The 288,358-nt window shown below is 33.5% G+C and overlaps 3 protein-coding genes across 6 annotated transcripts; 2 read left to right on the forward strand and 1 right to left on the reverse strand.

Annotated features, from left to right (window-relative positions):
- Positions 1–1,446: 1,446 nt before the first annotated feature.
- LOC114335309 (phospholipid scramblase 2) lies at positions 1,447–131,877 on the reverse strand. 4 transcript variants are annotated; one of them, XM_050641378.1, is made up of 6 exons: positions 131,439–131,877; positions 131,114–131,290; positions 33,234–33,341; positions 26,590–26,807; positions 16,363–16,689; positions 1,447–9,030 (listed from the first exon to the last, which is right to left on the reverse strand). In XM_050641378.1, the coding sequence occupies exons 1-6, from the start codon at positions 131,491–131,493 to the stop codon at positions 8,980–8,982; spliced, it is 936 nt and encodes a 311-aa protein (XP_050497335.1). In that variant the 5' UTR covers positions 131,494–131,877; the 3' UTR covers positions 1,447–8,979. The 4 variants fall into 4 exon arrangements, with proteins under 4 accessions (XP_050497335.1, XP_050497337.1, XP_050497338.1 ...); XM_050641380.1 differs by lacking the exons at positions 131,114–131,290; positions 131,439–131,877 and adding an exon at positions 85,759–85,869; XM_050641381.1 differs by lacking the exons at positions 131,114–131,290; positions 131,439–131,877 and adding an exon at positions 68,958–69,268.
- A 2,798-nt stretch (positions 131,878–134,675) lies between these two features.
- Positions 134,676–135,694, forward strand: LOC126893013 (uncharacterized). The gene is made up of 3 exons (XM_050662951.1): positions 134,676–134,927; positions 135,007–135,570; positions 135,683–135,694. The coding sequence occupies exons 1-3, from the start codon at positions 134,676–134,678 to the stop codon at positions 135,692–135,694; spliced, it is 828 nt and encodes a 275-aa protein (XP_050518908.1).
- A 4,529-nt stretch (positions 135,695–140,223) lies between these two features.
- Positions 140,224–143,507, forward strand: LOC114342687 (ras-related protein Rap-2c). Its single transcript, XM_028293490.2, has one exon. The coding sequence runs from the start codon at positions 140,464–140,466 to the stop codon at positions 141,007–141,009; it is 546 nt and encodes a 181-aa protein (XP_028149291.1). The 5' UTR covers positions 140,224–140,463; the 3' UTR covers positions 141,010–143,507.
- The last annotated feature ends 144,851 nt before the right edge of the window (positions 143,508–288,358 follow it).

Consider the following 288,358-nt stretch of genomic DNA (forward strand, 5'->3'; position numbering starts at 1 on the left):
CCATTTAAAATTACTGAGAAAATAATGTACTTGCGGTTTGACTCACCCTGTATTTGATATGAAGAAAATTAGCAATATCGACCATTATTGAAAATTTTGACAATACGTTAAAAAATATGGCATTAATAAACCATTGTTGTTTTGCTTATTTTTATTTATACAGGGAGTTAAACTTGTTACGATTTTCATATAAAATTGGTTATAACTTTGTAAATACCCTGTATAACATAACAAACCTTTATATTTTTGTGATGGAGAAGTTAACAGGATTTCGAATTTAAAATAACATATAGGGTGTTCTATTTAAAAAAACATAAGTTTGGTCTGCCACTGTGTTATCGAACACCCTGTAACATTCTAACTAATTTTGTAATGTGAAGCTCAAAGGTGGCTAAAATTTTTGTTATTAACTTTTATTGCTATCTATTACTATAGCGGAGCTATTGAGTTTTACCCTACTAATCAATCACCCTTTATACTCTTTATAGCAAAATCGCTGATGTAATGGAAAATGAAATGCAACGGAATGGGTAAACAAATTGAAGAAAATACTTGTTTATGTACCCTTCAGTTCGCAGACGACCAAGTAATTTGTGCAAATGATAAGGAGGACTTAGAATATACATATATGACGCGCAAATTAAAGGAGTATGAAAAATGGGATCTACACATGAATATGGACAAAAAAATATTTATGTATTGGTGAAGAAACAACCGATTTGATTGTGGAGAATAATGAAACGATAAAAACATGCGAATGTTATAATTACTTAGGAGTACTGTTCAACAAAGAAGGAACAGATGATGATGACATCACAAACAGAGTAAATAAAGCCAGAAGAATAATTAAATCGTTAAATGGAATATGGTGGAGTAAAGACAAAGGAAAACGACGAAAGGTAACAATTTATAATAAGTTGATAATAGCACATTAATGTACGGTTCTGAAACAAGGAGGATTAAAGAACATCAAAAGAGAAAACTAGAGGCTACGGAGATGGATGTACTAAGACGATCAAACAGAATGTCAAAGTTGGAGAGGATTCGAAATGAAGCAATAAGAGAAAAACAATTACTGACTGCATAGAGAAGAAACAATTAACCTGGTACGGGCACGTTCAAAGGATGAGCGAGGAAAGACTCCCTAAAAGACAATGATATGGGTACCAAGAGAAAAACGAAAAAGGGAAAGACTGAAAAAATCTTGGATTGGTGGTATACAGAGATCTATGAGCGAAAGAGGATTATCCGATGAGGACTGGAACAACCGAGGGAACTGGTGCTTAGGCATCGGACAACGATGGATTACCGTCGAAGGATGATCAACCAAAAAATATGTATTTGGTGATTTTTCTGGTGACATTATTGGGTGTGAATCTTTTTTTTGAGTTTACTCCTCCTGGTTTAAAAACAGGGTACAGTAAATTCGAAATAAAAACAAAACAATCACGAAACTATAATATTTATTGTAATATAAATATATTCTATGAAGTACAATAAATATCTCCATATATTTCATTCAACATTATTAAGACCAAAAACATTTTTATAAGTAATACAAAAGCTCTATATTTCAGTTCGATTTAAGCACATTAGACCTTTTTAGCACACATGAATACAGGCACAACTTTAATTAGGAAGCCGTAAATGTCTACAGGGTGTGCCATGCTTCTTACTTTGAGGATGGCATACCCTATATATATTTTGGACCGATGTGGTGGATGGAAATATATTATATTCAATAAATACAAACCAAATAGAATCAAAGTAGCTGCAAGAAACCCTATTTACAGGATTTATCTTCTTGATTTTCTAATATAATTAAAAAATAATAAGTACTTGAAGAAATCAATACATTTAACAGCTCTTGTAGCACTTATAGGACATATAACATGCGTGCTCGTATATAAACAAAGTTAAATAAAAATACTATGGTAAAAAATTTTGAGGACCTGGTAGAGATGGTTTACGATCACTTGGGACTCCCAAATTTCCATCAATTTTGTCAATCATCCAGGTGTTTGTAAAAAAATCTATAGGTATCAAGTCTGCACAGCCTGCGAACTAAACACCTTGGATCAAATCCAGGAATAATATTGTAGCTTGAAGAGTACAACTATTGTCTTTCTCATATGCCCCAAGACTTTAATACACTAGAAATTACCCTTGTAAGTTAAAAAACAGACAAGAGTTATTATTATAGAGATTGATTAGTGCACTAAAGAGGCTATTGCAGAAAACCTTCATTTTCTTCAAGTGTCATCTTCGCGATAAATGTTAGCTAACTTCAGGGCAATTTTAGTACAGATACTGCAGTTTTAATTAACAACTCTTTTCGTTTGTTCATCATTTGGAGTCTTTCCTGGATAGCTACTTTATTATTTTAAGATACCTATGTGTCAAATGCCTTCGATTTATTCTTGCATTGATTGTCAGCGTACATGCCTCTACACTATATAACAATACCGAGAAAATTTAACAGTTAAGCACCAAAGCACTACAAAGGGAGAAGGAAAAATAAGATCAGACCACAGAAATGTGAGAAAGTTGTGAGGTTATGAACATTTTAACCAATTAAATACACTGGGAAGTATATGACAGACAACGATCTAAGCTGTTATCACTGACTAAAGCTTTAATGGTAGACCGATATAATGAATGGCTGTCAACTGGCACTGGACAGGAAAGTTTAATTGAATCGTGGATGAGGCATATGTCATACGAGCCATAGAGTCAGAAAAAAGACTATAGTTGAAAAAATAGAAAGAGAACAACATAATTTCTAAATAAACGTATGGCTTTAAATATGTATTTTGTACAAGTATTTTGTCAGAAACGTTAAAAGAGATTATTTAAAGGCCATGAAACAAAATTAGACATAAAACAGTTGAAAGAGCAATTGACAGATGTCGCCACCATCTTTGTGGGCGTGGCTTATGACGTCAGAGCGGAGTGGTGGGGTATTGTAACCGATCAAATCTACAAGAAGTGGACTGTAAAAGGGTCCTTAAACTAGTAATGGTATAATGGCAAATAAAAACGATTTATTTGTGGAAATTAAGACGCAACGGTGTGCGAATCTTGGTATACTCATTAAAATATTTGGAGGAGAAGCATGTACGATGTGAATATATGTAAAGAAAGCTGTAAATGAAGTTGAAGAACAAATAGCCAGCTAAACAATTTCTTCAAACTCCTTTAATGGTGTAGGTCACAAAGGGCATAGGCATAGAGATGTCAGAGTGTTGAGAGTTGTCCCAACCGTGTACTGGACCTGATCAGTGAAATAATGCACAACAGTATTACAGATATATTAGTAAATGGAATTATTGTGTTGACCACTAGTTGCCGGAAGACAAATTAAATTGATTTTTATTGTAGAGGCTTTTACGGCCAGTGTTTTTGTAACGATATATTGTTTTTCGATCATGATATGGAATTATTTCTGCCTGAAGTTTCTAGCTAGGAATGCAGCAGTGGTTACCAAACCTTCTACAACGGTTTTAGCTTGCTTTTGCTTACTGAGGAGCTAGCGAAGCTTAAGTTGGTGCAAGACAGCTCTTAACGTTGCCCTATTTTCTCTTCTTCGTAGCACGTCCTTTCAGAACGTTGGTTACCATCATAGCTATCTTAATTTTATTCACTGCTAAACCTAAATGCATCCTTGTATCAATATTATATCAATCTCACAAGTGTTTCCACCATGAATTCTTTCTTCATCCTGGATTGCGTTTGCCTGCTATTTTCCCTTGCATAATATTTTGTAACAACCTATATTTGGGACCTCTCATTACATGCCCCAAGTACTCCAGCTTTCTCTTCTTGATGCTTTTTATTATCTCGGTAGTCTTGCTGAGAAGTTCTAGTATTGTGAAGTTTGGGAGTCTTCTCCACCCAAGAAACTTTTAAGATTCTTCTATAGCGCCACAATTCGAAAGCTTCAAGGTGATTTAGATAACTTTTATTCACAGTCCATGATACGATAGCATGACGTAAGAGCGAGAACACATAGCAGCGAAGTAGGCGGATGCCAATTTTATCCGAAATGCCAATTTTAAGTCTGTGAAGACCGCGTCCCACCATCAAATAATTTGATCAAACAGTTTGAGCAAACTCCGGAAGTACGTCAAAGTGACGTCACAATTGCAGTTTTTTTGAAATTCTAAAAATCTGTGCTCTCACTATCAGTCTAGTTTGATCAAATTTTTTGTATTGAGTTGTCTAACTTGTTTGTACTTTATTTAAAATTAAAATTTTTCGTTATTATTCACAATCAACACTCAGGATGTGACGTCACTAACTGTCACTTTCAGTTTGCTCAAACCAGTTTGATCAAATTATTTGATGGTGAGACGCGACCTTTACATACCTTGGACATCCTTCTAAAAGCGGCTGTGGTCTGCTCAATTCTGGATGTTGTCCCATCGCATTTGGTAATATCTGTCACATTTGCAGATCAAAAGTGAGGTCGAAATTATTACAACCAATATCCTAGATGTCTCGAAAACAATGTATCATTATTTTTATTGGTTATAAAAGAAAATCTTTATTATACAAGCTATTTCAGCTAATATTACCTTTGTGCGGGGATCCCCTTAGAATTATTGCTTAAAATTCTTACTTTGATTTAAATAATGGTAAAATTCAAAGTTATCGATAGAAAATCGTTTTTTAGCTGGTTTGTATTTGTCTCTTGTTCATTTGTGCTATAGTTACATACATAAAACAAATAAATTGAGTACATCCCTAAAAACTAAAAAATACAATTAGCCACCAAAAGCGAGCAGCCTTGAAACAATAAATTAAAAATAAAGAGTAGAATTATCAAAAAAGTGTATACAGCATATTAAATTCTTATCTAGACATAACATATATAAAATAGACGTGACTTTTTATTTTTTTTAAATAATTTCAATACGTCGCACCCCGACTTCGTAAGTGTCATAACTCTAAAAAAATGGAAAATATTCGCAAAATTAAATTCCGACAGAGGGCGCTCAAAATTTCAAAATGGACGATAACTCTAGGAAAACAATTCATTTTGTCATTTGACCTCACAGTTCTAAAACGTTAAATTAAAATCATTTACACGAGTGTTTTGCCAAAGTAACCACTAAGTTGTGTCATTAAGACATCTTATTTAAAGACGACTCAAAATTATGTTTCATCTGTATGCATTCATTAAAATTTGATGCTAACTACTGATTTGTTTTTACCTTTTTTTCATAAAAAAATTTGGCCCCCCGATAATCACACAGCGTTTTAAAAATTATTAATCTATCTTAGAATTTCTAATTTTGTTTTTAATTTAATTAATAGGTACACTAACAATTTATTTTACACCAACAGATAACAATTTTTAATTAAATAAAAACTGGAAACTAAGTACGTGAATTTATTTTATAATAATTGTGTTCTGGAAATTACGAGGTGGTCGGAATATTTTGCATAACAATGTACATTCTATGTACTGAATATATACTACATTTTATTTATTTATTTAATTTTGCAGTCGCTTAAACATTAAAAAATACTACGTTTAATACAAACGTTAAATTAACAAAATGTGTGATTTGGCATTGGTTAGTTTAGGTTATTACGTAGAGTATAATAGGAATGAATACTGAGGAACACTGCAATAGTTTTTTTAAGTCGAAATCCTTGTTAATTACAACATAAACTGACCGCAAATATGTACACAAATTAATGGCAAAGTCAATGTTTTCCTAGAGTCGATGCTTTTCAAATTCGCCACCAGGCGTCGCCCACTTTGCGGTTCCTTGCCAATATTTGGCCTAACACGTTCCCTTTAATCGTTGTCTTCATTATCGAGTAATGTCATATAATTTAGTTATCTTAAAATCTAGATATTGCGCCTGTGTCGTTATTACGTTTTCCGGTTTTGGCGCTCCCAGCATTAGCAACCCCGCCACAAACGATTTTGCGTTACACGGTGGTCGAGAGTGGATGTGTGGTAAGTACCGTTCATTTTTGAATATTGCCCTAATGTGATAATGTATTTGTTTGTGATAAGGCGGGTTGATACGCCCTAATCCTCGAATTTTGTATATGGGTGCCTTAGCAATAGCGCCTTATATTTTAAGGGTGAATTTCAGGGTAAACCAATGTCAATTACTAAAAATAAATATTAGCATTCGATAGCTACACACATAATCAATATGAGAGCAGAATTTGGTTAACTTAGATAGTGAATTTGCAGAGAAAAAAAATGAAGAGTTCACCTAAAATCTTGTTTTTGCTCTCCTGAAAAGTTGGCGATTTCATTTCGGGGTTATGGCACTAACGAAGTCGGGGTGCGATCTGTATAACATAATCATAAATAACTTACTGGTAAACCGTATAATAAAGTGAAGATCTATTCAAAACTCACACTAAAATCTTGTGGATACAAACACTCGAGTAAAAACTCAGAATTTTAAGTAAAAGTTCACATTTTTGATTTTATATAATTTCTGCTAAAAATGAACCATGTTACTCTAGGAGCAAAGGGGTTGAGTATGCACTTGTATGTCCCCTTGGTACCTTGTCGTTTTCCATTTATTTAATTTTCCGTTATTTAGTTTGCCAAAATGAAAATTGCTATTTTTGACAAAATGAATAAAATGGAGTTTAATAAACTATGATCCGATTGTTAGAACCGGAGTTAACAAATTTCGTGAAAAAACATTGCAAAATAGGCATTCGATGGGATTTTTCCAAGTATAACTCAGCTTTCATACGTACGATTAATTTTCAAAACGCCCCTCATTTTAAACGTAATAATGTCAGCTTTAAAAAAATTTTTGCTAAATTACTTTATCTTTGTAATAAAAAAGTTATAACAATTAAACTTAAACTTAAAAATTTCACTAAAATGGTGCGAATTAATTTGTTTATAAGAGATTTAAACAAATTTAAGCTATAAACTGAAAATTTGGTTAATAGAAATTATAGAATAACTCACGACGAACATTTTTAGCTTTGGTAAGTGTTTCTATGTTAATTTTTGACCAAGATATAGAACTTTTAATAACGCGTTCTGAGGCGCACGCGCAGCATATGCAGGCGCGCGTAAATCAATTTTCAATATCTCGCCAAAAAATTAATATAGAAACATTTAGCAAATCTTAAAAGGTTTATTTTGAGTTGTTCTATAACTTTCATTAACCAATTTTTCAAAGATTGAATCTCTTATAAACAAATTAAATCGCAAAATGTTTAGTGAAATTTTTAATGTTGAATTATTAAACTTTTTTATTAATAAAAATGGTATTAATATTAAAATTAATAAAATATTAAAATAAATATTAAAATAATAATTATTATTAAAATAAATATTATTGTTTTATAAATATTATTATAATAAATAAATATTATTATAATAAATAAATATTAAAATATTAAAATAAATAAAAAAATGGTATTAAAATAAATGGTGTTAGATTAAACAATCTGAGATTTGCTGACGACACCGTTCTGATCGCAGAAACACTTGAAGAGCTACAGACATTGGTGAATAAGATAGCAGACTGCAGCGAAGAATATGAACCATCTTTGAACATAAAGAAAACTAAATTTATGGTAATATCGAAATCAACACGAAATGTCCAAAATTTATATTTACACAATGAAATTATCGATCGAGTTAGCAAATACAAATATTTAGGCACTTTTATAAATGAAGACAACGATAGCTCAGCAGAAATCAAAATAAGAATAGAAAAAGCCAGATCCATATTCAGTAAAATGAAGAGAGTGTTCTGTGGAAGAGATTTGAGCCTTCAAATGAAACTTCGCCTGATGAGATGTTACGTACTTTCTGTGCTGTTTTACGGAATGGAGTCATGGACGCTGAAAAAGATTGATACCAAAAAATTGGAGGCATTTGAACTGTGGATGTATCGCAGAATCTTGAGAATATCATGGACGGAGAGAGTCACAAACGTCGAGGTCTTGAGAAGAATGAATAAAGAAAAAGAAGTCATATTTACGATCAAAAAACGAAAACTGCAATACTTGGGACACATTACAACAGGCGAAAGATATGAACTGCTTCGAATAATTATGCAGGTGAAGATAGCAGGAAAAAGGTCCATAGGAAGAAGACGAAACTCCTGGCTAAAGAATCTACGGGAATGGTATAGCTGTAGCAACAACGAATTGTTTCGGTTAGCAGTTTCGAAAATACGTATAGCCCTGATGATCGTTAACCTTCGGAACGAGGATGGCACTTGAAGAAGAAGATTAATAAAAATAAAGTAATCTTGCAAAGTTTTTTTAAAGTTGAAACAATTACTTTTAAAATGATGGGGTTTGAAAGTGAATCGTACGTATGAAAGTTGAGTTATACTTGGAAAAGCCCCACGAAATGCGTATTTTGCAATTATTTTTCACGAAATTTGTTATAACTCCGGTTCTAACAAGCGGATCAAAGTTTACCAAACGCCATTTTGTTAAATTTTTCAAAAAGAACAATTTTAATTTTGGTAAAAATAAATATCTCTAATAGTTTAGGAGATACAATCAATTAAACAATTAAAAAAATTTAATAACAAATTATCTGACGATTTTTTTTTCGGCGTGGTATCCTCGAAAAATCGAATCTACGCACCAAAAAACAAAAAGCGTGTAGATATCCAGGGGACGTAAAAGTGCATAATCCAGTGGCGGATCCAGGGAGGGCGATCGGCCCCACCTCTCAAACAAAGTTATATATAAAGATTATAAAAACATTCATTTATTCATTTAATTTTCATAGAAATTTAGCCAATCGGCCCCCCTCTTGACGATGCTGGATCTGCCACTGGCATAATCAACACCCTCGTCGCCTAGAAATATTGAGTAAATACATAATTTATAAATATATAATAGCCGACTACTTTTCGGGTAAAAGTTTTAGGTTAAAAAGCGTTAATATCGTAAAAAATTTATAAGACACTGTAATAAGCATATTCATTTATAAGGAGGTACTTCTTAGGCTTATAAATTTGATGAGCTGTCCTTTTGAGTACTTTCGAAGAACATGGCATCCTAAAAAAGAATAATATGTATATTAAAAAGTAGTAAAACTATTTTACTACAGTGCTCTTCAGATAAAACTATCCACCTTAAATAACTTTGGAGCCACTGATTTTTAGGAAAAGCGCAAAAACACGTCAAATAATAATTGAAGGGAGAGACATTATGCCATATTTAACCTTGTTGGGAAAGGCACCCTCTCACCCCTCGTACCAACCCTTAAAATTTTTTTAACTTACTTTACTACCACCTCTTTTTATTTGATATTTCAATTCTCCTCGTTGTACTGATTTCAAAAATGTATAACAAATGATACTTTTAGTGATTAGTTTATGAAAAAAATAAATACAAAAGCAAGAAAACTGGATTGAAAAATAGTATATTGTGTAACAAGTGCAGAAATTTACTAACTTCTCACGAGTTTGAAAAGTTGCGGTCGAGCGCAAGCGAGTGTCGCAATTCAAACGAGTGGGAAATTACCTTTCTGTACGTATTAGACACCATAATTTTTCTACAACCACATATTTTGCTAAAACTAAAAATCACAATTTCCAATCGAAGATTTATTATAACAATAAATTAAAAATTGTAAACTGTGTTTAATTAATACTAATCAATTTAAATTCCTTATATCTACCTAAACAAATTACACAGAAATCAGTTAAAAAATTAATGCACTACCTTAATTTGTTTGAATTTAAACTATTTTAAATAATTACTACTAAATAATGTCACATTTGACGTTACATTTATGCAGTCACGGATTTACACCAAACCTACTTCATTCGACGTATCTTGCTGTGGTTGCTAAATCCTTATTGGTTAAGTAAATGATGGTTTTCTTGTTTTCGATTCAAAGGGATGCACAGTGCATCCCTCTGAATCGAAAACAAGCAAAACCATCATTTACTTTTCTATCTTTACTCAGATTTGAGTACTAGAAAGTTCCTCTTCTGTCCTTTTCCGAGACGAATGAAAACGGAATGTGATTGCAAGAAATCCTTTTTGTTTTCTACATTCGTCGTCTGCAGTCTTATAAATTGTTAAAGTCGCAGATTAAGGATGTACCAGAAAGAACTTTCAACATGAAAAGTCTCAGATTGAAATTACTATTTACCATTTTAATGGTGGATTCTGCATCTGAGACTCTTCAATTTGTCCTTATTGGTTAATTGATAATTTTAAAATATTTATTAAGAATAAAATTGTAAAATAAAACAGTTGTAACACCAAAAATTTAATTTCTATTCGATAATTAAGTATAATAATTGTCTTACAGGTTATATTTGTCTACACTTTAATCACAGATGTAAACAGGATATATAACGTTACTCAGAATGAGGTAGTCTACTGTGCAGAAAAGAACTTTTCGGCTAATGTCATATATCTTATACTGTGAGAAAATATCAACTTTGTTAACATAAAACTGTGCAGAAAAGTGCATTTTGAATAGTGGTTGTAGAAAAAAATTATTTTTTAACAATTTTATTACAAACATTTAGAATGAACATTGCCACTGCCAAAAATTATACAATAATAATTTATTGTTCAAAATGTCTGCCATTTATTAGCTATATACTATTGTATGGAGGTGAATGGCAGTCATTTTGAACAATATTATTGTAAAAAAATTTTGTAGTGAAATATTTATTCTAAATGTTTGTAATAAAATTGTTAAAGTTGTTCTGAAGCTATTGTGGCATTTTTATGATTAACTATTTATATGGGAAATAAGCCACAATACTTATTTAGTAGTATTTTGTATTTTGACAACGACACCCGATTTGGGCGCCGAAACGTTAATAAAATTATTTTTTCAATTTAATAGTAGTATTTTGTATTTTGACAACGACACCCGATTTGGGCGTCGAAACGTTAATAAAATTATTTTTTCAATTTAATTGTGGCTTATTTCCCATATAAATAATTAATCACAAAATTGTTAAAAAAATAATTTTTTTTCAATCCAGTTTTCTTGCTTTTGTATTTATTTTTCTCTTTAACTAGTCACTATAAGCATCATGTGTTTACATTTTTGAAATCAGTAGGTACAAAGAGGAGAATACAAATATCAAATAAAAAAAGGTGGAAGTAATTTAAAAAAATTTAAGGGATGGTACGGGGGGTGAGAGGGTGCCTTTCCCAGCAAGCTTAAATGTGGTATAATGTCTCCCCCTTCAATTATTATTGGACGCGTTTTTGCGCTTTTCGTAAAAATCAGTGGTTCAAAAGTTATTTAAGGTGGATAGTTTTATTTGAAGAGCACTGTATACACTCAACCAAACTTATATGGAATCATCTGATATTTTTTATTATTTTAAGCGAAATAATGCTAAATTAAATTTTCTTCCATCGCATCTCTCAGAAGCCTAACTACAGGTTCTTGTTCTTCTTCTTAAAGTGCGTATCCGTTCCGGATGTTGGCGATTATCATGGCTATCTTGACTTTGTTTACCGCAGCGCGGAACAGTTCAGTGGTAGTGATGTTATACCACTTTCGTAAATTTTGAAGCCATGAAATGCGTCTTCTTCCCGGTCCTCTTTTACCATTTACCTTTCCTTGGAGAATAAGTCTGGAGAACTACAGGTTATAGAAACAAATGGAGATACCTGCGAGCTCTTAAAGTTGGTTGGATGAAAATTATAGGATTTATTTTACCGATCATAATTCCTCTCCAGGACATGACCCTTCCTCTTTTATCCTCCTCCTCTATCTGTTATCCTTCGTAAGGATGTAGTGGCGTCATGTAAGTCGTTTGACTATTTTTATCCAATCCTCTCTATCCTGTGCGTGTTGTTTTGCTTCGGAGAACGAGTAACCAGTCATGTCCCTTATTTGGTCGGACCATCGTAATGGAGATCTTCCTCTGGATCTTCTGCCCTCTACGTTGCCTTCAACTATCATTCGTTCCATGCCTTTCCTTCTTCTAGTTATATGTCCAAAATATCTCAGTATATTTTGGTTGATAGTTGTGCTGAGTCTAGTTTTTATGTTAAGTTCGGCTAATATTGAATTATTTGTGCGATGTGCGGTCCATGGTATGCGCAACATTCTCCGGTAGACCCACATTTCAAATGCCATTATACGTTTTGCATCTGCTTTTTTGATGGTCCAAGTCTCTGAAGCGTAGGTGGCGATAGGAAATATTAACGCTCGAACAAGGCGTAATTTTGTGTTTTTTGTAATGTCAGTATTCTTCCATATTTTTGTGAGTTTGGCTGTTGCCGATCTGGCCATTATGATGCGCCTACTGATCTCGTCTTCGCATCCTCCACTGTTAGTAATAACGGAGCCTAAGTAATTAAATTGTCTGACCACTTCGTAACCTGCTATGTCTCTTATCTCCGGTTGGTTGTTTCTGCTTCTATCGATGATCATTACTTTGGTTTTCTTTATATTTATTTTCAAACCATATTCTGTACTCACCGTTCCTAGCCTATTCATAATTTCTTCCAGTTCTTCTGGTGAAGACGCCAATATAACAGTGTCATCAGCATAACGCAGGTTTTTTATTTTTCTCCCTCCTATCGTTGCTCCACCTTGCCATTCCTCAAAAACTTGACGCATAATGTGTTCACTATATATATTGAATAGAATGGGGGATACTATACATCCCTGTCGCACTCCAGATTTTAATTTGAAGTTTTTCGAAACCACATTATTAACTCTTACATTAGCGGTGTTATTTACATAAAGTGCTTGTTATAGATAGATTAGATGTTCTGGCGTACCCATTTCTTTAAGTATATGCCACATTTTATCCCATTTTACGTTATCGAAGGCCTTGGAGTAGTCAACAAAGCACAAATATGTTTCTATGTTAAACTCTCGAGATTTTTCGATAATTTGACGAATATTAAGAATGTGTTCTCTTGTTCCCCTACCTGGGACGAATCCGCATTGTTCTTGTGGAATTTGCGGTAAGAGAATGGATTTTAATCTTTCATTGATTATTGTTAGAAGTACATTGCTCGCGTGAGATATCAACGCTACTGTACGATAATTACTGCAATCTGTCGGAGAACCTTTTTTGTATATGGGGATAAACGTGAGTTTACCCCAGTCATTTGGCCACTTTCCGGTATTCCAGATCTCATTGCAAATTCTAAGCATTACTTCCGTCCCTAATTCTCCCATTTCTTTGAGTATTTCAGCTGTTATTCCATCCTTTCCTTGTGCTTTTCTACATTTTAGCTTTTTTATTGCCGACTCAATTTCAGATTTCAATATTTGAGGTTCTTTTTCATAACTTCTTTTCTCATTATTATGTTCTGGGTCGTTGTTAGAGAATAGTATTTCACAATATTGTTTCCAAACCTCTGCGATACCGTCTGGGTTTGTTATGGTATTTCCACTATTATCTTTGATGATCTGTGTCTGTGGTTTGAATTCTCTCGCTAGATATTTGACTTTGGAGAAAAGTTCTCTAGATTCTTGGTGGTCAGCATGTTCCTCTAGTTGTTCACATATTATTATGCTTTTTATATAATTATTTTTGTCCCTTCTGCACAAGTGTTTTATAGTTGTTTTTATGGTGCTTATCTCTATTTCTTTTTGTATTGAATTTGACGTGCCGTTTCTAAGTTTTCGTCTTTCTTCTACAAGGTTGAGAGTTTCTTCAGTCATCCAATGTTTTTTCCTATCTATTTTTTCTTTAGGATTTGTGTTGTTGATGGCTTCGGTGATCAACTTCTTTGTGTATTCCCACGTTTTCTCAGGGTCTCCGGTAGTAACTGATAGGTCAGCTTTTGCTAGTGCCTCTCTAAACTTTTCCGGGTGTTTTGGAACCAATTTTTGTCTTTTTTTTGCAATAATTGTTTTACTGTGCAACTTAATGCGAAATTCTGCTTGTAGCATTTTATGGTCTGAACCACAGTCTGCAGCGGGTTTTGTCTTCACATTGGTTACAGAGCTCCTCCATCGTTTAGTGATAAGAATATAATCTATTTGGTTCTTGTATCGTCCTCCAGGCGAAGACCATGTTGATAATCTTCGCGGATGATGTTTTTATATGATGATGTTTTTTTCCTCTTTTATATTTATGAACAAATCTGGCAGTTTCCGTTCTTGCTTGTCTTTCTCGCCTTCTAAGTACACGAATTTGCTAATCATCTGATTTTACACATCTTACTTTCATTTGAAAATGGCACACTTTTCCAATTTCCAATGTTCCAGTTTTGGTGTTGAAGACACCAATTTACGTGATCAATCTTGTGCTGCCTGGTTAACTCGGCATCTCGTAACTTCTTCCTGCTATATAGTCGTTGGGCACGGCAACTCTTCTTCTTATCGTTTGAACTAAAATATTTACACCTATAACTTCCAAAAATTGCAGGTTTCAAATACATAGTGATTCCCTATAAGTTTGGTTGAGTGTATAAAGTCGAAGAAATAGTAGAAAACACGAAAAATAAACAGGAATGAAAAGAGTAACCGAAAAGTTCGGAAAACATATAACAGGCGCGGATACAGGGGGGGTCAAAGGGTCTATAGACCCCCCTATTGTATTTAGTCTATAAGTATTTTTTTATTATTTATTATTTTTTTGTTAACTCTAAAGTTTAAGCCATCAGTAGAACACTAAATTAAAAGACAACCGCTTCCAAAGAATTATTGAAAGAAGCAATAAAACCAGCCTTTTCTGAAAAATAAATTGAAGCCTCATTTGTTTGGGTACCGATGGAGCCATAAACAACTGAAATATTTTTCTCAATTCAAAGAATAACAGAAATGATATCTTAAAATGCAAATACATTACACTGGGTATAAACCTTACCTCATGAAAAATCACGTTTCAAATTTGCGGTAGGTATAATAAAGATATAAAAATTTGAATTTTACTAGATAGTCCAGAGGCGCGTACCTACTCATTGATGGTAGAAAAGTTAATCTTTACACCTCCAGTTGGAAAAAAGTGACCAGTCAGATTAATAGTCATGAATTGTGTTTGCTAGCGTTGACTAATAATTATTCATTAATTATTAATAGTGAATATGTCCAAACGAAAGATTCAAACCGACATAATGCAGTTCATAAACTGTATTGTATAATTGTATATTTATATTTATTTTATTGCATTACATTTTATTAACTGCATTTTGTGCGAATCTGTTTTTATTAGATATCATTATTATTTACTATTATTCTGTCATTCAAGGTTAATTCATTGATTTTGTACCATTCTAACGTACATAATATTCATTTATGCCATCATTTGACGAATTCAAAATTCGTCTCTATCTTCTGCTTTTCTTAAAAGCGTCTGTGTGTTAAACCCGATCCAGTCGCGAATGTTTTTAGCCAGGACATTTGTCGTCTGCCAGGACCCATTTTTCCTTCGATGTTACCCTTCATAATTAGCTATAACAGATCGTATTTATCATTTCTAAGTATGTGCCCAAAAGATGCTGTTTTCTTCCTTTTAATGGTGGTCAAAGGTTCTCTGTCTCCTCCGGTTTTTGCAACACCATTTCGTTCGTAATATGATCAGTCCATGGTATTTTCAAAATTTTTCTAAGAAGGCACATCTCAAATCTCAAAAGTCTCCAACTTTCTAATTATGTCAACATTAGCAGTCCAAGCTTCAGTACCTTAAAAGAAGAATAGAGTAGAGTGGACATTTTACCACTCGATATAGGAGTTGCAATTTGAGTCTTTGGTTACTCATACTTAGTAATTTCCTTATCTTCAAAAAGGCTGCTTTTGATTGGTCTATTCTTGATTAAATTTCTGATTGCATATTTAGATTTTCCTTAATCCAGACTCCTAAAGTATTTCATTTTGTCCATTTGTTCAATATCTTCATTTTTTATCTGGATTTTTGTTATGACTTTACATTTCTTACTGATAACCGTAAGTTTTCTTAGATAAACTAGGATAACTTAGTTTTGTTTTCTTTATGTGTATTGTTAAACCGAACTGTTCCCAGTATCACAAATTGTGTTTAGTATACTAGTTATATTAATATATTTGTCTTTATTGTTATATTATTCCCGACCTTAGATAAAGATATTTGTCACTTCATATTTAAAATTGTGTATATTAATAATGATTTAATATTAAATGTATTTATGATAATTCCGTTTTATTTTACTTGCAACTACGGCTTGATAATACGGAAAAAGTCCCATCAGAGCTCAATCTTTTTGATACTGTAGGTATCTGGGATTATAAATATAGTGTATTTTATCGTTAGAGTAAGTGTGAGTCGTAGGTATGGCTAAATCTGGAAAATAGAATGTTTGAGGTAAGTCTGACCCCCTATTATGAATTTCTAGATCCGCGCCTGCATTATGATAATCATAACCAAAAATATAGTGTTCAAATATATTAAAAATACTCACAATTAAGAAACATGCGCCCAACATGACAGCTTTCATACGGACATCCAAATCCATGGGGAAAGTTATACCAAAATAGTCACTATCCGTGAACATCTCCCTCATCAATCCAGACCACTGCTTGGAAATTTTCCCGACTTGCACAGCACCGTCTCCTGACATTATCTTGAACTCCACGTCTCCACAAATGCTCCAGGTGCAACATGGTCCTTCGATTCTTAAAACGGTGTCTCCACTGGCATTCTTTATTGCGAAAGTGGGACAGAAAATGCTCCATTCTTGTTCAACGGTACCGACAATTGTGCCAGGTGGTGAAGATACTTCCATACTCTATAAGAATAAAAAATATAAAAATAACTTTAAAAAAAGTAATAAAATCTTGTCGCATATAATCAAAAACAGGTTAAAACCTATCTACATTATCAAATACCTCAGGAATAAGCGGGGTTTGTACACGGGAACAAATCCTGAACCTGAAACAACTCATTGAAAAGTCTAGAGAATTTCAAGTAGCTATGATTATATGCTACTTCGTTGATTACCAAAAGGTATTTGATTGTGTAAGCTGGTCAAATCTTAGAAGTTCTCAAACCAATTCAATACCGAGAGACGTGTTAGACAAGGATGCGTGTTGTCACCTGACTTATTTAACATTTATGGTGAATATGTTATTAGGATTGCTTTAGAAGGATGGGCCGATGGAGTAAAAGTAGCTGGTAGGAAAATCTACAATTTAAGATTTGCTGATGACACTACACTTATATCGGCAAATGAGCAAGAAAAATGTTCGATCTCCTGCGAAGAGTTAAATACGAAAGCAATAAAGTTGGTCTGAAAATCAATAAAGCTAAGACAAAAATAATGATGATCGACAGATTCCACATTATTCAACTGACTAACATGTTACAGGACTACCAGATAGTAAACAGCTTTGTCTATCTCGGGTCTAGTATAACGAACGATGGTAACTGTGAAGCAGAAGTTCGGAGACGTATTTGGTATGACAAAAAATGCGATGAGTCGCATGTACATTATATCAATTTCGTTAAAATCACCTAATATGTAATAGAAGTATAACTTCTTACGTGCGTACAAAGTACACACACATTCTTTTTTTAAATAAACTACTGGCAACATTGTAATAAAATTTGATGGGTTTTAAGAGGTAGTTATTGCGCATTTTTTGACATACAACTAACAATTTTTTATTTACCATTGGCGCGCATACGGGTAATGGTCTAAATTTGTTTAAATAAGAAAAAGTACGCTACTGAGATATTTTAAATTAAAAATCATTTTTTAATTCGCCCTTCAATTTGCAACAAAACATGTAACTTCCCTTTTTTTCATATGATGTGCCGATTTTATGCAAAAAATAAAATATGTTAACGTTTACAAGTATTCGAAATAAGTTTCTATACAAATTCATAATAATACATAGGGTGTTTCTAAATACGTATGACAAACTTTAAGGGGTAATTTTACATGAAAAAGAATGACAGTTTTCTTTATAAACATATGTCTGCAAATGGTTCGTTTCCGAGATACGGGGTGCTGAAATTTTTCTTACTGACTATTTATCTATTGTTCTAAAACAGGTCGGGTTATGCAAATAAAATTTGGTGGGTTATAAGAGGTAGTGATTATGTATTTTTTGACATACAACTAAGAATTTTATATTGGCCATTGGAGCACATGCAGGTAATGGTATGAAATTTTCTAAAGAAAAAAATAGTACGCCACTAAAATGTTTCGAATTAAAAATCATTTTTAAATTAATCGTTCAATTTGTGACAAAAAATATATCTTTTCTTTTTTTAATACCATGCGCCGTTTTTATCCAAAAAATATCTTGACGCTTACAAAGTATAACCCACATAACAATGATGTTCGTATCATGTTCTAAGCATATACTACCAACATTCGTCGGAGTATATTTTTTTAGTATATGCGTAGTACAAGCATAGCATGTACCTTAAAAAACATTCTAAATTTCATGTTCTTTGCATATACTTTAAAGTATATTCTCGTACCGAATATACTGAGTACATTCGTGTACGTAGTAACTCGGAATATTCGTAAAAGTTTATTCTTAGAATATACCTTTATGCTTAGCACATACTTATAAGTACATTCTTAACACATCATAAGTAGATACTTTTAAAATATCTTAAAAATAATATGTATGTATAGGAAGTATAATAGTAGCCTTATAGATGATCAACTTCGTTATATTTTAGAATAATTAATAAAATTTATGTATGTAGGTAGTATTGGACGAATTTCATTTGAAAATTGTTGTATGGTAAAAAAGTTTAAACATTAATTGTATTAACATTTATTATTAAAAATTCGTTTTCATAATTGAAATAACTTTACCATTTCGAGTTTATCACGAGTATTTTTACATCGTTTTAATTTGAATTTAGGTACATTCAAGTGAATACGGGAGGCTGTGATACGGGCCATTCCAGAACCAAAGCATGCCAAAACCCACAACCAAAGGCTTTGGTGTTGCCAACCATCGAGTAAGCTTTTTCCGTCAACCTTAAAAATTCCCACTTTTATAAAAAAATTCCCTCCTGTTTACAAAATCTAAGAAGATATGTTTAATTATTTTCAAATATTTTGATTTTTTTTTAATATATTACAATTTGGACTGGAACAAAAATTCCCTTTTGAGTTAACTTTTCCCTTTATCACCTTTTATGTTGAAAATTCCCGCAAAAAGTGAAATTTTCCTCCGTTTGGCAACACTCACCGGTGCACCGATGTTGTTATTCCACTTCCACAGTACATATCCCCGTCTTGTCTTATTCTGACCATTTCTTACCTGAATGGATCAGGGTAGGAAACAACGGTAAAATATGAAATCGAAAATATGTATCTATCTATGCAGTGTGGCAGTGTTAAGGATGAAGACGAATGATAATAAAGTACTAGGACTAAAGAACATACATAATCTCTTTTGTTTGCGGTGCTTCAAAATAGGTATAATCTATTTCGGTAACTCATTATTATTTAATAAATACATATAAGTAAGTACATATAAGTATATAGATTTTAGTTACTCATACATAGTTTAGTTTAGCTAAATATTATAATATAATAGTTTATATAGATAACTAAAATTTATAAATATGTACTTACTTTTTAAGTAATATTGCAGAATGTAGGTACTAACTACATTCTCATTTGCCATAAAAATATGTAAATATAATAGGTATTTGGTAGAACCAGTAGAACCTAAGATGAGATTAGGTGATGCTGAAAACATACTTCTGAGCAATATAGCACTTTCTTAGAATATCCTTAAAAATATATTCTTCTAATACAAAGATGTGCAGTAGTACGTTCTAAGTATATAAATAGAAGGTTTATAGCACTTCCTTGGAATATTCTAAAAAGTACGTTCTTAGTATAAACTAAAAAGATGTGCGGTAGTACGTTCTAAGTATATAAATGGAAGGTTTATAGCACGTCCTTGGAATGTTCTAAAAAGTATATTCTTAGTATATACTGAAAAGAAGTGCGGCAGTACATTCTAAGTATATACATAGAACGTTTAAGTACTGTAATGTAGTGTATACTCAGTATGTGCTCTGCACATTCGCAATGGTAATTACGCATATTCTTAGTATATACCTTTTCTGAAAAGTATGTTCTATGAATCTACTAGGAACATGAAATTGTTATGTAAATTTCTATACATTCATATAGAAACTTACGCCGCATACTTTGTTAGCGTTAAGATATTTTATTTTTACATGAAAGCGGCGCATCCCATGAAAAAAAAGGGAAGATACGTTTTTTTTGTCACAGATTGAACGAGGAATTCAAAGTTTTTTATTTCAAATATCTTAGTGGCGTACTATTTTTTTACCATTACCCGTATGCGCGCCAATTAAAACCCACCAAATTTTATTTGCATATCTCAATCGGTTTTAGAACAATAAATAAATCATCAGTTTGTAAGAAATATTTCAACAATCCGTATCTCAGAAACTAAGCATTTACGGATATTTTATAAATTAAACTATCATTATTTTTTCATGTAGAACTACCCCTTAAAGTTTGTCATACTTATTTAGAAACACCCTGTAGAAACTAGGTCGAACACTTAAGTATTAAATCTATCTAAGCCTTAAATCTATATTATAATGTAAGCTTCCTAAATAAAAAAATATTGACAACATAATAGAGTTAAACATTTTTAAAACAAAATCTTTATACAAAATAAAAAAACTGCTCCTAAAGAAACAAGATAAGTTCAAGAAATATAGAAAAAAATGTTTGCCGCAAGCTGATAAATTCACTTCCAGTGTACCGGGTGTCCCAATAAGAATGGCTCTCGGCCATATCTCAGGAACGGTTTATAGTAAAGCTTTGAAATAAAAAATTTTATAACAAAAGTTGCCTCAGGAAAAGCCTGGAAATTATTTTCATAATTGTGGGTCCACCGCTAGAGGGCGTAATTGAATATCAAAAATAAAAAAATTTAAATTTTACAAAATTTTCCTAATGAAGGGGCACTGGAAATCCGATTATTGTATTCTTCATCAAATTCTGCGCATATTTGATTTAACAAGTTTAACTCTACCTTTGCAAATAAGAGGTGGGGGTGAGTGGGAACCTTGTTATGAAAAAATGGCTGTAAGTCCGGTTCTGCTAAATCAAATTTTGAAAACTGGGTCTTGTTGAAGACAGATCTTTTTCTTCAATGTAAGCGTGATAATTTTGAACCATCCTAATAAGTAATAAGCCAGCTGGGAGGCGTTATTTAATTTTTTTCAGAAATCTAGTTTTCTTTGGAAAATATTAAATACAAGTATGCATTTTTAATCATACTTTATAAAATTAGATTAAATTAGCAATAGAATAGCGAAAACCGCATGTCGATATCTTTTGTCTATCTCAACATATCTCGAGAAACGTGTAAATTTTATACATAACTCTTACTATCAACGGTAAACTAAGTTAATGAAAAGTAGTGTGCTGTGGAAAAAAACAAAATAACATTTTCCAGATGTCAACGTATAAAAATATAATTAATTAAAACAACAATATAAAGAGGAACAATACTATTAAAATTAAATATAACACAGAACAAAAAGAACTACTTAGTGACGACCTAAATATTCAAATTGTTGCCCATCATATACTACTCTAGAATACATTATCCAGAGAATATTAAACGCCATTCAAAGCATATCGAGAGCAGAAATTGAGACTGCTGTTCAATCTACTCTTGAAAGAGTAAATGTTTGCAACCAAAATGATGGGCAAAAATTTAAACGTTTATGTCATCACTAAAAAGTTGTTTTTATTTCTTTGTAATAGGGCTTTTCAAGGCTTCTCATTTGTTTCGAGCCTCTGTCATATGCCGTATAATCCGTGTATAATATTAATATACGAGATATGAACGAGGCTCGAAACAAATGAGAAGCGTTGAAAAGACCTAATATACGTTGACAGCTGGAAAATATTTCTTTGTTGTTTCCATAGCACACTACTTTTAATGAATTATTTCGTTTACCGGTGACAGTAACAGTTATGTTTTTAAATTTACACGTTTTGTAAGATATCTCGAGATAGAAAAAAGGTATTAACATGCGGTTTTCGCTATTCTGTTGCTAATTTTGTCTAATTTTGTAATATGGTATTAAAAATGCATGTTTGTATTTAATATTTTCCAAGGAACACCAGATTTCTGAAAAAAATTAAATAACGCCTTCTAGCTGGCATATTACTCAGTAAGTTGGTTCGAAATCATAACTTTTACATTGGCGAAAAAGATCTGTCTTCAACAAGACCAAGTTTGTAAAATTTGATTAAGCAGAACCGGACTCACAGCCAGTTTTTCATAACAAGGTTCCCACTCACCCCCACCTCTTATTTCCAAAGGTAGACCTAAACTTGTCAAATCAAATATGCGTAGAATTTTATGAAGAATACGACGATCGGATTTCCAGTGCCCCTTCATTAGGAAAATTTTGTAAAATTTAGATTTTTTTAATTTTTGATATTCAATTACGCCCTCTAGCGGTGGTCCCACAATTATGAAAATAATTTCCAGGCTTTTCCTGAGGCAACTTTTGTTATAACATTTTTTATTTCAAAGCTTTACTATAAACGGTTCCTGAGATATGGCCGAGAGCCATTCTTATTGGGACACCCGGTACATATCTGCTTTTGGCATGCGCAATACTTTATGACTTACAACTGACAAGGGTACATATCAGTTTTTGGCAAACGTTGATTTGGTCATGTGGACATATCCAGATTTAAAAGTGGAGGGTAACTACATTTCGCAGTATACTAGACATATCTGCTTTGGGCAGATGGAGCATATAGTCACGCACTATCAACTGGCATGAAAAAGTGCAAATCACAAAAAGTGGACATATCAGCTTTTGGCAAACGGCCACATAATTATGTGTTTCTTGGATTACAACAAAGCCTTCGATAAGGTCAGACATAACCCCCCTTATCGAATTACTTAAAAAGAAAAACTTAGGCATGAGAGACATCAGGATCAATAGCGCTATCTATTATAATCAGATCGCTGTGGTAAAAGAAAACAACGTCTTTTCAGATGAAATACAGATTGAGAAAGGCGTCTGGCAGGGCTGTCTCCTGTCTCCTACCTTGTTCAATTTGTATTCAGAGGAAATAATCCAGGAAGCACTAGAAAATCTAACTACGGGATACGGGAATAAAAGTAAATGTCATGAAGATTTACAACAAATAGTTGACACAATGATAGAAGTCAGCGAAGAAAACGGACTGTCCCGAAACACAAAAAAGATACAATTTATGGTAATAACAAATGCTCAATATCGCCAAGAAAGCATAACAATAGGTACAAGGAGAACAAATTAAAAAAGTTGACAAATAATATAAATATTTGGGTACAATAATTAATGAAAATAATGAATACACAGAAGAGATTAAAACAAGAATAGAACAGGCAAGGAATGCTTTTATAGCGATACGCTTTAATAACTATTTTTGCTAATTTTATTTTCTTAATTTTTAATAACTTTTCTCAAAACGAAACAACATTAGTCATTTAAAATTCACATGTAATACACAAACCATATGCCAACAAGGGCCGTTGATTTCGAGAAACGAAAATGTATCCCTAAACAGATTGTATAAAATTAATGTTTTTTTCAAGGAAACACTAATTGATTACGATGCCAGATTGCCACACTCTTCATGTCAACTTCTTAAAATACAAAAAGGTTCTCATCTTTTAAAACGCAGCTGCAGTAATTTATTGCCCTTCTGGTCGTTATCGCAAAACCGCAAACCAGTTGACATAATAGTTGGTGGTCCGGCAAGTCAGTCTCTACACAGCATGCGAACGATTCAGACACACCCTCGCTCTCGCTAACAATACCCTTTCGAGATATAAGCAAACATGCTTGTTTACCCAAAATAAATAAATATATTACTGTTCGTTGTTACACTTATTTTTTAATTAATTCCGTTAACGCACACCACTGGAATACTTTCAACAAACTGAAAAAGTATTCTGTAGCTGGGACATTACAATTTCTTTAAAGATAATAAATCTCTTTAAAAGATAATATTTTATGGGTTGGAGGCTTGGACATCAAATAAAGATGTTTTGGACAGATCAGAAGCCTTTGAGTTATGGGCCTACAGAATGATCTTAAGAATAAGTTGGATGGGCAGAGTTACGAATGTCGGTGAAGGTGTTGAGAACTATGGGAAAAGAAAGAGAGGTTTTAAATACAACTAAAGTTATAAAACTGCAATATCTGGGACATGTCATAAGGGGCGAGCATTATAACTTGTTGCAATTAATAATACAAGGAAGAATACAGGGTAGAAGGAGTCGTGGAAGAAGACGCACCTCCTGGTTAAACAATTTGAGAGCTGGTTTAGCTACACTTTTTTAAGCGGTTTTATAGAGCCGGTTTAATTGCCAGGATGGTTGTCGACCTTCTTAGAGGAGATGGCACATGAAGAAGAAGAAGTCTCGATTATTTTGTCTTTGAGATAAAACCAAGTGTTTTCAGAATGAGCATTTACTTGATCTAAAAGAAGGTTATATTCTAAATCTTGTTGGAATTCATTGATTTTTGAGGAGTTCAGGTACATAATTCTTCTTAGGGGTTTTTATTTTAAGGACTTTAAGACGAAGTCGGACGTTTAGTACTAGAAGTTGATGGCATTTCCACCATCTGCGCCCGGGGCCCTGATTCTAATTTAAATTTCGACTGAAAACAAGTCGCAATCAATATGGCGACGTTGAAATGCGACTGTGCGGGCCTTGTGGATTTTAGTTGAACTAACGAAATGATGTCATAAAAAAGCGACTTATCGACATTAATAGCGACTCCAAAAAAGTGGTTGATATTATAATTTCGAGTCGAAATTATTGTGACACGGACATGAATGAATGGCCGAAAGCGAGGTTAGGTTTAGTTTAGGAGATAATATGTGTTTTGTTTGTTTCTTGCAAAGAAAACTAAAGCAAAAGGTATTTGAGAACTAATGTTATATGGCTGGATTTTATGGAAATTTGCTGGTTTTGGAGGAATTAGATAGAACAGTATTAAATTAGAAATATAATAATTGAGAATGTTCGTGAATTATCAACTCAATGAAAGATATAAGGTAATAATCCGGGAAAATTAGTATAAAACAAGGAAAATTATGTACCAGCTATTTTATTCCTGGACATGTTGAAATCAAATCTTAAGATTTCATATACATATTAGTAATATAGCTATGCAAAGTCCGCAGAAAATGTGCTATTTGGTTTATAAACAAATTAGCGCTCCGAAATCTTTTTTCAATTATTGCTCTGTAACTCATAAGATTTTAACGTTAAACCAAAAACACTCATATAAATATTCACTGTAATTTAATTCTGCACATAGATATTTTTTTCGATTTCCTTCGGCGGAAATTTTCCTCGGAAAATTCTAGTTTTCCAAACAAAATTTTTAATTTTCGACTAAAATTTTAGGGAAGTAATTATTTATCAATAATTAAATAACTTGGTGACATAAATCTTTTTTGTTGTGAGTGTCTTGAAGATATGAAAATTTGTATGTACAAAGAGGACCGGAATAAAAAGATAACGGTTCAAAGATTGAAATCCTATTGTTCATAACTTTGTCGCAAATGCCGGTCAAATTTGACCGGTTATACCTGGAACCACTCAATTCGATTTGTTTTTTCTTCGAAGAAGAAGCCGTGCCCTTTTTAACAGCGTTAACTTAATTTAATTTAATCTGATATTTGCTGAGGGGTTCCATTTGTTTATAAGCCAAAAAATTGTTTTTTTTATAACATTCCTGAGACCGCTCGAATAGTCCGATTTCAATTCTGTAAAGTTCGTTGAATAGGTATATGCAGTGCTTTTTTATACAAAAATCATAGTTATTCTGGTGTATCATAATCTTTCTGGTTATTATTTCGACCGAAATTTCTAATTAACATTTTAATTATTGCTAAACTATTGGTTAGATTGTCGCCGGCCTTCTGATATATTAATCTACTATAAAACATCTTTCATGTCACCAATTTATTTAATTATTGATAAATAATTACTTCCTAAAATTTTAATTGAAAATTACAGATTTTTTTGGGAAAACTCGGATTTTCCGAGTAAAATTTTTGTTGAAGGAAATCGTTGTTGAAGGAAAATAACTTTGTGCAGAACTAAATTGCAGTGAATTTTTATTTGAGTGTTTTTGGTTTAAAGGAAAAATCTTAGGAGTTACAGAGCACTAATTGAAAAAAAAAAAGAAGATTTAGGAGTGCTAATTTGTTTATAAATAAAATAACGCATTTTCTGCGGACTTGTCATACCCCATATATTACTAATATATGCAATCTTAAGATTCGATTTTAGCAAATAGCTGGTAAATAACTTCTCCCAAAATGACATTTTTTCGATAATTTGCCCAGACTATCAACAAACGTTGCGGTGGTTGCATAGCCAATAAATCCAATACACAGGAGGACCAACCCAAATTCTGAGCAGTGTCAAAATGATAACGTTAATAATATCCCCCGTTGGAACTAATATCGAAATGAATAAGAATCGCTATGAATTGCGACTGTCATGGCGGACTCGAAATTAAATGGCTACATCGAAATGAATTAGAATCAAGGGCCGGGTCTTATTACAAAAAAAAAGAGAGAAGTAGAGTGAGTAAAGAGACAAATGGTTTGGATACTTACTTGTAAGCAACATGGAAAGCAACAGGAATCGCACGCCAATGGTCTGTGGAGATGTATAACTTCGTTCCTGTAATTATCCAGAATTTTCATATCGAAGGGTCTGATGGGACCACAACAATTCCTTGTCAAGCAATCGGAGTCTTCAGCTGCGTAGTAAACTTTTTGACCTAAACTATTCTTAACTGTATACTTATTTTGGGTCTCAAAGCCAGTCAAAGCTAAAATAAAGACGTGTTTACATGCTGTGTAGACTAGGAGCCGGTATAGGTGAAATTTGCTAATTATTTTCATTTTAGGCACCATAAGAGTATATAACTTAAATATTAGAACCTAAAAAAAACGTATGAACACTATGCCGTCACCTGTTAGTGGCACATGCGTCGACAGTGGCGCATCAAACTTTCCACTTAGGGACGGGATAAATAAATTAAAATGTACCCTCTCTCAATCCCAGAATTCAGTTTCTTTCATTTTTTAAGTTCTATGTGATTAAAAAAAGAATGTGTGTGTACTTTGTACGCACGTAAGAAGTTATACTTCCATTGTATGATTTCTTAAAAATAAATATACTTTAAACAGTTTGTTTCAATTTTTTTTAAACACCAAACTAATTTTGCGCTTACTGCTTTCAAAAAAATTTAAAAAAAACGTATAGGATTGCACTGGGTTCGAACTCAAGACTTCTCGATCTCTGGCCGAATGCTATACCAAATACACTACGACGACTGTGTCTGTATCGGTTCGGATGTAGCTAATGACAATTCACGGTAACAAACAGACAAGGTATAATAAATATACAATAATATGTTTTAATAATACTCATCTTAATCCTGAGGAAGACAAATCCAAAGACACAAAAATTATAATAAATATATTTACTAAAAACACTAATATATTTTTTTCACACCTTTTCTTGCACTGATATATTTATACATAACTAGAAAGATTGAGACCATAGTTGAGACCTTTACAAAACAGGGCCCTGATTCTAATTCAAATTTCGACTCAAAATAAGTTGCAATCAATATAGCGACGTTGAAATGCGACTGCGAGCCTTGTGGATTTTAGTTGAACTAACGAAATGATGTCACAAAATAGCGACTTATCGAAATTAATTGTGACTCCAAAAAAGTGGTTGATATTATAATTTTGAGTCGAAATTATTGTGACACGGACATGAATGAATGGCCGAAAACCGAAATCGAGGTTAGGTTTAGTTTAGGAGATATGTTTTGCTTGTTTGCAAGGAAAACTAAAGTAAAAGGTATTAATATGGCTGGGTTTTATGGAAATTTGCTGGTTTTGGAGGAATTAGATAGAATAGTATTAAATTAGAAATATAATAATTGAGAATGTTCACAACGTGAATTATCAACTCAATGAAAGATGTAAGGTAATAATCTGGGAAAATTAGTATAAAACAAGGAAAATTATGTACCAGCTATTTTATTGCTGGACATGCTGGAATCAAATATTAAGATTTCATTTATTAGTAATATAGTTACGCAAAGTTCGCAGCAAGTGTGCTATTTGGTTTATAAACAAATTAGCGCTCCGAAATCTTTTTTTCAATTATTGCTATGTAAATCAGAAGATTAACACTGTTACTAATAAAACACTCGTATTCTAAGGTTATTCCGTATTTATATCTAGAATAGTTATCCTAAGTATAAGGTAGATATAGAACGAAAATAATTTATTACTAATAAACTCGGTATAAGTTAGATATAAGTATTCCCACTATATTCGGAAGTAATAGTTTGGCAACGTCGTAATTTTCGGCACAAATACATAGAACAACGATATATTGGGTGCGTTCGGACGACCATAGCGGCTGACTATCAGCAGAAATCGGCTGAGTGGTTGTATCCAGCCGTGATAGGGAAAGCTTAGTAAATCTCTCAGCGGCTGACTTCCAGCGGTGACGTTTGACAGCTACTGCTGGCTCAGCTGTCCAACCGCTGTGGTCGTCCGAACGCACCCATTGTGTTAAATATGTCAATTTTGATTTTTCTCTGTAACTGACAAACCAAATTAACCTAGGCGAAAAGTTTTTTTTTTGAAAATTCGTTTATATAAAAATACCAGCTTTTCAAATCCCAAAGTAGATTTAAGTCTACAGTCAAAATTAACAGAGTTATTCAAATTGTTTATAAGCCAAAATTGACTCTACTTTTGTAAAATGTTTTCGGAATGATAAAAATGAGTTTTTATTGCAGTATTATGTTTTCATATGGTTCACAGAATTGCTGTATCATTATTATTTTTGAACTCTTGGGAAAAACAAATTTTCTGGGCATTATATGGACTATTTGACTTAACTTTTCATGCAATATCAAAGTCTTAAATTCATTTTTGCAAAAGTTATAGCAAATTTTTAATTTTAGAAATTTTAGTCTTACTTTGCAATTTTCGAACCAACAAATAATCGGACCAAAATTCAAAAACTGCCATTTTAAACCTTTGCTCATCTGCTAAAAGATCAATATCCCAAATAAGATATTTAATTACCCCATTTTTGCCTGTAGCGATTTAAACGAAAAAACTGCCATTTTTGACCCTTTTTGCTAATAACTAAAATTCTCGTCCCAATTGTGACTGGCATTTTTGTATTTATATTGTATTAGGTATATAGTACCCAAAAAACCCATCTGTAACCTGGCTGCTCAAGTTTCCGGACAAAAACCTTATTTCTCTGGACTTAAAAACCTTACACGCTCTTTAGAAAAACGATATTTAATTCTGAATTCCTTATCGGTTTATTGTGAAAAGGGATTTATTGTATCTTTGAAAAGTTTCCTTTTTCGTGTATTTTCTATTATGTTAATTAAATTATCAACTTCTTCGACAGCCGCAATACCTTTTAACACATTTTTTTATTATATAATTACTCACAAAACAAATCAAAAGATAATATATTTTTGCCTTTGATGACATTGACAGTCATAAAATAGGTTATACCAGACTTAAACAAGGGTGTGGGTCGGTATAAATTTGGACTAAATTCTTATACCAAGTATAACCTATACAAGGTGTCCAGAAACTCTACCGACAAACGAAGACAGAAGATTCCTCAGATAATTTTAAGACAATTTAACCCAATTCACCTAGTCCGAAAATGCTTCTTAAGGGAGCTAGAGCTCTTTGAAGATGGCGTCTGCTAATTAGTTTTTCTTAAATACCTCCAGAACGCTTCTATTTAGAAAAACGAAAATTGGTATGCATATTACCTTTTCAGAGATGAATCGATTCCATCCATTGCAAATTTATAGTACCGGTCATAGGCGTCCGTTTTGGGTAGAGCAACGGGTATGTTATCGCATAACTTTTTTGTCCTTAACTTTTATGCATTTTTGACACCGGATTATTAAATTGTGAGGTATTCTAGTACTAAAATGTACTCTTGCTTTAAGTCGGTAGGACACACCGTTTTCTAGGAAAATCGATTTGAAAGTTTTTCGTTCTTGGAATTTGAAAAAAAATTGAAAGAACTTTTCAACAAAAAACGAAGTATTTTACCAACATAAAGTAAGAGTAACTTTTAGTACTCGAATACCTCATAATTTAATAATCTAGTGTCAAAAATGCTCAAAAATTCAAGACAAAAAAGTTATGCTATAAAATAACTGTTGACCTACCCAAAACGGACGCCTATGACCAGTACTCAAAATTCGCAATTAATGAAATCGATTTATCTCTGGAATATAAATAAATGTACCAGTTTTCGTCTTTCTAAACAGTTTTTTTTTTAAATTATTTCTTTAATTCAAAAAGCGAAAAATTTTCAAATCGATTTTTCTAGAAAACGGTGTGTCCTACCGATTTAAAACAAGAGTACCTTTTAGTACTAGAATACTTTACAATTTCATAATCCAGTGTCAGAAATGCATAAAAGTTAAAGCTAAAAAGTTATACGATAAAATAACTGTTGCCCTACCCAAAACGGACGCCTATGACTGGTACTAGAAATTGACACTGGATGGAATCGATTTATCTGTGGAAGGTAAATACGTGTACCAATTTTTGTTTTTCTAACTAGAAGCTTTCTGGAGGTATTTAAGAAAAACTAATTACAAGACGCCATCTTCAAAGAGCTCTAGCTCCCTTAGGAAGCATTTTCGGACTAAGTGAATTAGGTTAAATTATCTTAAAATTATCTGAAGAATCTCCTGTCTTCGTTTGTCGGTAGAGTTTCTGGACACCCTGTATATAAGTTATTCCATGTTTATTGGTAGTGATTTTGCCCATAATACCTGATTTATTCTCAGTATAACTTTTATACTTGGTTTATTAGTTTAGTGTTTAACGTTAAACCAAAAACACTCACATAAAAATTCGCTGTAATAATTTAATTCTGCACATAGATATTTTTTTTTATTTCCTTCGACGGAAATTTTCCTCGGAAAATTCGGGTTTTTCAAACAAAATCTTTAGTTTTCAACTAAAATTTTAAGGAAGTAATTATTTATCAATAATTAAATAACTTGGTGACAAAATCTTTTTTGTTATGAGTGTCTTGAAGATATGAAAATTTGTATGTACAAAGAGGACCGGAATAAAAAGGTAATGGTTCAAAGATTAAAATCCTGTTGTTTATAACTCTGTCGCAAATGCCGGTCAAATTTGACCGGTTATACCTGGAACCAATCAATTCGATTTTTTTTTCTTCGAAGAAGCCGTGCCCTTTTCAATATCGTTAACTTAATTTAATTTATTCTGATATTTTCTGAGGGGTTCCATTTGTTTATAAGCCAAAAAATTGGTTCTTTATAACACTCCTGAGACCGGTCAAATAGTCCAATTTCAATTCTGTAAAGTACGTTGAATAGGTATAATGCTTTTTTATACGAAAATCATAGTTATTCTGGTGTATCATAATCTTTCTGGTTATATTTCGACCAAAATTTTTTAATTAACATTTTAATTATTGCTAAACTATTGGTTAGATTGTCGCCGGCCTCCTGATATATAATCTTTTATAAAAAATCTTTCATGTCACCAATTTATTTAATTATTGATAAATAATTACTTTCCTAAAATTTTAATTAAAAATTGCAGATTTTTTTTGGGAAAACTCGGATTTTCCGAGTAAAATTTTTGTTGAAGGAAATCGGAAAAAAAATAGCTTTGTGCAGAACTAAATTGTGGTGAATTTTTATTTGAGTGTTTTTGGTTTAAAGGAAAAATCTTAGGAGTTACAGAGCACTAATTGAAAAAAAAGAAGATTTAGGAGTGCTAATTTGTTTATAAATAAATTAACACATTTTCTGCGGACTTTTCATACCCCATATTACTAATATATGCAATCTTAAGATTCGATTTTAGCAATAAAATAGCTGGTAAATAACTTTTCCCAAAATGACATTTTTTCGATTGCCCAGACTATCAACAAACGTTGCGGTGGTTGCATAGCCAATAAATCCAATAAACAGGAGGACCAACCCAAATTCTGAGCAGTGTCAAAATTATAACGTTAATATCCCATTTAAAATAGTTCATTATAAAAATGCCACAAGGAAATAGCTTCAGAACAACATTAATATCCCCAGTTGTAACTAATATCGAAATGAATAAGAATCGCTATAAATTGCGACCATCATAGCGGCGTCGAAATTAAATTGCGACATCGAAATTAATTAGAATCAGGCCCCAGGTCAATTTTTATAGACCCGTAGGTTAAGTGTACAAAACCTCAAAATTAAAAAAAAAATTTTTTTTTGGAAAAGGCGTCTAATTGTTGTTTTTGGGGATGGCTGCAGGTCTAATTTTTCTTTAGTATTGTGTATTTTATCAAACGCTATGTTTCTATTTTTTCAGATTTTTCCTTAAAAAATCCGAAAAACTGTTTTTTAGGGTTTTTTTTGTGATTTTTCATAATTTATAGACTTCAAAAGAGATCAAACCAACATTTTTTTGTAGGTTATTGAAGTAACTGAGTCCTTTAAAACATTTAAAAATGGAAGAAACACGTTCAAACCCACAAAAAAACCAAAAAAAAGAGTTTTTCGGATTTCTGAAGGTGGAGAACCTTCTGGAAAAATCTGAAAAAATTATTAATATAGTGTTTGATGGAATATACAAGAATAAAAAAGAATTATGCCTGCAGCAATCCCCAAAAAAGTTATACGCTTTTTCCAAAAAAAATTTAAATTTTTTTTGAGGTTATGTACACTCAACCTACGAGTCTATCAAAATAGACCTATTTTGTAAAAGCCCCATCAAGGCGTGTAAATTTTTTGAAATATTAAAATTGATTGGGTCCCACCTAAAAAAAATTAAAAAAAAAACGAAATATGAAGATTTTGATGGCGGGGGAAGGGTGAAGGGGGTGGTGGGTTAAAATCACGCTGCGTCTTATTTTTAATCACACAGAACTTAAAAAAAAATGAAAAAACTTTAATTCTGGGAGTGAGGGAGGGTATATTTTAATTTATTTATCCCGTCCCTAAGTGGAAAGTTTGATGCCCCACTGTCGACGCATGTGCCACTAAAAAGTGACGGCACAGTGTTCATACGTTTTCTTTTAGGTTCTACTATTTAAGTTATAGACTCTTATGGTGCCTAAAATGATTAGCAAATTTCACCTATAGCGTCTCTTAGTCTAGTGGTATATTTTTATTATTCTTGATGAATATTGTGCTTACCTTCAAGAACTTCAACCTTTTGTTGTACTAAAAGTTGGTCAATCATAGTAAGATATTCCAAGCCTGGCGGACAGTTGGGAATGCCTTGCGGCATATTCATCCAGCCACCTGGAAACAATGAAAAATCCAATCAAATATCGCCAATAAAAAATCCAATCAAATAATACCAATAAAAAATCCAATCAAAGATTTGGAATAAAACATACGACAGTGTGTAAAATGAGGAATGTAACTTATGAGTATTTCTATTTCTAGTGGATTTGAAAGTTATTCTGGGAAGTACCTAAAAACCCAGCTAAAAAATTTTAATTAACGCTCAGATTTCATAACCTTTTTGTTCTGTGATTGGTAATTTTAACACTCACATTCGCAGGTTTTTAATTTTAATTTAAAAATACCGAAAGTAGGTATGTGTTGCATTCCATTTGCCCAAAATCATGACTGGTTGTTTCTTGAATATAAGCGATTATATCTACTTTTTCTATCGCCAGCTATGCTTTGCTTTTAAACCAGGAGGAGTAAACTAAAAAGACAGATTCACACCCTCGAACGTCACTAGAAAAGTCATCAAATACGTCTTCTTTTTTGATCGATCATTTCCTTCGGCGGTAATCCATAAATATTATAAATATTATACTACATAATATGTCGCTAAAGAATTCTAAAAACAACTGTTTTTATATAAAAGCAGACTAAAAATTTAAAAATAAAAGGATTAACGCAGAAAACCCAAAAAAGCGCAGATATAACTTAATTAACCTATGAAATGCTAATGATTTCAAAATTTCATAGATGTCAATAGTGTCAAAATCTCATAACAGTGGAGTAAACTTGCCCGAGGTTGGACCAATTACAAACAAGCATTACGGCGCGGTAAATTTGAATTAATTATCCTGGTTTAAAAACAGAGCATAGTTAAAATGCATTAAGCTTGTCACGCACGGGGAGGTGCTATGATATACAGGGTGTCCCAAAAAGATTGGTCATAAATTATACCACACATTCTGGGGTCAAAAATAGTTCGATTGAACCTAACTTACCTTAGTACAAATGTGCTCATAAAAAAGTTACAGCCCTTTAAAGTTACAAAATGAAAATCGATTGTTTTCAATATATCGAAAACTATTAGAGATTTTTTATTGAAAATGGACATGTATCATTCTTATGGCAGGAACATCTTAAAACAAAACTATAGTGAAATTTGTCCACCCCATAAAAAATTTATAGGGATTTTGTTCCCTTAAACCCCCCCCCCCCAACTTTTGTGTACGTTCCAATTAATTCATTATTGTGGTACCATTAGTTAAACACAACGTTTTTAAAACTTTTTTGCCTCCTAGTATTTTTTCGATAAGCCAGTTTTTATCGAGATGCGGCTTCTTTTTCAATATATTTACGTAAAAATTTTATGGGGGTTTTGTTCCTTTAAACCCCCCAAATGTTTGTGTACGTTCCAATTAAACTATTATTGTGGTACCATTAGTTAAACACAGTGTTTTTAAGACTTTTGCTTCTAAGGGCCGGTTGTTCGAACGCTAATCAACAATGATCACTATCAAATATTTAATTACTGTCACAACTGTCAATGCCAACTTTGGTTGGGTTGCTGAAAACATAGGTAATTGATTATAATTATGAGATCAGTGAATCAATTACCATAACAATTATTAACATAATTGATTAACTAATTTCATAATTCTAATCAATAATTATGTTTTCAGCAACCCAAACAAAGTTGACATTGACAGTTGTGACAGTAATTAAATATTTGATAGTGATCATTGTTGATTAGCGTTCGAACAACCGGCCCTTAGTCTTTTTTTTATAAGTCACATTTTATTGAGATGTAGCTTCTTTTTTAAAGTATCCCTAAAAATGTAAATTATAAATAAATTTTCAGATTATTAACAGGTCTCTATAACCGTACTTAACCATATACAAATATGTGGTGGATTCCACAAATATTCAAAATATCTCGATAAACACTGACTTATCGAAAAACTACTAGGAGGCAAAAAAGTTTTAGAAATATTGTGTTTAACAAATGGTGCCACAATAATAATTCAATTGGAAAGTACACAAAAGTTTGGGGGGGGGGGGGGTTTAAGGGAACAAAACCCCATAAAATTTTTATGGGGTGCACAAATTTCACTTTAATTTTTTTTTAAGATTTTGCTGCCATAAAAATGCCACATGTCCATTTTCAATAAAAAATCTCTGAGAGTTTTCGATATATGAAAAAAAAAATCAATTTTCATTGTGTAACTTCAAAGGGCTGTAACTTCTTTTGTGTGCACTATTGTATATAGGTAAGTGAGGTTTAATCAATCTATTTTTGACCCCAGAATCTGTGGTATAATTTATGACCAATCTTTTCGGGACACCCAACGAAGAAACAAACTATGTGAAAGATCACCTTCAAGCAACAGCAGTTGCTCTAAATATGGGAAACGGTATCCTAAGAGTTTCTGCAGTCTATTGTCCTCCAAAACATAAAAATAAAAAACAAGAATACTCTAATTTCTTCGAAACGCTCTGAAACAGATACACAGCAGGAGGAGACTATAATGCCAAACAGAAAGACTGGGTCTCCAGACTAATAACTGAGAAAGGTAGATAATTACTTAAAACTATAAATCCCAGTAATAACTTAAAGCACTTTGCCACAGGAGAACCCACATACTGGCCCAATGATCCACAAAAAACACCAGATGTCGTACACTCAACGAAAACGGTACGTAATATTAATAAAAATGTTAATTCAGACAACAAAAGCAATACTTAAAATTTGTCCAATTCTTGGATTTATTGGAACAACAAAGCGATGTTCATCAATTCATTATTTTCGTTAGTTGATCCAATGTATTACGTTTATTGAATGGATGAACATCCATTTATTGATATTGCGAACACTGTTCACTGAGTCAACGAACACTATTCACTAAAACAACAACGCCGTTAATTGACCGACGAAGACTATTCGTTGTGTCAATAACAGTGTTATTTCTCCAAACGTATACTGCTTCATGCATTAAATCAATTTCGATTATTTCTACAATTATTTCCGTTTATTCTTACAATTAATTCCGTTCATTCCCACAATAAATACGGTTATTCTGACAAGCAATTCTATTCATTCCTACAATCAGTTTCGTTCATTCCTACTATGAACGTATTTTATATTAATAATTACTGAATGCATTAGCTCAATGTATGATATTAATTGATTAATAATAATTTTGCAAATCACCCTTTTTTGTCCTAAACCTAATGGACTTTACACTGTGTGATTTCTCATATGATTTCACTCATACAGTGAGCTGGAATAAGTGTTACCCCCCCCCCCTTATTAACTTATTTATTTTTAGCACATAAGCAAAACGCTCGGACAGGTCGATTTTTAAAATAATCAAAGTATATTATAACATCAATGTTTCGAACTCTACGCGATCCCTCTTCAGGTGACAGGCACAATTTTGATTTTTTTAAATGGGAAAGTACGTCATGTGACAGCTCATTTAAAAGCGTTTGAAATAGTGATTCCAAAAATGTATAACACTTTAATCCTTTTTCTTTTGAATGGTATATTTGAAATTAAAAATCATACTAAATTTTCTTTTTTTCACCCCTGTGACTTATTAAAATAATCATTATAGAAGTTCTCAGGGACTTTAGACTCTCGATAATACTGTAATATTTTATTCTGCGTTTAAATTTTTTAAAAATACTAATTAGTTTTCTCAGGATTCGAAAAAAATGAATACGATAATAGACACACGAAAACTTCCTTCCAGTACGGACTACACTTGAAAACGAAATGAAATTATTCGGCACTTCGGCAGAGGTAACAGCATTGTTTAACAAATAATTATTTTTTAAACAATGGTAACACAGAGAAGCTCGGGGTATCACGATAAGGAAAAACCGTTACATTTCAAATGGTCAAGCAAAACATTTATTGTTTCAACAACTGCGTTTATTGAACGCATTGATTGTGGTTATTAAACGCAGTAGTAGATTGATTAACGCATTCGTTGTCATAAAAATCAGTGTACATCTATGCAATAATCATATTATATTACTCTATATTAACAAAATTTGTACCCTGTTTTAAAGAAATCTGTACGTTGTCACGATAAACCAAGGTAATTGCTTATCATCTTCAATCATTGTGACAATAACCAAATACATCCATCAATGTCTAAAAGTTCGTTGAAATAAAAAACTAAATTGTTGTTACAACGAAATACTATTCAATAATCGCTGTTAATCAATATTACGAACTAAATTTTTTTGAGTGTAGATTTTTTCGTAACAAAAGGCATTAATACAAAACAGCTCAAGATAGAGTCAAGCCATCTGATCATTCAATAATACCCTTAACCATATTTGAGTGAATAGTATGGCGACCAAAAAAACCTATAATATGCAATCATAAAACAAACTGGGATACCTTCCAGGAACGGACCGATGCATTTATAAATCTTTAAATCCCTAAAAAAGGATATAGAAGTAGCATTAAAAACTAACAACTTCCATTCAAACTGCGGGTTGGACAACTCAGATACAAAAATACAGCAATGAAACCAACGAAAACCCAATAATAATACAAGACCAAATTACTGAAAAAATAAGACTACGCCAGAAATGGCAGCAAACAAGGACAGCAGCAAATAAAATCTCAATAAGGTAAGCAAGGACCTAAAAAAGCTTCTGTTAACATTAAAAAAAGGACTCGATTCAGGCATACCAGGAAAACCTAACACCAATGGAAGCAACAGACTACTCACTCTTGAGAGCAACAAGAAAATTGAACAGACCGCAAAAACATATTCCCCCTATAAAAGACGAAGAGGGGAAATAAGTCAGAAACGACAAAGAAAAGGCCAATTCATTTGCACTTCACCTATCAAATGTATTTAAACCAAATGAAGTAGAGAGTACACAAGAAGACATGGATGACATAAAAAACTACCTGGAGTCACCTATTAAAATGGAACAGCCCATAAGGAACTTTAAATGTAATGAAAAAAGAGATGTAATTGTACACCAAATTAATCCAAAAAAAGCACCGAGTTATGACCTATAATAATAACCGGCAATATCGTGCAAAAACTCACTAAAAAAGGAATAACAGCAATACTACAAATCTTTAACGCAATGCTAAGACTGAGCTACTTTCCAACTCAGTGGGTAATATGACCCGTATGTGCGCTAATGGAGAATATAAAATTCTTAATTTTATGTCAAAAAATTCGCAATAACTATCTCTTAAACCCAGTGCCGGTTTAACCTAACTTCGGGCCCTGGGCACTGGAGATTTATTAGGGGCCCCCTTCATTGCTATTCGTCGTTTATTGTAAAATCCATACAATAAATTTTTTGAAACAAACAAAAAAAAAATAGCAAATGTAAAAAATATTCCAAAAAATACATTTAAAAATATTAAAAAATAGAACATTTTTTTTAATAGAAGATTTTTTAAACAAAAATAAACCTTTTTTAACACTTTAAAAAGTTGTAATGAATTTTCCCCGAAAAGAGCTCCGTTTTTGGGTTATTTCAAATTGAAATATTCGATTTGGAATTTGACGAAGAAGAACCTACTTTTCATTAGCTACAACTCTGCTTCTACTGTGTCCACAGACCTCATGCATACAGCATTTTTTTCAGTTTTTTATAAGGTATATTTTTGCTAAGAATATTTTTTCGCTAAAATATTTACTTTTTGTAGTTATCTACGAAAAACTGTCCAAAAACATGTTTTTTTTTTGGTAAAAATAATAACTCTCGAAAAGTATTAACTTAGTGAAAAAACTCTATAGAATAAAAGTTACTTAGAATTAGTCAATTTATACAATTTCGGACTTAATTGAACGTATATTTTTTCACCCCCGAGAAAATATTTTTTACCCCGTATTTCCCAATTTTTTGTAAAATGGAGGGGATGTAGAATTGTAAACTTTTTCTTATATAATAATAAATAATTTCAACTACCTAATCCCAAATTTTCATCGTTCCTTTATTTTTTTGGAGGTTTTCGTAAAATTTTGTGTTTCCTGATCGGGCTAACTGCAGGAGACAGAGGTTTGGTGATCGAGGTCCATAAAACTCAAAAAAATTGTCAGATACATGGTCGGGTCAAACTCACGGGAATAGGTACCATTTCTCTGAACTACAAAGGTACTTAATAAGGCACGTTAAGAAGACATCATCTGAGGTATGATGAACTTATTTGATGTTTATTTATGTCTCCTCTTTAGAAACTTCACCAATTCAACTCTTCGGAAGTTTAATTTCTTTTAGGGATGTAATTTGCAACCTATTGATTTCTTTTTGTTATTATTTCCTTTTCCTGATTTTTGAGACAGGTGGCAACGTCGCTATTATTTTAAACGAGATTCTTTTTCTTATCAGATAACGTTTCACTGATTTATGATTTATTCTTTCGTCTATGCATGTTTACGTATTTTTTTTCGGATATCATTACTATGTAACTGTGCTGTAACTTCTGTTTTTTCGTTAAAATTTTACACACACTGCGCTGTTTGGACTCACTTTTTACCAAATATTAGTTTATTTTTCGTTACTACAGCCAAAATTCGATAGAAAATATAGTAGGCGATATATTTCGCACATCCACTTCTCTCAAACGTTACCAATCCAGGAAAAGACCTACGAGACCCATCTTTAAAATCTACCATCTACATCTACATAATTTTAAATGTTATGTTCCGTGGTGTGTGTGGATGCGTGTAATAACCTTATTGTCCACGGAAACAAATAAAATAAAAGTAATAAATAAAACGTAAAACAACTGTCAATAATATATTTATTTATTTTGGGAAAAAAGGCGTGCTTTGTTTATATCTCGTAAGGGATTGTTATTCTTTTGCCGAGCGAGGGGTTATAACCGACCAGAATGCAAGCTGCGACGGAACTAAACTACAAACTTTAATTTGCCATTATGTGGTTTTACCATATGGCCAGACAGGCGACAATTTATTAGATCTGAAAAGCTGAAAAGGCATTTTACCTGAATAGGGATATATTTCGTTTCTTAAAACTGAACATGCATATGGTTTGATATATTATCAGCGAAAAAAATGTGAATTTTAAATGGGACGTTTTATTTCGTTTTGAAAGAAAAGTTATTAAAAATTAAAATTAGCAAAATAGTAATTGAAGCGTGTCGCCACAGTTATGTTTATATGGGATGAGCCACCGTTTGTTTATAACGACAATAACGATATTTTAACTAAAAAAAAATTTGGAATTTCGATTTCCATTCCGGAAAAAGAAGAAAAGTTGTTTTCAAAAGATTAATGAGGAAATTTGTTAAAAAGGTGTGTTTACCCCCAGCAGTTCTTGGTGAGGTTATGCAATATCAAATAATATATCCAGCCAAAGCTGGTTGTTATAGTCGGTTCGCTAAACTCAGACACAACTGGCTAGTGATTTTAGTAAGTAATTTTGCCAATTTAGTAAAATTGGCAAAAAAAATAATTACTAAATAGTTAGTAATTTTGCCAATTTTGTCAAAATTGGCCTAAAACAAAAAAAAATTACCTACTAAAATCACTAGCCCGTTGTGTCTGAGTTTAGCGAACCGACTATACCACTTAAGTCCTATTATAACCGTAGACATATAAAATAGACTGCGCACTGTTTAGACTGCGCACTGCAACATAAACTAGTTTGGCCTAGGCCAGACACATTAACCAAGCCACGAACGCGCGGCGCTCACACGGCGCGGAGTTCGCGGCGCGGGTATGTATCTCCGCCTTTAGAGACCTTTCAGTGGTGAGTTCATATTGGTTAGGACATCATTTATTGCTACTAAAAAAAGTGTAGGGCTTAACACTGATCCTTGTGGAATACCATTCTCTAGTTTTGTTTTTGGTGATAGCATACCATTAGTTTTAAGTTAGAACGATCGATTGGTTAGGAAATTGTTAATGAACGCTAGGCAGTGTCCCCTGATATTTAAATTATGTAGTTTCTTGACTATTAGGTGTTTCCAAGTGACATCATAGGCTCCCTTGATGTCAAAAAATATAGCGACGCATTTTTGATTGGCAGCAAAAGCTTCAAATACGTCATTTTCTAATGCTAAAATATTGTCTATTGTTGATCGAAATTGTTTCTACGAAAACCACTTTGATTTGGAATGATTAGGTTTCGATTCTCAAGAGTCCATAAAAGCCTTTTATTTACAATTTTTTCCATTAATTTACCCATAGCACATGTCAAAGATATTGGTCTATATGAATTTGGAATACTTTTTGGATTGTTTGGTTTTAAAATTGGTATAATAATAGATTCTGACCATTTTGGTGGAAATTTATGTTGAGTCCAGATTAAATTAAATAACCTTAGTAAGTACTGGTGAGCGTTTGAAGGTAATTTTTTTATAAATTTTACCGGAATATCATCAGGTCCCGCTGCCGAATCTTTAAATGAGTTAAGGGCATCGTTGTATTCTTCCATTAAAAAAGGAGAGTTTATAGGACTTTTATCTATCTCATCGAAGTTAATTAGATTACGTTCTTCATGTTGCGTAAGTGTGATAAAGCTCTGGTTATACTGGGTATTACTAGATCTGTGATATTTCACTTTTATTAGTACAATTTTAATAGATTTTTTACTTATTATGTAGAACTCCTAAATGGTTTGTTGAACTTTCCTTTTTGTAATTATAAGTTGTTGATTAGTTTATCTATGGTAGTATATCTAATCGAAACTATGACATAAAATTCTTAGTAAATCAGTCCACCTTCGTGTTTGTCACAGTTAATTTTAATTGTAGAATTATGCTATTCGCGTGTCGTCGTAGTAGTTTGAATGCACCAGAAGATAATAAATAAGTAGACTGAGCAAGTGCAGTTAAAAAAGTAGAATATGTTAACATTAATATTCACTGATATATCAAGAAGTTTGAGTAAATTATAGAAAATAATAATATGCATATGTTACAGTTCAAGTTGATTATCCAGTTGGAGTCGACTTTTCCTAGTTCGAGTCGACTCAAACGGCTGGTTTTAGTAAAAGTTGATTATAAATATAAAATGAAGATTTTTATTCAACATTTACTAGTAGAAGTAGACTCCAACTAGTTAAAGTATACTCTTCCCAATGCCATTTAGTAAAAATTGATTCACACAAATAACCGATTCTAGAAATTAAATGTTACATATTATGTTCAAATCGTGATATTTATAGTCCAGGCTGTATTGTCGCCCCCGTTAGGTAAATTATTCCAGTTCGATTTTTTTGCACAAACTTACTCAAAGAGAGTTCCTTATAACGAATCCACAGGGTGTCAGGTGGTACCGTAATCGAAAAATTGTTTAAACAATTTTTTTTAAACAAATTCACAAAAAAAATTCACTTCGGACATTTTTTTACATCATTAATTTGGGTCATTCGGAGCAAAAGTGGTCTTTTGTGATTTTTCTGTAAAATTTATTGTTCTCGAGTTATACGCGATTTAAAATTTGAAAAAAGCGAAAATGATCATTTTCAAGGCTTAATAACTCAGTTATAAATTATTATTATGAAAGTCAGAAAGTCACCAAATCAAATTTTAACGACCCCCTACAAGGTACTGAAGAAATATTTGTCATTATTGTATTACTAAGCTGTTATTTTTAATTATTAACAATGAGCGCTAGGAGCGTATTGAGGGGACTGTCAATGTGAGTGCGACTGAGATGCACCATTGGACGGTCGGAATGGAGGATCTTACTCGCACTCACATTGACGGCCGCCTCAATACGCTTTTAGCGCTCATTGTTGATAATTAAAAATAACAGCTTAGTAATAAAATAATGACAAAAATTTCGTCAGAATCTTGTAGGGGGGGCTTTAAACTTTGATTAGGTGACTTTCTGACTTTCACAATAATAGTTTTTAATCGAGTTAGTAAGCCTTAAAAATGGTCATTTCGCATTTTTAAAATTTTAAATCGCGTATAACTCGAAAACTATCAATTTTAGAGAAAAATCACAAGAGACCTTTATTGCTCCGAATGACCAAAATAATCTAAAAAAATTTGTTCGGAGTTAAATACTTAGTTATTTATAAAACAGTTCGTGAAGTATGCTTTTTGCGCACGCACGCGATGTTTAGAGCACGAGCGGGCCGAGTGCTATACATCGCCTAAGTGCGAAAAAAGTACTTCACGCAGTTTCATACAATATTTTATCTACCAAAAAAACAAACAAAAAAACTGCAACTCTTCGTCACTGGAATACATTCCTATTTTACAATTTTTTAGAACTTTGACATTTAAAAATTCAAACTTCTGTCAAACCACAAAACTGTCAAAACTTTTTTTGTAATTTATTGCTCACATGTCATCTCCATGACAGGGCGAAAGTTAAGGATATTTGATTATATGAAAGTGTGCTAAAAAACAGTGCGAAAAAGTAAATCTCATTTAAAATACATTATTACTTCAGGCACACTTTAAACCCTTCACGTACTGCTATCTATATTTACAATTTTCACACAATAAAAACTTATACATAATATGAGGTAGAGTAGATAAGAATTATTTTTGTGAATTTGGTTAACAAAAATTGGTTAAACAATTTTTCGACCGCGGTACCGCCTGACACTGTGTATTTGTTATAAGGATGGATTTGTTTGAGTAAGTTTGTGCAAAAAAATCGAATCAGAATAATTTACCTAACGGGGGCGACGTTACAGTCTGGACGAATAAGTAGTTGAAACGGTCAAAACAAAGAGACGCACACTCATCAAAAATGCACGTGAGATTATACTCGTATAAATTGTATAATCTACTTTTACTAACAAGAGTTAGGAAGAGTCAACTTCAACTAGTAAAAGTTGATTTAAATTTTTCAAATCAACTTTTACTGCTTGTTTCAGTTGGAGTTGACTCGAACTAGGAAAAGTCAACTCTAACTGAGAATCAACTTGAACTGTAACACATGTTATATTAACAAAAAACATAAATTATAAAATATGGGTCTAAGGCACCAAAAAAATCAAAGAAGACAAAGGATTAGAAACATATCAAGAACTATTATTAGATGATTTGTGTATTTTTTATTAGGATAAATACGAAAATAACTACAGGGTGTCCGGAAAATCTTAAAACCGCGCCAATGTTTGTTGACATATTGGCCAACTATGAAAATGAGAAACAACTAAAAAAAAAATTGTGGAATGAAGTACTAAAAAAATATGGAATGAAAATTAATAAAAATAAAACAAAAGTTATGACCATAGGAGAAAATGGAGAAGAAGAAAAGATATACGTAACAATAGAAGAAGTAAATATAGAACAAGTACGACTCTTCGAATGCTTAGGAGTAGAATTATTAGAAGACAACGAAAGACAGGAAACAGAAATTATTAATAGAATTAAAAAAACGATGAACCTATACTAAGCAATGACATGAAGCTATACGAACGACAAAAGAGTAAAATACAGGCAGTAGAAATGAAATACCTGAGACGAGTTCGAGGAGGTACCAAAAGAGATACGACTACGGAACACTCACATAATACGATTTGCAAATAGAGTCAATTTTAGAATATATAGAAAGAATAAGACTAAGATAATATAATAAGAATAAGACAGATAATAGAGAATACAAAACCAGTGAAAGAAATTGGAAAAGCAAAAACGCAGGGAAGAAACAAGAAAGGTAGACCACACCAAACATGGGATAGAAGATAGAACCATAGGAAATATATTCGAAAAAAAAGGGAATAAAATGGACAGAAGCAAGGACGTTGGCCAGACATAAGAAATGGGTAAAATTTGTACATAATGTAAATATATAGCAGAATATTAGTTAAGTTTAAGATTAGGTTTAAAATAACATTGAGTTGTTTTTTGACAACAGTTGTTGTTGGTAACAGGTTTTTTGAAAACATATATATTAGGTATATAACAAAGAAAGAAGTAGCAGAAATGCATAACATATGTTTACCTTTGTTCTTCTTCTGTATAAAACCTAAAATATTCCTTGGTCTTTGGAGATTTCCTCTTAAAAAGTTTTTTGAACCGCTTGAACACTGCTTGGGGTTTAAATTTAAACACGGTCTTAACCTCGGGCATTGTCACTCACACTGAACGATACAGTCCAAACTTGGAACAGCTATTATCAATATTTATAAGAAACAAACACCAGTTATCAGTAATGTGCCAATAGTTAAGAGAATGTATCATTGACACTTTACGATGTTAAATCTAAACTATAATAATTAAAAGTTTTTAATAACTTTTTGGTGTCTCTATCAGGAGTAAAACGTATTTTCTATTAAATATATTTCGAACAAACATATTCTTTATCTTCTGAGGGAATAAGCTGTTATTAAGTATTTTTAATGGGAAATAAGCCACAATTTTACTAAAAAAAAATGATTTTATTAACGTTTCGACGTCCAAACCGATGCCGTTGTCGAATTTGGACGTCGAACCATTAATAAAATAATTTTTTTAGTAAAATTGTGGCTCATTTGTCATTAAAAATAGTTAATTACAACAATGCCACAAGAAAATAGCTTCAAAACAACATTAAGCTGTTATTATGCATTCTATTCTATTCTTCAGGAATTCTATTACCCAGGATTCCTACGTGAAGAGCAGGAGGAGTCTTATCACCTCTACTGTGGTCGCTAGTGGTTGACGACCTCCTAACAAAGCTCAAAAGAGCAGGATTTCGTGCTCTGGGCTATGCTGACCATCTAGTTATAGTGGTTAGAGGCAAACATGACGGTATTATTGCCGAACGCATGCAGCAGGCCTTAAACATTATAACCACTTGGTGTTCGAGGGAAGGGCTATCAGTCAATCCCAACAAAACGACACTTATTCCGTTCACTAACAGGAGAAAACTAACATTACAGCCTCCGATCATGAATGGAATAACCCTTTCTTTCTCAGAAGAGGTTAAGTACCTAGGAGTCATCCTTGATAGGAGACTTACGTGGAATGCACACCTCACTCATATTACCACAAAAGCAACAAGGGCTTTCTGGATGTGCCGTAGGCTTTTTGGGAAAACCTGGGGTCTGAAGCCAAAAATGATCTACTGGTCATATTTAACGGTTGTCAGACCCATTATCACTTATGCTGCGATGGTTTGGTGGACCAAAACAAAGCAGCAAAAGGCAATAAACGAGTTGCAAAAAGTGCAACGACTTGCCTGTATTGGGATCACGGGTGCAATGAGATCGTGTCCTACCGCAGCCTTAGAGGCAATGCTAGACCTTCCTCCACTACATTTACATGTACAGAGGATCGCTCTAGAAAATGCCTATAGGCTGACACAGAATAAATCTCTAAAACCCGGTGACTTAACGGGACATCTTGAGGTATTAAGGGCTGGAACAACCCAAATCATGAAGATGCCTACAGACGTAATGCCTCCAAAACAAGATTTCGAACTCGCGTTAGATGTTATTATTAACGACCGCGAGTTGACAGAAAACGAAATCGCTCAAATCACAAAAGGTGCCTTCACTTACTATACTGATGGGTCAAAAACAAACGAAGGAGTAGGAATAGGGATCACAGGTCCTAATATTAGGATATCCGCAGCCCTTGGAAATGCTCCAACAATATTTCAAGCAGAACTATTAGCAATAGAGTTCTGTGCTCAAGAGTGCCTAAGAAAAGGCCTCAACTCAGCAAGAATATTTATTGCATCTGATAGTCAGGCTGCTTTGAAGGCTCTGAAGTCCACAACTTACGAGTCAAAAATAGCCTGGAATTGCAAACAATCCCTTAAACAACTGGCAAGTCGCAACAAACTAACGTTGCTATGGGTGCCAGGGCATAAAGGAATTGTCGGAAATGAGATTGCCGATAGTCTCGCAAAGGAAGGAGCTTGTACTCCTTTCATCGGACCTGAACCGTTTTGTGGCATACCAAAAAGCCGCATAATGGAAGAAGTTCGAAAATATGAAAAGGAACTCAGTGCAGCCTACTGGAAAAATGTTCCAGGCCAAAGACAGGCAAAAAGGTTATTACGACCCTCTGCCCGGTACGCGAAATTACTCTTAGAGCTTCAGAAATCTGATCTCAGAGTAATCACAGGAATTCTCACTGGACACTGCTCACTCAGATATCATCTCTGTAAAATGGGCATACTGGACAGTGGGACATGTAGATTCTGCGATGAGGCAGATGAGACGTCAGAACATATTATCTGCAATTGCAGAGTAATTGTTCGGCAACGCCATAAATATCTGGAACAGGTATTCCTTGATCCTGATCAGATTACAAACCTAGCTCCAAAACGGATAATGGACTTTCTTAGAAGCCTGGACCTTTTGGACTAAAATATAGATGTAGGGTATACACAAAAGATCTTATAGGTCGCAGTGTAGTAAGGTCAACTGGGCCAATCGACCCCTTTTGCAATCTACAATCTACAATCTACGTGAAGAGCATTTGGCTGGTAGTTGTGCCCCTATCGCGTATCAGCGTGCTATAGGGGGGGGGGATGTCCTGGAGCATTGGAGCTCGGTGGAGTGACTCCTGTTTTTACTCGGGTTAATACACCTCGCTCCAATGAATTGTTACACTCGAACGTAATTTTTTAAGAGTGAACAGGTCGGGTTGAATCAAATTGCTTGCTTGCTTGGAGAGAAGAATATATACCAATTGACTGGCAGAAGGCTCAGATAGTACCGATTTATAAAAAGAGCGATAGAACGGATTGCAACAAGTACAGAGGAATAACACTCTTAAGTACTGCCATGAAAATATACGGAAAAATATTGAACGAAAGAATAACCGGAAAAATTGGCAGCACACTTCAGGAATCACAAAGCGGATTCAGGAAAGGCAGAATAACCCACGAGCATATACTTACCATCAAATAAATAATAGAAAAATATAAGCAACAGGGAAAAAAGCTGTATACGGCATATATAAGCCTTGAAAAGGCTTGTGACAAGGTACCAAGACAAAAACTATGGGAGTTATTAGAGAAGCGAGGTATTAGTAATAAAATGATAAGGGTAAATAAGAACATTTACAACAACAATATGATTTATGTCATCAGAAAAAAAGAACATCAAAACCGTTTACTACAAACGAGCGACTGAGACAAGAAGAGGATTCAGTCCAACACCATTTATAATATGCATGAAGGGTCAGGGGGAAAAACGATGAATGTCTATCTGGAAGCATTTTCGGTAAAATGAGAAACAAAGTTACATATTTGTTGTAAAAACAACATTTAAACTAGTTTGCTTTTTTATGTAAATATTTTGCCGATGTCCAATTTAGCAAAAGGGAATAATTAACCCCTTTTCGCCACGGTGGAGTGAAATTTCAAATAAAAAACCTCCCCAATATTCATTGTATTCCCCCCTTGCGTCCAATCTTGTGACGTGTTTTTAAGACAATTCTCATCGTTATTTCTCCTTGGCCATTCACAGGTTGATAGTACCTACTCTTCCTAAGCTAACAGATTTTTCACAAAAATCGCAAAATGACCAAAAAATTACATTAATCGTTTTTCCCTCTGACCCTTCACATGGATGAGATAATTAAAAAATGTAACTTCTTCTTCTTTTATATAGGCAGTAGTGCCTGTTTTTCTTTAACGGTGCCTTTCATTCTGCCCCTAAGTTGTCATTCCATCTTTTCCTTGGGCGTCCTATACTTCTCCTGCCTAACGGTGACTTGTCCCTGGCTATTCTTACTATCCTTGATTCAGATTCAGACATCCTGCTTATGTGCTCATTTCACTCTTCTTTTCTGTTCTTTACCCAGGTATTTATATTGTCTACCCCACATATGCGTCTGATTTCCTCACTTCTTACCCTATCCTGTAGTCCTTTTCCAGCAATCCTTCTTAAGATCTTCATTTCGTTTGTTTCCAGATATCTTCGTGTTTTGCTTGTATCTGGTCTTGTTTCGGCCGTGTAAGTCATAACTGGCCTAATAACTAACTTATATATTCGGGCCTTTGTTTCCAATCTTAGGTGTTTGTTTTTCCAAATTGTGTCGTTTAGGCATCCGGCCGTTCTACTGACTTTAATTATTTGGTCTTTTACCTCTTCTTCGATATTGTTGTCGGCTGATAGATTAATTCCCAGATATTTGAAAGTCATTACTTGTTGTATAATTTGATTGTCTAACTCCAATTTGCATCTTATTGGTTCTTGGGCAATTAATAAGCTTTTTGTTTTTTGGGCTGATATTTTCATATTCATTTCTTTTGCGTTAATGTTGAACTCGTGCAATAATCTTTGTAGGTCGTCTTCGCACTCTGCTACTAACACGGTGTCATCAGCGTAACAGAGTGTTTTTATCTCTCTATTGCCCATTTTGTACCCTATTTTTTCTTCACTTGTTTTATTATTGCATCCAATATTATGTTAAACAGTAGAGGGCTTAGTGAATCTCCTTACCTGATTCCTGTGTTTGTTTCTATGGGTTCTGTTTTTATTCCATTGACTTTCATTTCTATTTTATTTCTTACATAATATATGTTTTCTATCAGTTTTATGATATCCAGTGGTAAATTTTTCTCATATAGTAGGTGTATCACATCTTTTAATTGGATTCTATCAAACGCTTTCTCTAGGTCTATGAAACAGAAAAAGGCTGGTTTGTTATATTCTAATGATTTCTCCGCTATTTGCCTTATCACAAAAACTGCATCGTTACATGATCTTCAACTTCTAAATCCTTGTTGTTCATCCGATATATTTATGCACGCCATTATTTTCTCCATAAGTATTTTTGTTGTGAGTTTCAGTACAGTGCTCAGTAAATTTATCCCTCTATAGTTACTTGGGTCTGCCCTATCACCTTTCTTAAGTGTTCTTACCTCTTCATTTGAGTGGTTCTCCATTCTTCTGGAATTCTTCCTGTACTTATTATTTTACTTATAAGGATATTCAGTTTTTTGTGAAGTCTATCTCCTCCGTATTTTAAAAGTTCATTAGCTATTCCATCTTTCCCAGGAGCTTTTCGATTTTTCATCTTTTTTAAGGCGTTCTTTATATCTTCCTCTTTAATTTCTGTTTTCTCATCCGATTCTAATCCTCGTGTTTCCAGTTCTTTGTGATTAGCTGTTTGATAGAGGTTTTTTAGGTAAGTTGTCCATGTATTTGTATCAATATGTTTTACTTCTATTAATTCCTTCATCTCTGCTCTTTGACCTCTTATCATTTTCCACATTTCCTTTTGCATCCCATAAAAGTCGTGCTCCATCTCTTTTGAAAATGCTTCCCAATGTTCTGTTTTCTTCCTTCTTACTATTGAGTTTAATTCATTTCGTGCTCTTTTATATTCTTCATATGTTTGTCTCGTTTTTTTGGACTTGTATTCTAGGTAGATTTTCTTTTTTTCTTGCCATTTTATTTTTATTTCTTCACAGAACCAAAGAGTTCTCCTTTTCTTTCGTATATGTTTACTTATCTTACGTTCTCCAAGTGCTTCCGTTGCTGTCATTTTGATATTATCTCTGATCTTCCTCCAACTTTCTTCTATGTCTTCATCCGGTGTAATGTAGTTTTCATTCAGTACTTTTTGCAGTCTTCTCTGGTATAGATCTCGTGTTGACAAGTCTCGTAGCTTTTCTACCTTTATTCTTGTCTCACATTCAACAGGGTCTTCTTTCCTGTTTCTTTGTAGCTTTATTCTGATTTTTCCAAGTACTAGGTTGTGATCGCTTCCAATATTAGCTTCACTTAAACATCGTATGTCTAGTACTTGAGAGTGGTGGATGTTTCTGTTTGTCAATATACAGGGTGTAACGAAAATACAGGTCATAAATTTAACCACATATTCTGGGACCAAAAATAGTTTGATTGAACCTAACTTACCTTAGTACAAATGTGCATATAACAAAGTTACAACCCTTTGAAGTTACAAAATGAAAATCGATTTTTTTCAATATATCGAAAACTATTAAAGTTTTTTTATTGAAAATCGACATATAACATTATTATGACAGTAGCATCTCAAGAAAAAATTATAGGGAAATTTGGACACCCTATAAAAATTTTATGGGGGTTTAGTTCCTTTCGCACATTCTCGTCCCGGACGTCGAAGAGTAAGGTCACTGCTAGCACACCCCACTCTTACCGACGAACAGCGAGAAGCCTGAGAGCACCAAGTGCTGAAGAAGCGGCGCACGGTTAGCCCTAAGCTATTAGTTTGGAACCAGAGTGAAAAACCAACGACGCTTGGCCGTGTAAACCAAAAAGGTAGACGGATTACTGGGTTTCAGAGGAATACTCTGGCCCTGGGCTCGAGCGAGTTCGCTCGCCCCGAACTCTACCTAGCGTTCACACACGGTTACAAGAACAAGTGCGAGTAAGGGGGCCAAACTAACTGCGAAAAAGGCTTTCAACGAGGGACCCACCAGCAGCAGGGTAAACTGCACCCATCAGGTAATTATAGTCACTGTCTTACGCCGGAAAAGCACGGAGGGGTGGACAAGCCACCTTTATCCCTGGGGTTTACCCCCCAGAACACCTTGAGGCTGAGGTGCCCTCCGATCGCTCGACTTGCATCCTCACCCATTTGTAATGCCTTCTTCTGTAAGGTCAGTCAGCTCCACCCGGTCGCTTCGTCCTCGGACGACGACCTCGACAAGCGTTGCCACCACCACCACCACCACTACAGCCACCACTACTGCCAACCAGTTCTCTTCCTTACATCAGGAAGGCACTGTACCCCCATCCAGAGGTTACAACCGGCTCACGGCGGAGCTAGACCTCGAGACGCTTAGCGCGGAGATGGAAATCGTCCGCAACAAGTATCGCGAGGCCTACCTTCGCATCGAGCAGGACGACGCCTCCAACCCCCTTCTGCAGCGATATGCTGGCGATTTTCCGCCTCTAAGAACACCAGCACAGGCTGGTCCTCAGCGTCAGAGCGCTCGGAATATTCACGGTGCCATACCAAAAGTCCCAACTCAACCGTCAAAACAAGCACCCAAACAATCGAAACAACAATCATCTCAACAGCAACCCTCTTCTCAACCACAAGCAACCATCAGCACTGCAAACAATCCTGAACCGAACGATTTCGTCTTCCAAAGAAGACAAATAAGACAAATGTCTTACGCCAATGCCGCAGCCAATCCACGCCCCAAAACCCAAGCCAGAAATCAAAACGTCATCAACGCCATAAACGATCCCACACTGTCCGAGTATCTCATCAAAGATCTCCCAAAAGATCTTTGTAACAAACGTACCTTCTTTCGGCAAATAAATGCCACCACTCTTTTGTCCAACAAAATTCATTCTTGCAAAGTTCTCTCACATGGAATCGCACATCTTCGACTTTTTAATCCTATAAATGCAGGGGATATCGAGAAAGCTATCCACACAGCAACTGGCCAAACCATGGTTACGGTCCATAGCCGTAGCAGAAATGCAAACACTTCCGCTAAAGAGCCTACCTATCTCCTCTGCATTACCGGAATCGACGTAGATTACTCCGAGCAGGAGGTCACCGACTTGCTCACAGAACAGCAATTCCCGGTCGAAAGACTGTGGAGAGTCAAAGCTTATAAAACAGGCAAAGACTCTAAAGTGATCAAGGTGGTGACCAAATCCTTGGAGAGATTTACGTCAGCACTGAGCCGAGGCATAACTCTAGATGGCGAAATCTACAATGCCGAACTTCCTCATGGCTCCGACCCTACAATCCCCACTCCAAAATATTGCAGCAAATGTTGCATCAACGGACATTCCATCGACGAATGCCCTCAAAAAGCATTCGTCTGCCCCCACTGCGGCGGTAACCACAAGTCCAGCGCCTGCACCAAACAGCAGGAACCCAAATGCCCGAATTGCGGCGGTGACCACCCCGCATACTCCAACAAGTGTCCACAAAGACACACCATCCCCTCCGCCCAACACGAAATACAGCCACTTACGATCGAAAGATCATTCCCCCCTTTCGAACTCCCTACAGAAACAAAGAACATCTTGTCTATTCAGACTGCTCTGTTGCTCAACTTGTTGCCTGAACTTCGCGAGCATATCGCTGCAATCACGGCTAATCTGATTAGCCAAGTCTACGACCACTCCACAGTGGTCCACGGGTACGGGAGCAATGTCACGGTGACATTCCGCCCCAACCACTAAACACCCTCCCTTTATGGATTTCACCCTAGGCACAGTCAACTGTCAGGGTCTCTCCAAAAAGAGACCCCTCATCAAGAATATCCTGTCGAAGCATAACATCCAGATCCTCGCACTCACAGATACTCTGTCGAAAAACGATCCACACTTCGCAGGATATTCGATCATCCATCGAAGCCGTTGTCAGGTTTCACGTGGGAATGGTATTCTCGTGAAACACGGAATACCGCACAACACACACACACATTCCCACAAAATTTTCGTCCACCTGATGTGGACTTCCTGGCAATTGACGTGCACATCCCCAATAACGAAACCCTCACGATAGTCTCTTACTACAAACACCCGGATCAACCACTCAACAGGCATTTGCTAGAGTACTTTTCGAGGCTCGGCAAGGCTGTGTTGATGGGCGATCTAAATTGTAGACACACACAGTTTGGTGATCATCGTCAAAACCCAGAAGGCATCCGCCTCACGGATTATCTACTAGACCTTCCTATTTCAAGAATCACCAACACTGAATTCACGTTTTTGAACGCCAATGGGGCTTCTATTGTCGACCACATCCTAGTTACTAGTAACATTCTGGATCGGTTCGGGGATAGATGCCACATAGGCGATTCGATTACGTCAGACCACTTACCTCTTCTTGTCGACACCGACATACTCATTCCAAAACAACCAAACCCTCCAAGATCTATAAGAGACTATCGTCACGCTAACTGGACTGAATTCCAAAACTTCATCACACAAAATCTCCCAATGTTAGGCGAACTCGATACTAACGATAGTATCGACACAAGTGCAACCGATATCGAGAACCTCATCACTGAGGCGATCACGCACGCAATTCCACTCAAACAAATAACTTATACATCACCGGCACTTCCACAATACATCATTGCCAAAATTCAACAAAAACGACGTCTTCTACGTCAATACAAGGCCAACAGAAACCCACTAATCAAAACAGAGTACAACCGGATCTGTGCCAGGATAAAGAGGGAGATATCTGTCCTAACGGCTCGCCGATGGGAAGATGCTACCTCAAAACTGGACTACAGAGACGGAGGTAAATTCTGGCAAAAATTCAAAGTCCTAACAAAACAAAAATTATCTCAACCATCTCATCTGTTGGTCAACAATCACATAGTCAATTCCCCAGAAGGGAAAGCCGAAGCATTCAGAAATTCGCTTCAAAACAATTTTCAAACGCCAGATAACCCGAACTTTGATCGCATATTTAAATTCAACACAGAATACATAGTAAATGTTACTCTCAACCACTACATTCCAGTCTATGATCCTATCATGGACCCCCTCACCGACAGGGAAACGGAGAGCTTTTGCCAAATCGGCAAAAACAGCGCTCCCGGACCTGATGGCATCAATCGAAGGTGCCTCAAAAAACTTCCAGAGAGTATCATCCCTCTTCTAACTAAAATATTCAATGCATGTCTCAAAAACAGCCACTTTCCTACTCCTTGGAAAGTGGCCAACACCATCATGCTTTTGAAAAAAGGCAAACCCCCAACCGACGTGGAATCCTATAGACCAATTTCATTAATCAATACTCTGGGTAAAGTTCTTGAGCTAATCCTAAAAGAGAGGCTCAATAACTTTCTCGAAAACCACAATATCATACCAAAATTCCAATATGGATTCCAGTCAGGTAAATCTACTAAACATGCATTAATAGACTTCACTACCAAAGTTACTCAAACCATCAACGATGGTTCATTCGCCATAGCCACATTTCTGGATGTGCAGAAGGCTTTCGACCAGGTCTGGCACGACGGGCTTGTTCGGAAACTTCTGGACATCGGGCTTCCATTGCAATTTACCAAAATTGTACACTCCTACCTCCACAATCGTACTGTCAGAGTGAAAATATGCGATCAAAAGTCCACCCCCTTCACTCCACAAGCTGGAGTTCCCCAGGGTTCAGTCCTAGCGCCGCTGTTGTACATCATCTACAACAGCGATATCACTAACCAAAATATCCCAGGTACTCGGCTGTTTCTCTATGCAGACGACACGACTCTGCTCTCAACTACCTCTCGATACAACCCAAGACTCCTCTTCAGAAGAGCCCAGGCTCTGTTGGACGGCGTCGGCGAATGGTGTTGTAAGTGGAGAGTCACGCTCAACGCGAACAAAACAACAACAATTGTGTTTCGCGCCCCTTCTGTGTCAAATAGAATCATTCGCAATGAAGACGACCAATATCCTCTGAGTTTGTTGGGAGAAAGGCTTGTTGTTAGCCCGACTGTGAACTATTTGGGAGTTCTGTTTACCAGGACTCTCAACTGGGACGCAGATCTAAAGGCAACTTTAGACAGGGTAAGGAACAGGGCCAGACTTCTCAACGCTCTCTCTGGAAAAATTGGCAAGACACACAAGAAGACTCTCATTCACACTTACAAGACCTTTATTCGACCCGTCATGGAGTACAAGTCATGTATCTACTCTCTTTGCTCTAGACAAAAACAAGAGAGGTTGTTGAGGACAGAGCGTAGAGTCTTGCGTAGATGTAACTATGAGCACTGGCGATATCCCTCAAACGAAATCCATAACATCTCGAACACCCCCAAAATCACCGAGAGAATAAACTCTCTGAACAGGAACTTCACAATCAAAGTAATCAACGGCCCCCCTTCCGACACCCAAGAATCTCTCAAATGTTCCTGTTCATCTTCCGGCCACGTACTCCACCGAAAGCCCAAACGCAAAAAGATTCATGTACCGTCCGCTCTAATGCAAACATGCATTGACGAACTCCCGGTGGAGTACGAAAACATCCTTGAGGCTACCCCGTTAGCCTACCGTACCCACCTCTAACATTTCCTCTTCCCTACCCCGAACAGGGAGAAGTTGGTTTTTTGCGGTTTCCCAACTTCATTGCACAATTATACCTGTTCGTCCCAAGAAAATAGCCGCAACTATTTTCTCCACTCGAACGCTCACTGTCCACGCTGCGCTCAAAGCCACCTCCTGACCGCCGACGAGGGACGCAGGTTCGCCTGTCGTTGTACAATGGTTTCTAGGGAGATTGGTCGAGAGCAAAGCACGGACAGTACACGTAAATGTCTATGGAACCAACAACAATCCATCAAACTTTCTTCTCTGTTGACTTCTTAGCCTTCTGGACACCACCGTCCGGCATAACCAAGGATCCAAGAACACCAGGACACGGCGCTTGCCCCAGTGTGTTTTTCGGACTGTTTGCTTTTGCTGCCAACACTAAACATTCACCACAAACCCTGAAGAGGACAAAATCCTAAACGGGGAAGCACATTGTACGCATTTCTTCTTAACATTATCAAGACAAGCAAATCAAACAATGTAGTAGTAGTAGTAGTTAGTTCCTTTAAACCCCCCAAACTTTTGTGTACGTTCCAATTAAATTATTATTTTAGTACCATTACTTAAACACAATATTTCTAAAACTTTTTTGGCTCTTAGTACTTTTTCGAAAAGTCAGTTTTTATCGATATATTTTGAATATTTTTCAAATCCACCACATATTTGTATATGGTTAAGTACGATTATGGATACTTGGTAATAATATGAAAAATTATTGTAGGATTTACATTTTTAGGTATATTTTGAACCGTATTAAAAAAGAAGTCATATCTCGATAAAAGGTGCCTTCTCGAAAAAATACAGAGAGGCAAAGAAGTTTTAAAAACATTTTGTTTAACGAATGGTATCGCAGTAATAGTTTAATTGGAGCGTACACAAACATTTGGGGGGTTTAAATGAACAAAACCCCCATAAAATTTTTATGTAAACATATTAAAAAAGAAGCTGCAACTCGATAAAACTGCCTTATCGAAAAAATACGAAGAGCCAAAAAAGTTTTAAAAATATTGAATTTAACTAATGGTATCACAATAATAATTTAATTAAAACGTACAGAAAAGTTTGGGGGGGGGTTTAAGGGAACAAAACCCCCATAAAATTGTTATGGGGAGCACAAATTGAACTATAATTTTTCTTTATGATGATCCTATCATAAGAATGCCACATATCTATTTTCGATAAAAAATCTCTAATAATTTTCGATATATTCGAAAAAATCGATTTTTATTTTGTAACTTCAAAGGGCTATAACTTTTTTTCTGTGTATATTTGTACTAAGGTAAGTTAGGTTCATTCGAACTATTTTGGATCCCAGAATCACATATTATGTGATTTAATTTATGGCCTGTATTTTTGTTACACCCTGTATAATCAATAACGGATCTGTGATCTGTGTCCTCTTGTATTTTGGAATGTATATTTTTGTTGATCTTTGTGTTTGAAGAACGTATTGTTTATTCGAAATTCGTTCTGAGAGCAAAAGTTAATAAGTAGTTCTCCATTTTCATTTTTGTTGTCTTCATTGAATCGTTGCTTTATTCCTGGTATAATTATGTTACCGACTCTTGCGTTCATGTCTCCTAAAATGTATATTATCTCATTGGCTGGTATTTCGTCGATTGTTTGTTGAAGCTCGTTATAAAAGTGGACTCTGTCGACTTCACGTTTGCAGTTTTCTGGGCTATAAACTCCTATAATATTTATTTTTTGCTTCTAAAAAAAATGTAACTTAAAAGTGACCCAATGCATTTAGATTATAGAAATGTAAGAAAAGTAGACATTTCAGAAAGAGCATTCTGGAAATATAGGAATGTAGAATGAAGTACGTATTAAAAAAATATGAAATGAAAATTAATAAAAATAAAACAAAAGTTGTGGTCATAGGAGAAAATCAAGAAGAATAAAATATAAACACACAAATAAAAGGAGTAAAGAACAAGCACGAACCTTCCAATATTTAGCAGTAGAATTAGAAAACAACGGAAGATAGGAAACAGAAATTAACAATAGAATTCAAAAAACGATTAACCTATACTATGCAATGAACAATAAAAAATAAAAATAAAATGACAATAAAAACAAAAATTAATGAGTTCAATATAATAGTTGTGTTCGCGGGTACAGTGGACAAATTGTCGCCGACAATTTCTAACCTCACTTAATATAAATAATACCGTTAATAGATAAATATACAAGGTATATTTACTTTTAATTAATGTTAATAACTAATTACTAAATTATACTAGGTAAATATACCTTGTATATTTATCTGTTAACGATATTATTTATATAATTTTAAAGTGCGTATGCGTTTTGCTGCTAATTTGTCGCCGACTAATATCTCCACTGTAATATCCCCACAATTCTTTACCTTAGCTCTGGAAGATGTCTTTAAAGAACTGGAATGGGAAGACATGAGTATCAACATCAACATAAACGGAAAGAAACTCAATCACCTCAGATATTGCGATGGTGTTGTTCTTATTACAACTAGTGATGAGCGAGACTGGTCTTGGTCTTGCAGCAAGACCAAGACCAAGACCAAGACCGCCTTTTGGTTGCAAGACCAAGACCAAGACCAAGCTTGCAAGAACAAGACCAAGACCGAACCTTGCAAGACCACGCAAGACCAAGACCAACCTGCAAGACTCTTGCACTTTTTTTGAGAAAAATTGGTTTTTATTATTTAACTTTATTTTTTTAGTTCAATAATATATACTGACATTGTAAGAAACCTTAAACAATATCGAATTTTTAAAATATATAATATTTTGGTTATATTTTTAAGTCGTTTTGATTAAGTCAAACGGTTTGCATTTTCTTAACCTTCAAAGTGCCCAGAAGGCAAGTTTTCAAACGGCGACAGTTCAAGGACAATTGAAATTACTTGTAAGACAAAAAAATTTAATTATAGATAGGGTAATCCATTTAAAAAAATGCAATTAAAAACGGTTTTTATGTATCAGTAGTTTCGCTTTTTTGTCTAATAAAAATACTGACACTTATTTCAATTCTTTTCGCATAATCGAGGAAAAATGTATGTCGTTAAATTTAAAATGAATACAAAAAATATCATAATAGATTTTGAAAAGGGATTCACAATGCTGTGAAAGCATTGTGGCCTGAATAAAAAATAACTGGTTGTCGATTGTAATGTGTCAAGCTTGGTATCGCAAAATCCAAAGCTTAGGTTCAGTTTCTGAATATAATGACAAAAATTCCGATACTGGGAAATTTTTAAAATTATTCTTTGGATTAATTTTTTACAATCAACGAAAGTTGGAAGTTGAATTATTTGTGAAAATCCCGGATGACAAACGTGTAAAGAATTTTACTGATTTCATAGTTGAAAACTATTTGGAAGAATCAAGGTTTTCCCCAGAAAGGGCCAGTAGTACAAATAGTATGTGCCGCACTTAAAATGCATGCGCATCATTTCAGTGTGTTTTAAATTCTAGTTTTTACTACCCACATCCGAATATTTTCAACGTTTTAAATGTCATAATGGGTATTCAATCCAAAAATATGTGAAAATAAAAAGTGCGAATAACTCGTGTTACGAGAGCAATGTAGTTTAAATAAAATTAAAGAACTGCAAGATAACAATTTACAGAATTAAGCGTTTATAACTCCCCATTGGGTTTAGTTATTATGTTATAGTATTAGGTCTATAAATAGATATGGTAAATATGTACGTATTTACTAAAAAGTATGTTTTAGTTAGTTTATAAAAAAAGTTAATTATATTAAATAATGATTAAATAGAGTAAAAAATATTTGATTTTTGTGTTCTCTTAAAAAAATTTAATTTATGTTCTTAAATTTGACCCTCGTAGGATAAATACTACAGTGTTCGAGTGAAAGGAGCAGATCATTATCTGTTAACAACTATAAACCGTTTATCCCTTTTCGTAAAATCCGTGAATTGAAGGTCTCCGACCATTTGTGGCACCTTTAAGAAGCTCTTTTTCTTTAACATTTTATTAAAATACAGGGGCAATAAACAATAATCCAGACTCAAGACGTGGTCTGGAGGCAGGCGGCAGGTATCGACAGCATGTAAAACACAACGTGACACAATCGAAGGCCGGCAATTGCAACAAGGGTTGTAAATGCAGGTTTTTTCTACTGATAAATGTTACCATTATAAAAATATACTCTAATCTCTTTATATAGAGAGAAATAATTAGGTCATTAGGTGAATGTATAATGTTAAAATTGGTATCCGTTTGAAACTATATCCTACATTCTGTTAAAATTTTAAAGCAAAAAATATAGTTTCATTCTTCACATCTTTATTTATTTCAATGTACATTTTATTCGAAATTGTTTGGTTCAAATTATTACTACCAAAAAAGCAAGACCAGCAAGACTCTTGCAGCAAGACCAAGACCAAGAACAAGACCGGCTAGTGCAAGACCAAGACTGCCTTTTAGCTGCAAGACCAAGACCAAGACCAAGCTTGCAAGAACAAGACCAAGACCAAGACTAGCCTGGTCTTGGTCTTGTTCTTGTTTTGCTCATCACTAATTACAACCAACCAATAAGAACTAGCCACAATGCTGACTCAACCAACACAAGCATCAGAGAAAATAGGATTAAAAATGAACATGAGTAAAACAAAAATCATGGCAAATACAAATGACCAGGTGCGGATACTGAGGGGGTCAACGGGTCCATGGACCCCCTATTGTATTGGACACCCACCCATGACCCCACGGACTATTTCCGTGTTTCATCCGTAACACGGAAAGAGTCCCTCTAGTACATTCTTTGACGGTTTTTGCGGTAAATTTGAAAGAACCGCTTGGATTGACATGAAATTTGGCATACGCATAGCTTACATGTCAAAGAAAAAAAGTGATATTGTGCCGATGAGTGCTTTTGCTCTGGAGGTGGGTACCACCCCTTCTCGGGGGTGGAAATATTTAACCTTAAAATAATCTCAGAAATCGATAGACATTTAAATTCTGAGTAAAAAATGTTATATACGACTTTTTCGGTAAGTTGATATTTAGCAAGTTATTTACGATCGAAATTGATGATTTCCTACATGAAAAATGCATGTTTTTGAGTATATTTTCAAAAAATACTATAAAATTATGTATTTTTACGAAAAAGTCATTAGAATAAAAAAGAAACCCTTTAAATTAGTAAATTGAGTGGTGTTCTTTAAATTATTATAGCAATAACACTACCTAAGTTACAGCCTACTTAAAATCGGGGTTTTTTCGAATTAACCTTGAATCAAATATTTTATCATTAAATAACGCAAGAAATAGAGATTTTTGGAAAAAAATTATGGAGACATCTTTTAAAGACTGTACTGATAACTTTAAAAGGTGCTACGATAAAAGTGATTTGGATAAAAAATGGCCGAGTTATTAAACAAACAAAACGATTATGTCGTTGAAAAAACAAAAAAATAATTATGTACTTAAATCGGTGAATTTTCCACAAAAATAAAAATTAACATTATTCCATATACATTCAGCTTTATTTATAAACTGACTACGTGTTCCAAGATTTTAACCGGTTTAAAGTGCTTAGATTTGAAAAAAAAAATCAATTTAGTATTAATTTATTTTTTGATATTTTATAAATTTTTTACATTTTTTCAAAATTACTTGAAAACTAAAAGAAATTTGACAAATATATGTGAATACTAAAATGTAGTATTTTTCATACTGAAACATTTTCAATGTCTCTATGATAAAAACTGAGTGAGATATTTATATTTTAAGTTTGCACGTAAGTGTGAGAAGCAGTTTTATAAGCTCTTTGAATCTTATGCTTTAAAAATCAAAGACCTCTAGAAAGTCCAACTTTTGAGAACTTTTAGCACTTACCATTCCCGATAAAATAAGCTTTGAAGCAATGAAATATCTTGAAAATTACAAAAGTTATCGTTAAAAAACCGTTAAGCTATTAAAATTTCAGCTTACTATTAATCAACTTTTTTGGTAGGCGGCATCCAGGTCCATAAGTAAAGTAACTTGTGAAGCGATAACGATTAATTTCAAAAGGGACCAACTTTATTTTGAGCGTAATTTGCTTACATTTAGGTAATGCTAAAAATTAAAAAAATAAATAAAAATAAAACTTTCTTAAAAACTTCTGATAAATTTTCCCTAAAGTGTGCTTCATTTTTTGGATATTTCACGTCGAAATGTCCGATTTGGAATTTCACGAATAAGAACCTTCTTTTCATTAGCTACAACTCTGGTTCTACTAGCTACATACACAGATTTTTTCAGTTTTTTATAATCTACATATATTTTTGCTCGGAATATTTTTTCGATAAAATACTTAACTTTTTCAGTTATTTGCGAAGAACCGTCTATTAACAACGTGGTTCATTTGTTGAAAAATGAACATATTCACTCTCAAATAAGTAGAAAAATATTGACTTAGTGAAAAAACTTTATAGAACAAAAGTTGCTTAAAATTAGTCAGTTTAGCTATTTCCGTAATTATTTTGGACCTACATTTTTTCACCCACGAGAAGGGGTGAAACTCACCCCAGGGCAAAAGCACACATCGGTACTATATCACTTTTTTTCTTTTACTTATTAGCTAAGTCTTAATGCTAACCTAAGGCTTAATGTCCAATTTCATGTTAACCCAAGCGGTTGTTTAAAATTCACAGGTTTTGCAATATTTTACCGTGAGTGAATGATCTAATAAATGTCTTTGTAGGGGTAGTTTATTAGGGTTGAAAATATTAAATACTTAATACACTAAATTACGAACATAAAATAAAGTTTAAATCACTACAAAATGCAACATTACCTAATCTAAAGTTACAAATTATTTTTTTATACAAATTCTTATTTAGATGATAGTTTTTAAGGGTTTAAAACTATAAAATACATTTCAATATGAGAAACAATCAAATTTCTATATTATGCATACTATTTAACATACCTACACATAATTTAGATTTAAATAACGCTTATATATATGCTGTTTTTATTTTTTGGTAAAAAGGGTAGTTTTCACCCCTTAAAAATAATAAGCACGCATTGTAGTCATATCACTTTTGAAGAGGAGGGCAAGATTAGCTTATTTGCAAAATTTCATCTAAATCGGAGCGATTCTTTAGAATTTAGAGGTTTTGCAATATTTACCGTTAAAGAGCGTACTACACCAGGGGCTCGATTTTTGACCCTTCGCTTCGTTATCGAACGTATTCGCTTCGTATCTGTTTAGTATACGTAGCGAATACGTTCGATTACAAAGCAAAGGGTCAAAAATCGAGGCCCAGAGCTCAATCCTTTTGATACCGTAGGTATACGGGACGAATGAATTTTATCCTTAGAGTAAGTGTGAGTAGAGTAAGTGTGAGTTGTATGGCTAAATCTGGATAGTATAATATTTGCGGAAGTCTGGACCCCCTATTATGAACTTCTAGATCCGCTCCTGCAAATGACAGAATAAATATATATACATATATATATATATATATATATATATATATATATATATATATATATATATATATATATATATATATATATATATATATATATATATAATCGGTTCATAACGTTCTACGACGTCTTCCGATTCCCAATCGCCATTGCTCTCGATAGTAGCACATGTCTTCGTTCAAGCCTCTTTCTCCGATTTCCCTATGGATTCCTTCTATCCAGCTTTTCCTAGGTCTTCCTCTCTTCCGCCGTCCTTTTGGTGCCCATCGTAGCACTTGCTTGGGTAATCTGTCTTCTTCCATACGTTGTACGTGGCCAAACCATCTTAGTTGCTTTGTTTTTATATCGTCCATTATTGTATGCTTTACATCCATTATCTCCAATATTCTTGTATTTCTGATTTTTTGTATTCTTGATATACCAGCAGATCTTCTCCAGAAGTCCATTTCAGTTGTTCTGAGCATATTTTCGGATTTTTCTTTAAGTGGCCAAACTTCGCTGCTGTATGTTATAATGCTCTTAACAATGCTGTTATAGATGTTACGTTTATTTTCTTTGGAGATACTTTGGTCCCATAGGATTTTGTTCAATAATGCGATAGCTTTCCTTCCTTGTGTGCACCTTTCTTGGATAACAGTAGTAATAACATAGTTGTAATAAATTTTGTGGAAGTATAGAAAAACAAACGTTTTTTCAGTGTTTTATTGTGAGATAAGTTATGAAAACGTTTAGCTATAAAATTGTGTACCATGTTTATCTCAACTTAGTGCTTTTGTATTTGGCTCAACTCCCTAATGAGAATCTTCTTCTTCTTTAGGTGCCGTGTCTGTATTCAGACGTTGGCCGTCATCATGTTTACAATTTCCTGAAATCTCTCTCTATCGGCTGCTACGCGAAATAATTCTTCTACTGTGCAGCCACACCAATGAGAATCAGTTGCAATTAACTCATTCCAAACTTCAGACAGGCTGTACATTTTTTTACATAGGAAACAATTTTTTTAAACAAATTCAAAATTACCTTCTTGTCTCAAAAAATGTATTTTCAGTTTTTTTGTTCGATTTTAAATAAAAAAAATCTCTTATCATTTTTCTCAAAAGTTGATAGTTTTCGAGTTATAAGCGATTTAAAATTTTAAAATGCCAAAATGCGTATACGCATTTTCGAGGTTTGAGAACTTATGTGTAAATTGGTGTTCAGGTTGAGGAGATGAGGAGTGCGTAAATTGAAGCTTATGCATCCAATTTTAAGATTAAAATGAGAAATCGGGGCTTATTTCAATATAGACCGTTGTTTTATAATTGTTAATCGTCGCGCGTCGCACTTTATGGTGCGTCTCTGTCGCACGTATACCTACATAGGAGAAAAATTCAAAACAAATACTTGACATTTATTAAATTTTTATAATATATTATTGACATAGTTTTTTAATATTTAATTATTCAATTAACTATTGCCAATGTGATAACTAAATCCGCCAATCATATAGTGCGATACGCCGCATATAGTGTGACGCGCCGCCTCGACGACTTAAGGGTCGAGTGGACGAGCATATTAACAATTAAAAACAACTTGAATGTTTAAACTTCAATTTAGGTACTTGACAACCTCAAAAATAATAATTTACGCATATGAGTTTTCAAGCTTCGAAAATGCTTATTTTCGCATTTTTCAGGTTTTAAATCGCTTAAAACTCGAAATATCAACTTTTGAGAAAAATGACAGATCCTTTTTGTTTAACATGACCCAAAAATGCTGAGAATATGTTTACGAGGACAAAAAAGGTGATGTTTTGAGTTTGTTAATAAATTTCTGCCTGAAAATTTCGCCCGGCACACTACTGATTTGTTTATAGGCGATATATGTTTTAACAAGAATCCGCAAAGAAACACAATCAGAACAACCAGACAGCGGTAGCATTAAATCCGGACCCCGGAAGTGTCATAGGTTTTCGAAACGGACCCTCGGTGAATATAATTGGTGACCCCTGGACTAGGGAACACTCAAATAAGAGAAGATTTGGAAATAGAGTCAACCTTAGAATATACATGAAGGAGCCCACAGCCCACCAACTCAGTTGTTGGGGTTATCTTCAGAGAATGGATAATACAAAACCAGTGAAAGAAATTTGGCAGGCAAAAACGCAGGGAAAAAAAGGCAAACCACGAAAAACATGGGATAGAACCCCAGGAAACATATTCGAAAAAAGAGGAACAACATGAATAGAAGCAAGGACGGTGGCCAAAATTAAGAAGGAATGGGTCAAGTTTGTACATAGTGTAAATATACAGGGTGTTTCATTAATAATTGTCCATATAGTAACTGGAGAAACCTTAGCACAAAATACGAAGATTTAACCTAAAATACTTAAATAAAATGTGGTTCCTTACTGAGTTACAGGGTGTTTTATCTAAAAATTTAAAAACTATTTTTGCTCAGAATTTTAAAACTATTCGACGTATCGTTTTCATACTTGGCACAAAGTGAGACTACTATACACCCTACTAAATTATGATAAACAAACGTATACCAGAGGCGTACGACAGGGGGTAGTGAATGGTTGACCCTTCTCAAATTCTACGCCACTGGTGGAATTACTATTTTAGTGCCATTTTTAGATTGTTCAATACTTTCTACGTAAATAATATACTCCTCATTGGTAATGATAAAGTCATTACTTTTCGAGATATTTGAAGTTAAATATGAAACGGCACAGTTATTTTGATTAATTTATGATGTGATTCATATGATTAAAATTTAAAAATTATTTGTAGCCAGTACTTTTAAACTATTTGGCGTATCCTTATCATACTTGGCAGAAAGTGTAGGTACTGTACACCCTACTAAATTAAGATAAATAAACGGTTCTAGCTACTACCAGAGGCGTACGACAGGGGATAGTGGCTGGTTGGCCCTTCCCAAATTCTACGCCACTGACGAAATTGCTATTTTAGTGTAATTTTTTGATTTTTCAATACTTTTTATGTAAATAATATACTCTTCATTCGTAACGATAAAATGATTAGTTTTCGAGATATTGAAATTAAAAATGAAGCGGCACAATACATTAATCAAAATAACCGTGTCGTTTCATTTTTAACTTCAAAGATCTCGAAAACTAATGACTTTATCGTTACGAATCAAGAGTATATTATTTTCATAGAAAGTATTGGAGAATCCAAAAATTGAACTAAAATAGCAATTCCGCCAGTGGCGTAGAATTTGTAAAGGGTCAACCATTCACTTTCCCCCGTCGTACGCCTCTGGTAATAGACAGAAACGTTTGTTTAACATAATTTAGTAGTTTGTACAGTACCTATACTTCCTGCTAAGTATGAAAAGGATATGTCAAATAGTTTTAAAATGCTGAGCAAAAATAATTTTTAATTTTTTAGATAAAACACCCTGTAACTCAGTAATGAACCACATTTTATTTAAGTGTTTTAGGTTCAATCTTCGTATTTTGTGCTAAGGTTTCTCCAGTTACTATATGGACAATTATTAATGAAACACCCTGCATAGCAGAATATTAGTTAAGTTTAAGATTCACTTTGATGTTAATATTAAGTTGTTTTTGTATTGTATTCTAATGTATTGTCGCCTTACACCACTATGTGGTAACAGGTTTTTTGAAAATATATACTATGTAACAAAACAAGTAATAAAAACATTTAACATAATATGTTTACCTTTGTTCTTCTTCTGAGTAAAACCTAAAATATTTGTTGCTCTTTGGAGATTTCCTCTTAAAAAGTTTTTTGAACCGCTTGAACACTGCTTGGGGTTTAAATTTAAACACGGTCTTAACCTCGGGCATTGTCACTCACACTGAACGATACAGTCCAAACTTGGAATGGCTTTATCAATAGCCATTCCAAGATTCAAATCAAGATTTGGAAATAGAGTCAACTTTATAATATATATAAATAAGGCAACTCATTTGGTGGGGCCATCTTCAGACAATGAAGGATACACAACTGGTGAGAGAAAGGCAGGCAATGACATAAAGAAGACAGCTGAACCACGACAAACATGGGGTATAACTCTAGGAAACATTCGAAAAAAGGGGAACAACATGGACAGAAGCAAGGACGCTGGCCAGCAATAAGAATGAATGGGTCAAATTTGTACATAATGTAAATATATAGCAGACTATTAGTTAAGTTTAAGATTCAGTTTGATGTCAATATTGAGTTGTTTTTGTATTGTACCATAATGTATTGTCGCCCTACACCACTATGTGGTATAGTCGGTTCGCTAAACTCAGACACAACTACTGGCTAGTGATTTTAGTAGGTAATTTTTTTGTTTTTGGCCAATGTTGCCAAAATTGGTAAAATTACTAACTATGTAGTAATTATTAACTATTCAGTAATTATTTTTTTGCCAATTTTATTAAATTGGCAAAATTACTTACTAAAATCACTAGAAAGTTGTGTCTGAGTTTAGCGAACCGACTATAACAGATTTTTTGAAAATATATAGGTATACTATGTAACAAAGAAAGAAGTAATAATAAAAAATATGAAAAAAAACATTTTTAAGAAACGCTTTTCTTTAGTTACGAGTGACTAACATTAAGAATATTATAAAAAAAAACAACTAAAACGCAAAAAATAAAAAAAAATTTAAAAAATCTAACACATTCGTCAAAGAAAAGCGTGGCGCGTCTTCATCGAATAAACGGTTTTCGCCCCACGCTTTTCTTTAACGAATGTGTTAGATATTTTCATTTTTTTTTTATTTTTTGCTTTTTAGTTGATTTTTTTGTAATATTTTTAGTTTTAGTCACTCGTAACTAAAGAAAAGCGTTTCTTAAAAACTCTTTTTTCATATTTTTTATTTTTTACTTTTTAGTCTTACATTTTTCAAACATTGAAATATATCGTCATGTTTATTAAAATATGTATGTATAAAACATATTATGATGTACAAACATGAAAAGTAGTCGGAATCGGCAAAAAATTTGAAACTTTATTGTTTATTTATGAAGCATAACGTAAACAATTAACGTAAAAGTGAAATTATGTATAGTTCATATCATTAGCTGCAATCCGTAAAAGTTTCAAGTTTTTACATTGTAAAATACAAGAGAATTTAAGCATTTTCCATTAAAATCGTTTTTTTTTATTTAAACAATTAATAAACATAAAAAAATGTTTTTAATGATTATTCGTGTATTGTTCCCGCGAATGCATATGACTGCAAATTTTCATTCATTTGCATTGGAGAAAAGGCACTCAAATTAACGTCTAAAAATTTGACGCAAACTATTGAACTAAATAAAAGCGTTTAAAAATATATAACATATGTTTACCTTTGTTCTTCTTCTGTGTAAAACTTAAAATATCCCTTGGTTTTTGGAGATTTCCTCTTGAAAAGTTTTTTGAACCGCTTGAACACTGCTTGGGGTTTAAATTTAAACACGGTCTTAAGCTCGGGCATTGTCACTCACACTGAACGATACAGTCCAAACTTGGAACGGCTATTATCAATATTTATAAGAAACAAACACCAGTTATCAGTAATGTCCCAATACTTAGGAGAATGTATCATTGACACTTAAGATGTTAAATCTGAACTATAACAATTAAGAGTTTTTAATAACTTTTTGGTATCTCTATCAGGAATAAAACATATTTTCTATTATATCTCGAACAAACACATTCTTTATCATCTGAGGGAATAAACTGTTATTATGTGTTGTTTGTTTAATGCCGCCAGTGGCGTTTTTATTGTAAGTATTGTTATAAATTTAGATTTAATCTGAATATGGTAGTAGAGGATCCGATATAAGGTCGATTTGCACCGATCTGTTTAATGGACAAAAATTATTGGATATGTAATTGAACATGTTAACAATTACAAAAAACAAGGGTTGCCCGATCTAATCTTGTTCTAACTAAAATTAATTATTAATTAAAAAATTACATTTTTTTATGAATTTAAAAAAAAATTCCACCCGGCAGATATTATTTTAGATTTTTTGGATCATTCTAAACAAAAAAGGTCTTTTGTAATTTTTCTCTAAAGTTGGTCGTTTTCGAGTTATAAATAATTTAAAACTGAAAAAAGAACGAAAGATGACAATTTTCAAGGCTCAAAAACACAAGTAAAGTATATCATTTTTGTAATCATCAAGTACATAAATTCAAGTTCAAACCTTTTTCCATCAGGTCTCGATAAGAATTTAACCATGTTTTATTCTAAAACATATGTTTTTAATTGTTAATGAGGAAGGTTTCTTATGGGGAGACGGGCATTACCAACTAAAAAACAATGTTTCAGAATGAAATAAGTCCAAAAGACTTATCAAGAACTGATAGAATAAGGTTTGAACTTGAATTTAGGTACTTCGTAATTTCAAAAATGATATTTTATACTTATGTTTTTGAGCCTTGAAAATCGTCATCTTTCGTTCTAGAATAACCTAAAAAATCTGAAATAATATCTAGTCTAGGCGCCAGAGGGGTCACCGTGTCCTTTTCAATTCTGATGGACAAAGTCAACGGTTTCTTATGGATTTTTGGCTGCTGATTACGAATTTCGAGGGTGGATTTCGATCCGAGTGGTCAAAAAATTGTTATAAACAATTTAATTGTTTATAACTTGTTTATAAGGCTCTGGCTCATAAACTAAAAGAGATAAAAAATAATGTTTCAAATAAAATTTGTTCCTTAATAAAAAACAAAGAAAAAAACGTTTACTAAACTTAAATCCAACAATTAGAACTCAAGATATTGTACAATTAGTGCACAATGCAAATTGAAAATTGCAAAATAAGTATTTTTCGAAGCTTTATCGATCGTAATTCTTATCGAGCTTATCTTTGTCGAGCCTTAGAAGGTCTCATTTTAAAGCTTCATTAATAGGCTTTCAAAGTTTGTTAAATTACTTTATCTTAATTTGTTTTAAAGTTATACCCGTTTGAAGTTATAATTTTCTAAAAAAAATTGTACATTAATTTGTTTATAAGGGCTTCAAGTAAATTTGAGCTGTAATATTTATACTTTAATTAACCATAATGATAGAGAAATGCAAACGGAATAATTTGACCTTAAGAAAATGTTCGTAAGTTTACTTTTGGTCAAGATATCGATATTTTAATGGCGCGCTATGAGGCGCAACATCGACTCAGAGTCAAGTATTTTTCGACGCTTAATCGATCGTAACTCGGCTTCTACGGATGCAAATGAGCCAATATGTGATATCCATATAAAAATGGATCGAGTTATTTTGCAACATCATCATTGCATATAAAACGAGCATTTATGTTGTGGCGGCATACACACAATTGACGTGCCTTGATGAGGTTGCAAAAGAACTAGATCCACTTTATATGGATACTATCCAGTATCCACTGGATATCTATATGATATAGATTATATCTATATGATATAGATTATATCTATATCATATAGATAATTAGACTCTGAAGCCCCAGAAAGTTTTAGTTTTACTGCCTACAAGAACAGACTTGGTAACACCATGTAACTATAAAAATTGCTCTAAGAAGTTATGCAGAAATAAAAAAAGCTGAGATTCCCTGTATATCTCGATTCAGATGCATGAAACAAAAAGTTTGTAAAAATAGTATTAATAAATAATATCAACTTACTTTTAGTTCTATTTCTGAAATATTAGTTTTAAATGTTTTTTTTTCTCATTTAGTACAAAAAATAGAAGACAAAGTAAATAGAATGAAAGGTGATACGAGGTACAGTATGATGATTTAATTATAAGAATTATATGATAAAATTTTATTAGGATCTTCAAAAATGAAAAATGAAGATAACGTATATATACAAAGAAATTATAATTTGCATCGAGAAGTTAGCGCGTGAACCATTACGCGGTGAGCCGATCTTGCGCCTCAGAACGCACTATTAAAATATCGATATCTTGGCGAAAAATAAACTTACAAACATTTTCGTAAGTTCAAAATTTTCCTTTTGAGTTCTTCTATCATTATTGTTGATTAAAGTATAAATGTTTATAGCTTAAATTTGCTTGAAACCCTTATAAACAAATTAATGTACAATTTTTTTAAGAAAATTATTACTTCAAATGGGTATAACTTTAAAACAAATGAAGATCAAGTAATTTAACAAACTCTGTTTGGAAGCCTATTAATGAAGCTTTAAAATGATATCTTCTAAGGCTCATTTACATGCGTAGAAGAAGAGTTACGATCGATAAAGCTTCGAAAAATACGCATTGTGCACTAATTTTACAATATCTTGAGTTCTAATTGTTGGATTTAAGTTTAGTAAACGTTTTTTTCTTCGTTTTTTATTAACGAACAAATTTTATTTGAACCATCCTTTTTTATCCCTTTTAGTTTATGAGCCAGAGCCTTATAAACAATTTATAAACAATTAAATTGTTTACAACAATTTTTTGACCACTTGGATCGAAATCCACCCTCGAAATTCGTAATCAGCAACCAAAAATCCATAAGAAACCGTTGAGTTTTTCCATCAGAATTGAAAAGGACACGGTGACCTTTATTTGGCGCCTAGACTAATCTGCTAGAATCGAAATGTTTTTTTAATTTATAAAAAAAATGTCATTTTTTAATTATTAAATAATTATAGTTAGAAAAAGATTAGATCGGGCAACCCTTGTTTTTCGTAACTGTTAACATGCTACATTACATATTATCCAATAATTTTCATCCATTAAACAGATCGGTGCAAATCGACCTTATATCGTATCTTAGACTATGGGTATAAGACCAAGTAAATTACATTAATTAATTAATAAAAATAAATTAAACCACGGAAAAGTTTCGTGGGTGATTTGAGGAGGATTAAAAGGAAATTAAAACAAGTTTTTTTTATTCCGGCGCAATTCGACATCTCAAAAAATTCAAAATTCATAAAATGCAAGCATAGTTGCAGATAATATAAAAATTTACTTTTGTTATATAATATTTTTAAAATAACCTCAAAATTACTGAGAAAATGAAGAAAATCGTATTTTTTACTGTTTTAATTTATAATAAAAGTTTTTTAATTCCAATGAAATTTGGAAAAAATATACAGTATGTTTTTATATACTTTATATATAGTATACTTTACTTTATATAGTATGTTGTTAATTATAATTTTTTTTTTGAAAAAAAGATTAAAGAGTTTCCGAGATCTTCGTATTTTTTCGTACACACTTATTTTTTCAAAGAAAAATTCCATGGTGATTTTTTTTCTGCTGCTAGTACTTGTACGGGAAAAATTACTAAAGAATCAGTTTTGCATTATTTAAGAGTAGAGGAATTTCTTTAAAAAGAATAGGTAACTCTTCTTGTAAGAAACTAAGATAAGATTTGTCATTGTGGGAGGAAATATAGATCGATTAAATATAATGATCATCAATTACTCTAAGACATAATATTTACTAAAAACTGATACTGAAAATGAGCTTTCTAAGATTCCACCTGGATTTTCCTCAGCCCATAAGTGATTGTTATGGAAATTTCAGGTACAATTTTCCAAAGCCTTTTGCGAGGCTTTCCGAAAAACATAAATGATTTTCGTTGATGAGAACCGGAGATATTGCGACTTTTATAAATTTGAAGTTATGAATTCAGTTTTTGAAATAGTAAAATCACTTCGCCTTTAATAGACCGGTCTAGTTAGACTCAAAAATAGGAGTGAGGTTACAATAATTACCATCAAGCTGAAAATTGACAGGATTGTTCAAAATACCGTCATAAATTAAATGTAAAAAGTCCTCATAAATCCGACCCGAGCTAAAAAATTTACGCGGGGTCAAAGGTCACCAAATATTTAGCGATTTTCAGCGAAACGGTAAGTTTTATCATAAAATTGGTTCTAACAAAAAATGTAGATTAGACAATTATCTATAAAAAATATCTTAATACTTTTTTTCCTAAGAGCCACCGTTTTTGAGATACAACGATTCAAATAGTTGAAAGAGTTCTAATCGTCATAATATGCATTAGTACACCACGTATATACATCACTGAAGCTGTAATACAAGTAAACATAATATTTTATCGGTCAACTTAACTTATATTACACATAATAATATAAGATATTATAAATATATGATAATGTTTCTACTACACAGCTTGCGGTCTACCGAGGAATGCAATGTATAAGCCGTATTATATTACAGTGCCAACAAAAAAATCTTTACAAAGTGAATTTAACGCGAAAATAATAAGAATTATTTCAATTTTACGGCTTATTCCCAACAAAAATAGTAATTTTATATGACAAAGTATTAACTTATAATAATTCTTCTTACTTATGCGTCTTATTCAATTGGTAAAGATGGGTTTTGTCGGAATAAACACGTTCTATCGGTACGTCGGCTAATCTAATCACCCTACCTACCTACCTACCTACCTACCTTCTATTCTCAGAAGGGTTTGAACATAATAATGAAAGCCAACTTTCTAGGCAAAATGTTTATTGCTAAGTACTAATAAACATTTCAATATACAATAAACTTTATGAAAATTTAGTTTGTTTACTATTATGATAATTACACCGTAATCTTCCTGGGTGGCGGAAACATTCAGGTAGATGACGTAATGATAATTGAAACAGCCATAGAGCAATTCAATTTAACAAATACAAATATTGTTGTAGGTGAAGATGTAGACTTGCTCGTATTACTTACTGCTCGAACTCCAATCGAAAAAACTACCTTTTTTTAAAACCTGGAAAAGCTCAATACCAATCGGAAATATATTCATCGAAAAGTTTATCTAATTTTGCAAAGTGTCAAAAATATGTACATATATGTGTCATATATGTACTATTTTTACACGCAATAACTAGCTGTGATACGACATCGGCATTTTTCAGGAGGGGTAAAACGACTGTTTTTAAAATGTTTGAAAAACAAGATTACATATTTGAATGTGCTGAAGTTTTTTAAAAAACTAATTCAACTCCACAATAAGTTATTTCCAACGGAATTAGCTTTCTTGTCTCTATGCATGGAGCGCCTAAAAAACTACGTGCTTAGATAAGTTTCGATATGCATGTTTCTTTAAAAATACTCGAAATAAAAAACAAGTGCAGTTAGCTTGTCTTCCTCCAACCCCAGCGGCTGCTCATCAACATCTTTTTCGGTTATATTACCAAGTTCAAGTGTGGCTTGATTATCAGCTAGATCCAAAAGACTGGGAATGAAAATTAGTCGACAGTTCATTAGAACCAATTCAAACTTGACTCCCACCTACGCCGGAAATACTCCTGAACACAATTTTTTGCAACTGTAAAAAGGGATGTTGCGCTAAATGTGGTTGCAAAAAAGTTGGACTGTTTTGTTCGGTAGCATGCACTAATTGTCAAAACTGGTCGTGCTCCAATGTTGAATCACCAACAATTGAGGATTCATTTGATTCTATCGAGGAGCCATGCGATGTGTCATTCTTGGGGCAATTTACTTGCACCTAGGATGAACAAGAAGAAGAGGAAGCAGAAGTATTAGAAAATTATGAACCAGTTGGATAAATTTCCCTTTTTTTAATTTATACCGCTTTTTATAACTTTTATCATTTTTAACCCTTGCCAATATCAATTATTCAATAGCTTCAAATTAAACAGAATCATAACAGATCCGTGGAATAGGCCTACTGGGGAAACCACGTTAAAAACGCGCTAAGTACACTATCTCAAAGGTGGTGTGGAAACGTGTGCGCATATTATGACGATTACAACTTTTTAAATCGTTGTATCTCAAAAACGGTGGCTCTTAGGAAAAAAATAATAAAGACATTTTTATAGATAATTAGGTACCCATTCTACATTTTTTGTTAGAACTAATTTTATGATAAAACTTACCGTTTCACTGAAAATCGCTAAAAACTATATTTGATGACCTTTGACCCCGCGTAAATTTTTTAGCTCGGGTCAGATTTATGAGGACTTTTTGGATTTCATTTATGATGGTATTTTGAACAATCCTGCCAATTTTCAGCTTGATGGTAATTTTTGTAACCTCGGATGTGTAAGTTGACCGCAGTATAAAGCCTTTATCTTTGACACATCATAGACGACTCATTTTTAAAGGAATCGTTTTTAAGGTTTATAGACAGGTCACCGGTGAATTTAAAAAAAAAATGGGCTAACTCGGACTTTGAGGGTCGTAGGACATTGTATTTTTCTAATTCGTGTAAATTGTCATAGTTTCGAATGAAAATAAATTAACTTCCTACATGTTGGTGCGTCTGAGTATTTTAAATATTTATAAGCTTAAAATCATAGTACTTTTGTAAAGCTACTTTACAATATTTAGCAAAAACTTTTTAATTGTTAAATTATTTAATTTGATAATATAAGCATTTTCTTCAATTAGGTGTTTTTGAAATTCATGTAGACCTATGTAGAACCTTCTTAAAATTTTTATAGCTGAATACTTACGATATTATCTCTATTCTCACGAGAAACTAATAGTATGATACAATTTGATCCAAAAGATGGCATAACCCAGACATCCAAAGTGAAAGTTATTCTACAACACCAAATTGTTCTATATGGTCCACATAATTTTCAGAAAAAAGTCACACCATTTTGAGTGTCGTGTTTGGGGGGGGGGGAGAGGGGGGAAATCGGTAAATTCGTAGTGTTTTACGTTTTTCGTCAATATTTCTAAAACTATGCGGTTTAGCATGAACAACCTTCTATACAAAAATGTTCTACATTAAATTTGAAATAAAAAAAGACCCTATGCATAATCCTTCTAAAATTAACGGTTCCAAAGTTACGGAGGGAGTATAGTATAAATGGTCCAAAAAAAGCCTAACCCAGACATTCAAAGAAAAAGTTTTCCTCCAACACTAAATTGTTCTATATGGTCCACATATTGTTCGCTAAAAAGTTACACCATTTTGAGCGTCCGGTTTGGGGGGAAGATGGGGGAGAATTCAGTAAACTAGTAGTTTTTTTACGTTTTTCATCAATATTTTTAAAACTATGCTTTAGCGTAAACAATGTTCTATACAGAAATGTTCTACATAAAATTAAAAAAAAGGTCCTATACATAATTGTTATAAAATCAACGGTTCCAGAGTTACGGAGGGTGAAAAGTGGAGGTTTTCGATACTTTTTATATTCTTTGGGCAATTGATGATGATTTTGGGTGGTGAGGTTGACGTTTGTTCAAGGGCTTATCACTAACATACCATCGGCCACTGAAATAGCAAATTTTATTTATAAAACACAATCCTGTTAAAGAAAATTTGTTTCATCAGTAATAATATTATAAATTGCCCAAAATATATAAAAAATATCGAAAACCTCCACTTTTCACCCTCCGTAACCTCTGGAACCGTTGATTTTGTAATACAGTCAAAACCGTTTATAACGAACTTCAAGGGACTGGTGGTTTTTGTACGTTGTAGCCAGTGTTCTCTGTAAGCGGTTCTAGCTGTTAAAATGAACAGGTTGCTATAAACGATATTACATTGGTAGCAACAGTCAGTTCGTTGTAACTTTATGATGCAAAAATGTGTAACTTATTCTATAGGTACTTATAATATGTTATAACGTATTACACATATGTTAATATGTTACTAACATATGTGTTTATTGTAAATTTAAATATGTACATACATACATATAATAATATGAAGATATTGGAATTCGTACAGGTAGTCAATAAACAATACTCATAATATAACGGGTTCTCAAAATCGTTGTATTATAAAAGTATGGGCATACATACACTATTTATTTTTAAAAAGACCAAATAATGTCAATTACACCATTGGGCCTTTTGGGCCAAATGGTATAATAATGTAAACAAAATCTTGTGATAATATAATAGGAAGTCTAGTGTCTAAAGGACTTACAAGTGCACCCAGCCCGGATGTACCATCATAACCATAAATTAATAAAACCTTCCTTTTCATTTCGTGGTAATATCGGTACCTCCGAGAAGTACAATACAAGCAATTTTAAACTTTTTTCAACAGAAAGTGTTATTAGGGAGTTTTTGTGCACACAAATACGTAAACGTAACGCATCTTTTTGACATATACGCTTGCGCATTAATGGTTGAACTCCCGTATCGCGATGCGTATTACCTAAGGTTACGGGCTGGTACGTTAGGTTCATACGCATCCCTATCGAGCCGAAAGTCACCGAATGCACACGAGGATCTTGCCCGATTACCTACCAAATGAACATTTCATCAGCGTACTACCCGTTTATTAACATTTTAAGGTTATATTCGTTATTGGTTTACTCTATTTGAGTAAAATTATTCTGTGTTTGTAATTGGAAATTGGAACTTCATAATAGATTTAAAATTTTATTGTTTTTAAGTTGTCTATTAATAAAGCAAAATAAACAAATCTTGTATTAATTTAAGAAATACAGTGATCACCACAATTAATAACTAGATAAACAAATGACCTAGTTTGAGTAAAATTTTCAAATAAATATTACCACACTATTTACATTATACCTACTGGAATTCTGATGTAGGTATACAATAATTTACAACTAAAAAGTAGGTATAAACAAAAATAAAAAAATTTTAACCTAAGGAAAAATAATATTTTTATATTTAAATAGAAGCAATTAAAACCATACAATTTCATCATTCATTTATCTTTTTTTACATTTGTATATTAATTGTATATTGTGTGAACATTGTTTTATTTTTTTAAATGTCAACGGAATTTAAAAATGACTTTACGATTTGCTTTACGTTACGTTAAGGCAGTTACAAAAACTACCTATTTTAACATTCATCCTCTACGACACGTTAGTTGCTTTACGTATACGGAGATGCGTACGTTACGTAGCAACAAAAACTCCCTATTGCTAAAGTTATTTATTGGGATATGGAAACAACATTATTTTAGGACATTGTCTAATCTATTGTCATTTAAATCATGCATTTGTTATAATTGTTTATTATATAGTGTGTAAAAAGGTCATAATTTAAAAAAAATGGATGTTGTATCTCTCCGAAGTGCAGATATGTATGCTGTAACCAATATTTCAACTGCTAGTGTTCCAAGAAATATGTTTGCTTTAAACGATTTGTTCGTTATAAGCAATGTAAATGCTTTTTTTATATGTCATTTCACGGGGCCTACTATTTTGTTTGTTATATCCGATTGTACATTGTAGCCGGTGTCGTTGTAAACGAATTTGACTGTACTTATGTATACGAACTTTTTAAACGCTTTTATTTAGTTCAATCGTTTGCGGCAAATCTTTAGACGTTAATGTGACTGCCTTTTCTTCAATGGAAATGAATGAAATTTTGCAGACATATGGATTCGCGGGAACAATACACGAATAGCCGATCAAATTTTTTTTATGTTTATGAATTGTTTAAATAAAAAAAAAACGATTTTAATGGAAAATGCTTAAATTCTCTTGTTTTTTACAATGTAGAAACTTGAAACTTTTACAGATTGTAGCTAATTATATGAACTATACATAATTTCACTTTTTACGTTATTTGTTTACGTTATGCTTCATATATAAACAATAATTAAACATATATAAACAATTTTTATTTAGTTCAATCGTTTGCGTCAAATCTTTAGACGTTAATTTGACTGCCTTTTCTTCAATGGAAATGAATGAAATTTTGCAGACATATGGATTCGCGGGAACAATACACGAATAGTTGATCAAATTTTTTTTTATGTTTATGAATTGTTTAAATAAAAAAAACGATTTTAATGGAAAATGCTTAAATTCTCTTGTCTTTTACAATGTAGAAACTTGAAACTTTTACAGATTGTAGCTAATTATATGAACTATACATAATTTCACTTTTTACGTTATTTGTTTACGTTATGCTTCATATATAAACAATAAAGTTTCAAATTTATCCAGTTTCTGTCCGATTTCTATCCAGTCTTCAGCGAAAAAAAATTATGGCACCGCAGAGGGACGAATGCTGCCCTTAGTATTGTCGTGGGCTTCGACTGTCCATAAAACGCAAGGTTCGACTGTTGACTACGCTGCGCTGTCGTGAACTTGGGCCCGAAAGCGTTTGCGTAAGGACAGGCATAAAAGCCTGCATTGAGCCTGCAAAGCTTACGTTTCATTGAGCCGAGTGCGATCATTAAGGTACGTATCCATACAAGGGTGAACCCCGCTCGGTGTAGCTGCTCAAATGGATACAGCATGCGCTCCCTTACATATAAACCGCAAACCGGTTGAAACGAAGAGTGTACGCGCCAAGCGGCGATCACCGACGTATCCACTAAGGGTCGATTTCTCATACCTGCGTTAATCTATGGTTCAGTTGAACCGGGTTCAAAGGTGATCTCCGGTTCTGTTTGGAATGCATTTCTCATTGCGCGTTCATGTCAGTGCTCGTTCTACAGCTTTCGAGAAATGCCAATAGATGGCAAAAGGCAAAAAACTGTCGCCATTTTGAACTACCTTTTTTATGCTGTTTTTGAATAAAGTTAAATTTAAGTATTTATAGTCAAATAGTCATTTTAATAATTATAAATAAATATTATAAAAACACAAATAATGTTATCGTTTATCGTTAGGATTAATATAATAAAATAGGATATATTTATATTATGACAGCGTTTCGTGTTAATACAACGCATGCGTAGTCCATGAAATCATCAGACTGAGTTCTGAAATCTTTGAACGGCCGAATTCCACCGTTCAAGCATCGTTCAAGTTTAAACTGCCATCGGTTGAACGGGAATTGAGAAAGACGATTTTGACTTTAAACTGACGTTTACTAAAAGTTCAGGTTAAACTGGAGTTGAACTCGATATGAGAAATCGGCCCTAAGTGGAGCTACTACACCGCGAGAAATTAACAGCGTCTACACCGTGCAATAGTAAAGTATTACAAGAGATGGAAATACTGCGAAAACTGTAATAGTCGTAAATAATGATTTTGATTTAAGAAATATATAAGGAAATTACAGAAAATGTACAAAGGTATCTGTCATATACCTACCTACATCCTTTTTTTTAAACATGACGATATATTTTAATGTCTGAAAAGTGTAAGACTAAAAAGTAAAAAATAAAAAACGCTTTTATTTAGTTATGAGTGACTAAAAGTTATAATAAAAAAATCAACTAAAAAGCAAAAAATAAAAAAATCAAACTCGACAGATTATTCGAAAAAAACGTTCGTTAAAAAAATGAAAAAATCTAACACATTCGTTAAAGAAAAGCGTGGGGCGCATCTTCATCGAATAAACGGTTTTCGCCCCACGCTTTTCTTTAACGAATGTGTTAGATTTTTTCATTTTTTTTTCGAAATTTTTATTCGAATAATCCGTCGAGTTTGATTTTTTTATTTTTTGCTTTTTAGTTGATTTTTTTATATTTCAACTTTTAGTCACTCATAACTAAATAAAAGCGTTTCTTAAAAAAAAATTTTTCATATTGTTTTATTTTTTGTTTTAAATTTTATGTAGAATATTTTTGTATAGCACATTGTTTACGCTAAACCATAGCTTTAGAAATATTGACGAAAAATGTAAAAAAATCTACTAATTTACCGACTTCTCCCCCATCTGCCCCCCAAACCGTACGCTGAAAATGGTGTAACTTTATACTGAACAATATGTGCACCATACAGAACAATTTGGTGTTGGAGGAAAACTTTTACTTTGGATATTTGGGTTAGGCCTTTTTTTGGACCAATTATACTATAACAGGGGTGGCCAAACTGTGGCTCGTGAGCCACATGTGGCTCTTTGAAGGATTATTTGTGGCTCTCAATAAATGTACCTGAATTACTTTTAATTTTTGTGTTTCAAAATGTCTTAAATTACTGACAACAGATATAAAAGACTAATAAGTGTAACAGCAGGACTTAGACAAGGAGGCCCATTATCACTGTTGCTATTCAGTTTGGCCTTAGAATATGTAATAAGTGAAATATCATCTGAGTTGATAGGGCGATTTGCGAATCGAGGATCAAAACTATTGTTGCCTTTGCTGATGATCTAGGTGTAGTCCCTCGTTCTACAAGAGACGTGAGAGAGGTGTTTTGACAATTCGAGGAAGAAACAAGTAGTCTGGGCCTTCCTTCGACAAAACGAAGAGAAGACGAAATACATGCTAATAACCAAAAATCCAAGACCAAGAATTAGGCAGAACATAACTATTAATGTCCACAATTTCGAAGTAGTAAAAGAGTTTAAATATCTAGCGGCGGCAACCACAGATGACAACCACATCAAAAAGAGGTCTCAGCAAGGATAGCTGCGTGGAATAGAGCGTTATATGTACTCCCTATCATCAATATTAAGATATAAGTTGCTAAAAAGAAAATCTAAAAGACTACATGCAAATTATTCGCTCAATTTTTACATATGAAAGTAAAACATGGTTTAAAACATTTTACTCTACATTAGCGGAAAGTAGATAGGTAAGCTGCTGGTATTTGAAAGGAAAGTTATCAAAATGATATTTGGCCCTCAAAGAGATGAATTGACAGGAGAATGGAGAAGGCGACGTAATGCTGAATTGGTGGCTGTATATGGTACTGAAAACATCGTCAGACATATAAAAGCTAAGATAAGATGGGCAGGTCATGTGGTAAGATCAGAGGAACACAGAGTGCTAAAGACAGTGTTTTTTGAGAGACGGTAGAAGATCAATAAGCCGTCCCAGAAAAAGATGGAAGTATGATGAAAAATCGAAGTATTCTGAATTAGTAACGACTACTTGTAGATTTATTGGCATATATTTGAAACAACGATTTGAACCAATTTATTTCACTTTAAAATTAGTGTAGTAAGTTTTCAACCAAACAGTAAGAGAAAAATTTAATACCTTTTTTACACTTCTTTTTAAATAACTGTGTAATTGTGGCTCGCGAAAAATTTCAAATTTTGAAAAATGGCTCGGACTATCAAGGAGTTTGGCCACCCCTGTACTATACTACCTCCGTAACTTTGGAACCGTTCATTTTAGAAGGATTATGCATAGGACCTTTTTTATTTCAAATTTAATATAGAACATTTTTGTATAGAAGGTTGTTCTTGCTAAACCGCATAGTTTTAGAAATATTGATGAAAAACGTAAAAAACTACGAAATAACCGATTTCTCCCCCCTCTCCCCGCCAAACCCGACGCTCAAAATGGTGTGACTTTTTTCTGAACATTATGTGAACCATATAGAACAATTTGGTGTTTAAGGATAACTTTCACTTTGAATGTCTGGGTTTGGGTCTAGTTATACCATACTATAAGTTTTTTTGTGCATTTTTAGAAAAGGTAATAATAATTTTCAAAAAATCGACCGTTGAAGTTATTTTTGCAGGAATTAAGCAACAAATTAAAAATATAGACAAACTCTCATATTAAATGAATGTCTATGCTTTTTCAGTAAAATTTTGTCACTTTTCCATAGAATTTACCGGTCTACACTTTTAGTATTTAAAATCAAATAGCAATCTTACATTGTTTATACAGTGCTTTTGAAGTAAAACTATCCATATTAAATAACTGTTGAACCACTGCTTTTTAAAAAAAGCGCAAAACACGTTAAATAATCTTTGAAGGGGGAGACATTATGCCATATTTAAGCTTGCCATGAAAGACACCCACCCTCTCACCCCCGTATCATCCCTTAATTTTTTTAAAATTACTTCCACCTTTTTTTATTTGATATTTGAATTCTCCTAATTGTACTGATTTCAAAAATGTATAACACATGATGCCTTAAAGTGATTGGTGTATGAGGAAAATAAATACAAAAGCAAGAAAACTGGATAAAAAAAAATAATTTTTTTAACAATTTTATCACAAACGTTAAGAATAAACATTTCTCTTTTCACTACAAATGTTACCAATAATTATTTAACTTTTTAACAATAATTTTTCAAAATTTCCAAAGTCATTTTGAATTATTGTTAAAAATTTTGGTAATGAAAGTTCATTCTAAATGTTTTTAATAATTTTTTAAAATACAGTTTTCTTGCTTTTGTGTTTTTGTTTTTCTCATAAACTAATTACTTTAAGCATCATGTGTTATACATTTTTGAAGTCAGTACAAAGTGGAAAATCCAAATATTAAATTTAAAAAGGTATAGAAGTAATTTAAAGTAAAAAAATAAATAAAGGGATGATACGAGTGGTGAGAGGGTGCCTCTCCCGATAAGCTTAGATATGGCCTAATGACTCCCTCTTTAAATATTATTTGACGCGTTTTTGCGCTTTTTCTAAAAATCAGTGGTTCAAAAAGTTATTTAAGGTGGATAGTTTATCTGAAAAGCCCTGTATATTGTTTATAAGTAAAAAATGACGTTTAATCTCTGGTATATTTTGTTTACATATTGTTATCACTAAATTTATCGAAAGTAGTTATTAGATGTGTCTTGTAAAAATCGCTACTTCCCTGGTTTGCAAACACCAAAAACATCAACAGGAAGAAACCCCAGTAAATTAAAAATACTGTAAAACAAACAATTCGAAGAAAAGTTCATTTTTTTCAAAAGATATGTCAACTTTAAACAAACTTTTAGCAAACTTTGCCAAAAACAACGTGATATACAAATAAAAAATATGAAAAAAATATTTTTAAGAAACGCTTTTCTTTAGTTACGAGTGACTAAAATTAAACATATTATAAAAAAATCAACTAAAAAGCAAAAAATAAAAAAAAAATTGAAAAATCTAACACATTCGTCAAAGAAAAGCGTGGCGCGTCTTCATCGAATAAACGGTTTTCGCACCAAGCTTTTCTTTAACGAATGTGTTAGATTTTTTCAATTTTTTTCTTTTTTTTGCTTTTTAGTTGATTTTTTTATATGTTTAATTTTAGTCACTCGTAACTAAAGAAAAGCGTTTCTTAAAAATATTTATTTCATATTTTTTATTTTTTATTTTTTAGTCTTACACTTTTTAAACATTAAAATATATCGTCATGTTTATTAAAATACAGTCGGAAAAATGAAAGAATACCCATGAACGATCACATCAATCACTTATTTTATATTTGCTGTCTTTTTTTATAACAAACGTTTGTTATTTATAGAAAAAGACAGCAAATACAAAATAAGTGATTGATGTGATCGTTCATGGGTATTCTTTCATTTTTCCGACTGTATGTATAAAACATATGATGTACAAACATGAAAAGTAGTCGAAATCGGCACAAAATTTGAAACTTTATTGTTTATTTATGAAGCATAACGTAAACACTTAACGCAAAAAGTGAAATTATGTATAGTTCATATAATTAGCTACAATGTGTAAAAATTTCAAGTTTCTTCATTGTAAAAAACGAGAGAATTTAAGCATTTTCCGTTAAAATCGTTTTTTTTATTTAAACAATTAATTAATAAACAAAAAAAAATTTATTGACTATTTGTGTACTGTTCCCGCGAATTCATATGTCTGCAAATTTTTAGTCATTTGCATTGAAGCAGTCAAATTGACGTCTAAAGATTTGTCCCAAACGATTGAACTAAAGAAAAGCGTTTAATTAATTAATACGACAAAACGAATTCTAATGTTAATTGTAGCACAAAACGTCTCTACCGGTGGTTCTTCTAAGACTACGATAAAAACACGAACTTTTTTGAATTCGAGCCTTGGTTGAAGTTTTGTTTGGTATCGTACTGAAATTTGACACGAATAAACGCCGATTTATATAATATAAACAAATATATGAGGGTTCAAAATTTGAAACTTTATTGTTTATTTATGAAGCATAATGTAAACAATTAACGTAAAAAGTGAAATTATGTATAGTTTATATCATTAGCTACAATCAGTAAAAGTTTCAAGTTTCTACATTGTAAAAAACAAGAGAATTTAAGCATTTTCCATTAAAATCGTTTTTTTTTATTTAAACAATTAATACACATAAAAATTTTTTTATTAACTATTCGTGTATTGCTCCCGCGAATGCATATGTCTGCAAATTTTCATTCATTTAGATTGAAGAAAAGTCAGTCAAGTTAACGTCTAAAAATTTGATGCAAACTATTGAAGTAAAGAAAAGCGTTTAATGATAAAACATTTTTCTAGAAAATTAAAAATTATGGAAAAAAGTACGATAAAAATATGTGCTTATAGAGGAAGACGATATTTTAATAAAAATTCAAAAACTGAGAAAATAAGGCACTAATATTTTGAAAAAAATAATTTATAAAAAATCTGTACTCACTAGTAACAATTTCATCAGCTGGATTATAGTGAAAGTGACTTAAAGAAGACATCTTTCGTCAATATTATGAAAGAAGAATTAACTCACGGTAGTTATCAATCAGTGTCCTTTCGCACAAATACCTTCATATTCTACTGGGACACTTCTCTTAAATGAGTCGGGGAACAATAATTAATATGCAGGTCAGACCTCATAGACTCGGTTTGAAACGACTTAAATTATTAGATGTAGGTAGAGCTTAATTGATTTATGCTGTCTTAATTGTCACTTCATGGCAATTAAGCAGCGGGATTTAAAGGCTACATTTTAGTGAAAAAATAGGTCGAATAAGGATAAGATGTAAAGATGTCAAATGTACACAACAATATATGTTCTACCGATATAAACAACAGCAAAACAGTAGCAAACAAAAAGGTAAGCCAAACATACATAATATTTATATTAGCGGGATTAAAGGGAACATTCTTGATACAATTATTATAGTAATTTTGTGTCATATAGTCCAGAGAAATAAGGTAAAAAAGTATCCTGTGACTTTGACTAGTGACGTAGCCAAGATTTTATTTCGGGAGGTGTCCAAACTTTTTACCCCTTTTCTACAAAACGTTTAGAAATTCAATTCATCAATGAATTATTTAATTTTTTTAATAATTATTTTTATAATCTTTTTATAGCAAGAATACAAAAATATATCAAAAAGAGTAAGTACACTCTGGGCCAAAATTAACAGCCCACTTTAAAAATGGGTTATTTTTGATGTTTCGTATTTCCTAAAACCTGGTGTCCGATTTAAGTGATTTTTTAATATGTTATAGCCTTATTCTTTAACCATTTCGCTGTTATAATATTGTTGCTAAACAGGTAAATTTTCGTTATATACCGGGTGTACGGATCAAACTGTATTTTTTTCTCAACGTTCGCATCACCCTGTGGAATATTCGAGCATTTATGAGACAGTGAAATTAAAACCGAGCTATAGTCTCATATTTTCTCCACATTTTTCTTTTTGATTCATTCGCTTAGGTTGAACCATAAAAAAGTTAGGTACTTTAACAACTAGCCATGTTTTTCGTCAATACAGGGTGTTTTTAAACAAGCATGGCAAACTTTAAGGGATAATTATGCATAAAAAAATAATGACAGTTTGCCTTATAAACATATGTCTGCAAATGCTTCGTTTTGGAGATAGGGGGTGTTGAAATTTTTCTTATAAACTGACGATTTATTTATGGTTTTAAAACCGGTGGAGATATGCAAATGCAATTTGGTGGATTTTAAGACGTAGTTATTGCACATTTTTTGACATACAATTAAGAATTTAATATTCACCATTGGCGCACATACGGGTAATATGACGGCTTATATTACCCGCATACGGGTACGCATACGAGCATAACTCGAATGAAAAATTTCGTATACGAACGTGAATGTGTATTTTTAAACGGCCTTCGAAATGTTATACGCATACGAGAAGAATTTGCACCGGCAACACTGCAAATTCGAATAACATTGAACGTATTTTTCATCTGAAAGTTACAATGTTGCCATACTTTTTTTGTCCATTTCTTGTATAATTTCAATCAATGGTATAATCGCAGTATTAAAAACAAATAATGTTATATTTGTTATATATCGTCGGCTTAATGCCAAAACCAACCAACTCCATTTTTAAAAGTTTTGAGAAATCTACCTTTAAACTTTAATTTGAAATGAAAAATCGTCTGAATTTAAATAATGATTTAATAATTGAAAAATATGACAAAAATATTTTTCAGTTATTAAATAATTTTTTTAAATTCAGTCGGTTTTCAATTTCAAATTAAAGTTTAAAAGGTAGATTTCCCAAAACTTTTAAAATGGAGTTGGTTGGTTTTGGCAGTAAGCCGACGATATATTGGGGTATAATGTACAAGAATAAGATTGTATAAGAACGTTTAATATATAAAGATAACGACTTATAGTCTGAACAAATTATAAAAAATGCCATTTGGGAAAGGTTATTTAACAGTTATTTTAAGTATAATCGAATCTTAAGATTGCATATGTATATTAGTAATATCGATTTGCAAAGTCCGCAGAAAGTGTGCTATTTTGTATAATATTATTTTGTATCCAGTATTTACACTGATATTTTACTATTTACTTTTCAAAACTTTACTTGAAAGCGATTTTTTAAATGCACCTTTATGTAATGTGATAGTATGAAAAAATTGAGGATATGGCAACGGTGTCCTATGTCAAGTTTGGAGCTTAGATCCAATGCTAAAATGCATACATAAAGTTAGGTTAGGTTATATTTTCAAGACATAATCGTACATGTTCTTTCTTTCTATTAAAGAATTATTTAAACCAGCCGCAGCCATTGAAAATAAATTTCAATGTAAAATTATTGTATACAACACAATTAACACTATTATCGGCTAAAACTATCATGACAACTGAAATGACAACAATATTCGTATACGAGCATCACGATTCGAATGGTTCATACCCATTCGAGTCGTCATATACGAAAAAATTCGTACACGAAGTATTCGAAAATACAATACACCGGATTTCAAGCGAAATTCTTCTAATTTCTTATGCGAAATAATATGCTCGAATGAACTCGAAAATAGGACCCCTGAAGCTCGTACGCGTCTTTTTGGGGTGAGCAGTGTTAGTATGAGTGAACGTACCATTAGAAGAAGACTGGTAGAAAGAAATTAGAGGGCTTTCCGTTGAGCTCGCTCCCTACACCTACAATCAGGGCCCCGCTACCATATGTGCAAAGTGGGCACTGCACACGGGCGCCATCCTTAAGGGGCGCCAAAATAGAGGGTCAAAAATTGCAGGTATTTACAAAAAAAATCAAAAAGCAAAAATCAATTTTAAAATAAAAGTTGAGAAATTAAAGTTTTACTTTGTTTGGATGGCATATGGCATTATTAGTCTTTCTACAGATAATGTCCGCACTTCACTCTCGCCGAAGTCGATCGAGGTTCAACAAGTACGAGAGTGTAGACGGCCACCTTCTGCAACTTTGCCTTACTTCGTTCTACTTCCATTCTCTGTCGGTCTGGCGCGTCCGAGTCAAAGGGATCTTTGTCGGTATCGCACCGCTCTTTGTCGGTATCGCACTTCCTCGCGAAGTAGAACGAGTGTGTAGAGAGGGTACTTCGGACTTCAGTCAACTTTGGCGAAGTAACTTCCCCGAGAGTGTGGAGCCCGCTTATAAAATAACAAATACCTAACTATACTCTGATTTCGTGGAAAAATTCCAGACATAGTGCAATAGTGTGTGGGCGGTAAATCTATCTCATCGATAAGCGAACGATTATGTGGCGCTCAAATGATGAATAGACAAGATTTAAAAATCGCATACCTATCAATAATAACTAATTAGACCGAGCTGTATCGTCGCCCCCGTTAGGGAAATTATTCCGATTTTTTGCACAAACTTACTCAAAAAGAGGTCCTTATAACAAATCCACAGGGTGTCAGGCGTTGCCGTGGTTGAAAAACTGTTAAAAGCAATTCACAAAAATAATGTTTTCATTTCGAATAATTTTTTTAGATCACTTGTGTCATTCTGAGTAAAAAAGGTCTCTTGTCATTTTTCACTAAAATTGAATGTTGTCGAATTATACGCTATTTAAAATTTAAAAATTGCGAAAATGGCCATTTTCAAAGCTTAATAACTCAATTAAAAATTATAATTATGAAAGTCAAAAAGTAAATTATAAAGTCAAATCAAAGTTTAAAACCCATCCATGAAGATCCTGAAGAAATTTTTGTCATTATTTTATTACAAAGCTGTCGTTTTTAATTATTAACAATTATCGCTATAGTCCAGGCTGTATCGTTGCCCACGTTAGCGAAATTATTTCGGTTAGATTTTTTTGCAAAAACTTACACAAAAATACGTTCTTAGAACAAATTCTGAGGGTACCTGGTGGTACCTTGGTCAATAAACTGTTTAAACAGTTTTTTTAAACAAATTCACAAAAATAATTTTTTCACTTTGAACAATTTTTTTTTAGATAATTTGGGTCATTCTGAACAAAAAAAGGTGATTTTTCTCTAAAATTGATTGTTGTCGAGTTGTGTGTGTGAGAGAGATCCTGGCATCAGACAAAATCTATTTGCCACAAAACATGTAAATTCTTAATTACATTAAATGATTTCATATTGCCTATTTCTAAACTTTGTTGTCGAGTTATATGGCCATTTTCGCTTTTTTCAAATCTTAAATCGCGTATAACTCGACAACAATCAATTTTAGGGAAAAATGACAAGGGACTTTTTTTACTCAGAGCGACCCAATAGACCTGGATCCCGCGTACCAAAAAAAAGTTGATTAAAACTGAAAATTTGTTAATAGTTTAACGGTGTCTAGTCGGATAAACGTTGATGTATGGGAACACTGGAGCAGGAAAAGTTTAAAATGTGGAACAGGTTAAAAACTTGAAACGTCAGACTACGAAAACGTCACATGTATTTTGTCGGACAGAACTTCCAATTGATTTGTTACCCATTCATTAAATTCTCATGCAAAAATCAGACTGGTATTTATCACCAACTGGGCCTTTTAGTAAGTCCGACACGTAGAACATGTTAAATGACAGGAATTATGTTGGTGGTAAATAGCAGTCTGATTTTTGCATGAGAGTTTAATGAAAGGGCAACAAATCAATTGGAAGTTCTGTCCGACAGAATACATGGGACGTTTTCATAGTCTGACGTTCCAAATTTTTAACCTGTTCCACAATTAAAACATCCCCTGTTCCAGTGTTCCCGTACATCAAAGTTTGTCCAACCGTTAAGCTATTAACAAATTTTCAGCTTGCTATTAATCAACTTTTTTTGGTACGCGAGATCCAGGCCTTTTCCAGGTTTTCAAAAATTTTCGCATTTTTCAAATTTTTAATCGCATATAACTAAAAATGACAAGAGACCTTTTTTGCTCAAAATGACCCAAATTATCTAAAAAAAAATTGTTCGAAATGAAAAAAAAATGTTTGTGAATTTGTTTAAAAAAAATTGTTTAAACAATTTTTCGACCACAGCACCGCCTGACACCCTGTGTATGTGTTATAAGGGAAAGGGACCTTTTTTGAGTAAGTTTGTGCAAAAAATCGAATCGGAATAATTTCGCTAACGGGGGCGACGATACAGTCCCATCTAAATGGACAAAATTTGAAAATCGCGGTACTCTGGGTTCGTCATCCACAAAAAGGTGTGATGTTGTGGGTGGGGTGAGAAAAATTTTTTTTGGGTTAAGTTTAAACCTTCTAAGTGTGACAAGATGGTCCAGCAGAATTTATTCAGGCCCTTAAACCCCTTCAACCTTATTCAATTAAGGTTTGCTATGGTGTTATTTGTAGATACCTATTTTGCTTTATTTAAAGCACCTACCTACCCACCTACCTTCAAAAAAATTAATAAAAAAACATTATCAAAATGCATTAAGGGGCGCCAAAATCCTTTTTTGCACACCGGCGCCAGTAGTTCTTACGGGGGCCCTGCCTACAACTGCTCGCACAACACCGTAGAGCTAGACTTGGTTTTGCGCGAGAATATGCTGACTGGACTGTGGCGGAATGGAAGAACATACTGTTCTCCTACGAGAGCAGAAGAGCCCTAAGAGTTCCAGATCGACGTCAGCCTGTCTATAAGCGTCAAAATGAGAGGTTTGTTCCATGCACTATAACCGAAATAGTGGTTTACCGGGGAGCGTATTTACGTTTCCGTGTCCATTTCAAGACAGAGTAGTTTTGAAATAGGCACGGAAACGGTGGAGCATAACAGCTTTCAAACACGAGTGTATTTCAAGACGTTAAATTTTGAAATGCGCACTGGTTTGTAAAAGAACTTCTCGCGTAAAATTATCACAAATACTTAAGTTGTAACGTTATTTTATTTTATTTGAACTGTTTATCACAAATAGCTGCTATCTACAGAATAACAAATTATTATCATTCATTGGATCTGTGGAAACAAAACAATTTTGTTACCAGTTTCCTTTTTTTTTTCTTTATAAATTTTCAAAAAACTCAAAGTACCAAAATATCTTGTCTTAAAGTAAACTATTATGATATGTATACATTTTTTAGTAATGCACAATAGTGCATTCGAAGATGCTTCTTAAAAGAAGCACATAAATGTTGTCAGCTTTTAAAAAACCAGATAAAGGGCCAGCCTCTTTATGTCGATAAATTAGTCTTCAACGTAAAACCACAGACATGTGTTTTTAGTTCAGCCACATCAGTCGATACACAACCCCAGCAGGCATCGGTCGGTCATACAACCCTCGCTGGGCCCAAACAATAACAAGCCCTCTTACGAGATATAAGCACGCCTTTTTTCACCAAAAATAAATAAATATATTACTGTTCATTGTTTTACACTTATTTTAATTTAAGTTAATTGTTTCCGTTAACCACCAACGGAACAAGTCTATTGATGTTTGGAAAAAACCTTTTATCACAAAACAACCTCAAAAACTAATGTGCCTATCAATCCTGGAAATTCTTATTCTTTTATACTATATATTAAGGTCTCTCCTGTCAGTTCTGTCAGAGAATATTTATCTTCAAATAAAGAAATAAAAATTATAAAAATCAAATAAATGGTTACTTTTCAAGGTAAACAAAATTATAGATCAAGTTGATTAACTTAATTTTAAAATAAAATTGTCCAATTTAATATTTTTTACGTATTAATTTATTGAATTTTAAAATAATCAATATTTGGTAATATTCGGGGGTATCCTGACCCTCTGGACACCTTCCCTGTCTACGTCATTGGTTTTGACCCAGCCAGCAGGTATCTGACAAGTTTTTTCAATTTTATGAATCTCGAGAACCAAAACCTCCATATTTCCTGCGGTATGTTCGGTGGATTTTTAAAATTATTAACAATTTAAGGCCAAAAATAAACCATTTTAAGAACTTTTGTCTATTAGTCAAAAGTAATGCATTTTGAACGAATTCTGAGGTAACTATTTGATAAATACATTTAATGTTTTAAAATGGCGATTTATTTATCAATTTTTTGCTCAGAAAAATGTAAAAAACCCAAGAATTTTTAATTTTCAATAAATGTTGATAACTGTTTAGACCGGACTGTATCGTCGCCCCTGCTAGTGAAATTATTCCGATTCGATTTTTTTGCACAAACTTACTCAAAAAGATGTTCTTATAACATATCCACAGGGTTCCGGGCGGTGCTGTGGTCGAAAAAGTGTTTAAACAATTTTTTTAAACAAATTCACAAAAATAATTTTTTCATTTCGAACAATTTTTTTTAGATAATTTGGGTCATTTTGAGCAAAAAAGGTCTCTTGTCATTTTTAGTTATATGCGATTAAAAATTTGAAAAATGCGAAAATGGCCATTCTCAAGGCTTAATAACTCGATTAAAAATTATTATTATGAAATTCAAAAAGTGACCAAATCAAGTTTCAAACCCCTTCTTCAAGGTACTGAAGAGATTTTTGTCATTATTTTATTACAAAGCTGTTATTTTTAATTATTAACAATTAGCGGTATAGTCCATGATGTATCGTCGCCCCCGTTAGTGAACTTATTTAGATTCGATTTTTTTGCACTAACTTACTCTTAAATAGGTCCTTATAACATATCCACAGGGTGCCTGGCGGTGCCGTGGTCGAAAAATTGTTTAAACAATTTTTTTAAACAAATTCACAAAAATAATTTTTTTACTTCAAAAAAATTTTTTTTATATAATTTGGGACATTCTGAGCAAAAATGTATCTTGTGATTTTTCTCTAAACTTGATTGTTGTCGAGTTATACGCGATTTAAAATTTGAAAAATGAGAAAATGGCCATATAACTCGACAACAATCAATTTTAGAGAAAAATCACAAGAGACCTTTACTGCCCAGAATAACCCAAATTATCTAAAAAAAAATAGTTCGCAATGAAAAATTTTTTTTTAATTTGTTTAAAAAAAATTGTCTAAACAATTTTTTGACCAGGGCACCGCGCGGCACCCTGTGGATGTGGTATAAGGACCTCGTTTTGAGTAAGTTCGTGCAAAAAAATCTAATCGAAATAGTTTCGCTAACGGGGGCGACGATACAGTTGGACTATAGCGCTAATTGTTAATAATCAAAATAGCAGCTTTGTAATAAAATAATGACAAAAATATCTTCAGGGCCTTGAAGAAGGGTTTTGAAACTTGATTTGGTAACTTTTTTAATTTCATAATAATAATTTTTAATCGAGTTATTAAGCCTTGAAAATGGCCGTTTTCGCATTTTTCAAATTTTTAATCCCATATAACTCGACAACAATAAATTTTAGAGAAAAATGACAAGAGACCTTTTTTGCTCAGAATGACCCAAATTATCTAAAAAAATATTGTTCGAAATGAACAAAATTATTTTTATGAATTTGTTTAAAAAAATTGTTTAAACAATTTTTAGACCACGGCACCCTGTGCATATGTTATAAGCTCTTTTTGAGTAAGCTTGTGCAAAAAAATTGAATGGGAATAATTTCGCTAGCGGGGTCGACTGAAAAATGAACTTACAATGATTCTACGGGTAACATAAGCAAGAAAGAGTTACTATATTAAGAGAATTGATTGAAAACTTGATTGCAAAAAACATTTAATTTTTTGGTTATAAACAATTTGAACAACTTTTTTGCTATTGCCCGGAAAAAATATTTTTTATATTTGAAAAGCAGCAAAATTTAAAAAAACAGTAGCCCTAACATTATTTTACATGAAGTTAGTCCCTTTTTCTAACTTAGTTTGAAGTTAGACGAACTTCAAACTAGAGCTATATCTTCGATTCTTGTTGATGGATTTTGATAGTTATTTGAATAATCTATATGTACTAATTGCGTACATTACGAATTTTGTTCTGAAGCTATTTCCTTGTGGCATTTTTATAATTAACTATTTAGATGAGAAATAAGCCACAATTAAATTGAAAAAAATAATTTTATTAACGTTTCGACGCCCAAATCGGGTGTCGTTGTCAAAATACAAAATATTACGAATATTATGCCACAAGTTATTAAATTTAATGTTAAATTAACCTTGTAAAGTTTTAGGACGATTTTTCTTGACAAAACATAGGAATCGTTTTCAGTTAACTTATTTACGTTTCGTTATTTCTTCCACGATATCCGTGATATTCAAAGCATGTTTCGTTCCATTGCCATTCGCGTTCCCAACGCATTCGCGTTGTGCCTAGTTTTTTAGCAGATTTCCTGGCAGAGACCCATATCAGTATTTTATGGGTCTCCAACCCATAGGTACACTTCGCGTCAAAAAAAACTGGAACAACTCTTATAACCGAAAATCGTGTTTTTCAAGTTGTGTAAGTCGATCTTGTCACAAGTGGCATTCTAATTTCTAGGGCAACGTTGCCAGTTCAACGAAAATATTATATCAAACTAGGTAAAAACGGGGCTGTGCGACAGACCGCATTTTTTAATATACTAAAAACTAAAACAATTGTAATTTTCCGTCATCTCAATTAAGTATCCATAATACATTGATTCGTGTTTTATTATAATTTATGAAAATATTTCAAATAAAAATAATGATAGATAATAAATCTTGACATGACTTTAAATTATTATGTTTAATGTCAAATCGAGAGGTGTGATTGATTTCTCGTAAATTGTAGGACAAAACTGCATTAAGTTGTGTAGAATAAATAAAACACACTGGAAAAATTAAAAATTTAATTTGAAATTAACACAAAATGAATAACTTTTACAGTGAACAAATGTGGAATTTAAATATATGTATTACAATTCGAAATATACATTTTAAACGTTATTTTTTTGTATTTAGATTTAGTGCAATTCCGTTATCTGTGATGGCAATAACGAAGTAATTCACGAACAATAATTGTCAGTCTGAATACAGGTTTACATTGGGAAAAAAAGTGTACCAGTTTTATATGACGCGAAGTGTACCAACTGGTAGTATGCACATGCACATGGTATGCATACGAAAAAGTTATTTAGAATAAACAAATTTAATAAACTAATTGATGAATAATAAACTAATTGATGAATCACTGAAATTTTAACCACACTTTTACCACTATCAAATGCAACTTTTCACCCAATAGCAAGGTTCATTGTTTCAACAGCAATTAACATTTATTGAAAATTAAGAATTCTTGGGTTTTTTACTAAATCAAATTATTAAATCAACATTTGTAAGTCGTCATTTTCTTTTTTTATCAGATACCTCTAAATTCGTTCAGATTCGTTCGTCGAAAAAACTTGTCAGATGCCTGGCCGGGCCACCCCAACAGACTACTTTGTTACCTTATTTGTAATACACGAATTATCAATATCAGTATTTACAGTAGATATTTAAAATACAATCAGTACATACAGAGTATCTCTCTCTCTCTCTCTCTCTCTCTTTCTCTCTCTCTCTCTCTCTCTCTCTCTCTTTCTCTCTGTCTAGTTCCATTCCTCCTTGTGGAGTATTGGGCGCTATTGCGTTTCTTGGCCAAAAGTGTAAGATTGCTGGCTGGCCGGGACAGCGCATCTTCTTTGGTGTTTACTCTCTGAATAAACTGTGTACTAGTTCCTTCTATTTTTTGCTCTGTTTTTGACCACATCACCCCATCTCAGTTCAATTTTTTCTTATTTTTCCGTTGTAGTTCTTTTTCAGCTGTTGTCTGATCTTCCTCTGTTTCTTTTCTTGCTATCTCTTGCTATCTTGCTTTGATCTTTCCTCAAAGTGTGGCCAATTCATTTCAATTTTTATCCTTGACTGTAGTAGATTTGTTAGTTTGCTTTGTTCTTTCCTACAGTTCAGTATTAGTTATTCTGATGGGCCAGAATATTTTCAGAATTTTTATTAGAAATTTGTTTACAAAAGTTTGCAGTTTTTGAAGTTATACTTCTTTAGGCACGAGGGTGAATTTTTATTTTTCTGGACGCATGCGCACACCGACAGTATGGTATTAGTCGCTACATCTTTTAAGTTATATAGCGCACATAAGGTGTGCGTGAAAAGAATATATTAGGTATTAGTGTTTTTAGTAAATATATTTATTATAATTTTTGTGTCGGTGGATTTGTTTTCCTCGTAATAAGTATTATTGAAGATGTTTATTTTCAATTAATCTATCTGTCACCGTGATTGTAATTATGTCCGATAAATGAACGTATGTAGACACAACGATGGTAGCAGTAGAGCATTCGCCTACGGATCGAGAGGTTCCCTGTTCGAATCCGGATAAAGTTATATTCTTTTTTTTTCTTTTTTTTTTTCTCTTTTTTCAATGTTTGGTATCAATACAAAAAAACTGTTTAAAGTAGATATATTGATTTCGTTGAAATCATAATGTGAAGTTAGATTATTAGAAATATCACTTCTTACGTGCGTACAAAGTACACGCACATTCTTTTTTAATTTTATTTTCGTCCTGTTTCCGTGTTTCTGCTCCGTAGAGTGGTATACTTTTGATGCAACTAATAAAGATTTTAATTTAATTTATTGTTGTTTCCGATATTTCGTTTACCAAATTCTATTTGAAGCGTTGAATGCAGCATGTCGAGGCTTTATTATTCTCGTCTGTACAGGGTGTCCAGAAACACTACCGACAAACGAAGACAGGAGATTTCTCAGATAATTTTAAGTCAATTCAACCCAATTCACTTAGTCCGAAAATGCTTCCTAATGGAGCTAGAGCTCTTTGAAGATGGCGTCATATAATTAGTTTTTCTTAAATATCTCCAGAACGCTTGGTATGCATATTTAAAAATTATGCATATTTACTTTCCAGAAATGAATCGATTCCATCCATTGTGAATTTCTAGTACCGGTCATAGGCGTCCGTTTTGGGTAAGGCAACGTTTATTTTATCGCATTGTCAACTTTTTTGTCTTTAACTTTTAAGCATTTTTAACACTGGAATATTAAATTGTGAGGTATTCTAGTACTAAAAGGTACTCTTGCTTTAAGTTTTAAGATTTTTCAAAAATCGATTTGAAAGTTTTTCGTTTCCTGAATTTGAAAAAAAAAATTGAAAAGAATTAAAAAAAAAACGATGTATTTTACTAACTTAAAGCAAAAGTAACTTTTAGTACTCGAATACTCGAATACCTCATAATTTAATAATCTGGTGTCAAAAATGCTTAAAAATTAAAGACAATAAAGTTACGCTATAAAATAACTGTTGGCCTACCCAAAACGGACACCTATGACCGGTACTAGAAATTCGCAATTAATGACACCGATTCATCTCTGGAATATAAATAAATGTACCAGTTTTCTCACAATTTATTAATTCAAAGTCAAAAATGCTTAAAAATTAAAGACAAAAAAGTTATGCTATAAAATAACCGTTGCCCTACCCAAAATGGACGCCTATGATCGGTACTAAAAATTCGCAATGGATGGAATATATTTATCTCTGGAAAATAAATACGCGTACCAATTCTTGTTTTTCTAAATAGAAGCGTTCTGGAGGTATTTAAGAGAAACTCATTACACGCAGCCATCTTCAAAGAGCTCTAGCTCTCTTAGGAAGCATTTTCGGACTAATTGAATAGGGTTAAATTGACTCTTAAAATTATGTGAAGAATCTTCTGTCTTCGTTTGTCGGTAGAGTGTCTAGACACCCTGTATATCCTTTTAATGCCCCCCCCCCATTTCTTTCATCTCTTCTGCTTTCTTACCGTTTATCATTATTTTATTATTTGGATGGTTATTATAGTTTAAGAGTTTAGTTTTCTCTGTGTTTATTTGGAGTCTGATCGAGTCGGAATACTGTGCCAACTTGTCAATTTTTATTTGTATATGATTTCGGTGTTCAGTTAACAAGCAAATGTCATCTGCAAATTCGAAATCTTCTAATAATTGTTTGAATAGGTTCAACCTGAAATCTGTTCGATCGTCAATTACTTTTCTCATTGCCCAATCTATCATAATAAGTAATACGGTAGAGGATAGCACATAACCCTGTTTGACTCCACTTTCTACGGCCATTTCTTCTGTCACTTCACCTGAATATTCCAGTTTGACTTTGTATCCTTCGTAGAAGAGTTTAATAAAGTTTATAATTTTTAGTGGTATCCTATATTTTATAATCTTAAGATTTTGCTGTACCCTATTCACACGGTCAAACGCCTTTTCGAAGTCGAATATTCACTTTTATTATAGCTCTGGTGATTCTACCTCATCTTCTATGATTTGGGTTACCTCATGCTTAGCATATATTTCTTCGACGTATTCCTTCCATCTCTGTATTATTTCTTTCTCATTTTTTATTCTGTTTCCTTGTTTATCCTTTATGTCTGGTATATTTCTTTCTACTTTTCCTGTTAGGTTTCGTATGATTGTATATTGTGTTCGTAGGTCGTTATCTTTTGCTGCTTTCTCTGATATATTTAGCATCTCATTTATATAGTTTCTTTTATCTTTTTCCAGTACAGAGCTTAGAGCATTTTAAACCATGCTTGCAGCATTTGCATTTATTTTCGTACTTTCCTGAGCAAGGACATTTTTCAAGAACAATTTAGTAATCAAAACAACACGTTTATCTGGGTAAATCCATTTAAAATAATTTCCCCCATATTATCTGTTCACATAACTTAATTGTGTGTAAATAACCAGCAGAATAATAATAATATTTATTAAAATGAACCATTAACTTTCAGCCTTTTATTTGTAATAATATGTTGTAGAAATTAATAATAATTACTGATAAAGTACTAAGAACTGTACGGAAATAAAAAAAATCATAAACAGATCATTATTTCATTCGAAAATAATTTTTTAAGATAAAAATTCTTATCTTAAGGTTAACGCATATATCATTTAAGCTCGTACTAGTATGAATGCTGTTCTACACTTTACTTATTATCAAGAGAGTTACAAAATCAAATTCTGTATGCAAAAAGTGTATACAAATTATTTTAATATGTTTTCTATAAACATTTACATAGCACTTCAAGCTTTTTAATCGTATTTATAGTCCTGTAAAATGGTCAGAGACTACACTAATGTTAATTTGTACATTTTTTAAACTCATCTCTTGGTATTAGTCCGGGAGTTTGTTAAACATACACTGGGGTGCAAAATTAACCGGACACCTTAAAAATGGGTCATTTTTGATATCTCAAATTTCCTGAACTTGCTGTCCGATTTAAGTGATTTTTTTAATATATTGTAGCCTTATTCTTTAACAATATAGCTGTAATAGTATTGTTGCTAAAGAGTTAAATTTTCATTGTATACCGAGTGTACAAGTCCAACTGTGTTTTTTTCTCAAAGTTCGCATCACCCTGTGGAATATTCTAGCATTTATAAAATACTGAAATTAAAATCAAACTATAGCCTCGTGTTTTCTCAACATTTTGTTTTTTGATTCATTCGCTTATGTTGGATAATAAAAAAGTTAGGTACTTTAACAACTAGCCATGGTTTTCATCAATACAGGGTGTTTTTAAATAAGTATGGCAAACTTTAAGGGGTAATTCTGCATAAAAAATAATGACAGTTTGCTTTATAAACGGTATGTCTGCAAATGCTTCGTTTCCGAGATAGGGGATGTTGAAATTTTTCTTACAAACTGAAGATTTATTTATTGCTTTAAAACCGGTTGAGATATGCAAATGCAATTTGCTGGGTTTTAAAACGTAGTTACTGTACATTTTTTCACGTACAAGTAAGAATTTAATATTCACCATTTAGACCAGGGCGCATCTGTAAAAATATTAGTACATTTGGACGTTGAGAGGTGACACAAATTTTTTTGCAGAAATTGCTTGAAAATAAATCAAATAATAATATTTGAGTTATCCTCCCTCTCAAAAAGGTCCGGAACATTGTTTAAATAATCAAAATGTCAAAAAATTAAGGAAAAATTCGATTTTTTTCTTGGTGTTTTGATTATAACTTTAAAAGTATTCATTTCCGAGAAAAGTTGTACTGACATAAAAGTTGCGTAATTAAATTTCCTACAATATAGAATTGGTTAAAAATTTAAAAAATAGTCACCCTAGTTGCAAAATAGCAATAATTGCGAATAAACCATACAAAAACAAGTATTCGCATTTTACGTTTTTTAACCATTTATGCTACACTCAGGACCTTCATATTTCACCCAGAAAAACTTTAGGATACAGTAAAACAATACTGTAAATTTCATCAAGATCGGTTCAATAGATTTTGCAAAATAAATTTTGCAATCCAGCTTTCGTAAAAATAATTCATTTTTTCAAAATGTTACAGGACTGAAAATAAAGCAGATAGCAAGTTGAAAAATTTTTTTTGCTTATAGAAGTGTACTGTACCTTTCATTTGCAATTTTGCAAAATTAAAATCGATTAACACAACGGCGTCAGGAATTTTTTTAAGTAAACATTAATTATTGGTGCTACGCGCAGGACAGCGGATAGTTTGCTCTGATTGGGCATTCCAATGACCTTTGATAATGATTGATACATTTTAATTTTTACTACATTTCGATATAAATAAATAAATTTGTTTATTGCAAAATAAAAACACATACTCTATCCTTTGAAATAATACTTTTATTAGCAAAAACTTTCTTTGTTCATATATTTTAACTTAAAAAATAAAAGTTATTATTTTTAAACACATGCAATTGTTTAAACAATATTTCACAAACAATAATAAAATTAGTTTGATTTTTGTGGAATTAAAATATTAAAATACAACAAAATATAGAGTAAGAAAATAATATATTAGATAAAGATTGGAAGAAATTTTGGTGGAAATCAACTTGTGTGAATCGAACACCGCTGTCCTGCGCGTAGCACCAAAAATTATTGTTTATTTCAAAAATTTTCTGACGCCGTGGTAATTAATCGATTTTAATTTTGAAAATTGCAAATGAAAGGTACAGTACACTTCTATAAGCAAAAAAAAATTCGACTTGCTATCTGCTTTATTTTCAGTCCTGTAACATTTTGAAAAAATGAATTTTTTTTGCGAAAGCTGGATTTCAAAATTTATTTTGCAAAATCTATTAAACCGATCTTAATGAAATTTACAGTATTGTTTTATTGTATCATAAAGTTTTTCTGGGTGAAATATGAAGGTCCTAAGGGTAGCATAAATGGTTGAAAAACGTAAAATGCGAATACTTGTTTTTGTATGGTTTATTCGCAATTATTGCTATTTTGCAACTAGGGTGACTATTTTTTAAATTTTTAACCAATTTTATATTGTAGGAAATTTAATTACGCAACTTTTATGTCAGTACAATTTTTCTCGGAAATGAATACTTTTAAAGTTATAATCAAAAAACGAAGAAAAAAATCGAATTTTTCCTTCAATTTATGACATTTTGATTATTTAAACAATGTTCCGGACCTTTTTGAGAGGGAGGATAACTCAAATATTATTATTTGATTTATTTTCAAGCAATTTCTGCAAAAAAATTTGAGTCACCTCTCAACGTCCATCTCAAAACAGATGCGCCCTGGACTAATTGGCGCGCATACAGGTAATATGACGGCTCATGTGATGGCTAGCAATCACTTGGAACCTTTCTTGTTACACGACCGTTGGAACGTTCGGTGAAGTGAGAAAGGTTCCATATGATTGTTGGGGCCACCATTGAAATGTCATCGTGCATTCCAACCATCGTACGTTCAAATTCTTAGCGTGTGAAACGAGGGTAACGAGCGTGTAACAATAAAGTTGTGTTTTTTCATCTTATTTTGCAACACCCTGTGGAATTTATTTGAAACAGACGCTACATGCATCAATATTGCGAGATAGCTTCTACTTTTCTCAACATTTTGGTAAAAAAAATCATTTCGATATCTCTACTATCAAAGATTACAGAAAACCCAAAAAAAATTTATGGACATTTAAGTAAAGCAAAGAAAACACTACTCCATACACTTCATCATCGTTATCAGTCAATTTATTCTTCAGAATAATTTTACATTCACCCCTGAGTAGAGTGATGGCTCTATAATAATTATCCCACAGCACCATGTCCCCCTTTTATAAAGTGGACACAGTATGCCTAATTTCCAGTCTGCGGGTGTTTGTTTCTGTTGTCAGATTTCAATTATTAATTTATGCATATTTATCAAAAGGGTGTAGCCGCCGTTTTTAAAAAGTTCGGCAGGGAGATTATCCGAACCGGAGGCTTTGTTATTTTTCAGTTTTAAAATGGCTTCTCTAATTTCTTCGTCGGTAGGGAATGACAGCTGATCAATTTCATTCATTTGAATCATCGGAGCAGCCATCTCATCTTCTTGATTGCCATTTAGTCGAAGCAATAAAGCACTGAACATCCGAAAAAAAAGGACAAGACGGATCTTAATAATTCTTTTTGCATTCGATTCGTGAATGCGCCAGGAAACTTTGTGAACCGGAGCCATGATGTAATATTGAAAAACTGCATACAAAAAATGCATTCTTAAAGTGCATATCAAACAGACAATAAAAAAAAATCAGAACTCGTCAATTATCGGCGAAAATGAGTTCAATTTTGTTACTCGGGGGGTTTTTGGGGTCGCCGAAAAAGAATATGACGTCTAAAGTGATCTCCGCAGTACCTGGTGCCCAGGCCACCTACTGTTTACCTCGACTTGTGGAGTTTTCGGCAGATTTGTGGCAGATTGACAGTTAACCTACGACCACATATGTGTTGACCGACTGGGGAAAGAAGAGGAGATTGATTAACCGACGTCTGTCAGAACACACTCAGAAACTCCAAAAAAGAACTGTCATAGTTTTTCTTACTTGTTTTAGTATGTAGTTTGTTGTAAATAAACAAATAAAATAGTTTAAAGTGTGCCCCGACTACTTTGCATCCCGCAAACCGGCCACATTGGTGACCCCGAGAAAAAAGACTGTAAGTACAACGATTTAAAGACGACATTATCACAGATAACGACCAAACAATGCCAAACGATAATGCTACACCATACGAAGGCAATGATCACCCAATAATTGCACGGGTAATAAAAGCTCCAGAGTTTTGGCGCAATGAACCAGAACTATGGTTTCTTCGGCTGGAGGCGCAGTTCCGTCAAGCCAAAATAACATCTGACAACTGCAAATTCGATCATACTATTGCTAGTTTAAACAGTGACATACTAATAGAAGTGGCGGACATTATAAAGAATCCAACTGCTGGCAATGCCTATACACAACTGAAAGCTCGCCTTCTCGAAAGGTATGGCATTAGCTCAGATGAAAGGATCCACAGATTAATGGAGCTCACTCTGGGTGACTTAAAACCCACTCAACTACTCCACAGAATGCAAGCTCTGGCCACGGATAGCATTAGTACACAAGTTCTAAAAAATTTTTGGTTGGACCGCCTACCACCTTTGTTTCGAAGTGTTATATCTGTTCTTGATGGAGATCTAGAAGAGCTTGCTAAGAAAGCCGATAAGTACCTCCGATGTTCCAGTTTTCCAGTCATGGCTGTTACCGAAAGCCCTACCTTAGACAAAGCAGTGGCTGCATTGAATGACCAAGTGAGCGCTTTATCCAACAGATTAGCTGTATCTGAAGAACGACAACAGATTTAAATGGTCAAGAGTACCAAGTCATCATCTGACGAGCAGTGTTACTACCATCGAAGATTTGGTGCACAAGCAAAGAAATGTAGACCACCCTGCAGTTTTACAAAAAACGACGAAAGGGCGCAGTAATGGCGGCAACTGCAGCCCCTCACATACCACGCCGCCTCTTCATTACCGATGGTGTTCTCCAACTTCAGTTTCTTATTGATACAGGGGCAGACCTGGGTGTGCTTCCACGTAAAATCTGCACTGCGACTCGGCCCAGCACTGTATGCCTATATTCTGCCACCGGATCGTGCATCCAAACGTATGGGCAGAGACAACTTTCACTAAACCTTGGTCTAGACCAACCTGTAACATGGACTTTTGTAGTCGCAGATGTCACCACACCCATACCAGGAGCCGATTTTCTGACACATTATGGCATTAGTGTTGACATGAGAAACAAACGACTAGTAAGCTCAAATATGTCAAGCAGTATTACCTGTGTGTCTCGTCGTGTTAAAGTACCAGAAGTAGGCCTATCCACTGCCCATCCTTACGATCGTCCGGCAGCCACTATACCAGAGGATACTGAAAGGGTTCAGCACTATATTGAGACTCGAGGTACACCAGTATTTTCTAAACCACGAAGACTTCCATCAGATCGTTTTCAAGCTGCACGAGCAGAATTCAACAAGCTGATGCAGGCAGGCATTATCCGACCAATAATTAAATTAGTCAAAAATCATTACTCGGGGTGTTTTGGGGTCGCTAAAGACGAGTATGACATCGGAAGTGATTTCCGGAGTACCTGGTGCGCAGGGTACCTACTGTTTACCTCGTCTTGTAGAGTTTGCGGCAAAAAATGTATTAACAAATTAGTCAAAAATAATTACTCGGGGGTTTTTGGGGTAGCTAACGCTGAATATGACATCAGAAGTGATCTCCGGAATACCTGGTGCCCAGGGTACCTACTTCTTCTGGAGTTTTCGGCAAATTCATTAAAAAATTTGCCAAAAATCATTACTTGGGGGTTTTTGGGTCGCTGACGACGAATATGACATCGGAAGTGATCTACGGAATAGCTGGTACCCAGGGTACCTACTGTTTACCTCGTTTTCTGGAATTTTCGACAAATTCATTAAAAAATTAGTAAAAATTTATTACTCGGAGGCTTTTGGGGTCTCTGACGACGAATATGACATCGGAAGTGATCTCCGGAGTACCTGGTGCCCAGGGTACCTACTGTTTATCTCGTGACTAATGATTTCTGACTAATTTTTTAATGAATTTGCCGAAAACTCCAGAAGACGAGGTAAACAATAAGTACCCTGGGCACCAGGTACTTCGGATATTATTTCCGATGTCATATTCGTCGTCAAGATCCCAAAAAAGCCCCGAGTAATGAATTTTGACTAATTTTTTAATGAATTTGCCGAAAACTCCAGAAAACGACGTAAACAGTAGGCACCCTGGGTCGTGATCAGACATCTCGTAACCGGACAAGTGGTAACGGACAACTCGTAACGGCGACAGTTCGTAACATCGACACTTCGTAACGGCGACAATTCGGAACTATGCAAATTCGTAACGGACAATTCGTAACGTCCAAATTGAATTATTCTGTTTATTTTTGTTAACGTAGAAACTAACTGTTATTACAGTTATAATTGAAATTATGTTTATCAATTTAAATCATTACCGGGATAAACATGTTTAACACATTTTATATTTCGTGTTTCAGAATATATTAAAAGTCTTTAAACACAAACAAATATTTAAATACATAAAACATTTTAATAATATTTTTAAAAGTTCATCCGTCTTATTGTTCCTTAAATTTGCATATACCTAGACAAAGGAATAATGAAATAATTCGTGACATCTTTAAGCCGACAACTGTTAAAAATTCCCAAATGTCTAAGTAAACATTCATTTTGTAAAGGAAAGATTATAATTATTACCTTATAAAATGCCTTAAAAATATGAAATGTTTAGAATAGAATAGAATAGAATAGAATAGAAATAATGCTTTATTGTCATGAAAAATTGTACAATTTTATCGACAAAGCTTATAAAAGTCAAGAAAACAAAACAATAACAATCCAATTTACTAAAATTACATACATCGTCAAATATTTAAAATAATAATAACAATAATGAAGTCGACTACAAATGAAGGTGAATGAACACAAATAATAAATTGCAAAATTTAAAATAAATTGCAAATGCATAGTCTACCTAGTAATTAATAAAAAAAGTTTTAAAAGTTAAGCTGCTGCATATGACACCCAAATATAGATAAAAAAAAATAAAAATACTACTTGTGCAAAGGGTACTGTAATTTCTTAGTTATTGATTAAGAAAATCTTCTACTGAATAATATGGTCTTTCAGATAGGTAGGCTTTTGTCAGTTTACGGAATTTGGGGAAAGATGCTGCAGATTTAAGTTGTAGAGGGAGATGGTTGTAAAGTTTTTTTGCGGAGTATAATATAGATTTCTTTACTAACTCCGAGGACGGGGTTGGTTGGCAAATAGACGTTAAACGTAGAATTTCTCGTGAAGTAGTCATGGTTAGGTCTTGGTGGAAAGACATGTAGATGTTTACCAATTAAGCAAACAGTTTCTAAAATATACGAAGATGGAAGGGTTAAAATTCCGTGATCTTTGAAATAACTTCTGCAATGTGTTGTTCTTCTGAGGCCAAACAGATATCTTATTGCTCTTTTTTGTAATTTGAAAATAACATCGAATTGGGCAGCTGTACCAGAACCCCAAAAAGGAAGACCATAACGAAGATGTGACTCGAACCAAGAAAAATATGTTATTTTGGAAGATGCTAAATTGAGTTCATTCGAAACAGATCTTATAGCATAGCAAGCTGAAGAGAGTTTCTTCCGTAACAAATCGATATGGAGGGACCATTTAAGGTTGCTGTCTAAAAAATACCAAGAAATTTTACAGAATCAACGGTACTGATCTGGCTGTTATTAAGAGGTAAGGGTTGAAGAGCTCCTTTATAAGACAATGCTACTGTTTTATCTACGTTAAATGAGAGTCAATTAGAGACAGACCAGGTTTTTATTGTAAGTAGATCAGAAGTTATAGTAGCATGAAGAGTTGCAATGTTTGAGTTGCTCCAAGTGATACTGGTATCATCAGCAAAAAGAAAGATTTTTCCATCGATTTTTAAACTAGTGATGTCATTAATAAAGATAAGGAAAAGTAGAGGACCCAATACTGAACCTTGAGGTACCCCACATACAATGTTTTTGAGACTAGAGTCTGTATCATTTGCTCTAACCAGTTGTTTCCTATCATCCAAGTAAGATTGGAACCAATCTAAAGAAATACCTCGAATTCCGTAGAAATTTAGTTTTTTTATCAAAATGTTGTGATTTACACAATCAAAAGCTTTGGCGTAGTCACAACAAACGGTGGCAGTGTGAAGATTATTGTTCAGTGCTTGATAAACCTCATGTAGTACAGAAAACGTGGCATCAGTGGTGCATTTATTATTTAAAAAGCCGAGCTGATTTTGTGATAAAATGTTGTTTTCAACTAGAAAGGACATAACTCGGGCTTTTATGAGTCTTTCAATAATTTTGGAGAGTACCGGTAGTAGTGCAATAGGTCTATAATTGCAGGTATTAGATATTTCACCGCCCTTATGAAGGGGAATAATGATGGCTGTCTTCAGGCACTCTGGAAATTTACCTTTCGCAAAAGAATCATTAATTAGTGAGATGAGGACTTCTAACACATTTTCTGGAAGATTAGAAAAAAAATTTATCGATAGACCATCAGTACTACAGGAAGATTTGCTTTTGATACTATTGATTGATTGGATCAGTTCAGATTTATTGACTGGTTTTATAAAGAATGAATTCGAGACCTGTCTTGAATTAGGGAGATAGGAAATGGGATCTTGTGGCAAAATAGTTGATGTAATATTTTTACTCACATTAACAAAGTATTCATTTAGATTTTCAGGGTCTGGAAGGGAAACTGTTTGAGTAGTGTGGGTTTTATTTCGAAGATCGCTTATTATGGACCAAGTTTCTTTTGCAACACTTTTAGAGCTTCCCAGATGGTTTTGGTAGTAGACTTTTTTAGCTGATTTTATAAGTTTAAGATAGGTTGCCCTGTACTTGATGATATATTCAGTGATAGAGACGTTGGTAGTAAATTTCTTGATATAGAGAAGAGAACGCATATTCTTGGAAGATATTCGGATACCTTTAGTAGTCCAGGGTTTGCGATGTTTTGGCTTAATTGCAATTAAAGGAAATGCATTATTGAAGATACAGACAAGCTTATCTAAAAAATCACTGAAATTATTATCCACGTCCATAGCAGGAAAGCGCCACTCAGAGGTTAAGTATAAATTTTGGAATTTACGAAAGTTCCGGGTGGAAAAAATCCTGCCTAAACGTCGGGTTTTCGAGGAGGGTTTGCTGAAGATATTAAACTTCGTATAAACTGCTTCATGATTAGATAGTCCAGAATTAATAATTGTATAATCAATTATGGTAGATGAAGTTTTTGTAATCCTTGTAGGAGAATCAACGTGCATTGTTAGACCATACGAATCAAATATGTTGACCAAGGATATTTGTGTAGCACAAGCAGCAGCATAATCAATGTTAAAGTCCCCGCATAAAATTTTTCTACTTTTATGGGGCAGGTCATCTAACAAATTTAGCAGGTTCTGAAAAAATAGCTCCACGGAAGAGTCAGGTGATCTATAAATGCAAATAATATAAAGATTAAGATTCTTATTGTAAACTAAGGAAAACTCAAAGAAGGCTTCATTTAACAAAAAGTCATATTTTGTTACCAAAGAAAAATCATTACTCGTAGACAGAATTAGTGTCCACCCATAAGCTGAGCTTGGACGATCATACCTAGCAATTGTGGTGTATTTATCTACAAAAAAAGGCTCGTTGACTTCAAGCCAGTGCTCTGTAACCGCAACTACCGGGGGAAATCCTAATTCCTCAAGGAACAAAAATAATTCATCAGTTTTCTATCTTATAGAACGAATATTAATCAAAACCATGCTAAAGTTGTTATCATTAAAACAATTTGAGGATTCTAGTCCCTCAGAACACGTCGGGATGTTTAAAAATTTCGTCTAGGAGAGGCAGCGGAATAGTAATTTCGGTGACATTCCCTTGATTTTTGCAGGTGTATAATACTTTCAGAAGTAAGAAAGGACCTATAAGCATCAAGATCAGCTTCCACCTCATCTGGACCAATCCCATAGGCATTGTTAAATTCCAGCAGAATTCGTCGTAGCTCTTCAGTCTTAGTGGGAAGTCCCTAGGAAGCCAAAAAGAGTTTAACGCTTGTGTTGGTAAATCCATCGTAAAACACTGAAGCTGGTTGGTCGTGTAGATAAGCAAGATGAAGTTTAATGGCTTTTAAGATATCCGGTTCCCTTAATCTGGCTAGAAGATAGCGCCTTCTCCTTAAAAAATGTTTATCCTGATACTGATTCGTTAAATTGATAAACATAATTTAATTTATAACTGTAATAACAGTTAGTTTCCACGTTAATAAAAATAAACAGAATAACTCAATTTGGACGTTACGAATTGTCCGTTACGAATTTGTATAATTACGAACTGTCGCCGTTACGAAGTGTCGCCGTTACGAACTGTCGTTGTTATGAATTGTCCGATACCATTTCTCTGGTTACGAACTGTCGCGTTACGAGATGTCATGGAACCACCCTGGGTACCAGGTACTCCGTAGATCACTTCCGATGTCACATTCGTCTTCAGCGACACAAAAACTCCCCGAGTAATAATTTTTGACTAATATTTTAATACATTTTTTGCAGAAAACTCCACAAGACGAGGTAAACAGGCACCAGGTACTCCGGAGATCACTTTTGGCGTTATATTCGTTTTCAGCGACCCCAGAAACCCCCGAGTAACAAAATTGAACTCATTTCTGCCGATAATTGACGAGTTATGAATTTTTTTTATTGTCTGTTTGAGATGCACTTTAAAAATGCATTTTTTGTATGCAGTTTCTCAATATTATATCATGGCTCGGGGTCACAAAGTTTTCTGGCGCATTCACGAATCGAATGCAAAAAGAATTAAAAATGTATAAACATTCTCAATTTCTTTGCAAAACGAAAATGCAGCAGCTGCATAATACTCTGGTTAAAGCGGAGAGTGCAGGAAGAGTCTATACCGGTTTCGGAGATCTTTTTCCCCTTATTAGTAAACCCATATCCTCTTCTCTCCGCTTTAACCATCTACCATAGCTTAGGGCCTTCCCGAATTGCAAAGAAAGAAATGTCACGGATGAACTAGGGCCATCTACCGGAAAACAAACTAAGTTATCAATCGAAGCAGCGCAGAAAACGACAATAAATATCGCCTCCGTACCACCAGATTGACAACAGGTGGAATACTTTCTTTGGTTACACCTCCTGAGACTTTTACAATTTATAAGTCATACAGGTGCCGAGAAAATTAAGATGAGAGAATTTTAAATAATTCACAACTCATCTACTCAGCATGGTAAAGCTCCAACAAGAAAGATTCCTTAATACTCAAAAGAGTAAATGAATTAAAAATGTATAAACATTCTCAATTTCTTTGCAAAACGAAAATGCAGCAGCTGCACAATACTCTGGTTAAAGCGGAGAGTGCAGGAAGAGTCTATACCGGTTTCGGAGATCTTTTTCCCCTCATCGGTAAACCCATATCCTCTTCTCTCCGCTTTAACCATCTACCATAGCTTAGGGCCTTCCCGAATTGCAAAGAAAGAAATGTCACAAAAACAAAGTTTGTTTTCCGGTAGATGGCCCTAGTTCATCCGTGACATTTCTTTCTTTGCAATTCGGGAAGGCCCTAAGCTATGGTAGATGGTTAAAGCGGAGAGAAGAGGATATGGGTTTACTGATGAGGGGAAAAAGATCTCCGAAACCGGTATAGACTCTTCCTGCACTCTCCGCTTTAACCAGAGTATTATGCAGCTGCTGCATTTTCGTTTTGCAAAGAAATTGAGAATGTTTATACATTTTTAATTCATTTACTCTTTTGAGTATTAAGGAATCTTTCTTGTTGGAGCTTTACCATGCTGAGTAGATGAGTTGTGAATTATTTAAAATTCTCTCATCTTAATTTTCTCGGCACCTGTATGACTTATAAATTGTAAAAGTCTCAGGAGGTGTAACCAAAGAAAGTATTCCACCTGTTGTCAATCGGGTGGTATGGAGACGATATTTATTGTCGTTTTCTGCGCTGCTTCGATTGATAACTTAGTTTAGTTTGCAAAAAGAATTATTAAGATCCGTCTTGTCGTTTTTTTTTTTCGGAGGTAAGGCCGATTTTAGTGCTTTATTGCTTCGCCTAATTAAGCAGTTCTCCAAAATGATTCTGTTCCTTGTCACTAATTACAGAACCATCCCCATCTTTACATGCTATTTTTTTGAGTTTCAATTCCTGTCGACAGTTGTTGGTAGAAACTGCGTGAGTTTTTTCTCTTGTGGTATTTTACAATTTCATCTAGAACGTTTTCGTATTGCTCTTTTTTTCCTTCTAAACGTTCTTTTTTCTTCTCGTAGAAGGTTTTCATAATCTTGCAGAGTCAATCTCCTTCTGCGCTGTTGGAATCTCTTATATTCTTCATTTTTTTAATGGTTAATAGATCTACATTCTTCATCTAACCAATCTTCGTTTCTTCTGGCCTCGTTAGATTTTAAACCGTCTTCAGACGCTGCGTACATAGTTTCTTTACATTTAGTCCAGTGTTCTTCTATATGTACTTATATTTTTAATAAGACTTTCTCTCTCTCTCTCCTGAAAACACCAGCTATCAAGTATTTACGCCTTTATTTCTATACTAAATTTACAATCAAGACGCAGTAGAAATAAACAAACCAAGGAACGTTAAATGCTACTATGAGCACTCCCGAATCATAATTTACAATGTGTATATGTTATAGTCAAAGCCCGAATTTCAGGCACTCCTAGGTTTGACTAGGCGATCCTCAGGTCTGACTGACGGTCTTAGTCAAAGCCCGAAATAAATTACAGTTTCGGCCTTTGACTAGTCAAACCTAGGAGAGACTAAGTTGGTCAGGCAAAGGTCAAAATTTTATTTTATGAAATCGGGGTTTGACTAGTCAAACCCCGATCAGCTATTAAAATGTCGTAATTTGTTAGATTAGGTTTAATAAAACGTCATTCTTTAATTTTAATGTTTATTATTTTTATATTGTCGTAATTAAAATAAAAAAATAGTGTTTATTCTCACATGTTGAGGCATTATGGCATTTAGAGTTTCACAATACGTTACACCTTTTACACTTACATAATTTTGAAGAGCATTTTTTATTGCAGTGGCATTTTATAAATTCTTGTCCTCCAAATTTAGAATATTTGTACTAATTTCCTTTAGAGACAGCTTAACGTCTGGGACATCTTCGAAATTAAAATTCTCTTTGCATTTTCTTATTTGAGTTCTTGAAAAAAGTATGTTCATTGTTCCGTATTTCGTACTAACTCTATATAAACCGTCAATTGTTTTATCTTGTATGATACCCAAAATATTTCGAGCATCTCCTTTGGCTCTATCACAGCTGGGGATAGGTATTGTTACAGTCTTTCCGATCGAAATTGGAGGAATTTTTTTTCACTTAATTATTTCAGAGAATAAGCCTGGGATGAAGACCTTCGCGTTATTGGACCTTTTCTGTCTATGCACAACGCATGCATGAAACTTCTCTTTCAAAACCTTTATAGTATGCACCAAATGTGTTGTCAGCGCACACAACATGCACCACCTGATTAAAAATTATACACGTATGTGCGTCAGAGCTGTCTTTTTGGCAAATACAACAAACCACATCTAAAGAAGTAATTTGAATTGTTTGACAATTTTCTTCCTCTCCTAGAGACGACGGTCTAGTGGCTTCGTTAGTATTATGGTGATCCTTAGTTTTTTTTCTCCGATTGCACAGTCTTCTTTCACAGTTGACGATGACATTCCCATTCCATCTGTTTGTGCCAAAATAAAATTCATATACTTAATCAAACCAAATTACGTGTAAATAATAATCAAACTCAGTTCTCTCAACTCAGACGCATTTTGACAGATTCAGAGTACGAAACGTACAACACAAAATTTCCTACCTCACAATATTAACAGCTCAAATAAAAGAAAGACGGTTGAAGGTCTTCATGCCCAGGCTAATGCTATGAAACAATTAAGTGAAAAACAAATTTTCTCCAATTTCGATCGGAAAAACTGTAACAGTACCTATCCCCAGCTTTGATAGAACCAAAGGAGATGCTCGTAATAGTTTGGGTATCATACAAGATCAAACAATTGACGGTTTATATCGAGTTGGTACTAAATACGGAACAATAAACACACTTTTTTCAAGAACTCAAATAAGAGAACGCAAAGAGGATTTTCTTAATTTTGAAGATGTTCCAGACGTTAAGCTGTCTCTAAGAGAAATTAGTACAAACGATTCTAAATTTGGAGGACAAAGCTTTATAAAATGCCACTGCAATAAGAAATGCTCTTCAAAATTATGTTAAGTCTAAAAGGTGAAACGTATTGTGCAAATCTAAATGCCATAATGCCGCAATATTTGAGAATAAACACTTTTTTTTTTATTTTAATTACGACAATATAAAAATAATAAACATTAAAATTAAAAAAATACGTTTTATTAAACCCAATCTATCAAATTACAACATTTTAATAGCTGATCGGGGTTTGACTAGTCAAACCCCGTTTTCATAAAATTAAATTTCGACCTTTGCCTGACCAACTTAGTCTCTCCTAGGTTTGACTAGTCAAAGGCCGAAACTGTAATTTATTTCGGGCTTTGACTAAGACCGTCAGTCAGACCTGAGGATTGCCTAGTCAAACCTAGGAGTGCCTGAAATTCGGGCTTTGACTATAACATATACATTATAAATCCCAAATAATGATTTCCAAAGTTTATACATTGTAAATTATGATTCGGGAGTGCTCCTAGTAACATTTAACGTGTCTTGGTTTGTTTATTTCTACTGCATCTTGAATGTAAATTTAGTATAATTGAAGACACAACTGCATGAAGGGTCTATGTGACAATTTTTTCAAAATATTATGTTTTTTATTTAAAAAGTAAGTTGTTAGAACCTAGAAATCTTTCAAACAAGTCAAACACGGTTTAAAATTAATATTTTATAAGTTACTAATAGAGTGTAAAGGATCTATGTACACTTTTTATATATAAAAAATATATAATAATGTTTTTTTTGAAGTTTTTTTTAATATTTTTAATAAATATATTAGTTTTAGGACTTCCTATCCTATAAATTTAGTCTGTTTATATCTTATAGTAAAAAAGTTCTAGTATAAAAACTTTAACTTCATTTTTCTCAATAACTTGCAAATGTCACATAGACCCTTCATGCACTTGTGTCTTCAATTACTTCTTTGCAGCGACTAGGCATGCTTCTAAAATCCAGTGTTGAGTGTTGTATCTGGTCTTGGCCAATTAAATTCCAAACTCCTCTCACCAAAACTTCTATGTTGTCAAGAGAAACGGATGGTCTACCGAACAACACCATAATCTTTTCTCAGAAGAATTTGCATACAATAATGAAATGCAAATTCATGAAATTCAGAAACGTCTTTACGAACTCTGACTTTGACCTGAACCTAAGACTAAGATTCACGAAATGCTATATATGGTCGGTGCTCCTATATGGCATGGAAGGACGGACTTTAAAAATAAACACAATAAATAAGCTAGAGGCTAGAGGTCCCTGGACCGCACGAACAACAAATGAAGAATTCCTGAGAAGAATTGGTACAGAACGACAACTGCTATGCACAATTAAACAGAGAAAAACGGCATACCTGGGGCACCTAATTAGAAACGCAAGATCCCAGTCTCTGCAAACCTTAATTGAAGGAAAGATCGAAGGAAGAAGGGGAGTGGGCAGGAAGAAATGTCATGGCTCCGTAATGTCAAACAATGGACAGGGCTAAGAAACATAGGAGACCTAATACATACTGCAAGGGATAGAGCAAAAAGGTCAAACATGATCGCGAACATCCATTAGTGGATTGTATAAGAAGAAGAAAATTTTCAGGAATTTACAATAATTTACATAAACTTATTTCTTTATCATTAGATAAATAGCATAATTTTTAGAAGATGAACTGACTCACCCAATTGAAGCTGGTAATGGGATAAGACAGAGGGATTCCTTGAGTCCTTGATTGTTCAACCTGATCATAGATGAAATGATAAAAAAGTAAGAACCAAAAAAGGATACCAAATGGGAGAAAAACAAATTAAAATAATCTGTTATGCAGACGATGCGTCACTAATTAATCTCTCAAAGTGAAGACGGTTTACAACGTATGCTGCACCAATTTAATATAACTGCCAGAAAATTGAATATGTAAATTTCCCCAAAAAAAGACAAAATGCATGGTTATAACAGCAAATTCAATAAGATGTCAATTGGAGCTGAAGGGTCAGATAATAGAACAAGTGATGGAGTTTAAATATCTAGGCATTACACTATCTAGATACGGAAAACTCGAAACAGAAGTGGGAGATCAAGTGAATAGAGCAAGCAGAGCCGCAGGTTGCCCGAATGACGTAATATGGAGAAATAAAAATATCGGAAAAGAAAGGCATATTTACAAAACAGTCATCAGACCAATAATGATATACGCGGCAGAAACACGACGTGACACAGAGAGGACAAAAAGATTTCTCAAAACAGCGGATATGAAAACCCTTTGAAAAATCGATGGCAAGACTATGAAACAGAGCTAGAAGTACAGATATACGACGGAGATGCAATGTGGACAACATTAATAACTTTGTAAGAAACAGAAGAGTAGAATGGAATGACCACAAAAGCCGAATGACAACAAATATAGTAGTAAGGACAGCGAGAGACGGTTTCACAATAGAAAGACGATCAGTGAGAAGACCACGAAAACGATGGAACGACAACTTACTGGAGGCACATTGAAAAACAGACAGAGTTATGTCTACACAAAAAGAAGAAGATAATCTTTTTGATTAGGGTGCCTGCATGACTTTTTTTAAGCTAGAATCATCGACTGCTTTTCTCTCTTAAATTGAATTGCATGAATTTTTTCTCTAATAGATAATATTAGGTTGTATCGTTTTGTAAATAGTTTACAATAATTTTGTGAATAAAGGGTACATTTAAATTTTTTTTGTAAATAGTTGGGGTGCATTTTTTTGTAAATTACTAGTCCCCTTTCATTTTCCATTTATTTTCCTTCAAATTTTTATGTAAGTAAATATTTTTTTCTACATGAGTTTTCTTGCATTTCGTTTATTTGCGAAAATTCTTTAACAATTTTCGGATTGCGATCGGTACACCGCACACTATAATAGTGCTATATGCACAGGTAGACCTCATCCTCGGGGTAGATCGCATACTATAGTAGTAACTTTTTTTTTAATTCTCAAAACTTCAAGTTTGCGATGGAGGAAATACTTATTAGGCCTGGATCCCGCGTACCAAAAAAAAGTTTATGAATAGCAAGCTCAAAATTTGTTAATATCTTTACGGTATCTAGTCGGACAGACTTTCATCCTGCCAAGTTTATGATTGTGAAAACTAGCAAGTTGTTTTTAAGTTTATTCAATAGCAAACTTAATAATATACAGGGTGTCCAGAAACTCTCCCGACAAACGAAGACCGGAGATTCTTCAGATAATTTTCAGTAATAATCCGAAAATACTTCCTAGGGAGATAGAGCTCTTTGAAGATGGTGGCTTCTAATTAGTATTTCTTAAATATCTCCAAAACAGTGTTATTTAGAAAAACGAAAACTGGTACGCTTATTTATCTTCCAGAGATAAATCGTTTCCATTAATTACGCATTTCTAGTACCGATCATAGGCGCCCGTTTTGGGTAGGGCAACTAGTATTTTATCGCATAACTTTTTTGTATTTAACTTCTTGGAATTTTTGAAACTGGATTATTAAATTGTGAGGTATTCTTTTATGTACTAAAAGGTACTCTTGCTTTAAGACGGTAGGATGCACCGTTTTCTAGAAAAATCGATTTGAAAATTATTCGTTTATTGAATTTGAAAAAAAATTGAAAATTTTCTTCCAAAAAAGACGGTGTATTTTACTGACTTAAAGCAAGAGTATAGAATTTCAGAAACATTTATTGCAATCAAACGGCCAAAATCAAAACAGAAGACCAGTTAACTGATAAAATTGCAATAGAACGAGGAGTACGACAGGGCTGTATTTTATCTCCACTACTATTCAATATTTACTCTGAATGGGTATTTAAGGAAGCTTTAGACGGTTGGGCGAAAGGAATATTAATAAATGGTGAATGGTTGAATAACATTAGATACGCAGATGACACCATAGTTTTTGCCGATAATCTGAATGATTTACAGATATTAACAAATCGTATAACAGAAGTCAGCAACAGATACGGACTAGCTCTTAACATAAAGAAGACCAAATTTATGACAATTAGTAAAAAAACAATACTAAACGCTCAACTTACAATCTACCAACAAAATATCGAAAAAGTTGAGCAATATACATATCTGGGTACGAATTTAAATAGCCAATGGGACTACTCAACAGAAATTAAACAGCGAATAATAAACGCGAAAGCAGCATACGTTAGAATGAGACCCATTTTCAACAGTCGAGACATATCATTAAACACAAAATACCGTCTGTTGAAATGTTACATATTCATAGTTCTGCTCTACGGAATGGAAGAGTGGACACTAACTGTTGCATCTATGAATCGGCTCGAAACTTTCGAAATGTGGTGTTTTAGGCGCATCTTAAGGCGGAGATACATATCCGCGCCGTGTGAGCGCCGCGCGTTCGTGGCGCGGTTAATGTTTGTTAAAATTTTTCATTTTGACGAACCTTCCGCGATCCAGAGGAAACTTACGAACATTTAGTAATTGCAGATAATTAGTATTAAATGTGGGTGCCTACATTGGATCCGTTTTTCTCCGATCAGATCAGATCCGATATCGGCCGACGTCGGGAGTGGCTTCTCCTATTCTCATCGAGAAGTGTTTGGTTTCATTCCGATTGGTTGCAAGTTGAGTTGCAAGTTGGTTGCAAGTTGGTTGCAAGTTGGTTGCAAGTTGGTTGCAAGGTGGTTGCAAGTTGGTTGCAAGTTGGTTGCAAGTTGGGGGTTGCAAGCTAACATGTTTAAATATATTCAATGTCATCATCTCATTTTCATTTTCCACGGTAAACATCAATAAGTTTGATATTTCCTTCCGACCACTCCATTACTAACAAATATTCAACTCAGGCGCCCCAAAACCAACAAACCACTCGCAAACCCGTCCAAATACGTATTGCGAACCATCAAAGCATTTGTTGAAAAGCCGACAGAAGTTAGATCGTGGCGCGCCGTGTGCGAGCCGTTTGTGTGCCACTTGAAAACACGTACTAATCTAACAGATGTGCTGCGCGCGAGCGGCTCGCACACCGAGCAGAGCGCATATGTATACCTGCCTTTACGTATATCCTGGGTTGACCGAATTACTAATGTGGAAGTCCTGCGTAGAATGGGGAAAGAGTGCGAAATTCTCATAACCATCAAAACAAAAAAATTAGAATATCTAGGACATGTAATGAGAAATCAAGAACGTTACGGCCTTCTCCAACTGATTCTCCAAGGGAAGGTAAATGGTAAAAGTGGACCGGGAAGAAGACGCATTTCCTGGTTTCAAAATTTACGAAAGTGGTATAACACGACTACCACTGAACTGTTCCGCGCTGCGGTAAACAAAGTCAAGATAACCATGATGATCGCCAACATCCGGAACGGATAGGCACTTTAAGAAGAAAGAAGAAGAAAGCAAGAGTAACTTTTAGTACTAGAATACTTCATAGTTTAACCATCAAGTGTCAAAAATACTTAAAAATTTAAGACAAAAAAGTTATGCGATAAAATAACCGTTGACCTACCCAAAACGGGCGCATATAAGGGGTACTAGAATTTCGCAACTAAGAAAATCGATTTATCTCTGGAAGATAAATAAACGTACCAATTTTCATTTTTCTAAATAGATTTTTCTGAAAATTTTTTTTCAAATTCAACAAACGAACGAAAAATTTTTAAATCGATTTTTCTAGAAAACGGTGCATCCTACCGACTTAAAGCAAAAGTACCTTTTAGTTCTAGAATACCTTACAATTTAATAATCCATTATAAAAAAATGCTTAGAAGTTAAAGATAAAACAGTTATACGATAAAATAAACGTTGCCCTACCCAGAACGGGCGCCTATGACCGGTACTAGAAATTCATAATTGATGTAGTTGATTTATCTCTGCAAGATAAATAAGTGTACCAGTTTTAGTTTTTCTAAATAGGAGTGTTCTGGAGATATAAGAAAAACTAATTCCAAGACGCCATCTTCAAAGACCTTAGGAAGCATTTTCGGACTAGGTGAACTGGGTTAAATTGCCTTAAAATTATCTGAAGAATCTCCAGTCTTTGTTTGTCGGGAGAGTTTCTGGACACCCTGTATATGAAAAAATATTTGTCCGACAAATATGTTGGGCGTTTTAATAAGCCCGACACGTAGAACATGTCAAATGGCAGGAATTATGTTGGTGGTAAATAGCAGTCTGATTGTTGCATGAGTTTAATGAAAGGGTAACTAAACAATTGGAAGTTCTGTCCGACAAACTACATGGGACGTTTTCGTAGTCTGACGTTCGAAACCTGTAACCTGTTCCATAATTAAAACTTCCCCTGTTCCAGTGTTCCCGTACATCAAAGTTTGTCCGACTAGACACCGTTAAGCTATTAACGAATTTTTAGCTTGCTGTTAATAAACTTTTTTTTGGTACGCGTGATCCGGGCCTATATTCTGTAAATGAACGGAGACGATAACATTTTCAGTGAATTTGTGGGTGGTATCGTAAGATTATTTAACTGAAATAAATTACCGGATATTGTCATATTAAATGTTAGACAACACTTATGGCTATATAGTTATGTATATTTTATTGTTTTTATAGTTAAATATACCTATGCTTATATAGTTATGGTATGGATGCTGATAGTTTAATCCTGATAAGGGATCTAACTCAATCAAGTAAAATAAAACCAAATGTAGTTATTCCATACAGGTTGGAACAAATTTTATATCATAGTCTAGGTAAAAATAAAAGATATATTCAAGAAAGTATCTGATTTTTTATATAAGGGGACCATAGTTCAAGATAGCAGGGGAGCAATATTTAATAGAGCAGTCAAAGTTCTAGCATATGCAGACGAAGTGGACATTATAACAAGAATTGAAACAGACTGTATGACTTGTACACACTTCTATATAAATAGGTCAAACCGGCAAACAGGTGTATGTTCTCAAAGAAATTGAAAGTGTGTAAAAAAATGTTTAATAATCAGCTAAGTACTTTCAACACATAACGTGCCATCATCAAAGCTTCGTCCTCTTATAAATCCTTCATAGAAGAGCAATTGTTAAAATTCACATGATAAATCATGGATACTGGGCAAAAGCCACAGATATCGGGTATAAAACCCTTAAAATTAAAAGTTTATCACATCTAAATTCTATTTTAGTTTAAAATTACAACATGGCTTCGTCAAACTATTGTAACAATGCCGTACAATGACTGTACAATGGCTGTACAATGGTTTGACGCAGCCATGTTGTAATTTTAAACTAAAATAAAATTTAGATGTGGTAAACTTTTAATTTTAAGGGTTTTATACCCGAAATCTGTGGCTTTTGCCCAGTATCCATGATTTATCATGTGAATTTTAACAATTGCTCTTCTATGAAGGATTTATAAGGGGACGAAGCTCTGATGATGGCACGTTATGTGTTGAAAGTACTTAGCTGATTATTAAAAAAAAATTTTACACACTTAAAAAAAATTTTTTTTTACACACTTTCAATTTCTTTGAGAACATACACCTGTTTGCCGGTTTGACCTATTATAACAAGAACCAGGGCGAGAACTGCGAAAATCCTACCGATCTAGTAGCATCAGCAGAATGAATGGGGTTACGTATAAATCAAAATAAAACCAAATTCATGGCAACTAACACAAACACAAGAGCTGGACATGTTGACGCAGATCTCATCGTCGATTGCCAAAACTTCGAAGCGGTCAAAGAGTTCATATATCTAGGGAGATCGGTTAACCCCAATAATAACACATCTGAGAAAATAAAAAGGCGAATAATAATAATTGCAAACAAGTGTTATCATGGTCTATCGAAGTACTTATCTAACAAACGTCTGTCTCAAAAAACTCGTATAAGGCTGTATAGAACATTGATAGTCCCCGTTCTCACATATGGATCAGAGGCATGGACGCTAACTAAAACAGATGAATCCGCTTTATCGGTTTTTGAAAGAAAGGTGCTACGCAAGATATTCGGAGCAGTCTGTGAGAGCGGAATATGAAGGCGTAGATATAACTTTGAACTGCAGAATATCTACAAGCATACGTTTGGTGGAAAAGATATTTTCACTCTAATTAAGCGAAACCGCCTGCAGTGGGCAGGACATGTAGCCCGGGCCCCTGAATCGAACATGATAAAAAAGATTCTAACAGCTCAACCCCGTGGGAATGAGAAGACGAGGTAGACCAAAGTTGAGGTGGATGGACGGGGTAACACAAGATGCCGAGAAGATCGGAGTCGGCAACTGGAAAATGCAAGCAAGGGACAGAACAGAATGGCGTAGAAAGCTTGAGAAGGTCGAGGCCCTCTAATGGCTGTAGCACCAAGATGATGATGATTACCATGGTTTAAATAATTAAAAATGGGTAATTTTTTCACACAAGTTATTTTTTTAATTGCTGCGGTAATTTGTATTTTTATGAACGTTTTTATGATTTCTTTCTGCAAAGTTGAAGGAACAATATTACATAATACGACTTACTAAATTAAATTTGAATTTTTATTTTGGGTATTTCATCAAAAATTATATTTCTATTTTTTTTCAGATTTTTCCGTAAGTTGCGCCACTTTCAAAAACCCGAAAAATTGTTTTTTAGGGGTTTTTAGGGATTTTTCCATTTTATAGAGTTTAAAATAGATCCAATCAAGCGATATATCCAAATTGCACTAAATTTTATTTTTTAATCACATACAACGTAAAAAAATAAAAAAAATTGAATTCACTGACTGCAGGTCTATTTTATTATTTTAGGTTTTTCATCAAAAACTATATTTCTAATTTTTTTCAGATTTTTCCGAAATGTGCGCCACCTTCAAAAACCCGAGAAGTTGGCTTTTTAGGGATGTTCCCCATTTTATTGACTTCAAGATACACACACCCAAACTTATATGGAATCATCTGATATTCCTTATTATTTCGTGCGAATTTAAAAAAACGAACACACGAAGTCAAACAATATTTATTTCAAAGCAATTTAATAACAAATACATAAAAATTAAATAAAACAATAAAGTATTTAAAAAACAAATTGAAACTGGTTGTTTTAAATCAATAGCATAAAAAATTTCAATGCAAAACGAATAATGTTTAAATTCTTTTTATTTATTATTATTTTTTTTTGGCAGTCAGTGTTATGTGCCCCGCTTCAGTTTGCGTGGGCACGCTCCTAATCAAATTATCAACATTTTGTTGTGGTAGGTTGTTCCATTCTGCAAGAGCAGCTTGTACCAGCCGTGCGGTGTTTTGTGGATTTTCCCTGCGAGCTCTAATTTTTCTTTTAAGCATATCCCACAAATACTCTATAGGGTTAAGCTCGGGTGAGCAAGCAGTCCACTCCAAACAAGGGATACTTTCTGCTTCAATGATGTCTCTAGTCACTCTAATGGTATGTGGAGGTCCACTATCATGCATGAAAATTAAATTTTCTCTTGTTGCACCTCTCCAGAGCATAACTACAGGTTATCAACATACCTGTGAGCAGTTAAAGTTGATTGGATGAAAATTAAAGGAGTTTTTTTACGGATCACAATTCCTCTCCAGAACATTACACTTCCCCTTTTACATTTGTGAACAGATCTGACAGTTTTCGTTCTTGCTTGTCCTCCTCAACCGCCAAGTACACGATTTCGTGGGTCATCTGATTTTACACAAATTCTGGCTCTTTCTGAAAATAGCAAATTTTGTCAATTCAAAATATTCCAGTTTTGGTGGTGAAGACACGAATTTAGGCGATCAATCTTGTGCTGCCTGGATAACTCGGGATCCCATGTCTCCTGCTGTATACTTCTTGGCACGAACTCTTCTTCTTATCATTTCAACTGAAACAGTTACACCTGTAGCTTCCAAAAGCTGCCTTTGGAGCTGCTGGTGAGAAATGGTTGGGTCTCTTTCAGTCGATTGGACAATTAAACGATTGTGGTGAGCCGTTTGTTATTTTTTGGCGACTTTCCCCTGCTTTATTTTTGAGATTTCCTAGTTCCTGTTACCTAGCATAGGTTTTGGACAGAACGCCCTGTGTTACGCGAAGCTCTGCAACAATGTCCCTCTGAGAACATTACTTGCTCCACAAGACCAATAATCTTTCCCCGTTGTAAGTTCTATAACCCCACATGAGGCATATTTTCGTTTTTGGACGCAAAAGTTAGTTTATTTATTTTCGTTCAATTTGCAACTCAAGCAAATAACCTATACCGTACCGAGCTGTACTATCTGATTGTCTTATCGATTTGTTTATTTTCAATAAAAACCTTTATTCTTCGCAACAATAACAAGTTTTTTCAAAAGAAATAAAAATATTACTTTAAAATAAATGGTGATTTCATATGAGTTTGGGTGTGTGTAGATCCAACCAAGCGATAGATCTAAATTGCACTGAATTTGAGTTTTTAATCACATATAACGTAAAAAAATGAAAAAAATTGAATTCTGGGAGTGACGGCAATTTGCCTATCTTAATGGGAGTAAACCCTTTAACAAACAAACATATCGGTAATGTAAATGGCCTTTGCGATGCGGAGAAAGGCAAAGAAAGGCAATTTGAGTCGAATTAGAGAGCTAAACAATATTGAAACCAAATATGCGACATCATCCAATGTGGCAGGAATACATCATGGCAGGTGGACGAGGTGGTAAATCATGATAATATTATACAAAAATTAAAGTACGGTAATGATACTTTTCGATGGTGATATAAAATACAGGGTGTTCTATTTAAAATTTCTGAGAAAAGAATGTACTTGCGTTTTGACTCACCCTGTATTCGATATAAAGAAAATTAGCAATATCAACAATTCTTAAAATTTTTTACAATCAACAAAAAAATATGGCACCAATAAACCATTGCTGTTGCGTTTATTTTTATATGTACATGGAGCTGAACTTGTTACCGATTTTCATAGAAAATTGGATATAACTTTGTAAAAGCCCTATTTAACATAACATATATTTTTGTGATGGGAAAGTTAAAAGGATTTCGAATATAAAATAAAATATGGGGTGTTCCATTTAAAAAAAACATAAGTTTGGTTTGACACTATGATATCAAACACCCTGTAACATTCTAACTAATTTTGTAATGTGAAGCTCAAAGTTGGCTACAATTTTTGTTAACTTTTATTGCTATCTTTTACTATAGCGGATCTACTGTGCTTTATCACACTAATCAATCACCCTGTATATTGAATTTAAAATTATTTTAAGACAAACATTTTTTTGTCATTACATACTTTTTAACCCACAGAAATGTCTGGCAGTTATAATTCATATTTCTAATAATGTTTAAAAAGTAATGATAAAAAAATTTTTCGTCTTAAAATAATTTTAAATTCGATATATTCTGTACAAGTGTGCTGCGCAGTAATGAACGCAACCTGTTTCAGTAGCCAGATGGCCGGTACGGTGTTCGAGAAAGCATAATACTTGTTTTTCTTGGTCCATATGTAGAGGAGCGCATGCCGCATCGACTGGAGCTCTGGAGTAGTTGCTGGGAGCGCAAGAGGTTCGCAAAAATAATAGATACGTGCCTTTATGAAAGCCCGTATTAGGCTACGGCTCCACGGGCGGGAAATTGACGCTAGCAGTAGCAGTAAAATGAACTTAAGGTTCCGCGGAACGGAATGGGAATAGCCGAACTGAACCGACTACGCACAAGTCCTGTAATCGGTACAGTTCGGCTATCCCTATTCCGTTCCGCGGAACCTTAAATTCATTTTACTGCTACTGCTAGCGTCAATTTCCCGCCCGTGGAGCCGTAGCCTTAGTAGATATTCTAACGCCGTTGCTAGAGAGCGGACAAAAGATGCAGAAGAACACCATCTACAAGCTGGAACAAATGATCTGAAAAGACTAAGAACACACGTGATACAAGTAGGTAGTACAGAACATGACTGAATGACTACTTTTGCAGGAGACCTATGTAGTGGACATAACAGGCTGGATGATGGGTAATCATTTTTTAGGTGGTCAAAGTTCTCAGTATACAAACTCCCCTCGAAATATTTACGTAAATACATTTGCGATTATTTCCTGTTCAGAACAATTATTTACCAAATCCGTCCTTGTATTTACGAAAAGTATTGACATCATGCTTATTCTAGACAGAATATTCTGCGAGGTCGACGCTATAAATGACCTAAGCTAACATCTTTACATTTATCTTCATTTTGATAAAGCCCGATATTTTTTTCATCTTTTGTTTGTTCATAATTAGTCCAGGCAAACAAGTAAGTTTTTTAAACAAATTCACAAAAACATTTTTTTTTACTTTAAACAAGTTTGCTTAGATCATTTGGATCATTGGAAGCAAAAAAGGTCTCTTGTGATTTTTCTCTAAAATTTATTGTTGTCGAGTTATACGCGATTTAAAATTTGAAAAATACGAAAATAACCATTTTCAAGGCTTAATAACTCGGTTAAAAATTATTATTATGAAAGTCAGAAAGTGACCAAATCAAAGTTTAGAGCCCCCCCTAAAGATCCTGAAGAAATTTGTGTCATTATTGTATTACTAAGCGGTTATTTTTAATTGTTAACAATGAGCGCTAACCGCGTATTGAGGCGGTCGTCAATGTGAGTGCGAGTGAGATGCACCATTGGACTGCCGGAATGCTCTAGCGCTCCTTGTAATAATTAAATATATTCCGGTGGTGATGTTGACGGAATTAATAAAAAAATAAGTATAACAACGAACAGTAATATATTTATTTATTTGGGTAACAGTGTTTTGCTTATACATCGCGTAAGAGGGTTTGTTATTGTTTTCAGCGAGCGGCCGATGTCTCTCGGGTGTTGTGACCGACTGGCTGAGTGGCTGAAAAAGAAAACCACAAACGCTAATCTGTTTGTGTTTTACCATCTGACCAGATGGGCAATAAATCACTTAGGTCTGGCGTATACTTTTGCAGTTTTAAGAAAACAATTTCGAATGCACTAAGTGAGTTGTTGACATAATTGTCTGATATGGTAATTCATTTATGGGGGTGCAGATTGTTAAACCGCACAAACGAAAAACAGATGGTGAAGGATACATTCAGTTTCGTAAAACCATGTCCCTCTTAAATCTGGTTTGTATTTACATGTGAATTTTGAATGACTAATGTTGTTTCGTTTTTGAGAAAAATTATTAAAAATTAAGAAAATAAAATTAGCAAAAATAGTAATTAAAGCGTACCGCTACAAATATTACCGCTTCGCTTAGTAACACATACAATAACGACACAAAAGAGCTAAAAAAATTGTCCGAAGTGAAAAAATTGTTTTTGTGAATTTGTTTAAAATAGATAATTGTTTAAACAATTTTTCGACCACGGTACCGCCTAGCACCCTGTGGATTTGTTATAAGGACATCTTTTTGAGTAAGTTTGAGCAAAAAAAATCGAATCGGAATAATTTACCTAACGGGGGCGACGATACAGCTTAGACTAAATGAACACATCCACATGATCGACAAATTCAAACAAATTCTTAATTAAAAACATTTATAATTGTACTGAATTTTCGTAGCAGCTTTTATAAAAAGAGTAAGTAATGTTTACCCATCGGCTTAATGATAACAAAACTCACAATAGGTTTTACCATGTATATCGTTAGACAATTTTACACAAGGTTATCATAAAACTCATTGTTAAAAAATATGTCTAACAAAAACATGCTTAAAATATCGTGAAAGGTAGATATAAATCATCACTGGAACGTAACAACATAATTTCAGATACTCCAGGAAAATAAGTAAAAAAATTACCCTATTCTGGACTTCGAATAATCTAGGAATCTGACTTTTACACTTCTCCAAGAAATTAATGCACCATCTTAAAAATTGGTCATTTTTAATGTCTCAAATTTCCTAAACCTATTGTCCGATTTAAGTGATTTTTTAACATGTTATACCCTTATTCTTAAACAATAGCGCTGTAATAATATTGTTCCTAGACAGGTAAATTGTCATTGTATACTGGGTGTACCAAGTACCAATCAAACTGTGATTTTTCTCAAATTTCACCCTGTGGGATATTCTAGCATTTATAAAATACTGAAATTAAAACCCAACTATAGTCTCGTGTTTTTTTAACATTATGTTTTTTTAATTCATTCCTTATCTTGGATAATAAAAAAATTAGGTACTTTAACAACTAGCCTTGTTTTTCGTCAATACAGGTTTTTTTTTAATAATTATGGCAAACTTTAAGTGCATGAAAAAATAATGACAGTTTGCTTTATAAACGTATGTCCGCAAATGCTTCATTTCCGAGATAGGGGGTGTTGAAAGTTGTCTTACAAACTGACGATTTATTTATTGCTCAAAACCGGTTGAGATATGCAAATGAAATTTGGTGGGTTTTAAGAGGTAGTTATTGTGCCTTTTTCGACATACAATTAAGAATTTTATGTTCACCATTGGTACACATAAAGGTCATATTACTCGTATGCGCGCAAATGGTGAATATTAAATTCCGAATTGTATGTCAAAAAATGCGAAATAACTACCTCTTAAAACCTACCAAATTTCATTTGCATATTATATCCGGTTTTAGAGCAATAAATAAATCGTCAGTTTGTAAGAAAAATTTCAACACCCCCATCTCGGAAAAGAAGTATTTGCGGACATATGTTTATAAAGCAAACTGTCATTATTTGTTCATGCAGAATTACCCCTTAAAGTTTGCCATACTTATTTAAAAACACCCTGTATTGACGAAAAACAAGGCTAGTTGTTAAAGTATCTAACTTTTTATTATCCAATGTAAGCGAATGAATAAAAAAACAGAAAGTTAAGAAAACATGAGGCTATAGTTGGGTTTTAATTTCAGTATTTTATAAATGCTAGAGTATTCCACAGGGTGTCACGAACTTTGAGAAAAAATCAGTTTTATTATATATTATAAAATGAAAATTTACCTGTTTAGCAACAAGATTATTACAACGATAAAGAATACTATAGAAAACTATAACATACTTATTAAAAAATCACTACAATCGGACAACAGGTTTAGGCAATTCGAGACATCAAAAATTACCCATTTTCAGGTGGTGCGTCAATTTCTTGGAGAAGTGTAGTTATTGTAAACCTATAGGAAGAAAACCTACCTGTTTCCTGCAAAGAGTTCGGAGCCGTTTTTTAATTATTAAGAATTTAGTGCCAAAAACGCGATTTGTTCGATTTTTTGTACCCCATTAATAGTATATTATGCAACGAGTATTAATGATGGTCATTATGACGTGGTATGACGGATACGAATCTAGCCGTGAAGCGGCGAATTTCGTATAGAATACGAGTATCATAATGATAATTAAATGCAAGTTGTATAATATACACGTTGTATATTATACGATTTTTTTACGATCATTCACAACAAAAAATATATTAAAATTTATTTATTTTATAACACAAACACATTACGGTATTACTTAAGTGGTTACATATTATATGATTAAATTAATTATTTTGTTGATACATTTATATTTTGAATATTGCAATTATTAAAATGAATTTGAAGTTAAATTTTCAATATCCCTAAGCATTTGACTTGATATTGATCATTGCTCATGTGCCACATTCCATATAGAACGTCATCTCGCGATTTTATTGTTAAAAATCTGTATCGTAATGAAAATCTGTATCATAACGAAGCTCATTATGATACAGGTAATAAAATCATAATTAATATATTAGAGTATGCGAATAGAAAAAAAAAAGAACCTAAATAAATACTTGACATAAAATAATTAAGTGTACAAAATTTGATTTTTTTAGAACACTGCCAATGTCAATTTGTAAAAGTTAAAAGTCAATCTGTTGTTTTTTCTATCTGTTTTTTTAATATATGTCGATAGAATAAGTCTACGACTTTCATTTGGCATGCGCAGAATTGCCCTTCATTATTTTCTGTCTTAGAAAATATGTCTTTTCTGTCATTGTAAAAAAAGTCTCTCAGATAAACAAAAAATAGAATAACTTTTAAACTAATTGACGTATCGGTCTCAAATTTTGAGGGGTTGTTAAGTACCCCAATACTAAACTTTGGGAAAATACAAAAGTTCTAGTTTAATCTTAATAATAGTTATTAACAAATAAAGATTTAATATTGTTCAGTTTGCGAAGCCACAAATTGACCTTTTAAATTTCAAAAATCGCCATTTTGAAGCTATTTTGTTCTAAATAATCAAATTTTATAATTTTATGTCCATTATTTAGCTTTTTAATGGGGTGGAAAAAATCTAGAACAATCGGGTTTTATTGCATTAAATTGTTAATTATTAGGTTTTCCTTCTAAAGGTTTACAATAACTAAAAAACTTTGCCACATCTTCACTATTTTCTGTCTTATTTTATTGCAAAAAAAAGGTCTCTGGGATAAACAAATAGAATAACTTTTAAATTAATTGATGGATCTGCGTCAAATTTTGATAGTTTGTTAAGTACCCCAATTCTCAACTTTGGGTAAATACTAAAGTTCTAGGTTAATTTTAATAACTGTTGTTAACAAATAACGATGTTCACTTATTTTTCAGTTTACGAAGCAACAAATTGACTTTTTAACTTTCAAAAATCAGCATTTTGAAGGATTTTCAATGTTCTAAAAAATGTAATGTATTTTATATCCACTACTTATTGAGCTTTTTAGTGAGGTGAAAAAATAGAATAAATCGCGTTTTTTGCACTAAATTGTTAATAATTAGGTTTTCTTCCTATAGGTTTACAATAACTAAAAAAGTTTGCCCTATCACTATTTTGTCTTATGTTATTGCTAAAAAAAGGTCTCTGGGATAAACAAATAGAATTACTTTTAAACTAATTGATGGATCGGTCTCAAATTTTGAGGGTTTTTTAAGTACACATATACCCAACTTTGGCTGAAATACCAAAGTTCTAGGTTAAGTTTAATAATAGTTATTAATAAATAACAATTTTGTCTTATTTTGCATTTTGCGCAGAAACAAAATTGACTTCTAACTTTCAAAAATCGTCAATTTGAAGCTTTTAATGTTCTAAATAATCAAATTTTGTAATTATTTTATGTCGCGTTTTTTGCACTAAATCGAAAAGATACAAAAAGCACAAAAAATCGAAAAAATCGCGTTTTTGCAATAAATTGTTAATAAATAAAAAACGGCTCCGTACTCTTGGCAGGAAACAGGTAGGTTTTCTTCCTATAGGTTTACAATAACTAAAAAAGTTGTCAGATACCCGGATTATTCAATGTACCGAAAAGGCTCTTTTCTGCTCATTTTCCTGGACTATAAAAGGGTTACTCATAACGAGCGTTATTAAGTGATTTTAAAATCACGAGGAGTAAAATCCGGAACATATTCAAAACATGCTCAGCAAAGCAAAGAAAGAAGTCCCTTTAATAAATTAAATGCGCTTACCAGCTGGGCCCATCGGCTGATTCGTGATCGGGGCGCCATATCCAGGTCCTGGAGGGTATTGACCTGGGGGTGGTTGATAGCCTTGAGGAGGGGGTGGGCCGTAACCTTGCGGAACTGGTGCATAGCCTGGAGCATTAGGCGTTGGGTAACCTGGGGCAGGTGCGGGAGGATAATTGCCTAAAAAGAAACAAAAAGTGTGTCACGATACAAACAAAAATAAAAATAGGCTACAAGATCGTTATAATAACGAGTTGAACTGCAGTAGTTATTGTTTTTATTTACAAACTTTTAAAAACTATAATATTTATATAAAATAAGGACTTACTATTATAAGGTGTTGGGTAAGCACCGTGTTGTTGATTTGGTGGAGGGTACGACATTGTTTGTATCGTAAATTACACAAAATACTATCAAATATTCTACGATACTATCAAATATATATTTCTGGAGCTACCGTATCCCGTAATTTTCTCCACACGTCAAATTCACTACAGGATTTATTTCGAACCGAAATGTAGAAATCCACTTTGTGTCACTGTTTCATTTATTAGATAATAACAAATAATAACCTTAAAAACTGTTCTAAGGAAATCAAATACCGCAGAATTAACATAAGTATGAACAATCAGCTATTTTTAGTAGCACTAGGTTAATTTTGTAGGAGCAATCCCTGTCATTCAGATTCAGAAAAAAAAACCGAACCGAGAACGAATTGAGTTGAGTTCATGAGTTGAGCAATTTCAATCATTCGCTTTCTCTCTATAAACTAACACCCAGATTTCATCGGGTTTCTCCCTTGCACTTGCAGTCACCGGATTAACAAAAGAGGATAGATAATACAAGATCACAAACATATGCATCCGTATGATTATAGACACCTAACAAATGTATAGTACCATCTATTTAAATATAGATGGCGCCATGTCATATAATTTGAAGGAATACAAGAAACGCTCTAAAATGTTTTTGCTTATATACTTTCCTGACAATGTCATCAGGGCCGTAACTACCATAGGGGCAACCGGGGCGGTGCCCCGTGGCCCCGCATGTACCCCTTTTTTGACCGTGCATAGAGTTTAACGAGGAAAATAAAAATATGTATTTTAAAAGCCGATCCCAACGAAATATTTTCAAATGACACAATTTTAAAAATACCTTACAGGGGCACCCTAGAACTGAAAATAAAGTTTTAATTTTTCACTGGAGAAATTAGTATTTTCGACTACAATGCAATTGGAACAGAACCCTTAAAAGGGGCCCCTGAGGCCTGAGCTGAGCTGGGGCTCCCGAGACCTTAACATAAAATTTAAATTTATACTTAGGAAATTAGTTATTTCGGCGTAATAAAAGCTAAAATGCCATTGGAAGAGGGGCCAGGGCTAAGCTGGAGCCCCCGAGACCTTTCGTAAAGATATAAATTGTTACTGAGGAAATTAGTTATTTTGGTGAAATAAAAACTGAAATGCAACCGGAATAGCGGCCCCCGGTCCCAGCTACTTTGTCTTAACCAATTAAACCCAGACCACATCTTGGTACGTGAACGGAACCACATGGTACCACATATTGAAAAGAAAGGTAAGGGTAAGATGGAATGAGCACATTGGAATCAGCCCTACCAGTACCACAGCATAATAAATCTAACAGCAGTGACGGTACTTGCCTTCAAGAGTGTCACTGCTGAAGGTACCGGATATCGTTTTCTAATATCCTTGTCAAATATGATTCTGCTCTCATTAGAGCTGTATACAATTACTTCCCGACGGTCTCCTTCTTTTTGACATTTTCCTATCTATGTCAATTTTTCTTCCACTTTTTCCATATCGAATCTTACCGCATTCTTGAATTTTTCTTCCACCTTTTCAATTTTTTGTATCTTCTCAGCAATCTGATTTACCTCTTCCTGCATTTTCTCTAAATAAACCTTCATATCTTCATATTTTTAAATGCATGTTTATTACATGCCCATTAAATATGCTAAATAAAGCATGTTTTATTACATGCCCATTAAATATGTTCGATGTAGCCATAATTATACAGAAAGGCCTATGGCAGTCTTCCAGTCAACAACATGTGGAAAGCAATGGAAAATCAAGGAGTAGATATATTGTCACCTACATAAATGCGGTAAAATTGCTTACCGAAAACAACGAATTTAGAATAAAAGTCGGACAAAACTATCAGAACTGTTTAAAGTCGATACAGCTCTTCGACAAGGATACTGTCTGTCACCAATCTTATTTCAACTTTATATAGGGGAAGTATGCCTATGGTGGCATACCTAATTTCACCTCTCGTTTTTTTTTATTAAAAATAAAAGTCAAAGGGAATGTGGATTTGGAATGCAGGTGTGTCTCCCAAAAATTTTCGTACACTTCTGGCCGCCGCGAGTAGTACAGCTTTCTGCATGGTCTTGTAAAGATGTTCATTTAGACCTAGCTTTTTGATGTTTTCTATGAGTTTCTTCGGAATGACTCCAGTAGTAGAAAGAACAATAGGTATTGTCTGGGTACTTTCCATTCTCCATTGTCTCCTTATTTGTATTTCGAGATCTCTATACTTGGCGATTTTTTCGGTGTGCTTACCAAGCAGATTATTGTTGTTAGGTATCGCCACATCTATTATCTATTACGCCTAGTAAGTTTATTAACTAGTATGAGATCCGGTCTATTATCTACCACTCGTTGGTCTGTGAGCACAGTTCGATCCCAGTATAGCTTGTAGCTTGTAGCGTTTTCAAGCATTCTGTCAGAGACGTATTGATAAAAAGGGAGATGGTCGGTCTGGAGAAGTCCAAGTTTACTAGCTAGTTCCTGGTGAAGAATCTTTCCTACTGAGTCATCGCGTTCTTTATACTCAGTTCCGACAAACGCCTGGCAGCCCCCGGTAAGATGTTGGATGGATTCTTGGGCTTGACATCCATATTGGCATTTGTCGTTTTGGACTTGAGGATCTTTGACATTATACTTCAAGTAATTTCTAGTTGGAATCACCCGATTCTGAATGGCAAGTATGAAACCTTCCGTCTCGGGAAACATCTTTCCTGACGTCAACCAATAGTTCGACGCTGAATTGTCGACATGTTCTTGGCTAATCTCATTCAGATGCCGCCCATGCAGAGGCTTACCCATCCAGGTGCGCATTTTTTCTTCATTAGATTGGTGGTTTATGCGCATTTCTTGTTCCCTCAGTTTAAGCGGTGTTGTGTCATCTATTGCGCATATTGCGCGATCTAAAGTAGATGTCTCAGCCTGCGCCTGAAAATAAGTTCTTAGATTAGTAACTGTAGAGTCAGCTCAGTATTCAACCACTTATATGTTTCCTTCAGAACCGTAGTCGGTACTTGAGACAGAACCTCTTTGGAGAGAATGACAGGATGTTAGGATTGGGAGTGGAAGTTAGGATAAGGATAAGTATTATTGCGGGTAGATATAATTGTAATAAAGCGCTAAATAAAGATCATTTAAATAATACTACATGGTGGCAGCGAACTTGCAAATACTCCGAGGAATATTTGGCAAGTAGAACCTTTTTCGAAGAGCAGAAATAGAGAAAAAATCCAGGAATGGCAGAGAATCAGGCGGTACCAAATGGGAGCCACGTGCTTGCCAACATGGCAACAGTATCAGCTCCTTCTGAGTTTAATTTCTCCCTTCCAGGATCATGGAATCAGTGGAAAAAGAGGTTACAAAGATATATGTCGGTTAGCGGTTTTATAGACAAACCAGAAGTTGAAAAAATTGATATGCTAATGTATCTAATGGGGGCAGAAGCAGAGGAAATTATAACTCAATTTAATCTAACACCCGCACAGCAAGTAGATATATAGTATTATTATCGAGAAATTTGATGCTCATTTTATACCCAAAAAGAACGTAATATTTGAACGATTCAAGTTCAACACACGTAGTCAACAGCCAGGGGAGTCGGTGGATGCATATATCACTGAACTTCATAGCCTTGCAGAGCATTGTAGTTATGGGGCTCTAAAAGATGAGTTAATAAGAGACAGCATAGTAGTAGGAGTTTTAGATGTAAAAGTAAGCGAGAGGTTACAACTCCAAAAGAATCTAACATTAGGGGAAGCTGTATTAACAGTACGTCAAGCCGAGCTGCAGAATTCTCAAAACAAGATTCTTAGGCAAGAACGAGTACAAGAAGTAGCTACGGTCAATGCACACAGAGGTAACTACTGGTCACAATCACAAGCAGAACCAAATAAATATGGACAACAGAACCCACAGGGGAAATCCAACACAAACTACAAATGTACATACTGTAGGGTACCAAGCTGCAACAGCAGAGAAAGATGTCCAGCAAAAGATAGTCGTTGTCGATTATGTGGAAAGAAAGGACATTGGCAAGCTAGGTGTAGATCCGGCAGGAATGTAAGAGTAGTTGAAGGTCAAAACTGTGCTGAAAGTGAGGTAGGAATAGAAAATGAAATCGAAAACTTAAAGGTAAATAACTTTGATTTTCATCTAGGACACATTTACACTAATGATAAAGATCAGTGGTTTGCAAAAGTTTTAGTTGACAATAAATATGTTATGCCTTTTCTTGTTGATACAGGTGCTGATGTAAGCTGTGTTTCTAGAAATATGTTGTCTGATTTTTACAAAAATAAAATGTATGTTTGCCAGGAGTCCATAGGGGGCCCTGATAATAAAAAACTAGAAATTGAGGGTAAAATTGATGTTAATTTGACTTATAATGACAATATGTGTTCAGAATCTTTATAATAATAATAGTCTCCCGTTTTATACTGCTGTGGCTTTGGGAGCCAGATATAGTCTGCTATATCTAGGGCCAACGGTATACAAGGAAGATAACAGGGCCAGTGTTACGCTTCAACCGCCTATTATTACCCCTGGTTTTACCCAAGGTACTCATTTTATTCAGGCTGAGTCGACCTGGGGCCTATAAACATTTTAAAAATGTCTAGTTGTTCTTGCCGCGCGGCGATAAGATTTGAACTCTGGACCACCGGCACGCTAGCCAAGCACACTACCACTTCGCTATGCCGGCCCAATCTTTATATGTTGTAAAAAATCTAAAGGTGCCTATTCTTGGTCGGCCTGGAATTATTAAATTAAATAAAAATGTTCAATATTAATAAAAATAGTTCACGTTATATTAATAATTTAGTATCTAAAAATATAAATGCTACAGTGCTAGCAAGTACTCATTAGAAACGATAGCTGAGTCATTTCAAGGAATATTTGATGATATTGGGGAATTTAAAACAAAAATGAAACTTGAGCTAAAATCTTATATTCAGCCATTTGCCCAGTCAGTACCACGAGTAGTAGTTCCATTACCACTCATGCCCAAGTTAAAAGTTGAGTTAGACCGTCTACTTCAGTTGGGTATAATAAAACCAATTGAAGAACATACCAGGTGGGTAAGTCCTATTGTTTGTGTACCAAAAGGTGACTCTGTTAGGTTGTGCGGAGATTACACAAAGCTTAACCAACGTGTATTAAGAGCTTATTTCCCACTTCCAAAAATAGAGCATACTTTGGCTCAACTGAAAAATTCAATAATATTTTCTAAGGTCGACACAACTAGTGGTTACTTCCAAATTAAACTGAAACCAGAAAGCCAATTGCTAACTACATTCATCACACCATTTGGTCGATACTTTTTTACACGTCTTCCTTTGGAATTTCATGTTTTCCAGAATATTTTGCACTTAGGTTTTCTAAGATTCTTTCAGGTATGAAAGGGGTAGCCTTTTATATGGATGATATTTTAATCCATGCTAGTTCAGTCAAAGAACATGACGAAATTTTAAACCAAGTTCTAATAAAATTACACAATGAAGGTATAACCCTTAATAAAAACAAATGTGTCATTGCTGCTAAGTCAGTCAAGTACTTGGGGCATGTCATCACTACTTCTGGGGTTAAAATAGATCCTGAACGGGTCAGGCAATTAGAAAATTCCCAGAACCAGAAAATAAAACAGAACTTTTAAGATTATTAGGTATGATTAATTTTGCTGGTAAATATATTAAAAACAAATCTGAAATTTTAGAACCTTTAACATCTCTTATAAAAAAGGACTCAGTATTCCTGCTCAAATTCAAGCTCTAAATACTCTAAAAAAATTGTTAGAAAGTTCCCCAAATTTATCATATTTTGATGCGAACAAAACTATTGTTGTTAATTCAGACTCTAGTTGTTTTGGTATAGGAACTTGTCTGATGCAGGAAAATCTAGACGTCTCGCGAAATAGTGGCATTTTCATCTCGATTATTAAGTCAAGTAGAGGGTCGATATGCACAGATAGAAAAAGAAGCCCTGGCAATTACGTGGGCAGCTGAAAAGTTTGCTGATTATATAACAGGGGTCAAAGATTTGATTTTTGAAACAGGCTCAAAACCCCTTGTTCAAATTTTACAGACGAAAAATATGGATGAATTAACTCCTAGGTTACAGCGGTTTCGGATGAGATTAATGCGTTACAATTATAAAGTAGTTTACATCCCAGGAAAACAGTCGGACGCACTAAGTCGAAGTCCCATAAAAAATTCTGTACCTAGTAATGATGAGTTGACAGGTATTGAAGTCGAGGGGTATGTTAAATCTGTAATTCGCAATTTACCCATAAAAGATCGGTTTATAAAGCAAATAATTGAGGAACAAAGCAATGACCCTGTTTTACAAATAATAAAACAATATACGTTGACATTATGGCCAGAAAAGTCTAAAATTCCCGTGCATGTTTTGCCATATTTTCAATTCAGATACGATATTTCATTTTGTGAAAATTTGTTATTAAAAAGTTCTCGAATTATTATACCAGCAGCTTTACAACTTAAATGTCTAGAATATATTCACACAGGTCATCTGGGGGTAGTCAAATGCAGGGACAGGACCAAATCTAAAGTGTGGAAGGATCTTCTCAAATAGAAAATATGATTAGAAATTGTCCCAGTTGTGTAGAAACTCGTGAAAATACAAAAGAAACTTTTTACAAAGAAGAATCATGTACACGACCTTGGGAAAAGATAGCGCTAGATCTTTTTAAACTGGATAAATAGTTCTTGATTGTCGTGGACTACTACTCCAGATATTTTGAAATATTTGAGCTCAGTTCCATGACTGAAATTGTTATTATAAATCACTTGAAAGGTTTATTCTCTAGATATGGTATTCATAATATTGTGCGTAGTGACAATGGACCACAATTTTCAACATTATTTAAGAAATTTGCTTCAAATTATAATTTTATTCATGTAACTAGTAGCCCATACTTTGCACAAAGCAATGGATTAGTTGAACAGCCAGATAAGACTGCTAAAGAACTAATCAAAAAGAATAGTGAAGATATATTTTTAGCGCTCTTAGCCTATAGGGCTACACCTTTAAGGTGTGGACTTTCACCAGCAGAGCTGTTTTTCTCTAGAAAATTAAGAACTAATCATAGTTTTCATTGAATTTGGAACATTCGTTTGTTAAGGGGGGAGTGTCATTAAGAGAAATGGAAAATAAGGAAAAACAAGCAGATAATTATAATAGTAGACACCGAGCCAGGGATATGCAACCTTTAGATGTGGGCGATTCTGTCTGGGTTATTGATATTAGGCAATAAGGAAAGGTAATTGAAATTTGTGAAGAACCACGCTCTTATGTTGTTTAAACTAATAATGGTCAATTCAGACGTAACAGATGGCATTTGGTCCAGGCACCTTACTATACTCCTGATACTGATACCAGTAACCAGTTAGTTCCTAAGAAATTTGTTGACGGCAGCGACTTAGCAACTCCAGGCTTCTCGACCCACAAAGAAAAGGAGAATGATAATATAAATAGTTCCTCTGATACTTTAGAGACTATACATGGGAGTCAGAGTTGTGGAGTCGAGGCTTCACCAAATAAAAGTGATGTCCAAAGTGGACACTTACCTGTACAGGAACCTGATCTGTTATTGAGGCCTAAAAGGAACATTAAAAAGCCGATTTACTTGTCCGACTATAGTTGTTAAGTTATGTATATTATGTTATGTTATGTATTCATTCTATATGTGCTGGGGTCCTGGAATTTTCATAGAGAGCTCTGTAGCTTACCTCATTTAAAAAGAGGAGAATGTAGAGTCAGCTCAGTATTCAACCACTTATATGTTTCCTTCAGAAACGTAGTCGGTACTTAAGAAAGAACCTCTTTGGAGAGAATGACAGGATGTCAGGATTGGGAGTGGAAGTTAGGTTAAGGATAAGGATTATTGCGGGTAAATATAATTGTAATAAAGTGCTAAATAAAGATCATTTCAATAATACTACAGTAATTTCTAGTCCTCTTCCTCCTAGGTATCTCGGTAATGTTGTTCTCTCTACTGCACTGCGTGGATGATGTTTTTGTGCCTTTGTTAGAAGTGTTCTTGCTTTATCTGAAGACTCTCAATATCCGTTTTTGACCACTTTATAATACCAAATAACAAATTTTTACTATTAAGATATGATCGATTTAGCTGTCTCACTCTTCGTATGAACTCAGTAGTTAGTTCGGTTTTTACTTATTTGTTTATGATCAATTTTCCGTTCTTGCTTTACTCCGAGATATTTATACATGTCATTTTCACCCATGGCCTCGATGTTAAGTGTTATTAGTAAATTATTTATTAAAACAATTTGGTATTTTTGTCACATTTCACATTTTCAGGTCAAAAATTTGTTATCTCTCAGTATAAAAAACTTTTCGCGTTTTTAACAAGCGTCCCTTTTCTTTATATTAAATAAATTTTCTCGAAAATTTAATTTCCCAATCCCTGTAAAAGAAAGTATAAAATGAGACACCTCTGGTACATAAATTAAGATCAATTTTTTTAAAAAAGATTCCATTAATCCCTTATTATATGGCTTCGATCACGCACACACATTAAAATTGATCCATTTTTATAAAAATATAAAAGTATACATTTTTTGAATTCAAATTTTTATTAACTACTTGTTCGCCATCTATGCGAAGTGGTCGGCAAACAAGTGTATTTTTAGAATGACACAAGCAAGTAAAATTTTATGAATGAAAATCAAAGTGAGTAGATGGCAGGCGAAACCAAACAGTGGAGGCCATCATGATTTTAACGCGCATGTCCGAAAACTGGTGAAGTTAGTAGTCTCCTATCCCCATCCTGTTTGGAGTGGCCCCTCACCTCGTGGCTGTCTCTTCCTCCGTTCCGTTTATGAAAACATTATGAGAGTGTTCAATAAGATGGCGAAACGTTAACTTGTAAATATTGCAATGGAGTGGAAAAAAGTGTTGACTGTTACCGCTATCAGTAATTTCTGTCCGTTAGTGTATAAAATAATAGTGCATACAAAGTACGCTTAGTATAAAAACCAAATAAAAATGCGTGAATTCAAAGTAGTAGTGCTGGGCTCGGGTGGGGTTGGAAAAAGTGCATTAACTGTTCAGTTTGTTTCTGGTTGTTTTATGGAAAAATACGATCCAACAATAGAGGACTTTTATCGAAAAGAAATCGAAGTGGACAATTCGCCCTGTGTGTTGGAAATCTTAGACACAGCAGGTACTGAACAATTCGCTAGCATGCGCGACCTCTACATAAAGAATGGACAGGGTTTTGTCGTAGTGTATAGTTTAACAAACCATCAAACCTTCCAAGACATCCGCCCCATGAAAGAGCTCATTACCAGAGTCAAAGGAACCGAACGAGTCCCCATTCTCCTAGTCGCTAACAAGGTGGACCTGGACCACCAGAGAGAAGTGGATTACGCGGAAGGTAACGTCCTGTCTCAGCAATGGGGATGTCCTTTCATCGAGGCAAGTGCTAAAAACAGAACCAACGTCAATGAAGTGTTTGCAGAGATCGTTCGTGAGATGAACTTTAGTCCCGAAAAAGAAAAACCAAGTTATTGCTGGTGTACCATGCTCTAATATCAACCCATGCCTCTTGTTTATTCCTCCTGTATACTTTTGTTTTTCTATCATTTTTAATATTATTAATGTTACTACTTGTTGGGAACAATGAAGACAGTTGCTTTGTGTTAACTGTGATTGCTGAACTGATCTGATTTAAGACACCTATTTTAATCTACACCTTGTTCTGTTCATTTTTCTCTATTATTCTACTGGCTCCTGCTACTATGGATCTAGTACTGCAATTACTACACTTATTCACTCAGTTTAGTCCTGCTATTCAGAAGTTTCATAAATTTTTGTTATAAATACTCATTAATCTATTAGTATACTACATGAGAAATGGTTTATACATTGAAAGTGCACAATATTCTATATTTTTATACATTGAACAAAATCTTCGTAAATAATACATAAGAATGTATTTTATTTACTAGTTTTTTAAAATGAAACCATATCTACTATATAAGATCTATTGATAGTGCCTGAAAAGAACAGATTATGGTGGTACTTCTTTCGGCCTAAAAGTACTTTTTCCAAGTCAACTAACAAGACAGTGGGCCTCCCAGTGTATTCGAAATGAGAATATCATCCTCTATATACCTATATATACAGCATGTAACAGAAAGGTAGGTCATAAATTAAATCACTTACTTATTCTAGGACCAAAAATAGTTTCATTGAACCTAATTTACCTTAGTACAAATGTGCACATAAAAAAGTTACAGCCCTTTGAAGTTACAAAATGAAAATTTATTTTTTCCAATATATCGAAAACTTTTAGAGATTTTATATTGAAAATGGACATGTAGCTTTCTTATGGCAGGAACATCTTTAAAAATAAATAACAGTGAAATTTGTGTACCCCATAAAAAATTTTTGGGGGTTTTGTTCCCTTAAACCACCCCAAATGTTTGTGTATGTTCCAATTAAATTAGTATTGTTGAACCATTAGTTAAACACAATGTTTTTAAAACTTTTTGCCTCCTAGTACTTTTTCGATAAGCCAGTTTTTATCCAGATATTTTAAACATTTTTGTAAAATTCACTAATTATTTTTAAATGTTAATTAAGATTATAGAGACTAGTACTAAAATCACAATAAAGATGCACTAGAAATAAACAAACCAAGACACCAGTTAAATGTTACGAGGAGCACTCCTGAATCATGATTTACAATGTATAAACTTTGTAAATCATGATTTGGGATTTATAATGTATTATACGTTGTAAATATGATTTGGGAGTGCTATTCGTAACATTCAAGGTGTCTTGATTTGTTTATTTCTAGTGCATCTTTACTGTGATTGTAGTATAGAAATAATATGAAAATAATATTCTATAATCTTACTTAACCATATACAAATTCTGGACCTCGGAGGTAAACTACATTATGTGGACATGGTGTTGTTTTGAATCAGTTTTTTAATACACTTATTTTATTAGTTGGATTATACAATTTGGTTGTATATTACCATTAAAATGTGGTCGCATTATCCTTGGAACAGTTACGGGATACATAAGATATTTTTATAGAATATATCAGATTTTTAGGACATTCAAAGTGCTCTACTTCACAGTTGTTCTAAATAACATAGTGTAGCTTATCTCCGAGGGCCATAAATATATGGTAGATATTTTAGACAAATGTTCAAAATATCTCAATAAAAACTGGCTTACTGAAAAACTACAAAGAGGCAAAAAAGTTTTTAAAAACATTGTGTTTAACTCATGGTACCACAATAATAATTTAACTGAAACATACATAAATTTGAGGGGGGCCTTAAGCCCCAACTCTAGCTAATTCCCATTTTTTACGTTAAATCACTGTGATCATCTCAACGAACATCGTCTCTGCATGTTGTACTAGGTATAATAATGTTTATGGGCAAAATTTGTTGTTTACAAATCTTTAAAAAAATCATGTAATTCAACCTCCAACTTTTAAATTTTTATCTTTGCAAACAAAAACTCATGACTGGAAAGATTAAGAGAACAAAACCTTCATAAAATTATGTGGTGCACAAATTTCACCAGTTTTTTAAAGATGTTCCTGCCATAACAATGCCTCATGTCCCTTTTCAATAAAAAAATCTCTAATAGCTTTCAATTACTGGAAAAAGTCGATTTTAATTTTGTAACTTCAAAGAGCTGTAATTTTTTTATGTGCACATTTGTACTAGTGAAGTTAGGTGCAATGGTACTTTTTTTGATTCCAGAACATGTGATTTCATTTATGACCTTGCTTTTTGTTACTTCCTGCATATACATGTATGTATATGTAACTATAAGCTCATACTGTATATATTATAATAATTTTATCAAAGATCTGTGTTTGTAACATAGGAACTTTTTCAATCAAAAAGGTGATGAGTGCTTGGTGATGTCTGCATGTTATAACAAATAAATGTTTTTGTAAGAAAATGTTGAAATGTTGCTGATAGATTGTGTGTTTTGAGAGCCAAAAAGGATTTGTGATATATACGTATTATAATAAAGTTTAAGTGAAAAAGTTAGCGTTTCTTTCATTTGTGTTACCAGTGATCTCACAATCCTAATCATTCTTCAGGCGAAGAGCATGTAGAAGAAAGGTATGTCATTTCACTTATTGTTTATAAACGTTAAACTTGATTTAAGTTAGAGAACATGTAAATTACTTTGCTTTCACCCTTGTATAATCATGAACTTGTAATATAAACAACAACTTTTTATCATAATATGTTATCTTATGTTTTGTTTATTAAAATAATCTTTTTGTAATTATATGTACTCAAGTACTATTTTTTTAACACTTGCTTTAATCTCATTTCGTTTCTGTGTTTTTGATTCTTTGTTAATTTTCTATTCGTTGGTTCTGTTTTCTATACAAATTTTGCTACTACTTGTGCCATTGTTGCTGTTTTATTTTTACTTTAAGCTGTTTCAGGTCCTGTTTTACTTAGTCTTGTCTCTAATTGTTTGTATTATTCCCCTATTACTTTGCAGTATCTTGTATAAAGCATGTTGTTTTATGGTCTATGTATCTAAAAATAATCTGTTTTCTTTTATCTCACATTTGAGTAGGTATATTAAAATAGCAGTTTTTTTTGTAATCATGTTTTCCAGTACTATTTTTTAAAAGAAGTTTCAACTGTTTAGTGTCTTTTTCAGCTATTTGTTAATTTTCTATCTATCCACCAATATTTTCCACACACTTTTTTTCCAATTTTAGCACTATTTTTGCAGTTTTTTACTTTACCTGATTGCAGTGGCGGTTTAGACCAAAAAAACTGAGGGGCGAGGGAACACAACCGGTGAATAAACAAAATAATGTGCCTTTTTAACGAAGACTATAGTACAAAAGTCCTGCAAAAACTGGGGGGCACTTGCCCCCCTGCCCCGGGCTAGAACCGCCACTGCCTGATTGAATCTATCTATTTAGATATCTATATCTATTTAGATAGATTCCTTCAGGTGGCCTTAATGACCCATTTTAAAAGGTCTAATAGCTTCAAGACAGAACCTTCTATGTAGCTCTTTACAGATGGCTTTTCTTCTCTTAATGTAAAGAACCTCAATTTGCCAGGCTGTTACTCTGATAAAAAATATGCTCCTCTGTTTCTTCCTCTAGGTGACAGAACCTTATCTAGGTCAGCATCTGCCAATCCCATCAGCTTGAAGTGCCCTGTTAACAGACATGGCTTGGACTGTTTTCCTGTCTTGGCTTATTAGGTCTACAGTAAATTTTGGTGAATGTGGTATAATGAACTGTATCACCTGTCTTTGTCCTGGTTAATTTCTCCACCATTCCAGAGCTTTGTAAGCTACCCACTATCTTGTTACTGCCTTTGCAACGCCACAGAAGGGTTCTGGTCCAATGAATAGCATTAATGAGCCTTGTTTGGCAATTTCATCTGTTTTTCATTGCCCTTATGACCCTTGAACTCTGGTACCTAGGGTGCTGTAATCTTGCTATAGTCGTCTAGTTTATTTAGGGCACCCACATAATCCCGGTTCTATTTAGTTTTGCATATAATTTTTGCTATTCTCCATCTATTACTTGTGTAAACCTGTCTGTGCATCTCCAAGTATGATCCAATACCCTTTCAGTGTGTTTTAATAGTATTGTATTTTTCTTGCATATTCTGGTACTTTCCTTGTATTTTATATTCTTGATATGTCATGCCACCTTTGCCAAAACCACCTTGTTTCCTATACCATCTATATCAAGCATCTTCTATTTCTTGATCTCTCAAATCTTCATGAACTCCTCCTCTCCTACTTGTTTGGACACCTGTGTCTTCAGCCTTTTTTTCCTGTCATCTGGTCTCCATTCGATAATTTGTTTGGGAAGTCTTGTATAGTCGATTCGCTAATCTATAGTAATAAACAAACCAAGACACGTTGAATGTTTGAGGACCACTCCTAAATCATGATTTGGGAGTGCTCCTTGTGCTTGTTTATTTCTAGTGCATCTTTATTGTGATTGTAGTGTAGAGAGTTGTGTCTCAGATTAGTGAATCGACTATATCAGACATTCTCTTTACTTGGTCGAATGAGATTGACTTCTTTTACTTACATCTTTGTTTATTATGTGTCTTATTTTTATGATCTCTCTGATGCTTGTATTTGTCACCCTCCCCATTCTTGACTTACCTGTTGCCTCTCTCCAGAAGTCGCATTTCTGCTTGTAGCTTTTTATATTTTTCTCTTTAAGGGGCCAAACTTTTTAGTTATATGTGATTATGCTTTTTACAATGGTGTTATATATTCAGGATTTGTTTTCTTTGCTTATATTTTTATCCCATAGTACTCCATTCAATTGCTTTTCTTCCTTGAATATTTCTCACTCTAGTTGCTTCATTTTCTGTCCTGTTATATAGATAAGTTTCATTTTCAATTCTCAGGTATTTAAATTCTCTATAATTGTATATTTATATTACATTATGTGGTGTGAGGTGTATGTAGCTCCTGGTCCAGGGACTCTTTCTTTCCATTTTTCAAGAATTTACTGTTTTTTCACTTCTTCTTTTGATAATCTTATTGGTGACTCTTCAGCTCATATGTTTCTCACTCTAGTTGCTTAATTTTCTGTCCTGTTATAATTTTCAATTTTCAGGTATTTAAATTCTCTATAATTGTATATTTTATATTATGTGGTGTGAGGTGTATGTAGCTCCTGGTCCAGGGACTCTTTCTTTCCATTTTTCAAGAATTTACTGTTTTTTCACTTCTTCTTTTGATAATCTTATTGGTGACTCTTCAGCTCATGTTTTTTCCTCTCTAAACTCTGTTGACTGCTCGATTAATAGAACTTTAAAATAATCTTTCCATCTCTTTAGTAAAATTGTGGATAAAAATCTTTTGGTGTTATCATGCAGATATGTTCCTTTCTGTGTTAAAGTATTCTTAACATTTGATGCACCCTCATATCGATATCCAGTTTTTTTTTCTGTTCATTTTGTTAAAGCCCAAGTTGTTGGTCCAACTTAGGATTTACACACCTGGATTTAGCTTATCCTTAAATTATGTTTGTTCTTAGTATACTTTTTATTTTATTTCTTCAGTTCCTTCTTGGTCATTTATAGCTTCCAGATATACACTGTGTCCGTAAAGTATGGAACAAATTCTTTTTTAGCTAAACAGAGCATTTTAAGAAATAATCCTGAAACACGTCGATTTTTGATTTTAATTTACCGTATTTTAAAATAATATTCTACTATACAGGGTGAATTACTTTCGAGTAATGACGTCACCGTCATTTTTTTTAAATGGAACACCCCCATTTTGTCTCAATTTTCGGATTATTCTAGCTGAGCTGATTACAAAAATGTATCACATGTTGATTCAAATTGCTACGGGGTGGACAAAAATACAATAGCTTTGTGTGTGTTCATAAAGTAACGCATTAGTTAAATTAACAATATTATCAAAAATACTTATTGTATTTTTGATATTTTAATTAATTTTTGATTTTAATTAATTTTTGATATTGTTTAATTTAATATTTTAATTTAATATCAAAAATTAATTAAAATTTAATATTATGAGCACACAAAAAAGATTGTATTTTGTCCACCCTGTACCAATTGGAATCAACATGTGATACATTTTTGGAATCAGCTCAGCTAGAGTAATCCGAAAATTGAGACAAAATGTTGGTGTTCCATTAAAAAAAAATGACGGTGACATCATTACTCGAAAGTAATTCACCCTGTATATTAGAATATTATTTTAAAATACGGTAAATTAAAATCAAAAATCGACCTGTTTCAGGATTATTTCTTAAAATGCTCTGTTTAGCTAAAAAAGAATTTGTTCCATACTTTACGGACACAGTGTATGTATGTGTTACAGTCAAGTTCCATAAATGAAGGGTTTTCTTTTTTGTAATTCATTGTTTACTATAAAACTCTGTAAATTTTCCATTTTTCCTTTATATGTACATTGTATACTTTTATGCCATGTTTTCAAGGAATCTTTATCTATGTTGCTGTCTCTTAACAGTTGCTGTATCTTTTCTTTATATGTACAATCGTTGATTGATGTATTGAGGGCCCTCCAATACATCAATCAACGGTACAATGTACATTGTGTACTTTAATGTCATGTTTAATTTTCAACAAATCTTCCTCTATTTTGCTGCTCCTAATACCTTTATTTTGTTTTATGCACATGGGATAGCATATCAGTTTTTTGTACTAGGCTAAGATTATGTACTCTTGCCTTATCTCTCTGATACTTAAAGCTGTTTTTCTATACAGGGTAGCGAGAAAGTATGGAAACACAGTAATTTCTCAGAAACCGCTGGAATGACTTTTGTAGATTTTGGTAGGTAAGGGTTTTCTAATACGGCCGTTATTATAGTGGTAGTGACATTGTTGTCAAATCTTCCGTTTTTCTAGAAATCTAATGAACTTTCTTATTTCAAATGGAACACCCTGTATATTTTTTGCGTTTTGACGTCATTAAAAAATACTGATTATTTTTCATGTTATATTCCCTATACCTAACTGCCTTAATTTCGGAGTTATTAGAGAGTTTTTAAGCCCCTTATTTCAGCAACTTTAAACGTTATACGCTATTCTGTTCATGCGCATTAACTGAAAAATAACGTATTACCTTATTAGCGGATAAGGTGTCCCCTTATTAGAGAGATTTTAAGCCCCTTATTTCAGCAACGTTAAACGTTATACGCTATTCTGCTCATGCGCATTAACTGAAAAATAACGTATTACTTTATTAGCGGATAAGGTATCCCCTTATTTAGGTAGAAATAAGGTCCACGTTATTAAGGGATTACGTATTTATAAGATTGTCAAATGTCATATATCTAAATCACAAAAAACGAAAAAAAAATCATATGAGCTGAACCAAAGACAACTAGAATAAAAAAATATAGTAACGATGTATAAAATTGTAATCAAAATTTGTTTTTCTTAAAAACTATTAGGTAATAAACATATTATAATATAATTGAATATAATCTGCTTGGCAACCCTGGTAGAATAATTCTAAATTACACCATTTATTCTTCAGAAATCTGACACCTGATTGAATTGTCTTGTAAAACTTAGGATGGATGTTTTGTGTTCCTAAAGTAGTAAATTGTCTTTGGTGAACGTCTTTAATACATTTTCTTCCTATATGGCAAATAATTCAATAAAATAAGTTATAGCACACAACTGCCGTTTTATAGGTTACCTTTGCCAAATGTCAATTAACGTTAATCTGTGTGGTATTTTCTGAAGGGTTTCAAAAACTATTTTAAGCAAAACACGTTATCCCTTATTTATCACTCAGTGCGCATGAGAAGTATAACGTTTTACGTTTAACGTACGTCAAAAAGTAGAGGGTCTAAAATCTCTCTATTTAGGTAGAAATAAGGTTCACGTTATTAAGGGATTACGTATTTGTAAGATTGCCAAATGTCATATATCTAAATCATGAAAAACGAAAAAAAAGTCATATGAGCTGAACCAGAGACAACTAGAATAAAAAATATAGTAACGATGTATAAAATTGTAATCAAAATTTGTTTTAAAAAAAAACTATCAGGTAATAAACATATTATAATGTAATTGAATATAATCTGCTTGGCAACCCTGGTAGAATAATTCTAACTTACACCACTTCTTGAGAAATCTGACACTTGATTGAATTGTCTTGTTAAACTTAGGATGGATGTTTTGTGTTCCTAAAGTAGTAAATTGTCTTTGGTGAACGTCTTAATACATTTTCTTCCATTATGGCAAATAATTCAATAAAATAAGTTAAAGCACACAACTGCCGTTTTATAGGTTACATTTGCCAAATGTCAATTATCGTTAATCTGTGTGTGTATTTTCTGAAGGGTTTCAAAATCTATTTTAAGCAAATACGTTATCCCTTATTTATCACTCATTGCGCATGACAAGTATAACGTTTTACGTTTAACGTACGTCAAAAAGTAGAGGGTCTACTATATCTCTCTATAGCTACATTTATTAAAAAAAAACTTTTTTAAACAAATTATAAAAATCAAATTTTTCGGCCTGGATAGACATTATTTTATGTTCTTTGGATCATTGGGAACAAAAAAGGTATTTGTAATTTTTCTTTTAAAGTTAATCGTTTCTGAGTTATAAACAAATTAAAACTGAAAAAAATCGAAAAATGACGATTTTCAAGATTCAAAAACACACGGAAAAAAATAATTTTTGAAACTACGAAGTACCTAAATTCAAGCTCAAACCTTCTTCTATCAGTTGCTTACAAGAATTTTTGGCACGTTTTATTCTAAAACATTGTTTTTTTTATTGCTAATGAAGTGCATATGAGAGGACAGGCGATCGGGCTGCATTAAAACTAAAAACAGTGTCTTAAAATGAAATAAGCCCAATTTACTTATCGGTATCTGATAAAATAAGGTTTGAACTTGAATTTAGGCACTTCGTGGTTTCAAAAATATTATTTTTTACTTGTGTTTTTGAACCCAGAAAATCGTCATTTTTCGATTTTTTCCGTTTTTAATTGTTTATAACTCGGAAACGATTAACTTTAGACAAAAATTACAAAAGTCCTTTTTTGTTTCCAATGATTCAAATAACCTAAAATAATGTCTACCCGGGCCAACAAAATTGATTTTTATAATTGGTTCCATTTGAAAGAAGAAAGTTCATTAGATTTCCAGAAAAACGGAAGATTTGACAACAATGTAATACCCACTATAATGACGGCCGTATTAGAAAACCCTTACCTACCAAAATATATAAAAATCGTTCCAGCGGTTTCCGAGAAATTACTGTGTTTCCATACTTTCTCGCTACCCTGTATATGCTCCCCTGCTGATCTTCACCAAAATTCCAATTCTATGGCTTTTAGCATTTTTGTTTTGTTAAATTTTTTTATTTGCTATACTTCTTTATTACATGGTCAAGTGTAGGGTATGTACTTCAAAATTTGCAAACCTAAATGTTTATTTTTGAGGTATCGGATATGTTCCCCACTTTGTGGTATTAATTTCTCCTATACAAATAGTTTTCTTCTCCCCGTATACAAATAGTTTTCCTTTTATTTACATTACATTTTCTCTTCCATTATCTCTAGGTTTTCAGTAGCGTTCACTGCTGAATGTAGGCCTTCCTCTCTTTGGAATAATTTATACAGTAGGGGAGACAGTAGTTTAGTTCAGTCTTATGTAGTTTGGTTTTGGTGATTGTTTTTTTCTGAAGTAGTCATGTTATAAACCAATATACTTATGTACTTATGTCCTTCCAATATACATTTTGTTATGTGCTTGACCGGGTATTCTACTGCTGGTCTTCTTTTCCTTCTTGTATTCCATGGAACATAGTAATGACTGTTTTGGCATTACATGCCCGTACTACAAAAGTTATTTGGATTCTATTGTATCTATAGTATTGTAAATCCTTCCTCTTCTTCTTATTTCTTCATTTGGGATGTGATCAAGTCTGGATATCAGACACTTTCTTCTTATATAGTCCGTTTTTACCACTTCCAGTTTTTTCTTCCATTTTATCGTCATTTGCTAGCATTCGTCAAAATTGTTTGTACAACCAACTTGTAGATTGTCATTTTTGTTCGTAAGCTAATTTTAGGAGACCAAAGTAATGAGTTAAGTGTTTGTACAACATTTCGGCCCTGTTGTATTTTCTGCTTAATGTCCCGTTTCGATGTTCCTTCCTTCGCTATTACTGTCTGTAGGTATTTAAATTCTTCGCTTTTTTATATCTCTAATTGAGAGTTGTGGGGCTCTTTCTTTGTCCTTTATTTTAAGATATTCTGTTTTGGTTAATGTCGAAGGTGAGTCTCTTATTTTCGCATTCTTCAGTTAGGTAACTTTTGAATCATATAATCCATGTCTTTCTAATCATTTGCCATAATCACTTGATCATCCCTGAAGAAAAGGTTAAGTTCTTTTCCCATCCTGTGCATTGTCTTCTCCAGTTGTTTAATGCTTCCTGAATATAGATATTGAATATAGTTAGAGATAAACAACATCCTTGCCTTAAGCCTTTTGTGAGAGGTAATGCGTTTGAAATTTTATTCTTCTTTTTAACAACACTTTTTGCATTTTTTATGTACATGTTCGGTATAGCATTGATGTATGCATTATTTAGGGCTGCCTTCGTCAATATTTCAAAAAATCTATTTAAGGGTACTGTATCGCACAATTTAGATTACAAAATTCTGGTAAAATCGATGTTTGGTGTCCCTACTAATGAGGATATTAATCTTTTTTATTTTTGTTAATTTTTTTGTTCCAAAATACTAAATTTGGTTGTCTAACAATTAAAATTCTCCTGGTGATTTTATTTTGTATCTTGTTCATCTCTTTTCTCACTTTGTAAACAATGTTTCAAACTATTTATATCCTATATAAGTTTAATTATTCATTTCTACAATGTCAATTACAGTTTTGTATCAATATCAGTTTTATGGAGATAAATTTTCTTGAACATCCATTTACACAAAGCAATTATAATGTACAAGGTCATTGTTTAACTATTAGGACTGAATTTCTTGTTTTCTTGTTAAATTGTATATTTAACTGTTCTAGCTAATAGTTTGCTGCTGAACAGTAATTTAGAACACATTTTTATTACACTCTACTTCAGAATTCTTTTTATAATTATTTATCTCATATGAAACGCGATATACTTAGTCTATGTTGTGAAGCCGCTCCCGTTTAAAAAATTTTTTGATTCAGTTTCTCTACGGATTCCTGTTCAAAAATGCTAAACAAATTAGAAGGGTACCGGCGAGATTTTTGGACAGAAATTGTTTAAACAAATTCAAAAGATCATCATCATGACTAGACATTTTAAACAAAAAATGTCTCGTCATTTTTCTCAAAAGTTGATATTTTTGGAGTTATACGCCATTTAATATCTGAAAAATACCAAAATACGCATTTTCGAGGATTGAAAACTCATTATTAAGTATGTAAATTATTATTTTTGAGGTTGTTAAGTGCCTAAGCCTAAATTGAAGTCGAAACATTCAATTTCAAGATTCAGGCGAGTATTAGGTGCTTATTTAAATTTAGATCGTTGTTTTTTAATTGTTAAGTATACTTCGTCTAATTTACTTACCGTTACACGTCATCCGCGTCATAGCCTGTGATGTCACATGATACCAATACGAAATATTTAGGTGGTAGGTGTGTTCTTTTTTAGAATCATTTTGCCTAGTACCTATATTGGAATTACAGCCACTAGACATATTTTATTATATAGGTACGCGTAGAAATAATATTTGAAGATTTTTATTAATGTTAACCTAAAGAAATACACAATAATATGTTTCGTTTAATTTGTATAAATGGATTATAAAGCGTTTTTATTAAGCACATTTGCTCGGAACTCACTAACTAATCGAACGAAGGTGACATTTTAGAATAAATTAGTAACATTTATTTGACAGTTGCGGTGATGACACTTCATATTTGTTTATATTCTTTAATATAAGTATTTGTTTTATTATATTTACTGTTTGTATTATTTACTTTAACGTAAGGTTATAACTTAATTCTTGTTCTCTATTTCTAAAGTTTTTATTTATTTACATTCAATATTAATTTGTTTTGTTGTATAATCCACGTTTACAATAATTATGTAATCTATTTGATTTAAATGGATTCAGGATTTTTTTATACTTTGGCAACTATGTCAACTTAGATCTCTGGCATAGATAATGACGTGCAACGGTAAGTAAATTAGACGGACTGTATGCGCGTTCACTCGACTTTTAAGCCATCGCGCCGTGGCGTGGAGGCCCGCTGCCGGATATCGCACTATTATGATTGGCCTGTTTAATTAGCACATTATCAATAATTAAGTAATTGAATCTTCTTCTTCAGATGCAAATCGATTATAAGTTGTTGATATTTTTCATTTCGCATGATGTGACCCAGATATCCCGTTTTCCTTTTCCTTATGAGCAATGGTTTCTAAAAGTTGGCGTTCTTGGTTGATTCTTTTAATGATGTCTACATTTGTGACTTTCGCCGTCCATGGTATCTTTAGAAATCGGCGATAAAGCCACATTTCAAAAGCTTCTAATCTGTTTATATCCCTCGTTTTGAGTGTCCAGCCCTCTATGCCATATAACAGCCCCGACGATACGTAGCATTTAGTAAACCATTCTCTCTTGAAGATCGAACTCTTGAACAGGTCAGTACCTTCCTGAATTTTACGAAAGCTTGTGGAGCTTGCTCAATGCGACATTTTATTTCCCTGTCCGATGCCCAGTCTTTAAAATGGCACGTTCCCAGGTATTTAAATTTGATCACTCTTTCAATGGACTTGGTATTCAGTGTTATGGTGGAGATTTCAAGTGCATCCAAGTTTCTGATCGTGAAAGATGATCATGAAGCATTAATCACTAACCCCATTCGCTTACTCTATTCTCCGATTATAGTGACAAGTTGTTGAAAATTGAATATGTTGTCACAAATTAAGACACCATCATCAGCATATCGTATGTCGTTGATTAATACTCCATTCACTTTGATTCCCATCTCTGCATCTTCCAAAAACTCTTGAAATATGGCTTCCGAAGAAATGTTAAATAAAAGATGGGAAATCACACATCCCTGTCGAACACCCCTTCTTATATTTATGGGTCAATTGAATATATAACCCCTTATACTTAATTAATTGAATAATAATAAATTAATTAATAAAAAAACGGTAATAATAAATTATAAAATTTTAATAAATGTCAAGTATCTTGAAATTGAATGTTCAAACTTCAATTTAGGCACTTGGCAACCTCAAAAATAATAATTTACATACATATAGGTATGACTTCTCAAGACTTAAAAATGCGTATTTTCGCATTTTCAGATTTTAAATCGCTTTTAACTCGAAAACTATCAACTTTTGAGAAAAATGACAAGAGACCTTTTTTGTTTAAAATAACCCAAACAACATAAAACAACTTTTAGGAGCAAAAAGGTTATCTTTTGAATTTGTTTAAAATATTGTTTAACCCTCGTAAGGCGGTGCTTAGATTATTACGTAAACAACGATGCGGGGTGCATTTGCACCCCATCTGTATATCCATTTTTTTTATATGTGAACGTCGGGGAAGTTGATTTGAAAGATAATTAGGATTTATTTATTATAGTACGAAACATAATTTTACAAAAAAGTACTCATTTTTTCTTAAAAAAAAATTATTATCGTCGCAAGACAAACACATGAAATTTTTCACAGAATGAGCAACACAAAGTTTTACACACAACAGTTATGCTGGGACTTTCGGTCTTTTTTCTGTGACATAAGTAACACCGACCTTGTCCCGTAGCTCTGTAAGCTCCAGGTGGAGTATCAGAAACGTCCAATTCAGAATAGGAAATTTTCATCATTTTCACCCAAAAGTCATTTTTTCAAAAAAGTACGTAAACGCAAAGAGTTTTAAATGCTGTAGTGTAGTGGGTGGAATACGTTTAGAATTGAATTTAATACGAATAAAAAAATGGACAAAAATCAAAAAAATTTATTAAAAAAGATAGGTGAGAAAAACGAGGTCTGGGGTGCACTTGCACCCCGCACCGCCTTACGAGGGTTAAATAATTTCTGCCTAAAAATTTCGCCCGGTACCCTTCAGATTTGTTTGAAGGGGAGATTTTTGAACAGGAATCTGCAAAGAAATCGAATCAGAAATTTTTTCATACGGGAACGGTCACATAACATGGACTAAAATATTCTTTTGTGTGCTCTCTTTCCAATTAAGACAAAACATGATAACTTTCATTCATATATAGTTTTTAGGGACGTTTTCTATAAATAACTCAAAAAGCAATCTCATAATTTCCTGTAGTTTTGGACATATGTATTTTATTATACTTCATTTGGAAGTGCATGATAGCATAGTTTTTATATTGGAAATTTATAGGGTTGTTGAGTGCATAAACATGATAAATATCGATACTTTCTTACGTCATTTTTGTAATAATTAGTTAATTCAGTTCCCTTAAATATATCAATTAAGATTTCTCCCGGAACTGTGGCATATATAGCTTTCTAATTTTTTTTTAGATATTGCCTATATAAAGAAAACCCATATTATGTTATCTGTAGATTTCAGCGTATTTTTTAATTGTTAGGTATATACAGGGTGTTTTATTAACAATTGTCCATATCGCAACTGGAGAAACCTTACCAAAAAATACGAAGATTTAACCCAAAACACTTGAATAAATTATTCGTCCTTACCGAGATACATAGTTTATTACAATTATTCTAAAATGATTTTGGCCCATTGTTCAATCACCTTTTAATATTTTTTGTTCAAACTTGACACACAGTTTACACATGTTAAGATATTTTAACTAGTCTTGAAAGATAGTTTTCCGCTGTTACCAGAGGCGTGCTGTAGTGATATATACTTCATTTTCGCCCCTTTTCCCCCTCACAATCTACGCCTGTCGTAATAATCATTTCAACATGCTTTTTTTTGATTCCTTGTTACTTTTTACATAAATATCATCCTTTTGTCTCATTGCGATAAAGTAAGTAGTTTTCAAGTTATTTGCGTTTAAAGATAATGGATTCTATAAGACTATGTTCAAATAAGAAAGAAGAAACTACATTCAATAAGATTATGTGTTTAAAATACATAATCTTATTCAATCCATTACATTAAAACGCAAATAACTTGAAAACTACGTACTCTATCGCATTGAGACAAAGGATGATATTTACGTAAAAAGTAACGAAGAATCAAAAAAACATGCTGAACTGATTATTGCGACAGTGGCCTAGATTGTAAGGGGGGAAAAGGGGCGAAAAGGAAGTATATATCCCTACAGCACGCCTCTGGTAATAGCGGAAAACGATCTTTTAAGACTAGTTAAAGTAGGCCTAGCAAGTGTAAACTGTGTGTCCAGTTTGAACAAAAAATATTAAAAGGTGCTTGAACCATGGGCTAAAATCATTTTAGAATATTTATAAAAAAAAACACTCTGTGTCTCGCAGAGGTGTAACCAGGATTATCCTAAGGGGGTGGGGTTACAACTACTTGATGGCCTCTGGGGGGTATGGAATAGTAATGGTGTTAAGCGTATAGATCAGAGTAAATCCAAATGGGGGGGGGGGTTATAACCCCAAAACCCCCCCTGGTTACGCCTATGGTATTTCGGTAAGGAAGAATAATTTATTTAAGTGTTTTGGGTTAAATCTTCGTATTTTGTGCTAAGGTTTCTCCAGTTACGATATGGACAATTGTTAATGAAACACCCTGTATAACAATTTAGTGAAAACAAAGCCATTTTTTCAATTTATTGCTTACTTTAATATTTGAGGTAACATTACAGAACTTTATCATCTTTTAAAACATTAAAAAAACTTTAAAATTGCGATTGCTAAAAGTGGTAAAATTAATTTGTTGCTTCGAAAACTGCAAAATCACCGGGGTACACCCGGTATACAATGACAATTTACCTGTCTAGCAACAATATTATTACAGCAATACTGTTAAAGAATAAGGCTATAGGTTATAACATTTAAAAAAATCACTTAAATCGGACAACAGGTTTAGGAAATTCGAGACATTAAAAATGACCAATTTTTAAGGTGGTGCGTTAATTTCTTGGAGAAGTGTTTAAACGCCTGATGAGATTTTGTAACCTGTCATTTATTAATCCACGTTTCGTCCAAATAAAAAATAATACCGCCTTCTTTTCTCGTTTTTTGAATTTTCGCCTACTCCAGCAAATTATTTCTTGTTTCTCTACAAGCACTGATTTTTTTATCGTTTTTCTCCCGAACAAAGTCTAATTCGCCATATTACTCCAGGGAAATAAGGCAAAAATATACCATGTTCGGGACACTTGAGCAGCCAGGTTGCAAATGGGTTTTTTGGGTACTATGTACCTAATAAATTATACATACAAAAGTGCCCGTCACAGTTCGGACGAGAAATTTAGTTATTAACAAATAAGTGTCAAAAATGGCTGTTTTTTCTTTTAAATCGCTACGGGTAAAAATAGGGTAATTAAATATCTTATTTATACTGTTCTTCTCGTAGTAGATGAGCCAAGATTTAAAATGGCAGTTTTTGAATTTCGGTTCGATCATTTGTTGCTTCAGAAATTGCAAACTAAGACTAAAATTTCGAAAATAAAAAAATTGCTATAACTTTTGTGAAAATAACCTAAAGACTTTCGTATTGCACGAAAAGTTGAGACAAACAGTTCATATAAGTAATGCACAAAAAATTTTAAGACTATTCGTCAATTAGTTTAAATTTTATTCAATTTGTTTATCCCAATGAGCTTTTTTTTCGCAATAATGTTGTTCAGAAAATAGTAATGTAATAGCAATTCTGTGACAACCACATAAAAGAAGAAAAGTCATGATTTCAAAGTGTTTAAAAAAATTATTAAAAAGTCATTTTTATCATTCCGAAAACATTTTACTAAAGTAGGGTCATTTTTAGTTCATAAACAATTTGAATAACTTTGTTAATATTGACTGTAGATTAAAACTACTTTGGGATTTGAAAAGCTGGTATTTTTATACGAATTCTCAAAAAAACACTTTTTGCCTAGGTTAATTACAGTCAAAGTTAGCCACTTTTTTTATTTAGTTGACAGCTACTTTGTTTATAACAATTAAGCAACCCAACTAGCGCCATTTCGAAGGTGAAGGTATATAGTTTATGTGTAAAAGTTTGAGTACACTTTAAACTTCAACAGAGTTGTTGATAAAGCTTTAAAAATAACGTTCTAACGAAATCGATTTGTGGTCGGTGGAAATGAATTATTAAAATCCGTGCACTCAAAAAATGAAACTGATTCTTCAACATAATATGCTGCGATTAATATCTCCAGAGCTTGTTGATGGATTTTGATCATAATTTTTTGTACTCGTAGTCTTGTAGAGTACGTTATGTACGTAAATCCCCACCTAACATTTCAAAATGTTAGGGGGAGTTCCCCTTATCACTCAGGGATATGAAAAATAGATTACGACCGATTCTAAGACCTACCGAATATACATATATAATTTCATAAAAATCGGTCAGGCGGTCTCGGAGGAGTATGACAACTAACACTGTGACAGGAGAATTTTATAGATGTAAATAATATATCTGGTGGGTATTAACAAATAGGGGTTGGTGATGGAAAAGTGTAAATTAAGGGTTGTACCTATGTATTTTTTAATCCTACATCATATAAAATTAAGATAGACAATTTTGTCCAAAAAAAAATAAAAAAAATGTCAGGGGGGCAACCCCCCTTATAACTTATGGATATGAAAAATAGATTAAAACCTATTCTCAGGCCTATAGGATACACTTGTAAAATTTCATAAAAATCGGCTAAGCCGTTTCGGAGTAGTATGGTAACTAACACTGTTACAGGAGAATTTTATGTATGTATATTGAAGTAACTGTAAATTAAATAATAAAAGTGGCTAGCTTTGACCGTAATTAACATAGGCGAAAAGTTTTTTTTTGAAAATTTGTGTAAAAATACCAGCTTTTGAAATTCCAAGGTAAATTTACTCTACAGTCAATATTAACAAAGCTATTCAAATTGTTTTCAAGCCAAAAATGACTCTACTTTAGTAAAATGTTTTCGTAGTGACAAAAATTACTTTTTAATGATTTTCTTCAATAATTTGAAAACAAGACTATTGTTCTTTCATGTGGCTTTCACAGAATTTCTATGTAATTATTATTTTCTGAACAATAACATTACAAAAAAAGCTCTTTGGGATAAACAAATTGAATAAAATTTAAACTAATTGACGAATCGTCTTATAATTTTTTGTGCAGTATATGGACTCTTTGTCCTATTTTTACCTGTAGCGATTTAAACGAAAAAACTGCCATTTTTGACCCTTATTTGTTAATAACTAAAATTCTCGTCCCAACTGTGACGGGCATTTTTGTATTTATAATGTATTAGGTATATAGTACCCAAAAAATCCATTTGCAACCTGGCTGCTCAAGTGTCCCGACAAAAACCTTATTTCCCTGGAGTATATGTACAAATAACAATTCTACACATTAAAGGTCCAAACAGACAGAAATTTAAATCTTAAGGCCGCGGCAGATTATCATGCACTCATCGTTTCCGGCACGTAGCGTAGTCTCCGAAAAACCTGATTTTACAAAGAGGTGTCTGATACGATACGTTCCGGACAGTGTGAATTGCTCATATTTAAAACCATTAAAATCGATATTTTTCGGAAACTAAAGGCTACGTGCTGGAAACGATGCGTGCATGATAATCTGCCGCGACCTTTAATCATAATTGACAATGCATGATAGTCAGATCCTCCACCATTTAAACTATCCAGCTCGCAATCTAGTCCAGGCTATAAGTTCGCCCTCGATAGGTAAATTATTCCGATTTATTTTTTTGCACAAACTTACTCAAAAAGAGGTCCTTATAACAAATCCAGAGGGTGCCAAGAGGAAGAGGTACCGCGGTCGGAAAATTGTTTAAACAAATTCAAAAAATCTTTTTTTTGACTTCGGACAAATTTTTTTAGAATTTTTAGGTCATTCCGAGCAAAACAGGTCTCTTGTGATTTTTCTCTAAAATTGATTGTTGTCGAGTTATGCGATTTAAAATGCGAAAATCGCTATTTTCAAGGCTTACCTAATAGTTCGTTTAAAAATGATTATTATGAAAGTCAGAAAGTGACGCCCCCACTACATGTTCCTGAAGAAATTTGTGTCATTAATTGATTACTAAGCTGTTGTTTTTAATTATTAACAATGAGCGCTAAGAGCGTATTGAGGCGGCCGTCAATGTGAGTGCGAGTAAGACGCACCATTGCACTACCGGAATGGTGCATCTCTTTCGCATTCACTATTGACGGACGCCTAATATGCGTTTAGCGCTCATGGTTAATAATTAAAAATAACAGTTAGTAATAAAATAATGACAAAAATTTGTTCAGGATCTTATAGGGGAGGCTTTAAACTTTGAGTTGGTCATTTTCTAACTTTCATAGTAATAATTTTTAAGCGAGTTATTAAGAGTTGAAAATGGCCATTCTCGCGTTTTTCAAATTTTAAATCGCGTGTAACTCGGCAACAATCAATTTTAAAGAAAAATCACAAGAAACCTTTTTTGCTCATAATGACCAAAAAGAATCTAAAAAAAATTGTTCGAAGTGAAAAAATTGATATTTTGAATTTGTTTAAAAAAATTGTTTAAACAATTTTCCGATCGCAGTACCTTCTGGCACCCTGTGGATTTGTTATAAGGACCTCTTTTTGAGTAAGTTTGTGAAAAAAAAAAACGAATCGGAATAATTTACCCAAGAGGGGCGACGGGGACGATACAGCCTGGACTATTAAAGGTCTAAACGCAAACAGACAGAACGTTAAATCTTAATCTTAATTGACAATGCGTGATAGTCAGATGCTCCACCATTTAAACTATCCAGCTCAAAATCATTTTAAAACTCTAAAACCAAAAATACATAAAAAATTCATGAAAATATTGGTTATGAAAATGTTCATCGTCTGATTTATTATGTTTGCACGAGTGAATGCAAACAAAAGTTTGCTGTATGTTCAAGTTCATATTTATAATTTTATGACTTCAGTGATTTTTTATGATTTACTTATAATTTTATGACTTCAGTGATTAGTGTAGAAAACAAAGGTTGAACCTCGCAAAATGGACACAAGTCCGGTTTTTTTTTTCTGGTATATCAAGGGGTGCTTATTATGAGACTAACTTTTTCTTAAAAAATTTCGCCCCGGAGCCCCCTTTTCATCCCTTTAAAGGGGGTAATTGGTGGTTTTTGCGAAACGTAGCCCTTCCTGTACGTTTTGCAAATAGCAAAATGAAGAGGACTATATTTACTATTACTTATTTCCCGACAGCATATGTCTATCACCCACCCTTTAGCGGGGGTGGCGCCCCAAAGTTGACAAGTTTTTAAAAAAGATTTAAAAAAAAATATTTTTCCCTAACTGTAATGGACATCGAGAAGAAACCCTGCGCAATTAATCACAAATAAGTGGCTGATTTTTTGGTATAGGCTTCATTTAAGGGCAATTGCCCATTTTTTAATTACAGGGTGTTACATTTTAAAAAACCCCTTTTTATACCATCTGAACCGCTTATGCTAGAGTAAAAAAATTTTCAGCAATTATCCATGTACTGGTGTTATTTACAAATTTGTCTAATGCACCCCCATTTTCCCCGGAACCACCCCAAAAAAGGGGAATTAAAAAATACATGCAAATATTGGATATGAAAATGTTCATCGTCTGACGTATTATGTTTGCACGAGTGAATGCAACCAGTTTTTTATGCAAGGGTGCTTATAAACGCATTTTTATTCGAATGCGAGTAAGTATTCGCTTGTTTCACACAAGAATTTTGAACGTGCGATGGTTGAAATTAGTGATGTAACGAATCTCATTTTTGGAACATTCGCGAATGCGAATGTGAATATCTGCTACGACATTCGCGAATGCGAATGCGAATATTCAGTTTTTTTTAATTTGTTTCTATTTTTGTAATATTTTCTAAATTTATAATGAGAAGTTAATTTGACATCTAGTGTAAATAAATCTGATTCTTAAGGAATCTTAAGGCTTAATAAAAAAGACCAAATAATAAAATAAAGTAAAGGCTGATAATGTGATTATACGAAGTTAAGTTACCTTTCCTTAATAAAAAAAAAAAGATGAGAAGTGAAGATATTTTGATTTTATTAACCTAATATTATCTTCAAATTACTTTTTTTTCCGATATTCATATTCGCAAAACATTTGCACAAATTTTGCGAATGCGAATACGAATATTCGTTACATCACTAGTTGAAATGCACGTAGTGGCTCGAGCAATTATATGGAATCTTTCTCCCTTCACCGCTTGAAACGTTCGGTGAAGGGAGAAAGATTTCATATTATGATTGCTCGAGCCACTATGTACATTTCAACCATCGCACGTACTTTCAAAATTCTTAGTATGTGAAACAAGCGTAAAGCTAATAACAATACAGTAGGCACAATAGACACCTTTGGGATTTCTGTAATTTTTTACCTTGACCATTAGCTAGTTCATTAAAATTAGTAAAGATCCTAATTATTATCTAAGTTAGAGGATGTAATGTAGATTTCTGGTTATACAAGGTGTTTCAGAAAAAGTTACCGTTTCTAGGATAGGTGAAAAAGTAATTGGGGTTTCCTTAGTAAAAAAAATTTGTCGCCATCCGTTTTCAAGATACAGGGCTTTGAAGAAAAAAATTACACATTTTTTACGATTATGCCTAAACTACTGGCAATACTGTAATGAAATTTGGTGGATCTTAAGAGGTAGTTATTGTACATTTTTTGACATACAATTAAGAATTTTATATTTATCATTGACGCTCATACGGGTAATGGTCTGAATTTTTTAGAGAAAAAAATAGTACGCCACTGAGAAATATCAAATTAAAAGTCATTTTGAATCATTTTTATACGACGCGTCGTTTTCATGCAAAAATAAAATATCTTAACGCTTCCAAAGAATTCCACCAAGTTTCTGAATGTATAATAAACACTTTTCGAATACTTTGTAATGGTTAAGATGTTTTATTTTTTGCATAAATACGGCACGTCGTATGAAAAAAAGAGAAGATAGATTTTGTCACAAATTGAACGAGGAATTCAAAAATGATTTTTATTTTGAAATATGTCAGTGGCGTAGGTACTTTTTTTCTTACTAAAATTTGTAATTTTTTTTTCAACGCCCTGTATGTAAAACGGATGACATTACAAAAATTTTTTACTAAGCAAATCCCAATTATTTTTCAGTTTTTTACCTATCCTAGAGACGGTGTTACCTTTTTCGGAAATACCCTGTAGGTATTTTGCTTTTATCGACTTAACCCTTAAGTACTAACACACCGTCTCTCAGACGGCATCGTTTCTTAAAAGTGGGATATTTCCCTTCCTAGAAAAATTTGAAGGTCATCCGTTTATGACTTTTCAAGTTGAGTTGTTATTTACTAGTATTGAATTCGGCAATTTGCTGCAAGTTGTTATTCGACAGATATTTAGACTCAAAGTTTGATTTCCGTCTAATAGACGGGGTGTTAGTGTTTGTGCCCAGTTCTTCATTAAACATAATGTGCCCCAGTTCGTCAGAAAGTTCAAATAAGGGGATAAAGACTATGAGGAAATTCTTTTGAAATGACTTGATGAGGTAGAAGACGACGTAAGCGAAGTGGGATCAATTTGTGCTGAAAATGTTGCCACTGACTACCATTGCTACACTGTACAAATTTTAGTGCCTGTCAGTTTTTTTTTGGTTTAATATTTTTTAAATTTTTTTTTATTTTCATATTTATTACTCTTTGTTTAACTCGATTGTAAATTTTTATCAAGATTCTTTAATTGGTTTCATTTTTATCACACTTTTTTTCAGGAATAAAAAGTCACACAAACAATCCTTCCGTTCTTGTTATAATGTTTTGTATTTTAATAAATACAGAAAAACTAGATCAATTACTGTGTTTTTTATATAAGTAATACTTTCAGTAAGTCATCGAAATATTTTTTTGCATTATAATATTTAACAAAAGAAAAATAACCAGTAAATTGTGAAACCCGTCTGTCAGGCGGTTAGTTAGTGTTTGCGCCATTGATTTAAGATGTTAGTACTTAAGGGTTAAACCTCTATAAATTACAGTTTCTTCATAAGTGCACAGTAATTACTCATCTGACACTTATTCCTGTTGGAAGAGTTGACATATTTTGGATAACAGCTAGCATATGTATCCACTTTGCCAAATTTTTCTTATTCATTTGCCAAAATTTTTGTTTTTATCTATGTTTGATACTTTTTTATAACATGTTCCATGTTTGCTGTTTCCCTTAGTTCTCTTTTTTGATCTTCTGTGACGTAGTTCATTTGATACTCTTGAATTTTCCATCCTTTATAAGCCACCTTACCTTTTGTATTTTTTACTTACAAGATTAGCAATGATTGAGTTGAGCCTGTTTAGCATCATTCTCTTTATCTTTGCGAGATCAGCCAGAATTTTAAATACATCTTTAAATCTCTCCTACAGCCACGCCTCCTCAGAAATCTGTTCCAACTGATTTTATCTTCCTTTACTTTTTGAAGTGCTGGAACAACTTATTTGTTAATTCTGGCAAATTCTTCATTTAATAAACTGTCGAAATAGTCCAGGGAGCATCTGTTTTGAGATGGACGTTGAGAGGTGACTCATATTTTTTTGCAGAAATTGCTTGGAATTAACTCATACAATAATAATTAAGTTATCCTCCCACTCAAAAAGGTCCGGAACATTGTTAAATAATCAAAATGTCAAAAAATGAAGGAAAAACTCGATTTTTTTCTTCGCTTTTTGATTATAACTTTAAAAGTATTCACTTCCGAGAAAAGTTGCACTAACATAAAAGTTGCATAATTAAATTTCCTACAATAAGTATAGGATTGGTTAAAAATTTTAAAAATTGTCACCCTTCTTGCAAAATAGTGTAACGAAAGAGTTTCGAATCGGCGCAATAAACAGTCCCCGGCTTGGGAGAATTCCAACCGTCGGAATAACAGTAGCCGTGACGTCACAGAAGCGACGGCGCTGTGAGTGAAGATCTCCAGAATATTCATTAGGCCGAGGGATATGTAGACATTTCGAGAACAGGACCTATTGGCTATTTAAGCGGAGCGCGCTGTTATTAGAGTTTAGTCTTAAGCTAACGTTTGTAAAGTAAACTTGTATAAATAAAAAATAAAGTCGTATATAAATTACGAACCGCTAGTTTTATTGTAATTAGAAGTAATTACACTAATCACGCTACAGTTGGTGTCAGGTGTTCGGTTAACTTAGTGCGATATAAATAAGTGAATTACAGAGAGACTTTAAAAGACTTTTGAACTTTATTCGTCGGGAATAACCGGAGTGCGTTAATTGTTCGGTATTCGGAAAGACTTTAAAAGACTTTTGGACTTTATTCGTCGGGAATAGTTAAAGTGCGTTGATTGTTCGGTATTCGGAAAGACTTTTAAAAGACATTTTGGAAAGTACGTGTGTGCCGACCAAAGATGTTGCTACGAGAACTTACAGTAAAACAGCTCCGTGAACAGCTCGAGGAACGGGATCTGGACAGCAGTGGGCTCAAGATAGTTCTACAAGCACGACTCGAGGAAGTCCTAACGAAGAACGGAGATGATCCAGAGACGTTCCACTTCCAGTCAGCAGAACAAGCAATCTTATCGAAATTAAAAACTGTTTCTGAAACGATTGATGATACTTCTAAGATAAGCAACGAGAAATTTGAAAGTGTTTCTCAAAAGATCGATGAAACTTCTAGACAGAACAACGAGAAATTTGAAAGTGTTTCTCAAAAGATCGATGAAACTTCTAGAAAAAGCGACGAGAAACTTGAAGAAGTTAGTAGAAAAAGCGACGAGAAATTCGAAAATGTTGCTAAAAGATTCAATGAGACTTCTCAAATAATTAAAGAGGTCTGTAGGCAAAACAACGAAAAACTAGAAGAAGTTTGTAAACAGAACAATGAGAAATTTGAAGAAGTTTCTAGAACATTCGATAAGATGCAGAAAAGTGTAGAGACCGTAGAAGAAAAGATCAAACAGCTAGAGAGCAGGATAACCGATACAAAAGTACAACCATCAGTTAATGCAGCAACGTTAGATCCTTTAGTGAAAGATGAACTACCGAGAGACGAAACGTCGCATAATATGAGATTCAAATTACCACCATTTGATGGAAAGTCCTCTTGGTCCATATATCTTAGACAGTTTGAAGCTATTGCGACCGCCAATCATTGGACCGAACAAGAAAAGGCTGTTTCCTTGACTGCTGCTTTACGAGGTGATGCTGCAGATATATTAAGGTCAATTCCCAAGGGTCAAGAAAATTGTTACCAGACCTTGTTCACTCGTCTAGAAAAACGCTATGGAGATGCCCATCTACAACAAGTATACAAAGCACAACTGCGAAGTAGAAGTCAACGAGCAAGTGAGAATCTGCAAGAATTTGAAGCAGATGTGGCTCGTGTGGTGCGGTTGGCTTATCCAGAGGTGCCAGACAGCGTTTTAGAAGAAATTGCAGTAGATACCTTCGTCAATGGGCTGAAAGATAATGAACTACAGAAATCTTTACGACTAGCAAGACCGAAAGTTTTAGATGAAGCACTTGCTATTGCCTTGGAACACGAAGCAGCTAGCCAAGCTTCACGAAACAATCGAGTAATAACCGTGGAAAAAGGCGATAAGAGAAAAGATGAACGTTTGGTGGAAATGGTACGGAGGGTGATTCGTGACACGATGCCGAAGAGACGCATGAAGAGGGCTGGAAGAGTTGGTTCAAATACAGATGCTTCCTCGATACGGCCATGCAGTGAAAGTTGTAATCACCGGCTTAAACTAGATGAACAGCTTTGCCCTGTGAGACGAACTACCGTCGTTAATGAGCAATGGCAGCCACAACAGTTACAAGAAGCCCAAGAAGACGATCCATGTATAAAAAGAGTATTGGATTGGATGCGTCGAGGTGAGAGACCTAGTTGGCAAAACATTAGTGCATGTAGTCCGGAAGTCAAGGCCTACTGGAGCCAATGGAATTGCCTGATACTAAAAGATGATCTTCTGTACAGAACCTTTGAGAACGATGATGGTACAGAATCTAAGCTTCAGTTGATTGTACCTAAAAGTAAAGTGTCAGAAGTATTGCGTCAGTTGCATGACGGTACATCAGGTGGACACTTTGGTATTACGAAGACTCTGCAAAAGGTTCGAGAACGGTTCTATTGGGTGAACTGTAAAGATGATGTAAGAAGATGGTGCCAGAAATGTGAACTGTGTGCATCCGGTAATGGTCCAGTTGGTAAAAAGAGAGCACCCATGAGACAGTACAATGTTGGAAGTCCTATGGAAAGAGTAGCAATCGACATTGCAGGTCCATTTCCAGAAACCGATGCTGGAAATAAATACATTCTGGTAGCCATGGACTATTTTACGAAATGGACCGAGGCCTATGCATTACCGAATCAAGAAGCTGCTACCGTTGCAGAGGTACTTGTTAAAGAATTCTTCAGCCGATTTGGTGTTCCCTTGGAGATCCACTCCGACCAAGGGCGAAACTTTGAGTCAGCTCTTTTCCAAAACGTTTGTAAATTGATTGGTGCCAATAAGACCAGAACAACACCCCTGCATCCTCAATCAGATGGAATGGTCGAGAGGATGAACCGAACGATGGGTAAACACTTGTCCAAAGTTGTATCTGAACATCAGCGAGATTGGGACCAACACATTCATTTATTCCTGATGGCCTACCGCTCGGCCGTAAATGAAACTACAGGTCAAACACCAACCTGCCTGATGTTGGGTCGTGAAGTTCGTTTGCCCTGCGACCTAGAGTTTGGCCGCAGACCTTCTGAGGAACATGTTGCAGGCGAAGAATACGTCGACCGCCTGAAGTTACGAATGAACAACATTCATGAACTTGCCCGACAACACATCCAGATAGCCAGTGACCGAATGAAAGATCAATATGATTCTCGATGCAAGAATGAAAGCTTCGAAGTAGGTGATCTTGTCTGGCTTTATAATCCACAACGTCGTCGCGGCTTGTGTCCTAAACTGCAAAGACAATGGGAAGGTCCGTATGAAGTTAAGAAGAAAATAAATGACGTAATATACAGAATTAAGAAGTTGCCAAACGGTAAACCAAAAGTTATTCACATAAATCGTCTTGCACCATATGCTGGCTCAAATGAAACAGAAGAAGCCCGAGTCCTCCAACAGGAGATGAAAGACGCCGCACAGCTAAGTTTTAATCAATTTATGTCAAATTACGCAGCAAGAAAGAGTGCTAGATTCGGCGTGACCACAGAAGTTCAGCAAGATCTGTTTGGTGTTCCAGAAAACGTCTCTCTAGCCCACTGTGTTGCCCAAGACCTCGAGATGACTAAAGGAATCTCGTCCGTATTCAATAGAAAGTTCGGCCGCCTGGACGAGTTAAGAAATCAACAACCTAAAATTGGAAGAGTACTGCGACTGGAAGATAGTCCTCGATCTTTGCTGTATATGGTGACCAGGAAGTCTTATACGGACACGCCAAGCTACGAGAACATATGGCGTGCTCTAACTAATTTGAAGAAAATCGTGTGTAATTATGACATCAAAGATTTGGCTTTACCAAAAATAGGCCATGCAGTAGAAAATCTGGATTGGAAGATTGTGAGAAGCATGCTTGAGGTGGTCTTCAGAGAAACTGGCGTACGAATTACTGTGTGTTGCATGAACCCGAAGATGTCGGATCCTTTAAAGACAGTAGACTGTTATTTCTTCTTGAAGGGTGTATGCAAAGCTGGAGAGTCGTGTAGATTCCGCCATCCTGGGCCTTCATCTAGAGTTGCTGATCGGGACGCTCAGATCTTAAGAGGGGAGCAGTGTAACGAAAGAGTTTCGAATCGGCGCAATAAACAGTCCCCGGCTTGGGAGAATTCCAACCGTCGGAATAACAGTAGCCGTGACGTCACAGAAGCGACGGCGCTGTGAGTGAAGATCTCCAGAATATTCATTAGGCCGAGGGATATGTAGACATTTCGAGAACAGGACCTATTGGCTATTTAAGCGGAGCGCGCTGTTATTAGAGTTTAGTCTTAAGCTAAAGTTTGTAAAGTAAACTTGTATAAATAAAAAATAAAGTCGTATATAAATTACGAACCGCTAGTTTTATTGTAATTAGAAGTAATTACACTAATCACGCTACAATAGTAATAATTGCGAAAAAAAAAACCATAAAAAACAAGTATTCGCATTTTACGGTTTTCAACCATTTATGCTACTCCTAGAACCTTGATATTTTACACAGAAAAACTGTATGATATAATAAAACAATACTGTAAATTTCATTAAGATCGTTTCAATAGATTTTGCAAAATAAATTTTGCAAATCTAGCTTTCGCAAAAAAATTCATTTTTTCAAAATGTTGCAGGACTGAAAATAAAACAGATAGCAAGTTGAAGAGTTTTTTAACATATAGAAGAATACTGTTCTTTTCATTTGCTATTTGCAAAATTAAAATCGGTTAACTACCACGGCGCCAGGAATTTTTTTAAATAAGCATTAATTTTTGGTGCTACGCGCAGGACAGCGGTGTTCGATTCACACAAGTTGATTTCCACTAAAATTTCTTCCAATCTTTATCTAATATATTATTTTCTTACTCTATATTTTGTTGTATTTTAATATTTTAATTCCACAAAAATCAAACTAATTTGATTATTGCTTGTGAAATATGCATTTTATTAAAAACAATAAGTTTGTTACAAACAACAGTTTATTTAAAAACAATAAACTTTTATTCTCTAAGTTAAAATATATGAACAAAGAAAGTTTTTGCTAAAAAAGTGTTATTTCAAAGCACAGAGTATGTGTTTTTATTTTGCAATAAACAAATTTATTTATTTATATCGAAATGTAGTAAAAATTAAAATTTATCAATCATCATCAAAGGTCATTGGAATGCCCAATCAGAGCAAACGTATCCGCTGTCCTGCGCGTAGCACCAAAAATTAATGTTTATTTAAAAAAATTCCTGACGTCGTGGTAGTTAACTGATTTTAATTTTGCAAATTGAAGGTACAGTACTCTTCTATATGTCAAAAAAATTTCAACTTGCTATCTGCTTTATTTTCAGTCCTGCAACATTTTGAAAAAATGAATTTTTATTTGCGAAAGCTGTATTGCAAAATTTATTTTGCAAAATCTACAAAACCGATCTTAATGAAATTTGCAGTAATGTTTTATTATATCATAAAGTTTTTCTTGTTAAAATATGAAGGTACTAAGTGTAGCATAAATGGATGAAAAACGTAAAATGCGAATACTTGTTTTTTTATGGTTTTTTCGCAATGATCGCTATTTTGCAACAAGGGTGACAATTTTTAAAAATTTTAATCTATCCTATATTGTAGGAAATTTAATTTCGCAACTTTTATGTCAGTGCAACTTTTCTCAGAAGTGAATACTTTTAAAGTTAAAGGTAATCAAAAAACGAAGAAAAAAATCGAATTTCTCTTTCATTTTTTGACATTTTGATTATTTAAACAATGTTCCGGACCTTTTTGAGTAGGAGGATAACTCAATTATTATTATATGAGTTATGTTCAAGCAATTTCTGCAAAAAATATGAGTCACCTCTCAACATCCAAATGTACTAATATTTTTACAGCTGATGCGCCCTGGTCTAAAAGTACTTTTTCCACAAATCTGGTTTTGCTTTCTTTGCTACATGACTATTGTATTATATATTTGTTTCACCTTCCCTGGTATTAAGTTGATCGTAGGGATTTGTATACGCACAAAGTGCGTATGCTTTTTATACACACTCTATTTTGTGACAGTGTCACAAAACCTGTGCTATCGTATAGGTATCATAAACATAATATGAGCGTTTTTAAGTGAGTCACTCACATTAGATGACGCTGTTCTTTTTTTAATGTTGAAGTGATTTGGTTCTGTTAAATTTCTTTTTGTGTATAAAATTTGTCTTTGATGAGTCGTTTCTATATAAAAATGATTTAAAAAGAGCCTAAAAGGGTGGAAGCAAAAGATGTTTAATTTTCTATAGCAATCCATCGGGATAAACTTATAGTGAAATGCTTACCTGTCATCTATAATTAATTTTAAGTGTCTTAGAACTAATGCAACAACGAAATTAGAAAATAATTTAAATACGATTTTTCATGAATGATAAAACTTACGACGAGAATGGAAGAACAAGGAATCAGTAGGAAAATACATTGAAATTGAAAATTAATTGAAACAAATTATAAGTGAATACGTAATATAAGTCCTAGCATAGATTATTTTTGATTTTACACTTGTGTTTTGAGCTGTCTCCAAATATTTATATTATCAATGTAGATGTAGATCCTCAATAGTTAAAGAAAACCGATGTATAAACAATGAAAAAATAATTTTTGTACATATAAACAAGAAGAAATACAGATGTAAGCAACAAAGGCGAAAACGAGGTGAAAAATATAAAATTGAATGAACTGCAAATTTTGTAGTTTTTTATATAGGCTAGTAAAGCAAAAAAAATCAGCTGAAAATATCTTATACAGAGTTTTGAAGCTTCTAAAATATAGGTGTATGAAGGATAGCTGATGAAAAATTCTGGAAAACGTATAGCAGCTGCTTTTGCTTTGTTTTCAACAATCATACAAGAAATTTCAAATAATTAAAAATTCTTCATCACACGTTTATAAGGTTAGGGAATAATCAGCTGTGTCACAAAAACTGTCCAATCAATAATTTTCAAACGGCTTATAAACGAAAAATGAGAATAATTATTATGCATCCCATACTACGACGGAGTTCCAAGAGAGAAGATTCCTGTTTTCCAACAACAATCAGTAGTACTGTCTTCAATATTATTTTACATGACTATTGCATCTATCAATAGTTTTTTGCAAGATTTTTCTCCAGATTTAATAGAATAGAAGAATAATTCAGATATATGACAACTTTTTTAGTTATTGTAGACCTATAACCTATAGGATGAAAACCTACCTGTTTCCTGCCTGGAGTTCGGAGCCGTTTTTAATTATTAATAATTTAGTGCAAAAACGCGATTTTTTGCCCTCCATTAGAAAGCTAAATAGGTAGTTGACATGCAATTAGAAAATTTGATTTTTTCTAACATTGAAAAAGCTTCAAAATAGCGATTTTTTCAAGTCAAAAAGCAAAATCGTTATTGGTTAATACAGTGGAACCCCGATAACCCGGACCACTTTTTGTCACTTTGACTGAGTTTTTTACCAAGAAATAAACAATACTGTAACAACTGTACGTAATTTAGATGTATGTACCTACTGTGCATATGTATTTCATGTTTTTGCAATTATAATGTGTATTTCAGGGGCGGCCCGTCGGGGTAGGCAAGGTAGGCGCTGCCTAACCTCTTCAAATGTACAATACAATAATAAATTATTTATTAATATAAATTACTTATTTCAAAATTGTAATTTATAAATTTTGACACAATGCGTAAGTAGGTATCTAAAATAAAAAAGCTACTTTTTAATTTCTCTTCAAAGTTGTAATTATTGTACGCTCCTCGTAGTAGTACTACTGACTTCTAAATTATGGCACTACCCTATGGTCAGGCACTTTAAAATCCGCCTAACCTAAAGAACAGAACAGAATGATATGCGTCTCTCATTCTTACGCTAAGCACAACACTGTTGTAACTGTGGCTGTGGCTTGTCTAGCCCTCCCTAGTGAACGAGAATTTCCGGGAACTTGTTCTTTTTGGGGCTAGGTTAGACTACATTTGTTTGCGCCTTCGGCAATGGTTGTCTCGAGCTGCATCTCGGGATATGTTTTAGGATCCTGACTACAAATACTGAAAAAACTAAAAGTGCGATTTTTGTCATGAAATTTGGTACGTGGAGTTAGAATAACTAAAAGTGCGAATTTTGTCATGAAATTTGGTACGTGGAGTTAGAATAGGAACAACTTTGCCAAATAACTTTTTCCGATTTCTCTAACGCGAAGCAAAATATCGAAAATTCGCCCTGTTTGTAAACTCGCAGTAGATAGCAAAATTTTAAATCTGTATTTATTTTGATAGCCGCAATATAGGGGTGTCTTCATCTTAAATGCGACACACTGTGTTTATAGGTATACGGGTATATAATATGTAGAGTATAGAGTATATATAAAGGTATATGTGTCGCCTACCCGCATACTGAGGTCACGAGCCGCCACTGGTGTATTTCTTTATTATTTATATGTAGTTTACTAATTTTTAACGTATTCTCCGGTTAACCCGGATTTTCGATAACCCGGATCGGCCGCGGCCCCGATTAATCCGACTTATCGGGGTTCCACTGTAACTATTATTAAAGTTACCCTAAAACTTTGGTGTTTCACCTAAAGTTGGGTATTGGAGTACTTAAAAAACCTTCAAAATTTCAGATCAATCCATTAATTGGTTTAATCTATTTGTTTATCTCAAAAACCTTTTTTGCAATAACCCAAGGCAAAAAATAATGAAGATAAAGCAATTCTGCTGGTGCCAAATGAAAAAAAGTCTTATACTATCAATATAGTCGAAGCAATAAAGCACTGAACCTCCGAAAAAAAAAACGACAAGACGGATCTTAATAATTCTTTTTGCATTCGATTCGTGAATGCGCCAGGAAACTTTGTGACCCCGAGCCATAATATAATATTGAAAAAATGCATTCTTAAAGTGCATCTCAAACAGACAAAACTGTTTACCTCGTCTTGTGGAGTTTTTGGCAAATTCATTAAAAAATTAGTCAAAAATCATTACTCTGGTGTTTTTGGGGTCGCTAACGGCGGATACGACAGCGGAAGTGATTTCCGGAGTACCTGGTGCCCAGGTTTACCTCGTCTTGTGGAGTTTTCGGCAAAGAATTAATTAAAAAAATTAGTCAAAAATAATTAAGTACTCGGGGGTTTTTGGGGTCGCTAGCGACGAATATGACATCGGAAGTGTTCTACGGAATACCTGGTGCCCAGGGTACCTACTTCTTCTAGAGTTTTCGGCAAATTCATTACTCGGAGGTTTTTGGGTCGCTGACGACGAATATGACATCGGAGTGATCTATGGAGTACCTGGTACCCAAGGTACCTACTGTTTACCTCGTTTTCTGGAGTTTTCGCCAATTTCGGTACCCTGTGCACCAGGTACTTCGGAGATCATTTCCAATGTCATATTCGTCGTTAGCGACACCAAAAACCCCCGAGTAATTATTTTTAACTAATTTTTTAGTAAATTCTTTGCCGAAAACTTGACAAGACGAGGTAAACAGTAGGTACCCTGGGCACCAGGTACTCCGGAAATCACTTCCGATGTCATACCCGTCGTTAGCGCCCCAAAAACCCCCCGAGTAATGATTTTTGACTAATTTTTTAATGAATTTGCCGAAAACTCCACAAGACGAGGTAAATAGTAGGTACCCTAGGCACCAGGTACTCCGGAGATCACTTTCGACGTCATATTCGTTTTCAGCGACCTCAAAAACCGCCCGAGTAACAAAATTGAACTCATTTCCGCCGATAATTGACGAGTTCTGAATTTTTTTTATTGTCTGTTTAAGATGCACTTTAAGAATGCATTTTTTGTATACAGTTTTTTAATATTATATCATGGCTCTGGGTCACAAAGTTTCCTGGCGCATTCACAAATCGAATGTAAAAAGAATTATTAAGATCCGTCTTGTCGTTTTTTTTTCGGAGGTAAGGCCGAGTGCTTTATTGCTTCGTCTAATGGCTCCAGTATACGTTGGGCCAACCATTTGGCCAATGAGTTGGGCCAACCAGTTGGCCAATGAGTTGGGCCAATAAGTTGGGCCAAGCAAGAACAGTGAATACATGGTGATTACACGTTGGTGGAGTTATCAGTCTGCGTTAACCTTTCTTAGTGGATAAACAAAAAACAAACTCTGATTATGGATGTGGAGACTGTAGCAGCTGCCGCAATTAATTTGTACAATGCGTTCAATGCTTATAGAAAAGTGTACCATAAACAAGAGTGATTAAAAAACAATGGCGCAAACGACGGTGCTTTTACACCGAAAAAAGTATTCATATGAAAACACAACCTTAAAATTAATACTTATAAACAGTATCAGAAGTGAGAAGAGAAAACAAATATTTTAAACTCAACGACAACAACGTGTTCAGTGTTCATAACCAAACAGCTGTTTGGCAGATCGCGCAAGTCCCAAAAATCCTTTGATTTGTGCACCAAATACCGACAAGATTCGGTTTGTAGACCAACGCTGACCGCCAATCGCAAACTCATGCCAAGTGGTCCTGTACACGTTGGCCCAACTCCTTGGCCCAACGTGTACTAGCTCCATTATATTATGTATATTAAAAAAGATAAAAAAAATAATTAGTATAGTCGAAAATCCTAATGCAAAATTATTGATATTTTTAGTTTATAAACATTTAGAATAACTTTAAAAATGTAGTCTGTAGAAAAAATCTTTTTACATACTCGAAAAGCTAATAATTTTTCCATAAATTTGAAAGAAATACATAGTTATTCTGGGATGATTAGATAACAAGTATAAATTATTATTTTTTAATTCCCACTAATTTATTTACAAGAATTAACAAAAGTAATTAGTTTCATTTTAAAGATAAAGACCTAATACAGTTAGTAGACGATTAATTATAATTGGATAAAAAATTAGATTTTTTTGGGAAAAATATATTTACTTAACTGTTTAAACAAATTACATTGTTTGTTAATTAATAATGTTATTAAAACATTACATATTTGTAATGTACGCAAGAAGTAAAGAATAAAAAAAAAACAAAATCTATCAACTACATAGAACCCAAGCTAAAAAAACTTACAATCTTTTAAATTTCACGAACATTTTTGAACGCTTGAATTTTTAGTTCCCCCTTCATTATCCAACTAATTTAGACACATTAGCAGTCACAGACAATGTTGTCATGTTTAATCTTATCCCTACTTTTTACCTAATCGTTATAGAATAGCTTTGTTTTGGGTTTAGATTCGTGTCAGATTGTCAGCTTTTTAAATATGGAAAAATATTTCGTCTATACGAATATGTAACAGCTTATTAGTTATTCAAATTATTTTTTTATTAAAAAAAAACAGTAATTTTGCCAAACGATTTTTGGCGAAAACTAAGATTTTTTCCAAAAAAAACCAGGTTTATTTGGTACAAAGTATATTAAGTATAAACACTTAAACATTGAATAAATTATTTTATAAAATAATGGTAATAAACAATGAAAAAAAAAATTATTAAGACAACTTTTATTTTTATTTAAACACACAAAAAATTAATATAATAAAAAACATCTTCAAACGTAAAAATATTCAAAATAACTAAGTTCGAAAATACAAAAATAGAAGAAAATACAAAAGTAGGTTTTTTTCTTAAAAAAACAGTTGGTTTAAACCAGGGTTTCAAGCATGATGGTTTAAACCTGCCAACCCTGATTTTTGGTTATAAAAATGAAATTTTTTTTTTAATATTTTTATACATATTGATAGTTTAACTCTTACAACTTTCATTTGATATGGGTTGAATTATCGTACTTATCTTCATTATTTTCTGACTAATGGTATTGCAAAAAAGGTCTCTGGGATAAACAACTAGGTATAAGATTGTTCTGAAATTTTGAGAGTTTATTAAAGTACCCCAATACCCAAATTTGGGTGAAATACCAAAGTACTAGGTTCATTTTAGTAACAGGTATTAACAAATAACGATTTTGCCCTATTTTGCAGTTACGAAGCAACAAATTGACTCATTAAATTTCAAAAATCTCCATTTTGAAGCTTTTTTAATGTTTCAAAAAATCGAATTTTGTAATTTTATGTCAATTAGTAGGCTTTCTGTTTCTAATGTGGTGCAAAAATCGCGTTTTTTGCACTAATTTGTTAATAATTAAAAACATCTCAGAACTGTTGGCAGGAAACAGGTAGTTATTCTTTCTATATGTCTATACAATAATAACTAAAAAGTTGTCAGATACATGGATTATTCCAAGTTCTGAGAAAAATCTTCCTTTCCTGGACTGACTGTAGTACTCAGTATTATTATTTTTTATGACTACTGTTTCTATAATCTTCTATATCAGTAAGTATATAATATACATATTTCCATATTTGTATAATAATTATTATTACCAAAAATTTTTGTAAAAATAATCACCGTTCCGAGTATCTGTTGAGTAACACAGTGTTTGCATATAAAATCTATAGAGATAAGCTCTAAAATGTTACACTGATGACAGATACACTCTTTTTGGAATTTACTTGTGGACACTTTCATTAAATGGGAAAAAATTATAAATTCAAATTATCAAATGAGTCATCAAAAATGCATGTATTCATCATTGGATTGTTTTCTTTGTTATCGATGGCTGCTGTATTATTAACAAAAGGACTTTTAAAATTGTTTATGCTTTCGTTTAATATGCAGTCAAGTACCTTTATTAGTTTTTTTATTTGTTGAGTCTATGACTGTACTTTTAACAGCAGAATACGAACCAACAAAAGCAATTAAATATCAAGTTTATGATTCGCTCTCATATAGGGTGATTCATATCTATATTTACGTCATACGAGTCTCACTCGCTCTAAGGATAAGGCCACAATTCACTCATGCTAAGTTTTGTTTTTAAACCAAGAGGAGTAAAGTAAAAAGACAGATTCACACCCAAAGAAAGACACTAGAAATATCACCAAATACATCTTCTTTTTTCGTTGATCATATATGGGTCTTTGACTGTAATCCATATAAATATTATATTATTATACTAATACGTCGTTAAAGAGTTCTAAAAACAACTGTTTTTTATATGAAAACAGACTAAACATCTAAAAATTAAAAGAATGACGCAGAAAATACAAAAAATCGCTGATATAGGTAACTTAATTAACCTATGAAATGCCAACAGTGTCCAAATTTTATAAATGTCATTAGTGTCAAAATTTGATAACAGTGGAGTAAACTTGCCTGAGGTTGGACCAATTACAAACAAACTTTATTGCGCGGGAAATTTGAATTACTCCTCTTAGTTTCAAAACAGACTATAGATACTTAACGTGTCAAAAGGATTTAGCTCTGGTGATGTTTTACATATGTTAACGACCTCTACGTGACTGGTATTCTGGAGAACATCACACACATTTTCTAAAGACGGGGTATACACATGCGCTCTGCTCGGTGTGCGAGCCGCTCGCGCGCAGCATGTTCGTCAGATTAGTACGTGTTTTCAAGTGACGCACAAACGGCACGCACACGGCGCACCACGATCTAAATTCTGTCGGTTTTTCAACAAACGCTTTGATGGTTCGCAATACGTATTTGGACGGGTTTGCGAGTGGTTTGTTGGTTTTGGCGCGCCTGAGTTGAATATTTGTTCTCAACAAAGAAGAAGAACCATTTAAAGAAACAACTTAAAGCCGATCTGAAGGGAAATAGAAGCTGAAATAAAAAATATACATGCGGACCAATGTAAAAAAAGTCATTTCATTGTTGTCTTCTTACCGGGCTGCGTGAGAAATACAAACTTCGAGTTTGAAATCAAGTTTACTTGACGTTTCGACTTTCACTTCGGAAATAGTTATCAATATCAAAAAAACATTCATAAATTAAAAATTTAACTTTGTTTCTGGTGAAGCAACGGAGTTGGAACAAGCAGATATATTATAATTGTGTCACCGGAAAGCGAAATAGGTAACGCACAACTTGGAAGAACCTATAGTTTTCTAACTTCGTGTCTGGTGAAGCAACGCAGTTGAAACAAGCAGATATATTATAATTGTGTCACCGGAAAGCGAAAAAGGTAACGCACAACTTGGAAGAGCCTATAGTTTCCTAACTTCGCTTCTGGTGAAGCAACAGAGTTGGAACAAGCAAATATATTATAATTGTGTCAACGGAAAGCGAAAAAGGTAACGCACAACTTGGAAGAGCCTATAGTTTTCTAACTTCGCTTCTGGTGAAGCAACGGAGTTGGAACAAGCAGATATATTATAATTGGGTCACCGGAAAGCGAAAAAGGTAACGCACAACTTGAAAGAGCCTATATTTTTCTAACTTCGCTTCTGGTGAAGCAACGGAGTTGGAACAAGCAGATATATTATAATTGTGTCACCGGAAAGCGAAAAAGGTAACGCACAACTTGAAAGAGCCTATAGTTTTCTAACTTCGCTTCTGGTGAAGCAACGGAGTTGGAACAAGCAGATATATTATAATTGGGTCACCGGAAAGCGAAAAAGGTAACGCACAACTTGAAAGAGCCTATAGTTTTCTAACTTCGCTTCTGGTGAAGCAACGGAGTTGGAACAAGCAGATATATTATAATTGTGTCACCGTAAAGCGAAAAAGGTAACGCACGACTTGGAAGAGCCTATAGTTTCCTAACTTCGCTTCTGGTGAAGCAACAGAGTTGGAATAATCAGATATACTTATTATAATTTTGTCACCGGAAAGCGAAAAAGGTAACGCACAACTTGAAAGAGCCTATATTTTTCTAACTTCGCTTCTGGTGAAGCAACGGAGTTGGAACAAGCAGATATATTATAATTGTGTCACCGGAAAGCGAAAAAGGTAACGCACAACTTGAAAGAGCCTATAGTTTTCTAACTTCGTTTCTGGTGAAGCAACGGAGTTGGAACAAGCAGATATATTATAATTGGGTCAACGGAAAGCGAAAAAGGTAACGCACAACTTGAAAGAGCCTATAGTTTTCTAACTTCGCTTCTGGTGAAGCAACGGAGTTGGAACAAGCAGATATATTATAATTGTGTCACCGTAAAGCGAAAAAGGTAACGCACGACTTGGAAGAGCCTATAGTTTCCTAACTTCGCTTCTGGTGAAGCAACAGAGTTGGAATAATCAGATATACTTATTATAATTTTGTCACCGGAAAGCGAAAAAGGTAACGCACAACTTGGAAGAACCTATAGTTCTCTAATTTTGTTTCTGGTAGTTTTCTGGTTGTAGGAACAAGCAGATATATTACAATTGTGTCGCCGGAAAGCGAAAAAGGTAGTCCCTGAAATGTTCAGGACTGAAACAATCGCTTAGCGAAAGGCCGTACGGTCGATAATTTACGGCGCCATAAGAGCAGTAAACCTGACGAGGCATTGGTTGACTAACCAATTGTAGATGAAATAGTTAGTCAACCAATGCCTCGTCAGGTTTACTGCTCTTACGGCGCCGTAAATTATCGCCCGTATGGCCTTTCGCTTAAAATTCGACAATGTTTACGATTTTATATCAGGAGATCAGAAACGCGAAAGGGTTGACTTATTGGAAGATGATAAGTTCATTCGATTACATGAAATCAACTTTAACTTCAGAATATCCGAAAATCAGAAGAAAGAAAATCAGAGAATATCAGAAAAATCATAAAGGATTACAGTGAAATCTTCTGTTAGTGATCCCATAGTAAATAACGAGGAAAAAACCTCATGATTTGATCCCGACAAGGTAAACATTTGATCTTACATTTAGTTTACTCTCAAAATCAACACGAAACGTTTAAAATATTTTATTAGAGATATTTTTACTGTTTATTTGGAACGTCAAATAAACTTGATTCAAACTCAAACTGTGGCTTATTCCACATAAAATAGTAAATTGCATAAGATGCCACAAGAAAATAGTTTCAGAACAATACCAAAATAAGATGTAGTAGAAGTAGGTACAGGAGAGAGGCATGATTATCTACAATTACTAAATGTTCATAAGTTTCCTCTGGATCGCGAAAGGTTCGTCAAAATGAAAAATTTTAACGAACAATAACCGCGCCACGAACGCCAGCGCTCACACGGCGCGGATATCTGTCTCCGCCTTAACGCAACTAGACGTCTCGTCGTGATTTTTAAGGCCGGACACTCACGGTACTGGGGCGTCGTTCAATTTTGTCCAATTCGACCAATTGGCAAAAATTTTGATCGTGTGTAAAGGCGGATATACATATGCGCTCTGCTCGGTGTGCGAGCCGATCGCGCGCAGCGTATTCGTCGGATTAGTACGTGTTTTCAAGTGACGCACAAACGGCACGCACACGGCGCACCACGATCTAAATTCTGTCGGTTTTTCAACAAACGCTTTGATGGTTCGCAGTACGTATTTGGACGGGTTTGCGAGTGGTTTGTTGGTTTTGGCGCGTCTGAGTTGAATATTTGTTAGTAATGGAATGGTCGGAACTGTCGGAAGGAAATATCTAACTTATTGATGTTTACCGTGGAAAATCATTATTGTGGGATCCTCAATAAAGAACCATTTAATTTAAAGAAACAACTTAAATCCGATCTGAACGGAAATAGAAGCTGAAATAAAAAATATACATGAGGACCAATGTAAAAAAAGGTTAGTTCATTGTTGTACTAAAAATAACATGTTGTATTAAAAATAAGATTTACTATTTTATTTGGGCATAAGCCACAATTCGAGTTTGAAATCAAGTTTACTTGACCTTTCGACTTTCACTTCGGAAATAGTTATCAATATCAAAAAAACATTCATAAGCAGATATATATTATGTGTCATCGGAAAGCGAAATAGATACCGCACAACTTGGAGAACCTATAGTTTTCTAACTTCATGTCTGGTGAAGCAACGCAGTTGAAACAAGCAGATATATTATAATTGTGTCACCGGAAAGCGAAAAAGGTAAGGCACAACTTGGAAGAGCCTATAGTTTCCTAACTTAGCTTCTGGTGAAGCAACGGAGTTGGAACAAGCAGATATATTATAATTGGGTCACCGGAAAATGAAAAAGGTAACGCACAACTTGGAAGAGTCTATAGTTTCCTAACTTCGCTTCTGGTGAAGCAACGGAGTTGGAACAAGCAGATATATTATAATTGGGTCACCGGAAAACGAAAAAGGTAACGCACAACTTGGAAGAGCCTATAGTTTCATAACTTCGCTTCTGGTGAAGCAACGGAGTTGGAACAAGCAGATATATTATAATTGGGTCACCGGAAAACAAAAAAGGTAACGCACAACTTGGAAGAGCCTATAGTTTTCTAATTTCGCGTCTGGTGAAGCAACGGAGTTGGGACAAGCAGATATGTTATAATTGTGTCGCCGTAAAGCGAAAAAGGTAATGAACAACTTGCAAGAGCCTATAGTTTTCTAACTTCGCGTCTGGTGAAGCAACTGAGTTGGAACAAGCAGATATATTATAATTGGGTCAACCTAAAGCGAAAAAGTTAACTCAGGGCTTGGAAGAATCTATAGTTTTCTAATGTCGTTTCTGGTGAAGCTACGCAGTTGAAACAAGCAGATACATTACAATTGTGTCACCGGAAAACGAAAAAGGTAACGCACAACTTGGAAGAACCTATAGTTCTCTAATTTTGTTTCGGGTTGTAGGAACAAGCAGATATATTATGGTAGGGGAGCAAAGTATGCTAAATGTGCAGTCACTCGAGCGCTTTGGGGACCTATTGGGCTGTGATTATTAGGTCCTAAAACCAAAAAAAGTTAAGTAAAATTTTCCATTTTAGTGGGGACTTCCCATTTTTTAATTTAATTTTCCATTTCCTACAATCTTTTTTCCGATTACAGCGCCATCTATCCATAATTAGAAAAAATGTTTCGAATAAAAGTTGTTTATTTTTATAAAAACGATCCAAATCTGCAATAAGAAATGGGGGCTACCACTTAAGATTTTAAAGTAACCCCCCACCTCACCTCTGTGGGGGGTCGTGTTTGGAACCATTCGATAGATTTTTAAAAATATTGATAAAGTGTATTTTGCAGTATTTCGATATGATGTTTATTTTGCGAATGATCGCGGGATTTGTATTTAAAATTTTAAATTTACCCCCCCCCCCTCTCCGTGAAATTTTTGAAAAACATTGAACACGTAGTTTTTAGTTTTTCAATCTGACGTTCATTTCGCAAAATATTCGCTTTTTTTTGTGAAACTTTTTGACTCACCCATTTCCGTACGTCCCGCTTAAATCGTCATATTTTTTAAATATAGACTCTTTTGCATGTACTTAACTTACCTAATCTTAATCTGACAATTTCCAGTATTTTTAAAGATAGTTTTTTTTTTCGGGCCCCCCTGAACGAACCCCCCTGTGTTAAGAGCCAATAGATGGTGGAGGTACATCTGCAGGGTACAACGTTTCTCCCCATATGATAATCTGACGCGCTCGAGTAACTGCAAAAATCCCCGCTTGGGCTCCCCTACCATTATAATTGTGTCGCCGGGAAGCGAAAAAGGTAGTTCCGGAAATGTTCGCAAACTGTGGCTTATTCCACATAAAATAGTAAATTGCATAAGATGACACAAGAAAATAGTTTCAGAATAATACCAAAATAAGATGTAGTAGAAGTACAGGACAGAGACATGATTATCTACAATTACTAAACGTTCGTAAGTTTCCTCTGGATCGTCAAAATGAAAAATTTTAACGAACAATAACCGCGCCACGAACGCGCGGCGGCGCTCACACGGCGCGGAGTTCGCGGCGCGGATATCTGTCTCCGCCTTAAGCGTGCATCCAACAAAATCGTACAATTTGACCACAGAGAGACTGGCCTGTCTGCTACAGTACTGCAGAATTAATATCATCGACGATCTTGTCGAACGACACCGCAGTACCGTGAGTGTTTGGCCTTAAAGATCACGAGGAGACGTCTAGTTGCGTTAGAAAATTTGTGTTATGTTCTCAAAAAATTCAAATGTGTATGAATGTCATATCAAAAAATAATTAAAAACTTCTTCTTTTGGTGCATATTCTTTTCGAATATTGGCGATCATTCTGGCTATAATTATTTTATTAGTTAATGCTTTAAATAGATTAGTTGTTGTTGTGGAGAACCATTTCCTCAGGTTCTTTAACCATGATATTCTTCTTTTTCCAATTCCTCGCTTCCCGAATACTTTTCGATTATTGCGAAATGTACAACAGTCTGTTACTATTGTTAATTTTTTGTAAATTATTTAACATTTTTTTATAATCTAAATTTTGTTGTTTTGGTACAGATTATTACCAAACAGGCAGTCATTCCCCACTTCCGCACAAACCAATGTTCGCCAATAGACCGGTCTAGTTAGACTCAAAAATAGGAGTGAGGTTACAATAATTACCGTCAAGCTGAAAATTGGCAGGATTGTTCAAAATACCATCATAAATGAAATCTAAAAAGTCCTCATAAATCCGACCCGAGCTAAAAAAATTACGCGAGGTCAAGGGTCAGCAAATATGGTTTTTAGCGATTTTCAGAGAAACGGTAAGTTTTATCATAAAATTAGTATCTAACAAAATATCTAGATTTGATAATTATCTATAAAAAATATTTTAATACTTTTTTTCGTAAGAGCCACCATTTTTGAGATACAACGAGTCAAAGAGTTGAAAGAGTTCTAATCGTCATAATATGTATTAGTACACCACGTATATTACATCGCTGAAGCTGTAATACAAGTAAACATAATATTCTATCGGCCAACTTAACTTATATTACACATAATAATAAATATTATAAATATTACAGCTTGCGGTCTACTGAGGGATGCAATGTATAAGCTTTATTACAGTGCCAACAAAAAAATCTTTACAAAGGTGAATGTAATGCGAAAATAATAAGAATTATTATTTCAATTTTACGGCTTATTCCCAATAAAAATAGTTAATTGATATGACAAAGTATTAACTTATAATAATTCTTCTTACTTATGCGTTTTATTCAATTTGTAAAGAATGGTTTTGTCGGAATAAACATGTTCTATCTACCTATTCTTTTTTCAGAAGGGTTTTAACATAATAACGAAAGCCAACTTTCTAGGCAAAATGTTTATTGCTAAGTACTAATAAACATTTCAATATACAATAAACTTTATGCAAATTTAGTTAGTTTACTATTATGCAAATTACACCGTTATCTTCCTGGGTGGCGAAATCCTTCAGTTAGATGACACCCTCGAGGTATTAATTAGTCTTGAGTACTACTCCGGAGTGAAAATACGTGTTAAACCTAATTTTACTTGAATGTGCTGAAGTTTTTTAAAAAACTAATTCAACTCCACAAGAAGTTATTTCCAACGGAATTAGCTTTCTTCTCTCTATGCATAGAGCACCTAAAAAAACTACGTGCTTAGATAAGTTTCGCTATGCATGTTTTTTTAAAAATACTCGAAATAAAAAACAAGTGCAATTATCTTGTCTTCCTCCAACCTCAGCGGCTGCTCATCAACATCTTTTTCGGGTATATTACCAAGTTCAAGTGTGGCGTGGTAATCAGCTAGATCCAAAAGACTGGGGATGGAAATAAGTCGACAGTTCATTAGAACCAATTCAAACTTTACTCCCACCTGCGCCGGAAAAACTCCTGAACACAATTTTTTGCAACTGTAAAAAGAGATATAGCGCTAAATGTGGTTGCAAAAAAGTTGGACTGTTTTGTTCGGTAGCATGCACTAATAATGGTCAAAACCGGTCGTGCTTCAATGTTGAATCACCAACAATTGAGGATACATTTGATTATATCGAAGAGCCATGCGATGTGTCATTATTGGGGCAATTTACTTGCATCCAGGATGAACAAGAAGAAGAAGAACTAGAAGGTGAAGAAGAAGAAGAACAAGGAGAAGGGGAAGCAGAAGTATTAGAAAATTCTGAACCAGTTGGATAAATTTCCCTTTTTTAAATTTATACCGCTTTTTATAACTTTTATCATTTTTAACCCTTGCCAATATCAATTGTTCAATAGCTTCAAATTAAACAGAATCATAACAGATCTGTGGAATAGGCATACTGGGGAAACCACGTTAAAAGAACGCGCTAAGTACACTACCTCAAATGTGGTGTGGAAACGTGTGCGCATATTATGAGACATTTTTTATAGATAAATATCCAATCTACATTTTTTGTTAGAACTAATTTTATGATAAAACTTACCGTTTCGCTGAAAATCGCTAAAAACTATATTTGGTGACCTTTCACCCCGCGTAAATTTTTTAGCTCGGGTCGGATTTATGAGGACTTTTTAGATTTCATTTATGATGGTATTTTGAACAATCCTGCCAATTTTCAGCTTGATGGTAATTTTTGTAGCCTCGGATGTGTAAGTTGACCGGAGTACAAGGTTGTTGGCGAAGATGAGACTCAAAAATTAACATCACATTGTTGACGCTAGACGAGACAAAAATCGGTGTCTCTAGACCAGGGGTTCCCAATTTTTTTTTTTTTTGGTCTCGGAACCCTAATTGACGATCTTTTTTTTGGCGGAACCCTATTTTGATAAACAAGAAATTGCCTTGTAGTTTGAATATTTTTCATGTGAGACTTTAAAAGAAGGAACAAAATATGAATTAAAAATAATATGCTAACGAATACAAAAATATTTATAAATGAATAACCATTTTCAATTTCGTTGCAAAACGAAAACACAGCTGAACCATATTCTAGTCCAATCAGAGAGTGCTGCAAGCACCCCTACCGGTTTCGAAACTTATTAGTCTCTCATCAGGAGGCACACATGCTGCTCTCCCCGATCCAACCAAAACAAACCCCAGCGTGCAGTCCCGGATTGCAACGAATGAAATGGCATAGATGCCCTAGCGGCAACTCCTAGCAAAAAGACTAAGTTTTCACTCTAATGGCATATAAAACAACATAATGCCGTTCTACATCCCACCAGAATGAAAATAATGGGAACCTTCTCTGGTTACACCTCCGAGGCTTCTACAATTTGCAAGCCATGCGGATGCTGAGACTAAGGAAGATGAGGGAATTCTACAATTTACAATTCACGTCCCATCTGCTCAGCGCGGTAAAGTTCCAACGAGAATCCGGGACTGCACGCTGGGGTTTGTTTTGGTTGGATCGGGGAGAGCAGCATATGTGCCTCCTGATGAGAGACTAATAAGTTTCCGAAACCGGTAGGGGTGCTTGCAGCACTCTCTGATTGGACTAGAATATGGTTCGGCTGTGTTTTCGTTTTGCAACGAAATTGAAAATGGTTATTCATTTTTGATTTACATTTACTCTGTGTGGAGTATGAAGGGAACCATTCTCGTTGGAACTTTACCGCGCTGAGCAGATGGGACGTGAATTGTAAATTGTAGAATTCCCTCATCTTCCTTAGTCTCAGCATCCGCATGGCTTGCAAATTGTAGAAGCCTCGGAGGTGTAACCAGAGAAGGTTCCCATTGTTTTCATTCTGGTGGGATGTAGAACGGCATTATGTTGTTTTATATTCCATTAGAGTGAAAACTTAGTCTTTTTACAAAATATTTATTATACAAAGATAAATGCAATTAAGTAAGTAATTATAGCTTTCTCAACTATTGCGGGGTATTCATCTTTAAGTGCAATCCAAAAGTCATTCAGATTAGAATGTATTCTAATTCGAATGTTTGTTTTAGAAGGGATAGACACTTAATGTCGATCAAATTCTCATATTCTGGCATAGTTAGCATCGATGGCTTGGTATGTTTTGTGAATGATTGAATATGATTTTTCGAGGTTAAGTAAATGTTCAATTATATGTTTTCCACATCTGAGGTTACTCCTAACTCATTTTCTTCGAGAAAGTTATTTAAAAGAGTAAAACATTGGTAATTTCTTTGTTCCACACATTTTATCCAGAAGCAAATTTTGTTTTTAAGAGACGATAATATTTTGTCTTACTGTAAATGAGGTTGTAGGGACAGGCAGATTTCCTTGTAGGGACAGGTTACGTTGAGTTTATCGAATATATCAGCTAAGGAAGCCAATCAGCCCTGTGATGGATGACCGAAGTTATCGTTAACGTAAAGTTATCCTGTAGTTATGTTTTAACCATCGAATTGGTGTGATGTATCATACTTAACTTAACTACTTGCGTTATTTCTTGACAGTTCTTGAGTTATCTGGTCACTTTATAAGGCGACGTTAAACCTAAGGTTATGAGATAACTCTGTAGTTATGCAGAGGTTAGAGTTAGGTTCATCTTTTGACTTGTTTTTAGACAGAAATCAAGTGAATTTAGAAGCTAGTAATTTAATAATTAAGAATAGAAGGGTAATACAATTTTAAAAATTATACAAAAATCAAATCGAGCGATATAAGTTGAAATTTTATTTTAAGTAGGTAATACCTACTGAGCTTTCTATCCAGAGTTGCCAGATGATATTTTATAAATCCCCCACTTAGAAACTGAAATTCCCTGAAATTGAAGCTCAAATACCCCAAAGTCCCCAAATTTAAATTGTTGCCGCATTAGTCAAATGAAGAGAACAGTAAAGCAAAATTCATACTACAATATCAACGAGGGCCATGGAAATAATTCATAGTTCCTATCGTCTTCGATTATATGGGAGTATAATATACAGTTCTATGTTCTATGTACATTCGCAAATTTAATTTACCATGACCCCTTAAAATCATCCATAATTTTCCGCCCCCAAAAAATCCCACTACAATTTCTGCTTAGAAAAATTTCAATAGACGCTTTCAAATTAACCCAAAATTTTGGGAAAATACACCAATCTGGCAACCCTGTTTCTATCTACCGTTTGAAAGCAACTTGGAAACACCAACGAACCCAAACAGCTGTTTGCTGTTCGGTCATCGGCTGTAGCCGACGACGGGTATGTTCGGAACAATCTCTCGCGCTCACTCCAACTTGTAATATTTGTACATAAGGTTCTCTTTGTTACTTCAAAAGTTGTTCCTCAAAACTTCTTTCTAATATAACGTTGATGATATAGCTATCTCATAACTGCGACCGATACATCACACCAAATTTTACCTATATAGTTATGGGCACGTTATTCCTGAGAGTTATTTTAACTTTAACTCAAACGTTAAACTTAACTTCGGTCATCCATCACACAACTGAATATCATCTACCATTGCTTATCATGCAATAGTTCAACAAGCGTACTAACAGATACAGAAATGGGTTGTTCAGTAAAGAATATCATAAGCTCGTTATGCAATTCAAATAATCTTGATAAAACTCTTCCTCTTGAAAGCCATCTTACTTCCGTGCGTAGCAAAAGTGGTTGATGCTGATGTGTTTCCATTTCTCGTTTTTAATTCTTCTTGCAAGTTCATGAGTTTCATTTTTTTTCTCTTGTAATCATCGTACACTTATTGTTTCTATTTTGACGTGAACTTCAGGTAAACTTTTTTCTTTCTTACTATAAACGGCAGGGGATACTGTCATTATTACTAAGGATCGTGTACGGTGCGGCGAATCATTACTACATCATTACTCAGTGGATAAGTCTGGGAAAGTATGCAGTATGTACCTAGTTAATTAAATATTTTGCATTCTTATTTTTAATATTTAATATATACACTAAACTCAAAAAGTATCACATAATTTTTGAAACAGAAAAAAAGTTTAAAAATAATTTTAAATTTTTATCAGAATGTTATAATACTCTTCTATCGTCTCCTTTAGGTGTCTACAAAGCCATACAATTTTAAGTTGAAGCGTGTTTTTCCCGAAAAAAAAAACAGTAACAAAACGTTGTTAAAGCAGAATATTTATTTTGGACATTTGTGTTCGAGAATTTGATCTGTGCACTATGCCGTCTTCAGTTTTCAATGATGAGGTTCGTTCTTAGAAAAAATGAGTAACAACGTCAGAACAAGCAGCCCAAATTGTAGATTTAATTTCAGATGGACGATCGCAGCAATATCTTGCTGACGTTATGGGAGTCCACCAATCTAGCATTTCAAATGCTTTAAAAAGGTATAGAGAAAGTGGACGATACACAAGAAGACCAGTTTCAGGACTTCCCAGTTGCACGAACCCCGCAGATGAAGGTTATTTACATATGCAGACTTTGTGTACACATCAAGTTACAGCTAGACAACTGCTAAATGATCTCTCCACAGCCCGATGTTCGAATAAGTGCCAATTCGGTCAGAAACAGATTAAGGGAATTTCGAATCAGAGACATAATGCCTACTACTGCTCCACTGTTAACGAGTGCACACCGTTCAGCACGTTTAAATTTTGCACCAGAACGTGTCGATTGGAATATTAACGACTGGACTAATATTCTTCTTACTGATGAGTCAGATTGGCACTTTGCGGATCCGACAATGCCAAAAGTGTCTATCGGATCCACAAAGTGCAAACTTTGACTCATCAGTAAGAAGAATATTAATACAGTCGTTAATAGCCCAGTCGACATGTTCTGGTGCCAAACTTAAACGTGCTATAAGGTGTGCACTCGTTAACAGTGGAGCAGTAGCAGGCATTGTGGCTCTGATTCCAAATTCTCTTAATCTGTTTCTACCTGAATTGGAACTTAATCGAACATTACGGACCACGGGCTGTGGAAAGATCAGTTAGCAGTTGTCTACAGTCGGAAAAATGAAAGAATACCCATGAAAGAACATATAAAACATGCTGTATTTTCCTGTCACCGTGTCACACAAAAAATTGGCCAGCGCAAGTACATGTAATAATTATTATTACATGCACTTGCGCTGGGCAGTTTTCTTTGTGACACGGTGACAGGAAAATACAGCGTGTTTTATATGTTCGTTCATGGGTATTCTTTCATTTTTCCGACTGTAGCTGTAACATGATGTGTACGTAAAGTGTGCTTATGTAAATAACGTTCATCTGCGGGGTTCGTGCACCCGGGAAGTCCTGAAACTGGTCTTCTTGTGTATTCAATTTCTGTATACTTTCTTAAACCACTTAAAACGATGGATTGTGGATTCCCATAACATCAGCAAGATATTGCTGCGATCGTCCATCTCCAATTAAAGCTATTAAAGCATCTCCGAAAAACGCACCTCCTCATTGAAAATTCAAGCAGGCATAATACACTGATCAAATTCCCGAACACAAATGTCCAAAATAGATGATATTATTCTCTTTTAACAACGTTTTTTTAACAACGTTTTTAACTGTTTTTCGGCAAAAACACGCTTCACCTTGAAATGTTATGGGTTTGTAGTTTGTAGACACCTAAAGAAGACGATAGACGAGTATTATAACACCCTGCTAAAAAATAAAAATTATTTTTAAACTTTTTTCCTGTTTCAAAAATTATGCGATACTTTTTATTTAGTGTATATCTTAATTATTTAATACTAAATATCCCATTTTTTACCATTCTATTTTCGTATTTTTAAATACATAGTTCTTTGTAAATTGATCTGTTTTCCAGGGCCGTAACTACGATGTTGAAGGCCCCGGGGCAAACGTGATCTGGGGGCCCCGTACCGGGGGTTTACCCCCAGCGGAAGGGGGTCCGAAAAATGTTTGATATTTAACCCCTTGAAAACGCATTTTAATGCATTCCAACACTGAAGTTTCTTGTAGTTTCTTGTACAATAAATATGCTGTTATTATCAAAAGATTTCTATTATAAATTGTAATTTTATTTTACCATTTCAATTTTATTAGTTTGAAATCACTTGAGACACAAAGTGAAACATAGTTTGGCATGCACTCTATATACCACTTATTACATTTTTAAGCTTTATTTAGTATGTTTAGCAGTGTTCTTACATTATTAAAATACAAAATGAGGAAAAATTAGAAGCAAAAATTGAAGATGTAGCTTCTTTTATTTTAACAAATAGAAATCATGATTACATTTCAACATAATATATTTACAATAAAATTACATTACCTATTGACATTAGAGTTACTACAGCTTCCCGATTAAAACTCCTTTCTTCTTACTTTCATCTCTGCAAACTTTTCAATGACGTCATTGAAATATGACTCTCAAATGACTCAATACATGGCTCTTAAATAACTAATTTCCTAAGTAATAATTAAAATTTTTATGTTAAGGTCTCGGGAGCTTCAGCTTAGCTCGGGCCTCAGGGATCCATGTTCTGTTCCAATTGCATTTTAGTCGAGAAGACTAATTTCCCCAATGAAAAATGAAAATTGTATGTTGGTCTAGGGTGCCCCTGTAAGGTCTTTTTAAAATTGTGTCATTTGAAAATATTTCGTTGAGATCGGCTTTTAAAATACATATTTTTATTTTCCTCGTTAAAATCTATGCACGGTCAACCAAAAGGGGGCCCCTGCGGGGCCCCCTTTGACCCCCCCAAAGGTAGTTACGGCCCTTCTGTTTTCATAGTTAACACTGGCTTTCTTTCATACTTTGGGTAAATATTCGAAGCGAAAAGCACGCTGTCTTTAACAAAAGGTACATCTAACGTCGGCATATATAGTCCAGGGCCGAAAAATAAAAACGGGAAAAAAATCAATACAGGTATTTGAAGGTGCTGAATCGTAGGGGGGACATAGTTAATTAAAAATACATACAGAGGTACTCGTAAATCGACCTCATTTTTTTTATAAACAAAGGCCAAAGTCGGAAAATACTGTTTTTTGCCTATAGCATTTTTAGTATCATATTTACAGCAAAAGTTGTTTTATGAAAGTTGTGTATTATAAAAAACGATTATTTTGAATTTTTACAAGTTAAAATCCATAAAGAATTAACCGAGATAACTGCAAAAAACCACGTTTTTTGCACTATTTTGTAAATGTTAATAACTTTTACCAAATAGGTCGTAAGGAACTTATTATACCTTGATCATGAGGCAATTAAGTGCCTTTATTAATGTACAAAATTTCAAGAAGATCTGTTTGTCAGTTTACGAGTTATGTTAAATGTTTATCCCAGACATAGAATGTTTAAACAATCATTGTTGCCCTAGGATATTTTCAGAGCTTTTTGGCAAAGTGCAATGAGTTCTTAAAGACTAAAAGTACTAAGAAAGGTAAAAAAAAAGAATATATTTGTTTCTTAATTGTTGTTGAACAGGTCGATAAAAAAATGGTGAGTTTTTTCCTTATAAACAATTAGAATATGTTTGTTATTTTTTCTGATAAATAATTATAATTGGTTGTCTCAAAAAGCTGGTAGAAAACACACATGAAAAAAGAAAAAACAACTTTCTAGGACCAATAATAGCCAAGTTATACTTTTTTTTCGAAAAATCAAATCTCGATTGTTTATAAATATTAAGAATTGAAATTTTTACAGAATGATAATAAATATCTATATTTTATATTTCAATTGATAAGTACGAAATATCTTCTATTTAAAACGAGTTATAACCCTTTAAAGTGAAGTTACTCACGCTGACTGAGCTGGGACCATGTGATGGGGAAGATTGTCGGAGTCCAGTTCCGCGCGTCGAGATTTTGCTATAGAAAGTTCAATTTGGAGCGCTTGAAAATTTTTATAATATCTCAGCTTCCAGAGAACGTACAGCCTTCATTTTTTTTAATTTGGGTAACTCGACGAAAGAATAACAACTAGCTAATTTTCATTTACCGGAAAAATCGGAAAATTCTGGTAAATGGACTTTTTTATTCAAAATCCATTTACAATGTTAACACTAATATATTTTGATAAATATTTTCATAAAATATTATAAATTTGTAAATAAATATTAAAATATAATTATAGTATATATCTATTTATATAAAAGGTGGTTCATTTTATTCGCCTCGGTGTCTGTACGGAAAACGACTTGATTTAAAAAAAATTCTTCATAGACATATACAGGGCAATTAATACTACAATCCAGTGGCGGTTATCCCTTTAGGTCAATTGGTCAATGACCTCCCTGTAATAATTGTACAATCAAATGATTATAATGTATTTGTCTGTAATTATTTCCTTAAAAAAAGAAAATTTTCTGTATTAAAAATGTTCGGAATACAATAGTATCGTCCAAAGTTAAATTTTGCTTTTATTGTATTGACTTTTCAGTCATTTTGTTGTTGTAAAATATAGCGACAAAGATGCCGCCAAAAGATTACCGATAAATAAACATGAAATACGAGCTGTTTGACGTTACCGAAAAGCCAAATTTATCTTTGACTGAAACTACCGCAATATTACTCTTAATCAGCTAAATACGAACATTCACGATGGTCAAGAAATTTATTTGACCTCACTGTGAGAATACAGCACTGGAAATCCGAACGTTCACGAAAATACGCACTTATATGCAAGTTGGTACCAACTCGTGGTCATTGACCGTAGACCGTAGGTATCGTTTTCGTTGTTGAGCGGTAGGTATTCGAACGATCACAAATTTCAACGAGCAAGTGATCGATCATTTCGCAAAATCTAAGGCCAGAAGAATCGATTTACTTTTTAAATCCGCATAAAAATGTAAGTTTTTATTTATTTTAAGTTTTGAGTCTAAGTAGTTTGTTGATATTCTGGCTGTTATAATTACATATTATATCATACTATTTATCTGATTTATTTGACAATTAGTAATGAAGACTTGTTCCTTTTACTTATTTCATATTTACTTGTCAAATAAAGATCCGCTTAAATTTAAACAACATATTGCAAAATAAGTTATAAGAAACCAATACAGATGATGGAATTAGAAATTATTTAAAATGGGATTTGTAGGTCTTGTTTTTCCAAAAAAATCTTGAACCACCGGATATGACCTCCCCCTTCACTTACAGATCAGCCGCCACTGCTACAATCTAAAAATAATGTGAATTATACAGGGTGCTACAAAAAAGAGTGGTATATCAAAGATATATTTTTTTATGGAACATCCTACAACTGATGAAATTTTTAAATTGCCCTTAAAAAATAAGCTAGACTATACCTAAGTACAGGGTATTTTGATTCATTTAAATTTTTACAAAAATATAAAATTTTAGAAAAAAATAAATATTTACAAATCTAAGAGTCGGTGACAAATTTTTTCTTAGATCTTCATAATAGACTATTCAGCATTTTTAGACAGATGTCTATTGTAACAAAATTTATAATTACTTAATAGTACATTTTTAGGTTTAAAAACTAATTGAAAACAAAAACCTTCTCAAATTGAAAAAAAAAATGTGTGTATAGATTATAATTATTGATCTTCGTTAATTCTACACAGTTTATGTACAGGTTCATTAATTTCTTATTTCTTCAACATTATCCCTAATTTTTTGAAACAAATCTTCTTCAACTTCCACTTTCGTCATCTATAATAACTGTCAAAAGGTTGTAGCATCTTTTTTCGCCAGTGTCATCTTTGCAATTTATGCAAAGCTCGGTACAATTGATTTATTTCAAGAAATTATGGATAATGTGGAAGAAATTAATGAACCTGTACAAAAACTGTGTAGAATTAATGGAGATGAATAATTATAATCTATACATAATGTTTTTTTTTGAAGTTATACTTCTTTACGCGCGATATGAGGGTGAATTTTTATATGTTAAAACCTACGATCCCGGCGCATGCGCATTATAACTTTGTTCTGATTGGATGTTCAAATGATATGTCAAAAATTATCCAATATGACAGCTGTAGCGCAGCTGTGGTTTGGACGGTTGACGGTTTGGTTATGTATGGTTGTTGCGTTTTAAAATTTGTGGGAAGAGAAACAACAAAGGTTAGTTAATAGTTATACTGCCTTTTTAAATAGTTTTCATATTATATTTTTGAAGTTATACTTCAAAATGTTTTAATTTATGTATGTATCAGTCCAGAAAAGGTGTGGAAAGAATATATTAGTGTTTTTAAATATATTTTTCTACAAACGTGTTAAAAATGCAATTTTTAGGACTCCATAGGAGCGTTAAAAATGCTACTTTAAGGCACTAGTGCTTTAAAAAATTTAAGGCACTGCAGTTAAAAGTGAATTGTCAAATTGTGAAACGTCAAAATATTTATATTTCATTTATTAACATTAATATTAATAATACAACTTGCGCAATTTGAAAAAGGTGGTTTAAAAGGCTTTTTATTATAATTTTGTGTCTTTGGATTTGTCTTCCTTGGGCGTAAAATAATAAAACATCTATTTTTATATTTCACTTGTCACCGTGATGTATAATTATGTATATCTGAAAGGTAAGTAGCATGCGGCTTGATGGCCTTGTTGGTAGAGCATTGGACCAGAGATCAAAAAATCGCGAGATTGCGGGTTCAAATCCCGGACGATTCATATTTTTTTCTTTTTTTTTAATATTTGGCATTGTTAAGTTTTGGTTCATTTTTGGTAATTATTGTTAATTTTTTGTATTGTAACTGTTAAGTAGGTATATTTATTTCGTTGAAATTATATTATAATAAAAGTATAACTTCTTACGTGCGTACAAAGTATTATTCACTCTGATGAATTACGACACTCGCCTTCGGCTCGTGCCGCAAACTTCATCATCGTGAGTAATAGCCATCATTACATGATGAAGCTCGTTGAATAATATACTATTTTCTGCGGTTTATATACAACTAATATACTAAAAGTGGCATGCACTACTTGAACCTTACTTCAGCCCGTGAGTAATGACCCGTGAGTAATGAAGTAGTCCTCACGGGTAAAGTCTTGGGTGTTATTATCTATTCATATATCCCATCTAAATAGTTAATTATTATAAAAATGCCACAAGGAAATAGCCTCAGAACAACATTATTTTTTATGATGTTCTTTTGTGTTAATTTATTATTGCTTATATCCCAACAACGCTTATTTATTTATTAATACCTAAATCACTTAAATGTTTTTCCACACCAGTAGGTATATAAATTCAATGTCAATAGCCGTTGGCATCTATGCATGTATAACCACTAAAAAAGCTAGCTGGCTTCAACACTCTGGTGTCCAAATCTGTTAGTATTTGTAAATGTACTGTTTTTCCAAACCCTAACTGATTTCAGCACCATAGTGTCAACACACGCTAGTATCTGTAAACGTACTGTTTCTCCAAACCCTAACTGATTTCAACACCGCGGCACACCGTGGTGTCAACACGCGCTAGCATCTGTAAATGTACTGTTTTTCCAAACCCTAACTGATTTCAACACCCTGGTGTCTACACACGCTAGCATGTGTAAATATGCCACCGGCACCGAACATCTAATTTCTATTAGTATTATATTAGTAGACGATTTATTACTCTGGCGTCTCAAATATACACTTTACGTTTTACTCGCCTTTTTGTACCTAATGTCATAATTATAGCAACACAAGCGGTTTTTGTTGGATCCATTTTATTATATCTGACTTCGTAAAACAAGGACCACATATATACTGAAGAAAAGTACCTAATGTCAGTAATAATGATTGTGTAAGGTTGAAGAGTAATGATAATATGGAATGATGTGAATATCAAAAGTAATGTCATTACTGGTATATCATTATTAATGATCGTGTACGGATAATCCAAGAAAGAAAAATACAATACTTGGGCTATGTGTTGATAGGGGAAAGATATGAACTACTTCAAATTATATCGGAAGGTAAAGTACAGGGCAAATATTCAGGAAGATGTGCCAGAACTCGTGGTTGAAGGACTTGAGAAGATGGTTTGACCACTCATTCGCAGAAATTTTTCGTGCAGCAGTTTCCAAAGCTATAGTTGCCATTTGGATCGCCAACCTTCTACAGCAGACAGCGCAATAAGAAGAAGACGGGCCGTATAGATCTTCTTCTTCTACGACACTACAGTCCAAATTGAGCCTTGGCCTCCTTTATTTTTTGCCTCCACCCTTGTTTGTCTGTGGCTGCTTTTCTCCATACAGAGACTCCTAAAAGGGCTTGTGCGTCGCTGCGCTGTTTACTGTGTCTTCCCAGCGCTTTCTTGGCTTTCCAACCGGTCTTTTTTCCTGCATTCTAGCATTCAGTGCTCTTTTTGGTAGCCTATCCTCTCCCATTCTTATCACATGTCCGGCCCATTGCAATCTTTGTATTCTAATGAAGTCTTACAGGGGTGTTTCCTTATAAAGTTGATAAAGCTCGTTGTTGTACCGACTTCTGAAGATTCCGTTTTCCCTCACAGGTCCTAGTATTATCCTCAGTACTTTCCTTTCGAATGTGTCGAGTTTGTTTTTGAATGCTTCTTTCAGTACCCATGCTTCACTGCCATAGCATGCTATTGGTCGAATTAAGGTTTTATAGATTCTCATCTTTGTATTTCGGTGGACATTTTTAGACCGAAATATATGGGAGAGAGCAAAATCCGTCGGCATATTGTCCTACTCCCAGGTACGTAAACTTTCCAACCGTTTCAATGTCATCTTGATGTATAATGTTTTGTGGGACTATATTTCTTCTCGTCTGTATCGTTATTTTTGATTTTTCTGTGTTAACTTCCAAACCTAGCCTTTTCGTTTGCGTTTTTACCTCTGCGTATGTTTCCTGTGCTCTTGTTGTTCTACTCATAATATTAATATAATCGGCATAAGCGGCCAGTTGAACCGTTCGGTTGGTCATTAGGTTTCCTCGTCCAGTTTGCATTTGCCTAACCGCATACTCCAGTGCCAGGTTAAACAATGTTGGGGCCAGCCCATCTCCCTGCTTTAGTCCCTGCGAAATTTTGAAAAAGTCTATCCGGTGGTTTTGTATTCGTACACATGCCTCAGTTTCATCCATTGTGGCTTTAATGAGTCTAATTAGCTTGTGTGGTATCGTAAATTCAGCCAATATATTGTAGAGTTTGTTCCTTTTGACTGAGTCGTATGCCTGTTTGAAGTCTACAAACACGTTGTGGACATCAATGTCGTGTTCCCATGATTTGCTCAAGATCTGTTTGACTGTAAATATTTGATCCAGTGTCGATCTTCCCCGTCGGAAGCCCGTCTGATACTCTCCAATAATATTTTCTGCTAGTGGTTGGAGCCGCTGGTTTATAATATAGGTGAGGACTTTATATGCTGTACATAGTAGAGAAATTCCACGGTAGTTTTTGCACTGGAGTTTGTCTCCTTTTTTATAGATCGGGCATACTATACTTTTCTTCCAGTCGTCAGGTATTTTCTTTTCTTGGCATATGTCTTTGATGAGCGCGTGAATGTGACTTGCTAGGTCCCGAGGCTTTATTGTTTTTCTGGGCCTTAATATCTTCGAGAACTTCCTCTATGGTTGGAGCTTCTACTCCATTCTCTACTTCATTCTCTTCTATGTAGTTTGCCGTATAGATGTTTGATTTAATTTTTGGTCAGTTTTCTCCGATTCTCTGGCTTCGGATGATAAATATATGTATTTCTGCATTTTTCTTCAATTTTTTAGTATGAATACCTCGTTGTGTCGTCCTGCAGATTTTTAGCTTTCATCTTTGTTGTGTATTCTCCAATTTTATTTTATAATATGCATGTTTTTTCATTCGGATTTTAAAAGTGTTCGGGTTAGTAATTCCACTTTGAGTCTCTTTGTATACATGTCACATTGATAAAACAGATTTTTAACGCAACTACAAACGTATTCGTAAACAGTTGTCTCATTTTTAATTGAATTATCCTTGCTATTTCTTACTGTCTTTAATGTAGACATCCCCTTAATAAAACATATTTATGAGTTTTTTAATAATACTTACATGTTTTGATTTCATAGGACACGAACCTTGAACTGCCTTATCTTGTTAGTAAGTACATATTAACCTTTTGCGAGAGTTTTTTGTTTTAAAATTAATCATGGAGTATTAAAAAGTATTTTATAACAAAACTCAATTAACAACATTGCCTTGAGCAAAGAGAATAAAAAAATTGAAAAAACTTTTTCAAATATATCTTAGTAAATGAACCAAAAGTTAGTTAATTATTTGATGTTTCGAGTTAGAGATTGAAAGCTGTTTCCGAAACTCACTTTTTTATGTAAACAATGTATGTGTCTTCGATTTATAATTTTATAAAAAGTTAGATGGTGAAATTAGCGACAACCAACTAGGCTTTAGAAACGGCATAGGCACTAGAGAGGGTCTATTACTATTCAGAATAAAATGTGCTCATGCAGAAAATCTAGATGTGAACAAGGATGTCTACACATGCTTCATTTATTTCGAAAAGCCTTTCGACAGAGTCCAACACGACAAATCAATTATCATTCTAAAAACAAGGTACACTAATACCCGAGACATCAAAATAACAAAGTACCTCGCACAAACCTTATGGAAATTAGGTCCCAGTGGATTTTGTTCATACTTTGGGAAAATACTCTTTGAAGCATCCTGATAAAAAGTTCTCATGGGCCCAACTCAATCGTATGAAGGATTTTCAAGATATAGAGGCACAAACTCGGAAAATTATAAGATTTACTGGGTATTCCAATTCCCTGAGTTACTGGTTATCTGGCAACATGTAGAAGATTGGATCAAGGAAAAGTACTAGTAGTCTAGGATTTTTTCCTGGCTATCCAATGGTGACCTTTACTTTGACCTTGACCTTCAACGGAGGTCATCTTCTCAAGTTTCGAGGGTTTTCGGCATTAAATTGATATAAATAGATAACTCATGGTTTTTTGAGGTCGCTAAACACGAATATGCCACCAGAACCGACTCCCGGAGCACCTGCGGTTTATAAGGTCAATGAAAGGCGCTCCTGGAGTTTCGAGGGTCTTTGGTACTACATTAATGCAAACGGATTAGTTATAGGTTTTTGGGGTTGCTGAACACAAATGCGTGATCAGCACAGACACAGGAGCACCTGGTGCCTAAGACAGGTTATTTTCTGGAGTTAAAAACCTAGAAGTAATCCATTTGATTTTTTCGAAACTCCAGAAGATAACCTGTCTTAGGCACCAGGTGCTCCTGTGTCTGTGCTGATCACGTATTCGTGTTCAGCAACTCCAAAAACCTATAACTAATCCGTTTGCATTAATGTAGTACCAAAGACCCTCGAAACTCCAGGAGCGCCTTTCATTGACCTTGGAAACCGCAGGTGCTCCGGGAGTCGGTTCTGGTGGCATATTCGTGATTAGCGACCTCAAAAAACCCTTCAGTAATTCATTTGCATCAATTATATACCGAAAACCATCGAAACTCTAAAAGATGACGTCCCTTGCAGTAGCCCTGGCCACCACGTCCTCCGGAGGTCAATCCTGATGGTATATTCGTGTTTAGCGATCCCAAAAACCCATGAGTAATCTGTTTATATCAATTTAATGCCGAAAACCCTCGAAACTCTAGAAGATGACGTCCGTTGAAGGTCAAGGTCAAAGTAAAGATTGCCATTGGATAGCCAGGAAAAAATCCTAGACTACTAGTACTTTTCCTTGATCCAAACTTCTAAATGTTGCCAGATAACCAGTAACTCAGGGAATTGGAATACCCCGTAAATCTTATAATTTTCCGAGCTTGTGCCTCTATATCTTGAAAATCCTTCATACGATTGAGTTGTGCCCATGAGAACTTTTTATCAGGATTGTATGTGGAGTACCACAAGGTTCAGTATTGGGTCCTCTACTGTTCCTTATCTTTATAAATGACATCACTAACTTAAAAATCGATGGAAAAATTTTTCTTTTTGCTGATGATACCAGTATCACTTGGAGCAACTCAACTATTGCATCTCTTCATGCAACTATAACTTCTGATTTGCTTACGATAAAAGCCTGGCCTGACTCTAATTTACTCTCTTTTAACGTGGATAAGACAGTAGCATTATCCTATAAAAGTGCTCTTCAACCCCTGCTTGTTAATAACAGCCAGATCTCTACCGTTGATTCTGTAAAATTTCTTGGTATTTTTTTAGACAGCAACCTCAAATGGTCCCTTCATATCGATTTGTTAAGTAAGAAACTCGCCTCAGCCTGCTATGCTATAAGATCTGTTTCGAAAGAACTCAATTTAGCATCTTCTAAACTAACATATTTTTCTTTGTTCGAGTCTCATCCTCGATATGGTCTTCCTTTTTGGGGTTCTAGTACAGCTGCCCAATTAGATGTTATTTTTAAATTACAAAAAAGAGCAATAAGGTATCTGTTTGGCCTCAGAAGAACAACACATTGCAGAAGTTACTTCAAAGATCACGGCATTTTAACCCTTACATCTTTATATATTTTAGAAACTGTTTGCTTAATTCGTAAACACATGCATGTCTTTCCAGCAAGGCCTCGTCATGACTACTCCACCAGAAATTCAAATTTTGATGTCTATTTACCGATCCCGTCCTCTGAGTTAGTAAAGAAATCTATATTATATTCCGCAAAAATACTATACAACCATCTTCCTTTACAACTCAAATCTGCAACATCTTTCCCCAAGTTCCGTAAAATGACAAAAGCTTATCTATCTAAAAGACCATATTATTCAGTAGAAGAGTTTTTTAATGACTAACTAAGAAATTACAGTAATGTACAAGTAACCAAACTTATCTATTTGGGTGTCACATGCAGCAGCTTAAACTTATTAGTTCCTATGTCAATAAATAGTTTACTTTGTTGTATATTCACTTTGCAATTTCTATAAATTGTTGCAATATATCGATTTTGTTTTTTTTTCTTTACTTTATTAACTTATATTTTGTATTTATGTATATTTTTTTTTATATTGACGATTTATCAAATTTCAGAAAATTGTATTTGTTATTGTTAGATGTTATTTATTTATTTTTTTCTGACTTTAATTAAGCTTTGTCCATAAAATTTGTATTTTCAGTGACAATAAAGCATATTTCTATTCTATTCTATTCTATTCTATTCTATTCTATTCTATTCTATATGCTTCAAAGAGTATTTTCCCAAAGTATGAACGAAATTCACTGGGACCTAATTTCCATAAGGTTTGTGCAGGGTACTTTATATTACTAGAAAGATATTATACTATTGTATTAGATACTCTTAGGAGGTTAGACAGAAGGGTATACAAGTATACATATTTTGTCATCGCTGCTTTTTAACATACAGGATGAGTCGTAAGGAACTGTACATACTCCTACACCCTACACCTCCTAGGGGGAATAACAAATGACCATTAAAACGTATCTGCTCCCATTGTTTAATAATATACAGGGAGATTTATGAATTTTGACTGAAATTTCTATTTGCCATAATTTTTGAATTGCAGATTCGACGTGTCTCATATTTTGTTCAAACATTAAACTACTACCACCTAATCAACTGATTTGTTCAAACTCGAAAAAAATCACGTCTGGTTGTAAAAAATTAGTTGGTTTTGTTCATAGAAACAATTTCACCCTGTATACGGTTTTTTAAAACACTAATAAGAATTTTATAAAGTAGAGAAATAGGCAATTAAAGTGGTGTATGGATTTTAATCCCCACAGGATCACTTAATTTTTAATAAGAAAAATCAAATTTAACTATGAATTAAAAGTTCAGCAAAGTGAAACATAGATGTCAAAAAATGTAACTGTGAAAATAAAAAATTTTTGAACAAACATTTAATTTTAACATTGAATTATCAATAATTCAACTCTTTTAGCCAATTTCCAGAATTTCCAAAGGTACAAGTTGGTTTGAATAACACCAAAACATCGCCCTGTATATTTGTTTAGTGATTCGTCGGTATTGTAATTCTATTGAATTCTCTTTGTTTCAAAAGAAAAAAATCAGTTTAACTTTATTTAAAGTAATGCAAAGACATGGAACATTAAAAAGAAACGAATTTATTTTACATTTTTAAGAAAATTTAATATGTATTAGACAAGAATTTTATACAATTAGATAAAAGAACTTTTAGTAGAGAATCGATATGAGGTCGAACTGCACTGATCTGTTTAATGGATAAAAATTATTTGGTACGTAATTTAGTACCTATGTTAACAATAATTATAAAAAACAATTAGTGCCCAATTTTTTTTCGATCCGGGCAGATCTTATTTTAGATTTTTTGGATTGTTAGACACAAAAAAGGTCTTTCGTAATTTTTCTTTAAGTTGATTTGAGAAATGACGATATTCAAGGCTCTAAAGCACAAGTAAAAAATATTATTATTGTAATCATCAAGTACATAAATTCAAGTTCAAACCTTCTTCTATCAGGTACCCATAAGAATTTTTGCCATATTTTATTCTACAATATATTGTTTTAATTGTTAATAAGGAACGTTTCTTATGGGAAGACGGGCGATGGGCTGCATTATCAACTAAAAAACAATGTTTTAAAATGAAAAAAATCCGAAGTACTTATAAAAAACTAGTGTTGCCCAAAATCGGTCTTGGTCTTGCAGTCTTGGTCTTGTTCTTGCGTTTTCGCAAGACCAAGACCAAGACCGCCTAATTTTAGCAAGACCAAGACTTACCGTGCAAGACTTGAGCAAGAACAAGACTAAATCTGCGAGACTCTTGCGTCTTGCAGTTAGAACTAAGGGTCGTTTTAGGGAGTATATAAGTTCGGCTATATTCTTAGATACGGTACCGTTCAAGTATTACGTAACGCAGGTTGGGTGGGGGGGGGTCAAAAATCTGCAAAAATTGCGTTACACAATAGTTAAACGCCCATTAGAGTGCGTTACGTAGGGGGGAGGGGTCGAAAATCTTCAAATATCGCGTTACGTAATACTTGAACGCTCCCTACTCTATGAGAAACAAAAAAAATTGTAACAACAAATTTGAAAATTGGACTTTACGAACAATACCTTAAACATACATAGCGAATCAAAATATCTATTAAAAGAACACTCGATACATTTGACATGTACTCAGAGGTCATTATTATAATGTAAAAATAAAATTTTTTAGTACCTACATTATTTCTCAGCAGCCGATTTCTTTGCTCTGAAATTAATTGTCCTGGTTTTGAGAGTAGTCGTCTTCTAATCATATTCATATAACAGAACATTCCTGCGTTGCGACGCCTACTAGGTCTGGATCCCGCGTATGAAAAAAAGTTGATTAATAGCAAGCTGAAAATTTGTTAATAGCTTAAGGGTGTCTAGTCGGACAAACTTTGATATATAGGAACACTGGAACAGGGGAAGTTTTAATTGTAGAACAGGTTAAAAATTTGGAACGGTCAGACCACGAAAACGCCACATGCATTTTGTCCGATAGAACTTCCAATTGATTTGTTACCTTTCATTAAACTCTCATGCAAAAATTAGGCTGCTATTTATCACCAAATGGGAATTATAATGAGTGGAACACGTAGAATATGTCAAATGACAGGAATTATGACAGGTGATAAATAGCAGTCTCATTTTTGCATGAGAGTTTAATGAAAGGGTAACAAATCAATTGGAAGTTCTGTCGGACAAAATACATGTGACGTTTTCGTGGTCTGACCGTTCCAAATTTTTAACCTATTCTACAATTAAAACTTCCCCTGTTCCAGTGTTCCCATATATCAAAGTTTGTCCGACTAGACACCCTTAAGCTATTAACAAATTTTCAGCTTGCTATTAATCAACTTTTTTTTCATACGCGGGATCCAGACCTATACAGTAATATCGAATATCGTATCCAACCTTTTTAAAAATACCTTAGCACTTATATAAATTTACATAAATAATTTTTATGTAAACATAATATGTAATGTGTAAACATAATACCGAAATATTATTTTAACGATATACACTTCTCCAAGAAATTAACGCACCACCTTCAAAAACGGGTCATTTTTAATGTCTCAAATTTCCTAAACCTGTTGTCCAATTTAAGTGGTTTTTTTAAAAATTTTGTCTTATTCTTTATAAATATGAGAGTAATAATAGATATTATTGCTAGACAGGTCAATTATTGTCAGTGTATACCGGGTGTACCAATCAAACTGTGTTTTTTCTCACTCTGTGGAATATTGTAGCATTATGCTAACTTATTATTCTAGCATGCAATAGCATACTGAAATTAAAGCACCACTATAACCTCAAATTTTCTTAACATTATGTTTTTTTTGTTCATTCACTTATATTTGATAATAAAAAAGTTAGGTACTTTTTTAACTAGCCATGTTTTTCATCAATACAGAATGTTTTTAAATACGTATGGCAAACTTTAATGGGTAATTCTGCACGAAAAAGTAATGACAGTTTGCTTCATAAACGTTTACTTTACAAATGCTTTGTTTACCAAATAGGGGGGGGGGGGGTTGAAATTTTTCTTACAAACTAACGATTTATTTATTATTGCTCTGAAACCGGTTGAGATATGCAAATGAAATTTTGTGGGTTTTAAGAGGTAGTTTTAACTTTAGTTAGTTAGAACATAGGCAGGGATCACTTAGATCGTGGGTTCAAACCCCACCCGGTGTCAGTTGTTTCGATATATAATAATTTGGCTAGTCTTTACTATAGCTATGATATTCAAGCTTAAAATGTACCTCTTTGTTACGTTGTTCTAAGATATGCAATAGGCTAATGGGCAACTGCGAGACTTGCAAGACTCTTGCTGCAAGACCAAGACCAAGACCGGGAGCGCAATACCAAGACCAAGACCAGGTGTACTGGCGCAAGACCAAGACCAAGACTGCCTAAGTCTCGTCTTGGTCTTGCATTTGGGCAACACTATCAAAAACTGATCGAATAAGGCAGGGGTTCTCAATCTTTTTGAGTCATGTACCACCAAATATTTTTTATTATTTTGGGTACCACCTAACTGAAATACCTATCTAGCTAGGTGATCTAATTAACTATAATAGCGGTGCTGATTTTGGCTGTTTTTGCGTTTTGTGTGCCACCTCAAATTATATGTACCACCAGTGGTACATGTACCACAGTTTATTCCGCTGGAATAAGGTGTGTACTTGAATTTAGGTACTTACATCGTAATTTTAAAAATGATATTTTTTACTTATGTTTTTGAGCCTTGAAAATCGTCAACTTTCGTGATTTTTTCAGTTTTAAATTGTTTATAACTCAAAATCGATCAACTTAGAGAAACATTACAAAAGACCTTTTTTTGTTTCGAATGATCCAAAAAATCTAAAATAACATCTGCCCTGGCCAAATTTTTTTTAAATGTAAGTATAGAAAAAAATTAATTTTTAATTAGTTATTAATTACTAAATTACATATCAAATAATTTTTATCTATTGAAACAGATCGGTGCAGTTCGACCTTATATCGTATCTTAGACTATTTAAATAAATCATTTGATTAGGTGGTAGTAGTGTATCGTTAGTGGTCGAATAACAGTGGCAGAACCTGTAGATGACACAACAGGGCCTGAAATCCTAAAAAGCGAGATAGAATATGCTATAAGGAACACTAAAGGGGGTAAAGCTGCAGGACCAGATGAAATTCCTGTAGAATTGTTGAAACTTATAGACGACGACACACTTGAAATAATGGTGAACCTCTTTAACGCAATTTATAGAACAGGCATCATACCAAAGAAATGACTCTCCTCTACTTTTGTCACAATCCCGAAGACGAATAACGCCAGAGAGTGTTCAGACCACAGAACTGTAGCATTGATGAGCCACACACTGAAAGTATTTTTAAAAATAATTCACAAAAGAATATTTAATAAACTAGAAGAGGACATAAGCGCCACACAGTTTGGATTCAGAAGTGGACTGGGAACACGGGAAGCTTTGTTTGGTCTGAGTGTGTTAATGCAAAGATGTTTGGATGTAAACCAAGACCTCTACGTAGGTTTTATAGATTTTGAGAAGGCCTTCGATAAAGTCAGACACCAAAAGCTGTATGAAATCCTAAGAAACAAAAACATCGACAGTCGCGACATTAATATTATATCCAGGTTGTATTGGGGACAAACAGCAAAAATCAAGGTTGATAATAAATTAACCGAAGAAATTGAGATTCGTCGAGGTGTGCGTCAGGGTTGTGTGCTTTCTCCACTACTATTCAATATATACAGCGAAATAATATGTCAGGAAGCACTCCTAGAGCAAAATATTGGTATGAACATTAACGGAGAGTTAATTAACAATATACGATACGCTGATGACACGCTAATAATAACAGGTAACCTAGCAAATTTACAGTATTTGATGGAAAACATAAACACTCATACCAATAAATATGGTCTAAAACTGAACATCAAAAAGACTAAATTCATGATTGTAACGAAGAAACTATACACCAATGTGAATGTAACAATAAATAATCAGCCAGTTGAAAGAGTTACGTCCTACAAATATTTAGGGGTTTGCTTCACTGATACTAATGACCAGACAAGAGAAATCAAGAGGCGAATAGAGATAGCGAGACAATCGTTTGTCAAAATGAAAAAGTTCCTATGCAGCCGGGACATAAATATAAACTTAAAAACAAGAATGTTGAGGTGCTATGTTTTCTCCGTTCTGCTGTACGGCATGGAAGCTTGGACGCGAAAAAGATAAACATCAAAAACATTGAGTCATTCGAGATGTGGTGTTACAGGAGAATGTGGAAAATACCATGGACAGAAAGAGTAACAAATCAAGATGTTCTGCTGAAGATGGGGAAGGAATTCGAAGTCATAAAAACCATACAAACGAAAAAACTGGAATATCTAGGCCACATAATGAGAGGAGAAAAGTACTCTCTGCTAAGACTCATCATCCAAGGAAAAATCTCGGGAAAGAGAAATGTGGGACGTAGGAGGATTTCCTGGTTGCGAAATTTAAGAGAGTGGTATGGGTGCAGTTCAATACAGTTGTTCAGAGCTGCAGCCAACAAAGTTAAGATTGCTGTGATGGTAGCCAACCTCCGGTAGGAGACGGTACTGCAAGAAGAAGAAGTGTATCGTTTGATCAAAATATGAGACACACCTAACTTAGGTACCATTCAAAAGTTATGACAAATAGAAATTTCAGTCAAAATTCATAAATAGCCTCCAACAATTGGAGCAGACATTTTTTAATGGTAATTTCTTATTCCCCATAGGGGCTCCATACGAGATGGAAGTATGTACAGTTTCTCATGATGCTGTATACTGTGAGGCCATCTTCAAAGAGACTCTTTTTCTTCCTAAGTTTCGTCTCCTAATCGGAGGTTGGATATCTACACCAGGGAAATAAGGCAAAAATAGACCATGTTCGGGAAACTTGAGCAGACACGTTGCAAATGGGTTTTTTGGGTACTATATACCTAATACATTACAAATACAAAAATGCCCGTCACAGTTCAGACGGGAAATTTAGTTATTAACAAATAAAGGTCAAAAATGAGAGTTTTTTCGTTTAAATCGCTACGGGTAAAAATAGGGCAATTAAATGTCTTATTTATAATATTTTTCTTTTAGTAGATGAGCCAAGGTTTAAAATAGCGTTTTTTTAATTTTGGTCCAATTATTTGTTCCTTCGGATATTGCAAAATAAAACTAAAATTTCGAAAATAAAAAATTTGCTATAACTTTTGCGAAAATGAATTTAGGACTTTCATATTGCATGAAGAGTTGAGTCAAACAGTCCGTACAATGCACAAAAAATTTTAAGACGATGCGTCAATTAGTTTAAATTTTATTCAATTTGTTTATCCCAAAGAGCTTTTTTTTCGCAATGTTATTGTTCAGAAAATAATAATGATACAGCAATTCTGTGAAAACAACATGAAAGAAGAATAGTCATATTTTCAACGCATTTAAAAAAATCATTAAAAAGTCATTTTTATCACTCAGAAAACATTTTACTAAAATAGAGTTTTTTCTGGCTTATAAACAATTTGAATAACTTTGTTAATATTGACTGTAGGCTAAAACTACAATGGAATTTGAAAAACTGGTATTTTTATACGAATTTTCAAAGAAAAACTTTTCGCCTAGGTTAATTACGGTCACAGTTAGCCACTTTTTTATTTAATTGACGGCTACTTTGTTTATAACAATTAAGCAACCTAACTAGAGCCATTTTGAATTTGAAGATATATACATAGGTTATGTGTAAAAGTTTGAGTAAACTTTAAACCTTAACAGAGTGGTTAATAAAGCTTTAAAAATGGCGTCCGAACGGAATTAATTCGTGGTCGGTGGAGGGGAATTACTAAAATACGTGCACTCAAAAAATGAAACTGATTCTGCAAACATATGCTGCGATTAATATCGCTGGAACTTGTTGATGGATTTTGATCATAATTTGTGAAGATATTCTTCTTTAGCGGCGAATCGATTGAGGCTAAAATTGTACATAGATCTGCGCGCCTGCGCACACTGACAGTATGTAGTTCATTGCTAATCTTTCAAGATAGGTATGTATGTATCTGTAACCGTGCAAATAAGTCATTAAAAGAATATATTAGTGTTTTTAGGAAATGTATTATTTATTATAATTCTTGTGTTTTTGGATTTGTGTTTCTCTGTAGTAAAATAATAAAATATTATGTAAGCATAACATTTTTACACTGTATGTCGCCGTGTTGTGTAATTATATCCGAAACTTACATGTCAATTCCTAGGGCCTCGCTGGAGTAGTGGGTAGTGCGTTAGTTCTGAGATTGGAATGACGCGGGTTCAATTCCTGGGCGATTCATATATATTTTTTTAATTTTTGGTTGTTTTAATAAATTTTTTTTGAAAGTGGTAGATAAGAAAGTTAGTTTGATTTTTAAATAAAATACAAATAACCTTTTAAGTATATTTACTTCGTTTAAATTGCCTATTATAATATAATAGAAGAATATCTTCTCACGTGCGTACAAAGTACACACACATTCTTTTTTTTTAAATTTGTATGCACTCGTAGTCTTATAGAGTACGTTATGTACACACAACCCCACCTAACATTACAAAATGTTAGGGGGAAATCCCCTTATTACTCAGGGATATGAAAAATAGATTACCACCGATTCTAAGACCTACCGAATATACATATATAATTTCATAAAATTCGGTCAAGAGGTCTCGGAGGAGTATGGAAACTAACACTGTGACAGGAGAATTTTATAGATGTAAATATATAGATGGCTATTAACAAATAGGGGTTGGTGATAGAAGAGTGAAAATTCAGGGTTGTATGTATTTTTTAATTCTACATCATATAAAATTAAAGTAGATAATTTTGTCAAAAAAAAAATAAAAAAAAAATGTCAGGGTGGCAACCCCCTTATAACTTTGGGTATAAAAAATAGATTAAAACCTCTTCAACGTCCTACAGGATAAACGTCTAAAATTTTATAAAAAGCGGCCAAGCTGTTTCGGAGTAGTATGTTAACTAACACTGTTACAGAAGAATTTGAGGTATATAGAAGTAACTGCAAATTAAATAATAAAAGTGGCTAACTTTGAACCTAATTAACCTAGGCAAAAAGTTTTTCTCTGAAAATTCGTATAAAAATACCAGCTTTTGAAATCCTAAAGTAGTTTTACTCTATAATCAATATTAACAAAGTTATTCAAATTGTTTAGAAGCCAAAAATGACTCTATTTTACTAAACTTTTTTCAGAGTGTTAAAAACGACTTTTTAATGATTTTTTTTCAATACTTTAAATGTGGTTGCCACAGAATTGCTATGTCATTATTATTTTCTGAACAATAACATTGCGAAAAAAAGCTCTTTGCAATAAACAAATTGAATAAAATTTACACTAATTGACGAATCGTCTTAAAAATTTTTGTGCATTATATGGAATGTTTGACATAACTTTTCGTGCAATATGAAAGTCTCAAGGCCGTTTTCGCAAAAGGTATAGCACATTTTTTATTTTTGAAATGTTAGTCTTATTTTGCACTTTCCGAAACAAAAAAAGATCGGACCAAAATTCAAAAAGTACCATTTTAAACCTTGGCTCATCTACAAAAATAAGAATATTATAAATAAGATATTTAATTTCCCTATTTTTACCTGTAGCGATTTAAACGAAAAAACTGCCATTTTTGACCCTTATTTGTTAATAACTAAGTTTCTCGTCCGAACTGTGACGGGCATTTTTGTATTTATAATGTATTAGGTATATATAGTACCCAAAAAATCCATTTGCAACCTGGCTGCTGAAGTGTAACGACAAAAACCTTATTTCTCTGGACTAATCATCATCATCACTATCTTTACTCTTACCGCTGCTCTGAAAAGTTGTGTAGAACGACATTTAAATTAAACCAGTCCCTTAAATTTTTCGACCATGACACTCTTCTTCCTTCTACAGTCCTTACTACTCTTATTTTTGCCCGTATTATCATTATCAGTCTTAGCGTTTGATATAGCGTTGTGAATATAACTAATTCCATTTTTAAATAAAAAAAAAATCTTCACCAATGGCAACTAATAACAAAATTAGATTAAACTATGATTTGAATTGAATTTGTAGAAAATTGTGAACGAAAATCAACATAATGTAAATAATTATGTACATGTATTTCTGTTTTGTTTTGCAATAGGGATATTAAAAACACAGTTACTTTGCTGACTAATATGGATTGGTGATTCAATCAGGTTAATGATGATTGGCTTATCGTTATCGAACGTTTTTAAATCATAAAAACTAACGTTTACCAAACCAACGAGAAGGTTAATGTTTTCATGGTCCATCTATTCTGACTTGCATCTTATTGTTTTGATATTTAATGCAGTATACAGCATAATTCAGTAATGAGAAAGTTGGAAGCTTTTGAGATGTGGCTTTTTAGAAGACTTTTGAAAATAACATGGACCGATCATATCACTAACGAAATAGTCGAAGCAATAAAGCACTGAACCTCCGAAAAAAAAAAAAAAAAAAAAAAATTAAAAGCACTCATGCGAGTGCCCACAGAAGTGAAAACTTCTTATAGTATATAAATTACGAGCTCAATGCTTTTATCCCATCCTAAGAGAAGTGCTAGGCCTATATCATATACGATATACGCGATGCGTATGCCCTATGCTATTTATGTATATATACACATAATTTATATATGTACAAAATTTATTTCAGCGAAGTGATGACGGTCGCAAATTCAATACTTTTTCCCCATCCAAGAAGTGCACAACGTCCCTAAAGAAATTTTCAATTCAAAAATTTATTTCGTCGAAGCGATAACGGTCGCTAATTTACTACTTTTTCCCCATCCAAAAAGTGCACAACGTCCCTCAAGAAGTTTTCACTTCAAATATTTATTTCGTCGAAGCGATGATGGTCGCTAATTTAATACCTTTTTACATCGAAAAAGTGCACAACGTCCCTAAATAAGTTTCACTTCAAATATTTATTTCGTCGAAGCGATTACGGCCCCAATTCAATACTTTTCCTCTATACAAAAAGTGCACAACGTCCCTATAAAAGTTTTCACTTAAAAATTTATTTCGTCGAAGCGATGACGGTCGCTAATTTAATAATTTTTCCTTATCCAAAAAGTGCACAACGTCCCTCAAGAAGTTTTACTTCAAAAATTTATTTCGTCGAAGCGATGAAGGTTTGCTAATATAATATTTTCCCCATCCAAAAAGTGCACAACGTCCCTCAAGAAGTTTCCACTTCAAAAATTGATTTCATCGAAGCGATGACGGTCGCTAATTTAATACTTTTTTACATCGAAAAAGTGCACAACATCCATAAATAAGTTTCACTTCAAATATTTATTTCGTCGAGGCAATGACGGACCCTAATTCAATACTTTTCCCCCATCCAAAAAGTGCACAACGTTCCTAAAGAAGTTTTCACTTTAAAAATGTATTTCGTCGTAGCAATGACGGTCGCTAATTTAATAATTTTTCCCTATCCAAAAAGTGCACAACGTCCCTAAAGAAGTTTTCACTTCAAAAATTTATTTCGTCAAAGCGATAAAGGTCGCTAATTTAATGCTTTTTTCCATCGAAAAAGTGCACAACGTCCCTAAAGAAGTTTCACTTCAAATTTCGTCGAAGCGATGACGGTCCATAATTCAATACTTTTCCCCCATCCAAAAAGAGCACAACATCCCTAAAGAAGTTTTTACTTCAAACATTTATTTCGCCGAAGCGATGACGGTCGCTAATTTAATACTTCTTCCCCATCTAAGAAGTGTACAACGTCCGCAAAAGAAGTTTTCACTTAAAAAAATTAATTTTGCCGAAGTGATGACGGTTGCGATGACGTTCGCTAATTCAATACATTTTCCCTATCTAAAAAGTGCACAACGTCCCTAAAGAAATTTTCACTTCAAAAATGTATTTCGTCGAAACGATGACGGTCGCTAATTTAATACTTTTCCCCATCCAAAAAGTACACAACGGCCCTCAAGAAGTTTTCACTTCAAAAATTTATTTCTTCGAAGCGAAGACGGTCGCAATGATGGTCGCCAATTTAATACTTTTTCCCATCCAAAAAGTGCACAACGTCCCTAAAGAAGTTTTCACTTCAATACATGTACGTACAAAATTTATTTCGCCGAAGAGATGACGGTCGCGATGACGGTCGCGAAATAAATCATGTTTCCCTATCGAAAAATAGGTTTTACTTTTATTTTAAATTTAAATACTTCTATACAATTTATGTATAGATACACATAATATAGATACGTACAAAATTTATTTCGTCGAAGAGATGACGGTCGCTATGACGGTCGCGAAATAAATCTTTTTTTCCCCATCCTAAAATAGGTTTTACATTTATTTTAAATTTAAATACTTCTATACAATTTATATATACATACAAATAATATATAGCATAAGCGATGACGGTCGCAGTGACGGTCGCGATGACGGTCGCAATGACGGTCGCGAATTCAATGCTTTTTCCCCTATCCAAAAATCGCACAACGTCCCTAAAGAAGTTTTCACTTCAAAAACGACAAGACGGATCTTAATAATTCTTTTCGCATTCGATTCGTGAATGCGCCAGGAAACTTTGTGACCCGGAGCCATGATATAATATTGAAAAACTGCATACAAAAAATGCATTCTTAAAGTGCATCTCAAACGGAAATGAGTTCTAAATCGTATCAGAGCGAGTAACGACTATTTTATCTACTTTGATTACTTTGATTACTCTGATTACTTCGTAACAGAGCGAGTACCGACTATTGTATCTACACTTGATTACTTTCTACCAATCGTATCCCAGCGAGTAACGGACGGGACCGGTATTTTACGAGTGTTATCGAATATCGTTATCGGTATGAAGCGTTTTAAGGGTGTGAGCTTCACACTGTGAGGGTGAGGAGAAGATATAAGATGAAACAGAGGGAGGTATAATGGAGGTAAAATATGTAATGTATATGTCATTAAAAAAGATCGAATGCGAGAACCCTATATTTTTATCTAGATCTATATCTATACCTATACAAAATACCTACCTACTGAGAAATACGATTCCCGATATGATTACCGGTACTCAAATACAAAAGTAATCATAGTAATTAAAGCAACGAATACTATAAATGATTACTTTATACAAAAGTAACGATTTGTAATGAATACTCGAAAGTAACTATAATCAACATCACTACCCTGGGCACCAGGAATTCCGGAGATCGCTTCCGAGGTCATATTCGTCGTTAGCGACCCCAAAAACCCCCGAGTAATTATTTTTGACTAATTTTTTAATAAATTTTTTGCCGAAAACTCCCCAAGAGAGGTAAACAGTAGGTACTCTGGGCACCAGTTACTCCCAAAAATCACTCCCGATGTCATATTCGTCGTTAGCGGCCCCAAAAACCCCCGAGTAATGATTTTTGACTAATTTTTAATGAATTTGCCGAAAACTTTACAAGACGAGGTAAACAGTAGGTATCCTTTGACGTTTGACGTCATATTCGTTTTCAACGACCCCAAAAACCCCTGAGTAACAAAATTGAACTCATTTCCGCCGATAATTGACGAGTTCTGAATTTTTTTTATTGTCTGTTTGAGATGCACTTTAAGAATGCATTTTTTGTATGCAGTTTTTCAATATTATATCATGGCTCTGGTTCACAAAGTTTCCTGGAGCATTCACGAATCGAATCAGCGACGATTCAGCCTGTTCTACTATGACATCTGTGACGCCTATCCTTCTTCTGATTTCCTCGTTTCCTCTGTCTCTAGAGTCAGTCCAAGCAGTGACTTTCCATTCTTCTTTGGGCCACTCTAAAGGCCCGTTTTTACGCTACGTCTTATTGTACGTTTTGTTGAATAGGACAAATCCTAGACAAAAGAATCGAAAGGAAATCCAAGGTCAGATCGAAGATATGTGTATACACTGGACAAAACGTACGTTTTCTCGTACGTTTTGTATTATCCACAAAACGTACAAGAAAACGTAGCGTGAAAACGGGCCTTAAGTTTGGTTGCTATGGCTTGGGTCAGCCATAGTGTTTTGGCGCCGTAAAAAGGCCCGTTTTCACGCTATATTTTCTTCTACGTTTTGTGGGTCATACAAAACGTACAACGTACGACAAAACGTACGTTTTGTCAATAAGCGGATTTAATTTTTTCTGTTCGACAAGACGTACGTTTTGCTGTGTTCACGCTACGTCTTATTGTACGTTTTGTGTGATAGGACAAATCCTATACATTTTTCGATTTGGAAAAACGTACGTTTTGCTATTTACACGCCACATTTTATTGTATAGGATTTTGTCCTATCACACAAAACGTACATTAAGACGTAGCGTGAAAACGAGCCTTTAATCATGACTGAAAGCACACATTGGCCGAACGTCTTCTTTTTCAAATAATTTAGCATGTTGCTCTTGAAGATGTCTGATAGAGCTCCATATGCGGCCCATGCTAAGGTGATTCTTGTTTGTAGTTTGGCAGTTTGATTATCCCTGGCAATTTGGATTTATATTTGAGGTACCTATTTAGATTTATGGACCAATGCCATTTCGTTGAAGTCGGCTTTTAGCGTATTTTACCGTAAAAATCATAGTCCAAATTAATTATTGTTTCGTAAGCAGAATACAATCTATTGATTATTTTTCTAAATTATTTCTTATATCTAAAATTACGCGTAGGACGTTTGTTTGAAACAGTAACAGTGTACTTGACATAAACTGAGCTGTACACGCACACCATTCTATTTTTATGGGAATAACAAAATTTCAAAGCAAAAAGTCGAAAGGAAAAACAAAATACTCGGCGGGTGTAATTTCCTCACCAAAATAATCTTTTGCCTGCGTTTAGAAGGGTATGTCATAATCCCACAGGTATTTTCCTCACCAAGACTGAAATGGTTATTTCAGTTATTTCAGGTAGATTTTACTAAAAGGCATTCAATTGAATTATTTATCTACTATTAAATTACAGTAGGTGCCTATAACAATTAATTAATTAATTATATATTATATTATTTTTAGTCACAATTAGGGATTCCAATGAACTGTCAGTGGTGGTCGGTGGATGGCTAAACTGACATGCCCATAGACATAGTTAAGGGGGGTGGTCATGGCGTATCTAATGTTTACATTGAATATTGACAAATTTGTAAAGAATATCCTGTTTGGTTTTGTTTTTTTGTTAATTGTGTAGCGAAATTTGTGAAATTGTGATAGCAAATTAAATATGAAGTGGTTTAAACATTGGATACGCCTATGGATGACAGTTTCGCCATCCAGCAGCCATATTATATCACGTGATTTGGAATGCCTAATTGGAATTTTGACAAAAATGGCATGTTTAATAGAAAGTGATCGCGGTAAACCTTACGCGGTATTGGTATTTGAAAATTTTATTTTATTTTTTATAAAGTGAAAGTTTTAAAAAGTGAAGAAGTATTCTGGAGGATAAAACAACTTGTAGTGCGAAATTTTTTACTATTGGTGCAACTTTTACAATATCTAGAAGTAGCCTACAACATAATCATGAACCAGATTGTCAGAAGTTAGATCGAAAAATTATTTCTAACTATTGTAAACGTAAAGCCAAAGAGAATATTATTGAAAAACCAGCAAAAATTATACGCCAAGCGCTTGCAGCTAATTTGTCTGAAACAATTACTACGATTGTTGTCAGTTACATAAGAAAAAATATATAATTATCGACGAAAAATGATGCCTGGTCGACTTACTTCCAATATTGATGAGGTTCAAGAATTTATTGTGAAGAGGTGTGCTCAAAAAATAAGCAAGAGGGAAAATTTTCTCTTTATAAACTGTGTCAAAAGTAGGATAATTGTATTTAGTTGTGAAACAAATATAAGATTTTAGCCACATTGAATTTTATTATATGGATGGCACATTTTCTTACTATACCACATATTATTTGAAATTATTCACTATTCATGGGCTAATTAATGGGCATTATTTTTCTATATTATACTGTTTACTGCCAAACAAAAAAACAGAAATTTACAATATTTTTTATTTGTTAAAATCAGACATTTTTAAAGCTCTCAAAATTGAGTTTAATGCTAGTAAAATTTTTGAAGATTTTGAAAAGGCTATACATAATGCAATCATTGAAATATGTCCGAACACTGAAATACATGGTTGTAAATTTCACCTACACCAAGCTTAGTATAGAAATGTCTTGGTCTCTTGATTAATATCAGAATATAAAAATTATTCTGAAGGAGGCAAGTGGCTCAAACATACTTTTGGCCTTAAATATAAAACCAGAAGACGTATCAGCTTGTTTTGTGTTTGATTTAATGTCATGCAAACCAGAAAATGAAATTTAAGATAGATATGTTGATTATTTAGTTGAAACTTATATAGACGAAACTGCCATATTCTCCCCATATTTGTGGACAGAGGCAAATTCTTCTGTTATTCGTATTACGAATGCTTGCGAATCTTTTCATTCGAATTTTAATTTATCGTTTTGTAATCCTCATCCATCCATATATTATATTTTCTTTGAAAAAATTAAAGAATTTCAGGTAGATACGTATATTATGTTAAAATTTAAAGTTTGCATATTGCAAAACATATCAATGATAAACAAGCTAAGCTGAAATTGAAAAATGTAGAAAATTTATTAATAAGATATCAGTCTAATCAAATGACTAGAATGGATTTTGTAAAGTGTCTGTCTTATTATAGTAAATATTAAATAATAATTTATACGTCTTGCATATTATCTATATTATCAACTATTATTATAATGTAAGGAAATTAATGTCTTGTATTCGGATTTCGGATGCTTTCATAATAGACATTCCTAAATTAAATCTATATTTTTATTTTATTACCTGAGTGAGTTGGTGAGGAAAATACCTACCGGATTAATAGGAACCCTTAAATTTGGTGAGGAAAATACCTGTCGGATTATATGTTTTTACTGGTTGGTGAGGAATTTACCTCCACCCAAAATACTTTATGTATTTTTCTTTTTGAGGTAAAAATGTTTCGAGTTCTACCTTAAAACTAGGAAAAATTGTGTTGAGTTTACTCAAAGAAGAATTGAGTAGTAATAGTAGTATCGACACCAGTGGCGGATCTAGACATTAGCCTTGGGAGGGGAAATTTGTTTTAGGGGGGAACTTCCAATTAAGGTACCAGTACACTTTTATCATCATCAATGGTGCTACAGCCCTATGAAAGAGCGTCGACCTTCCCAAGTCTATTACGCCAGTCAGTCGTATCCTTTGCCAGTTTGCTGCGCCTATTTTTCTCCCATCCTCATCTACACCATCCTTCCATGTAAGTTTTTTCCTAACCCTATTTCTACTTCCCATAAGTATAAGGATGAAGTAGGAGGTTGTGACATAAGGATTCTTTTAGGAGGGTTGTTCTCCTGTGATCTTGCTAGATGTCCTGCCCATCTTAGTCTCCCTATTCTTATAAGAGATACTACGTCTTTACCACCAAATATATGTTTATATCTGCGGTATACCTCGTACTTGTATCTCCTCCTCCAAACACAATTTTCACAGATGCCACCGAATATTCCTCTCAAGATCCTTCGCATTTTTTTCAAGAATGTTTTTCTCAGAACCTTTATTAAAAATAAACATAAAACTTTGTACATATTAATATTTAACTCTTAGACAGTACAAAAAAGTATATTAATATTGTAGAGGGCGCAAAAGTCGAGGCCTCGAAAAAAAGTAGTTCCGATGGCGGACAGATAATCTCGGGATTGGTATCTCCGAAACAAAATCGTATGGCACCGTATCGTACAAAAATCGTACAGTATTTGAAAAAGGAAGGTTTCTTACTTGACAATTTACCATAATTTGACCAAAAAGTAAAAAATATATATTTTTTAACCATAAAAAACTGAAGAAAAAAGGGTGATTTTTTCACAAAATTTTTTCAAATTTCCGTAAATGTTTTTTTGCGGAATTTTCTACTAACGGTGGTAAATTGTCACGTAAGAAATCTTCTTTTTTCAAAGACCGTACGATTTTTTTGTTTCAGAGATCCCAATCCTAAGATTAACTCTCCGCCATCGGAACTACTTTTTATCGAGGCCTCGACTTTGGCGCCCTCTACAATATTAGTGTAATGAACAAATATATATTTTTTTGTAGTTTCTAAGAGGTAGACATTAATATGTAAAAAGTTTTATGTTCATTTTTAATAAAGGTTCTGGGAAAAAAATTCTTGAAAAAAATGCTTATGTTTGGTCTTCTAAAGTGTACTAGTACCTTAAAAACCAACCAGAAGACAAAAAAAGATAAACGCAAACCACATAAAAGACATAGATCGATTAGGGGTCGTGTGATAGTTCACTTGAAAGATTATTCAATTTTCTTTTCAGTAATAGAAACATTACCGTCATTATTTGTACAGAGTGGTCTAAAAAATAATTTTTGAATTAAATTAATTCACACAAAAAGAAGAATGTATGTAATTTATTTAATTTAAAATACATTTTACTGCAGTCAGAAAACAGGAAAAGATGTTTATTTGATAAACAAACGTTGCTTTTCGCGTAAAATCAATGTTCAAGCTGCCACTACTTGGCAGTTTAAACATCTAATTTAAGCAAAAAGCAATGTTTATTTGTCATATAAATATTTTTTCTGTTTTCTGACAGCAGTAAAATGTATTTTGAATTAAATAAATTACATACATTCTTCTGTTAGTGTGAATTAATTTACTTCAAAAATTATTTTTTGGCCACCCAGTATAAATAATTATGGTAATGTTTGTATTTATGAAAAGAGAATTGAATAGTCTTTCAAATGAACTATCACACGACCTCTATTATCATTTAAAAAAAATATCGATTACGTCATCACTCCCAAATGGATGACGTCACTAGTATGATATATATGCAAAAAATCATAATTTAAAAATAAAAATCGACCCGTTTCGGGATTTCTCTTCAAAAAACCCCATTCTCGAAAAAATGAATTTATTCCATAATTTTGCTCCTCACTATATTTTCTGCAGTAGATTTTTTGGACCTATTTAGTAATTAACAAATTAAGGCCAAAAAGACCAATTTTCTCTTTTTTTTTCATCTATCAGCAATAAGTGAAGCATCTGAATGATTTTGTTAACTAATTTTTTCTGATTAGATTAATGAAAAACTAAGTTTGTCATTAATCTAATGCATGTTTAGCAAGAAATAAAAATTTGGGATTTTTTTTGTTTCCAAAGCAATACATAAATCGATACTATGTATTTTCAGAAATAATTAAATAGGATAATTTGTTTTTTTCATAACCTCTATTATAAATAAATTATCTACGAATTTTATGGAACAAATATAATATATTAATCATCAATATTTTTATGTTTTAGAATAAAAATTACCACAAAAATATTACTAAAAAAATAAAAATAGGCAACAACTGGTTTAAACAAATTAAATAGTCTATTTTTATTTAAATAATGAATATTCCATTGCTTCTTCTTCTTTCGCTTCTCTGCTTTTTCTGCTTATCGATATATTTTTATAGTTTTATATCTGCCTGGGTCAGTTTTGGCTATTCTACTTTCGTTCATTAGTTTCAGGATTTCATCTGTCATCCATGATTTTTTCTTGATTGAAAAGTATGAGTGAGACGAAATGTATGAGTGAGATGAAATGTATGAGTGAAAAACTCCTTTTTGGCATTTTTATACGAAGTGCTATTTTTTCAATATACACAACAATCTATAAATTTAGTTGTCATATCTACTAATTAATTATAAGAATAGATAAGAGGATGGAATGCAATAGCTTAACCAAACTAAGCTATTTATTAAAGCTATTGTTATTGTAAGTTTTTTTATACAGGGTGTTTCATTGGGAAACGGAAATACTTAAATGGTGAATAGAGGACATAGAAGTCATTGATGCGGTTCTAGATATACTACATTTATTGCCTCACCGATTTTTATAACCGAGTTACAGGGTGTTTTATCGATTTTGCCCATTTCTTTTTGGACACGTTACTTTAGAACCATCTTGTATATTTTTTTGATATTTGGTACATATATGGCTCATTTAGAAACCAAACCACCCAACTAGTAATCACAAGAAAAATCCAGGTCCGGAAAAAATTATAAATTCATTGTGACCTTGAAACCACACCTTGTATATTGAAATTTTCAAAATCCGTATGCATATTTGAAAAGAGCACAAAAACTCGGTTTCAGGTTCGCTTAAAGTTTTTGCGCAGAAGATTTGATGACTTTAATTTTGCGATTAAATATATTGAAACTTTTAAGACCACTGAAATTAAAAAGGTTTTTAAAGCACTTTCAATAATAAATTATTAAAGTTATTAAATAAATGCTCATTTTAAAAATAATCAATACTTATTTAGAACATTTCAACGACCCACTTACAAATAACAACAAAAATCCAGGTCTGGATTAACAAAACAATCTAAAGTAAGTGTGACCTTGAAACGTATGGTTCACTTTAATTTTTTGGTCAGACAATTTAATGACTTCAATTTTGAAATTATGTCAAAATTTTTAAGAATTCTGAGAACTCGTAACAAAAATTTCGATATAATTTCAAAAGTAATGTCATTCAATTTTCTGAAAAAAACGAAACGTCGTTAAACTTAGTTTTTTGTGCTCTCTTCACATGTGCAAACGTATTTTGAAAATTTCAATATACATGGTATTGTTTCAAGATCACAATTACTTTATATTCTTTTGTTAATCCTGACCTGGATTTTCTTGTGATTAGTAAGTGAGTCGTTCCAATGTAGTAAATAATTACTGATAATTTTTAAAATGAGTATTTATTCATTAACTTGAATAATTTATTATTAAAAGTGCTTTTAAAAACCTGCTTTTTAATTTTAAAGTTCTAAAAAACCAATGTGTTTTACCCGGAAGCAGTCGCGCCGTTAGAAGAAATCTAACATTTTATCCTTTTCCGTGATAACTTGATGAAAAATGTTGCAATATAACTTTCCACTCGTAAGTGCCTCGAGGAAGATTGTAGTAATGCGTGGGATTTTTTTAAATTTTGTAAAGTAAATAAAAATATTATAAAATAGAAATTTGTTTTAAATTTGTATTTAAATTGGTATTGTTAGATTTTTTGCTCTACGTGCGACTGCTTACGTGACAGAAGTGAGCGCAACTGCTCTCGGGTTAATTCCAAAATTAAAGCTATTAAATTTTCTGCGCAAAAATTAGAGCGAATCTATAAAATCAGATTTTTGTGCTCTTTTCAATTGTGCAAACAAATTTGAAAATTTAAATATACAGGGTGTTGTTTCAAGGTCACAATTACTTTATGTTTTTTTGTTTCCGGACTTGGATTTTTCTTGTGATTACTAAATGGGCCGTTCTAATGTAGTAAGTAAGTATTGATTATTTTTAAAATGAGTATTTGTTTATTAACTTTAAGAATTTATTATTAAAAGTTAATAATACCTGCCTTTTAATCTCGGAGTGCTTAAAACCTTCAATATAATTTCAAAATTAAAGTCATCTGGCCAAGAAAGTGAAGCGAACCGTTACACTTAATTTTTTGTGCTCTTTTCAAATATTCAAACGGATTTTGAAAATTTCAATATACAGTTTGGTTTGGTGTCTAAATGAGATATATGTGTACCAAACATCAAAATAATATACAAAGTGGTTCTAAAGTTATATGTTCAGAAAGAAATAGGCAAAATCGATAAAACACCCTGTAACTCGGGTTTAAAAATTGACGAGGTAATACATGTAGTATATCTAGAACCGCATCAGTGACCTCTATGCACCATTCAAGTATTTCTATTTCCCAATGAAACACCCTGTATAAAACACTTGTTCGGTGCTTTTATACAAATACGATCTAATCAATCAAACCAATTAGTAATTTAAATCTAATTTAAAAATCCACAATTTACAACTTAGTCTAAATAATAATAGATAATAAACAGTTTACTCAATGTCTGTTTGCATTATGAAAATTCTTTTGGTATGCAAATGGTTTTATGTGCCATGTTCAACTCTAAAGGCTGAATCAAGTTTATATATTATGAGACATTTACAGAATTGGATAAATTCTGTAAACAACAAAACAACTGTTTAACGACTAAATTAGTGTCGTTTCGTTTTGTTTGTCTTATTTAATGTCTTTGTCATGTTTGTAATTGATTTTACAGTTTCTGTTATGAGACTTATTCTTCTTTGTGTGCCGTGCTTGTTTTCAATCGTTGGCTATCGACGTATCAACAAGCTGATGAGCTTATGAGACTTGGCTTCCCGTAATTTCAGCCTTCAACACTGCTACGTATCAAGTTTTGCTGGTCCTCTAAAAATTGGCTTTTTCATGTTTTTTTTTTGTGGCAACCCTTGTGATTTAGTGTCTTGTATTTTATTACAAGACACTTAGTTGGCAAGAATAAAGATTGGAAAAGCGGGAGGTGCAGATGACATAGATCCGGAGATGATGAAGTACGTGGGAGAACGAGGCAAGTTTTGGCTACTGGAAATAATGAGGTAAGCATGGAGAACAGAAAAGATACCGAAAGACCGGGAAGAAAATTATTGATACCAATACACAAGAAAGGAGACGAAGCGGAATGTGATAACTATAGGGCTATATGGTTATCATCAGTGACATATTTATAAAGTCTACACCTTTGTATATTACGTTTATACGAGAAGACTTATATATTACTTTTATAGATATTAAAGCTGCTTTTGATTCTATAAACAGAGAAGTAATATGGTCAGTAATGGAAGACCTGCAAATCCCGCAAAAGATAGTAAGAGTGGTAAAAAGTACATATAGAAACGTACTTGCTAAAGTACAAATAAACGGAAACAGATCGCCAATAATAAGCCTAAGGAGGGGAATAAAACAAGGGGACAGTCTCAGCCCAGTTTTGTTTATATTAGTAATGGATAGAGTAATGAAGAGCGCTAAAAGAAAGTCAAGGCAATTACAGTCAACAATAGGGTACATGAATTTAGTACCAGTGAGATTGGAGAGATTACTATATGCAGATGACCTAGTAATAATAGCAGACAATAAAGAGAAAATGCAAAAATTAATCGATATCTGGGTGGAAGAAATAGAAAATTTGAAAATGGAGGTAAATGTAAAGAAAACGAAGACCATGATAGTAGCCCAAAAGAAAAGGGAAGAAATAAACCAAACGATATTTAGGTGCAAAAACGAAATAATAGAAACAGTCTCAACGTTTGAATACCTTTGAGTAATAATATCAGAGGATGGAAAGCTAGATCAAGAAATCTCATACAGGGCGAAAAAAGCAAATAAGGTCTACTATGCACTAAATAAGACAATATTTGGAAAGCAAGAAATAGATAAAGAAATACAACTGAAGTGAGACATGGGTAAACAATGCAAAAATAGACAGTACAACAAACGCAGCCGAGATGAAGCAGCTGAGAAAAATAGCAGGAAAAACGAAATTGGACAGAATAAGAAATGATGATATTAGACAAAGACTGAAACAGGAATCGATAATAACCAAGATCCAAAAAAAGAAAATTAAAATGGTATGGACACATCAACAGAATGGATCAAGGAAGACTACCAAAGCAGGTGATGGAATCAAAAAGATATGGTAAAAGAAGGAAAGGGAGATCAAGGAAGAGATGGATCGATCAGATTATAGAAATTGGACAGGAAAAAGGAAAAACACTTAACAAATGAAAGAGTTAGCAAAGGACCACAAGAAATGGAAGATATGGATAGAAGATGAATAAAATCTCCGACGCCCCTGAGGGGCATAAGGAGTTTGGAGAAAGAAGAGAAGAAGAAGTATTTTATTATTTGCCAAAGATTGTTCGGACTATAGGACAATATCAATAATAAGCCATACCCTCAAAATATTTCTAAAGGTGATTCATGGAAGATTCTACAGAAAGCTAGAATATGATATGGATGATACCCAATATGGGTTCCGCAAAGGACTTGGAACAAGAGAGGCATTGTTTGCGTTTAATGTGCTCTCTCAAAGATGCTTAGATATGAACCTGGATATTTATTCCTGTTTCATCGACATCGAAAAAGCGTTCGACAGGGTCCGACATGAAAAACTAATAGAATTATTGAAAAACGGAGATTTAGACAGACGAGATTTACGAATTATCATCAATCTGTATTGGAATCAAAAGGCCAATATAAAGATAGAAGATCAAGAATCCGAGAATATTGATATAAAGAGAGGAGTATGACAGGGTTGTGTTCTGTTGCCGCTACTGTTTAACCTGTACAGTGAAGCCATATTTCAGGAAGCGATAGCGGAGCTAAGTGATGGAATTTCTATAAACGGAAGAATAGTAAATAACATAAGATTCGCCGATGACACCGTTATAATAGCAGACACCCTGGAATCGCTACAAGAATTGCTAAATAGAATTAACGATTATTGCATTCGATACGAACTAAAAATAAACAAGAAAAAAACTAAATTTATGATTGTCTCAAAAACAGAACATGGAAATGAAAGGTTAATGATAAAGCAAACCCAAATAGAAAAAGTTAACACATACAAATATCTGGGAACCTGGGTTGATGACAAAAATGGCCAAAGCAAAGAAATTAAAGTCCGAATTGAAACTGCAAGGCAAGCATTTATAAAAATGAAGACACTGCTTACAATCAAAAACCTTCAGTTGCCTCTCAGATTGAGGGCTCTAAGATGCTACATATTTTCTATATTGGTATACGGAATGGAAGCTTGGACATTGAAGAGACAACACATAAGAAGAATAGAAGCGTTCGAAATGTGCTGTTACAGATTACAGAAGAATATTAAAAATTCAGTGGGTTCAAAGGATTACCAATGTTGAAGTGCTACGAAAAGTATAAAAACTAGAAAACTGGAATATTTGTGTCACATTACCAGAGGAGAAAACTATAAGTTGCTGAGAATAATTATGCAAGGAACGATCCAAGGAAGAAGAAGCATAGGAAGAAGATGCATCTCCTGGCTGAGGAACCTTAGAGAATGGTTTAACTGTATTTCATTATAACTATTCAGAGCAGCAGCCAACAAAGTGACCATAGCCATTATGATATCCAACCTCCGATAGCAGAGGGAACTTTAAGAAAATTTTATTATTTAGGGTTCTTCTTAGCAATTTTTTATCATTCATCTTCACTAGATTAACAGTAATCCTGTAAACTTAACATTAAAATGGTTGATATCGAGACTAAGTTACCAATTTGTTGCTTCAGGGAAGTCTTTCCATGGTCTTGGAGATACTGGGAGGGAGCATGATGAAGCAATGTGTTGGATTGATGAGACTGAATACTACCCCTTCGGTACGGAATCTATCTAATGTAATCAATGTGTTACGATTCGAATTAAATCGTGGAACCATTTGATCAGGTTAGAGTATTTTACGAATGTTAGGTTCTGTGCTTTATTACCATCTAGCTTTTCACCATTTAAGTCAGGAATATCTTGATGTATAGGTCAGGCAGACTTAGATGGATAGGTCATGTATATTATGTGAAAGGCATGGAAACCTCTGAACCAGCAAAAATCATAACTTAACAACAAATGGTGGGAAAGCGATCCAAGGGGTGGCCAAAAATACTATACAGGGTGTTTGGTAAAGAATGGGCCATAGCTTAACCTTAGATTCTTGAGATTCAATTAGGTCGATTTAAGCTAACTTACCTTAGTACAAAAGTTGATAATAACCGACATACAGGGTGTCAAAGTTAAACTTTTATTTTATTTATTCTTGAATATTTTCTAACGGGCATGGGATAATAACACGAAATTTGGTATGCGTTTTTTGGGGACAAGAAGTCTAAATTCGCCACTAAAAATGATGTCTTACCCAGAGGGCGTAACATACTCTTTTCAGCGCGCATTTAATAGGTTCAATTTTGTTTATTAGCCACTGTACATACTTTTTAAATCAAAACTTTTATTCTCTTAATATTTTTATTTAAAAAAGGTATACTACATTAATCTTGCTAAACTCAACCGTTTTCGAGATTACCGCATTTTAAATCTGCGATGCAACATAATTTTTAGCATAATATCATTGTAGTTACACCCTAAAAATAACTTAAAACCATAATCATTGTGCCAGTTTTTAAATTTATGTCGTTGCATCGCAAATTCCATTTGAAGAAATTTGCGATATTTTTTTGGAAATTTTTATGGTTTTAAGTTATTTTTCTGGTGTAACTACAATGAGATTATGCTAAAAATTATGTTGCAACGCAGATTTAAAATGCGTTTATCTCGAAAACGTTGAGTTTAGCGAGATGAATGTAGTATCCCTTTTTTAAGTAAAATTATTAAGATAATAAAAGTTTTGATTCAAAAACTATGTATAGTGGGTAATAAAAAAATTAAACCTATTAAATGAACGCTGAAAGGAGTATGTGGCGCCCTCTAGGCAATACATCATTTTTGGTGGCGAATTTAAATTTCTTGTCCCAAAAAAACGCCGCATACCAAATTTCGTGTTATTATCCCATGCCTGTTTATTATCCATGTCAAGAATAAATAAAATAAAAGTTTAACTTTGACACCCTGTATTTAGGTTCTTATCAACTTTTGTACTAAGGTAAGTTAGCTTAAATCGACCTATTTTAACCTCATGAATCTAAGGTTAAGCTATGGCCCATTCTTTACCAAACACCCTGTATATGGACCAACTACAGAAGTATTTGAGAGAACTCGGCAATAGAAACTGGAGAATGAAAGCTATAGATAGAGAGGATTAATTGGACAGACCAAGCCCAATCTGGCTGTGGAACCAGGTGGTGATGAGAAGTCAGATAGGTTAATTATTAATCTTTTTATGCTACCTTAGTAGCGCATTCTTTCTGTGAATATTAGGTGGAACTATTCGTGATAGGAGGGGAAACCATTCGAGTGGGGTGCAGCTTGTCTCGGGACCTGTATAAGTTCACTTTTCTGGCATCTGTTAACTTTGCAATTTTTCTGACTAGGAGTAACTGAGCTTGTTTTGTCGTTTATTAGTGTTGTACCAGCACCAAGTTTCCTCAGCAGATTTCAAGCCTTTCTACTGGAAGTTTTTAGCTGTATGCAGGGTTGTTTTGTTTTAAACATGTTTAAAACACTTAAATTAAACAAGCGTTTTTTTTTTCATATTTTTTTTTTTGGGAATAATACATAAATATGAAAAAAAAATCTTATACATATTATTATACAGACTTTGTAACAAATATATTTTTATTTATTAATAATCGGAACACAACAAAAATTGGAAAACTCAAAACATTTTGCATACAAGAGTTAATAAATTTCTCAAATTGTTTAGTCTCATGGTAATCTTGTAATCTAATTCATCAATTTTATCAGCCACGTGGTCACTTATAGAATTAAGCTCTTTAAAAATTGAAACCAACTTAGCAGCTTTGACATTGCCTAGCCGGTGACATAGTTTGGAATTGACTAAAGCGTATGATGAGAAGAGTTTTTTTATGTTGTATGACCATAGAATGCAACCATACCAATGGCTGTACATTAGATGTTTAGAAAATATATATGGATTAAAGGGTACATATACACTTTGCCTGGTAATTAATAATAATTGGCAATGCTTCTGGATGTGAAGTGAAGTTTCTACATATTCCGTACCAGTTTTTATTTGCTCTTGACTAAATTTATTTCCACTAAAGCGATGAGCAATCAAACTTGTCAAGAAATGAGCCAGGATCAAAGCCATTTTCATAAGCTCCTTGACTTTATTCGTATCATTTACCAAAAATTCGCCATTTGCGTGTTCAGTCTCGAATGCTTCCAGAAGTTCTAGCCATATCTCTGTAACCTCTCCTTTAGTGCAAGTATTATTTGTTTGGACTTTGTCCTTGCACTGCAATATACTTTAATTTTTATAAATACCTAGTCTTGGGCATTTGTCTTTAACTTTGTATCATTTACAAGCTTTGTTACATCTTTATCAATACTTATTCTATTGTTTAGGTTTAGAGCAAATTAATGTGAAATAATATTGGCCAGTTTTTCAACTAACTTTCTAAGCATTCCGATAAAGTATTCCAACGAACATCCTAATGCAATACAAGAGCAGAATCACCAGCTTCTCGGAATTTTGCGCTAGCAAAATGTACATTTCTGAAATATTTGCAATTTTTTGACACTGTTCTTTATTCCTGGCACTCCTATATCGTGGGTAAGTAAGTTCAGAATATGGGCTGAACAGCCATAAGTTATTATATGTATCTTTGCTGCCTAATTCCTCAAACAGATCCTTCTCATTTTAAGAAATATGATTTAAACAATGTTTTTTTCTACGTTTTATTTGTTTAAAACACGTAATATAAAAACGAAAAATAAAACATGTTTAAAACAAAAAAAACCGTTTAAAACAAAAAAAAACGTTTGTTTTGTATAAAATAAAAAAACATGTTTTTTTTTCAACCCTGGTTGTATGCAAACATTTTTTCATTTTTACTTATGTAGTAACGCCATACACATGGTAATAATCGGCACCTACAAGTGTATAACCATCTATTTTTCCTCTTTTCACGAACTGTTCTAGTCTGATCGGTTTCCTGGACCGTAAGTACATTAACGGTATTATAAAGGAGTATTTTTGATATATATTAATTTGCTTTTTACCCTGAATATAATTTCTATATTAAATTAATAAATCTTGGTAAAGTTTCCAAGTCAGTTGGTTTTTAGAAGAATCGTTTGTCTAAGACGTGTTTAATGTTATTTCCATTTTCCTCAAAAAGTTAGCTATGATAAAGTTCTTCGGACTTGTAGATACTGTCAAATTTCAAACAAAGTATATAATAACATTTTCTTCTCTTGTTGCCAATCCATAAACTCTCAATAATTTCTCAAATCTTCAGCTGATTAAAATCAGCCGTTTTCTTTTTTTACTGGCCTATTAGTTGAAATCCATGGCAATATGTGTATTTCGTTAAATTATGGAACTTTTTTTCTGTCACCTGTTATAAGATACAAATACATGCAAAATACAGAATACACAGCAGGTGTTTGAGAAGAAATATTTAACTCAAGAGTGAGAATTTTACTTTCTATTATTAAAAATTATTTCGGAATTATTACTAATAGTCGTGGAGAAAAACGATAACTATTCTCGTAAAACACTTTATTAAGTTTTTGTTTGTGTATCGTAACCGTAACATCCACTGACTACGACGCCCTTGTCAAGATCTCTTTAAAATTAGAATTTCTAGACTATAAAACAGGTTATTTAACATTTGTTTGAATTTTGACAGATAAAAAGTATAATAATGACGGCATTAATATTTATTATCCCGCAGTTTTTCATATTAACTATCCATTTCAAGGTCAAATGAACATAATATATTAAATTTGGAGTAGAAAGTGACTAAGACGGTACATTTTTTGTACCTATGTACATTTTTTCGTTTTTTTTTACATTTTTTAAATCTGAAATCTGGTGTTTGTTATGACTAATAATAATTAAGGATTTTAACTTGACAACAAATACAGTAGTTGTATTGATCACGTGATCAAATAATATTCAATTGTTCATAAATTATTTTTATCAGTATCGTACCTGAAAAAATTATTTAAGGATCTATGTATACAGGGTCATTGATTAGTGGGGTAAAGCTCCGTAGATCCGTTATAGTAATAGATAACGATAAAAGTTAATAACAAAAATTGTAGCCAACTTTGAGCTTCATATTACAAATTAGTTAAAATGTTACAGGGTGTTCGATAACATAGTGGCAGACCAAACTTATGTTTTTTTAAATGCAACACCCTGTATTTTATTTTATATTCGAAATCTTCTTAACTTCTCCATTACAAAAATATAAAGGTTTGGTATGTTATACAGGGTATTTACAAAGTTATAATCAATTTTACTTGCAAATCGTAACAAGTTCAACTCACTGTATAAATAGAAATAAGCACAACGGTAATTGTTTATTAATGCCATAATTTTTATTTATTGTCAAAATTTTCATAAATGATTGATGTTGCTAATCTTCTTTATATTGAATACAGGATACAGGGTGAGTCAAAACGCAAGTACAGGAATACCCCGAACTTACGCGATAGGTGGGACCGAACTATAATCGCGTAAGTCGAATTCGCGTAGGTCGGGGTATAATTTCGTGTATGTATGTCTTTTTACAGCGTCAAGAATATTTTCCTTGCCCTTTATAATTATTCTGACCGTCGATTCTGATAGATCAATCTTCTTTGATAATTCACAAAATTTCATTTTTAATTCAAAATCTTTAATTATTCCAAAGATAACGTTTTTCTTTTCTTATTTCATACAGGCGGATCAGTTTTACTTCGTTTGTATGACATTATTACTCTTTCAAGTCTTCTTAGATACAAAACAAAAACTCCCTTTATAAAAGTAACAAACACCATTAAACAAAACTGTAGATAAGAAATACCTAATACAAAATAAAATCGCTGATTCAGTGTGAAAAGTCCAAACATGTTATAGTACATTGGTTGAGCAATAGTGTGTGGGTGGTAATTCTATATCGTCGATAAATTAAACGATTGTGTGGCACTCAAATAATGATTCGACAAGATTTTAAAATCGCATATCAAATAACAAATCGACAAGATTTAAAAATCGCGTAACTCTGGGTTCGCGTAAGTCGGGGTAGCGTAAGTCGAGGTATTACTGTACATTATTTTCTCAGTAATTTTAAATGGAACACCCTGTATTTAAGTATTTATCACGTTCACCGTTAGATTTAATGGTATCATCATGTGGTGGTGTCGCCGTAATGTTGCGTGGCGGTTTATTAGGAGGACCTAAAACAAAACAATTTTTTGCATATTAGACGTACCTACATCCCAATAAATTAAAAATAATTGTCGACAACATTTTAAAATTTTCTGTTATTCTGAATGTATTAATTATGTTTTATCAATATGGATTATTAAAACAGAATCCAAAATCTTTTAATTTCTATAAATATTTTTACGTTTCAAAAATAGTTCAGATACTTATTTTATTAGCAAATCATTCCGATAATAATAGAAGTGCAGTGTTGTCCCGCGGGACAAAGTGCGGGATGGGACGTCCCGCGTCCTTGCCTAATAAAACAGGTAATAAAACGAGTGGGATAACTATCACAGCTCTGCGATATTATTCACAGCACCATGTTCTAATTAATCTTTCGCTGATATCGAATTTTCATGCTATCGTTTTTAATACAGAATATAGTATATGTATACTATTACAATATGTATAATAGCAACTGATGAAAATGATACCTACGTAACAAGAAAATTTTATTAATATTTATGCTATAAATTTTCTATATTTAACACATGAACCGCATCACGGCATCAACCACGTTGGGCTATTAGTGGTTAGTAGATAATAAGTCGATTTGATAGTTTTGTCACCACGTAATTTTTTGATCATGATAAAATATTTGCAAATATAATTTTTTATCAATTTCAACATCACCGCTAACATTACTGGTATTATTTTCTAACGATTTCCTCCAGATTTATCTTCTATTTTGTTTCTGTCCAATATGTTTTTTATATACTCTTTTTGTGTGAGTGAAAAATATTTTAATTATTGTAATTGGATTCGCAATGATATAGTATATTAGAAGGACTGTTCAACACCGGAAACTGTCTTATCTAGGATATATACTGAGAGGAAATAGATATGAATGATATGATAGAGAACACTTAGAATACTTACTACAACTGATCCTTAAAAGCAAAATAGAGGACCATAGAAGTGTAGAAAGAAAACAAGTTTCTAGGTTAAAAACATTCGTGAATTGACTCAGATATCAACTGCAGGACAATTATTCTATGCTGCAGAAGATCGAGAAGCCTTCGCAATGATAAACTTAGAAACAAAAACATATATTAATCTGTAATTAGGCCTATCATGACATACACTGCTGAAAAAGGACGAGAAACAGCACAACAAGAAGATAGCTGCAAACAAATGAAGTGATAATTCTAAGAACACCAACGGGAATAACACTGTTGGACAGATCAAGAAGTAATATCAGAAACATCAAAGCACAAAGAGCTTTTTTTGCAGCAATGTTATTGTTCAGAAAATAATAACGATATAGCAATTCTGTGGAAACCACATGAAAGAAGAATAGCTATGTTTTCAACGTATTTAAAAAAAAATCATTAAAAAGTCCTTTTTACCGTTCCGGAAACATTTTACTAAAGTAGAGTCATTTTTGGCTTATAAACAATTTAAATAACTTTGTTAATATTGACTGTAGGCTAAAACTACTTTGGGATTTGAAAAGCTGGTATTTTTACACGAACTTTCAAAAAAAACTTTTCGCCTAGGTTAATTACGGTCAAAGTTAGCCACTGTTTTTATTTAATTCACAGCTACTTTGTTTATAATAATTAAGCAACCTAACTAGCGCCATTTTAAAGCTCAAGGTATATAGTTTATGTGTAAAAGTTTAAGTAAACTTTGAACTCCAACAAAGTGGTTAATAAAGCTTTAAAAATGACGTCCTAACGAAATCGATTCATGCTCGGTGGAGGGGAATTATTAAAACCCGTGGACCCAAAAAAAGAAATTGATTCTTCAAACATATGCTGAGATTAATGTCTTGTTGATGGATTTTAATATCCATCAACATAATTTTTTAATTTGTATGTACTCGTAGTCTTGTAGAGTACGTTATATACACATATCCCCACCTAACATTACAAAATGTTAGGGGGAATCACCTTTAGACTCAGGCATATGAAAAATAGATTACGGCCGATTTTAAGACCTACCGAATATACATATTGTTATGATCTGCTTTCTCTTACTTTTATAATAATTAGTAGTTATTTAATCAATTATTCAATTGTCGCAGATCATACATAAAAATTAAGACAAATCTCAGGGTGCCTTTTTATCATACAAAAAAATAACTAAATTATCTTAGGTTATACTTATCCTTTCTCGTGGTTTCAGTATCTCTTAGTTGATCCTTATCGGGATAAAATAGGAAAAGGAAATAAATAGAAATACCATATATAAGCAAATACAAATATCTTTTATTATCAAAAGCAATACTCTGAAAATTTACCGATCAAATCCTGTGGGAATAACTGTCCCAATGAAACTTTTACCACATAAATTAATTTTAATTCAACAAATATTTATCGGTTTGTTCCTGATAACATTGATAAAACAAACTAAACAAACAAATTTAGGTATTCTCAAAACTACTAATACTTCCTATTAAATTTTTGAAATATTGGAATCTTAGTTCATATGCTTTTACTCAAAAAAAATTAACTTCTGAACATAAAGAAAATTCATCACATAAATTATTGACTGACCTTTTGATTCACACACAATGATGTCTCCTCTTGACCCAAATAGCTCTTCCTTGTTGATTATGTTAGGCTACCCATCAAAGCCCTCTCCGTTCTCAGCATCAATCCAGCAGCATACTAGCAACTAATTCTCCAAAACACGAGCCAAGCCTCTTTTGACCAGTACTCGTTAAAAAAACTCCAAAATTCTCTCCTCTCTTTCTCACAATAATATTCTCTCCCTTAGGCTTTACAGAATCAAAAAGGTATTTCTTCTCAATTTGATCTGTCTCTCGTTCCACTTTTCAGCTACACTCTTCACTATCTAACTACCACTGGTACTTGCTTCTGAACCGTTCACGAAAACTTTGACTGCTCTTCTCCGATGCCGGTCACATAATGATCTCCTCTTCCAAACTATCTGGACATTCAAACTTCTCTCATCCCCATTCCACTTTTTCATTCGAAAAAACCTCACATCACTTCAAAAACAGAAGAGGAAAAGCGAAACTTTTATTTGATATTCGTGTTAAGTACCAAAATTTACCGTTCCACCGGATGGAAAATAATTTTCAACTTTTTCTCTTTTATGTAGGGACCTTTCCGTCACTTTACAATATTGCCAGACTTACGTAAAGAGCACATTAATAAAACAAATTTTATAGTGATTTATACGTCGTCATATACAGAGTGTAACAAAAAGGTGGATCATAAATTAAATCACATATAATATTCTGGAACCAAAAATAGTTTAATTTAACCTAACTTACCTTAGGTAAATTTATTATTGTGCACATAAAAAAAGTTACAGCTCTTTGAAGTTACAAAATAAAATCGATTTTTTCCAATATCAAATACTATTAAAGATTTTAGATTGAAAATGGACATGTGGCTTTCTTATGGCAGGAACATCTTTTATTGAGCAACAACTAGTTTTTATCGAGATATTTTGAACATTTGGTCTCTATAATCTTTCTTAACATTCGTAAGGCGGTGCGGGGTGCACCTGCACCCCAGACCTCGTTTTCCTCACCTATCTTTTTTAATAATTTTGTTTATTTTTGTCCATTCTTTTATTCGCATTAAATTCAATTCTAAGCGCATTCCACCCATTACAGCATTTAAAACCCTTTGCGTTAACGTGCTTTTTTGGAAAAATGACTATAGGGTGCAAATGATGAAAATTTCATATTCTGAATTGGACGTTTCTGATGTTCCACCTGGAGCTAACAGAGCTACGGGACAAGATCGGTGTTACTTTTGTCACAGAAAAAAGGCCGAAAGTCCCGGCATAATTGTATTGTGTGTAAAAACTTTGTGTTGCCCACTCTGTGAAAAATTTCATGTGTTTGTCTTGTAACGATAATAATTTTTTTTAAGAAGAAATGAGTACATACTTTGTAAAATTATGTTTCATAGTATAATAAACAAGTCTTAATTATCTTTCAAATCAATTTCCCCGACGTTCACATATGAAAAAAATGGATATACGGATGGGGTGCAAACAAATGCACCCCGCACCGTCGTTTACGTAAGAATCTAAGCACCGCCTTACGAGGGTTAACCATTTACAAACCATTTTCTTAACCGTTTACATTGGTGGATTTTACAAATGTTCAAAATATCTCCATAAAAACTTTCTTATCGAAAAAGAACTAAGAGGCAAAAAGTTTTAAAAACATTGTGTTTAACTAATGGTACCACAATAATAATTTAATTGCAACGTACACAAACATTTGGGGGTTTAAGTTTAAGGGAACCAAACCCCCAAAAAATTTTTAACCCGGCATTGGTCGCTAGGTAGGTTGTTACGCGAGTGGTCGCGCGTGAGATTTTCTCTCACATATCCAACTTTTGCCTTTCTTTACTAAATTTTACAAAAAAGATGAAGTTTCATCAACGATTAAGTCATTTACTTTAAAAAGACATGACGTTTTTCTGTTTTATTATTATTATCTTTATATAAAATGTGACCACTGATGGCGCCAATATTTAACATTGAAAAATATATGGTATTTAAGTGACCATCTACAACTAACCCGTGAAACAAAATATAGGATTTTAATATCATCGACCACATCCACGGCGCCTTTTATTACATCATAAAAGACTATAATTTTAAAAAACCAATACAGAAGTAAAAACTTCGAGATGTATTCTGGTATAAAATCGTTTATTTAAAAACTATAAAATGTCATCGATTGCAGAACGTTTTCGTTCTAAACAGAACATCTTCAGTGCATCCTGCCGAGTATTTTGAAACTAGCACACCGTAAATAGTGTTAACATCATCATATATGGTTTACATAATGTAATATGTTAAAATGTTATGACTACAAGTCGATGTTAATGGATAAAGTGGAACACATGCTAAAAGGGTGCCATGGTTCCCTGCTCGAAGATACTAGGTACTTGCCAATTCAATGGGCACAGACCAACCTAGTCTGGGTTGGCACCAACCTAAAGGTTGGTCTGTGCCCATTGAATTGGCAAGTACCTAGTATCTTCGAGCAGGGAACCATGGCACCCTTTTAGCATGTGTTCCACTTTATCCATTAACATCGACTTGTAGTCATAACATTTTAACATATTACATTATGTAAACCATATATGATGATGTTAACACTATTTACGGTGTGCTAGTTTCAAAATACTCGGCAGGATGCACTGAAGATGTTCTGTTTAGAACGAAAACGTTCTGCAATCGATGACATTTTATAGTTTTTAAATAAACGATTTTATACCAGAATACATCTCGAAGTTTTTACTTCTGTATTGGTTTTTTTAAACTATGGTATACAGCCAACTATTGGGATTTTCCCATTGATTTTTTACTATAATTTTAGGTTTTAAGGGGAAAAATAAAATTAATTTTTATACACAGTTGGTAACGCCGGTGGTCGCTTGATGAGAGAATCTCTCACATGAAGCGCACTCAACAATATGGTGATACTAAGTAAACTGAGTCACTATCTGAGCGGACGAGTCTATTAGATTGTCGAGGGAGGATAGTTAGCAGACTAGAAGAAACTACAGCGCGTATAATTTCCCAAAAAAAAGTTGTGCGTAATTTTCTGAAACCATGAGAGAAAATCTCATATAGTGACCACTGGCGGGTTAAGGGGTGCACAGTTAGCAGTTAGCAGTTAAGCTTCACAGTTATTTTTTTTAAAGATGTTGCTGCCATAAGAAAGACACATGTCCACGTTCAATATAAAATCTCAAAAGTTTTCGATATATTGGAAAAAACCGATTTTCATTTCGTAACTTCAAAGGACTGTAACCTTTTTTATGTGCACATTTCTGTACTAAGGTAATTTAGGTTCAATCGAACTATTTTTCGTCCCAGAACATGTGATTTTATTTATGACCTACCTTTTTGTTCCACCCTGTGTAAACCAAAAATGAAAATTGTTCAAACACCACCGAATTCTTTAATTAGAATCAAGTTTTCAGTCTAAACCGAGATACTCTGAATTAAAATATCTCGTTTGATTAGCTGTATCTTCAGATAAGGATCTTCTGAATAATAATTAGAAATATTGGACCTCTTACTTCATTAATAGTTTCTGATAGTTGATATTAATTATAAAACTTTTAATTGATACCTCAGTTCTAACTAATAAAAGCCAAAACTAAAGTTATCTGTAGAATTCGATACAAGAGTCGTTGATTAGCAAAATAATTATGAGTGATAATACGGTGGGTGATAAAATGTTCAGTTATTAAAATTATTATAAGTAGTTGGGTTATAAGTACTTATTTGAATCTGCGTTTGTTAACATACTCGCTTGTTGAATACTGTGCCTACAGATACTCCAGTAGCTTCTGTCACATGTTGTTTAATATCGGTTCAATTGTCTTCAGAATTAAGCAAGAGAAGTCTGTTTTTCAGCCTTAAAAGAAACTAGAGCAGGTGTTCCACAAGGCAGTGTGTTGGGTCCGGTCCTGTACCTACTATACACGTGTGATATACCTGTACATGAAGACAATACAGTTGCCACCTTTGCCGATGATACTGCTATCCAAGCAGTAGGGACGACTAGTAAAGAGGTGACCAACAAAGCCCAAATAGCAGTTAACCAAATCCATAGATGGACACAAAAATGGGGAATCAGGCTGAATAAACTAAATGTGTCCATGTTTATTTCACCAACAAAAAAATACAATATACAGGGTGTTAGTAAATAACTATGAAAAACTTTAAGGGGTAATTCTACATGAAAAAATAATGACAGTTTGTTCTATAAGTATGTCCGTAAATGCTTCGTTTCTGAGATACGGGGTGTTGAAATTTTTATTTTAAACTGCGAATTATTTTATTACTCTAAGACCGTTTGAGCTATGGAAATTAAATTTGGTGGGTTTTAAGAGGTAGTTATTGCGCATGGTTTGATATACAAATAACAATTTTGTATTCATCATTGGCGCGCCTACGGGTAATGATCTGAATTTTTTTAAACAAAAAAATAGTACGCCACTGAGATATTTTAAATTAAAAATAATTTTTGTATTCCACGTTTAATTTATGATAAAGAACCTTTCTTATCTTTTTTTCATATAGTGCATTGTTTTTATGCAAAAAAATAAAACATCTTCGCGCGTATTTTTCATTTCGTAATAAATTATCAAGAACTCTCCAATATAATAATAACAAACTAGAACAATAACAAAAAATATTTCTAAAAAGATTTTAACTATGTGCAAGGCTACAGCAAATGTTCAAAATTACCTCCTTTAAAGGTGGCAGAGTAATTTTATATTCACCATTGGCGCGCGTACGGGTAATGGCCTGAATTTTTGAAAGAAAAAAATAGTACGCCACTGAGATATGTCAACTTAAAAAGCATTTTTGAATTTTCCGTTCAATTTACGACAAAAAATTGTTCTTGACTATTTTTCATATGAACCGCCGTTTATATACAAAAAAATAAAACATCTTAACGTTTACAAAGTATGTATTTGAAATAAGTTCCTATGCATATCTACCTCGAATAATTTGTCAGCGGTAAGTTGTTTTATTTTTTTGTATAAAAACAGCGCCACATATCAAAAAAAGATAAGAATGATTTTTTGTCGTAAATTGAAGGAGGACTTAAAAAATGATTTTTAATTTAACGTATCTTAGTGGCGTACTATTCTTTTTCTTTAAAAAATTCAGACCATTACCTGTACGGGCGCCAATGGTGAATATAAAATTATTGTCACCCTTAAAGGAGGTAATTTTGGACAGTTGTTGTAGCTTTGCACCTAGTTAAAATTTTTTAGTAATATTTTCTGTTATTGTTCCACTTTGGTAATATTATATTGGAGAGTTCTTGATAATGGATTAAGAAATGAATAATACGCGCGAAGATGTTTTATTTTTTCGCATAAAAACGGTGCACCATACGAAAAAAATAAAAGAAAGGTTATTTTTCATAAATTACACGCGGAATACAAAAATAATTTTTAATTTGAAATATCTCAGTGGCGTACCATTTTTTTCTTTAAAAAATTCAGACCATTACCCGTAGGCGCGCTAATGATGAATACAAACTTTTTATTTGTTTGTCAAAAAATGCACAATAACTACCTCTTAAAATCCACCAAATGTAATTTTCATATCTCAACCGGTCTTAGAGCAATAAAAAAATTAGCAGTTTGAAATAAAAATTTCAACACCCTGTATCTCGGAAAAGAAGCATTTGCGGACATACATTTATAGAGCAAACTGTCATTATTTTTCCATGTGGAATTACCACTTAAAGTTTTTCATACTTATTTACTAACACCCTGTATACCAGTTACAATCAACAATATCCAGGTACCATAATATGCAGATACTGCTAAGTATTTGGGTGTAACGTTAGATTCAAAATTACGCTGGGGAAGGCTCACGTCAAGAAAAAAAGGGAAGAACTAAAAATATAAGGTACAAAAAAAAGAAGTATTTATTGGCTAGTTGGAAGAAACTCCACATTGTTGATGCATAATAAGTTATTACTTTACAAACAAATATTGAGACCTGTATGGACTTATCGATGCCCACTATGGGGGTATACTAGACCAAGTAATAGAACAATAATACAAAGATTTCAGAACAAAGTACCGAGAAATAATTTTGATGCTCCTTGGTATGTGTCAAACAGTGGCCTCCATTAGGACCTAGGAATGGAAACTATGGGCATAATCATCAAGAACATGGCAGGAAGTCACGAGTAACGACTTCATAGACACGAGAATATGAGACAATCCAGCTCCTCGATACTACTGGGCAAATTACAACATTGAAGAGGACAAAGCCTTTTGACCTAGTTTGAGTGATAGTGAAAAGCAGAGCATAATGCTTGGGCACGTGTGCATGTTAGAATAAGGCACTATCTTGTTAGTTTAGATAAGGGATGCTAGGAAGTAAGCTCTTAATTTTAAGGAACAGTAGTAATTTAGGTTAAATTAAAATTGCCCATTGGTCAATTATGGCCAAATTGTAATTATTGTAATAATCATCATCGTAGTGATGATTATGGGAAAGAAAATTGTCTTCAGGTAACCGTGTTTGTATATTTAAACACTTTGGATTCCGGTGTCAATCTTATCTGTTTACTCGTGGCGTATGTCCTATCAGTTTTGGCACAAAATTCATTGGCTTGAATTTTAACAAAAACAAAATAGTATCAAGTTGCCTTTGGAAACAAATGTTTGTTTACTTACTGTCAGTTGCGATTTATTTATTTTGGAGTTTTCATATAAATTAGAAATAAGCAAAAGTATCTACAAGTTGATTGGGCATGTATCCAAAGATGAAATCTGTCGAATATTCCAGAACCAAAACATTTGACGCAGAACCCTTAATAGAACATTAGCGCAGTGCGGTCAGAGAGTATTAGACCAGGCGGATCTGTGAAAAAACGTCTATTTTTGGATGTGCTAGGTGGCATTCGGATTTTCGCATTTAAAGTTAGGTGAGAACTTCAACAATAATAATTGACTTATGCTCCTTCTCAAATATGCCCGGAACATTAATAAAAAAATTAAAATATTTAAAAATTTCGAAAAACATCGATTTTTTTCTATTTTCTTTGCTTATAACTTTAAAACGATTCATTTTAGAACAAAATTGTACAGAAATAAAATAAAGATAATTTAATTTTGTATGATAAACGACTGGCTAAAAATGTCTTAAATTATTACCGTTTCTGAAAAATAGCAATAAATACAAAATAAGGGGGCAAAATAAGCCTCTTTTATTTAATGTTTTTCAACCACTTTGGTTGCACTTAGAATTTTCATCATTCGCTTAGAAAATTCTTATAACATACTTAAATCGTTCACCAAATTTCATTAAGTTCGACCTGATAGATTTTGCAGAATAATTTTGCAATCTAAATTTTTTTAATAAAGTTCAAATTTTTTAAAATCTTTTTGAAAAACAAAGTAGACCATTTAGAAGTTTGCTAATTTTTTTACATATAAAGAGGTTCTCTACCTATCTTAGACACTTTACAGAATAAAAATCGGATTATTTACGCGGCCTCAGCACTGTTTTAAAGTTATAAACAATTTTTTGGCTTATAAACAAATACAGTGAGAACATTTGAGTTGGCATAAATTAATTTTCTCGAGAATAGGCGTCTCTGGAGATAAATCCCGAAAAAGGCCGATTTTTATATTTAAATTCTAATTTTTTGGTATTTATATCATACTAGTGACGTAATCCATCTCGGCGTGATGACGTAATCGATGATTTTTTTTAAATGAGAATAGGTGCCGTATGATTGATTGAGTATGATAGCTCAATCGAAAGGCTAGTCAATTTTGTATTCACTAATATAAACATTAACATAATTATTTATACAGGGTTTGAATTAAAAAAAATTTATTTGAAATAAATTAATTCCAATATTTAGATTACGTCATCACACCCAGATGGATGACGTCACTAGTATGATATTTATGCCAAAAAATTATAATTTAAAAATAAAAATCGATCTGTTTCGGGATTTATCTCCAGAATCTCCCATTCTCAAGAAAATGAATTTATTCCAACTCAAACGTCCTCACTGTATTTGTTTATAAGCCAAAACATTGTTTATAACTTTAAAACAGTGCTGAGGCCGCTTTAATAATCCGATTTTAATTCTGAAAAATGTATTAGATAGGTAGAGAACCTCTTTATATGCAAAAAAATTCGCAAGCTTCTAGATGGTCTACTTTTTGTTCAGAAAATTTTTAAAAATTTAAACTTTTTTAAAGAAATTTATATTGGAAAATTATTATGCAAAATTTATTAGGTCGATTTTAATGAAATTTGGTGGACAGTTTAAGTATATTGTAAGAATTTGATAAACGAATTATGAAGGTTCCAAGTGCAACAAAAGTGGTTGAAAAATATTAAATAAAAACAGTCTTTTTTGTCCCCCTATTTTCTATTTATTGCTATTTTGCAGAAAGGGTAATAATTTAAAACATTTTAAACCTGTCGTATATTATACAAAATTCAATTATGTATCTTTATTTTCTTTCCTTACGACTTTGTTCCAAAATGAATCGTTTTAAAGTTATAAGCAATGAAAGTAGAAAAAAATCGATATTTTTCGAAATTTTTAAATATTTAAATTTTTTTATTAATGTTCCGGGCATATTTGAGAAGGAGCATAACTCTATTATAATTATTGAAATTGTCACCTAATTTTATATGCAAAAATTCGAATGCCATCTCTCACATCCACCTCAAAACAGATCCGCCTGGTCTATACCATGTTTTGTACAAGAAACCAGGTTGGAGAATATCAACTATTTTTATAGGAGATTGGAAATTGAGAAGGAATGGTTGGAATTGAGGAAGAATGGTCTTAAATATCGGAAGAGACTAAGAGACCCCAAGTGCCCCCGAATACTCTCAAACACAACTCCTTCGTTTACCAAGATGACTTTACCTAGCTGACAACTGAAGCAGGTACATTATGTCAATGAAAAAAATCATTATTTTAGATGACGAAAAGTATTTCGCTTGCATAATTATGAAATAATAGGAAACGATCGAATTTATACGGACAACGTAAAGAAATGCCCTGACAATGTTAGATTCGAACATACAGCGTTTGCTGATACAATCCTTGTCTGGTGTACAATTTCTAACAGGTGCGTATCCCGACCTTTTGTAAGAAGAGCGAGGGGTAAAACTTTGAATAGTCGGAGCCATATTGATAACTGCCTTTCCAAATTGTTTCAGTTTATCCACGAACATCATCCTAATGACAATATCATGTTTTGGTGAGACTTAGCATCATGTCATTATTCAAGAGATACTCAAACTGGTTTCGACAACACCATACACCTTTTTATCCCAAAAAACGATGATCCTCCGATAATCAGACTTGCCCAATAGAGGATTTTTGGGCTTTACTGCCTAAGAAGATTTATCAAGGACGATGAGAAGCATAAGATGAAGAACAATTAGAGCGGCGAATTTAGGGAAAACAGAGAAATTGAGCTGAATTTCGCCCAGGACATTAGGAGAGACAATCAAAGAAATTTGCGTTTGGTAGAGCAGAGTGGGCTACTCCAAATAATTCGATAGTTTAGTTTAATTAAGTATTGAGTGTTATTGAGTATTTATAATAACTGAATTTCTGCATTAAGAAAACACTATAAATATTTTGTGCCAAATATGACACACGTTACTGCAAATAACCTTCCCCTTCTTCCAATGACTATAATATAATTATGATTTTAAAGATAAAATAAAAAAATATGAAAAAACATTTTTAAGAAACGCTTTTTTTTAGTTACGAGTGACTAAAATTAAAAATATTATAAAAACATCAACTAAAAGGCAAAAAATAAAAAAAAATTCAAACTCAAAGGATTATTCGAAAAAAACTGAAAAAAAAGACAGATTAAATATACTATATACTAAAATCTCACATATTCGTTAAAAAATTGAAAAAACCTAACACATTCGTTAAAGAAAAGCGTGGGGCGCGAAAAGTGAAAAAGTATCTATCCTCAAACCGTTTATTCGATGAAGACGCGCCCTACGCTTTTTCTTTAATGAATGTGTTAGATTTTTAAAATTTTTTAACGAATGTGTGAGATTTTTGTATATTTAATCTGTCTAACAGTTTTTTCGAATAATCCTTCGAGTTTGATTTTTTTTTATTTTTTGCTTTTTCGTTGATTTTTTTATAATATTTTTAATTTTAGTCACTCGTAAGTAACTAAAGAAAAACGTTTCTTAATTTTTTTTTCATATTTTTTTATTTTTTACTTTTTAGTCTTACATTTTGAAAACATTAAAATATATCGTCATGTTTAAAAAAAAGGATGTATATGATAGGCACATTTTTTGCATTTATTTCAATATTTAATACATACATTGTACATTTTCTTTAATTTCTTCATTCTGTAACATTTACAGCACATAGGTCACAGCAACACACGTGTTTATAAAGGAGCGTTGAATATGTTTAAGGGTTCGTAACAAACTTTTAATTAATACGACAAAACGAATTCTAGTGTTAATTGTAGCACGAAACGTCTCTACCGGTGGTTTTTCTAAGACTACGTTAAAAATACGAATTTTTTGAATTCGAGTTTTGGTTTAAGTTTTGTTTTGTATCGTATTGAAATTTGACACGAATAAGCGCCGATGTTTATATAAACAAAGATATTAGCGTTCAAAATCGTCGCCGCTTAGGATGTTTATAAACATGATGGACAAACATGAAAAGTAGTCCGAATCGGCAAAAAATTTGAAACTTTATTGTTTATTTATGAAGCATAACGTAAACAATTAACGTAAATAGTGAAATTATGTATAGTTCATATAATTAGCTACAATGTGTAAAAATTTCAAGTTTCTACATTGTAAAAAACAAGAGAATTTAAACATTTTCCATTAAAATCGTTTTTTTTATTTAAACAATTAATAAACATAAAAAATTATTGTCTATTCGTGTATTGTTCCCGCGAATGCATATGCATATGTCTTCAAATTTTTAGTCATTTGCATTGAAGAAAAGGCAGTCAAATTAACGTCTAAAGATTTGACCCAAACGATTGAACTAAAGAAAAGCGTTTAATTAATAATCTTTATAAACGCAAATTTCATTTATTGTTTAAGTTAAGTGATTAATACAATATTTTGCGGTTTCAAACATAAAATATTCTTCTCAATTTGTTTAATATTTCAACGGCACTGCATAGCCATTTCTATTATCTACGTTATAACATTCAGTGTGTTAATCTGAAAAGGTGCCAAAAAGGCACCTTTGGTTTATAATTTGGTCCCTATAGAAAATCTAACAATATGCAAAAACACGTCAAATTTATTTGTGAGGGGGACATTTTGTAGATCAGTTTTCAACTAAATTACATCAACCCTATAGCGGGGCCGGACACAACCACCAACATATTTAATGGAAAGGGGGGTTGAGTGATGCATACCTCATTTGGAGGTCGTTCAACCACCTTTTCAAAACTACCACATACATTATATTATTTATTTCTAGTACATTTGGAAAAAATCACGTGAAACCGTAAAAGTATCGAGTTCAGAACTCCAAATTTTTTTTTGGATTATTGAACTCCAAATTGACTATTTTTGGAGTATTGTAGTATTTTTTGGAGTGTTTTTTGGAAAATCAAGTAAAATCGTAAAGATATTAAATATTGAGATCAGAACTCCAAAAATTTTTTGGAGTATTGAGTCCAAGATGTTTTAAAAAGTACTGAAAAGAAATATAATGTATGTGGTATTTTTGAAAAGATAGTTAAACGATATTTAAAATGAGATATCACTCAACTCCCCTTTCCCTTAAAGATTTTGTGGGATGTGTCCGCCCCCTCTAGAGGGTTGATGTAATTTAGTTGAAAACTAGTCTACAAAATGTCCACCTCACAAATAGATTTGACATGTTCTTACATAGTTTTGAATTTTGTATAGGGACCAAATTATAGACCTTTTCAAATAGACACACTGTATATTTCGTAGAATTGAAACCAGCTGTATAAGACTGTTATGTACCTTTAACACTAGGGTTTTCAAATGCACTCGTAAGTGTAACTCTAATCAGCTATAAAAATCGATACCCAGATTTAGCCATACAGTTCACACTCCCTCTAAGGGGAAAATTGACTCATCCCAAATACCTACGGTATCAAAAGGATTGAGCTCTGGTGGGACTCTTTCCATGTTATCGAGCCCTAGGTGACTTGGAATGCAGGTGTATCTCCCAAAAATTTTCGTACACTTCTGGCCGTCGCGAGTAGTACAACTTTCTGCATGGTCTTATAAAAATGTTCATTCAGACCCAGCTTTTTGATGCTTTCGAGGAGGGTCTTCAGAATGACTCCAGTAGTAGACATAATAATCGGTATCGTCTGGGTACTTTGCATTCTCCATTGCCTTCGTATTTGAATTTCCAGATCTCTGTACTTGGCGATCTTTTCAGTAAATTTACTACGTAGATTATTGTTGTTAGGTATCGCCACATCAATTAGTGTTGTTTGTCTTGTTAATTTATTAACTAGTACGAGATCTGGTCTATAATGTGCCACTGTTTGGTCTGTGAGCAGAGTGCGGTCCCAGTATAGCTTGTAGTTGCCATCCTCAAGCATACTCTCAGGGACGTATTGATAATATGGGAGATGGTCCGTTTGAAGAAGTCCCAGCTTGATCGATATCTCTTGATGAAGGATTTTTTCCACTGCGTCATGCCGTTCCTTGTATTCAGTTGCAGCAAATGCCTGGCAGCCCCCTGTAAGGGGGTTGCCTGTACATCAAAGAAACATGAAACGTAAATTACGTTTCATGGAAATAAAACAATGCTAAACAAATATACGCCCGGCCATTTATGAAACTCTCCGAAAATAAAAATGTGTCATGAGCATGAATCACACTCGTTTCATTGGTAGGCGGACTTTGAGATTTGTTTAGCAGTGTTTTATTTTCATAAAACATGTTTCACGTTTCATGTTTCATGTTTCTTTGGTGTACGGCTTGCCTAAGATGTTGGATGGTTTCTTGGGCTTGACATCCATATCGGCATCTGTCGTTTTGAACCTGAGGGTCTTTGACGATATATTTCAGGTAATTTCAGGTTGGTATAACCTGATCCTGAATGGCCAGTAATGAACCCTCCGTTTCAGGGAACATCTTTCCTGATGTCATCCAATAGTTCGACGCTGCATTGTCGACATAGTCTTGGCTGACCTCATTGGGATGTCGCCCGTGTAGAGGTTTACCCATCCAGTTGCGCATTTTTTCGTCCTTAGTGAGGTGGTGTATGCGCATTTCTGGTTCTCTGAGTTTAATCGGTGTTGTGTCATCTACTGCGCAGATAGCGCGATGTAGAGTAGATGTTTCAGCTTGCATCTGAAAATAAGTTCTTAAATTAGCAATTTGTTTATCTAATTGCTCATCTATATCCATAAGTCCTCTTCCTCCTAAATACCGCGGTAATGTCGTTCGTTCTACTGCACTTTTAGGGTGGTGTTTTTGTGCTTTTGTGAGGTGTGTTCGTACCTTACGTTGAAGATTTTCTATATCCGTTTTTGTCCACTTAACAATACCAAATGAATAGCTAAGCGCGGAACAAGCGTAGGTGTTTAGCGTCTTAAACAAATTTTTACTGTTAAGCTGTGAACGAAGCAGCTATTTTACCCTTCGTATAAACTCAGTAGTTATCTCAGTTTTCATTTGCTTATGGTCAATTTTCCGCGCCTGCTTTACTCCAAGATATTTGTACATATCGTTTTCGCCCATGGCCTCGATTTTCTGGCCAGTTTGCATATCGAATCCACCGGGCTGTACCTTTCCTCTGACTATATTCAAAACACGACACTTGTCTAGGCCGAACTGCATACTACTATCATCAGAGAATGTTTCTACAATTTTTAGCATCTGTTGTAGGTGTTCTCGAGTGGAAGCTATTAATTTCAAATCATCCATATACAACAGATGATTGAGCTTCGCTACCACAGTATAATTGTTTTTAATGTTAAAACCTGAGTCAGTGGAGTTTAATAGCTGGGCAAGGGGGTTCAAAGCTAAACAGAACCACAATGGACTCAATGGTCTCCTTGAAACTTACCCCGGTTAATTGCGATATTTTCCTTTTCGATATTGTTTTCACCAGGTACTTGGAAGTGAATTTTAGTCTTCCAATCTGTCATTATATGCCTTAAAAAGGTCACTATGTTATCATCGACTTTGTATATTCTCAATATATCTATAAGCCATTCATGCGGAACTGAATCAAAGGCCTTTTTGTAGTCAATAAATACAGTAAAGAGGTTCCTTTTTTTGGTGAATGCCTGGTTAGAAATGACTGAGTCGATGATAAGTTGTTCTTTGCAACCCATGGAACCCTTAGCGCATCCTTTCTGTTGAGGCTCTATGATATTGTTTAGAGCACAGTGTTGGTAGATACGTCGGGTTACACAGGATGTGACCAATTTATACAAAGTAGGAAGACAAGTAATTGGGCGGTACTTGGCTGGATCTTGTGTGTTATTTTGATCTTTTGCTATTAAATAAGTGGTTCCCTGAGTTAGAAATGATGGTATTTTCTGCGGATTAGAAATAACATGATTAATTAATGTTGATAAGCACTCATGAATACTCCAAAACTTTTTAAGCCAGAAGTTCTGTACTCCGTCTGGTGCAGGAGAATTCCAGTTATGAAGCTCTTTGATGACATTTGAGATCTCTTCAGTCGTGAATGGTTCGTAGTTAGCAGTAACGTAGTGGTGACCATTGTGCGTCGTATCTTCTATCCAGCCAGCATTGTTGTTAAAAGGAGCTGGTGTGGAAAGTTGATTTCCCCAGAACTCATGAATTTCTTCTTGGCTTGGGTAAGACTTGTCGACACTTTCTACGATGGAATTGAGTTTTCGGTAGAACGCCTTCTCGGAATTTTCAAAAAGCACATTGTCACATTTTCGGTTGTTACTAACTTTGTACCTCCTTAGTCGCCCTGAATAGACGGAGAGTTTTTGTTTTAATGTATCCAGACACTGTTGGGCTGTGTTATTTTCTGGATCGTATCTCGAGTGTCTTATAATGCTCCGCATTATTTCTTCAGCTCTCCTAATGACTTTTTTACTTGGTACTCCACGTAAATATTCTGTGACTTGGCCAATATCTCTACGCAGTAATTCAATCTTCCCTAGCAGTCTCTTTTCTCAGGGTGCAATTCTGTTACCAGTTTGTCCGTTATTAGTACCCCGTCGTGTTCTGATCTTAATGCCCATTACATTGACAATTGCTGTTGCTGTACAGTAGATTAGCATATGCAAATACTCTAATGTGTGAGCTTCTTCGACGTAATTGGGTAGGACTTCAGTGTTCACAATTTGTAACAGCGCACCTAGTTTCTTACAAGAGTTTATTCTTGGTAGCGGTGGTCTGTTAAGTGGGTTTATTCCATTAAACTCTTTTACGGTGCGAGCCATTTCGTTTACTAGGCTATCACGTAACTCGCTGTTTTCCTGCGGTGTATTATCAGGTTGAGTTTCTGGTATGGGAATCTCAGGAATCTGCTCATCGAGGATTTCATTAGGGACTTGGTCTAAAACTAGCTCTTGGTTATTAATCTCCCGTTCGACTTCGCTTTTGATGGTATCGCGTCTAGTCTCTGGGATAAAATTATTTCTGATGATTACCCGGTATTGATCTGATACTCGTTGCTCCGATTCTTGAATATCTGGGTACTCTCTGCAAATTCGGCGTATAGCTGTTGTCGGTAGCCGATCGTTTCTTGACCGAGGTTTGTCACCTTATAGTAGAAGCGCAAAATGTTTTCATTAATGGACACAGTCAAGTTCATGCGCTGCCTCGGTCGTCCCGCTTGAGTGAGCGCCGGCTGATGTTCCAGCGCAGCACCTTCAGCGGGTGGAGCTCTTGCTGTTGTTTGGCTCGCTTGTGGTTGTTGTTGTTGGGCTGTAGCTGATTGTGTGACAGGGGCCCGCCTCCTTAACACCCTGCCACCGACGTCCCGCATGCTGCCACGTCCAGCTTCGGCTCCAGACGTGCCCTGGCGATCCCCAGGCAGCGGCCCTAAACATAAATTATGATTATCCACCATTTTCATGGGTATGCATTTTATACCTACTGCCAGGTGTCAGTTTTTGTTCCACGGCAAGTATCCCTGCTACTATTATTATAAATCGATACTATTATTAATATTTTCAATTGCAATATAATAATATAGATGTAATCATGGTTTTAAAATAAAAAGGTAAATTATACCGTGTGGATCTAATTATTCGTTCTCCCACTATATACCTACTGCACAAAACAAATAGCGTCAGTCTAAAAATGGACAAGCTATTATCTTTAAAATTATCATTTTCCTGCATATTTGAGTTATTTAAAACATATTTTCCTCGACATATCGATTGGATGACGCCATTGTCATTCTATTTTCCCTTATATTAATATATAATGGGCTTGCGACTAGCCAGTTTTTTAATAGATAATATGAAAATAACATCTGAAATATAGAATTTTTCTCCCTTAAAATTGTGACAATGAATAAATTATTGCATCGCATATTTATAGTTTCATGTTGTCAGTTTTAGGCAAAAAGTTTTATCAAAGTCATCACAAATAAATTAATAGTCCTTGGGCTCACCATTAAAAAAAAATGAATACCTCCCTCTTGAGGCGTCTTGAGTTTTTATTTAGTTATTCATGTCGAGTCGGACAACTTTCGGAAAATTTTTGAGAGGGGGACTTTTCGTAAGTATCGAGGTTTCTAAACGTTGGCTCGTCCTACAACTGGAGTCCCCTGAAAAATTTGTCGGACAATATTACCAGTAAATTTTTTTAGTATTTTTATCAAATAATCCTGCAAAAAATCATCACTCATGATTCCACAGTGCGTCTCCCAAAGGGGGGTTGGCGCACTCATCATAAACAGACATAAAATTATACCCTTACAGCCTTAAAGCTGGTTTATGCAGGATTGTTTGGTAAAAATATATTTTGTAATATCTGGTAATATTGTCCAACAAATTTTTAAGGGTAGGTACTCCAGTTGTCGGATGCACCAAAGTTTAGAAACATCTATATATACAGGTTGGGCATTAGTGTGACAAAGTCCAATTACTCGTTTGTCGTAAGAGACACAAAAAAAGTTATTTAGGTAAAAGTTGGGGCACGGATAGGACCATAATTTAAAAATATTTTCAGATATACAGGGTCACCCGTATTGACAGGGTGACACAAACATATGTTTTTTAAATGGAACACCCTATATATTTTTACATTTTTGGATTCTCTCCGATGTCTTTTTTCTCAAAATATAGGGTTTTGTGATATAATACGAAGTAGATTAAAAGATAATTACGTTTTATTGTTAATTTCGTAGCAACATTCGCACGCTGTAGAATTGTAGTGATTTGACATCAAAGTTTCTATTTATGGTCAAACGATTTTTAATATAGTCTACTATTGTAAAACATTAATAATATAGCGAAAAGTTTAATATTAATATGCAGGGTTGGTCAAAACTCAGAATGAGTATTTTCTGAGTTTTCTTAAATAGAACACCCTGTATTTTAGTATTCTAATGAAATTATATTGTATGGTACTTTTTTATTTCGTAAGCATTCCCTATACCTAAGTTCTTTAATTTTTGAGTTATTCGTGATTCTTTAATCCAAACATTATTTGCAACAAAAATTACGTGAAATTTTATTAGGTGGCTGTGCAAATATTCAATCAAAAATAATTTTTCAAAAAAAAGTAGATAATAATCTAGACCAGTGGTTCCCAACCTTTTATATCTGGCGACCCACCTTCTGATGTTTTTTCATATTCGCGACCCATCCCTATCCCATGATGATATATATATGTTATCATCATCAACCCGTACTCGTCCACTGCTAGACATAGGTCTCCCTCAGCTCTTTCCATCTTTCTCTGTTTTGTGCGGCTTGCATATAGTTGCTGACAATACGCTTCAGATCGTCAGCACATCTGGTTGGTGGTCGTCCTCTGCTCCGTAGTGCTTCTTCTCGTGGCCTCCACTCGACAATACGTTTTGTCCATCGGTTGTCTGAGAATCTGGCGACGTGTCCTGCCCAATTCCACTTGAGCGACGCGATTCTTTCGACGGCGTCCGTTGATTTTGTTCTACGACGTATTTCTTCGTTTGGGATTCGGTGCCTCAGGGAGACACCCAACGTCTGGTGTTCCATAGCTCTCTGAGTTATGCGAATCTTGTTCACTACCTTTTTTGTGAGTGTTAATGTTTCCACTCCATAAGTGAGTACAGGCTATACACACTGGTCAAAGATTTTCCTTTTCAGGCAAACGGGTAAGTCCGATTTAAATACATAGCTCAGTTTACCAAACGCTACCCAGGCTAATCCTATGCGACGTGGGAGCTCGCACGTCTGGTCATCTTTTCCCAATCGAATTTCATGTCCCAAGTACTTAGAAGATGCAGTCTGCTCAATATCCATTCCATCAACAACAATATTACGATTTAGCACCAGATTAGTCATTATTTGCGTCTTGTTGATGTTAATCTTTAGTCCGACCTCCAAGGAAGCGTGATATAACTTGTTCAACATTATTATTGCATCATCATCCCTACGATCGGCTATAAGGACGAGGTCATCTGCGAATCTCAAATGACTGAGCTTCTCTCCATTTATATTGATACCATATTCGTTCAGATCTGCCTTCTTAAAAGTATGTTCTAAAAGGGTTGTGAACAGCTTTGGTGAGATGGTATCTCCTTGCCGTACTCCTCGCTGTATATAGAATTTATTAGTTTGTTGATCAGAGAGTCTTACGCTAGCCGTTGCATTGTGGTAGATATATTTTATCATGTTAGTCTAGCGATGGTCTCTTCGGCATTCTGTCAATGCTTTTAGCATTTTCTGTTGTGTTTATGATATCTAACGCTGTCTCGTAGCCCAGGAATATCAGTGCCAATGGTTTGTTCTATTCCGCCGACTTTTCTATCAAGTTTTTTTATTACCAGTAAGTGGTCGTTAGTGCTATATCCGGATCTAAATCCAGCTTGTTCTCTAGGCTGGTAGAAGTCTAACTTAGCCTCCAGTCTTTTTTTTAATATATGTACGATATTCATATTCATCTACTGTAAGAGCTACGCTGCGACCCACCTGAAATCCGCCCGCGACCCACTAGTGGGTCGCGACCCACCGGTTGGGAAACGCTGATCTAGACTGATCCTTAATTTATTAATATTGGATGAGATATCCAAATACCTACGTAGTTAAGATTGTTGGTGCGTAAAATATGAATAAATACATACAATATTCTACCTAGTTAGCTATGACAATAAATTTGCTAAAACATTTGACATTATACTATTTTTATAGTTCCAGTTGCTTTGTTACCATTACTAATAATAATTTTTTTAATAAGTAATCATGAATAACTGATTAAAATAGTTTTTGTGCTAAAGGAGTATATAAAAAATGTGCTACTAGCAATAAGAATTTTTCATCAGCAATTCCCTGATAAACGAAAACCAAGAACAGAGACTTTTGAAAGTATACTAAAACGGTTTCAACGGACTGGATACTTAAATTACGAGAAACCTGATCGAATAAAAACTATTGTAAATGAATTAAATGTAATCTTTAGTGTAATTAAGGATCTGCATATTAGGAAGAACGTTCTTATAATCTAACTATCTAGACCTAAACTGTTGAAATCGTTTTAGTGTACTTTCAAAAGTTTCTCTTCTTGGTTTTCGTCTATCAGGGAATTGCTAATGAAAAATTCTTATTGCTAGTAGCACATTTTTGTTATACTCTCCTAGCATAAAAACCATTTTTATCAGTTACTCATCAGTTACTTATTAAAAAAAATCATATTACTAATGGTAACAAAGTAACTGGAACTATAAAAAAGTATACTGTCAAATGTTTTAGCCAAATTTATTGTCATAGCCAAGTAGGTAGAATCTTATATGTTTTTTATTAATATTTTACGCACCAACAATCTTAACTACACAGGTATTTGGATATCTCATCCAAAATTAGTAAATTAAGGATTAGTCTAGATTAATATCTACTTTTTTTCGAAAAATTATTTTTGATTCAATATTTGCACAGCCACCTAATAAAATTTCACGTAATTTCTGTTGCAATTAATGTTTGAATTAAAGAATCACGAATAACGCAAAAATTAAAGCACTTAGGTATAGGGAATGCTTAAGAAATAAAAAAGTATCTTAAAATATCATTTCATTAGAATACTATAATACGTTCCATTTAAGAAAACTCAGAAAATAATCATTCCGAGTTTTGACCAACCATGACTTTGCTCTATATTATTAATGTTTAACAATAGTAGACTATATTAAAAATCGTTTGACCATAAATAAAAACTTTGTTGGCAAATCACTACAATTCTACAGGGTGTGAATTTTGCTGTTACATTAACAATAAAACGTAATTATCTTTTAAACTACCTCGTATAATATTACAAAAGCCTATATTTTCAGAAAGAAGACATCGAGGAGAATCCAAAAATGTAAAAACATACAGGATGTTCCATTTAAAAAAACATAAGTTTGTGTCACCCTGTCAATACGGGTGACCCTGTATATCTGAAAATAATTTTAAATTATGGTCCTATCCGTGCCCCAACTTTTATGTAAATAACTTTTTTTCGTATCTCTTACGACAAACGAGTAATTGGACTTTATCATACTAATGCCCCACCCTGTAAACGAAACGCCCCCTTTCCGAAAGTTGTCCGACTCGACATAAATAACTGAATAAAAAAAGTCTCATGAGAGAGGTAATATTTTTTTAATGTTGAACTCAAGACAGGCAGTAGATGGCACCAATAACCTATAGAACAGTACTTACAACAACCACATCAACAAATAGAAAAGCAATCGGAACAGACTAAATAAACATAAAACTTTTTCTCGTAAATTATGGAGGACTCTTGCTAAAAATGCCACATCTTATAAATGAATGAATCTTATAAATATTTTTATTTTGTTCAAAATACGTCAAAATTTAATTTTAAGTCTTATATTTGCCAACTTACTCTCCTTTATCATCATCATCATCACGTAGCGCTACAACCCTGGGTGGGTCCTGGCTGACTATACAACTTTCTTCCAATTTGTTCGGTCTTCCATCAACCTAGGGTCAAATGGGATGTTCATTTTTCGGAGATCTGCTTGGATGTTATCTCTCCATCGCATTCTGGAACGTCCGAGTGGTCTTTTGTCTCTAGGAATCTCCTCCCATACCAGTCTTACAAGTCTCTCGTTATAAAGTCTGTGCACGTGGCCTGCCCATCTTGGTCGTTGTGATTTAATTTCTTGGAAAATATCGGTGTCGTTATAGAGTTCTTTGAATTCGAAGTTGGTTCTGATCCTATACTGGTTTGTGTTAAAGTCGTGGTGAGGTCCGAAAATTTTTCTAAGTATTTTGGTAAGTACTCTCCTTTATGGAGGGTTTAAAAGCTTATGATAGCTTACCCCTGAATAGGTTGTGGCTTGATGAAACAGCAAAATATCTCACAGTCATGTAAACACTGTTAAAGAAATTTATGAAGACAACTTTAGCTATGTAAGAACACGGAAGCTGCTCAGAAATGTTTTCAGTTAACAAGTGGCTAAAAGAGCGTTACTGCATGTCACCTACTCTTTTCAAAATATACGTCAATGCTGCACTAAAACAATGAACAATGAAATGCAATCCTACGGAAGTTCGAATTGATTGATTAAGCCACAATTGATTGTAATAAAAAAAATTACATTTTATATTTTATTTTTGACGTTCTATCAAGAAGATAAGAAAATGGGAAAAGGTTACCAAAGTCACTTACTTATTTTCCGTGTCCGGAACACCAACAACTTTAAATTCTGTATTTCCAATGGTTGGCCACGTAGATGGCCCTGTCATTTGCTAAAATTAAATTTTCTTCTGTGCAGGTCTCTATCATCTCTGTACATGATAGTAGATGCCGGCTGGTCTGAACCGCGACACTGTCGCAGGTATCGTCCTCCTGGTATCCCCATTTTTTCAGGTTACTAGCACAACGTGAAACGCCGGTTCTTAGTCTGTTTAGCGCTTTCCAAGTCGGATATGGTAAATTGTGTCCAGTTGTCCAGCAGCCATTTCCTCTGAGGAAGGAAAATGTGTTGCGGTAGCTGACGCTTGCCATATGTGTATTCGGCGCTTCTCTGGCGCTTCGGGGATGGATCTTGATGTTTTCAGAAAGCTTTTCCGAGATCTTAGTCTACTTGGCTGAGTTTGGTGGTCATATAAGGGGTTTCTTAGGTCCGTCTCCTGCTTTTTTCGTTCTGCCTTTGACGTGACCTTCCTCCTGATAGATAGTGGAGCAATCCCAGCTATGGGGTATACCTCTTCGATAGGTGTCAGTTTCAGGCAACCCGATATTATAAGATCCGTTTCATTTATAGCTACGTCGAGGTTCTTTGCGTGAGCTGAGTTTGCCCATACTGGTGCTCCAAACTCCGCGGCCGAAAAACATAATGCTAAGGCAGAAGTGCGGAGAGTGTGTGGTTGTGCTCCCCATTTTGTATTAGTTAGCTTGCGGATGATATTATTTCTGGCGCTTACTTTCTTCTTGACATCTTGACAGTGGTATCGGTAAGACAGAATTCTATCCAGACGTACGCCGAGGTATTTTGGTGTCTCGTTGTGTTCCAGCATCTGACCACGCCATTACACCTCCAGCGGCCTTCGGGCATGCTTGTTTCTAAGGTGGAAAGCACATACCTGTGGTTTTGTGGGATTGAGTTTCAGATGGTTTTCATCGTAGTTAGAGCTAAGTCTCCCAGGGCATCTGTCAGTTTCACTTCGACTTCATTGAAGGTTCTTTCCTGAGCTGCCACAGCTGTATTATCAGCGTAAATCAATTGCCTTGTTTGTTGGTGTATGGGTTGGTCGTTGGTGTATATGTTGTATAGAATCGGCGCGAGCACACTTCCCTGTGGGAGCCACATAGACCAAAGTCGCTGTAGTTATATGAAAGACAAAACGGCAATTTCATTAGTGATCCTGTAGAAATAATGACAGAGTGGAAAACCCACTTCGAAGAGCTGTTAAATGGTAAGATGGAGAGCGAAGCAGTAGTCAACTGAGTAGTTAGAGAGGATGAGATAGTTAAAAGGCAGCCTACAGAGGAGGAGGTGGCGACAGCAATACACGAAATGAGAAATAACAGAAGTCCTGGGAAAATGACATATGTATAGAAGTGATCAAGTTTGGTGGAGATCAACTGCAGAGAAGGATATATATCAAAACTAATAGTGTAAGTCTAGAAAAATTAAATATTACAAACTGATTGGTATGAGGTTCGCATATTCATGCTGCATAAAAAAGGAGACAAACTGAAGTATGGCAACTATAGAGCTGTAGCCTTACTAGATACTGTATACAAAATGTTGAAGACTATATTGAGAAATAGACTAAATTAATATACGGAAAGAATCCTAATGGGCTATTCCACGAATATACGACTGTCTTGGATTATCGCGACAACGAATATTTTAGTGTGCAACATGAGAAGTGCGAAAGTAAATGGCTCTAATAATTGTTCTAATAAACAATGTATATTGCAATTTACTTTCGTTCTTCATAATTTGCACAGTATAATATTCGTTGTCGAGGTGATCCACAACAGTCGTATGACAGATCTACTATAGACCAAATCTTCCCCTTAAAGGAGATACAAACAACATGCTACAAAGGTAAAGTTCCTCTGCATGTTTTAGTTGTAGATTTTAGACAAGCAGAGTCGATAGAGTCCAAATGTATCGAGCAATGTAACATTTGGATTTACCAAAAAATTGATCAGACTAGTAAAAATAACACTAAATAAAATCAAAATGTATACAATTTTTATTCAGTTGCAATGCGAAGCCAAAACTGTCTTAATTTTTACTTAGTTCATAGAGCACAACCAGCACTCTTATCGACATTTCGCCACTTTTTAGTGGCTCCTCAGATAATGCATAGGTCTATATGCCGATAAGAGTGCTGGTTGCGCTCTCTGAACTAAGTAAAAATTAAGACAGTTTTGGCTTCGCATTGCAACTGAATAAAAATTGTATACATTTTGATTTTATCTAGTGTTACTCCTTTGAGTAACATAGGTCCATTTTCCGTTGGAATTTACCACGCTCAACAGACGGGATCGTGAATTGAAAATTTTAGAATTCCCTCTTGTCTTCTTCGCTACAGCATCCATCTGGCTTGCAATTTTCAGAAGCCATGGAGGAAAATGATCCAATAGGTTTGTAATTAAATATCTTTTCAAAATATTTTTAAATATTTTATTAGGATGAAAACTTTTACTTTTAACACTAAATAACCGTACCTGCGAAATTGCATGGCACGGTCACATTTCAGATCAATTTAAGGTTATAAATTAATAATTTATCCACTACTTATTCAACTTATGTAGTGTTAGAAATTGTACTCAGAAAATGCAGTATGAAGGTGAAAGAAATGTCATGGTATTCTCTTTGCCTTATCCCTATGCGGGGTCGGCTTCCCTAATTGCATTTCTCCACTCAATTCTATCTTGGTTCATATCAATGTTAATCCCCTTTACCAACACGTCCTGCCTTATCGTCTCCCCCCAGGTCTTCTTTGGTCTTCCTTTCCTACTCCTTCCAGGAATCTGCACTTCAGCTATTCTTCGTATTGGGTGATTAACGTCTCGACGTTGAACATGACCAAACCATCTTAACCTATGCTCTCTCATTTTCGCATCAATTGGTGCCACACCTAGACTTCCCCTAATATACTCATTTCTAATTTTATCCTTCTTTGTCACTCCACTCATCCATCTAAGCATTCTCATTTCCGACACATGCATTCGTTGTTCCTCTTTCTTTTTCACTGCCCAACATTCAGTTCCGTACATCATAGCCGGTCTTATAGCTGTTTTACAGAATTTTCCCATTTTCCCTTCAGTTTCATTGGAATTTTTCTGTCACACAACACACCACTCGCTTCTTTCCACTTCATCCATCCAGCCCTAATTCTACTGCATGCATATCCATATATTTCTCCATTACTCTGTAATACCGATCCTAGGTACTTAAAACTATTGCTTTTCACAATCATTTCACCATCCAAAGATACCATTTTATTTTTAGTAACTCCATCTTTAAATAAACATTCCAAATACTCTGTTTTTGTCCTACTAAGTTTTAAACCTTTTTCCTCCAGAGCTTGTCTCCACTGTTCCAGTTTTTCTTCTAAGTCTCTTTCACTATTTCCTATTAACACTACATCATCAACATACATTAGGCACCGTGGAATGCTACCCTGTAGTTTCGCTGTTATCTGGTGCAAAACTGATGAGAATAAATAAGGACTAAGCACCGAGCGTTGGTGCAATCCTACTTTCACCTGAAATTTATCAGTCTCTCCCACATCTGTCCTAACACTAGTCGTTACTCCCTCATACATATCCCTCACAATCTTTACATATTCACCAGGGACTCCTTTCTTATTGAGTGCCCACCACAGAATCTCTCGAGGAACTCTATCATATGCTTTCTCAAGATCAATGAATACCATATGAGCGTTGGTCTCTTTATTCCTGTATTTTTCCATCAGCTGCCTTACAATGAAAATTGCATCTGTTGTGGATCTGCCCCGCATAAAGCCAAATTGATTATCGGATATTTCGGTTTCTTCACGTATCCCTCTATTAATTACTCTCTCCCATATTTTCATGGTGTGGCTAAGTAGTTTTATAGCTCTGTAGTTTGTGCATTGTTGTATGTCTTCCTTGTTTTTGTAGACAGGTACTAATATACTGCTTCTTCATTCGTCTGGCATTTGTCCAACTTCCATAATTCTATTAAATAGACCTGCTAGCCAACTTATTCCTGTCTCTCCCAATGCTCTCCATACTTCTCCAGGTGAAAGAAACAATCATAAAAAAGTAGCACCAGTGCATGGGATTTGCTGATGATCTAACATCTTATAAAAAACCGCAAAATAATTAAGATGAGTGGTGAAAAAATGTATTGAAGGAGCACAGAAGTTCGGATGACAGAAGAAAAAAAGAAAAAAGTTATAATTTTAAAAGAATGGAAAATTTTTAATATGTGGGTACTATTCCTATTCGATGAAAATGGAAAAGAAAAATGGGAGCTGGATGCTAGAATAGCAAAACGGAATAAAAATTAGGTAGTTTAAGAGCCCTAATGAATTCAAAATACGTTTCTATACAGGGCAAACTCCGAATATTATATAAAACAGTAAATAGACCCACAGTATCATATGCCTGCGAATCACGGACATTAAATAAAAAGGATAGGGGATACTCTGAACTGGAGCTGGAAAGATGGGAAAAGATAATATTGAAACGCATATTCGGAGGAGGAAGACAGAAGGCGAGTGGGAGAGAAAAACCAACAACGAATTGATAGCTTTGTACAAATAACCTAGGAACCGTTCAAGTATTACGTAATGCAGGTTGGGGGGGGGTCTTCAAAAATTGCGTTACGTAATACGTGACCGCCCCATTAAGGTGCGTTATGTAGGGGGGGGAGGGGGTGTCAAAAATCTTCAAAAACCGCGTTACGTAATACTTGAACGCTCCCCTACCATCACCAGGTTTGTCAAATCGCAAATGATCAGATGGTTGGGACATGTAGAAAGAATAGCAGCGAACAGAATGCCTAAATTAGTTATGACCAGAAAACTATTCGGTCCTGTAAGAAAATGTAGACCCAGAACGACGAACGCGGTGGATTAATAAAGTGGAGGAAGACCTTAAACAAGTACAGATGAGGGACTGGAATAGTAAAGCACAAAACTGAAGTGAATGGAGAAATATTGTTCATCAGGTCCTTCAGAGTAGTTAAGAATTTTGTATACTTACGTTTGAGTTTTGTTTAAAATAGTGAAGCGTTTTTACATGTCTGCTCTAATGGGATCAAGGATAAGATTAACTATATAGATACTTTGGGTCGAAATGAGGCTAGTAGAAGGAACAGACACATAAAGCTTCATGCATACGGCAGCTCATTTTTTTTGTGCGGTGGCAGGTCGTGGAATCGTTAGGGGGGGTAAGAGGGTTTAAAGAAGACTAACTACCTTATCCATATAAGCAAAGGATACTTACACAGACCTGAGGACTTTCCTACTACTTAAAGAAATTTGGACGCCTTTGAAAAATCCTCAAATTCACATATCGAGTACTTACTGGACATATTCCATACTTTTGGGAACCAAATTGGGGGACATTCATCTTAGATTCCTCGTTGGGTCAAACTGGGCTATTATTTACTATCCTATGGCTTCTATGCCATTTCTTTTTCTTTACTATAAAACTTATTTCATTTGTATTAGACATTTGGTTAATAATTCTCCAAAAAAAGGTTACAGAAATAAAGATAGATACATTTTATAATGTTTATTCAAACCTTAAGACCTCATTATTTTTACTTTGAGAATAAACATATTCTCAAACAAGAAATGAATAAATAAAACAAATATATGATTTTACAATTCCTAACCTTATTTTTAACAGTGTATCTCTAAACAAAAATTTGACTTATGGCTGTCAAAAGTCACTGCCATTTTATTTACTTTACATAAAACTTTCCATTAGTTACCATGTTGAAAACAAACTATTTAAATATTTAAAACATTTACCAAATTTATATCCACTTGGAATTTAATTAAAATAAACATTATTTCATACCTTTATTTTTAAAACAAAATCCAATCGTCACTTCGCACATAACCAAAATTTTCCATTCAAGAAGGGCGGGCTGGGAAGACATTCAATTTTAACCAAACAGGAAACAGTTGATACCAAATAACATATCATCGGGGTACTTCAATACAGGAATTCTTACAGGAACAGGAACAAATCCATAATATCATCATAAAAATAGGAAAAGACAGGAACCACGCACTTTTCTACCGGCAAACCAAACTGCATCACAATAATACGGTTTCATATGAATATATCCAACGTAATGCTGTGAAACTTTGCACCAATATTCCTTAATATTTATAGGACAAATTGCAAGTCCTTTTCTTCGTTTACCATAACGAAAAAAGCCAATTTAAGCCGTCAAGTGCGATTTTCTGCGAGTCTGTTGAGTTCTACCGGAAAAATATGTTCAAACTTCAAACATACTTTTAGAACTTAACTTTCCTCATCACCTTTCCCAGTGAGAGACGCTCACGCGTCAAGCCGATCATTCTTTCGGCTGAAGACAATTGACCAATCGGCGGAGAGAACTCAACGATCTTTCAAATTTCTGACCAATAATAACAGGGAATATTTCGCGCTCAAAGAAAGGGAAATATACTCGGGACTTTTCAACGAATCCTTCTAAGAAATATCTACGTAGTTAATAAATGCTTACAACATAAACAGGAATTTTCCTAAGTTTTACAATGTTGCGAAATATTTGAAATATTTCCAACAGGAGCGGCTTAAGAAATTTTACTGATATATAAACTCACCAAATATATTAGAAAAATAGATATTTTTCTTGGGATAGGATATAAAATTAATGGATACTATTAATGGATACTTATATGATTATAATAGTTAATCTTATGATTGTATTTTATAAAAATGCTCTATACTAAATTTACAATCAAGATGCAGCAGACATAAACAAACCAAGACACGTTAAATGCTACTAGGAGCTAGGAGCACTCCCGAATCATAATTTACAATGTACATAATACATTGTAAATTCCAAATCATGATTTCCAAAGTGTATACATTGTAAATTATGATTCGGGAGTGCTCTTAGTAGCATTTAACGTGTCTTGGTTTGTTTATTTCTACTGCATCTTGATTGTAAATTTAGTATAGGTCTTTACGTTTCGATTTCAAAAAAATGAATCGTTTTCAAAAAATAAACATTCTTAAAAAAATTCATTTTATTTATTGTATATTACTTTAGAAACACCTTGTACATTCGTCGATAAAGACTTTCCACAGTATTATATTTCTCTAGGATTAAAAAAGTAAAGAAAACCAAAACCGCATCACTATTTTTCAAGATACTACAGAATTCGTTAGACGACCAACGATTATAAACATAGATATGAATAAACTTTGTAGGTGTACTTATCATTGGAATATAAAATATTTGGAAATTCACCAAAATCTTTTTTATTTGAATTTACATAACAAACATTTTATATTCCAAACCGATGACAAAGTATGGATTATCGTAGGTTTTTATAACCGGGATGTTGAATATTCTTGGCGAGAATCTGTTGGCCTGTTGCTGTTGCTACCGACGATAAAATGGAGAAAGGAGACAAGGTGACACTCGCCATTATTGGTCTAAATGATCCTTAATCGAACACTTTAATATTGTTCAAACACTTCAATTAACACGATTTTGATTGGTTTATAATTTGCACTCTAGGTTATACAGGCTATAATAAAAAGGCTAAAGTCTATAAGGAAGGCACAAATATTCCTTAAAACAAAAATACCGAAGGATTATGTGCACTTTAACCCAAATGTTTAGTAGATCAGTGTCGTAGTAAATTTGCCAATTTTTTTAAATTACAATATAGGTACATTGGAGAGATTTCTTTATATGTGTTTTTTTATTAATAGAATTTAAAACTTTTTAGATGTTTATATAGATGTTTTTCTAAATAAGGTAACTTTACAAATAGTGTTTGTATACATAAATGGAGTTTAGAAATAGCTATTTGTATAACAAGGGAGGAAAGTGCTACTTTTCCTCCCGAGAATGAAGTTTACTGCCCGACGCGTAGCGGAGGGCAGTAATCATTCAAGGGAGGAAAAGGCACTTTTATACCTATGTTTTTTACCATAACCATGTTATACATATGGTTTTTCCACCTTCCTCAAATAACAAGTCATTTTTTCATTTTTACTTAATTTATTTAAGTAACTAACCAACAAAATTTATTAAAACTAAAACTAACAAGTAGGTACAATATAACTGTCAACTGTCAAATATAAGTCAAATTATTAATGTAAACCTTGCTAAATCAAAATAACAATTTACTGTTTTTTACCATTCTGCAAAATACAGGGTGTTTTATAAATAAACGTTAAAATGTATAGATACTTACGTAATAGAAAATAGATATTGTACAGGGCGTCAATAAGTTATATTTCATGAATGAAATGCCATGACGTCACTTTTACTTTTCCTCCCTGCAATCTGCTCCCTACAATCAGGTCCGGAAAAGTATACTTTCGGTAGAAGTAGGTGGAAAAATTTATTGTGCTGTAGAGATGTGTACCGTAGGCATATTTACAGAAGCTCCCATACTACGGCACCAGAGTGCTGAAATCCGTTAGCCTTTGATATACACTATTACAACGCTATTACGCTACAAACCGCCATTGATTTCGGCAGCTATTAAATTATAAGACATCTATTTAATTATGGTGTCTAAGTTTTTATTGCAACTAATATTATTGTAAGTATTGTATATTTATGAAGAAGTTAAGAGAAGAATACATAGGTATTGCTAATAAAACATATAATGGACTCATTAAACATCTAAGATCTAACAACATCACGAGAAAAACCAAATGCAAAATATACAAAACCCTGATAAAACCGGTCCTTATATATGGATCAGAGACATGGACACTGTCGAAAAGCGATGAGAACTTATTAGGTACGTTTGAACGAAAAATCCTTAGACACATATATAAGGGGGTGAAAGAAGATGACGTATGACGCAGAAGATATAATTTTGAACTATACGCAGCATACAACGAACCCGAGATCATAACATCCATAAAGATCGGACGTCTGCGCTGGATGGGCCATGTTGAACGAATGTTGGAGACCGAAACACCAAAACATATAATGAAGCAAACACCAGTAGGGAGAAGGTCAAAGGGAAGACCCAAACTTAGATACATGGAACAAGTGGAACAAGATCTGAAAACACTTGAGATTACCCACTGGAAGAACAAAGCAAGGAACAGAACAGAATGGCGGAAAATCCTAGAACAAGCCGGGACCCAAAAATGGTTGTCGAGCTACTGATGATGATGATGATGATGATGATTGTATATTTAAATTTCAATTTATTGCTTGAAAAACAGGAATAGAAATGTCTTTTCTTTTCTGAAAAATGTCTTTGGCAGAGCCAATTAGCCAGACTTGTTTGTGATTGATTGCAGACTCATAGTCATAAATTTCTTATTTCATAGTACAGTAGAACCCCGCAAATCCGAACCCCGCAAATCCGAACTTTCGGCAAATCCGAACCAACAGAAAGTGAAAAATTTTTTAAAAATTCAAAATAAAAATTTAAAAACATGCTTATTATGTACAGAGAACCAGAAAATTTAACAATGTAAAATTAATAGGAATTTGGACATGTGAAATTTATTGAAAATAAATACGTATTTTATATACTTTACTTTATATACTTTATACACTTTATACGTACCTAGTACATACTTATAAAAACTTAAACACAATCAATAAAGGAATGTGCATAATACACATTTCCCATGGTATACTATGAACGAAAACATTGAAAAAGATAAGAAACATGAGAAACATAGTGTAATCAATATCCAGATTACAAATTAAATGAATCATTTACATGGCCGAATTCCCATGTCCCGTGACGAAACAAAACTACTAGCGTTAGCGATTTAATATTTCAGTGATCTAAATCTAAATATTTTTAAGTTTTAGAATATTGGAGGCATAAACGTGCGGATAAAGTTTCATAAAGGGATCGGTGGCAGTCCAAATCTTTTAAAAATCATCTTCGTTAGCTTCTTAGGCTAACTTTCGGATAATCCGAACTTTTCAGAATCCGAACAGGCTGTCCCCCCAATTAGTTCGGATTTGCGGGGTTCTACTGTACTACAATATTATTTTTATAGATAAATAGGTACATTTTGTTGCTTTACTTTTATTTTTTTTTATTGAAATGTCGAAATTTTTAATTAAAATGCAATAAACCTAGCATACTTAATAATGTGTTTTTGACCCTAACCCGAGAAACAAATAAAACAAAAATTATAAAAAACGCCATTGAATAAAAAAGAAATAAATATTTTTTATTTTTATTTATTTATTTATACCTACAGATATAATCACTCGTATACAGTGCGTCCATAAAGTATCGCATAAATTCATTATTATGAATAATATTATAAATTACCGAAACAGGTCGACTTTTGATTTTAATTTATGATTTTTTTGGCATATATATCACACTAGTGACGTCATCCGTCTGGACGTTATGACGTAATCGATGATGGAAAGGAGTGGTGAATGGAAGTTTAGATACAATCTTGTGATCAAATATTAGTTTCTATTGAACTATTAGTTATAGTCGGTTCACTAAACTCAGACACAACTGGCTAGTGATTTTAGTAAGTAATTTTGCCAATTTGGTAAAATTATTAAATAGTTAATAATAGAAAATAATAATAGTTAATAGTTAAAAAAATAATTATTAAATAGTTAATAATTACTAAATAGTTAATAATTTTGCCAATTTTGACAAAATTGACCAAAAATAAAAAAATTACCTACTAAAATCACTAACCAGTTGTGTCTGAGTTTACCGAATCTATAATTATATTAGTCTCTACTGAACTATTAGTCTCATTGAATGCTAATCTTCTTCTTCAAGTGCCAGAGATCGGCAATCATCATAGATTTCCATCTTACATACCATCTTCTTTCTCAGAACCTCTTTGTTTGTGACGTGTTCTGTCCAGGATATTTTCACAATTCTTCTGTACACCCATAGATCGATCACCCATCGACCCATCAATAATACAATAATGATTTCAGTTTTTTCATCGATGCCGCATTCATGGTCCCAGCTTCCATTTCATAACACAAAGTCTAGAAAACTTAGCATCTAGCCAACGTAACTCTTAGCTCCAACTTCAATCTCTTGTGCAGAGCACTTTTCTCATTTTGTTAAAATTTGCTCTAGCCTTTTCTTTTCTGATTTTGATTTCCTGAAAGTAATCAATAATTTGTGGAGTTGATCATCGTTCCAAGATATGCATATCGGTCTACAAGTTCGACATTTATCTATAAATATTATCTATAATTATTATTGGTTTTTTATTTACCAGCTTTTCTTCAATCGTACTATTAAATGTTGCATTGATGAGTACTGGTGTCTGAAGTATCGTTATATTGAAATTATCTTATTTAAATGAACTGTTTCATTAGTTGTTTATACAATTAGTTATCTAAATGGTTATAATTACATCGAATTGAATTGAAATCGCTTCAAAAGTAACTACTATGTCTAAAATTAGTTAAAGTGTATAAACTTTGTTCATTTTCATGTTGTTTATCTCTATATTAATGTTTTATCGACGTTAGATTTGGTAAAAACCACCTGGAAATGTTTGTTTATACATCAATAAAACATAGACAGTTTCGTCAGATCAAGGATTGGCCTATTACTTATTACTAAAATTTCTATTTTCATGACTCATTTGCGTCCCACACATCTTTGTTTACTAACTGATAAATGTATAACGTTGGAATGATCAAAATACGTTATAACGATTTTGTCATTCATATTTTTTGAAGTATTTACACCTGCTGAGACATTTTTGAAGGAGGATGATTGTTTTAGGAGGAGCATCTATAATATATGCATATGATATGAATGTATCTTCTTCTTTTGGTGCCTATTCGTTTCGAATATTGGCGATCATTTTGACTATAATTATTTTATTAACTGATGCTTTAAATCAGTGTTTCCCAAAGTCTGGGTCGCGACCCCCTGGGGGGCCGCAATGAGGTACTAGGGGGGTCGCCGGAAATTTCCAAAATAAGACAAAAACACTACTTTGTTAAATCATGTATTTTTATTTTAATAAAGCCGTAAATAAAAATTAACAATTAATTATCAAACGAAACATAAAACTAAATATTAAAAGTCCTTAAAAGTAAAACAAAAAAATAAAGTCAAATATTACAATGTTAATGAGACCCAAGCGCCTGTTTTTTTGAAACTAGTCTTTCAAATCTAGGCTGTGTATTTGAGACACACACAATTATATCGTTTTCAAGTACGAGACGATTTCTCACTTTTGTTTTAATGGCAGTCATAGACGAGAAACTTAACTCACATAAATATGATGTTACAAATGGAACCAAACATTTTACAGCTTCATTCGCCAACTGAGGGTATTCCTGCATCTTTTTGGTCAAAAATTCGTCCGGGTTCTGGGAAAAAAATTGGAGCTTCAACATTCCATCACTTGATATTTCAATAAGTTGTTCTTTCATGTTTATTGGTATTTCAGCATGTTGAAAGGAATCGGCTAAAAACGGATTCAGTATCCATCTGCAACTGTCGTAACTGTTTTGAATTTCTTCTGGGAAATAATCACAGAGCTGTTGTTTTAAATTAAGCAAAGTAACTTGCATGCCTGCATAAACTTGTTCAAAATTTGTAGCACTGTAACATACATTTTCTATAATTTCCTGAACGCACTGGAATGAATCGAGCTGCTTTTTGCAAAGTGAAGTTGACCATAAATCGATTTTTCTTATAAACCCCTTAATTTTATCTGTGGCTGTAATTATATTAATGTCGCGACCTTGCAAATTACTTTTCAAAATATTTAATTGTTCGAATATATCAGCAAGGAAACCTAGTTTCAAAAGCCAAATAGGATCGGAAAATTGATTTTCATATGGGGACTTCTCATCTTTCAAATACATTAAAAGCTCTGCTCTTAAGTCAAATACTCTTTTTAAGACGTTGCCCCTTGAAAGCCACCTTACTTCGGTGTGATAAAGAAGATTTTGAAATATAGCACCCATGTCTTCGCAGATTTTTCGAAAAATACGGGTCTGTAAAGCTTTTCCTTTAATGGAATTTACAACTTTAATGATGGATTTCATAACACAGTCCATTTCAGGAGGTAAAGCTTTTGACGCCAGAGCTTCTCGATGTAAAAAACAATGTCTCCATGTGGCATTAGGCATTATTTTTTGTAATCTGACGACAAGACCAGATTGATGTCCTGTCATAGCTTTAGCGCCATCTGTGCATATAGCAACACATTTTCCCCAGTCAATAACATATTATTTACTTGTGCGTTTCACAAAACTGTCGAATAAACATTTTCCAGTGGTATTGGTCTCCAATGGGGAACAAAATAAAATATCTTCTTGAATGCCATTATTTGTATCATATCTTACAAACGTAATAAATTGGGCACAGTTAGATATATCCGTGGATTCGTCCATTTGAAGAGAGAAGTACGTGCATTTATTAAGATTTTCCACAACTTGCGCTTGAATATCTTCTGCCATATCACTAATTCTTCTTTGGATAGTATTATTTGACAGAGGTATTGTTTTTAACTTTTCTTTTTCACCAATCATTATATGTACCATTTCAACAGCTGCTGGCAAAATCAGATTTTCAGCAATTGTGTGCGGATTACTAGTTTTGGCAACGCGATAAGCAACTTTATAACTTGCTAATAATGCTTTTTCGTTAGTAGTGGTTGCCAATTGAAAAGTATCTTGCTGTTTGTGAAGGACGTTCAGCTTTCTTTCAAAGAATTCTACGGGTTTGTCTATTTTATCTGGATGTTTGCTATTTAAATGTCGAAGTAAATTTGATGGCTTCATGCTTTCGTTTGACAATACTTTTCCACAAATAACACATTGTGGTTTATTGGAAATAATGGTAAAACCATATTTAAGATATTCATCACTGTAAAGTCTGTTTTTCTTTTTATTACTGCCACTTTCAGACGTAGATGGTTCTGCACTTCTTTTTAAAAACTTATCCATAATTTGTAATTTATCGTAGACGTAAATACGTAAACGGGAATACGTAAGTCGCAAAATATTTACTCATTACTTAATACCGCTGCATTCGCCACAACGTGCTGTTTCGAACTGAGGTCTCATTGCACATCGCCGCTTATATAAAGCCAAAACGAGGCTACGAGAACGTTCCAGAGTGCCATCTAGTAGCGAAGTAAGGAGTAGAGCCTTCGCGAATATCATGGAAAAGTATTGCGATGTAGACACAAAGATGTCGCGGTGTACAATGTGCAGTCGACTTTTTATTATTTATTTTTATTGTAAATGCTAGTCTGGCAGAAGTACTACTAGTGTACTAGTGGGACAGATCGCAATTATTAAAATAATTGTTGAATTTTTTAAATGTATTTAGTTTGAATTTAAACAGTAAAGTAAAATAAAATTTGAGAAACCATCAGTTGTAAATTAGGCACGCTATTTTTGTCGCTATTTTGGTTTGGGTGATGAGTAGGGGGTCGTGAACAATTTTTTTAACAAAAAGGGGTCGCGCTTTAGATAAGTTTGGGAAACACTGCTTTAAATAGACTAGCTGTAGTTGTGGAGAACCATTAATTTCCTAAGGTTTTTTAACCATGATATTCTTCTTCTCCTAATTCCTCGCTTTCCGAATACTTGGCCTTGAAGGATTATTTTCAGTAATAATTGTTTAGTGCCGTTTCTCATTATGTCGTCCCTACCATTTCCAACTATCGAATGTGAAAAGTGGTACTTTTCAGGAGAGCAAAATAACTCTTTTTTAGAGACTCCTAAATCAGCGCATTGACAAATGGGAAAATTTTTATCTTTTTTGTATGTAATGTTTAATCCTTGTTAGATTGATAACAAATTTGAACTGCTTATCATTTTTTTCTTTCCAAAAAATCACATTCATTACTTTACTTTTTGTATTAATAAAAGATTTGTTTAGGTCCGATGTTTCAAAGTAGCGAATGTATAATAGCGAATAACTGTATAATCAAATAATGAAAATCCGTTAAAATGAAATCATAAACTGCCTCACAAAAATTTCTTGGAAGCGATACTGAAACAAAATTCGCACAAATTGTAAACACGTGCATTTTGTTCTTCTCAGCAGTTTAGCATTTTCGACAGTTTACAGATTATAGGTAATAATTGAATAATTGTATACAGTATACATTACAACACAAACTAACGAATGTGACACATTCGACATTTAGCGTTGTACAAATATACCTTTAGTTATATTTATACAAAACGAAAGTATCGAATAATATCATTTTCGTCAGTTTGCAGTCAACCAAATGGAACAATGTTCATATTCGATAGTTTAAACAGCGTATTTCCCGCGCTCCTAATCAAGCTACAATAACGAGAATTTACCACAAGATGTATCACGTAAAATGCGAAGACAAGGTATCCAATCTGAAAAACCAGATTTTTCACATTCGATATTTGGAAATGGTAGGGACGATGTGTCCGAGATATTCTAACTTTCTCGTTTTAATCGTATACATTACTTCTCTTTCTTTAACCATTCTTCATAGTACGGTCTCGTTAGTTGTCTTGTCTGTCCATGATTTCCTTAATATTCGCCTGTATAGCCACATCTCGAAGGTCTCAAGTTTTTCCTCCATCGCTTCAGTAAGTAGTCAGGATTCAACTCCATAATAGTAGTATAATATTGATAAGATAAATATATAACATCGTAGGAGGAGCCTTACATCCATCTAGTAACAATTCGTTGTTCTGTTTTCAGTATGGCACCATATTTATCTTTTAAAAATCCACAAGGAACAACTTCCTGTATTTGGCTGCATACCATTAATTACAAGTGAAATTTAATAAAAAATTTTCTTCTTGGTAAAAGGTATATTAGTTTAAAAAGCCCTAAAGGGCTACAAACATATGAACAAAACGTTTTCGCTCTGTAACAAGAGCATCATCAGTGTTACAAGAACATGGTGAGCCAACCAAAAAATACAAAGGTCAAGCCTTTCAAAAAAGAGACAAAAGTCTTATATAAATGAAAACATCGAAAAATCCAAAGGATGGATAAAATTCCTAAGGATACGGCCCTAGGGCAACATGACTCCCACACGTTGTAAGTGGGTCAAAAGGTAACTAGGTCATTCTGTTATAAGAGGTGGCAGGCAGAGGGCCGTATCCTTAGGAATTTTATCCATCCTTTGGATTTTTCGATGTTTTCATTTATATAATACTTTTGTCTGTTTTTTGAAAGGCTTTGACCTTTGTATTTTTTGGTTAGCTCACCATGTTCTTGTAACACTGATGATGCTCTTGTTACAGAGCGAAAACGTTTTGTTCATATATTTGTAGCCCTTTAGGGCTTTTTAAACTAATATACCTTTTACCAAGAAGAAATTTTTTTATTAAATTTCATTTATCTTTTACTTTAGTGGTACCATTTCGACTTGTTCTTGTCAAGGTTCTAGTGATGTCATACAATTTTTAGGTCGTTTGCTCTTGCCCTTGCCGCATTTTCAGCTTCATTTATGAGTCTGTTGTTATGACCTTTTGTCATTTCTTGCACTTCTTTTGACTCTTTTGTTTTTTCCCAGTATTTCTGTCCTAATCGTTGCTTCTCATCGTTACCTTTCATTCCTAGTAACTTGACTTTAATTTATTTACGTTCTTGGATCTTGTCCCATGTTGTTTTTGTCATCCAGGGTTTGTTACTGTTTTCCTTGTAGCCAACTGTTTCCATTGCCGTTTTCTTTAAGGTCTCATTTAGGCAGAAGAAAACCCTTACACACAAAGGCTCATATCAACAAAATACTATTAGTCCTGTATTGACAGAAATTATGGACAAAAACTTATAAGTATATACAGTATATCTTCCAAAAATTGGAACGGTTGAAATGATTTTGAGGTATTACGTTCTTACAAAACGTAATACACGACTATTTGAAAGAGCAAACAGGCAAAATATGGTTTATACAGGATGATGCTTCAGGAATAACGATGTTAGGAAATATCTTTTCAGGTACTATCTGAATGAGCAATATCTCGACGTTCGATATGAATTCTGATGCGTCTATCCCTTGGCTACCTGGAGGCCCAGATCTTAAACCTATCGTTTTGTTTTATTGAGATACTCAGGAATGACTCAAATTTTGAAAAAAAAAAACGTGGAATCGATTGCTTTCAAAGTAATTTGCTTATCGACTGAACACTAATTGCATTTCCGTGAAAATTTAGAAACCTAAATTGGTAACTTAATAAAAATGATATATTATCACACATAAAATATTTCGATGTTCATGTTGGGTTGTATTTATTAAATAAACAACAACTCCCGCTATCTGGCAATCAATATTGTTGTTTGTTTCTATAATCATATCAAGCGGATTTTCTTAAAACATTGCAGTTTGTTTTGTGCTCTATAAACAAAGCTAAAGTTCATTTAAACTCTGTTTATCTTACTCAGGAAGGTTTGAAGGTAGTTCTGAGCTTGTACTACAATTAAAATAGATTTTTAAAATTAAATTAAAAAGTACAACGTTTCCACATACAGTATGAGGCAAAATAAACAGTACTGAAATGAATATTGAAATGTTTATGATTATTTATATTTTTGGTATACATGATATAGCTTTGCAAACATTATTCAAGACGACTTTCCCGATTACACAGATGCTAAAGATGTCCTCTGGTACAAAAAATCTTTAATTCTAGCCCGCAGTTCCGGAATATCAGACGGTGGATCCCAGAGGTGTAACCAGGATGATCCTAAGGGGGGGTTACATGTTACATCTACTTGAAGTTCTCTGGGGGGTATGGAATAATAATGGTGTTAAGCGTATAGAGCTCAAAGTACATCCAAAAGGGGGGTTATAACCCCCAAAACCACCCCCCTGGTTACGCCTATGGTGGATCCGTCTGCCTCTTTCAGCATTCCTCATATGTACGCATCAAGTGGTGTTAGGTTTGGTGAGTGGCAATCTCCCAAAATGATCGATAGTCCAGGGCGCATCTGTTTTGAGATGGACGTTGAGAGGTGACTCATATTTTTTGCAGAAATTGCTTGGAAATAACTCATAATATAATATTAATTGAATTATCCTCCCACTCAAAAAGGTCCGGAACATTGTTTAAATAATCAAAATATCAAAAAATGAAGGAAAAATTCGATTTTTTTCTTCGTTTTTTGATTTTAACTTTCAAAGTATTCACTTCCGAGAAAAGTTGCCCTGACATAAAAGTTGCGTAATTAAATTTTCTATAATATAGGATTGCTTAAAAATTTTAAAAATTGTCACCCTTGCTGCAAAATAACAATAATTGCGAAAAGACATAAAAAAAAAACAAATATTCGCATTTTACGTTTTTCAACCATTTAATCTTAACTTAGAACCTTTATATTTTATCCAGAAAAACCTTATAATATTATAAAACAATAGTGTAAATTTCATTAAGATCGGTTCAATAGATTTTGCAAAATAAATTTTGCAATCCAGCTTTCCCAAAAAAAATTCATTTTTTCAAAATGTTGCAGGACTAAAAATAAAGCAGATAGCAACTTGAATTTCTTTACGTATAGAAGAATACTGTACCTTTCGTTTGCAATTTGCAAAATGAAAATCGGTTATTAACTACCACGGCGTCAGAATTTTTTTTTAAATAAACATTAATTTTTGGTGCTACGCGCAGGACAGCGGTGTTCGATTAACACAAGTTGATTTCCACCAAAATTTCTTCCAATATTTATCTAACATATTATTTTCTTACTCTATATTTTGTTGTATTTTAATATTTTAATTTCACAAAAATCAAACTAATTTTATTATTGTGTGTGAAATATTGTTTAAACAATTGCATATGTTTAAAAATAATAAACTTTTATTCTCTAAGTTAAAATATATGAACAAAGAAAGTTTTTACTAAAAAAGTGTTATTTCAAAGGATAGAGTATGTGTTTTTCTTTTGCAATAAACAAATTTATTTATTTATATCGAAATGTACTAAAAATTAAAATTTATCAATCATTATCAAAGGTCATTGGAATGCCCAATCAGAGGAACAAAAATTAATGTTTATTTAAAACAATTCCTGACGCCGTGGTAGATAACCGATTTTAATTTTGCAAATTGCAAATGAAAGGTACAGTATTCTTCTATGCAAAAATAAATTCAACTTGCTGCCTGCTTTATTGTTAGTCCTGCAATATTTTGAAAAAATATTTTTTTTGCGAAAACTGGGTTGCAAAATTTATTTTGCAAAATATGTTAAACCGATCCTAATGAAATTTACAGTATTGTTTTATTATATCATAAAGTTTTTTTGGGTGAAATATGAACGTCCTAAGTTTAGAATAAATGGTTGAAAAACGTAAAATGCGAATACTTGTTTTTTTATGACTTTTTCGCAATTATTGCTATTTTGCAACAAGGGTGACAATTTTAAAATTTTTAACTAATCCTATATTGTAGGAAATTTAATTACGCAACTTTTATGTTAGTACAACTTTTCTCGGAAATGAACACTTTTAAAGTTATAATCAAAAAACGAAGAAAAAAATCGAATTTTTCCTTCATTTTTTGACATTTTGATTATTTAAATGTTCCGGATCTTTTTGAGTGGGAGGATAACTTAAATATTATTATATGAGTTATTTTCAAGCAATTTTTCCAAAAAAAAAATGAGTCACCTTTTAACATCCAAATGTACTAATATTTTTACAGATGCACCCTGGTCTACGAGCAGTATTCAAAGATACCTACTCCCTGGTCGTGTGACAGGTTGCTCCGTCCGCGTCCTGCTGAAACCATTGTTAATTTAAAGCTTACATTCACATAAGTTATAACGACGTTCGGAAACCACTTGGTACGTTTCGGTACATGACACATAGAAGTTTCAGACATACGTATTTCAGTACTCTTTATTTTGCTGCATAGCGTATAATACACGGTGCGGCAGATAAGCCGTCAATTAGAAATATCTCGCGAATTAAAGGTAACTGAATCATGAAAATTAGAATGAAAGTGTTTTGAAGGGTGAACTATTTAATGAAAACATTTTCATTTATTTGCTACTTCCGGTTATACCTGAAGTGGCTTATAAATTCGCTTTTTAATGGGACACCCTTGCATATTTTTACATTTTTGTATTCTCCTCGATCTCTTATTTCTTAAAATATGATGATTTGTAATGTTATTTGGGGTAATTTATTAATTTCGTAGCAGTAGCGTACCGATAGATCCGCGGGCCCTGGTTCCAGTTGGGATGCGGGCCCACCCGCCCAATAAAAACACACTTTGTATATCAAAAGTTTTTAATGAACATTAAATATCAATCAGAATATATTTATAAAAACTCAAACTAATTTAAAAGAGTAAATTAATATTAATCCTATCGTTTTTCATACTGACCTGGCTGATCACTTGACTCCAGCTGTTTTTATAAAAAATAATGAAACTCAAAAATTTTCTACATCTAAATCTCCGGTCATAATTATTAAAAACCTTAATATCGTAAAACTAAAATAACTTTTAAGAAATGAATAAAATAGATTCTCAAATTGCATATACATATTTTTCATTTATAAATAAGTTAGATAATTACATACAAACCCCTAGGGAGATAAAAAGCTTAAATAAAAAAAATAGCAAAAATAAAACCTTGGATAACATTTGCGGGGTTGATATATTTAATAAACGACGAGATTCTCTTAAAAAGAAATTAATAAAGCAATTTTCGCCAACATTTAAGGGAATAGGAGAAAAATTTCGGCTCCAATGCATTTTAAATGCATTAATTTTTTTCGAATCCTGAGAAAGCTAATAAGTATTTTTAAAAGATTTAAACGCAGACTGAAAGATTAGGTTATTGCCGAGGGCCGAAAATCCCTGAAAACTTCTTTAATGTTTATTTAATCAGTTACAGGGGTGAAAAAAAAAATAGAAATTTTAGTGTGTTTCTTTTTTAAATTTTCTTTTAATGATCTTTTCGGGCCCCATTAAAATGCGGGCCTGAGGAAGGGGCCTCAAGCGCCTAGTGGTAAAATAGGCCCTGATTCTTTGTTTTTATTTATAAGTATTGTACCTACACAAAAATAAAAATGTATTTAGCAGTTACATTTTCTAGTATACATATATTTGAATAGTTCAAAATATCCCCATCAAATTAGAAAAAAAGGAGCAAAAATCGGGTTAAAGCGCCTGGTTCCGCGGAACCATGCTCAGTACACCACTGTTTCGTAGCAATATTCACACCCTATAGAATTGTAGTGATTTGATATCAAAAACTCTGTTTATGTACAAATTATTTTTAATATAGTCTACTACTGTTAAAAATTATTAATATAGCACACATTTGGGAAATGCACCGATAGAAAGGGTTGATAAATACAAATTTCTAGGAACCTGGATTTCAGACAATAATAATCAAACAACAGAATTAAGGGCCAGGATAGAGATAGCAAGAAATTCATCCGTAAAAATGAAAACAATCCTCTGTAACAAAGACCTTAATTTAGAACTGAAAGTATAAGAGCTTTGAGATGTTAAGTGTTTAGTCCAGAGAAATAAGGTTTTTGTCGGGACACTTGAGCAGCCAGGTTGCAAATGGATTTTTTGGGTACTATATACCTAATACATTATAAATACAAAAATGCCCGTCACAGTTCGGACGAGAAACTTAGTTATTAACAAATAAGGGTAAGAAATGGAAGTTTTTTTTGTTTAAATCGCTACAGGTAAAAATAGGGTAATTAAATATCTTATTTATAATATTTTTCTTTTTGTAGATGAGCGAAGGTTTAAAATGGCACTTTTTGAATTTTGGTCGGATCCATTTTTGTTTCGGAAAGTGCAAAATAAGACTAAAATTTCAAAAATAAAAAATGTGCTATAACTTTTGCGAAAATGGCCTTAAGACTTTCATATTGCACGAAAAGTTGAGTCAAACATTCCTTATAATGCACAAAAAATTTTAAGACGATTCGTCGATTAGTTAAATTTTATTCAATTTGTTTATCGCAAAGAGCTTTTTTTCGCAATGTTATTGTTCAGAAAATAATAATGACATAGCCATTCTCTGGAAACTACATGCAAGAATAATAGTTATATTTTTAAAATATTGAAAAAAATCAGTGAAAAGTCGTTTTTATCACTCCGAAAAAAGTTTAGTAAAATAGAGTCATTTTTGGCTTCTAAACAATTTGAATCACTTTGTTAATATTGAGTACAGAGTAAATCTACTTTAGGATTTCAAAAGCTAGTATTATACGAATTTTTAGAAAAAAACTTTTTGCCTAGGTTAATTAGGTTCAAAGTTAGCCACTTTTATTATTTAATTCGCAGTTACTTCTATATACATCAAATTCTCCTCTAACAGTGTTAGTTACCATACTACTCCGAAACGGTTTGGCCGATTTTTATAAAATTTTACACGTTTATCCTGTAGGACGTTGAAGAGGTTTTAATCTATTTTTTATACCCATAAGTTATAAGTGGGGTTACCCCCTGCCATTTTTTTTATTTTTCTTGGACAAAATTATCTACCTTAATTTTATATGATGTAGGATTAAAAAATACATACAACCCTTAATTTTCACTCTTCTATCACCAACCCCTATTTGTTAATAGCCACCTATATATTTACATCTATAAAATTCTCCTGTCACAGTTTTAGTTTCCATACTCCTCCGAGACCGCTTGACCGATTTTTATGAAAGTATATATGTATATTCGGTAGGTCTTAGAATCGGTCGTAATCTATTTTTCATATCCCTGAGTGATAAGGGGAGTTCCGCCTAACATTTTGTAATGTTAGGTGGGGTTGTGTGTACATAACGTACTCTATAAGACTACGAGTACATACAAATTAAAAAAATTATGATCAAAATCCATCAACAAGTTCCAGTGATATTAATCGCAGCATATGTTTGCAGAATTAGTTTAATTTTTTGAGTGCACGTATTTTAGTAATTGCCCTCCACCGACCACGAATTAATTCCGTTCGGACGCCATTTTTAAAGCTTTATTAACCACTCTGTTGAGGTTCAAAGTTTACTCAAACTTTTACACATAACTTATATATCTTCAACTTCAAAATGGCTCTAGTTAGGTTACTTAATTGTTATGAACAAAGTAGCCGTCAATTAAATAAAAAAGTGGCTAACTTTCACCGTAATTAACCTAGGTGAAAAGTTTCTCTTTGAAAATTCGTATAAAAATACCAGTTTTTCAAATTCCATTGTAGTTTTAGCCTACAGTCAATGGGCATAGGTAAATTGAGTACCATATACCTGAATTAAGAAGGGTCAAAATATTTAGATGGCCGAATTGAGTCCCTGGCATCATAATTCTTCTAATTACGTTTTAATAGCTTTTTAATTTGAAGTAGTTGTACTTAAGCATATTTAGAAATGTTGTCTGGAATGGAGGAATGAAATGATTTTATTGGTTATGAATTCATGTAATAGTCAATATTTAGTATAGTGCGACCTATCTGTATACGATAAAAAAAAATTGGTAAATGCAATAAAACAACTCGCTTAAGAAGAAAGGCGCAAAATGTCGCCTGTCAAAACTGTCAATGTGTTTTGAATGTATTAATTTTTTTCGATTCCTGAGAAAACTAATAAGTATTTTTGAAATATTTAAAAGCAGAATGAAAGATTACGTTATTACCGAAGGCCGAAAGTCTTTTAGAATAAATAAAAAGTTTGTTTTGAATAAAATATTTGCAATTAAAATCACACTAAATTTTCTCTTTTATTTTCACCCCTGTAACTTATTAAAATAAACATTATAGAAACTTTCAGGGACTTTTGGCCCTCAGTAATAATGTAATCTTTCATTCTGCGTTTAAATTTTTCAAAAATATTTATTAATTTTCGAAAATGGATTCGAAAAAAAATGAATGCATTTAAAACACATTGAAAATTTTGACAGGCGACATTTTGCGCCTTTCCCCTTAAAAACACTATTTGCAGATTTCGAAGAAGCAATTCAGCAAAGTGTCACTGAGGTTTGGAATAATGTTTCATTGAAGGGCTGCCGATTTCATTTAGGACAGTCCTAGTAAGTAGTCATATTTGACATATTTGAACCTTTTTTTATGATAATGATATATGTGTGTTTTTGTTTTTGGTGTTTTTACTGATTTCCAATATGCCACACTGTTGTAATTTTAATGATTTTTTTTCTTTGTCCAGAAGATGTAGGAGATTGTTTTGTTAGTTAAAGATTTGTCATCAATACAGCAACAAAATCATACGACAGTGGAATTTGCGGACTATCTGGTCGATAATTATGTATCGAAATCGGCTAAGTTTCTGCCAGAGATATGGGCGAATGACTCCATCAGTTTACAGCGGACGACGAACGCATGCGAGAGTTTTCATTCCAGGCTCATCCTCATATTTTTCAATTTTTAACAGTTGTAATAGACTTTCAAAGTGAAACGTATGTTAAAATTAGAAGCGTACAAAAAAAGTAAAAAAAAATATTCTGCAAAAACTCTTAAATACATCCAAAAAAATACTAGGTGTACTTTTAGATGTAAATTTTCAAATTAAATAATAGATTAATATCAAAATTTGATTTCCACAAAATGGTAGATGAAAAATTTAGAATAGTTAACTAAATGATTTAGCATGTAATTGTAGGTTATATTGTTTACTGTAAATATTTTAGGTATACATTTTCGTAATAAAATTATATGTTATAAACCAAAATTATTGCTTTCTAATTCCTAGAAATAATTACGTATACCGACTTGTGTACCTACATGAAGCCCCAGGTAGGCACGGGACTCAATTTACCCATTTTCGGGACTCAACTCGGCCATTGGAAAGACGGATTAAAAATTCTGGGACTCAACTAGGTTACTCCGCAGTCAATATTAACAAAGTTATTCAAATTGTTTATAAGCCAAAAATGACTCTATTTTAGTAAAATGTTTTCTGAGTGATAAAAATGACTTTTTAATGATTTTTTTAATGCGTTGAAAATATGACTATTCTTCTTTCATGTCGTTTTCACAGAATTGCTGTATCATTATTATTTTCTGAACAATAATATTGCGAAAAAAAAGCTCTTTGGGATAAACAAATTGAATAAAATTTAAACTAATTGACGCATCGTCTTAAAAATTTGTGTGCATTGTATGGACTGTTTGACTCAACTTTTCTTGCAATATGAAAGTCCTAAATTCATTTTCGCAAAAGTTATAGCAAATTTTTTATTTTCAAAATTTTAGTTTTATTTTGCAATATTCGAAGCAGCAAATAATTGGACCAAAAATCAAAAAACGCTATTTTAAACCTTGGCTCATCTACTAAAAGAAAAATATAAATAAGACATTTAGTTACGAAATAGCTGTAGCGATTTAAACGAAAAAACTCTCATTTTTGACCCTTATTTGTTAATAACTAAATTTCTCGTCCAAATTGTGACGGGCATTTTTGTATTTATAATGTATTAGGTATAATATATAGTACCCAAAAACCCATTTGCAACCTGGCTGCTCAAGTTTCCCGAACATGGTCTATTTTTGCATTATTTCCCTGGTGTAGTACTCGATACTGCAATACTGACTTGAAAGCTCGACATTGAAGCAAGAACACATAAAATCGGCTACAGTCATTTGAAATGTGGTGTTACAGAAGGATGCTTAGAATAGCATGGGCATAAAAAAACGAAGACTGAAGTATTGCGAGAAATGAGCAATGAATACGAAATAATAAATACAATAAAAATAAGAAAGATACAATATCTGGGACACGTAATGAGAGGACAGCGATATAAGATGCTACGACTGATAATACAGGGAAAGATAAGAGGATGAAGGAGTATAGGAAGAAGGACAGTGTCATGGTTGAAGAATTTAAGGGACTGGTTTAAATGCAGTTCCATAGAACTGTTCAGAGCAGCGATAGATAGAGTAAAGATAGTGATGATGATATCCAACTTCCGATTGAGAGACGGCACTTAGAGAAGAAGAACATACTTGATATTGTGTATTGCGTTTTATTAATTTGTGTCTTTTATAGAATAAACGCAAAGAAAAGAATTTAGATATTGTATTTATCAAATTATTTCACATCCTAAACCAACCTGAAGTTAGATAGATCTTGCCTATAAATTTGTCATGGGGACTGCTTGCGTCGTATTTTGTTTACATTATTTACTCCTATCTTTTTATCTTATCTTTATTGGCTAATAAACAATGAAATTGTGCATTTTTCACGTCTAAATTTTAAGAAAAGAATTCATTATTGCCATAAAAGTAACTATAATTACTTTGTTTTGCCATCAGACGCGATAATGTGTCTAAAATTGGGAAGATATAGATGTGTTTGTATATTATAATCAGTACAAACAAAATAAATTTTTCTAATTCGATTTATAGAGGGCAATGTACTACGCACTAAAAGTTGTGGTACACACAACATGTTTCAGTGTCTTCCATCATTCATAATTATTCCATTTATATATATCGTTTCATTTCCCATGGCACTCTCCTTCTTCCTATACTCCGTCCGCCCCTTATCTTTCTCTGTAATATCAGTATTAGCATTTCATATCGCTGTCTCCTCATTACTGACTTGTCCCAGATATTCTAACTTTCTTATTTTTTGTGTTTATTATTTCGCATTCTTTGCTCGTTTTAAAGACCATTTATCATCTGAAATGGATGGTAATACAGGTATTCCTCAAGGCAGTGTACTAGGCCCTCTTTTATTTATTCTGTACATTAACGATATCGATATTTTTGTAAATTGTGAGCTTATTAACCTTTTTGCCGATGATACTCTAATCTGTTGTAGTGATGAAAATTTTGATATAGCCATTCAAAAAATTAATACTATTTTAGATATGGTTAACAAATACTTGATAATTAATAAACTTAAGTTGAATGTTAAAAAAACAAAGGCAATGGTTTTCACTACTAAACATAAATATAGCTTGCTCGATTCTGAGAACATAAATTTAAATATTAATAATGAAAAAATTGAAGTGGTTACAACAGCTAAATATTTGGGATTCCAACTTGACAATATTCTGAATTTTGACAGTCATATCGAGTATGTTCATAAAAAAATATCAAAAAAACTATACTTTCTGAGCAGAATATCTCAAAATTTGTCAATGGAGTCAAAAATTACAGTATATAACACAATTATTCAACCTCATTTTGACTATTGCTCATCAATCTTATATTTATTTAATCTTAATAAACTTATGCTACAAAAATTACAAAACCGTGGAATGAGAATAATTCTTAAAACAAATCGTCGTACCCCAATTAGGACGATGTTAAATACTCTATACTGGTTCTCTGTTGAAAATAGATTGTTTTATTTCACCATGATTTTGGTCTTCAAAATAGTAAATGGCTTATCACCTGAATATTTTCAAGAATTCATTTCTTTTAACAAAAATATTCATTCTTATAATACCAGAGGTTTAGATGACATAATATAGGTATATACCTAGAACTATGTATAAAAGTACGATGAATTCGCTCTTTTTTAAAAGCTTCCTTAAGTTTAATCAGTTACCTGCAGCTGTAAAAAAATGTGCTAATCTCAATAATTTCAAAATATTGCTTAAACAACATATCAAAAATTTATAGTGTACTTTCTTTTTTTTGTATTGTATGTATATTAGGTTTTTTTCTATTTAAATAAAGATCTATCTATCTATCGATCTATTTCTCGCAATATTTCCGTGTTCGTTTTATTCTGTGTCCATGCTATTCTAAGCATCCTTTTGTAACACCACATTTCAATTGACTGTAACTTATTTATGTCTTCTTACTTCAATGTCCAGCTATTAAGTCCATATTGCAGTATCGAAAACTGTAGCATCTCAAATCTCTTACTCTCAGTTCTAATCTAAGGTATTTATTGCTGAGAATTGTTTTCATTTTAACAAACTCATTTCTTGCTATTTCTATCCTGGTCCTTATATTTCTGTTGTTTGATCATTATTGACTGAAATCCGGGTTCCTAGGTATTTGTATTTATCAACCCTTTCTATCGGCACATTTCTAAGATGTATGCTTCTTGTATGTTTGTTTTCTTAGTTATTATCATGTATTTGGTCTTTTTTATATTTATTTTCAGTCCATATTCTTTACAGAAACTGTTTGTTTCGTTTACTAGTAATTAAAGTTGTTCAGCAGAGCTTGTCATAATCACGGTGTCATCTGCATACCTTATGTTGTTAATATATCTTCCGATAATTATTATTCCTTCACTTTGAGATAGTAATGCTTCTTCAAAAATTGCTGTGCTATATACATTAACTAGGTATGGAGACATAATACATCCCAGCCTAACATCAAATTTCATATCTTAACCGGTTTTAGAGCAATAAATAAATCGTGAGTTTCTAAGAAAAATTTCAGCACCCTCTATCTCGGAAACGAAGCATTTGCGGACATGGGTTTATAAATGAGGTCATGAGAGCCAGAGTGGCCTACCTGATATTTACATTACTTTACATAATTAAATAAAATGATCAGAAGCTAACAATGTTCGATTGTTTTATTAATTGTATATTGACCAAGAATCATTATTGGTCAACATACAATTACTAAAACAATCAAAAGTAATGTAAATATTAGTTAGGCCACTGTGGCTCTCATGGCCTCAGATCAAACTGTCATTATTTTTTCATGCAGAATTTCCCCTTAAAGTTTGACATACTTATTTAAAAACACCCTCTATTGACGAAAAACAAGGCTAGTTGTTAAAGTACCTAACGTTTTTATTATACAACTAAGCGAATGAATAAAAAAACTGAATGTTAAGAAAACATGAGGCTATAATAGTTGCGTTTTAATTTCAGTATTTTATAAATGCTAGAATATTCCACACGGCCACGCGAACTTTGAGGAAAAATCGCAGTTTGATTGGTACACCCAGTATATAATGACCCATTTTTAAGGTGGTGCGTTAATTTCTTGGTGAAGTGTATAGGTATTTGACTATTGAGTTATTTATTTATATGTACTTATGTTTATATTTGACGTAGGTATAAAAGTAGTTTTTGTATTATTATTACCTAACAATAAAATATATATCTATCTATCTATCGATCTTTAAATTGATATGATTGCTAAAACTTATTAATCTGACAAATTTTAAATGACAAATTCAAAAGAATTTAAAAAAATCATTTAAGGAAGTAGAACTATCTTTAAGATCAACAATGATCATTTATTGATCACATGGCGAAGATAAGTCTAAAGTTGGCATTCCGTAGCACGTGATAGCCAATTTATTAGAATGAAAACCAACACTTTATTTGTGTAATAAATATTAAATGTTTTGCTTAGAAATTAGCAATTACTTATGTGCGTTATTGGTTATACAGCGTGTACTCGAAAGGTACTTATTTATAGAGTTTCAAAATGTCGAATCATAGCGAGACACTTAAAATAGAAATAAATTTTTTTAAACACAAATTTTTTTTGGCAGAAATACATGCTATAGACCAGTGATGGGCAAAGTACGGCCCGCGGGCCAACTCCGGCCCGCGAAAATATTTAATCCGGCCCGCCGAGAGTCTATACATATTATATATCATGGATAGTATACATATATAGCTTTAACATAAAATGCATTTCTTCTACAATTTTGGCCCTCCTATAGAATTTCTTGAACTTTGTGGCCCCCCATTAAAAAAGTTTGCCCACCACTGCTATAGACATTAGTATCCAAGAGATTGTCTGAAATAAGACAGTTTTTATTTTAGCAGACAGCCAAGCCGCCTTAAAGGCTATACAGTCACATACCTACTTGTGAGTCAAAGTTGGTTTGGTGTAAACAATACCTGAAGAAGCTGGCGAAAAGCAACAAAGTAACTTTGATGTGGGTGCCAGGTCACAAGAGCATTGCAGGAAATGAGGAAGCTGACAGCCTCTCAAAAGAGGAGCTAATACTCCATCCAGGGTCCAGAAGAAGACCATCGAAAAGTCACATCAGAGAGGAACTCCTGACCTGGACTCAATCAACTACGACTACACTGGTCTAATACACCAGTACAAAGGCAATCAAAAAGTCTCATAAAAATGTCGTCTTCAAAGCTAGGACAAATAATCCCCGGACAAAAAATCCCCACAAATTATCCCTGGACAAAAAATCCCCGGACAAAAAATCTCCAGACAAATAATCCCCAGACAAAAATTCCCACAAAAAATTCCGGACAAATAATCCCCACAAATTTTTTTGGACAAAATATCCCCACAAAAAATCCCCAAGAAATATTTGCTGTCGAATAGTTCTCTACAAGTTTTCCTGAAATTTTAACAAATTTCGAATTCCAATTCCATGCTGAAAACTTTAAATTATGCGTGACAAAAAAGTGTGAGTTATTTCAAAAATCGTGGAAATTATGGGGAATGAGCTACATACAACTACATACGTTTTAGTTGAGACCGTTCACATGCCAACGCGCGTTAGCATGTGAACGATCTTCAGTAAAATGTATGTAGTTGTAATCGCGCGTTATCAAAACGCGCGTTAAGCGCCTGTCATGAAAACGGGGCCTTAGCTCATTCCACATATCTTCCACGATTTTTGAAAAAACTCACTCTTTTGTCATGTAAAATTTGAAGTTTTCAGCATGGAATTGGAATTCGAAATTTGTCAAAATTTTGGGAAAACTTTTAGAGAACTATTCGGCAGCCAATATTTCTTGGGGATTTTTTGTCCGGGATTTTTTGTGGGGATATTTTGTCCAAACAAATTTGTGGGGATTATTTGTCCGGAATTTTTTGTGGGGATTTTTTGTCCGAGGATTATTTGTCCGTGGATTTTTGTCTGGGGATTTTTTGTCCAGGGATAATTTGTGGGGAATTTTTGTCCGGGATTATTTGTCCGGGGATTATTTCTTCGGATCCCTCTGAGAAGGGAATCAAGTCAGCTAGTAAGCTAATCAAAAGTATTATCATTCTAGAGTTTAACCAGAGTAAGGAGTGCCCAAATATCTCTATATTATAATGTTATTGGTTATACAGTGTGTACTCAAGGTAGGTACTTATTTATTAAGTTTGAAAATGTTGAACATAGCAAGACACTTAAAAAAGAAGATATTACAAGACATTTTTGTATTGTTCTACAAATTAATAACTCTTTTTTTTATTACAATAGCATTTATTTACAGTCACATACCGTACACTATGATATTATCAATGAAACATGTACTAGAAAAATTTTATCTGTTTTTTTGTGTAAATATTCTTATCATTCGCACGGGTACATTACTAATTATTATACTCTGTTATTGCTTTCAGTATCAACTTGGTACCTATTTCATATAGTTAAATATTTACATTTTTACTAAAAAGGGGTAGTTCTCTAGGTTGGCTGTATACAATATAGTTAAAACTCTAACATGAAGTAAAAACCACTTCTATGTAATTGGTATATTTATTAAAAATTTTAAAAATCCCAATGGATTTAATAAAATGTGTCCAATTCAGAACGTTTTCGGACCTATCAGTCCATCATCAGTGAATTCAAATACTTGCTAAATAGCCCCAGA

Source organism: Diabrotica virgifera, chromosome 10 (assembly GCF_917563875.1).
Source record: "Diabrotica virgifera virgifera chromosome 10, PGI_DIABVI_V3a".
Lineage (NCBI taxonomy): Eukaryota > Metazoa > Arthropoda > Insecta > Coleoptera > Chrysomelidae > Diabrotica > Diabrotica virgifera.

Coding starts and splice junctions, on each gene's coding strand:
- LOC114335309 (XM_050641378.1), bottom strand. CDS start 131,493: ATGTCGTACCCTCCACCAAATCAACAACACGGTGCTTACCCAACACCT. Junction 131,291..131,438: donor TTACCCAACACCTTATAATA/GTAAGTCCTTAT, acceptor GTTTCTTTTTAG/GCAATTATCCTCCCGCACCT. Junction 9,031..16,362: donor TGGGCGCATGTTTCTTAATT/GTGAGTATTTTT, acceptor ATTCTTTTTTAG/GATGCCATGTTCTTCGAAAG.
- LOC126893013 (XM_050662951.1), top strand. CDS start 134,676: ATGGCAGAGAATCAGGCGGTACCAAATGGGAGCCACGTGCTTGCCAAC. Junction 134,928..135,006: donor ATCTAACACCCGCACAGCAA/GTAGATATATAG, acceptor GAACGATTCAAG/TTCAACACACGTAGTCAACA.
- LOC114342687 (XM_028293490.2), top strand. CDS start 140,464: ATGCGTGAATTCAAAGTAGTAGTGCTGGGCTCGGGTGGGGTTGGAAAA.